We start from the raw sequence: 288,358 nt of genomic DNA on the forward strand, positions 1-288,358 counted from the left end.
TTTCCTGCTTTCATCTTTACTCAAAGCTGGAAGCCTTTTATGCCTCCCAGCATATGATTTGGTGCTGTATTACTTCTGGGTGTGGAAAATGATGCCTCCACAACATGGAAGCACCTACCAGATAAGGTATTTCCTTTTTTGGGGTAGAAAGTACAAATTTAAGTAATCTGACCTTTCTTTGGAGGAGATGTTCTCAAATGTCCAAGCTCAATAGATTTTTAAACACTTTACTGATATAACAGAATCTGAATCTTCATAAAGGTTTATCTCCCAACCACTGGGAGGGGTATATTTATCTAGACTCACAATGTACTTAGCATTTCTTTTTCATCTTGTCCAATTTGCATTATATCTTAGATATAGTGGACCAATATGGGGGGGCTCTGCCTGCAGGGCCCCCCTGGCCTCCATGGATGAGAATAAGTCTACCAAGACATGATCTGCTTGGGGAGGAAAGGTGGCCGATCTCTCAAAAGGGCCAGGAGCCTGTTCCTCAATGGGGTTTCATTGGGTGTAATTTGCAAAGGAATACAGGGCATATAAGTAAAGTTCATCAATCATTGTCACGCAGAAATGATCAAATAATAGATAACATTCAAAGAACTCTGAGGGCTTATTTTGAGTCAGGGTCAGAGGGCCATAAAACTTTGTGGAACAAACTCATTTCATGCTTGGACCCTTATCATTTAAATTGAGGGTATTAGCAAAGTAGGTTTCACAGGATTTTATGCATTCTTCCTTAGACCTGATGCCCCAGGGAACCCACCCTTTTCAGCACAGGGCTGCACCCACCTCCGGCATTGTTTCAGGCTTAAGTCAGGCAGGGGAAATAAGGCAGCCAAGAGATTAGGGGACTTCTTGCAGACAGAATGAAGACTCAGGCTATGTCAAAGCTGAGGGGCTAGGGTCCATCACCCCCTTTTTCTATAGCCCCCCCAAGTCCTTCCCTGAGGGCCTCTTCGTGACCATGTCTGTCTTAGGTCATCCCTCCCTTGAGGAATCTTACCCGTCATTGGCTAACTGGTCATCTGCCCAGGGGCCAAGCAGGGTGAAGTGAATGGGGGCAGAGGCAGCACCCCTGCCAGGAAGATAAGCTTTGTCTCCTTAGTGGCTTATGGTCCCAAGGTCTTTTTACTCAGCCTTAGCCATGGGGGATTACAGCTTCTGAAACCAGGCAGGGTGGTTCCCAACAGACCAATGAGATTTTCTGTGATTAAGTTAATCAAGATCTCTTAAAGCTATATTATCACAGGGAAGACAAGTTAACATACTCTTGGACAAGATTGCAAATGCACACTGTTATCCAATCCAAGTGAATGTGAGCTCTTTCTGACCTTCTTTTCTATTATGGTTAGAAATAATTTCTTTTGGTCATATACCATGTACTTGAGGTCATAGTAATATGTACTAGCAGAAATGCCATATTTGGCAGGCAGCTGCAGTTGGGTTACCACTGCTTAGTTGAGATTTTGGTAATCCATTGTCATCCTTCAGAATCCATCTGGTTTTGTAAGGTGAGTGACTGATGAAATAAATGGAGATATGATGGGAGGTCATCATTCTTATATCCCTTAGTTCTTTAATGGAAGCCATTAAATTTATACCAGTTTCCCTGGAATGTCATAGCTTATTAGAGAGTGCTCTGGGGTAAAAAATTCTATGGAAGGGAAGAAAAATAAGTAAGACTGGGCGGAAGAAAAGGTTGAGCTGAGATGCAGTATCAATGAATGCCACAGGTAACTTTGAGTGTGGATTGGCCTTGCAGAATCCTCTTGAGTTGAGGTGAGGAGACTGGCCTTTATACTCCTATGTTGACCAGTCATTGGATGCAGGATGTCCAGGGAAGGGGTATAACCTTGGGCAAGGCAGCTCACTTTAACCAAGGCGCTTCCAAAAGTGGGCTGATAGCTGAACTATCTGCTGGCAGCATTTCCAGCAACTGGGAGAATAAGTCCTTCACTCTTGAATGTGAGCCTGGGCAGCATATCACAGAATCATCTGCCAAAGGAAATATGGGAGCCCTTCTATAATATGGTGTGACCCTGAAAATTAGAATAATATATTTCATATATATTTTGAAAAAAGGTGGAGGCTTTAGGGGTTTATAGTATGTTTGAAGTGAAGAGTACCAAAAGAGGGTGGAGTGGGGGAGAAAAAGAACTGGCGCTGCCACACTCTAATTACTGAAGAGCACCACTAATCATGGGCATACTGTGCAGACACAGAACTCGGAAGAGAATGGTATTTGTAGACTGATAAATGAGTCTGGAATAAACTACTTTCCATAAATTGCCTAAATGTGGCTCAGGCTAGCATAAACTAGTTGTCCCAGGCTGGCTTTCATTTTACTGGAAAACAAGTGGCACTTCAAATTATGGAACTATTATAATTGCAGTTGGAATATATTCAAGTACATGCTCCAGAGCTGCAGGTATATTGTGGGTTGGAATCAATCCACAATCAGTAATTATCTTTTATTTAACTATCTGGACACAGTGATCTTGAACAAAATCTTTATATAATGAAAAATATGAAAGTAGTTTATGCTGTTGGACTTAATGTCATATATTATTTAAATCATGAAAAGGTGAATTTAATCAGGAAACTTAAAAGTGATAATTTACCTGAAATGTGTTCTCTGACTTGTCCATTTAAGCAGTATCTTTCTCATTATTTTCTGTCTCCTTACTCTTTTTGTCTTTGTACTCATCACTCTCTGATATCTAATACATATCTGATATATATATCTGACTATCTAATAATATACCCGATACTATTTCTGATATGTAACATGTAGTATTTATTTTTGGGAGGAATGATGTATCTCCCACCTCCATTTGGAATGTGAGTTTCATGGAAGCATGGAGTTTGTCTGCTTTGTTTATTGCAACGTCACTAACACCTGGAAAAGTACTTTATAAATGGTGGGTGCTCAATAAATATTGGCTAAAGGATAAATCAGTGAATGTGAGTCATACTCTGTTTGGCTAGTAGATTTCTCTGGTTTTGAAACACATATTGTTAAAGTTAAGGTCATAAATTTGGTTAAGAATGAATGGTTGCTTTAGATGAATTCGGGACTAAAATTGCTGTAACTTTTCCTCTAGGAGGCGTTCTGAAGTGGTGGTCAGAATAATTAACTATGGTTAATAAATACCTCATTAAACACTTTAATGTCAGCAACCAGAGACATTCATATTTCATCAGTGGATCCGATTTTTGGCTCTTGCTGTAGCATTGATGATGATGATGGTGGTAATGATGATAGTAACGATGATGATAGCAGGTAATATTCATTGAACACTATTTTGCTAGTCACAGTGCTAAGAATTTAGCATTCATTAACTTACGTGATGTTCACTACAACTCTGTGTGGAACAGGTTGGCCTTTTACTAATGAGAAAACTGAGGTGTAGAGAAGTAAGTAGCCAAAGCCATACACCTGGTGGGTGGGGGCACCAGCATTTGAACTGGGGTGAGACTTTCACCAAAGTCTGTGATCTCAACTCCTATGATAATTCTAAAGCGGCAGTGAATCAAGACAAGGGGAGAGAGGAGATATGATTTGAAGGAAAATAAATCCTACACTTCCCTTTCAAAATGGGTGGGGGAAGAGAGGGAATGTTTGAGGGTATTTTAGAAACACTATGTGAAAACAGGTAACCATTAGGAAGAAGGAAAAATGGCAATTTCCAAACAGTATTTGAAGGTTGTAGGGACAGAGGAGAAGGATATCCAGGCTTTGGGCGAGATAGGGGAGAATTATAGAGGAGGTTCTACTTTGGTTGAGATTAGGAGGGGACCAAAGGATATATCAGAAAAAAAGGGACAACAATGCTCACATTATCAGAAGTAAAGTCTGTAAATAATGTGTCTAATCGATGTAGTGAAAAGCAAGTGGTTAATCAAACTTCACTCCCTTAGTAGGATACTGTAGTGTAGTCTACTTATACTTTCTGCATATACGAAGTCTGTCCAGAAGGTATCCAGTCACGTAATATGAAAAATAGAGATATTTATTGAAGAAGATACAAGATACAAGAGACATCGTACATAGGACAATGACGCCTCAGTCCCCTTCAAAAAAGGCACCTTGGGACCTCACACAGTTCCCCCAATTGCCATCAGCTGCCCCGTCATATTTTCCTGAATCTCACTGATGGTCTGAAATCTCCTTGATGCAAAAACCTTGAGAAATGCATTGATTTGCCCTGAGCTGAGATCTGGGCAGGGCACAGCAGTATTCACTGCAACTGATATTCTTGTTTTCCCTTGTAAGGTCAAATACAGTATCAGAATACACAGATACACAGACTATCAGTCCTGAGAGGGACCTTAAATATCACGCATTTTACAATTTGGACCCTTAGCACATATGAAGAAATGTAACCACTCTAAATGTTCATCAAGGTCCCCCAAAATAGGTTAAGATACTTCCCTATGTTTCAGGATCTCATACTCTATTTTTCCTAACACTTTGATAATAAAGATTAAGGGGATGTCGCACTGCATATGTGTACTGAATTTGAGAAACCGCCTTTGAGAAGCTGTAGAAGAAGCAATGAATTATAAGTAGATGCTTATTCTGTTGTTTGCTTCTGCCAAGGTGAAGAAAGAGAATCAGTTTAATTGGTGAAAATAAAGCTATAATAAAGCTATTGCACAGAAACTAGGGTATACAGTGGGAACATCGCAGTCATTACTCAGGACAGTTGAAATTAAATACAGCCTAGAGGCAGGGAATTGAACCAACTGACCCAGCAAGATCCCATCAGCCCATTAGCTGTGGAGATAAATTGAGAAAGTATTATTGTTTTTAATTGGTTCCCATTTGACCTTATTAAAAGTTAAATGTGCTTTTACTCTAACTTTTTATCCTCTTGACATTTCTCTCCTTGTATTGTATAGGTTCTTTTGTCTCCCTTCATTATAATTTTCCTTTTATATTGCACTGTGTGTCCTTCTGGAAAAAAATGATGTGTTTCCTTGCCATTTATTGAAGGAAGCAACAGCAAAATATTCTTGAGTATCTAAATTACCCTTATTAGCCTTGTTACTGAAAGAATCATAGGAGACAGCTATGTCCCACTTCTATGAGGCCTGGCCATGTATTTTAACAATAATTGCTTGCAAGTGTGTTTGCCTTTATAATGTAATCTGTTTGAGAGCAAGTATATTTCTTTTCATTCTTGTTTTCTCCATAGCCTGACACAGAGTAAGCTCTCAATAAATGTTTGTTGAATGAGTTGATAATTGGTAATATATTATAGTTGTTTATTTATGTATCCATCTCTTCAGCTAGACTGAATTAAAAATGGGAATCAAATCTTATTCATCTTTATACCACTAGTTTCTGCGTATACTGTTCATGTAGTAGGCATTCAAACTATTGTAGTGATTAAAGGAATGAAAAAGGAATGATAGAGTGGGAGGGTCTGTGAATTGTCAATTAAGGGTTGTGGGAAAGCTCCCTCCAAAATTACCTTTCTTCCATGCCTGTCAGTGGTGTGGGCAATTCCCCTGTGAGTTTATTCACTGTCTGCTGCTAAGGGGCCTCTTGATAAGGTAAGTCCAGAGTTTGGTAAGAACTCCAGGTCATTTTTAGAAATGCAATTACTTCACAGGATGAGAGCATCAGTGACCTGAAGGGAAGGAAAATTAGTAAGGTGGGCAAAAGGCACCGGGAGAGGGAGCTTTGCTACTTTGTAATGTTGCCCGAGGTCAGCCTGGGGATGTGATGGAAAGAATTGAGACAGTCTAGCCTAGTGTGTAGATATTAAAACCAGAAGGGAAATCATATACAGCAGTATTTCTATGAGACTAATGAGGAGAGTAATTAAAACAAGGCAAACATACAAATGAGAAGCTTCATTTATTCTTCAAAGAAATATTTTTGTGTTCCTGCTGTGTCCTAGGAACTGTGATAGGCACTGTGGATATAATAGGAAACAGCAAACATTTTCACTATGCTAAAGAGTTTACCAGCTCAAAGGGGAGATTGATATTGAGTAAATACCACCAAAAAACTCAGTGAAAAACTGTATTTACAGTTGAAAAAGCAACATGAAGGGAAATACTTGGTATTGTGATACAGGACTATTATTATGATAGTAGGAATAACCTAATATGAAAGTTAAGGGACAACTTTCCTGAGGAAGGGTCTTATAAGATAATACTTGAAGGAAAAAAATAGGTTTTAGCAATGCAGAGATGGAAGGAATGGTAATCTTTCTTTTTTTTATCCTCACCTGAGGACATTTTTATCATTGCTTTTTAGAAAGAGAGGAAGGGAGAGAAAAACATTGATACGAGAATGAAGCATTGATTGGGTGCCACCTGTATGCACCCAGACTGGGCATTGGAGCCCATACTGGGGATCATATGTGTCCAGTCCTGGTGCCCACACCTGGACCGGGAATGGAACCTGCTACCTAGGTATGTGCCCTGAGTGGAACTGAACCCACAAGCTTTCAGTTATGAGTTGATGCTCCAACCAACTGAGCTACACTGGCCGGGGCCAGAATGGTATTCTTGAGAAAAGTGAAAGCATGTGAAAATACTTTCTAGGGAGAAAGAACTTGAGCACTTCTGGAACTAAAAGAAAATTGTGGTTGGAGCTTAGTGAGAAATGGGAAGAGAAGAGCAAATTAAAGTTGAAAAGTAAAGCAAAGGCTTGAGACAAATTACACCATGCCTGAACAACAAAGAGTTTGGATTTTATTTTAATAGGAAGACATCATATAATTTAATCAAATTCATAGGAGAGATATCACCAGCTTATATTTTTTAAAAAGATGACTGTTGAAGATGGCAAACTGGGACACCCCTTCACTCACCTGCAGAAACATCAAGTAAACAACAACATACCAACCAAAGCGGCTTTGTGGGAACTCTAGAAACCAGGTAGGGATCTGCTTCAACCTGATGCATTTCCAACCCAGGGAAAGCCACAGTCAAAGTGTAGGAATTGTTGGGGATGGTTGCTCCCTTTTGCCCAACTCATGGGAGGAAGCCAAACAGTTCCTGGTTTCTCATTCACGATGGAAAAAAGAAAAAGTATGATTTGTTTGCAACATTCTGACCTGTATGGGGGCTGCCCAAGGAACTGGTTTCTGTCTTGCCTGACTTGGAGCACTGGGAAATGATGGCATAGTTTGGCAATCAAGTGAGGGGTTGCTAAAAACACTGGTGGTCACCATGACATGAGGACTTCAGGGGGACTACAGCCCCATGGGTGCTAAGGGGCAAGAGATTACAGGCTGGGGAATATAATAGACTCCTAAGGCTTTGTAAAGAGTAGGGTGAAATTCTAAGGGAAATTCAGACATTTGAAAGCAGCCGTGAATATAGGGGATAAGACAGAAAGTGTACATATGACCTAGGGAAGATGTATGCCGAGAAAAGGCCAGAGAAAACTGAAGCCTTCACACCAGAATTTTTAGTGGTCTTTCCTGTACAGAGCCAGTGGTCAAAGACTGGGTGTGGAGGCTATTGCTTTACGTGCCCAATTTACAACAAAAAGTCATAAGCATACAAAGAAAGAGTGAGATGTGGCCCATTTAAAGGAACAAAATAAGTATTCAGGAACTGACTCTAAAGAAACACAGGCTCCAGACTTACTTGACAAAGATTTAGAAAACTGTCTTAATATGCTCAGTAAGGTAAAAAAAGAACACAGAGAACTGAAGGAGTCAGGAAAACAATATATAAACAAAGTGGGGAATATCAACAAACTGATAGAAATTACTTTAAAAAGAGCTAAATAGAAGTTCTTGAACTGAAAAATTCAATAACTAACCTGAAAAATTTACTAGAGGTTTTCAACAGGAGTTTGAACAGGCAGAAAAGGAGTCAATGAACTTGAAGGCATTTTGAAATTATCAAGTCTGAGGACCAAAAAGAGAAAAGAATGAAGAAAAGTAAACACAGCCTAAAGACTTGTGGAACAGCATTGAATGCATTAATATATGCATTATGGGAGTCCCAGAAGAAAAACAGAAAAAGAGGTAGAATGCCTATTTGAAGAAATAATTGTGGGCTAAAAAATTTCTACACTTGAGGAAAGAAGTGGACATACAGGAATCTCAATGAACTCCAAGTAGAATAAACGCAAAAGAGACCCACACTGAGACAAAATATCATCAAGCCATGGAAAGTAAAAAACAAAGAGATAATCTTAAAAGCGGCAGAAGAAAAGTAACCAATCACATGCAAGATGTCCTCAATAAGATTTCCAGCATATTTCTCAGCAGAAACCCTACAGGACAGAAGGCCGTGGATGATTTTATACACACACAGACACATGGGAAAAACCCTGTCAACTGACAATTCTATATCTGGCAAACTGTCAGGTATAGGGAGAAGTTAAGACATTCCAACAGAAACAAATGCTGAGTCACTTAATTATGACTAGACTTGTCCTACAAGAATGCTAAAGGGCACAAAGAATTCCTTCAAGTTGCAATAAAAGGACACAAGACAGTAAGTCTGAACCATACAAAAATATAAAGTCCTCCAGTAAAGGTAACTATGTGGACACATATAAAAACCTATATTACTGCAAGTTTGGTTCAAAGTCCACATTTATTGCTTTATGGAATTTAAAAGACAAAAACTTAAAAATAGTTGTTAATCTATATTAACACATACAATATATACAGGTCTCATTTGTGGCATCAATGACAAAGTGGGGAGGAATAAAGCAGTAAAGGAGTAGAGTTTTATATGCCATTGAAGTTAAGTTGTTTTCACTTTTAAAAAGATTGTTTTAACTTTAGAATATTATATGTAATGCCCATGGTAACCACAAAGTATATCTACAGAATACACACAAAGGGAATCAAAATGTGTCATTACAGATTATCAGCCAAACACAGAAGAAAGCGGTAAGGGAGGAAATGAGGGGCAAGGAAGCTATAAGGCACACAGAAAACAAATACCAAAATGGCAAAACTTAGTACTTCTTCATCAGTAATTGCTTTAAATGTAAACGGATTAAACTCCCCAATCAAAAGACACATTAGTAGATTGACCAAAAGACTTTAAAAAAAAGATACAACTACCTGTGTCTACAAGAGACTCACTTTAGATCTAAAGACACACATAGGTTGAAAGTGAAAGGACAGGAGAAGATACTCCAATCATATACTAAGAGAGAGCAGGGATAGCTACATTAACAGCAGACGAAATAGATTACAAGTCAAAAACTCTTACAAGAGACAATATTACATAATGATAAAATAGTTCATACATCAAAGAAATATAACAATTATAAACATACATACACCAAACATCAGAGCTTTTAAACAGAGGCAGCGAAAATGAACAGAATTGAGGGGAGAAATTGGTAGCTCTGCAATGACAGTTAGTAGTGGATGTCAATGCCCAACTTGCAGTCATGGATAGGCCGGCCAGACAATAAGGAAATCAGTAAGGAAATATGGCCACCAGTATATACCAATTGTATCTAACAGACATATACAGAACCCTCTGCCCGAAATAGCAATTTTTTTTTTTCAAGAGCACATGGAGCATTCTTCAGGATAGACCTTGTGTTAGGCCACAAAACAAATTTAATAGATTTAAAAAATCTATTTAGATTTTAAAAAATTAAAATCATTCAAAGTATCTTCTCTGATCACAAAGTAATGAAACTAGAAATAAACAGCAGAGGAAAAAGTGGAAAAATCCACAAAAATATGAACATTAAACAAAATACTCAAACAACCAATAGGTCAAAGGAGAAATTGCAAAATATCTTCAGACAACTGAAAATGAAAACACAACATACCAAAACTTAAGGGATGCAACAAAAGCATTTTTTTCCCCCCTCAGATTTGGGAAGGGAGGGAGAAAGAGAGAGAATGTCAATGTGTGAGAGAAACAGATGGGTTGTTTCTCACATGCCCAACTGGGGACCTGGCCTGTGACCGAGGCATGTGCCCTGACTGGGAACTGAACCAGCAGCCTTTTGGTTCTCAGGCTGGCACTCAATCCACTGAGCCACACCAGCCAGGGACAAAAGCAGTTTTAAGAAGGAAGTTTATGCTTACATTTAAAAAGGAGGATCAAATCAGTAACCTAAATTTACACCTTAAAAGAATAGAAAAAGAGCAAATTCAACAAGTTAGCATGTGGAAGAAAATAAATAAAGATTAAAGATAAAATAAATAGGAAAACACAGAAAAATCAATGGAACCAAAAATTGATTCTTCCAAAAGATCAATAAACTTGACAAATCTTTAGCTAGATTTACTAGGAATGAAAGATGATAGGCTTTAACTAAAATCAGAAATGAAAGTGGGGACTTATAACCAATTTTACAAAATTGAAAATAATACTATGAATAATTGTACATTGACAGATTGGATGAACTAGATGAAATAAATCAATTCCTAGAAACACACAATCTACCAAGACCAAATTGTGAAGGAATGGAAAACTTGAACAGATATATAACTCTGAGGTGATTGAATCAGTAATCAAAAACCCTTTAACATAGAAAAGTCCAGAACTATATGGCTTCTTTGGGGTATTAGCAAACATTTAAAGAAAAATGAACACCAAACCTCTCAAACTCTTCCAAAAAACTAAAAAAGAGGATGGAATGCTTCCAAACTCATTCTCTGAGGTCAGCATTACCCTGATACTAAAACCAGACAAAGACTCGCAACAAAAGAAAATTATACACCATATTTCTGATGAATATTGATGCCAAAGTTCTTCACAAACTAGAAGCAAACAATTGAACATCACATTAAAAGGATCATACACCATGACCTAATGAGATTTATTTCTGGAATGCAAGAATATGTGAAATGTATGTCTAACATACAAAAGTTGATAAATGTAATACACCACATTAAAACATCATGAAGGGAAAATCCCACAAGATCATGTCAATATATGCTGAAAAAATTGTATCACAATTTTCATTTATAAAAACACACAAAAAACTAGTAATAGAAGAAAACTACCTAACATAATAAAAGTCATATATGAGAAGCCTAAAGTTAACATCTATAAAATATGAAAGGTAAAACACTAAATAGTATTTTTTTACATTTTAAAAATTCATGTAAATGGCATTATACCCTCTATATGATTTGACAGTTTGCTTTTCTTGCCAACATATTTTTGAAAGGAGAGGTTTTGAGTCTCTGAAGTAAAAATGATGAGTTTTCCTATTGGCATTCATTTATAGAAAATATATAATAATATAAAATACAAATGTAATAATGGAAGCCCTGCCATGTAACTTGTATGAATGACATTTAATGATCAAAGGCATTTATAAACTTCATATCAAAATGGTCATTGGAGTCCTATGTGGAGAAGAACCTAAAAAACATTGGCAGAAAGGAGAACCTGCTTTTTTAAAATAATAAATAATTTTTCTCTTAATTTGGATGTTTTTCTGAATTATATCCAATGTCAATTTTCATTACATTATACTGGTTGCATAACCCATTTACCAATTTGTCTTTGCTGAAGAAATTATTGAAGTTGAATAAAACTGTAAGTTTTTTCTTTGTTGAGGAGCAATTTCTGAACTATTTATTGATAGAAAATACTCCCAAGGACCTTCATGATTAGGCCCTGGTGATCCCACACAGTTTGGTAGGTGCTGGGCTTTCATTAGAAATATATTTGTTCCACAATATCTTATGTATTATTTCATTTTGCCTCCTCTACATTTGTAGGAAATGGACATTATTTTCTCGTTTTTCAAATGTAACAATTAGAGCACAGAGACTTGCAAGTCACCCCGGGTCACGTAAACAAGCAGTGGAGTTGAGACTTAAAGCCAGGCCTTCCTTCCTCAGAGCCTGTGTTCTTTCTATTCTCTGCCAGTGCAGATCACTCTTTGAAAAAAGTAAAAGTCTGTCTTGGGAAAATAAATTTAGCTCATTTTGTTTTCCTATTTCTCCATCTGATTTTCATGGAATTTGTTAATAGGCTTCCACATATTTTTATTGGCGCTAGTTATGTGACTCTCTTCAAGGCTTAAAAAATAGAATGTTTTTTCAAACTAACATTGATAACTTCTATCTGAGATTATCACCATTGCCAGTATGTCAGATACATGAATGTTTATTTCATTTCTGTAGCTACTTCCTCTTCCCTTTCTCCTGGTTCTCCTGTGCCCAAGTTCAATGCAGCTCATGGCATTCATACCTACTCTCCCATGGCTACTTATGACATGGTTATTTGTACTGAATGAGAAAACAAGTGTAAAAAGGCTTTGCAAACTATGATGAGTTATACATGTCAAAGAGTTCTAGAAATATAGATTTGAGTCTGAAGGTTAAGGTCACTATCTTATGTGAGGCTTACCAGTGATGTCAATGAACAAGAAAAGGGATACATTTTCCCCAAGTTTCATTAATTCCTTGAAAACGTAGGGTCATTATTTTGTTCTCTATAAATAAAGGGGAAAGAATGAGAATGTATAAATGGTTTCATTTGCATATAGAATAGCAGAAATCCAAGGAACTGCTATAACCATGCATTTGTATTTTGACAGGCTGTTTTATTCTCCTGCAACTTAAAATTGGTGATTTTTATTATATGTAAATTCACTTCAATAACATTGATATTAGGAGGTTTTGAATTTAAAGTAAAACAAAGAATGCTTACCACTGTGCAACCCCTTAGGATGTGGGTATTCAGCATCAGTGGCTGCTAACATCTCCAAAGGAGAGACACCTAGACACCATGTGCCATCTGCTGAAAGAATGCACCCACTACCTAGAGCGATATCAAATGCTGGAACCTCCGTAGGACCAAGCACCTGGATCTCACATCCCATTTACAAGTAATCTAGCAGCTGTAAAATATGCTGACCTACTTTGTGAGGATCCAATCAGCCAAATCCAGACTGTGAGAATCTTTCTAGAGCAAACAGCCTTGTAAGGACAAAATAAGGACAAAGTGGAAGAGATGGGAGGGAAACCTGTAAACTAAGGCACATGTCATATTGGAACGAGATTGTAGTCCCTCATCTTTTGTGTTGCCCCGCCTTTTGCTACCCTGACACTGGCTGGAACACAGTTTCTGCTGCCATTATCTTACATTAGTGTGCTGCATGCGTTAGGAATGATTAAGCAGTATTTCTACATTATTATTAACCGAAGTCCATATTTTACTTAGATTTCCTTAGTTTTTACCTAATTTTTATTTTCCGTCCAGCATTCCACCTGGGAAACCACATTATATGTGGTTGGCATGTCTTCTTAGGTTCCTCCTGGCTACAGCAGTTTCTTAGACTTTTCTTGTTTTTGGTGCTTGATAGTTTTGAGGAGTGTTGACTGGTCAGATATATTGTAGAATGTCCCTCCACTGGGACTCATCTCATGTTTTTCTCGTGATTAGTCTGGGTTGTGGAATTTGGGAGGGTACACACTATCAACAGGACTTATCGCTATTGAGAGTGACCTTCATCCTCCAGCTGTGATGGTGTTGGTTCGGTTTCTCCACTGATAAATTATTCCCTTTCCTTTTATACAACACTTTGGGAAGAGTCACTATGGAACGCGAGTGCTAGAGGAGTGGGGGGAGTTATGCTCTCTCAGATTGAGGGTAGAATATATAAGTTAATGGGATTCTGCATGATAGGGTGCCTTCTTTCCCATTTATGCAGTCATTTATTTATATCAAGATAGACTTAGAGACCTACTTTGGACTGTAATTCAACACTACTTTAGTTATTTTGTTGCTCGGAGTGTTCTAGAGTGAGACATTAGAGCTTTTTCAGTTGGTTGTTGCGTCCCATGACATTCTCCATCCCTGTATATGGGTTTTTGTTTGCTTTAGCACTTCCTTACTTTCGGGAACTGCAAGGCTCATCTTGTATATTTCCTGTACCAGCCCTAGAACTGATCATTTTCCCAAGAAGCCCTGATTTCTTTTATTGGAGGATTCTATTAGAAACCAAGAGCTGGGCATTAGGTATGGTCAATGCTGCTGGGACATCTGTGCTCCTAGGCCTTCCCAGCTGACAGAGCAAGGAAATATGTATGTGTATGAGCTTTCTATATAGATGTATTGACAAATATTTCACAAGTTCATATTGATGCCTCCAATTCTAATCCATCACTACATGGATGATTCTAGCCTTTTACTCTTGTCTACCTGTAACTTCCTAATTTAACAGTAAGAAATGTGGCTCCTACTTGCCATCCATTTACTTAGCTGATCAGTTCTGGTGCACATGTAGAAAAATTCTTCAGCATTGCTAACCTGTGCCCTCATGGGAAATAATTTTATCAGCCAGAATACAGAATTTATGTACAGTCTTGTGGACCCTATTTATTTCTAAAATTACTTAGGTCAGCACCTCTTGCTTTCCTTTCAGGTTTGTAATACAGTTAGCTTCTCCTGTCATACTGTGTATTCCACACTGGTTTTCCTGACCTCCTAAATGCTGTTTAAAATTTGCAAGTAGTGGGAGCATTTGAGATCTTGCTCCTTGCCATATGTCGTCAGTTTGGCTGAAATAAATTGTTATAAAGTTTTTTAAAGATAAAATGTGCATATATTCAAGTTGACTCTTTGTGCTGTAAACTTCTGTGGGTTTCAACAAATGCATGATGTCATTTTTATGGCACCACACAGAAAGTGGCACTGGTCTGCTTTGGGCTCCACCTTTTAGCCTTCTCCCCCAAACCCCTACCAACAACCAATCCGTCTACTGTGTCTGTAGTTTTAATTTTTCCAGAATGTCATGTAAATGGGTTTATGCATACATAGGCTTTTCAGAGTGCTCTCTTGCATTTAGCAATACATATTTATTGTTTTCATCCATGTCTATGTGTGGCTTTCTAGCTCTTTTTAAAAAAAATTCCTGAATAGTATTCAATTATATGGGTATACCTTAACTTATTTACCCATTTACCTGTTGTAGGACATTTCAGTTGCTTTCCGTTTTTGGCAATTATGAATAAGGCTTCTGTATGCATTTGAATGCAGGTTTTATGGGGATATACATTTTCAAATTAGTTGAGTAAATACCTAGTATTACAAATGCTGGATGAAATGGTGAGATTAGGTTCATTTTTTGTAAGAATGTGTCAAAATGTCTTCCAAAGTGTCTGTACCATTTTGCATTCCCATCAGTGAAGAATAAGACTTCCTGTTATTCCACATCTTGTTAGCAATTGGTATTGTCAATTTTTTGGATTTTTAGTTACTTATAGGTGTGTTGTGGTATCTCATTGTTTTAATTTGCACTTCCTTGGTGACGTATGATGTTGAACATTGTTTCATACACTTATCTTTCATCTGTATAGCTTCTTTGGTTCATATCTTTCATCCATTTTTAAAAACAATTTAAAAAAACTGTGTTACTCTTAGGGGAAGCTTAAGAGAGGCAATATGGCTGTGGAATATGGCAGGAAGATGGCTTAGGCAATTGTTTCAAAGTTAGATTTGCATCGCAAGATATGCTTTCACTTAGATTTGGAGAGAAGGGAAAGGAGTAGCAAAAACCTCTGTAAAATACCTCTTGGTATCCCCACTGATTAGGACTTTAGTTATACTTAAAACCTGTTTTGGAATATTTGGCTTTTGTATTTAATATGTATAGTGATTGTACAGAATATATGTAAAGAATCAACACTTTAAAAAAATCCTATTTTTGTTCAGTTTGCATTCAAGTACTTTAAAAATGGACATTCTATCAGAGATAATTTTATGTCTATTTACCTCACTACCCATGGCTGTATGATTCTTTGCGCTGTGTTATTTCTTCTTTCCTAGTAATACAGAATGAAGCTGTGGGTCTTAAGTGGGTAGTTTTGAGAAGGAAAATCTAGATACTGCTCTTTGGGGATAAATTGATCATCACACCACAGTATTAAAGAAATCCAAACAACCTACATATACACCTGTTTTAAATCAACATCTTTCTCCAACTTGTGGATAGAAATTCAATGAGTATTCTCCGTGAGGCTGATGCAAAGAACAACTCTCCCATCTAAAGGATGTAATGGTCTTCGAGCCCTTGAGGAATCTAGATTAATGGAGGCTACTCAGAGAACTGCGGAACATAGGAAACCCAGCTAGTGAATGAATAACACTTGGATCCAAAAGCTCAAAAGCTATCTCATGAGGCAAATCTAGTAAAGACATATCCACAGATGTAGTAACATACTGATGATGTAAGTTTTTCCTGTTGTGTTTTTGGCTTCGCTGATACAGTGTGGGTTTGTATATAAGTACATCAATTATATCAGCTTAAAGTACAGATTTGTGGAGAAACCTGTGTTAATTGTCACTGTTCAATGGTTTCCTTATTCCCTCACGATCCTGCTACCTGTAATCATCAAAATACTAAGCTGGCTTCCACCTGTGCAAAGTAATTTCTGAAAGTAGTTATTTTCCTTTTCAGCATTTAAATCACATGCATGGACCTGAGACTTCGAATTAAAATTCTATCAAAACAATTGCTACGATTTTATAAGGTAAGCCTCAGTTCACATCCTCTTGGGAGGGCCAGGATTCCCTGTGTGGCCTCCATTTAAAGGAAGAGGAATCCGAGGTATAGAAAAGTGATCCTGACAAAGGATCACTTTAGAACAGTAAAAAGTGGGAGCCGAAGAAAGAGCCTCTCTAATTGGCCAACATCAGGACAGATGGAGAAATAAACATTCTGTCCCCTCTAGACTGTGGTGGTGGTTTCAGTTATCCTCAGTCGACGGAGGTCTGAAAATATGAAATGGAAAAACCTCAGAAATAAACAACTAATACATTGTAAGTTCCATGTCATTCTGACTAGTGTGATGAACTCTCCGGCAGTCGAGCCCTGGACGTGACTCATCCCTGTGTTCAGCATCTTGGCGCTAATCACTTAGTGGCCCCGGTGATGATCAGATCCACTGTTGAGGTATCACAGTGCTTGTGTTCAAGTCACCCTTCTCTTACTTTCTAACACCAAAGGCAAGGCATACTGTGCTTCCTTTAAGTGAAAAGGTGGGTAAAGCACAATAAAATATTTTGATGGAAAGAAACAGAACCACTCAAATAACTTTAATTACAACTTATTGTTAGAGTTCCACTTTATTATTAGTTATTGTTGTTAATCTCTTATTGTGCCAAATTTATGAACTTAACTTTATCATAGGTATCTATTTATAGGAAAAAGCATAGTATATATAAGTTTTGTTACTATCTCCGGTTTCAGGCATCTGCTGGGTATCTCGGAACATACCCTCTGTGGATAAGAGGTGGGGACTACTTTATATGTATGAGGAGAGACTGGCTGAAAAATGAAATACCAGTGTTTTGTGAAAGCAGTGATTGAGATGAGTTCTTTCAATCTTAAATGAGAATGAGAGATCAGTTCATTTGTTTCATTAGAAATAACAATTCTCAGTGAGGAAAGGGCTAATTTTTAAAAATAAGTAGTTCAATTTGTGATTCGCTCTCCAAGGTTAATGCTAAAACCAAATTATTTTTGAGAAGGCATGTGTTTGGAAGGACAGTTTATCTTCATAGTCACCTGTGCGTGAACTTACATGTGAAATCTAAGAAACAAACCATACGAACCAAACCAAACCAAACCCAGGCCATTAATAAATACAGAGAACAGATTGGAGGTTGCAGAGAGTTGGCGGGAGGGTGGGGGATAGAAGAAATGGGCTGGAGGAGGGGATCAAGAGGTACAAACTTCCAATTATAAAATGACTAAGACATGAGGAGATAATATACAACCTGGAGAATACAATCAATAATACTGTACTAGGGTGATCATTTCATAATGCATATGCATAATGCATAAAGATTGAGTCACTAATGTACTCACGAAACTAATTTAACAGCACATACCAATTTTATTTCAATTGCAAAGTAAAAACTTTTGAAGGATGTGTGAGCTGTTTGCATCACGAGAGCTCTTCTTTCTGCCTTGTTTTGGCTGCTCGAAACAAGGTTTTGTTGTCAGTCGCAGAACACTGATGGAAGCGGCAGAACTCGTGTGCTTTGTTGGTGTGCACAGATCGTGCCGGAGGGCCACGAGCAACGCGCAGCTGTTCTTTCTCTGCACCAGGAAAGCAAATGTTTCTGCTGTGTTACAAGTCGGTGTGCGCAGACCTCCCTAACGTGCTCCCTTCGGAGTGATTTCCCCAGAGTGGGATCCCAGCCAAGTGCAGCCCTTACATATCGAGTCGGGCGTAAATGCTGGCTGGAGGCTTTTTTCTGAAGTTGTAAAAGCTTCTGGGTACTTTACCGGCAGGCTCAAGTACGAAATTGTGCGGGTTTTCACATCAAAACAGTTGTCTTTAAATTTTCCATCCAAAACACCTCCCTTTTGATTCAAAATCAGGGGATAATTGGAAAAGCAGCTTCATAAGAGTCTGGTTTTTTAAAAGAAAATGAAGTTGTTTAAGGCATGCAAATTGTGTTTATTTTTTCTTCTCTTTCTTTCATAGTAGTAGTTTTGCATCTTTCATGCCCTGCTTGGCTATTTGTGTGTGTTATCTCCATAGTTTTGTTTCAGTTCTAAGATGCTCTTTTACTCCATCAAGAACAATTTTTCCCCTTGTTTACTGTACCAGAGATGACACGGGGAACCCTCACTATTTATGCACTTGGGTGAAACTACAGCAAAATAAAATGGATTTTTATGGATAAAATTTACATCATTGAAAACAGAACATTTTTTTCTCTAAGCTAAATAGTACCATCTTTTTTTGACTGCTGCTCTGTAATTCTTATGAAAAACAAAATCAAAATGAATCAAAAGAAAAACTAATTCTGTCTCTTTACAAAGTGGTAAATGCATATATCCTAAGAACTGTAAAAGACTTTTATTAGCAATTTTTAAAATCCTCGATGTAATTACATTAAGTAATTTGGTTCCAGAGGAGTTTGAATAATTAAAAAGCACCTGCTGGTTCTCCCCAGTAGAGTAAAAAAGCATTTTAATAATATGCAAACAGCAGAAACTGAGGAAGAAAAAACTTAAGTAGAAGGTCATATTAACTAACCAATTTATTAATTTTCAGATTTCAAGGTTATCTCACATTTTTACCAAATTTTGTTACCCATTGGTTACAAATAGATGTTATTGGTGAGAAATCAGCTATATTGTTGTTTTTTAATGTGACTTAATAATAATATAGGTACTTTCCCTCCCTCTCTTGGTCTGGCTGCCCTATCCATATGGGAACTGTGAACTCCAGTTGACTGGATTATCCTCTGAATTGGGATGAGGGCTAGCATGGATAAAGGGTATCCACAGACAAGCTCAGGACATTTTACCTTTCATCTCTCCAATCCCCCCACCCCCTCCAAATTGTTTCAGAGTCATTGAGATGGTGCGACATGTACTGAGTGCATTTTTTCCCATTTCCTATTTTAGCTGGTCACTGTAACAGAGGTCTAGGAAAGATGGAACGAATGGCCAGTGTGTAGGCATGAGGAAGGAGACACTGGATTTAGCTCCTCATCATTACATAAGCATGGCTGAATTTGACACTCTCTTTCCCTTGCAAACCATTTTTCCTTTCAGCCTCAACAAATTATAACCTACCTCCTGGGGAAACTGGCCCTGACCTTCTCCATGCCGAACAACTGCGGAGAGCTTGGCTGCGATAAAGGCTCTGGCTGCTGCAGGAGCCTGCTTGCACGGCACAAGCAGGGTTAACACCTGTTCTCAATGGTTGATACCCAGGCATGGGGACAGTTGTCCTGTCCATCATCCGGACCACTTTGGACCCGAAGATCATTCTCACCTTATTTGGTGAGAGAGCTGAGACTCCAGGAGGCTGTGCTTGTGGCTCATTGTGCCAGTTAAGAGGATGAAAACATGACAAAGCACCTGAAAATTTGGCACCTGGCCATGCAGTGACTCTAATGAGACAGGCCCTCATTTCTCTTTGGGGTCTGTAATGATGACAAGGCCATATTTCTTAGTTTTTATGCAGTTTGTTCTTTCAATGAAAAGCATTCTGCATGAGCTTAGGGGTGGCTGGATGGCTAAAAGAACTCTGTTAAAAAATTCCAATGTCATGGGGATGTAAAGGACAACACAGGGATAGAGTCAATAATAGTGTAATAACTGTGTGTGGTGTCAGGTGGGTACGGGAAATACCAGAGAGGACACTTGGTGAAGTGTATCATTATCTAACCATTCCTCTACGTACCTGAAACTAATACAAAATAATATTGAATGTGAACTGTGATTGAAAAATAAAAAGAGAGAGCATAAAATATTAGGAAGAATGACTAAGGCATCTTTTAAGAAATGAAAACAAAAATTCAGTGTACCTCCGACTATGTTTTCTAAAGTTTGGACTATCCCGAAAGTAGGTATTATTTGTTTCAGAAAATCAGGTAGCAGATTCAAAGCAAGATCCCCTCCGTTTATTTATTTGTAAATAATTTGTAATTTCATTTATTGTATTGTCTTTTCACAATAAAAGAACCATTCTAATTTCTCTGGCTTTAGGGAAAAAGAAAGACTTGGCCATCTAGCATGGAAACCTTCAGTATCTAAACTCTGGGAAGTGCTATAAGATAACGTTGAAGAACGCGTTCCCCCCTCCCCCACCCCCCCCCGACTTACAGGCTTGAAATTCTAGTTAATTCAAAGTTTACTACAAAACCGTTTCTCTGAGAGATCCTGTCAGTCCAGAATAGCAGGCCATCCCTAGATCTAAAGGACTCTCAGAGGAGGGCAATGGCCTTGACAAGACTTCAGGGACATTAGTGAAGATGTGCAGAGACAGTTCCTACATGGCTGTAACCGGAAGCATCGTAATTAGAGCATATTGATACTGTTTTTTATTTTGTGCAACACAGCTTAAAGTGCCATCCAAAACCCAGATGAGACAGTCAAGTGACGTTCCGCAGCCTGTGTATTACCTCTTTCTTGTGTATTCGCTCTCCCGCCGCGTGTCAGGTGAGGCTACGAAGACAACCTTTGCAGGTACATAGTTAAAAAGAAATTGATTTGTATTGTTCTAGTAAACTAATAGCACATATCCTGGTGGAAGGATTTAACAAAATTATCAGCTTCATTGAGATGCAATTTACTTAAAATGAAACTATGATTTGAAATGTACAATTTGATGAATTTTGACAAATGTTTATAGTTATGTAACCACGACCAAAATAATATAGAACATTTACCCTTAAGAGTACCTTTATATTCCCTTTAAATTAATAGTACATCACATCCTGGACCCTGGAAACCATTAATTGGTTTTCCATAATTATACTTTTGATTTTTCTAGAATTTTATGCCAGTCTTCAATGGTCAATTTTTTAAACTTCTTATAATGCTTTTAAGATTCACCCATTTGAATATATCAGTAGCTTATTCCTTTTCATTACAGAGTAGTGTTTTATTATATGGCTCTATCTCAATTTGAGTTATATTCATAGCTTGAACATTTGGGTTCTTTCCAGTTTGGGGACGTTATGAATAAAGCTGCAATGAAGATTCTTGTTTTAATCTTTATTTTTCTTTTAAGATTTTATTTATTTATTTTTAGAGAGGGGAAGAGAGGGAGAAAGAGGGAGAGAAACATCAATGTGTGGTTGCCTCTCGTGCGCCCCCTACTGGGGACCTGGCCTGCAACCCAGGCATGTGCCCTAGACTGGGAAGTGAACTGGTGACCCTTTGATTCACAGGTGGGCAGTCAGTCCATTGAGCCACAACAGCCAGGGCTTGTTTTAGTCTTTATATGGACATATACTCTCTCTTTTCTCTTGAGCATCTGGGATTGGAATGGCTAGAACACATAGTAGGTATATGCTAAACTTAAAGAAAAAGACGCTGCAATGTTTTCTAAATGGTTGTGTCATTTTCCTTTACCACCCATAGGATATGAAAGTTCCAAATCCTCCATACTTCGTCAACACTTGTTATAGTCAGTCTTTTTAATTTATCCATTCACATGTTTTTAATTTGCAATTTTCTCATGACTAATGATTCTGAGCATCTCTTTCTGTCCTTACTTGACATATATATATCTTCTTTGAAGAATTTTTCATTCAAATATTTTGACAATTTTTCATTGGGTTGTATTTTTGTCTTTTTGAATTTTGAGAGGTTTTTTTGAGAGTTTTTTAAATATATAAAAATATAAATCCTTTATCAGATCTCTGCTTTGCAAATATTTTCTCCTAGCTACTGGGTTGTCTTATCATTCAAAAACTCTGGTGTTTTTTCCAAAGAGCAGAGTTTTTGTTTTCATAAAATCTTTCTTATAAATTTGTTTTAACAGATTATGCTTTTTGTATTGTTACTAAGAAATCTCTACCTGATTCAAGGTCAAAGATTTTCTTAGAAGTTTACCCTTAAGAGTTATATAGTATTAGGTTTATATTAGGCCTGTGGTTATTTGTGATAATTTTGTATATGGCGTGAAGATGGATCAAAGTACATTTTTTTCATATGAACATCTGCTTTTTCTAAGCATTCTTTGATTAAAAAAAAAAAGACTGCCCTTTCCCCACCGACTGGCTTTTGCACCTTTATCAGTGTGTGTGGGGTTTATTTCTAGAATCTATATTGATCTAATGACTCAATTCTCTACCTTTACAGCAATACCACAGTGTCTTAATTCCTGTAGCCAGGATCAGCTGCATAATTGGTGGGGTGCAGTATAAAATGAGAATATGGGTCCCTTTGTTCAAAAATTGTTGAGAATTTCAAGGCAGTGACAGCAGACTATTACACCAAGCATAGGGCTCTTCTCAGAAGCTGTCCTTGAATGTAGCACTATAATATATTTCAAAATCAAAGTCAGGGAGGGGTAATATTTCAACTTTGTTTTTCTTTTACAAAATTGTTTTGGAGATTCTGGATTCTTTGTATTTTCATGTGAAGTTTTAAAAACAGCTTATAGATTAAAAAGAAACCTGATGGAATTTTTATTGGTGATGCTGGAAATGTATAGATCAATTTTGGGGAAGATAGGTACTGAGTCTTCACCACCAACAGTACTGAGTCTTCAGACCAACTTAAGGGCTATTCAGGTTATTTATTTTCTCAAGTGAGCTTTGTATTTGATGCCTCATATGGAATTTTTCCATTTCATCAACACTGTCAAATTTCTTGGCATACAGCTATTCCTGTTCTCTTATTCTCTTTTAGCTATGTGTAAAATCTCTAGTGATATGTCTCTCATTTCTGACGTTGGCAGTTTATATCTATCTCTTCTTCTTTTCTTGGTCAATCTACTTAGAGTTTATTGATTTTATCAGGGAATCATCTTTTGGTTTCATTGTTTTTTCTTTATTTTATTGTTTTTATGTTTTTTTCATTTTATTGATTTCTGCTATTATTTGTATGATTTCTTTTCCTTTATATACTTTTCATTTAAATTCTTCTTCCTTTTCTAGTTTCTTAAGGTGGAAACTGTGTTTGACTTGATCTGTTTCTTCTTTTCCAATATAAGTATTTAGTGCTATGCCCCCACCCCATTATTGCTGTGGCATCCCACAAATTTTTATATGCTGTGTTTGCATTTTTATTCAGTTGAAAATATTTTTTATTTATTTTTATTTTTCTTCTTTTGAATTTTATTTATTTTTATTTTTTATTTTTTTACTGTTGTTCAAATACAGTTTTCTGCCTTTTCTCCCCACCCCTCCTTACCACCCCAGTCCTCCCTACCTCCTTCCCCTGTGTCCACCCCCACCCCCCTTGTTATCATCCATGTGTCCTTTATAATTGTTCCTATAAATCCTTCACCCTTTCCCCTCATTATCCCCTCCCCTCTCACCTCTGGCCACTGTCAGCCCATTCTCAATTTTAATGTCTTTGGTTACATTTTGCTTGCCTGTTCATTTTGTTGATTAGCTTCCAATTAAAGGTGAGATCATATGGTATTTGTCTTTCACTTCCTGGCTTATTTCACTTAGCATAATGCTCTCCAGTTCCATCCATGCTGTTGCAAAGGGTAGGAGCTTCTTCTTTCTCTCTGCTATGTAGAATTCCATTGTGTAAATGTACCATAGTGTTTTGATCCATTCATTTACTGATGGGCACTTAGGTTGCTTCGAGCACTTGGCTATTGTAAATTGTGCTGCTATGAACATTGGGGTGCATAGGTTCTTTTGGGTTGTTTTTTCAGGGTTCTTAGGATATAATCCTAGCAGTGGAATTGCCCGGTCAAAATGCACTTCCATTTTTAGTTTTCTGAGGAAATTCCATACTGTTTTTCATAGTGGCTGCACCAGTCTGCAATCCCACCAACAGTGCACTAGGGGTCCCTTTTCTCCACAACCTCTCCAACACTTATTTGTTGCTTTGCTTATGATGGCCATTCTCAATGGTTGAAAGTAGTATCTCATTGTGGTCTTAATTTGCATCTTTCTGATGGCTAGCAATACTGAGCATGTTTTCGTATGTCTCTGGACCCTCTGTGTGTCCTCCTTGGAGAAGTGTCTGTTCAAGTCCTTTGCCCATTTTTTAATTGGGTTGCTTGTCTAGAGTGGAGTTGTGTGAGTTCTTTATATATTTTGGATATATCTCGTCTGAGGTATCATTGGCAAATATGTTTTTAGGTATGGTTCGTTCTCTTTTCATTTAAATACCTGGAAAAGAGGAAACAGAACTGTCGTTGTTTGCAGATGACATGGTAGTGTACAAAGAAAATTCTATAGACTCCACCAAAAAACTGCTTGACCTAATAAGTGAATTTGGCAAAACAGTGGGATACAAAGTCAATATTCAGAAATCGAAGGCATTTTTGTTTACCAATAATGAAAAATCAGAAACAGAAATCAGGAAAAAATCCCATTTGATATAGCAACAAGAAAAATAAGATACCTAGGAATAAACCTAACCAAGGAAGTAAAAGATCAGTACCCAGAACACTACACAACACTGAAGAAAGAAATTAAGGAAGACACAAACAAATGGAAACATATACCGTGTTCATGGATTGGAAGAATTAACATCATCAAAATGTCTATACTACCCAAAGCAATTTATAGATTCAATGCAATACTTATTAAAGTACCAATTGCATATTTCACAGATGTAGAACAAACACTTCAAAAATTTATATGGAACCATAAATGACCCTGAATAGCTGCAGCAATTTTGAGAAAGAAGAGCAAAGTAGGAGGGATCACAATATCTGATATCAAACTGTATTATAAGGCCACTGTAATCAAAACAGCCTGGTACTGGCATAAGAACAGACACATGGACCAATGGAACAGAACAGAGAGCCCAGAAATAAACCCAAGTCTCTAACAGTCAATTAATATTTGAGAAAGGGGGCAGCAGCATAAAATGGAGCAAAAATAGCCTCTTCAACAAATGCTGTTGGGAGAGCTAGACAGCTACAAGCAAAAAAATGAAGCTTGATCACCAACTTACACCATACACAAAAGTAAATGCAAGGTGGAGAAAAGACTTAAATATAAGTTGTGACACCATAAAAGTACTAGAGGAGAACATAGGCAGGAAAATCTCAGATATTTCATGGAGCAATATTTTCACTGATATGTCCCCTAGAGCAAAGGACATAAAGGAAAGAATAAACAAATGGGACCTCATCAAAATAAAAAGCTTCTGCATGGCTAAAGAAAACAGTTGAAAACATTTTTTAATTAAAGAAATTTTCTTTAACTCGTAGGTTATTTAGAAATGTGTTAGCCTCCAAATGTTTAAGGATATTGCAAACATCTTCCCATTATTTGTTTTTAATTTAATTCTGTTGTTGTCAGGGAACATTATTTGTAGAACTTGAATTCTTTTAAATGTATTGGGATTTGTTTTATCATGGATGGTGATTTATTTTGGTAAATACTCCATGTGCACTTGAGAAGAATGTTGTTGGGTAAGGTGTTTTTATCAATTTCAGTCAGGGCAAGTTGGTTGATGGTGTTGAAGTCTTTTATATCCTTCCTGATTTTCTAGCTATTTTTTTCTATCAATTTACGAAAGTATCCACCTAAAATTGTGGATTTTCCTATTTCTCCTTACAGTTCCACTCACATATATTTTGAAGTTGTTATCACATGCAAAAACATTTGGATTGTTATGTCTTCCTGAGATATGAAACTCTTTAACGTTCTGAAGTGCCCCTTGTCATCCCTGGTAATATTCTTTCCTCCACAATCTACTTTGTCTTGTATTCATATGGACACTACAGTATTCCTTTTTTGATTAGTAAATACTCTTTTCCATCCTTTTACTTTTACCCTGCTTGTGACTTTTAATTTAAAGCGGGTTTCTTATGGGTATACAGCTGTGTCATACATATTCTTTTAAACCCAGTTTGACAATGTCCGCTTTTTAATTTGGGTGTCAAGACCCTTCCTCGTAATGTGATTTGATGGGTTAGGGTTCAGTCTTTCCCTTGTCATTTATTTTCTGGTCCTTGTTGTTCTTTCTTCCTTTATCGCACATCTTCTCCCTTCTTTTGGATTATTTGAACATTTCTTATTAGTTCACTTTATAGTCTTTCTTAGATTATTAGCTACAACTTTTGTTTTAATATTTTAGTGGTTGCTTGAGGGTTTACTTTACACATCCTTAAGTTATCATAGTCTAAGTGATATATCACCTAATGTATAGTATAAGAACCTATAATAATATTATTCAATACTTCCATTTTTCATACTGTTGGTGTCATTTATTTACTATATGTGTTATAAACATCACAAAACATTGTACTTATTTTGCTTTAGTCAGTTATCTTTTTTTTGTTTGTTTTTGATATTTCTTTAATTAGAGTAGGGAGTTTGAATACACTTTCATATTTTTATTGGCCATTTGTACTTCTCTTATAAGTTGTTCATATTCTTTGTTTTTCTGTTTTTGTTATCTTTTAAAGAAATTTAAATAATAAGAAAAATATACGGTTTCCCATCTGTTCCCATTTCCAGTGTCCCTTCCTTTGTGCAGTAGGTCTGGATTTCCATCTGGCATTATTTCCCTTCTGCCTGGAAAACTTTCTTTGACATATCCCCCACTGTGGGCCTGCTGGTGATGAATTCTTTCTGCTTCGTAAGTATAAAAAGGTCCTTATTTTGTTATAATGTAAAAATTATGTCTTTCTGGGTGTAGATTTCTATGTTGGCAATTTGATTTTTGTTTCCAGTACTTTACCAGCCACTGCGCTGTCTACTCCCTTGCATTGCTTACTAAAGGGAGTCTACTGTCATCATTATTTTTGTTTTTCTTTGTATAATGTATTATTTTCTTCCTGCCATTTTAAGATTTTCTCCTTATCTGTGGTTTTGAGGATTTTGATTATGATGTGTCTTTCTGTAGTTTTCTTCTTGTTTCTTGTGCTTATAGTTGACTGAGCTTCTTGAATCTGAGAGATTATATTTTTCATTAACTTCAGAAAATGTTTAGCCATTATTTTTTGCATCCTGTACTCTCTCTTCACTGTTTTAGAGAATTCAGTTATGTTCATATTAGGTCACTTGAAGTTGTCCAGCTCACTACTACATTTTTAAATTATGTTTTTCTCTATGTCTTTCATTTTAGACAATTTCTACTGTGATGTACTTAAGTTCACAAATCTTTTCTTCTTCAGCGTCTGATTTTTTATGAATGTTATGTAGTGTTTATTTCATTTTAAACACTGTGTTTACTGTATTTTCATCTAAGCATTTGACTTGGTTTGTTTTTATGTCATCTGTTTCTTCACTTAACTTTTGGTATGCATGAAATATAGTTATAATACCTGTTTTAATGTATTTGTTAATACTGACATCTGGGCCATTTCTGGGTTGACTTTAAATGATTTTTCTTATCGTGCTTTATATTTTTCTGCTTCACATCATCTCTGGTAATCTTTGGTGTTAGACATTGTGATATTCTGTTGTTCGGTGCTGGATATTTTTATATTTCTATCAGTATTCTTGGGCTTTGTTGTGGGATGCTATTAAATTACTTAGAAATGGTCTGATTATTTTGTATCTTGCTTTTAAGATTTGCAATGCAGCACCAATGTGGCATTTATGTCTAGGGCTATTCACTTTTCATCAATGAGGCAAAACCCTTCTGTGAACTCTACCCAGTGCTCCATGAATTTTGAGGTTTTCAGTGCTGGCTGATGGTACCAAACACTATTTCCAGCACTGTGTACATGAGGGGCTCTTTCCTCTATTCCATTTGGACGGCCCTTTCTCTGGACTCAGGTAGTTTCATCTAATGCATGTACTTATTAGTGCTCAAGGGGGAACCTCTTTAGGCCTCAGGGTTCTGTCTCTGTTTAGCATTTTCTTCCCCAGTATTCTTTCCTGCAAACTCTAGCCACCTTAATATCCCTAGACTCTCAGCTCTGTCTCTACCCAAGTTGTCCAACAGGCTCTGCCTGGGTTCCTTGTCTCAGTTCTGTGGCCTGGAAATTTCCTCAAGGCAATACTTCCAGGACAGTCATATGGATTACATAGTTTGTTTCTTTTCTCTCGGGATTGTTGTCCTTCATCCACTGATGTCCAGTATTTTGAAAACCACTGTTAGGTATATTTTGTTTTGTTTTGTTTTGCTTTTATTATGTCAAATGGGAGGTTGGAGGGTAAATCTAGTCCCTTACACTTTTTAATTTTTTGACATCACTTCTCAGTCTCTGGCTTAATTATAGATATATATGTATGTTTTTCTCTTAGTAAAGACTAGGTACTCTATTTTCTTCACAGTTTTGGTAGACACAAGTGAATGAATAATTAAATGAATAGTGTGATCTAAAGGAGATGATGACGATGAACATGGAGATCTTGAAGCTTTTCATAATAAACTATCAAGTTCTCTTGACTTAGAACTGGTCCATATTAATTGTTAAAAGCTCTTTTCTACAGATCTTGGAGCTTTGTACTGATAATTGTCCTCTGTTCCTTGTAGTCTTTGAAGGGTCCCTTCTCCTTAGATTGCAGAAGAGAAAGTAGAACATTTCAAACGTTTTTGGAGGGTCAGGAAAATTTTGTTGGCATTATAAAATCAATGAAACTATTGAAGCTTTTCAGTTTTAGAAAATATTGAATATGTGTATTGGAGTACGAATTTTAATTTGTTCTGGGTAGTTTGGTAATAATTATGAAAATCATAATTTAAATTCTTTTAACAATTTGTATATGTTCCAGCTTTATTGAGACATAATTGGCATATAATATTGTGTTAGTTTAAGATATACAACATAATGATTTGATATATGCATATATGCAAATGATATCTCAATAAGTTTAGTTAATGTCCATTACCTCACACAGTTACTTTTTCTGTAGGTATACAGAAGGGTATGGTAATAACCTTTGAGATACACTCTCAGCAGCTTTCAAATATACAGTGCAATATCGTTAACTATACTCATCATGTTGTATGTTACGTTACATCATTTAAATCTAAGTTCTGCATATATATCTTTCTTTTTTATCAGTTCTAAAAGGGCTCCACCTCATGTTAATTATACAAATTCTCTTTGAGAATGACTGAAGCAATTACTTTAAAAAATTATCTAACTCTGCATTACTCTTAGTTTCCAGTATGAAAAGTCTCATTTGATTTATGGTTTAACAGTATTTATAACCACAATAGTTCAATTCTGATAAATTTTTACTTTATTTAAAAATATTGATACAAGGTAAATTTTAAACATTATAGAACTCTCCCTTTCATGTTATATATCTATCTAACTTTTGGAAAGTTTATGTGAAAGTATTTTACCCACTGTTTTGTACTTGTTTTTTTTATTAACCTATCTTGATGATGTTTCTGTACTAGCATTTATATTTATAACTTTTTAATTGCAAAATTTTTTCTTTGTGTGTATCATAATTTATATAATCAGTCTCCAATTTCAGTTTTAAGTAGAATTTTTTATTCAGCTAAAATATGAGTACCAGCTACACTTATTTTTATATTCAATATTAAACATCTGTAAACATTTTAGGGTTTGTATTTTATTTCTTTAATTTTCTAGAATTTTTGGACCACTTCAGTTGGCACTTTAGATCATAATTTTTGGCCAGGAGAAAGTATAAAGGCTTTTAAAAGTCCACAAAAGCAGCCTCAACAGCAGCTTCTCTTGGCAAAGCACAGCCCAGTACTAAGCCAACAGGTCTTTTCAGCTTTGCTGCATTGCCTTAGAGGCCATGAGTCGTCAGCATCCTTTCCGTAAACGTTTCAAAAGAATGCCTCCGTTCGTACTTGGCTGGTGGGATTTAGCAGTTTGGCATACATGCATACCATAGGCACATTCTAGTTTGGTGGCCATCCGTTACAAAAACTTTTGAATCCATAATTATCCATATCTGTAAATTTCAGGGTTTTTGAAATTGATATGCACCCTGTGAAATGAGGCATAAAATTTTCTAAAGCAAGGTTTAGGATTACTAAGAAATTTCTGAGACTATTTTGCAATGGGCTTTATAAAGGAACATTTAAAAATAGCCAAGTACTGGAAGCAACCTAAGTGCCCATCAGCAAATGAGTGTATCAAAAAACTATGGTACATTTACACAATGGAATTCTACGCAGCAGAGAGAAAGAAGGAGCTTATACCCTTTGCAACAGCATGGATGGAACTGGAGAGCATTATGCTAAGTGAAATAAGCCAGGCGGTGAGGGACAAATACCATATGATCTCACCTTTAACTAGAACATAATCAACAAAAGAAAAAAGCAAACAAAATATAACCAGAGACATTGAAGTTAAGAACAATCTAACAATAGCCAGAGGGGAGTGGGGAGGGGATAGTAGGGAGAGGGGTTTACAGGAACTACTATAAAGGACACAGGGACAAAATCAAGAGGGAGGGTAGAGGTGGGGGAGGGAGGTGGGTTTGGCTGGGGTGGGGTGGAGGGATGGGGAGAAAATGCAGACAACTGTAATTGAATAACAATAAAAATTAAAAAAAAGACAAAAAATCATAAAGAAGAAAGATAATCTTAAAAATAATGTAAATGTGCTAGGTGTTTAATTCTTTTTCTCCTAAAGCCTCTTTTTAAGATTTTATCAAATTCAATGTCACTGCAGCCATGGAAGAATAAGGAAGAGAAGGAATCAGAGGCGTCCGTGGGCTCCCCATTTTTCTTCCAAGAGAAAAGGAAAGACAGCTGATATTTATTGCTCAAATCCCTTAGGAAAGTCACTTATCATACATTGTCTCTTGAAATTCTCAGAACAATAGTGTGAAGGAGGTGTTTTAGACCTGGGATTCAGTGATTCAGGTAGGAGTCCGAACAGGTTCATGTAGCTAGCAAGTGACAAAGTCATATTTGAACCCCGATCTATCTTTTACCAAATTGTGTGCTTTTTTCCTCAAGAAGGAAGATTGTTTCTGCTATAGGACAGTTCTTGCATGTGTGTGAACTTGCGTGTCTGGAAAATTGTTCTGGAATTCTCAAACCTATTATACCCAATGAAAGAAAACAAATTCACATAACCTGCATTTGTCATTGAAGAGAAAAACAACAAATTTTAAGGAGAGTGTGAGTCCACTATTGTATTTGCAAAAATTGATGGGGGATGGAAGTCTGACTATGAATTTGATCTTTGACAACTTAGAGAAAAAGGCACATTTTAAAACTGTGTGCTCTCTCTTTGGTTGTCTCGGGAACTGGAAGAAAGAGAGCAGGGTCCTCACAGAATGGATGCAGAGTCTAAATGAGGATGGACTTGTGAGTGGAAGATTGCCTGTGGTCAGGACAGGAGGTGAATTTCTTGAAACAGTAACGTCTCACATAAAATTCAAAGTGGTTTCCTGTTCTATATTATAATGATTTATTTTTTATTATTAACTCTTCAGTTAATTTTTTTATGTAACAGCTTTGTGTTGCTTTTATTTGGGGTAATGAGGAAGGGGATGATGTCCAAGGTGGGGCAAAATAGTAAGAAAAGGGGGGAGCAGACACAGGAGGCCAGACAGTGAGCAGCAATGATGAAAGAAGCAGGGACAGGGAGGGGTTTACTTCTCTTCCAGATCGCCCTTCAGCTCTGCTCTGAAAGTCCTCAGTCATGTTAGGACACATCCTTACCATGCTAGGTGGTAGAGGAATTGGGGATTCTGTGAAGGAGGCTGGAAGACTCGGGGACACTTGATTTAAGTGACTTTCGTACTCATTTGGCTTTCTTGCTTCATTATTTGGGTAGTTATATTATGAGATGTTTCACAAACATAGTTCTGTAGTTAACCCTCCATAGCTCTAGGGGGTTAAATTACGCCATTGTCAAGCTGACAATTAGTGCCTTATAAGATATAGAAACTGTAGGATTGCTTTTTTTCTTCCTTCATTTTTCTTTCTTTTTCATATTCGGGAGGTTATACGCACAGATGGGGAGAATGTTTACATGTAGAAAGTGGCTTTCTTACAAAGTGTTTAAAATTTAAAATGAACGTGTTTGAGGTTTTCAAAACAATCTCCTTGATATAAGAAGACTGAGAAATCAAGGCCCCCAGAGAGTCAGGCATTGTGGCAGAAAGCGGACCTGTGCGCTGCAGCTGGGGCGGGAGGACCTGCGTGCTGGTCGGTTGTGGATCCTCGCCGTCTCCGCGGAATCCTGTGTGTGTTTTCCTGGTGAAGGTATTGGTGGGAAATCAGCGTAACAAGACTAAAGAAAATTTCCATTTTACTTTAAGCTAAATTTGAATAATATAACTTGATTTTTAAAAAAGCAAAAATGTTAATGCTTTAGCTATCTACTTCTTTGAGCCTCTCTAAGTCTCTGTATTTAAAATCTTAAATGGATTATTTTCTCTTATTTTGGGGGGAAGGGGTGAAAGGATTCTCTCCTCTTCCCAAGAGCAAAGTGGTCTTATTCATTTTTCCCCCTTAATAAATTCTCCTCTGGACTGCTATTTATGAATCTCAGTTTAAATGACCTTTTCTTAATGTCTGCAACTCAAGTGTGTAATACTTCATATAATTTTTCTGGCATATTTGAGTAAATTATTGCAGTGTTTCCCTGGCCTACCCATTCGTTGGAAACTAAATTGACAATACAAAACCATTTGAATATTTAGAGCATTTTTGTCTTCCTAATGTAAGTCAATATTAACGAATTCTTACACAACTCCATTAAGAGAGACGTCTGTGTCCGGTCTCAGAGCATAGACTTAGATGAGAGAGGTCTGGGTTTGAATGCAAGCTCCACCCCTTCTCTGCTGGGTGGAACTGGGCGGATTCCTTAATCTCTTGCGATATGGTTACCTCATCTGGAAAGTAGCAATTAAGTAGCATGTCCTTTTTCTAGTTGTTGTAAGGATTAGACGAGCTGATACATATAAAGCAATTAGAACAGTGCATGGAATACAGTTATTACTTAAGGTTAGCAAATGGTGTTTTAAAACCAAACTCATGCAAAATTTATCCCATGGTACTTAATATTTTTCACATTAAAAATGACAGTGAAAAGCAATGTCGTTTAATATTTAATAGCAAAATACCGCACTGAAATCATCTCTATTTAATGCAGTGGTATGTAGATTTAAATTATCCTTGATGTTACCTGCATTATCCCAATTGTTGTAGAAAATTGTTTAATTAAACATTTCTCCTCAGGCAGCGTAAAACATGAATACTACAGTACCGAAAGCACAAGTATACAGACATCGTTATCGTAGCGTGTATTTTCTTTATCATCTTAGTCATAGTAAGCATTTTCAAACAAAATAACACATTTCTAAGATGATTATATAAAATACCTTTATTCTTTTTGCCAGTCTTAAGATTTTTCTCTTCCATTGAATTCATTTTAAAATAAGGAAAACCACTAGGCCATTTTTGCATATTGTTGCTCTTGGCCAGTTTTTTTTATACCTGCTTCGTCCTGGAGAGTGTTTTCCCCATTTGGTGGTGGTGGTGGGTGGGGGGCTCAAATCTCTGAATTATAATCTGTGATTTTTTAGTAGTTTTTATTTTCAAAATCTTATGACAGTTTTCACCCCTCTTAACATCCTCTTTGATGTATCTGTGAGGTGAAAATGGGAATAAGATTTATTTTACAAACATGGAAGCTGACTTGAGAAACTTTAAATAAAATGCTAACGCCCTAAAATGAGTGTTGAGAAGAGGTGGAGAGCAGCTTCACTGATTTCTATAGGGTAGCTCTGTTCTGGGACGTGGAGGGCACGTTCTAGGATTATTCCATGGCAACAGTCTCCTCCACTTGAGTTTGGGCACAGCCAGTGACTTGTTTCTAACCAATATAATACGGCAAAGGTGATGAGGTAGATGTGATGACGGTCATGTGCTTACATTACGTACGATTGTCATGCCTGTCTCGGGGGTAGATTCTCTCTCTCTCATTAATTTTGAAGAAGCAAGCACATATGTTGTAAAAAGTCCACATGACAAGAGACACAGGCCCACAGTCTGGGAACCCAGAAGCTACTGAGTACCACTAATAGCCATTTGAGTGAAGAAGTGGGTCCTTCTCCACATAAACTTCAGGTAAGACTACCTGGCTGGCACCTTGATTGTAGCCTGTAGAATACTCAGATGAGCTGTTTCCAAACTTCTGACCCACAAAAACTGTGAGATAATAAATGCGGGTTTTAAGAATTGTACTAAGTTTGGGGTAACAGATAGGTAGGTGATGAATACAGATTTTGGTACCAGAAGTTGGGTGATATCATAACAAATACCTAAAATGTAGTAGTAATTTTGGAACTCGGTAGTGGGTAGAGGCTGGAAAAATACTGGGGAGCCTGGTATAAAAAGTCTAAATTGCTTGCAGTGGATTGGTCATAGAAATCTGGACTTTAAGGATGCTGCTGATAGGGGTCAAAAGTAAGTGGGAGGTGGGTTATTGGAAGTTGAAGAAGGAGGACTCTTTGTTATGTCATGGAAAATGGTCTCTTGCAAGTGTGTGGGGAAAATAAATGATAAGTATAAGATGCACTTATAGTTATCTAGCTGAGGAGATTTTCAAGAAAATTGCCAAATGTGCTGCCTGGTGTCTTCCTGCTTGGGAAAATGCAAGAGAGGGAGATTAAGTTGAGGGAGGGACCCTTACGAAGGAGCCAGGGCTTGATGATTTGGGAAACCCTCGCTTCCAGAGGCAAAGACACAGAATTTGAGGAATGGTTCCAAGTACTGTCCTAAATGCCGGGTCTAGAGGAACAGATGAGGGCGTGGCTACGTAACCTTTTGTTAAAACTTCGCATCAAAGGGCTAGAGTAGTATTCAGTGACACAAAGGGCCTTTTCAAGAGATTGACCTTGTGCCCCGTGAAACTTTGTGATCAAAGTTTTCCTGGGCCTCTAGGACACTTAAAGCATTGTCCCTTTGTCAATGGAGTGAAATTCAGGGAAATTCACAGAAGACCCATAAAGTATGTGAGAAAATGGTTTTAGCAAAAACAATGTTAGTTTGGACTAAAAGGGGCAGAGAAAGTAAAATGTGAAAGAGGCTGTGGGAACCCCCAAATTCGACAGGCAAGAGGCAGGCAGTTTAAAAAAGCTTGTGAGATTAACATGTATTAATTTTCACAAACAAACACAAGTAACCACACACACGGAGGGAAATGTGCCTCACAGGACACTAATCTTTCTTTCATGGCTGACTTTGATAACATCTAAGGAAGCCCCTTCAGCTTTTAGGAGAAAAAATATTAAATCCACATTTGTGTTATTTTGAAGGTTATCTTCCTTTTCTTCTTTATTTTTATTTATGTATTTTCAGAATGTTTGATCAAGCCCATTGCCAAATAGTATCAGCGGGCAAAGCCAAGAGCTCAGAGGGAATAAACAAGAGCCAAGAGGAATTATCCTAGTCTTTGAGATCTGGTCAAGGAGCTGTCAGCCTTTGCCAGGATGACTCCTTCATACCTTCTATTTCCCCCCTTTTTTAATAGGAAAGATTATATATATATGTTTTCCTTTTTAAAAAAATCCTCACCTGAGGATATATTTATTGATTTTTAGAGAGAGAGGAAGGGAGAGGGAGATAAACATCGATCTGAGAGAGAAATATTGATCGGTTGCTTCCCATATGCACCCCGACCAGGACTGGAACCCACAGCCCAGATATACACCCTGACTGTGTTGGAATCCTGCAGCCTTTTGGTGTATGGGACGATGCTCCAACCAATTGTATCACCTGGCTAGGGCCAGATGTTTTCTTATGTCTGTTCGACCATTTTATGTTGTGTGTGTGGAGGGGTTGGGGGGAGAACGGATAACTTGTCCCTCCAGTCTCATGGATTGACAGAACAACCTAACAAGCCACATCACCTGGACCTCATGATGAGATACTGCACCTTGCACAGATACTGTAATGGGATGGCTTCTGTGGGACCTTGGGATTGTGGAAAGAGCATGAATCGTTGTGGGCCAGAGGGCGGGTTATGGCAGACAGACTGTGTGGTGGCCCCATGATCCCTGCCTCCCTGTATCTGTGACTTTATGCAGTCACTTCCCCTTAGGTGTAGGTGGGTCTGTGACTTTGCTTCTAACCAATAGAATATGGCAAAGTGATGGAGGTACGTGAGTACGTGGACGTGCATATTATATAAGATTGTAATTCCACGAGGAGACTTTCTCTGCCTTGCTGCTTTTGCAGAAACAAGCTGCCATGCGGTAAGCTGCCCATGAAGAGGGTCACATGACAAGAAACTGAGAGCAGCTTCGGGACAACAGCCAATAAGAAACTGAGGTCCCCAGTCCAGAGTCTCTAATGAACTGAATGGTGCCCACAATCCCATGAGTTAGGAAGCAGGTCCGTCCCAGCTTGAACCTCAGACGACAGTGCAGTCCTGGCCAACAGCTTGCTTGCAGCCTTGCAGAGGACCCAGCTAAACTGTGCCCATGCTGCCAACCCCCAGGATATGAGATGATAAATGTGTGCTTTCTTAGGGAGCTAAGTTTGGGGTAATAATGGTGCACGGCAATAGATAAATAATGCATGGCATTTACTAAAATTTACATTCCATGATTGCAAATTATGTTGTTGGTATCCCCAGCACCTATAAATGTGTCTGAAATATAAAGGTAATTCAATAATTATTCATAGGGAGTAAAGAAGGAGGAAGGAAGGAAGAAAGAGAGGGAAAAATGTTTGGTTTGCACCCGTGTCAAACCTATTTGGTTATTTATAGTAAATTGAGAGACTTGCATGTAGGTGTTTGGACAGTTTGATAAGTACAGAGACATTAAGTTCAAAAGATCAAGAATGTCTTTCAACTCGAATGCTATGTATATGACTCTTTTTTTAACTTTAACGTTAATGTCTTTATTTGTGGAAATCTGGAACATAAAGACACTAAGTCAAGATTAAAAGTGAAATTTCCAGGATAAACATGAAAAAGTAATATGCCCTTTTAGCTTACTGTCCTCATAGAATGGAATAGATTAAAAGGGGAACATGGCATGAATTAATGAATGGCTGCTTGAAGGGCCCCAGGGAGGGTGTGAAAGGTTGTTGCTATATGCTCCTGAGGGCTTTAGTTTGCTTCCATGGAGGCCAGCCATATGGAGCCTTCTTCCGAGTCCCTTCGTCAGAGAGCTGCAGTAGCCAGGGGTGTCACACAGTGTGGCGCCTCTTCTGTTCTAAACTTCAGGTATGAAAGGCTGGGCTATTCACAGTCCAACAGCAAGCAGGTCGCAATTCTTTACAATACTCAAGCTTTAGAAAAAAAAAGCCACCTCGTTTTTTGATGTCCCTATGTTTTGTACATTTTTTCAATGGTAGGAAGCTTAAAAAACCTATGTACACATAATAGATTATGTGAGTGTCTAAACTAGGACACAGAATTTGGGGAACTTATGAGTCAACTTCAGGGTGAAAAAATGAGCTGGCAATAATGGGTAGCTAATGCTTTTTGAGTAATTATGATGTGTTCAGAACTGTCCTAATTGCTTTATATGTATTAATACACTTAATCCTTATAATAATTCAATGGGGTAGGTACAATCATGGTCATCTCCATTTGTTGTGTGCAGAACCTGGGGCACAGGGAGTTAGGTAAGTGGACTCATAGCCACACGACGAGGGAGTGGTAAAGTCGAGATCTAAACTCAGAGAATCTGGCTACGGAGCCTGTGATGGGAACCCAGAGGCCATATCGTCTTCTTTCATAGTTACACAGAATAACGTATTTATATAATGTAAGATATACCTAGATGATTATTGCCTTGCTATCTAAACTGTTTAATATAATCTCTGAAATTTTCCCAGTCTTATTGAGAATTTGTAATCATTTGAAAAAAATGTAATGAAGTTTAATAGTGTTAACTACTTTGACAAGAAACTATTTTATAACTCTTTTGAAAACAGAAATCACGGGTGGGGGGAGGGAAGGGGAAAAAAGGCATACAACTGTAATTGAATAACAATAAAAAATAAATTAAAAAAAAAGAAAACAGAAATCACTTTTCTGTTTAATATATCGTCTTAACCAAAAATGTTTTCTCTAGGCATGATTATTATTCTTACTTCCACTTATTCTGTCTCGGGGTTTGTTGTTGGTGAATGTGCCTGGATGAGGGTCAAAGGCAAGTTTTGAGATGTTCTTCCCCTTAGAAGTCCACACTGCCTTGAACGACTTTATCCTGGGTAATTCCAGGATGGGATCCAGTAATGATGCACTAGGTGTAAAACATAGTAAGGAAAATACCTTGTTATAGTTAATACACACTTTAAAACCTTGTTTTAGGTGAAATATCTTAATATTTATGCTTAGGCATTTTAATGGCAGAGTTAATTTTGATAGAAGCAGCATTTGCAGGATAAAAAAAGCATAATCAATGCTTTTCAGATAACCCAGATGAGATGGAAATCTAGCAACTGATATCATAAATGGGCAGAACTGTGGCTTAGCTGCATGGAAGGCAGAGCGCCTGGGAGGGGAGTATGCAGCAAACTTTGCTTTAATACATCCAAGTTAATACATAAAATAAGAGTGCTGAGGGGGAGGTTTATAAATGATGTCAGTAAACCAATTTTTTTGAATACCCTTAAGCTGGAGAAAAAGCAACTGTTTAGCTGCAAATAATTGATATGCTAATTTTAGATAACTATTTTCTAGGCATTAAACCAAATCTCATAAGAACCACTGTTGTAGTAGTTCTTTGATTAGTTTGAATTATCTCAGGTACTTGCAATTCTTTCAAAGACTGTATTTCCTTAAAAATAGCCTATAATTTAACATTTCCATTCTTTCTGGCTAGTCTTTCTTTGGCTACTGCAAGGGGTTGCTCTTACGTACTACTCTAATTTACAGGCTGCATAGTTTCTATTCCTACCTGTAATTCTGTGAAAATAAAGCAATTGCTCAATGGGCAGTAATATGATGCATAAATATGTCCCCACTGAAGCACTAATATAATTTACTGTACATTCAATAAAAGTAAAGCAGCCAATACGGAATATAATTCTTATTTACATTCTGAAATGATGGAAACAAAAAGCTTTGTTACCTGTTTTGTAAATGCAACCTCTGCACTGATTTAAGCTCTTTTAAACTCTCCAGACACCACGAACGATGCATTAAGTTTTTATTGCTGAATTAGAACTTTTTTGGTTAGGTGTAGAATAAAAATAAATCTTTTCAAAGGACTTCATATTTGTCCCTCTCCCCCACCTATGAAGCCCTATTACTAACATAATATTTGGAGGGGGGGCCTTTGGGAGGTAATTAGGTCATGAGGGTGGAGCCCTCACGGTGGGATTAGTGCCCTTTTTAGATGAGACACACATCTTTCTTTCTTGCTGCCAGGTGAGGATCCAATAAGATGCCAATCTGCAAACCAGAGAAAAGACACCCACTAGAACCCAACCATGCTGGCACCCCAGACTTGGACTTCCACCCCCCAGAACTGTGAGAAATAAATATTTGTTGAATAAGCCACCCAGTCTAAGGTGTGTGTTATAACATCCTGAGCAGCCTAAGATAATCCATAAAGTAGAAAATATAATAGTATAGTATCTCCTGAACTCCATGTAAGATTAGCCACTAATTTACATCAGTATGTAGTGAAGATATGTAAGCACAAGGCACACTGCAGAAGGTGTACATACATCAAGGTAGAGGAGGTAATAATGTTTCCCTTTTATTTTAATACAAGAAGGTTTTTTAAAAATGTTATTTATTTATTTTCAGAGAGAGAAGAAGAAAGGAGGGAGAAAGAGAGGGAGGGAAACACTGGTGTGTGGTTGGTTGCCTCTTACACGCCCCCATCTGGGGACCTGGCCTGCAACCCAGGCATGTGCCCCGACCAGAAATCGAACTGACAGCCTTTTGATTCACAGGCTGGTGCTCAATCCACTGAGGCACACAAGCCAGGGCATAATGTTGATGTTAAATTATCTAGAGCCAGTTAGGTTCTTTTGGTTTTACAATTTGGCCTGTGTTTTTTTTTGTTGTTGTTGTTGTTTTTGTCCTGAACTGCTTATTTCAAGTTTTACAACGTGTATTTCTTTTTCGAGAAAGTATAGACAACTGATATTGGGATAGAGCTTACATTGCAAGAAACCCACAATTGTAGTAAAAGACAGACATCAGAAATAATACTTAGCTCACTTTAAATTTTATTGGAATTATGTGTCAAGCTAAAATGTGAGAGAGCTGATGGGTTATGAATTAAATTTTATGCTCTACTCATCATTTCTTAGAAATCAAAATCAATTTAAGGCATCAGTTTTCAATAGTATTTTATGTGTAACTAAAACACAGAGGTATGTAATATTTGGTAGAATAAAGATACATGCCTTCCAGCCTCTTGAGACATCCGTCTTCAGGAAAGAGATAAAGAGGACCAGCTTATGAGGTATGTAACCTGGAGACAATGTCCAATTTCTTCTTACAAGTGTGAACAAATGTCTTAATAAAGACCAGCTATCATTTGTTGTATACAAAATACGTGGGGTTTTTTTTTGACACTTTTTCTGGGTCTAAACAGCTCCAGGTGATATTTAAGAGAAACCAGTGTACTGAATTCAATTGAGAAAGTAGAAGATTCTCTTTCTCCATGACTTGTGAGAGGCTTCATCATTTCAGTCCCCTGCAGACAGCCCAGTGATCTGTACTTTCCCTGAACTCATGGTATTTGACAGTCACTGGGCCATCAATTGTGCTCCGAGTTAAGACGTAGTCTGTGCGTGTTTGCACACATGTGGGAATATATAGAGACATGTGTATTGTTCTGGTTCCTTGGGAAACATACTCTAAGACTCTGAGACTTACAAGCAGGAAGTTTAATTGGGGAATGCTTTGGGGAATGATGGGAGAAAAACAGGAAAAAGCAAAGGAATACATTCAACTTCAATTGCTTCGTAAACGCAGGTGCGTCAGTCTCTGCTAGTCCTTCAGGGAGAAGCCTGACTTGGGCGAGGCAGCTGTCTTCGCCTGAGGGAGATTCCCGGGGAGGGACTGCCTTCTGAGCAGGGGATTGCTTGTCAGCACTTCAGACAGCTGAGGAAAGGAGAGCCTTCGTCCTGCTGCAGAGACTGGGGAGGTGCACCAGGAAGTAATGGATGCAAGGAGCCTCAGGAGTCAGTGTGTGGGTTTAAAACTGGTTTCTACTATGTACTGGCTGTGCCACCTTGGGCAAACTACTGAACTTCTCTGTCCCTATCAAAGGGGATAAGAATACTGCAGGTATCTCATTGGGTTATTGTGGAAACAAGGGTTAACAGGTGTAAAGTACAGAGCAGTTCTTAGAATATTGTGAGCACTCTATAACTGTCAGCTATTATTATTAGAGGTTGCGATAAAATAGTGAAACCATTTCTAAAACTAATTTACCCATATGAATATTTGTTTCTTTACAGGCCAACAGGGGCTAGTAATAAATAACCCCCCCCCAAATCTCTAGTTACTTAAAACACTAAGAATTTATTCCTTGGCCACTACATATATACATCATGGGTTGGCTGGTGTTTTCCTCACTCTAGGACCCAGCTGACAGCAGACACTAGTTGGTTCATTGCCATTGCTATGGCAGAAAACAAGAGATAGAATTGTATTCTATTCTATTCTATTCTATTCTATTCTATTCTATTCTATTCTATTCTACTTTTTAAAAAGAGATAGCATTTTAAATGCATGCTGACTCTTAAAACTTCCACCTGGAAATGATACATGTCATTTCCACTCACTTTTTTTGGGGCAAAATATATCACATGGGGACAAATATCTCTAAGGGATGGGAAGGGAAATTCAATCCCACTCTTTGCTGGAAGGAAAGCCAGAATGTCTTCATAACAGTGGTAATGGCTGTTATAATTTGTTTTTTAAAAATAACGATGGCTAACTTTTCTTGAGCACTTATTATGTGACTCTACAAACAGCAGTACTCTGAAATAGATCCTATTACTCTCCCACTATTGTATATTCAAAAAAACAAAACAAAGCTGAGGCTTAGAGAAAGCTGATCAACACCACACACCTAGCTAGTGGTAAGTCAGACTCAGGCCTATCTGGTTGTGGAGCTCACACTCATAACTACCATTCTAGATCCTCCCAAGAACTTCAGTGGTACCTGTGTGACTCGAAATATTTTCAAAATGTGCTCTATTTTTTTTTTAATTTTAAGAAATAGCTGTTGCAGTCTATTACTTAGAGGAGCCTAACTCCCAAAATGTTATGGGGTCTGAAATGTTTCTTTCTTGTTCCCATGGTGGTATTGGCTGGGGAAATAGATGAACTGAGTGGGCCTCTTCCATTGGGTAACTCGTTCAGACTAACGAAGAATCCACCTTCTTCAGCACAAGAACCTGAAGTGCCCAGGGATTGTCTTCCCTCCAGATAGCCTAAAGGATGCCTGTGGACCAGGCCTGGAAGTGATGCACGTACCTTCTGCTCACAGTCTATTGGCTGGAAACTCAGTCACGAGCTATACCTGTCAGCTACAAGGAAGGTTGGGAAATGCAGTTAGCCATGTGCCCAGTGATACACTGACCATGCTTCAGGCATGGGATTGGAGAGACCTTCAGAGGGAGTGAATAAATTTGAGGTTAGCAAGGCATATGTCAAAGCTACCTCTGTTTGGCCTGCATTCCTCTCTCTTTTCAGTACTCCAGAAGAGTGTCTTATTTGGGTTTATCCCACTCTCTAGCATTTACCTGCACTTCTTAACATGTTTTATAGTTCGACTTTGTGCTAATGGAAAGGTTAGAGTTAGACTTTTCTTTCCTTGAAGCTCGGTGGAACTTCACCTTGAAATAGTCATAGGAAGAATGTGTTCATCTTAAGCAAATGAAATCATCACCCACATTTTAACAGGTATTTAACTTGCTAAACAGAATTGTTTACCTTTTTAAAAAATTGCTCTGTTTTTGTAATCCCTTTTATCATAGCAATGCAGGATGATACAGAGGACTGCCTGGTAGAAGAAGTAAATGAACATGCAGTCTGGCCCGGAGGAAGGCATCTCGTGTTTCAGGGACCCACCAGGCAACCAGATGGCTCTGAGGTCTGGTAAGAGAGCCACATCTTCAGACTTATCCTCTAGATAGGCCCTTGCAGACCATAGTAAGTGTTTTCAAGGAGTCTCCCAAGGGATATAATGGGGGAGAGGGAGAGGGGGTTGCTGAACTATAAGGGAATTTTGAAAGCTGTTGAAATGAATTGAGGGGTTCAGCCCTTAGTAACTTCTAGATGCTTCCTCCTTTAGGCTGGGTAGGTGCTGCTGTATTGCCTAGTCCCATGGTTAATCATGAAGTTCATAGAGAGTCCCAAGATTGGGTCCTGGATAACCCATGATTTGAGGGTGGCCATCATTGCTGGGAGCATGAAAAATTTTTAAATGCTTCCACAACATAATATTATTTTGATTCTGTCACCCAGGGTAGGTCAGGGTCCATGTTCTTCCTATTCACCTTTGAATATTCTACTCAGTCCAGGGTTTCTGTATTTGTTACATGAAGCGTGTATTATTAATAGCTCAAAAGCTATCAAGGCAGATACCTGCATCGCTATTCTGTAGAAGGAAAAATGGGTTCAGTGATTATATATGACTTTCCTTAGGTCATGTACTTGGTAATAACACATTAAAGTTTGAAGCAAGTTCTTTTGATTCACTTTTCATTGTTCTTTCTACCCAACTATGCTGCTTATCACCTTCTTTCAAATGTATCCAGGAGTAGCAAATATACATTTCTTTGAGAATAAATTCTAGTTTTGGAAATAGCCTAAAGTAACCCAATATTAAATGTAGTGAATAAAGTTGGTGACTAGGTTAGATAATGCTATTTTGGATTTTGAAAAATTAGGTATATCTATAAACTAAAACATTTTTGAGACTTATAAACTGGCACATAATATCCCCTAAATATTTGTTAGTTGTATTTTAAAAAATGCAAAATTACTTTGAAATTCATATCTTGACTATGTAACCATGGAACTTTTGCCTGTATTAAGATCAGAACCAGATCTAAGGAAATAGAAATCAGAAGCAAGCTAAGAGCAGAAAGTGCAGATTCAAACAATGGCTGTGTTTCAAATTGAAGTTTTTTTCAATGATTTTTAATAAAGTCTAGTATGCCTAACTCAGATTGTGATTTGACCTTTGAGAGGGGCTATTTATAAATGTGGAGAGAGGATGAACAGTTTTTTTTGCAGTATGTGTTAGGTGATTTACTTAATTTAATACTCAAACCAGTCTCTGATGCAAATAATATTTCCATTTTAAAGGCAAGGGAAAGGCTCATGGTTTTTAGTTACTCATCAACTTATGCTCAGTAAAGAAATAATGGAGAATCTACACGAAGCTTTAGCTAAAAGAATGTTTATATTTGTTTCCAATATCACAAAACTGTAAACAACTTCCGTATCCATAAACAGAAGACTAATTAAATAAACTACAGTATAAATGGAATACTAGACAGCCCTCAAAAGGATTTACAGAAATACTTTTATTGACATGTAATTAGATGTAGTAGCACTACAATTTGTGAAAATGTAGCATTGTCCCATATCTATAAATAATATAAATACATATATATTTATATATACACACATGTACATATACATGTTTTTATGTATAATTAGTTCCTCTTGAGATTGGAATATAAAAGGGAACAGGAATTAGAATGACTTTAGATTTCATAAAGACAATACTGAAACACAAACAATGGAGCCGCATCTTCTACGTTCTAAGAGAAAACTATTTTCAACCTAGAATCTATACTTGGCCAAATTGCCGATGAAGTTTAAGGACAGTCTTAAAACATCTACTCTTATGCACCCTTTCTTGGGAGGCTACTGAAGGATGTACCCCATAACAACAAGGAAGGGAGTTACATATAGTCTTTTTTTTTTTTTGAGTTAGTATGTTTAGCTTTATTTTCCTTAAAGAGAGTGTTTTAATAGTATCTGATTTATTTTGTCTTTTCATTATCTTTTTTCTTTACAATTTAATTTCAATTTTATTTTGTATTGGTTTCAGGTATACAGCCTAGTGATTAGGCAATCACATACTTTGCATAGTGTTTCCCTTGATATTTCTAATACTCAACTAGCACCATACATAGTTATCCCAATATTATTGACTATATTTCCTGTACTTTACATCCCCATTACTATTGACATTTTGTTATTGTTGATATTTTGTAACTACCATTCTGTATTTCTTAATCCCTTTCCATTTGGCCCGTATAGTCTTTATGTAAGGTTCCTTGCTTATTAAACCTGCCACCCACCAATCTGGAGGGTCTGCCTCTTTCGTCTGTCTGTTTGCCCTCCATGTAAGGGCCAGTTTTGGATTTCACCCAGGGAAGTCCGGAAACCAACTCTAGGAACCTACACTGATACATTCCAGAAAAAGATGGTGCAAAAGCCTTTAACTCTTCCATGTCCCAACTTGAGCCAATTTCTTATGCCAGGCAAGAGCTTAGCTGTGGAAAAAGGACATACTTAATAAACAGGGACAACCAGTAGAAAACTATAGTGTGTTAAGGTTTGGTAACAGAGGCAGGAGAGGCTGCTCAGTGCCTGCTTAGTGGCTGACACTCTTTACCTTTGTAAAAGGAAAGCTTTGCGATGGAGAATTTAGCCTTGTAGGTGAGGTGCTGAGAACTCAGCATTTCCAAGGTGCTACGATTATGTATCCTATCACTTCCAGAAGTGGTTTTTAAATGGCAAGTCTAGACTACCAGTGAATTTTAGGGAGGCTTATGACAGGGTTTTGTGTTAAACTGTTGTGGCTCAAGGCCAAAGCGCAGGTTTGGGAGAGCAGGGGCCTGAGTTCTAAGCCTACTTCAGAAAACAATTAGCTTTATGACCCTGGAAAAGGCAATCAGCATTTCTAAGTCTTTTTAGCATCTCTAAAATTAAGAGCTTTGAACTAAATCTCTAGGATTCTTTCCTGGTCTAACATTTGATGTGTTTCTTTACGATTCAAAACATAACCTAATGGGGAAAGTTTATGATGTTCTAATATGGAACCCCAGGTTAGGGAGTAGATAATAAAATATTTATTTATATCATTCTTTCATGAGTAGATGTAGTAAAAAACTGATGCAAAACCTGCCAGTAAGGCAGGAGTTAATGATTTTTCTTGCTTTGATTTTTTTTTTATTACATGCCTTTGTTTTTCAGACTCCTACCCTTCAGAGCCCCCTTATCCTAGTAACAAACTCTCTACCATATGGAGACTTTTACTAAAACTGCATAAAGAAGTTGATAGAAAGTAGTGGTAGTTTCCATGCAGTTATGTTTATGTTTAGGAGTGCATATGTCATTCTGTCCACATGTGTGAAGTGTTCTAAAGCAGAACAGTCTGTAAAACCAAAAGATAACAAAACTGACAAAATTGGAAGTATTCTCTGCTCCTGGAAAGAGATGCACAAAATAAGGTGGGCTGCAATTCCACCTGAGTTTTAAACATCTATTAGTTTCTGTGTGTGTGATTGAAGGTGCCATCTGTATCCCAATCCTTCAAGGGAAGGGCGATGATGAGAGCTTCCACAGTGAAATAACAAAAATTGTCAAATTGTCAAAAATGAAGTGTCAGGATCCTATCTTTGAGTCTCACAATTCGTCAGTTGCTTTTTTCTTTTTTTTCCAATAAAGTTCTTTTTTAAAAGATTTAATGTATTTACTTTAGAGGGGGGAAGGGATGGAGAAAGAGAGGGAGAGAAACATCAATGTGCAGTTGCCTCTCACGTGTCCCTTGTTGGAGACCTGGCCTGCCACCCAGGTGTGTATCCCGACTGGGAATTGAACCAGTGACCTTTGGTTGGCAGGCTGGTGCTCAATCCACTGAGCCACACCAGCCAGGACTTTTTCTTCTTTCTGGGACTCATTTAGGGTATAGGTTACTGTAAGGTTTAGAAAAAAATCTATCACAAATATGACTATTTAACTTCATACAAGTTTTTCAGGAGTTTCTTTCAGGGTTGTATTCATCCCTAAGGAAAATCCCTTGGATATTTTAAAAATAGCCATCGGATCTTTTGGGAATAGTTGGAATAAAAGCAAAAATGCTGTTTGCTTTTACCACTGAGAAAACTTAAGCATTAAATCTCCTTTTTTCTTAAAATTTGGCATACATGTAAATAACAATAATAAGCTCCAAAAAGTGTTCCTAGATATATAAATAAAATTGTATGCATTACTCCTAAACATGAGTGTACAATAATTTTCAAGTCAATTTTTGAGAGGATTTATGTATAATGTATTTAGGGTCTTTAAGTAGCATATTTCTCTTGGATGGTTTACATGTCATCTGTTGGTAGTGTCTCACTACTAATAAGGCATAAGAGAGAAACTTGTGCTCAAGGAAAAGTGATAAAATAAAAAAATATTTGATCTCAACAACTGGCTTCAATAATCTGCAAAATGATGATAATAACGATTCCTTTTCTACCTCACAGTACTGTTATGTTATTAGTTAATAATAATGTTAGTAATAATGTGAATATTTATCATCTCTTACCCCCAAGGAGGATACCAAGGAAGTTGTGGTAACATTGATACCTGCGTTTCTAGCTCATTAGCTTACGTGGTATAACTACAGGGTCTTAGCTTGATATCCACCTTCCTCCACCACCTCTTCCAAAGTGTGCTGTGGTGGTGGCTGGGACTTCCCACCGAGGGGACTGCCCCACACATGTGGGAACCAAGTCTACTAGTCTTCTATTCTGTCTTCCTTCTTAACAGGCACTGCCGTGAGAACACAGCTTGCCACCTTCTCTGACAAGTGCAGTGACATTCCCACTGCTGTCTCGTCCCCCTTTCATTTCTGCAGGACACATCTGCAGGGGTCCTTCTTCCCAGAAGGGGAAAACACTCTTGTCCTTCACATTGATTTTTAAAACATTTTGCCTGCATTTTAAAGCAACACACATGGTATATGCCTTTAAGTTTTATCACGTTCTTCATCACATGGCCACTTCAGCTTTGACTTGTGGTTTTGTCCCTAGAAGGACAAGCCCTTGTTCTGAGCTAGCCCAGGAAGCACATCCCACACCATCCTGTCTTCCATCCACCTCCCTCTTCTATTTCTCCCTCAATTCTCTCCTTTCTCCTTTAGAAAACACACACACATGGGCACGCCCCACCCCCAACAACAACAACAGAAACATCAATAATCCCCCTTCCAAAAAATTATTAACTCATGTGAACAGATGGGGGAGATGATGGGAGAGACAGGCTTGCCAGCCCCATGCAGTACCAGCAATCATGGCTGACTCCGTCTAAACAAACAAGGATATAGCATCGGTGCACATCAGAGAATCACTGTTGGAATTTTATGACCAGGTCTTAAATAAGTATCTTACAGCCTGTTATTTAAGAGCACTTTAAAGTGGTCAGATATGTCAAATAATGGAATAAAGCATCCACAGAAAATAATGAGCTTCTGACAATAAAGACATTTAAATAGACATATGACCAACTTTAAGGTGATTTCCAAAATGTGCTATCTTCATTACTGGGTTGGAAGAGTCTTGAGGACAAAATATCATTTATCCACTTTGTATTTTACATAACAACAGAGTTTAAAAGATTTTCATCTATCCTAATCTATTCTAATCTTTGCAAGTGTCCTGCGAAATAAAGTGGAGACTCTGCTTCTTTAATAAATAAGAAAATAGACTCAGAAAATTCATACATGTTTCTAGGGCTCCAGGGCTGATAAACAGCAGAATTGGAATCTGACACCAGGTCAATTATGTCCTTAAACTTTACATATTGCTCAATGCAAATGCTCAGTGAATATTCATCTCTTGGTTGGCCGGTAAGGGCTGTTGCTTGGCGAGTTGAGAAAGTGAACCTAAATGAGGCTTATTGATCTTCCATACTTGCTGCAAAGTTCAAAGATGTCTTGAATCACACACAACAAGTAATCAAAAAGATTAAAAAATCAGAAAATCTTGGTTTCATTCTCCTTTTTCCTTCTCAGCTGGGCTGAAATATGTGAAATCTCCAGGATTTCTTGTCACCCCAGAGTGTGCATATTAGTGGCACTTAGGTTCTGAGTTCCTTCAGGGCAGGAGCCTTTCATCCCTGTATTCCCACCTTGTGCTGTGCACATAGTACAGCCCTTTATATTATGTAATTAAAGAAATGGATGGATGGATGTGTGGATGGGCGGGTGGGTGGGAGGATGGATAAATGGACGCATGGGTGGATGGAAGTGACCAGGGCCTCCAGTGTCTGTGACTCACAGGGCTTGGCCCAGTTTTTAAAGGCTCATCTTATGTCCAGTATTTAATGAAGCCTCCTTATCTTTCTAGCTACTCTTAAAGGGAGACATTTTGCTACATTGCCTCTGATGGGTGGCTTCTATGGGTCAATAATTCACCAGTTCTTTTGTTGCTGTTCTCTCCGGCCCAGCTTATTGTCAATTACTCTGTCTAAATTGTGCTGGGTCCTGCGTCTGCTCCAAGATAGGCTGCCAAGCCAGCCAGGCTTCTTTTAGCGAGACGGTAGATTCCAGACTCCAGGACCAAGGGCATAGCAGCTGCATGATTTACTGCTGGAGGTGTGCACTCTGCGTCCTGTTGATCAATGGTGATAAAGTAGGTATCAGTGCACCTGTGGATTTCCTGTTGTCCCTTCAGTGACCGCCGCTTAGAAGCATTTCATCAGGTACGAAGTCTGGGGGTGGGAAAGCCTGTTCAGGTTGCCGCTGCACTGAAGACTTCCTCTTCAGATTTTCTAAACTGGTAAGTATGGTAGTTCATTTCTACCTGCATAATTTTATCTGTTCTTTCCTTGAGTGAACAGATGAAATGTTCCCAGGTAACATGGCAACTGCTCTGATCTCTAGTCTTACTTTGGGTTCCAAGTGGCCACAGAGACAAGTTAAGTTCTCAGTGGAGCACTCGCCTTTACTGTCGGTAGGTGGTCACCTGCGTCTCCTTAACTAGTCAGACTAGTCAGAACAAGTCTGCTAAATAAGTCTCCTTCTATTTTCTTTTTTTCTTTTAAACAAAATTGGAATGGGGAAAATTCATGAGGAAGGGGACATGGCGTTTTTGGATAAAGTGCCCAATTACGTTTGTATGCTTACAGTGCTGTTACGTAGGTTGAAGTTTATAAATCTGAAGGTTTTGCCAGTGGTTCCTGAGGGGTGGTCTCTCTGCCAGCAGCAGCACCAGTGTCACCGGGAAACTTGTTAGAATTCAGATCCTTGAGTCCCACCCCGGACCTCTGCATCCGAAACTCTGGGGTGGGGCCGGAAACCTGAGCTTTTGGTGCATAAGTGTTCCCCGTGCACATCACAATTTAAGGACCCTGGTTTTACGGTGTTCACAGTAATGAGCCTTTTTATTGTTGTCTTTTTAGAACAATGATGTAGACAGATTGCCTCTCTTTTGAAGAGCATTTAATCTCACAACAATAATTTAAACCATCTCGCAGACATATGTTAATTGTATTAGAAATGCTATTCCTCCTTCATTTAAAAGGGCCAAAGAAGGTAACATCCAGCCACTGCAGATGGGCTCTCGAAAATGCGACTCCAAGAACTGAAATGAAGTGGATGTGCAAATAGTTCTTACTACTGAGCTGTTCTGACAAGGCTTACCTTCGCACAGAAAATATCTACAAGAATTACCCCTTACCATTCAGCTGAGAGAGGAGTAGGAAAAGATGCGGGAGTAAGGTAAGGGCATTAAAATAATACATTAAAAAATATAAGCATCAGCTTATGTTTAGTCATAAATAAAATGCTTTGTAAAGTACCGACAGGGGGTATGTATGCATTTAGTGATTCTTTAAGCCAGTGCTTTAACATTTTATTGTTGTTGTTATTGCCTGGAATTCCATCTCTCTGCCACAGTGCCGGGCAATATTGAGGTAACCTGTGGTGAGCGGGCTACACATCAGTCCGTGAGTCATCAGCTGAGATTCACTGGGCCCCAATATGTGCCCCAAATGGTTAAAGCAAGGCAATACTGAAAATACGGTCCCTGCTTTTTACAAGCTTACAATCTAGTTGGAGGGATTGGCGTAAAACGGAAACACGTGGGCTCAATACACCAGCACAGTGTAAAGTGAGGGGGCATGACACAGTCTGCAAAGGCAGGGGGTGTGCCCCGGGGGCGTGGTCACTCTGAGGGTCCAGTATTTAAGAAAGGAGGCTTCAGGGGGTAGGTGGACCTCACAGGGTGCTTACTCTCTGTGGCGGATTATTTTCAGAGATGGCCTCAAGTTTTCCCCTTCCTGTGTCTGCCCCTTGGCAATGCATGTTTTCGGCCTCTCACTTTAAGAGTCTACTCCTCCACTTCTGGAATTTGGCTGGCCTTGTAATGGTGGCAGCGATGAGGTGCCAGTTCTGAGCTTAGGCCTAAAGATGCCTTGCATGTTTCTGGCCACTCTCTTGGAGGATGTCCAGCTGCCATGAATAAGGCCAGGCTAAGCCTGCTAAAGGCAAAGAGACCACAATCTTTAAGAGATGAGCTGTCTCAGCTGAGGCCACCTGAGACTAGTCAGCCCCCAGCAAAGCCATCAGTGAGCCCAGCTGAGAATAGAAGAACCCTACTAGCTGAGCCCGGTGAAAACTGCCAACCCACAGAATCCTGAATGGATATTGTTTTAGGCCAACACATTTTGGAGTGGTTTGGCATACAGCAATAGATAACTGGTATAAAGTCTGAAAGGTAAAGAGAAAGGGAGAAAGTGCTCCAGGCTAGAGTCACAACTCCAAGAAGTCAAGAGTGGGAACTGTGTGAGGTGAGGTCAAAGAAAAGTGAAGACACCAGTAGGATTGCATGTTTGACCAATTTCTTTCAATAAATCACCAGGAGCAAGAGCGTTCAAGAAAACATAACTGGGGGCCAGACGTGCACTATTGCACGGCTCTGTGGTTATCTCCTTTTGAAAGCACTCCATCAGGGCATAAGAAATAGGAATCCCCACGCATTGAAACATGCAGTGAGCATCCAAATCCCACCCCTCCAAGCTGGACTTGACAGAGTGGGATGTTGTTTTCTAGCCACCTATATCGTGCCAAGAAAAAAATCTTTGTGGCTTATAATCTGCTCTTATTTTTTATGTAAAAAATATCTAAAGCTTATGCCATATACTTTCAAGAAACTGCTAGAGACAACTTGTAGAATCCCAGAATAAAGAATATTATGACCTTATCCATTTCCACCAGTCTCTAGGCGAGCAGCTCACATCCCTGTCATTGTTGTCTGTCCTCTGCTGCCACCTTGGCAAGATTTTGCTGTTGCCAAAGCCACCTCCAGCAACTGGTCACACCCAATTCTCTCCACTTCACTCCCCACCACCCACAACCACTGATGCCACATTGGGCTATTGGAGTGATGGAGAGCCCTGCTGGGGTGGAGGGTTTGGTGCACCTCGGTTTGGAGGAAGTAAGGCAGAGCCTCTATCAGGAAAGTAGTTTTGTAAGCCCTGGGGAGAATTTTTATCAAGAACTCCCTGATTTGGCTAGGCACACAGAGCTAGAGGTGGAAACATACAGAAGAAGCGAGGGAATTAAAGTTAGAGGTCACAACTGCCCAAAGCCTGTCCTGAATTTTTATGAAGCAAACTGCCCTGCAAAATGTCATGGACACGACTGCAAGAGGGAACTTTACTGAACTCACTGCTATTCCAGCTCAGGGATGGCCAGTTGCTCTAAGTAGGTTGGATATGGTTGGGGTAGCACAGCCTGGATCTGGGGAAACATGGTCTTATTTACTGCCTGCCATTGCCCACATCAATCATTAGCCATTGCTAGAGGTAATGGGCCTATTTGCTTAGTGCTCAACTCAGGAAATGTCCCAACAGGTGCAGCGAGTGGATGCTGAATACTGAAGAGCATGCCCATTGAAGTCTGCGTGCATCGATGGTGGTGCTCCCAAGGGCCCAAAAATACGTGGTCTGGAGAGAGGTGTGGAAACCTGTACTGCAACACCTGGAAGACTGATGGACGTTTTAGAGTGTGGGAAAACAAATCTGAAAACCCCCACCTACTTTGTCTGTGATGAAGCAGATAGCATGCTTGATATGGGCTTTGAACCCCAAATAAGGAAGACGGTGGTTGAGGTAAGACCTGAGAGGCCAACCCTGATGTGGAGTGCAACTGGGCTGAAAGAAGTGACACAGCTTGCTGAAGATTTCCCGAGAGACTGTGTGCACGTGAGCACTGGTGCCCTGGCACTGAGTGCGAACCACCATGTTCTTCAGACCGGATCTGTGTCACCACGCAGAAAAGGATGAAAAACTTAGTCGCCTGCTGAACAAGATCATGAGTGAGAAGGAAAGAAGATGTGATGAACTTACTAGAAAAATGAGAAATCAGTGGCCTGCCATGGGTATCCACGGTGACAAGAGTGAGTGGGAACGTGACTGGGTTCTGAACAAGTGCAGACACGGAGGAGCTCCGATTCCGATTGCTACAGATGTGGCCTCCAGAGGGCTAGTTTGTTTGTTTGTGTTTCATATAAAAGTGAAGTATTGGTGGCAAGGCCCCATCACAACAATTGCAGGACTTGAGAGGGACGGAGGACTAGTGACTGGCTGGCTGCTTCCAGTCAGTGAGAGAGGTGGAAGTCTGAAAGTGCGCCAGCGATCTTCAAAAGGCAGAAATCACACCTCTGCAGCGTAAACGGTGCTCTTTGGGGGAAAATGTGGATGTTATGCTTACAATTCGCTGCCGTGGTATTTCTCTGGTCCTGCGCTTTGCAGGACTACCATGGTGCAGCGTTGTTTCAGGCTATGTACTGTGGTCTCCGAGTCTTTGCATTTCCTGGAGTTTGCCAAAGTGCCAAAGAAATATTTCCAAACTTCAACATCCAATGAAGTTTTTGTTCAAGTCTGAAATAGAGAAGACACCTTTAAAAGGTACTAAGCCTTTTACAAGTCGGGGAGTTCTGGCACTTGAGCTCTACTGCAGGAGCAACTTCCCACACTCGGTGGGAAAAGAGAGCAATGCTTTCAAAGTTCCTCCCTCACCGACACGGTACTCATTATGTTGAGACCTGCCAGAGAGAGAGGTGCTCTCAAGCGAATCCTGGCTTCTTGGAAGCGATTGCCTAGATGAGACACAGTGTATGAGAACAACTCTGGGGGGACAGGTATGTTTCTCTTGCAGCTGCAGTTGTAAGGTTAAGATCTTGGCAAGACAAGCAGTGTGGGCAGAATTCTGAACTTCTGATGAGTGTGCAATGCAAAGGACCATGCACATTTTGTTTAAAGGTCCTCAGGACGAGCACATGGAGAGGCTGCTGTGAGCCTTTAAGTGGCCCTACTGCACAGCAGCATTCAGATGTCAGTTGACGACCTGCAAGAGGACTTGCTGATTTGGGAATGTGTTAGGGAACCACATCTTTGACAGGCTCTATCATTTGGTGGCTAATAAGACACAGAGGATGTCTTCTGTGTCTTCCTCACCCCCCAACCTCAATGGTATTCCTACAGGGGAAGGAGAACCATTTTAACTGTATTTTCTTTTGCAGCCTGTACCTTATTGGGAATACCAGTGTCTAAGTTTTTGTTTTTGGTCTGGCTGTTGCGGTGTGCAAAACCCCATACATTCCTATTTTGCCACATGATAACACCCTACGAATGTGGAAAGTGGGAAATTTTTCATCCATTATGACTACCGTAACTCCTCAGAGGATTATATTCATTGAATTGGAAAACAGGCACAGCATACACTTTCTCTACACCTAATAACACGAAGCAAGTGAGTGGCCTTATCTCTGTGCTTTATGAAGCTAATTAAGCAATTAATCCCAAGTTGCTTCAGTTGGTTGAAGACTGAGGTTCAGGTCATTCCAAGGGTAGAGAAGGCATGAAGGATGGCCATTGAAACAGATACTCTGTGGGAAAAAGAGGTGGATTTCATACCTTTAGAAACAGGGAAAATTATGATAGAAGCTACTCTAGTGTGCTTAAGAGAGATCCGGGGGCAATACCCCAGAGCGGTGTGAACAGTGCTACGCATTATGCCAATGGGAGCTTTGGAAGGAATTTTGCATCTGCTGGCATACAGACCTCCCAGAATGGGTATGCCAGCACTCAGCAGTACGGAAGTATGGAAGCAGTAGGCTCCAAACAGGCACAATGGTATGAAGCACCAGGCATATCCTGCAGCTGCCCTATGATTGGTTATCCAGTGCCGACAGGATATTCTCAGTAAGACTTCAGAAGCATATGTGAATGTCTGTTTTTCACAATTGCTCTTTATTCTGTGGGCTACCAGACAGGATAGTTATTTAAGAAACAGGGGAAGTTGAGAAATGACTGCAGTGCAGCAGTAATTATGGTGTACATTTTTGCTATTTAAGTTGGGTAATTCTCTACATTCCTGAAACAGTTTTTAGGTATATATATATTTTGTACTAGAAAATCCAGGCCATGTTTTCACAAAATTAAATGTATAGTGATTTGAAATACAATGAATGAAGGCAATGCATGGCCTTCCAAAAAAACATTTGAAGACTAAAAAAAGAAAGAACATTATGGAACACTCTAAAGTGCTTTTAAAATCTTAAATTCTCACAATGTGGATCTATTGGCCGTTGAATAACTTCAACCCAGTTTTATTCGGTCGTTGAATATATTTTTCACCATAAAAGAAGAGCCTAAGGGAAATATTTTCCTTTAAAAGCTAAAAATGTGTTCTTTTTCTGTTGAGTGGTACTTGCTTGAAAAGAACATCCCTGGGAGATGATGGAGTCTTGTTTTAAAAGTAGCTCCTTAGATTCTGCGGGACAGGTGGTGGAAGAGGGGACGGATGGAGCTGGGTGGAGTTAGTGTGGGGGGCTGGTATTCAGATGGAGCATCTGAATTTAACCTACAGCTCCTCATGTCTGGGATCTTTTGCTCCAGTAGCCATTTCATTTCATTTCTTTCTTAAATGACGAGTTGACAAAGTGCCATAAACTTCACACAACGGCCTTACTGAGCAACGGCGCTCCTGTTAGCAGCGCCACACGTCACAAAGTCACGGTGAGCCAGGAATTCAATCAAAGGGAAGGCAAGGGCAATCACGACTGAAGTGTCACAGGAGAATGGAGTGAAAGCGGTGTCATACCTGAAGTGCCCACTGTGCGTGCGTGCGCCTGAAGGAGAGCGAGCACGACAAGTTGTTTAATTGCTGCTAGTTCCTTGTGAACATGTTGCTCCCTTTGACTCTCAAATAACCAGTTCACCCAAAACTTTTCTGAAGCGACGACCCGCATCTCCCGTGTCCCCCCGTCCTCACCAGCCTGCCTCCCCCGCCCCCCGCCCCGCGTTTGGGCTAACAGGTCCCCGATTACTGAAGCGTCACCTCTCACTCCCCAGTAAATCTGCGCAGCCCACTCGGACTGCAGCCTGGTTGCCGCCTGGCCTCCCACTGCAGCAATCAGGGCAGCAGAGAGGGAGGCGACGCGCAGGGCAGGGACGACCGCGGGGGACCGACTCCGGCCGCGGCATGGGGACGGCGAGCGCGGGGCGAGTTCGCAGCACAGGTAAACAGGCTGGCGAGGCGCAGGGCGCTGCCGCCGCGGCCGCCCAGCGATTTCCAGGCACGCAACTCCGCCTCCAGGGCGCTCTCCCCGGCGCGCTCGCCCAGCCGCTCGCTCGCAGCCCCAGCAGCCGCCGCCGCAGCACTTCACACAAAGGACTGTTGCCCGCCGAGCAGCTCCGCCACCTCCACGTCCTCCTCCAGTGACAGCAGCCCCGACAGCAGGGTTCGGGCGCGGCGGCGGCGCCGGCAGGACCTGTCACTCCCAGCAACCCAGGAGGTGGCAGCGGCTTTTTTTTTTTTTTTCTTTTGCTTTAATTTTTTACCCTTATACCTCTTCGCCTTTCTGTGGTTCCACCCACCTCCTCCCTCCCTCCTCCTCCTCCTCCAGCTCCCATAAACAACTCTCCTACACCGCCCCCCCACCCCCCAATAAATAAATAAAAGGAGGAGGGTAAGGGCGGGAGAGCGGGAGGGGGGAGAGGAAAAGGGAGGCCAGGCAGCGCCGGAGAGCGAGGCAGAGTCCGAATCGACACAGTCCGGAGTCCGCACGCACCTCGCACCATGAGATGGCGACGCGCCCCGCACCGCTCCGGGGGTGCCAGCCCTCGGGCCCCGCGGCCCGGCCACGCCACCCGCTCTTCGCCGCCACTGCTGCCGCCGCCGCCGCTGCTGCTGCTGCTGCTGTGGATGGCGGCCTTGGCGCCGGGGGCGGCCGCCGGCAACGACGCGGTTCCCGCGGGGGCCTCGGTGTGCTACTCGTCCCCGCCCAGCGTGGGCTCGGTGCAGGAGCTGGCTCAGCGCGCCGCGGTGGTGATCGAGGGAAAGGTGCACCCGCCGCGGCGGCAGCAGGGGGCACTCGACAGGCAGGCGGCGGCGGCGGCGGGCGAGGCAGGGGCGTGGGAGGGCGAGCGTCAGCTGCCAGCCGCTGGCCGGGCAGCGCTGGGGCCGAGCGCCCAGGATCCGCTGCCCACTGCCAACGGGACCGTGCCCTCCTGGCCCACCGCCCCGGCGCCCAGCGTCGGCCACCCGAGGGAAGAGGCACCCTATCTGGTGAAGGTGCACCAGGTGTGGGCGGTGAAAGCCGGGGGCTTGAAGAAGGACTCGCTGCTCACCGTGCGCCTGGGCGCCTGGGACCACCCCGCTTTCCCCTCCTGCGGGAGGCTCAAGGAAGACAGCAGGTACATCTTCTTCATGGAGCCCGACGCCAACAGCAGCAGCCTTGCGCCGGCCGCCTTCCGAGCATCTTTCCCTCCTCTAGAGACTGGCCGGAACCTCAAGAAGGAGGTCAGCAGGGTGCTGTGCAAGCGGTGCGGTAAGTCCCGCGCCCCTGGGGCGTGCTTTGGCCGGGCCAAGGGGGGAGGTGGCGAGCGGAGCGCAGCGGGCGCACTCCTGGGGTTCGACGGCTGCGGAGCAGATGCGGTCTTGCAAGTTCAGTTTCGGGGGTGCGGAATTATCTAAGCGAACCTCAAGAGAAGGGAGTTTCGCCGATTGAATTCCACAGGCAGCAGCTTCTGCAGTTTCCTGTTTTCTAGGCTTTGCCGTTGATGAAAGCTCAAGTGTGGTATTTGATTGGGCCGCCTGAAACTTTTTAATCCCTTGGTTTCGTTCACCAAGCAGAGTGGAAAAGGCCCGTTGTTTTCTCGTGAGTGCAGTATTGAACTTGGCTTTGGTTAGAAACTGCTGATTATGGGCTGCCTTTGTGGTGCTTTTTCTTTGAAAGAAGGGTTGAGTCCAACAGGGTTTTAACACCTTGCTTTCGCTTGGAGTCCTGAGTGGCCAGGGGCTAGTGTCTGCGGAGAGCCGGGACCAGGAAAGGACAGCGCACTGAGATTTCTGTAAATGTGGCAGGTTTGGGTGAACTCCAAGTCCAATAGATAGGTTTAATGTGTACCTTTTGAATGGGTGAGGAGTATAAAGTTGGTGGGTTTGTGTGTGTGTGTGTGTGTGTGTGTGTGTGTGTGTGTGTGTGTGTGTGTGTGAGAGAGAGAGAGAGAAATCATTTCAAGCATTGTTGTTTTCACAATATTTCGGTTTGGAGTATATTTTGGCACTGGAGTGAATCAGAACAGATGAATGTAATTATGGAGCTTCACGTGTAGGCCCTGAAGAATTTGGGGAGATAAGTTTAGCAGTCGCTTTCCCAGACCTTTTCGATTTACCACTGATAAGTAATGTTTTCACGGCTCCTTAATACAACAATCCGGTGTGAGAGATTAGCTGACAATGTAATTACGTTTCTGAAGTAGCATTGCATTTATAAAATAATTTCTAGGTTCTAACTATCTGTATAATTTCCTGAATATCACATCATCACTAAAACATAGCAGAGTTTCTCCTCAAACCAAAAAGTAACATGATTACACGTCACAAATTCTAATAGGCGTAACAGCTTCCTCCTGGGACTTTATGTATCTCTCTACGAGATGGTTAGGTTAATTGCATGTTTTCTACAAAACTCAGCATCATGCTGTGGTCAGTCTGCCTGAGATGCAGAGTGTGTCAGTTCCTTTAAACTTGTCTCTGAGATGGCCCATATTTAAAATTTCTGGTTGGCATTTGTGGTGCTTATATCCTGCAGTTAATTAACGTCTAGTGATTTGGTTTTAATGACAGGAAAGAGCACTGTTCCTCCACCATTTCCTTATGTTAACACCGCACTTGGGGCACTGGAGACCTGTTAGGGTTGCACCACTCTGGACGGAAGCTGTTCCCAGGCAGTGGTGCTGAAGGAAGCCGAGTGGCGCTGGGATTCCCTAGGTCTGGCTGATAGATGTCACTGTAAAACGTGGGAAATGCTCTGCTGGGAGTCATCTTATTAGGAGACACAAAAGCTCCACACCATGGTACTGCAGTGTGTGTTATTCTGTTACAGAATCTGAAACAAAACCTTTTTAAAGCCATGCCATCGTCCCATTTGGACGTTTTATTGTCTGTAATTCAGGAAGGATTTTGCCTTTCCCCAGACCATATGAGCTGTGCATCGTTTACTGTACATGGTAGGAAGTTAATATAAGGGGGATTGTAGTTGGCAATGATGCATAGGGTTGGGGGTGTTACGAGATTAGCAACAGTGTTGGACTGTTTGCCTCTAACTGGGAATAAATGTCGGGCTTCAGGGTGAAGTTCTTATAAGTGAAATGGAAAAATCATGTTGTCTGCAGGAATACTATCCTGTTTTGGTACTTCTAAGGCAAAAAAGCTTCACCGAAGGTAGTTTTACCCTTTTGTTCTGATAATCAAAAGAAACACATAGTTGTAGGTTGTAGCATGCTAGGCAAAGCAGAGTTACTTTTTTTTTTTTTTAATGAACTGGAAATCTCCCTGCTTGTAATTGAGGAGATTAGGAAATCGTGGGGTTACTGCTCTAGGTTTATGTAATTATTGGATATGTTTGGTGATTTTAGTTATGTTATGTTTTTAGTTATGTGCTTTAAAGTAGGATATTGCTTGAGACCTTAACTCACAGGAGTAGCTAAGGACTAACTGAAATCCTGCTAAAAGTTTCTCTTGAATTTTTATGGACATAGTAGCTATTGTAACATTGTAGGATAAAAGTAAATAATGTAAGCCATTTTAAAGGCTGTAAATGCAGTAAATCCATACTTGCAATGTTAGGTGTAAAAGTGTGTGGGAACTTGTGAATTCACCCCGTTGTATGGTCACAGTTAGCAGTGTCATTTAGAACCTACCAGGCAAAGGAATACAAACAATTGGGAAAAATATACAGAGAGAATAGGGGCTGATTTGTCCTGGTTGAGCTGCTTCTGTGTACTTTTGGTCAGAAGATTTCAAGGACAGTGATGGAGCAGAGGGTTCTTATCTAACAACAGGAAGCTGCCCTGGGGGCGTGATGCTTGTGTTCTTGCCTGAGCCGGTGATGTGAGGCTGGAGAGGGAATGTGGCAAAGTCATTCTGCGATCTCATCCCCAGGGGAACAGTTTCCAGCTCTGTTGCATTCAGCTGCAGTGTTGTATTTTTTACAAGTTGCTCACTAGTGTAGAAACCACACATGCAACAGATTAGCCTTAGCATTGAGCTGATAGGACTCTTCCCTGAGTCTTTTTTCCCCTCATCTAAGCTAAACTCCTGAGTAGTGTCTGCAAAAAAGAAGCTCTTCTCTGAAAAGTGGACCTTTTGAAACAGAAACTGTTTAGAGTATTTTAGAAGACAACCCAGAATTTCATAGCTTGTTTACTTTATATTTGAAGTTTGTGTAAATTACACTTCCTTTACAGTTGTCTAAATTCTTGCTAGCCTTTGCTTTTTCTCTTATTCACTGAATGAGCTGAGAAATATGTCTAGATTTTATATTCATCATACTGCAACATATCTAGCCGTTCAATCAAATTCTTATTAAACAAATCATTTTGAAGTGCTCTTTTAGTTTTCAAAGCATTGCTGTTATAATAGGCAGAAGCTAATTTCCAACAAGGAGTAAAAATTTGGGTGAATAACATCTATAATCGGGCCACACAAGATTTGTATATCAGTTGTGTTCTTACAAGCCAATCTAAGTACTTGGTATATCATATAGTACTGAATGTATTGATAATGTAAACACGTTTATCAAATATTGATGACAGTTTGGCTTTTTCTTATATCCTCAATAACTATTTAATAAAGTATGCTGACCTTATGGTGTTATGAAAATGAGAAAAATGTTGGGATTTTCCAGCCAGCATTGAAGACAATTATTCATGATAAAAGCTATATTAAGGAAGTAGCAATAGAAACAGACACAGCTTGACTGGTTATTTTTCATAAACACACATGTAAATTTAATTTCCTAAGTGTTTGTGACTGCTCTCTTTAAACTGTATAAATCTTACTTTCAAAAAGCTATCCTATATTTAAGACACTTCTTTCTGTTGAGTAGAGAAACTCTATTTTTGAATATTTTTGTTAAAAAAATGAAACAAAGATATTTGGGAAAACAACCCCTTAATGTAAAAATATTTTAGGAGGGGAATTTAAATATCTGAATGAGAATATTTCACAAGCACTAGGGGATGGTTCTCATCCATTGTGGGGGATGTTTCACCATATGTCTTAATGTATCAGGTGAGGCCAGGAAGCTTAAATAACACTGAGGGTCAAAACAATGAGCCGTGTTCCTGCTGGCCTGTGTATTTATAGCAAATGAGAGCAAAAGACGTGATTGGGTGGGTTAATGCCCTTGTCAAATGTGATCTATTCATGGTTTAGGAAATCTTCTTTGCTTCAATGCCCATTTTTTTCCTGTTTTTTTCTTAATTATAAATGTAACATATTTTAAAACCTATTTTAAAATTTAAGTGACAGTATATGAACTGGACAGATGTCCAAAGATCCTCAAACTCTCATTCACCCCGTAGTACTTTGCAGTCCTTGGGGTTTTTGTTTGGTTGCTTTTGATATGTTCACATGGTACAAAAACCTTTATCCCTATAGATAGCTCTCATTGAATGGGTATTTTGATTAGCCTTGTAGAAATAAGTGATAATAATGAAAACAAAAAGTATATAAGAGCAGTAGTGGTAGGGATTCATTGACTGTTACATTGATCGGAAGTACATAATGAAAATAGGACATAATGGAAACAGAAGGTAAAAATTTAGGGCTCTTGCTGACTTATGCAATTTGTTACCAAAAGTAACAGTGTAACATGCCTCAGTCAAGATTTTCATGAGAAAGTAAAATGTAATTTTTAATGTTCTTATTTTTAAATAACAGAAATAGCTGTTGTAGAGTTTTCTATTCACATGCTAATGCTCTAAATATGTGCAACACATGTTACTTTGTGCTCTTATGTTATCACAAATAACTTAAAAATAAAGTAACATTCTGAATGATTGTATGCCCTAGATACTCCCCCCACCAATATCAGTTACTTAAAATACTTGAACAACTGATTAGCGATATGTATATCCTCTGATACTGTTAAATCTACAGTTGAGTTATTTGAGAATTTACAGAATATGGACTTAAGTGTTACTGAGTTAAGTGTTAGTCAAGAACTTTGTTTTGATACTGTTTAGTGCATGTGAGGCAGGTCTGCTTCTGAAGCTTACCTCCTGCTCTCCATCCCCAAACGACCCATACAGATTGAAGCACGTAAAGTAGAAGACATTTTGGTGAAGTTAATACAAAATAATTCCCCCCAATAGAGACTTGCCATCCAGGAATCCTAGGGAGAGGTATGTGCAAGTGGTAGTCTACGTTATTATTATTACTTTTTGTTCTTCAAGAGAACCGGGATACTTTTTTTATATGCCTTGCTTCACCCCATTAGTACTTAGTAAACTTTATGTCTTTTTTTCATAATAACTAAAAACAAAACAAACAAACAAAAACAAAGAGAAGAGATTTAGTTCACTCACAGCTCGGGTGGTAGGTGGGAGACAGTCCTAACAGCTCCCAGCCCAGGTTTGCCATTCACGTTTCCCCATGAGGCTACCACAGCAGAGGCTTAGGTAGGTGGGAGGGGATTCACGAGTGGGTCTCAGGCTGTGAGAGACCAAAATGTGTGATTGCTGTTCATCATCTCACTAACTAGTCCTTCTCTTGACATCTTGATCAGCTATATGGGTCCAAATATGTCAGAAAACGAGGTCTTAGACCACCAGCCTATGAAGGCGGATGGTCTCTCTGTTCCTGCCAGGCTTTCTGTCCACCCAGAAGGACAGTGATGGTAACCTCAGCTGCATCTCTGCCTCAGAGGCCTTGCCCTCCAAGGCCTGAGGTCCCAGCTTTAGGGATCTGCCCCAGTGTGCTGGGCTCTGTGAGCAAACAGCTCAGAGTGGTGCAGAATTCCAGAGCTGGTAGCCAGATTTCGGAGGCAATGCTGGGCCAAGAGAACCTGGAGGATGGAATCATTTCTTTCTTTCTGCTCTGCTTTGCCAGAATATGTGAGCTGAACTGAGCCCAGCACAAGGGGACATGCCTGATGAGGGCACTAGAGTCTTTGTTGTGGGTGTACCTGGAGCCCAAGCAAGGGCAGCAAGACCTAAGGGAGTTGCCACATTGTCTGCTTGGCCCATTTGGAAAGCCCCCAGCAGTAATACTGTCGTTCCAACTGTTGTCTCTAATTTGGGAATTCCTGTTAAGGCAAAGGAAGCTAAAATGTGGAGGGGCTAAGTAAAACCACGTGGTTATAACTACCACCCATTGAATTCTATCTTTTTTGCCTCTTTGTTATGCACACGTAACTTGATTGCTATGTGTAGATTACATATCTGTTCAATAATTAATTAAATGAATAAAGGACTAAAGCCCCCCGGCTCGTTAGATAGTGGCAATCACTGTTCTATGCTCCATTCTGAAAGAAAAAGAAAAAACTCTCTCCTGATTATCTCCATGTGATGTGGTGCGGTGGGTGTGCACAGGAAGTGACCTTTGTTGCCCTATTTTACCAGAACACCATTTCCTTCTCTCACCACCAAGAGCCTCACCTCTGAATCTACCTTTGGGCTTCAGAGAAAGGCTGTTTAGTTTCCTAAAATTTGTGTCTCCTCAATTATTTAAGGACATCACGTATGCTGGGAAAAAGAATTTTCTGAAATCATTCCAACTCATTTTGGGTGCTAGATCTCAGTACTCAGAGATTCTCTTTCCTTGACCTCCCCACAGGTATTAACTATCTCAGCCTGGTAAGTTCAGTTTTTTTAATTGAAGATAGAAGAGTTCGGCTTCTATCCCTAAGGAGTACTAGAAAAGATTTTGGATGAGTTACCTTTCACTCTTTTCCCGCTTGTTCTTCACATCTCGTCAGCCCGTGGTTAGCCTGCAGGTGGGATGGCACATGTCCATCTGGGCGCAGGTGAACAATGAGATCCTCCCCTCCACTTTCTCAGTAGGCCCTGGAGACACTGCAGGTGGGGATGTGTTATCAGTGGCAGCATTTTCTCTCCCTCAGGGAGTGTCCTGGCTGCACCTCTGTACAGAACACGGAAGCTGGCTGCCGAGGGGGAGTAGGACGGCTGTGTTGGCTTCGAACAGGGCTTGTCTCGAGATTTCACCCTTGGGAGGGGATTCTGGCCGCTAGGGCTCTTCTGTGACTGCCGGGACAGACAGATGGGTTCAGCCCAGAGTGAGCGTGCTCAGTGTCGTCCTGTCACCAGCACAGAAAGGTCACTGCTGTGGACTTGCCCAGGCGTGCCACTCCTCTGCCAGCCAGGGCACTTGTGACATGTCCTTTCCCTCGCTGTCTTCTTGCCCACCACTGAGAGTGCCCACATCTTGTTCTCCAAGGCACTAGCAACTTTTCTCTCGTTGTAGTGAGGATTTCATTAAGAACTCTAACATTTTGGAAGATAGTCTTATCTGGTGAGCAGTTTTTTCCCTCCAAACTTTGTAATGACATAAAGTTTACCAGTGTAGCCATTTTTAAATAGGCAGTTCAATGTCATGAAGTATAGTCGCATTGTTGGGCAACCATCATCATCATCATCGCTCTCCAGAACTCTTTCATCTTCTCAAACTGAAACTGTCTACCCATTAAAGAACTCATTCTCTCCTCCTCCCAGCCCCTGGTAACTACCATTCTACCTCAGTTATTCAAGGACCTCATATAAGTGGCAAAATACAGTCATTGCCTTTTTGTGACTGGCTTATTTCATTGAGCACAGGGTCTAAAATTCATTCATGTTTTAGCATGTGTCAGGGTTTCCTTTTCAAGGCCGACTAATATTCCGTCGTACGTACATACACAGTTTGTCCATTCATCAATGGACACTTGGGTTGCTTTCACCTTTTGGCTGTTTTGAATAATGCTGCTATGAGTGTGGTTGTACAAATATCTGTTCAAGACCTGCTTTCATTTATTTTGGGTTTATACCCAGAAGTGGAATTGCTGGATCAGATGGTAATTCTATGCTTAAGTTTTTGAGGAATGATCATCTTGTTTCTCACAGCACCTGAACCATTTTTCATTCCCATCAGCAACACATGAGGGTTCCAGTCTCTCCACATCCTCACTGATGTGTGTTAGTTTCTGTGTTTGATAATAATAACTATCCTAATGGGTGTGAAGTGGTAGCGAGCAGTTTTATGTTGTTTTCTACTCAAATTTAGTGCCTCTACTTATACTGTCATTAAGAAGGGCAGAGTTCTTGGAATAATACGGAGGTGTTTATCTATTCAGCTTTTAATTTACCCAGCATTTAGACTCCTGAATCTGAAGCCACCAAACGACAAAATTATAACAGATTAATGGCTTTATAAAAAAACCAATATAAGGTTTAAGGAGTAAATTTACATATACATAAGAGTATGTTTTTCTATTTACATTGCTATTGATGTGGTTCAGAGAGGTACCTTATCACACTTGGATTAGTATCCGAATCTTTTAGCTGATTTTACTTATTGATTTTTCATTTTTTTAAAAAAAATTTCCTTCCTGTATTCTGTCCACTACCCCAAATCACCTTCCATTTGAACACTGCCCTGGAGGATGAGTCATTCTAAAATACTAAATTTTATTACAATTCTTTCCTGGCTTAGAAACTTTCAATGGATGCATCATAGTTAACTCTAGATCCCAACATTCAGTGCCCACTTGAGTCCACATTAAATCTAATCTTTCTCAGTTTTACTGTAAGAATGCTTTCATCTGGTCCACAGCAGTTGCTCCATGAACAAGCCACGCACTTTCCTATCCTCCTGTTCGTGCACTCGCCATTTCCTCTTCCTGGATCTCCTTCCTCCTTCATTTCCATCCCTGGAAACTCTACATCTTTTCCAGGGCACGGCTCCCATCCCACTGCTTCCATGGCGGCCCTAGTGACGATCCTTGAACACAGAGCACCTTTGCTGTGTACTTTGTATACATGGTGCTATTACAAACTTTCCTTATGTCATTTTGTGTGTGTTTTCTTTCTTTAACTGAAGTATGTAAAAAGTATTCTGGATGTGGGTGTGTCTTGCCTCACCCAGTAGGGCATGGTGTCCTAGTGGTCAGACACTTGGAGTGTCCTCAGCTTATTCACGAATACAGAGTGCCCCATCTTCAGAGTCAGAACTCCTCTCCACTCCCAGTTCTGCAGTTTGGCACTTGTGTGGTTTGGGGTACATAGCCTTGTTTCTTTGGTGCAAAATGAGAAGGTAGAACTAAAGTGCTTTTCGCGGTCCATTCAAAGTGCGTCCGGTCCTCACCTCAGAAAGGCCCCGAGTTACAAACCACATCTGCTCCTGCTCCTGGAGCTTGTCTTTTCCTTTCCTCTCATGTTAGTGTTGTTCTAAGGAGAATAATCTCAGAACATCAATTGTGAAACTTTTAGATGATTTGAAAGAGGAGTAAGAGAGCTTAATGAGAGGGAGGAGAACATGTGTCCTTCTTCCCCCAAATCTTCTCACCGCCATCGCCCTTTTGCGTCATTTTGCTCTACTGTCTAAATGCTAATTTATTTGTATTCACGACACCGTCAAGAAGCAAATGCTGCTGTTTCTGCGGGCCTGTCGTGGAAATTGTAAAGTATGAGTAATCGACTAATCCACAACTGTAAGCTTAAAGGGCAAGACAGTTCAGTCATTTGTTCTAATAAAATGACGGAAGATTCAAAGAGTTTTACTGTGAATTTTCACTACTTTAAAAATGTCAGTCTGGCACTGTTTTGGTTCTAATCATCAGCACTGTTGTGGAAATAGCTGAGGCCAGCACAGAGAGCGGCGAGCGCTTGGCTTCCAGGTAATGGCCCCAGTTCTCTGATGGCTGGGAGAGAATTCCAGCCCGAATGCGGGCTCAGGGCAAGAGACCTTCTTTTTCAGCACATGATTCTCGTGGTTTGAGAAAGAAAAAAAGGGTATATTTTCATCCTTTTGTGGGTAGAGTGGGCAATGCAGAAACAAGTTCTTGACTGAGGAATACTTCGATCTGACTTTTTAAATTACTGCACGAAGAGGCCCTGGCTGTGCCACAGGGGCCCCGCAGGGCAGGGCAGGGCAGGGCAGGACTCAGCTGGTTTTATTTTGTCCTTCCGTTTGGCCTCCCTAAGCCCCTGGTGAGCTCATCTCATCCAAGAGATCCAATGCTGCTTGTAAGTTGTGGTTCCTAAATCCATATCTAGCCCAACCCAATTTTTTGGCTCCAGATCCGGATATCCAAATACTTACCAAACAATCCATCTAAGCGTCCTGTAAACACTTTCTATTAAACCTTTTAAACAGTGTCTCACCATCTCCCCTGCCAGTTCATCTGTAAAACTAGGAAATTACTGCCACTACTACTGTTAGTATCACTACTGTTGCTACCCGTGGTTTCCTTGATTGCCAGCTTCTGTGCCAGATAGAGTAGTAGGAGCTGCTACGTATTCAGTTAATCCCTCACCATATAATAGTGTCAATGTCTTGGTTTCTCCAAACCAGGAACCTCTCCTTCTGCCACAAATCAGTTTAGTGATCAGATCCCATTGATTCTACCTCCTAACATGTCCCAAATGCCTCCCTTCTGCCCCAGCCCCATTGTTTCTGCAGTACCTTTCCTTACTGTGATGGCGACTGCATCTTATCTTGGCTCTTGGGTTCTTTTCTAAAGTCCGTTCTGTGTACCGTTGCTCTGGTGGTGTTTCTGAAACAGAGAAGATCACACTATACTCTTGCACAAAGCTCCGCAGTTGCCCTTAGGAGAAAATCCGGACTCCTTGGAATGGCATAGAAGGTAATTCAACTTTTGTCCAAGTGTTCTTGTCCAGTCCCTTCTCCAACTTGGAACCCTGTGCCACACTGATGGCATTGCTGCACATCACCAAGTGGCTTCAGGGCTCTGTGCGTTTGCACATATCGTCGTTCCTTGTCCCAGCAGATTGGGTAAATAAAACAGGAGAGATAGATAATATATTATTCCATAGTCCTAAAAAATGTTGGGGTAGAAGAAAGTATAATGACTTAGATACATTCATCGTACATTGTCACATGAAAAAGAGTTTTATACAGTGTGTATGTGATCACTTTTATCTACCTAGCAATCATGTACTTATCGATCTGTCGATCTAAAGAGAAATGAAAGTCTAGAAAGCTATGTAACAAAATGTTAACAGTTGGGCATTGGAATTATTGATGCTTACAATTTTCTTCACTTTGTTTCTTTTTCCAATGAATGTGTATTACTTTTCAGCAAGGAAAAGCAATAAATGCTATTTTTAATAGAAATACTGATTTTTCAAAAGGGCTGAGTCTTACTTCAGGGACTTTGCCCCTTTAGAATACTGCCTTTCTCATAGTAGAAGTATTAGGGTAGACTGACTGCGGTAACAAGTGGTACCCCAAGTACACATAATGGCTCAACTGCAATCATTTATTTCTGCCCAGTGAATGGACAGGACACGAGATGTTCTAGTCTTTCCTTTCCTCTGAAAGAGACCTGTGCCAGCACCTGAGGCATAGCTGAACCTCACTTCAGACGAGATTGGTTGAAATAGGCAGGATTCCCATTGGTGATGGTCACTTTATTTTTAATGGCACAGCTATCCTCTGAAAAGTGGACACGTGTACCTTCTGCTGCCTCATTGCAGTGGGAGAGTCCAATAGCTGTGTGCAGAGCACATCGGAACAGCCATCTATGTTTATCGTGGTCAAATAGCACATCAACGACAGGTTCATTCTAATGTTCAAATGAGCATGTTATGGGTTAACTTTGCACTAAGTATTTAAAGTTTAATGTGCGCTATGTCTGGTGTCATTTGATATTGAAAATGCAGAGGGTCAGGCCACATTCACTGTTTACTTTTCTGGAGTGTTAGGATGCCTTTTAGAGCTCTGTGTTTAATAAATCATTTTGATATAGGGACTGTGGAGAGAGATTCTGAGGCTTTATCACTGCTGACTTAATTGTGTTTCATGATGTACATTTCTTCTTCGTAGGATACATTAAAGTGGTTGATAAAGCTGCCCGTAAAAGCAAAATTGTTAAGTTAAACCTGCCTGGTGTGTTAAATGTATTGATGAGTAATCTTTCCACTGTTTTAATCACTTTTATTAACTTTTCAGGAGTTTTATTTCTAGTAACTTGCTAAATAATGGTCATTAGATACTTAGTAATATTTCTTTTTAAAATGCTGTTGAAAAGTGTGTGAAAATGATTAAGGTGCCAACATCATCCACCTACTTCCTGTTAGTAAGACTTGTTGGTGATTTTACAATCAGCTGGGTGGGTGCTTGGACTTCCTTTGTGCAGTCCAAGAGGAAAGGGAACCAATTCATAACATGTGAGTGGAGACAATGAATTAATGGGCTTGAAGCTGTGTGAAATAGTCTTTTGGGCACCTATATTATATATGTTATTGTTACAATCTTTTTATTTTGTTAAATATTGAGGATCAAAAGGATACTTCAGAACTGGTGTAAAATATAAACAATGATACATTTGCTGTGCTCTTCTTCAGTTTCTCTTTGTATTGGGTCATTTGGCTTTGTAATGTCTTGAGTTCCAGGTGGCTGAAGAATAACTTAAGGCATTTCTTATCTGCAGGTCAATCAGGGGACATATCTATTAATTAAAATGAACTAGAAGTTTATTATTCATTTACCCCTTATTTTTTCAATCAGTTTGTGTAGCCCCCAAATCCTATTTCTTTCCTCTTAGATTTAGGCATTTTTGACATGTGAGAGAAATTGTAGGGTCCATTCTGAAGATGTGGTTTAAATAAATTATGAGAATCAGGAGAACGCTAGACACAGGTAGGTGCCCAATAGAAAAAGAAAATCAGTGAGTGTACTTTGTTAGATAATTTATTTGGTAAGTATTTATTAGGCAGTTTTTATTTGCTAGTCTTTGTACTGATTTCTGGGATCATAGTGAGGTGATGAAGAAATTAGTCACGGCCCTTTCTGAGCTAAGAGGATAGAAGGACAGGACGGTTACACAAAGCATTGTATGATACACACATATTTACAATTGCCCTAAGATGTATAAGGAAAAGTACAAGGTACTATGAGAACAGGTAACAGAAGAATCTATCTAAGTTTGAAAGGTACAGGGAAGTCTTGCTGAGAAACACAGTTCTGATGGGGGACTGGAGGACGGAGCAGAGAGGGACGTTGCCAGCCCTGAGACAGTGATGAGGGCCAGCAGAGAGGCGAGGCAGTGTGGAGGAGGCAAGAATGAGATCTGAGAGGTAAGGAAAAACAAACCTGCCATTGCGGAGGTTCTAGGAGGCGGGCCTTTGTCCTAAAAGCATGAGAGACACTGCAGGGTTTTGTCGGGTTGGCCAAAAAGTTCATTTGGTTTTTTTTCGTAAAATGAAAGACACATTTTTCATTTTCACCAATAACTTTATTGACTTGGTTATTTTGAGTATGTTGGTTATCTCCTACCACGTGGTATAACGTTTGACTGGTCTCAATTAATGTCTCAATTTGATCAATATCAACTTCAACTGGTCTGCCTGACTGTGGAGCATCGTCCAGCGAGTCCACATATTGCATGAATCTTTTTTGCGTTTCAGTTGCAGTTTTACCTTTCTTGAAATAACAAAGCATAATATGCTGAAAATGTTGCATAGTTTCTTCCATTTTCAACATTAAAATGGCTACACAAAAATTCACCAATTTTGATTTTTTTTTAAATGAACGCTGATATGGCAGCTGTCACAATCCAATCTAACAAAACTGTTTTGAATGAAGTTAAAGACAACTGCTACTAGAGCCATCGTATGGGCAAAAACCCAAATGAACTTTTTGATCAACCCAATAAATGTGGGAGTTATAAGATTTCCATTTTAAAAATGTCACAAGTCACTGCTGTGTAGAGAATGGACTAGAAGGGACCTAGAGTGCATGCAGGGAACTCAGGTAGGGCTCAGGCTGAGACCAGGATGTGGGAGCTTGCACTGGAGTGGCAGCAGAAGACGTGGAGAAGTATACGGATTCGAGACTGTTTTGGAGGCATCTGTCAGTCTTTGTTATGAAGGGGGAATGCTCATGTGGGGGTTGGGTGGGGAGGACGGCTCCTGGGTTTCTGCATGAGTAGTTGTGAGAGTGGTAGGGAGTGAGATGGAGAGTATTGCAGGAGAAGGAGGACTAGGTTCAGTGTGTTTTTAATTTGTCCAAATGGAAATGCCGCGTCAGCACTTGAGTGGGTAGAGCTCAGAAGAGAAGTCTGGGTTGGGCGTGTGAATGCGGGCGTTTTAGACAAGGACATGATATTTCTATCTCCATGGAGTAGATGCAGTTGCTTAGGGCAAGTGGGGGGGGTGAGGAAGAGTGGGTAGAGAATGAAGCATGAGGAACAGTGACTTTTAAAGATGAGGCAGAGGAAGAGCCAGAGGATTCAGGATGGCTCCAGTGGTCAGCTGTGTCTGAGTCCCTAGAGAATCTTTTCGAAAGACGGGGAAGGGAAAGCCCAAAGCAGCATTGCCCGCTACTACTGCCGAACCTTCCCATTTAAAAGTGCTCATTGTTGGTAGCACTATGGAGGCCTTATGCAGTGGTTCTGGCCAAGTGCTGCTGGTGGAGCCCAGATTGGGAGGGCTGAGGTTAAAGGCCAATCTGGATTGTTAAGACTGGGTTTAGTAATATTTGCATGTATTTGAACATAAATAGCAGGAAGCTCTTTTAAGAACCTCGAACCTTTTTGGAGGGGGGGCATGGAGGTAGAAGAATGACTGTACTTGAGTAGTTTGTATAAAGATATAATTTTTGTTTTAAAAAATCATTAACTTGATTAAGTTATGTATAGTGTTACCAAAGTGTTGCTGAAAGTCACCATTTTATTAGTGTTTTTCCCCTTGGCTAAAAATTGTTTCCTATGTCCCATGTAAGCCACTTTAATGACAAATTATTGTTCAAATTTTTCTTGACACACCAACTTGAGGACCAACTGCTGTTTCTATAGTTGGTACCCAGGTCTTAAGGGAATTTAATGCATCGCATCAATACTCGTGAAGTGACATCTATCAATCTAATTTAAACAAATATTTGAGTCAAAAGGTCCTTGGACTGTGTATTTGGTTGACACAGAGCCACCTTTCTTTGAAGCTATGACTGAGCATTTTAATGAGCCCCAGTCAAGAGGTGCAAAGTTATTATTCTGACAGTCACTGAATGCATTTTCCTGCCTGTCTATATAAAGACTTTTTATTGTCTAGTAAGCTGCTGAATTGATGCATTCATAGCTATTATTTGTATAAGCAGTTTGAACCACCATGGGAAGAATGGTTTTGAATGCCCTGTTTTCATTTGTTTACTTTCTGTGCAGTAATGGTGTTTTCATATAAGGATTTTTTTACCCAGAGTTTTCCTAATTTTAATACAGTATAAATATGCTAGGAGTCATATTTATGAAAATTGCATACTGTAAATCAAAGGAAATGGGGGAAAGGATAACAAGGAAATCTCTAAAAGATAGGGAGAAAAACTCTGAGCCCTCCAGCCTCTGCAGCAGGCTACTCGGTCCAGTTCACCTTGGAGAACCATGGATAGCTTTTCGGACCTGATGTTTTCTGATCTGGGACAGACCAGTGGTTTGCAAAAATGATTTGTAGGTTAGAATATGAAGATCCTTGGCCTAGTCTCCTGGAGGGAATAAGCAATTTGGTTCGGGGAATCTGCATTTTGGGCTGCCTCTCCAGGCGATTTTGGCATGCCCTCAGGTTTGGGAGTGCTTGGACTCTGCAGCCACTAAGATTTTCTCTACTAATAAAGTCAAGGATTCTCTGGAAAGCCAAGAGATAGGAAAAGAGAGAATTATAATTTACCGAGTTCCTATTATGTGCCGAACATTTTTGCATGTTTTACCTCCTTTATTCCTTCACTCCATCTTGTGCACTGTATCATTTTATTCCACTTTTCATCCGAGATTCAGAAAGGTTTGCAGAACTTTAAAGGTCACATAGTTGCTGAGTGGCAGAACCTTTATTTGCATTCAGATCATTTGATTTTCTCTGTTAGAACCATGATGAGGCAGGAACAGTGCTGCCTGATAGAATTCTAGTGGCTCCATCAACCCAGGTGATGTGGTCTTGCCCTCTCCAGCGGAGTGGGCACCCATTGGGAATGGTAAACTTGGCTGTTTCTCTTCAAAGATAAACATGTGGGTGATTGGACAGGGAGGACTGGGTGTCTTCTGAGAGTACTGAAGTCAGATCCCCTTGGACAAAACTATGTCTTCAGCAGTCTGCAATGAATAAGCCAAGTAGTTGTGTCCAGAGATGACATTGTGTCTCTAAAAGGTCATTGTCTGAGTGAGGAAACACCACATGTCAACATTAATGTTTCTCCACGAAGGGCATGAGGCATGGCTGGGTCCAGCAGGGGAAGACCTGGAGGCTGGAGTGGATTTAGCGCACTGCTTACGGGTCAGGCCTTGGCTCCTACACCTTCATGTGTCACTTGTGACCTTGGAAACATTGCTTGATGTTTCTAAACTTGATGTGAAATGAGAAGAGTGTGCCTCTCTTAGTGATGAGTGTGGGGTGAAGTAATAATAATGTGAGCACACCTAGGTCACAGTGTTAGTGCCTTACACATGCTAATTGGGAGAGCTCGGGGGTAGTCTCCATGGAGCTGACCAGAGGCAGGGAGGCTACGGTATAGCTGCGGACATGGAAGGAGGTAGCGTTAGAGGCAAAACTAAAGGGGAACATCACCTGTTTGAGCACGATGCTCTCCATTCCCATATGAATTCACATGTTTCTCATCTGTGGTACCAAAGGTCCGTGAACAGAGTGCTACTCCAAGTGTGATTTGTGATCAGCAGCATTGTACAGTAAGTCCTGGTCGGCAGGCTCTTGGAAACCGTGACCTGAAGGAAAATGATGTATAACACAACCAATTTTACCATAGATTAACAAGAGTTAACTCTTAACAAGAGTTAAGTTTCTACTGCATATTTCCAGTTACAAGAAACATCACCCAACTTCTAAGTAAAGACCCTAAACACTTCTGATATTAAACATTGAAGTAAATGTGAGCTATATACACACTAAAGAATGAGTAACAAAAACAGGTACAAGAATTATTTTCCTACCTGCTTATTCTAGTTCAGGGTCGTGGGTGCCTGAGCCTGTTCAGGTGGCTTAGGGTGTAAGTTGGGACTCCCTTCTATCACAGGGTATATACCTCTGTCACAGGGTATGTACCTCTGTCACAGGGTACGTACCTCTGTCACAGGGCACACTCACACACATGTACACTTACTCAGCCTGGGATAATGGAGAAACCCCAGTTTACCCAGAGCGAACAGCTTTGGGATGTGGGAGGAAAGTGGGTTCTCAGAGAAAACCCAAGCAGACATGAGGATAACGTGCAAACTCCACACAGACAGAAGCCCTGGCTGGGAATCAGTTTTGGTGTTTTTTTTTTTTTCCTAATCAACATTAGGAAAAATGTTAGGAGACAATGTTATTGGAAGACTTCGTTAGGACTGCAAATCCCTAAGTCCTCGCCAACCCCCTCCCCAACCCCCCCCCCCCCACCTTTTACTCTCCAGGGGTTTCTGATGCTTTGTGAAGTTTTAGCAGCTCTGCTTCAACAGGCAGTCTCCCTGGGGTGCGAGGTGTGAATCGTGTCTGGGGAAGGTGCTCCGTGAGGGAGGAGTGCTTTCCCAGACTCAGCCTGTGCTGGCTCTCCTGTAGGACTCTGTATAGGGTGCCGCCAGCAAGAGCAGGTGAGAGACAGAGAAAGAGAGAGAGATAGAGATGAAGAGAACTTTTTCTAGAAAAGTTAAATGATAACTTGGCCTTTCTGGACTCCAGGACTTAGCCCCAATACTGAGCAGTAATGAAAGACTAAGGAAGGATACTCCCCCTATGGACCTCACACGGAACCCCGAGACTAAGCAGTGACAGATTGGGGTAGATGCCCTTGGGGAGGGGATTGAAACAGTCCCATTCCCAGAATGACTGACGGAGCTTTCTAGCACATACTGAGTAAAAAATCTGCCAGACTCCACTTGCCTAACTGGAGTGTGGTGTGGTCCTCAAATGTTTTGGGTTCAGGGCTTTGGGGAGATTTCCCATCCTGCTGTGTGGTCCATGGAACCGTACTGAGAGCAGAAGTTTTGTATTCAGAGTGTCTTAAGGGAATTGCATAAGATGAAAACCAACCTATCTCCTCTCTACTAATTGAACTTAGTGCGCTTGCTCTGTGCTAAGCACTTCATATTTTTCTCTCTCACTAAATTCCACTGCTAACCCAGTGGTTGACATCATTATACCCATTTTATAGATGAAACTGTCTCAAAGCAGTTATGGCATAAATAAGTGGAGAAACCAGGTTTCAGAAGCAAAACAGGCTTGTTAGAAAGTTTCCTTATATACGAAATGTAGGCTCTACCTGACTCTTAGGAAAAAATATCAACGGGAACTTATGTGACAATTATTATGTAAATAATAAAAGCCATTGTGTTTACTCCTTGTTCTTCCTAACTCAGCAAGTGCTCAGCGATCACTTACTGCTCTTGATAGGCTACAATTATTTTTCTAGGAGATACGGAGAAGTCCGAGGACTTCATAATCCAGCCGAGGAGAAAGTACACATGCATGCTTAGCCAGAGTGGAGACATCACGTGTTCAAGTGTTCAGACACATGAATTTCTGTGAAGGAGAGGCTACATCTGCAGAGGGGGATACACACACACACACACACACACACACGTCTAGGGAGCATATCACTTTAACATGGCCCTTTTTTTGTTGTTGGTAGCGTTGTGTCTCATTTTGTTTGCAGAGTGTGTTGAAAACCATTTGTAGAAGTATGTTGCCTGTGTTTCTTGAGTTGGAAAAGTTGGAACAGGGAGAGTCTTGTCAATAGGAGACTTTTGCCCCTTCCCTGGGTCACTTCTGTTCTGACAAACACAGGCCACCTGCCACTGGAGAGGATAAAACTCTCACGAAAGAACATTGCCAAATGGGGCAAATGGACCAGAGGTTATTTCTTTGTGTGTTTTTACATTTTTGGATGAGAAAAATGTATGGCAACCCTTTTCCTGGGAAGAAATGTAATTTCTGTTTTAGTAGGAGAAAAATAGATTAACACCCTCACTTAAATTCTATTTTCAGAAAACATACCTTTGTTTTTATTTTGAGGTATGTTTTTTTTTCATATACGGTTGGCAGTCTGTAGTAATATAGTCATTTTCTATGATATTATTTGGCCCTCATTCATTCTTTTAAATTCATGTCTCTGGCCTCATTTATAATTGTTTTTATGCTTTTTGTTACTAGCATTTAATAGCGACCACCCATTAATATGATTGCAGTACCTAAGTATATTATAAATTTATCTGACATGTTATTACTTCTGGATTATAAGCTGGAAAATAATTGTAATTCTTGTTCTTATTGTAATGCTATTATTATGATGATTTAATACGTCCCCAAACAGTTTATGTAATTTGGTTCTTTTCTTCATTTGTATGTTTCTTTATTTGCTGGACAGGATATTTGCATAGTTATGTTTAAAAGGAATAGACTCTCAGAGCTGTTGATTTGAGAAATCCTTTTACAATGCTGTATTAACTTATTTAGCTCCCAGATGGTTCTCAGAGAATCAAAGGGATTTCCTGGCCACTCCCAGAGGTCTGACTGGACTTTCATCTGTCTTAACGAAGGTAATTAAGGTTCCTCAGCTTACCAGGGTCTGGTGTGGCCCTTAGTGAATTAGTCCCCGCCAGAATCTCAGACGAGGAGTATAAGCAATGCATTGATTTCTAAATTTTTAACTTTCTCTCTCAGTAGGTTGAGGCTAAGGTAGTTCCTGCAGCGGCAGGGCAGACCGAGGTCTACATAGCGTATAGTTGACAATATTTCGGGGAAATATGGGTCTTTTTATTATAAACTCTAATGATTATTTGGATTCCTGTGTCATTCATTTCAAACGCATCTGCAACACTTGGTGGATATGTAAGAATGAGGTAGATCTTTCTCCAACCATGCAACCCAACAACCAATGCGCATTCTTGTATCATTGATTTCCCATACACAAAGTTATCAATTAAACGATTTGTCTGACCTATTCCAAGCAGTGCCCTATGGATGTCCACAGTTTTAAATCCTCAACAAACACCATGTTAGAAGTCAACAAGAAGTCTTCAGCATAGCACTGCTTATGGTCTCCATATTCGTGGTCATTCATTCAGTAAACATGCTTGAGCACGTCTTGCGCACCAGACACTATGCTGCAGATACGATGCTGTATGAGGACCTTGCCCTTATGGTTCCTGTTCGTGTCGTACAATCTGCCAGCTCAGCCTGTCTCAGAAAGGGCATCTTTTCCTGAGGTAGTTTCTGAAATGAAAAGGCAAAAGGGGTCATCTTAGGATTTAACCTGAGGTCTAGGCTTTGTCTTTTCCTGACCACACAAAGGGCCTTAGGAAGAAGAGGGAGCAAGAGAATACCTTCCTAGAGCAAGAACTTTCCAACACAGGACACAGGCTGGCACTTGCACAAAAATGAATCCATAAAGTTAGGGTTGTGAAGTTGGTGGGCTGGGGGCAGGTGATTCCTGGGCTTAGGGGAGGTTTCCAAATTTTCACAAGATCAAGAGCTGTAAGGGGCATTTAAGTCCTGTCATCCATAGCTTTGAAATGTGAATTACTTGAATTAAAATATACAGGTTGATATTGTGCAGCTAACCAAGAATGAGCTGTCCTTCAACAAAAGCCCTCGTCTATGGGAATGAAAATGTGATGAAAAGGCTATAATGGGCTTAGCCCATGTGGTTTCTAACATTGCTTCAAAAAGAAGAAAACAAATGTTGAAGCCTTTGCATTTTCAATGTCTGTTCTACCTGCTACCCCTGCATTCCTGGATCCCACTTTTGTTCATTTCTAGCTGTCTTTTGGTTTACAAATGTCTGATTACTTCAGTGGGCCAGGTCCCAGTTATGCGATATCAGTGCAATGGTAAATAAGTCAGGTCTCTATCGTTTAGGGTCTCATCCAGCTACCAACTTCTCACAGGTTTAATTGCATAAGATACATAAGAGTGACAGTCCTCCTTAGTTAGACTCTATCATCATTACTGGGAGGAAATGGATTTTTGAATGTTAGAAACACTTAAAGTCAGAGAATGAATACCTATCAAGAATTGGTTGTTGGGATGTGGGAAGAGAAATAAGGGAATTCTTTTGGCTCCTCCTCCCACCATCCTCCTTTATAAGCTCCTCCCATGTTAGGAGGAGTTGGTCATATGATTGATTCAGGTTGTCATTCATTGGGCCCTGTGTCATTATGGGCCTTCTGTCCCTGCCTGTGGGCAAGTGTGGAAGAACTTGTGTTCACAGGGATGGCTCAGCACACCCCTTGCCTGCTATGCTTAGCAGGCCCTCCTGCCTTGCCTACTCGTGGTGTGGATGGGACACCAGGCAGTCATCAGGGGCCTTCGTCAGTGCTGCGTCAGGCTGGTTTGCTGGAGGGGCTATTGGTCCACTTCCCAGACCCAGGATAGCTTGGACTGGAGAAATGAAACTTCAGTCAGCCTTTGTGGCTAAGCTTTGTGCCCACATGCTATTTACCAAAGGAGGTCTGATTTGGAAGTAGTCAGGTACTTAAAACTTGTTCAACTATGTATAAAAATGGTACAGACTATTCTGTGTTTGTTGCACTCAGTAGGGAACTCCAGAGAGGAATAGAGGTAAGGGAAGGGTGGGACACAGAATCAATGCCAACCCTTGCCCCCACCTCCAAGCCACCAGCACAGTCTAAGAGGGTCAAGTGCTATAACCTTCACAGTTTGCTTGGTACCCATTATGCTGTTAGCTGTGTCTGTGTGCTCATTTTCCTTGTTCAGTTCTAGGTGGGAGATTGAAGGTCACAGTTCTTTGGGTCTCTGACGGCACCTCCATAAAGCATGACTATGCTTTTTCAACTATGAGATTTTTGTGTAACATCTTACTGATTTAGGAAGGCAGCTTTCATGAGGCAGAGGGCTGGGTTGTGCCTAATTATTGGGCAGGTATATAGGCTGTACCACACTTTTGAGTAGGTGAGGGACTCTCCAAAATACTGGTCTGCTTCCTCTGGTGGGTAGTTTTCTTCTCCCATTTCCAATTCTTTTCTAGTTCTGGAGTGGGAAATCAGAGGAAGAGGGTGCTGCAGGTTGAGATGATGGGGAGAAGATAGAAGAGAAAGCAAAGAGATAGATGTATTCGACTTTATTTCATTCACAACTCTTAAGTCTGATTAGGAGCATGTGGCCTTTCCCTGTGAAATAATTAGTAAGATTCTCTGGTTGATCAGCTGAGAAGAGAGAGGCTAGGAGCAATGCTTACTCTACTGCAACGTGGTGGACATGTTGGACTGTTTCGCACCTACCTTCTTCCTAACCACCCCCTTTCCTCATAGTTCCCTTTCTCACTTCCCGACAGAGAGAAGCAGACACCGGTAACTCCCCGCAGTCAAGACTTCACACCACTGAGAATTCCCCTTAAAGGAAGTTGCAGTCAATTAACTAATTATACATTTCTACTCCAAAATTTGTTGGGTATCTTTGAGGAAGAGATGATTTAAAGGAGTGGTGCAGGGATTAACTGGGTGTGGGTACAGGGAAGCAGTGGGTACCCATGCTGAGAGTGGGGAAAGGTAGAAAATGTGAGGGAGAGTAGGTATAGTTGAAAAAGAAATGTTGCTAAAAAGGTGGATGGGGAGTTATTCAGAGCCAGGTAGAGGGATTGTTCTAGCAGTTCATTAAAAATTTTTTTTGCTATAGTCTTCATTATCTGGTTCTGTAACTTTTTCTCTTTAACCTCTCAAGCACTAGTTAGTAATGTTATACTTTAATTCATGTTAACATGATAATGAAAAAAAGTCATTCTTACTAAATTCTTGGTGCCAAGTGGCGACACCGCAAGGGAGGATTGCAACTGTGTGGAGGGAGGCATGGAGGTTGGTCCTCAAAATCAGGCACGGCATCACGAACTTCTTCGGGAGAGGGAGAAAGAACAAGCCACAAGGCAGTGGCAAAACAAGAGTAGGAGTTGATCAAGGCCCCAGACTCTGCTTGGGATTGTGGTGGATAAAGAGAGCTCGAAAGCCTGGTTAATGACAGGTGGGCTCATTGTGAAGGTATCTGGGCCTTGGAAAAGAGCTACACTGCAAGATTATTTTTGGCAAAATGTCAAATGAACAAATTATGGATAAATGACATATACATTCAGAGGAGGTAGAACTCATTTCCACCTGGAAGGGTCAGAAGGAGATTTTTTTGAGGGGGGTTAGGTTGGCGGTGGACCTTAAATGGTGGGTGGTATCAAAGAAAAATCAGAGCTGGCCAGTAAAAAAAGATTGTATTCAGGACAATTGGAAGAGGGAAAGGAGACCTCGAAATAGAATCAGGATCAATTCTGAATATGGCAGAGGGGGATCTGTAGCCAAGGAGCAAGGTGAGCAGTGGATGGAAAATTACTAAAAGGAAGGATTCAGGGGCCAGGGGGTTTCTGGCTATGACCTAACAGGATTCTTGCTGAAGACAGGCAGGGTGATCATATATCACCTGGGGCAGGAGCTGGGGAGATGGTGGAGGGTAAGGAACCTGATCAGATGCCAGGGAAACCAGGGTGCTGGTTAAAGTGACTTAGCCAGGTTCTTACTAAAACTGGGTTTTACAGAGAACTGCACACGTGGGCCTAGGAGAAGGCTCAGGAGCCTGCCTAAAGTCTGGTCACGCAGAGAATCTTCATCAGTGGGGCAGAGGGAGGAATGGACTCGAGTGGTTGACGCTGGCTCAGGCACTGTACGTATCTGCAGTGGTATTGATCCTCCCAACAGTGTGGGAGAAAGCGCTGTTACCCCCACTTTACAGTAAGAAAGATGCAGGTTCAGAAAGCATAACTGTGTGACCCCACCTTTCCTACCTATTAATGGTAAAGGTCAGAGCTGCATTTTAAACCCAGGGCCCCTTCCTGCACCAGCTTGCCTGCAGCCATTCTGTACGAAGATGTGGTCTGGGGCGAGAAAGCGCACCTGGCTGCACTGGAATGGGCAGCAGATCATTTTGGTGGAGACGCAGTCATTTTGGAAGAGCTGGATGCCGAGTCTGGGGAGGTGGGCTGGGCCTGGCTGCAGTGGGCAGGAGCAGAGACTGTATGTATTACACAGGGACGGAGCCGCTGAGGAGTTCCAGGCACAGGGGATCGGCCAGACTGCCCTTCAGGTCTCTCTCAGACAGAAGAACTAGAAAGGAAAGGTTCTGTAGACACGGCCAAAGGTTTCTGTAACAGGCCGCCTTCCCAACTTGATTACCTTTAGTTTTGACCTGCATCTGAAAATCAGTTATTCATATTGTCAATCCTTATTAAATTTTTCAAGTTACCTGTCAATATAGAAAAGCTCAGACTTTAAAAATAAAAAACTTTTAATTCTCCTGGTGTTGTCTTGGTATACTGCCTTCACTGCGGCTGCAGTAATGAAGTGGCGTACTATGACCCAGGGCTTCATCTGTTTAATTCTGCTAATTTGCTCCGTTGTGAAATGAGTTTTCCCTGCCGCAGGAGCAGCAGCAGAGCACGACTGCTACTGAGAGGATTTGGCCCCGGTATACCTTGAGTGCCACCTGTGGGGGGGGCGGGGGACCCCCCAGGATCATTTTCTTATCTTCTTGCCATTTCGGAACACAGCCGCATTGTTTGCAATTGAAATACAGTTTTTAACTGTGCCTCCTACTGTGTTTTTATAGAAAGAGAGCCTCTTCTCCCAGAAAATAAAACACTGCTGATTGAACCAAGGGCCCTTTGGAAGCACTTTAATTACTGTATTAATTGCAAACTTCACGACAAACCAAGGCCCAGTAGTAGCGAGCTATTGGGCAGGTTCCTGGGCTGTTTTAATGAAAGTAAGAGGCCAGAGTTGAGAGAAGGAAGTTGGCTTGTGGAAGGCCCTACCTTCCTTCGGGCTGTGAGCTTTGCATTTTTAAAGAAGCCCTTCTTCTCTCCGTAATTTGCATTTCCTGGGAAGTCTCAGGACTCCCTGCTCCCAGTTCTCTGCATTTGCTACCTTGGTGAGGAAAGTGCAGAGGTGATCTCAGTGCTGTAGATTAGAATTTCTCTGGAAAATAGGCGGCTGGGAAACAAGAAATATACTCAGGGTAGTTAGTCCTTTTGTATGGGAATCTTTGAAATGATCACTTTTTATTTTGAAGGGAAAAAAAAGGCACGTAAACTCCTTCACTGGCAGGACACCCGCTGAAGTGTTTCCTTCACATTCAGTTTCTGGTGGTTGGCTTTGGGCAAGGTACCACAATGTGAGTGCGGGTTTGGGAACTGCTGGCTGATTGTATTAGCCAGTTTTTAAGACATATAGCTTGGTCTGTTTCCCAAGGAAGGTAACTGATTAAGTACTGAGGTGTCTCGATGGAATTGAGTTCCATGCGCCACTGATTCATTCAGAATGCTGTCTTCCTGCTAACACGCTTTGGGGAGGGAATGACCACATGTGTTCTTCCTGGCAGGGCTACGACTGGCAGCCAGACAGGCGTACCTGATTTACAGTATCTTAGCATGTGCTCTGTCCGACACTACTTCAGAACTTTGAACACGTGAACTCATTTGATCCTCACAACAACCCTGTGAGGTTTGGGATTATCATTAATCCTATTTGGCAAGTGAAGGAACTGAGCCTTAGTCCAAGGTGGAGAGAGCAGGCTGTTTGGCTCTGTGTCAGCTGTTTCTAACCTAGTACTCTAGAAGACATTTGTTTAATGTCACCTTGAGTATTCACTGACAGTTGATGATTGCTATCATAGTCTCCCCCAGAAGACTTTATCTGCTATCTGCCTGTTTATCAATGTGTCTGTCTATGAACCTAGCTACCTACTGAACGCATTTTATTGAACAGTGTTCTGGAAACAAGATTAGGCATGATGCTATGAGAAAAGGCCCCATCCCTACTTTGAGGAGCTCCTGATCTAGTATGGAGGACAGATAAGCAAATGGGGTGCTGGAGGGTGAAGCATCCCACCCAGGGGCGGGGTGCTCACTCATCACTTCATTGTTTTAGCAAAGCGCAGTGCTAGCATATGCCCAGCACTGCAGACAAGTAGGCGAGGCTCCCTGTCTTCCACAGTTACAGTCTAGTTACAGGTGATGGACAAGTAAACAGCACATTGCAGTTTGGTGTGATAAATGCCGTGGCTATGCCCAAGTGTCAGCGGGGGACCAGCATTTGTAAATGTATAAGGCACAGATCCAAGAGAGGTAACAGGCTGTTCAGGGAACTGAACACTGATTTAGAGTGACTGGAGAGTAGGCTGTAAATAGAGAGGAGGTAGCAGGTGAGGCAGGAGAGGTAGTCAGAGGGCTGGGGGTCAAGGGTATTGCTTACTACGTTAGGGACCTTAGATCTCTCCAGATGGTGAGGACGGTGCTTTGTGCCTGCCTCTGCGGTCTCAGGTTTCTTTAATTGCAAAGTAGAAAAGCAGAACTGCAGAGTAACTTAAAATTAAGCAGTGATAGGCTACTGCAAATTTCAGAAGATTGGAAATCACTGCTGTCATTTATAGCTTGTGGCTATTTCCTTACCAGACAGACTGAAGAAGAGGAGTCCCTGTCTTGTGTCTGGTGCTGTGTTGCTTTAATAATAAAGATGTTGTTAGAAAAGAAAGAGAAGGAGGGGGTTAAAAAATCAATGCATTTCCAATTAGTTTTTGATTTTTCTTTCAAGGTAACAGTCATATTTCAAGGTCATAATATGGAACAATGAGACTTCCACAGATAATTTATGGTAGATCTTTGAAATTTCACTATAAGCAAGTAATGAGAATATTACAGAGCAGCCAGATTTTATACTTTTCAGAATTAAAAGGAATGAAGTGGAATTGGATAATGGGTTATGGAACCTCTTATTCTTGGATCATTGGTTTAGATAGATCCCAGACTGGTAGTAACGACACATTATTTCAATGTTATGTTTGCTCAGTGGCTGAAATGAAGTGGGTTAATAGATGCAGTTTTGCTTTTTGGGGAGGAATGCCCCAGTCATAGAAATCCCTAAGTCTAAATGCCTTTCCTTTCATCTCCTGGCCATTTTCCCAGGACGAAGAGCCAATGAGAGAGGCACCTCTTTGTCTCAGACTGCCTTCTTACTGGTTCAGGATGGACGGTGTACCAAGAATACCACTTAGAGGCATGAGTCTAATTTTAGTTTATTGTGAAATTCAGTGGGTCAGAAAGTATTGCGTCCTCAACCAAAAATAGATAAGAAAATTTTAGATTGATTGGCTATTTGGACCTAAGGGCTGAAGAAGGGCATGGCTAAGGTGTGGGAAGCCTGGCTTTCTGGCATGTATACCTGAAGTCCTTTTATGTTTTGCCACAGTGCTTTACCTCCATAGTAGGTATGTACCGTAAGCTATCACGAAAACTATTTGTTCTTTGCAACTTTATATACACAGTCCCTGATACAATGTGCGACACATGGTAGGAGTTCCGTAATTATGAATGAATGAATGAATGAATGAAGTCATCATCATGTAACAGTTTGGCTGTACTGTGTATAACAAAGTTACTATTGGAACGATGAGTCTTGGTATAACATGTGCATTACAGAAAGGAAAATTTTAGGTATCGGACAGTTATAGACTCCGAGAAATTCAGGACTAAGACATTGCATGTAGTTCATTTTTATTTTTTCCTACTACTCTCCCCAAGTCAGCCTTCAGCCTTCTCTCGTAAAGCTCTCCTAGTCATTGAAAAAAAATTTTTCTTGTTATTTTTAGGTCAACAGAAATATACTAAGAACAATCCACCCAGCATTGAGTCCTTCCTACTCACTGAAATCTCCATTGCTCTAACTCCTTTCTCCAGCCTCTCTCCCTCTTTTTTTTTGGGGGGGGGGGTTAGAACTGACACGTTCTAACAAATCCCCATCCAGTTCTCCTGAGGTCCTAGGCTGAAGGCCTTTCCTTTCACCCTTTTCACACTGTCCAAACCAGATTTTATCTCCTCAGTCAGAATTCATTAGTTAATCTTGCATTGCCTGATTATAAAATAGTCATTTCATCTATTAGTATAGAGAGAGTAATACATAAAATAATATCACTATACGTAGTAATCTAAAATCAATAAAAACACTGCCTTGGGTGACGATGAAAAATAATGACATATTGCTAACATAATCAAGAAATTTTATGAAAAATTCTTAGAATGCAGTGATGACATCATGAAAGAAACAGGGAACAAAAAGCTGCTAACATTCCTGTGGAAGAGAAGCAAGACTTTCACGAGGCGGAGGCGTGAACAGCCCACCATTCATTTCACCAGAGGATAAAACCAGCGTCACTGGCAAAGAGATACAGACCAGAATCGAGCTTCCTGATTTGAGGAACAATTCTCAATAGCCGAAAATAGAGTTGTTCTCAAGACATATGTTAGGTCTCTCACAATCATGAGAAATAGAAAAAAGATAGCAGTAGAGAGATGAAAGCGAGGAAGAGAGAAAAAAGATTGAGACTGTCAAAATGTTGTGTACAAGAGTGTATTGAAGTCACTATTATACAAGGTCTTACTGTAATTACCTTTCCTATCTATTTGGATTTGCTCATCCTAAAATCTCTTCAGTTGTCAGTTTTGGAAATGCCTCCTATCCAGGCGGTTTTTCTTCCTTGTTAAATATGAGCACAGCATCATTGAACAAAATTGGGCAGGGTCACGCTGGGAGCGTGTCCTATCTCGGCAAGCCCAATATATCACTGATGTTGGCAGATTTTCTTTTTTCGGTTTCTACCATTAACAAAATATCAGACACTAGCCTAGTAGTAGACAAGCCATTAGATCAATATTCCCACATCTACAGAGTTCTAATATTGGCTTTCATTCTTTTTCCCATTTGAAAAAATGACAAAATCATTCCACAAAGATGGAGCACAGATAATTTCACTGAAGCTCTGAGTGTGATAAAGGCTGTGGACAGAAGATTTCTGTGAAGTAACAGTCTGGGGTGGTTTAAGCATTTGGATTTCCAGGCTTCTGTATCGGAGCCGTGCCTGCTCGCTCATGCGGTAGGTAGGACCCACGCACAGGAGAACCGAGGCTGGCTTAATATAAAAACACGACTTGTAGCACCAGAGATGGCTCTTCAGAGCGAATGATGACTTACTGCTAGTGATTGGTAAGAATGCTGACATTTTTTTAGGTCCATCCAACTATGTACTTTGTCAAGGAAGGTAGGTTTGGGGAAATAGTGCAGTAATTATACTGAACATACAAAAAAGTAAAAATAATTTAACTATTATGATGACTCATTTAGTTAGCACCTTCAGGTAATGAGGTGCTCTGGATTCATTTTCCTGAGAGCAGAAACGTATCTCCAAGTGATTGGGCATTTTATCTTCATTAATCTTTGAAGACAGTATTTCCAAGGTACATTATACATTCCCTCACATCTATAAATATGCTTGACAATTTGTAAGACGAGAGTTACAGTTTTTTTTTTAAAGAGTTTAAATAAATCTTTGAGGATAGTAGAATATAATGTTACCTCATTTTTCTACATGTTCTTATCTACAGTATATGAGGTTTGGATTAGATGATAATCAAGGTTCCTTCTATCTCTAATATTCTCTAATATCTATCTCTAATGTTCCCTTATGTGTTAGATTTTAATATGCATAAGAATCACCTTAGGGTGCTTATTACAAATGCAGACACTCGGGCACCATTCCTGGAGGTTCTGGAGTGAGGACGAGAATCTGTATCATAAATAAGCAGCACGGCCATTCCCATGACCTCCTTTTGAGAAACACTGTTTATCTCCCCACCTTGTGTAAGAGACCCACTATCCTGTCAGCCACAGGGTCCGGGAGGCATCAGCTGCCCTGCCCTCAGAGGCGTTCTGCGGTGAGGGGCTGATCAGACCCAGATGGCCGGGCTGTGATACTGGTCTCCACGTCCGATCCTTTCATCAGTACCGACTGTCACCGTGTGCATGTCAGCTGCGGAGGGAAGCCTTGTAATCAGGCTTATCAAATCAGGTGCCCTCTATTTAGACATATATTCAGTCATTAAGTTCAAATCTCAGGCCTGGGGAAGGGTGAGGGGAGAGTTTCCCATTGTTTCTTATAGCCTTAAGCATATACATTTAGGGATGGCCATCTTATTCCCTCTTGGGGGTTGTTTTCTTCCTTGGTCATGTACTGTGTCCTAAGAGCCAAGTTTCCTAGAAGTGAGACACCAGGATAAATGACACATTGCGGTATCAACATCTTAACATGTCATAGTGAGGTTTGTAGTCAGGCTTAGCCACGACATCTTTTTAAAATCTCTTTAATTTTTAAACAGTTCTAGTGAGGTGTAATTCACATGCCATAAAATTCACCCTGTTAAAGTGTATAATTCAATGGCTGTAGGAAAATCTGTGAATTTAGATAGAATTGTGTGCAACTATCACATCACCTAAGTTTGAAACATTTGCAACCTCCCCCCAAAGAAATCTTGTGCCAGTTTGCAGTCACCTCTGCTCCCACCTCCAGACCCATTCAACCAGTAATTTCTTTCTCACGTCTGTAGAGTGGCCTTTTGTGGACGTGTTGTATAAATGGGACCCTACAGTGTGTGGTCTTTTGAATCTGGCTTCTTTCACCGAATGCTTTTGAGGTTCAGCCATGCTGTAGCATGCATCATCGCCAAAGAATATTCTATTGTGTGGGTGTACTGCATTTTATTTATCCGTTCACTGGGTAATTGGACATTTGGATTGTTTCTACTTTTTGGCTTTTACGGCTAATGTGTACAAGTCATTTTAATTTCACCTGGGTAGTTCCTTAGCAGTGGAATTGCTGGGTCACGTGCTAAATCTGTGTTTCAACGTGGCAGTTTCAAATACTGTGGTTCTCCCAGTAATGTTGAGGATTCTAGTTTTTCCACATCCTCGCCAGCACTTGACATTATTGGATAAAGTCCCTTTCTGCATGTGTGATTTTCAAATATTTTCTCTTAGCCTGTGGCTTGTTTTTCACTTTTTAAGTGGTATCTCCTGAAATGTAATATTTTTCATTTTGATGAGGACTGATTTATCATTTATTTCTTGTATCAGTGTGCTTTTGGTGGGTCTAAGAAGTCTTTGCCTATCCCAATATCCATGACTTTGTGAAGCTTACCTAAAATCTTATAGGGCAGAATGACCAGTGATACCCACTCTATGGTACCTTGTTAACACAGATTAAAGATTAATATTCAAGTTTGTGACCTGAACCTATCTGTGGGGGAGCTTTGTCCAGCAGAGCTGCCCCCCTCTCTACTCCGGCCGTCATGGATGAGAATAAGTATCAAGACATGATCTGCTTGGGGAGGAGAGGTGGCCAATCTCCCAGAGGGGAAGGGCCAGGAGCCTGTTCCTCAGTGGGCTTTCATTGGGTTCAATTTGCACAGGAATACAGGTAAAGCTCATCAATCATTGTCAGGCAGTAATGATCAAACAATGGATAATGTACTAAGAACTTTGAGGGGTTATTCTGAGTCAGGTTCAGATAGCTAAGGGGCCATAAAACTTTGGGAAACAAACTCATTTGATGCTTGGACCCTTATCAGAAAATTGAGGGCATTCTCAGCAAAGCAGGTTTCACAGGATTTTATGCATTTTTTCTTAGGCCTGATTACCTTGGGGAACCACCTGTTCCTGCCCAGGGCTGCACCGCCCTCTGTCATTGTTTCAGGCTTTTAAGTCAGGTGGGGGAAGTAAGGCAGCCAAGAGATTAGGAGACTTCTTGCAGACAGAATGAGGGCTCAGGCTATGTCAAAGCTGAGGGGTGAGGGTCCATCACCCCCTTTTTCTACAGCCCCCCAAGTGTTTCCCTGAGGCCCTCTTCATGACAATGCTTGTCTTAGGTCATCCTTCCCTTGAGGAATCTTACCCATCATTGATTAACCAGTCATCTGCCCTGGGGCCAAGCAGGGTGAAGTAAAGGGGGCAGAGGTGGTGTCTCTGCCAGGAAGATAAGCTTTGTCTCCTTAGTGGCTTATGGTCCCAAGGTCTCTTTACTCAGCCTTAGCCATGGGGCTGTTACAGCTTCTGAAACCAGGCAGGGCAATTCCCAACACCTACTGTAATGAAAATGTGCCAACAGTTACCCCAAAGTGTTGAGGATGACCAGAGCCTAGCTGGTCTCATCCGCCATCCCCCACCATCCCGCTGCGGCTGTGTCCTTCCGAGCATTCTTTCCTCATCTTAGTCTCTGCCATAGCTGATGAAGGAGAATGTAGGTCTTTACCTTGTTGCATTGTGAGGAAGCGGAGTCCCATCCTTATTCTCGTTTCAGAGCCTGGTGTGCAGGGCCCATACATAAGGCTTCACAGCTGTAGGAACACAGCCCATATCTCTTACAGGTTTCAGAGGAAGATGCCAGGGCAGTAGCTCACATTCAGGCAAGTCTCCACTAACAGACAAAAGTGCTGCCTTAGAGTTTGTCATAAGAACATGCTGGTCTCAGCCTCTGTAGGCAGAGATCAGGCCTCACTTGATACTTGTCCTCAGTCCTGTTTCTATCCTTCTTTGTCTAAAATACTAAACTGTGTGTATTCTCTTTTAGTTCTAGACTTTTCCCATTGAGTTCATCCTTGGGGAAACATTACTAAGTCCTACACCAGGAATGCCTGATTTTCACTCGGAGTTTTGTTTCATAACCTTAAATAAAATGCACATCTAGAAACAGCTCATATGAAATGCATTATTCTCCAAAGTAGTAATAACTAACCTTACAAGTGAAAAAGTGTCTAATAGTTGACCAAATGCTTTCACAAATACCATCACATTTGATCCTTACATCACTGCAAAGAAATACTTTTTTTTTTGTAGGGGAAGAAAATGACTCATCAGAAGTCATTTATTTCCAAATACAGGACTTCAGAAACCAAATTTGATGCCATTTCTCTAGCCATGCTTCCTCTCCAAAGTAATAACACTGAATTTTTAAGAAAATTAGATATGCCATATTATATTAGACCTATGGCTTATTTATGAGCAATCATTTACATCTTGAATGCAATCTATAGAAAATGATATATTCATTTTTTAGGGCTTATTTCCTTCTCATGCCTCTATTTCTTTTTTTGACTTTTCCATTACCATTTATGCCCTCATACCATCTTTCACCTCCACCTCCCTTCCTCCTCTCCTCCTTCCCAGCCGCCCCCCGCCACCCCGACCCCTGCAATCACTACCCTGACTACAGTGTGAACAGTTTTATTTCCTGGAAAAGGAAATCTAGGCAATGGAGGGTAGGTGGGTAAAATGTGTGGCGCTGGCTAGAGTAGGGAGTTCCTGCACATGGAAACATCTTTTGCCCCTAAATTTACAGTATTCAAGGATGGTTTGAATAGTTTTAGGCTGTTTGGAGTCCCAAGAAGGCTTTATGCTCACCGAGGGAGGACAAGACCCACAAGTATTTCCATGTCATTTTAGCTTGGCTCCAGTTACTGGATGATTCATTCTTTTTTCCCCATTAATTCCATGCCATCTTTCCTCACCAGCCTTTACTTCTTTTCTAGAGGCCATTCTTACCATGATCTCTCTCATCCTCTGTTTCACCCCTTGTGGCTGGGACCATTTGGCATAGGAGGGCAGCATGAATTTGTTTGGAATACAAATTCGGGACCCACGCAGTCTACTTCATCAGAATCTCTGGGGACTGGGCCCGGGGAGTCTGTGTTTGATACACCCCCTGGGGTTTTAATGCATGCTCAAATTTGAGAACCCTTAGTGCAGTGGTTCAAAGTAAGAATTCTGGGGTCAGTTGCCAGGTTTCAAATTTTAATTCTGCCGTTTAGTAGCTATTACTACTGATCTTTAGGGAAGTCACTGCCCCTTCTAAGCTTAAATTGTCTAGTCTGTGAACTTGTGGAATAAAGCAGTAATTACTTCTGTAGGAGGTTGTGAAGACTGAACAAATGATGCATATAAAGCCCTTCCCGTGGTGTCTGGCACACGATAAGTGTCCCTGAAGGGGAGCTGTCACGGTTGATACTGGCTCTGAGTCTCGTCATTACCGGGACTGTGAGATAACCCTCCATCACTTGTCCCTGGCAGCTTGAAATTTCATTACTTATTTCTAAACCTGAATATTTGCTGTGTGTCCCATTTTCAATATTATGAAAATGAGAGTAGCTTTCAAACTTCAACCCCTAGATGAACTGTATTTGAAATTTTGTTTATGCCTTCTTTCGTTTTCTGCCACCAAGCCAGCTTCCTATCTGGGGCGGAATCTGCATATCTCTCCGATAATAATTTAAAGCCTTCGTTTCAGAATGTTGTCTAAGATATGTTGAAAGCCTAAATAAACATTATTTCCTCCCTCAACTTATTTATCATTCAAAAATTTCTGGTGTTTTATATCTGTATTTATAGATACCAAATTTACTTATAGATAGAGATAATCTATACAGATATAGATAGCAATGGATTCTATATCTATATTTGTGGCTTGTCTTCAATTAGATTATTCTTGTTTCAGTGTCAGAGTCTATTGTCTGTTAGAAGTGCCATCAACATTCCCTATATTTTCAACAAATTCATGTTGAATTCTAGTTTGTTGGAGCTTTTTCAGAGCCTTTGCAGGAGACAATTCTTGGGCTATCCATATGACTTGACTTAACTTTGCGTATAAATTTGTAGTTGTTTCCAAGGTCATCCAGGACTCTGGTTGGACACTATTCCACCCTGGTGATTCATTTTATTTTTATTTTTTCCGTTAGGACTTGTCTGACCCTTGTATTTATCTTTCTCTGATTTAGCAATTTGGACTGCTTACTTCAGAAGAAAATTGGTACCCAAATATCTTCTTGGATATTTGTACAAAAACATGCCTCAGGATTTTGATTTATCCTCTTCTGTATCTTTTATTCATTTATATGTTCATGTTTGTAAGTCCAGTAGATTCTTTGGCTGGCTTTCTGCCAAAAATTATTAGAAGAAAAGAAATACAACCACCATAAAATTCCTTTAAATTTTCTTTTTCTTTTATAATGCGTTCCTTAAACTCTTCAATGTATTTCAAGAATTCCGTCGTACCTTACCGTTCTTAGTGCAGCATTTCTCTAATAGCATGGTGTTTTCGCCAGAAATAAAGGGCTTCATGGTCAAGTGGTATGGGAAGGGCTGCATGCCTCTGCATACCTATTCCATGCTTCCCACACCCTACTCCCAGAAATAGCTTAGTGACTCTTTGATTCACAGTGGACTTTTAAAAGACTCTGGGATGTCCTGCATAAAAAAAAAATCCAGGTTTTTTATTTTTATTTTTTTATTACCATAAATAAACACCTATTAACATTCTCTCAACTAATGTGTTCCGTAGCACACCAATGACCTTTGAATTTATGAGTTTCCTTATTCTCTTTTGGCCAACCTTTATGTGTTTCGATGTACTTCTTTTTATTTTTTCTTCACTTTATTTATTTTTGCCTGGTTAAACTTGCTGGGTCTTTTTCCTTTTTCATTCTTAGCACTAGTTTTAAAGTTTTGTGCCCATATTTATCTTAAAAAAATTTTTATATATTTTAAAAAGATTTTATTTATTCATTTTTAGAGAGAGGGGAAGGGAGGGAGAAAGAGAAGGGAAGAAATGTCAATGTGCGGTTGCCTCTGTCACACCCCTCACTGGGGACCTGGCTCTCAACCCAGGCATGTGCCCTGACTGGGAATCGAACTAGTGACCCTTTGGTTGGTAGGCCAGTGCTCAATCCACTGAGCCATGCCAGCCAGGGCCCCATATTTATCTTGAACTTTAACACATTTGAAACTACTCCTTTTCTTTTTCTGTAATGTGGTCTTGAGTGATTGCCTGTTTTGATCATGTTCCTTTAGGGTGTTGGTTCTGGATTGGGTCAGATGATTTACAGGGAATATCTCTAACCAGTATAACAAGTTGTAGGTCTTGCACTTGTGAACAGCTTTCTTTTCCTTTTATATTTTTCTCATGTATTTTTTTGACAGGTTTGTGTGACCCAAGTTGAACTTTTCTAATAACATTTACTCTGAACAAAAGGATAATTTTTGTTCCTTACTTAACTGTCTATGTTTTATATTGAAATGGTTATTTAGTATTTTTAACAAGAATGTTACTTTTTTTTTTACTGATGGTTATAATTTTTTAAGCTGTTTTTGTTATACTTAATAGCTCACGTGAAATATTTAAGCTTCACTGCTTGTGACAGGCACTAAATAACTAAATTAGCATATTAACATTCATTTATATTTCCCTATTAACCTACCCAGATATGAACATTTTGTCTTTAGAATTTGTACCGGAACTTTCTATTGCCTTACAGTACTTAGTCATACTGTCTTTGTACTCAGTCTTTCCTCTCTGGTCGAAGGCCCTTGTCAAATGCCACTTCCTCAATGAGACCATTTCTTACCACTACATTTAAAGTTGCAGTCGCTGTTTCCCAGCACTACCTAGTTCTTTCGGTACTTCATTTTTGTCTTTTGTAGTGATCAAATGTAACACACTCTGTTTTTAATTTATTCATTATGTTTGCTCTCCCTTAATAAAAGCTAAATTCCCAAGGGGAAGAATTTCTATCTGATTTGTCACGGCTTTATCTCTACTGTTAGAAAAGTGTGACACATTATAGGTACTTAATAAATTTTTTTATTAAATGAATAAATAACATCTCAGTAGATGTAGAAAATGCATCCCATAAAATTTGATATTTATTCACGATATAAAATCAACAAACTGTGATTAGAAAGTACAAACACTGAGCAAACATAATATTTAATGGTGAGACATTGAAAGCATTCCATTTTAATTTTAAAAACAAGATACATACAGTCTTAGCAAGACAAGACAATACTTCTATTCAGTATTATGTAGGAAGTCCTAACTAAAATCATAAGATGTAAAAGAAGTAAGGATTCTAAGCATTGGAGAGGAAGAAGCAATGTAATCACTAGTCATTGAGGAGATTTTGTGTAGAAAAACCAAAACATCTATAGTTAAAGTATCAGGGTGAGTGAAAGAGGTTAGCCAACATGCCGCAAAAAAAATCAGTATGATACAAAATTGATTGCATTTTTGTACTCTACTACAACTATTTAGAAAAGGTGATGAAATACCATTTATACTAGTATCATCATAAATATAACATATCTAGGAATAACTCCAAGGAAAATCTGGCAACACCTACATAAAGGAAATTATAAAACAAAGACACTTAGGGGAATCTAAATAAATGGAAGAATAAATCATACTTATGAGAAAAAATCTCAATCTACAAGTGATATGTTTCTCACCAGATTGTTTAAAAAATTTTGTGAAACTAAAATAAAAATTCCTTTAGTTCCTTTCACCCATGGATCATGGAAGCTGGTTCTTAACTGCAAATGGGAGAGTCATGGGGAGTCTTGACTTACAAGATATTAAGACCCTCTGTTATAAAATTATAGCAATTAAAACAGTATGGGACTGAGAAGAAACAGAAAAAGAAACGATTGCAAGATAATAGAGAACGTAGGCACACGCATACATGTAGGGGAACTTTGGTTTATAAAGAGCTGGCTTTGAGATAGGTGGGAAAAGAAAGAATTGCCAAAAAATGGTACTGTAACAATTGGCTATATATGTAGGAAAAAATGGACATCACTTGATATCATGCATTAAAAAATCAATTCAGCTTGTATAAGGCAAAGCTAAAACTTGTTAGGAAAAAAACCAGAGAAAAATATTTTTATGATCCTAAGATAAGGAAGAATTTTTAAAACAAAAGATAATAAGCATCAGCCATAAAGGGAAAAATTAATTTTACTACATGAATACACTATCTATCAAAGGACTCAAGTGAAAAAAATACCACAACCTGGGAGCAGAAATATGTGTAAAATATATAGGGATTGGCAAAAGTAGGTTTGCAGTTATTTGTATGGAAAATAATACAATAATTAATAATAATACAAGAATAAACTGTTTTGTGTACTCACACTGTAAACCTTCTTTTGTCCGCCATGTATTACTAGAAAATGATCAGTGTCTAGAATAAGGAAATAACAGGCTGTGCTATAAAGACCAGCGACCCCAAACATGATGGGCAAGGGACTTGAATCAGCACCTCACAAAAGAGAAGACACAAATGGCCAAAAATCATATGAGAAGATTCACAATCTTATGAGTTGTCAAGGAGACCTAGACTGAAAGCACGGTGGCATACCCTTTCTCAGTGTGTTGGGAAAGCTAAAGTCAGCAATAATGAGCTGCAGAAATTGGGAACTTAAGCTGCTGAAGAGAAAGAACGTTGTTACTACTAATTTGGAAAACTTTGACTTCATCTTTTCAAGTTTAAGATACTGTTTGGTCTACCAATCTCACTCCTGGCTACATACCCTGGAGAAACTCATATACATATAACCAGGTGATCATAATATTCACAGGATAGTTGAAAAAATAGATTTTAATATTATTTTTTGCTCATTAGCTAATTAAAGCTTTATTGATGTATAACTGACAAAATGGTAAGAAATTTTAGGTGTACATTGTGTTGATTTAATATATGTAGACATTGTGAAAGGATCCCTCCCATCTAGCTGATATACATCCAGCCATGTAATATGAAAAATAGAGACATTTACTGAGGATAGTAGACACAAGGAATGTACATAGGACAATGGCGCCTCAATCCCCTTTAAAGTAGGCACCTTGGGAATCTCATACAGTTCTCCCAGCGTCTCTTCCACTGTTCAAAACACTCTGCAAAATCCTTTTTTGGAATTGCCATTGGCTGCCCCGTCATATTTTCCTGCATCTCATTGACGGTCTGAAATCTCTTCTCTTACAAAGGTGATTTTAGTTTTGGGAAAAGCCAGAAGTTGCAGGGCACCAAAACTAGGCTGTATAGGGGCTGAGTGACCTGGGAGATTTGATGTTTTGCCAAAAAACTCTGCATGAGACGTGATGCATGAGCAGGCACATTATCGTGATGAAGCTGCCAATCACCAGTTGCCCATGGCTGAGGCCATTTTCATTGTATTGCATCTCTTAACTGACAAAGAACGTTGAGGTAGTCCCTCTTATTAATGGCCTGGAGGGGTGTACTCATGATGGACACCACCTTCCAAATCAAACAACACAGTTAACATGGTCTTGATCTTGCTGTGACTTTGCTGGGCCTTCTTTGAGTGTGGAGAACCAGGAGACTTCCACTGGGACAACTGGGCCTTCATATGAGTACTGTAGACTCACGATTCATCTCCAGCTATGTCTTTCTTGAGGAAATCTGGTTCATTGGTGGCTGTTTGAATCACCATTAGCAACTGCAGCATGATGTTCCTGCTGCTCTGGTAGCAGAAGTTGTGGAATGAATTTTGCCAGGACATGTTTCATGCCAAGATCCTGTATCAAAATCTTGGACACAGAAGTTTTTGGAAACCTCACATCAACTTCTAGTTCTCACACTGGCAGTCACTAATCTTTGTTGACTGCAGCCCATACATTTTCAACATTGTTGGTGTTCTTCTTGCTGCAGGCCTTCCAGAATATGTATCACTCCAGAATGTGGATCACTTCCAACAGATTCTCAACCATCATTGAAGCGTTTGTGCCACACTTGTATTTGCCCTGTGCACGTTGCACCATCCACGAAGGCCTGACTCATCCAAATACTTTCTGTGGAGGAATGTTCAAGCCTAACACAAGATTTGATGCAGATTCATCATTCTGTTTGCTCTGTCATTTTGAATGCGATGGCCACACAGTGCACATGTTCACTCAACAGCATCTACTGCCCCCACTGACTAGTACAGTGAAGTCGTCATTGTTCATGCATGTGCATTCCAGTCCAGTCTCCTTGGCTGCCAGGTTACATTGATATCATGCAAACCGTTCTCATTATATTAACAATAGCCGAACTTTTTCTAGACTCATCTTGTATTTATATATACTTTTATTATTTTTGTAACAACATTTAAGTTCTCTTAGCAAATTTCGATTATACAATACTGTGTTATCAACTGTAGTCACCATGCTATATATTATAGTCTCAGACCTTATTCATCTTATAGTTGAAAGTTTGTAGACTTTATTTTTTAGAGAAATTTTAGGGTCATAGCAAAGTTGAGTTGGGAGTTACAAAGATTTCTCACATACCCACGGTCCCCGCATATGCATAACCACCCCCACTATCAACATCCGTCACCAGTGTAGTTTTCTGTTACAGATGAATCTACACTGACACATCATTGTCACCCAAAGTCTAAGTTTATGTTTGAGTTTACTTTTGGTGTACATTCTGTGAGTTTGTACTAACGTATAATGATACTATCCACCATCATAGTATCGTACAGAGTATGATTTTTAGGGCAGTGAAACATTCGTCTCTTTATTATGCTCCACTTACTCATCTCCTCCTCCCCTGGCAACCCCCGATCTGTTTTACAGTCTGCATGGTTTGCTTTTTCCAGAACGTCATATAGTTGGAATCATACAGTATGTAGCCTTTTCACATTGGCTTCTTTCACTTAACGTGCATTTAAGTTTCCCCCATGTATTTTCATGGCTTAATGTTTTATTCTTAGCACTGAATAATATTCCGTCGTCTAGCTGCACCACAATTTATTTATCGGTCCATCTACTGAAGGGCATCTTGGTTGCTTCCAAGTTTTGGCAATTATGAGGAAAGCTTCCGGCTTGTATGTGGATGTGATTTTTCCACTCCTTTGTATGAATACCAAGGGATATGATTGCTGGACCATAGGATAAGAATATATTTATTTTTGTAAGAAACTGTCTTCCAAACTGACTGTACCATTTTGCATTCTCGCCAGAGTTCCTGTCCCTTCACGTGCTTACCAGCATTTGGTGGCGTCGGTGTTTGGATTTTCATTTTTTCTAATAAGTAGAATCATTGTTTTCAGTTGCAGGAAAAAAAAAAACAGATAAAGGACATAACTCAGATGTTTATTAATAGCTAAATCATGCTAAAATAGCATGATTTAAAATTGAGAGTCATGTATATAATAATTTGGCATAAAACTATAAACATTGTGTCAAAGCCAATTTACTGGTTTTGATATTAACTGTAAACAGCTAAGATGTAACCATTGGGAGAAACTTGGTGAAGGGTAGATAGGACTTCTCTGTGATATTTTTTGCAACTCCCTGTATACCTATCATTTTTTCAAAATAAAAATTTAAAAAAATTCGAAAATTGTTTTCTTGTAGTGAAATCCCATCCAACTGCAAAAGCAATGAACTGTTTGTAAAAACCACCGGGCTACATCTGAAAAACATCAGACTGAGTGAAAAAGTAATTTGCGTAAAAAGATAAAATAAAAAGCTCAAAACACAACCTAAATGATATATTACTTTGAGAAACAACCATGATAAAACTACCAAGAAAAGCAAGTGAAAGATAAACAAAATTGAAGATAAGGTTTATCTCAGGGGTACGGGAGGGTATGTGAACAAGGAAAAGGACTCAGGGGTCCTCAGCAGGGGTTGTAATGTTCTTTTAAAATTTTATACATCACTATCTTAAAGCAACTCTTTTCAGAAGTCTTCAAAATGCATAAACCTGATTTTTAGCATTTGATAATAACTTTTGGGGGGGAGGTAAAGAATAAAATTAAGTGAAAGTTAAATAGAATTTAGCAAAATTAATAATTTTTGATAGAGCATATACTTATAGAGCAGCTAAGTGAAGGCTGAGTTCTAGTTTAGATTTTGGTCGGACTCCCACTGTTGGTAAGTTGGTTTTGGTCAGTGGTTCCTCCGTGGTCCCTGGACCAGCAGCATCAATACCACTTGGTTTACAAGGTAAATTCTCAGACCTCATTCCAGACCTGCCCTCTGGAAGAGGGGCCCCACAATCTGCGTTGTAACACAAGCCCTCCAGGTGAGTCTGATGTGCACGGATTTGGGGGAGCTGCTAGTAAGTTCAACTTTCTCATCCATAAAATTAGAAGATAAAACTGGATCAGTTGTTTTCCCAGTCTGATGTGTATGCTACTGATCGTGTGCAAGGTGTTCTTAGGTGATACACATATCAGCATTTGAAATTTTACTGTGCATTTATTTCAGTGTATGTTAGAATAATATAAGCAGCTTGCCAAACCTACAAGTTCACTGATATTATTGCTTCATGTACGGCTAAGTTAAAAAAAAAAAAAAGAAAAAGAAAAAGGAGAGGAATCAACTTAAACTTAATGTAAATACAAGTACTAAGTCAAAGTAGTAAGGTTATATGAGAATATCACAAAATTCATGCAATCAGTTCTCAAATACTGAAGTTTCAGTAACCTGAGTGGATGGATGTTTAAAATATTTTCTACTCTAAAATTATGAGACTCATATGCTTTTTTTGTTACAGATTTGCCTTCTTAGTTTTACTTTTTAAAATTCAAGCTAATATATTAAAATTTAGTCCACTCACCTTGTGCTGGTCCATTCATGTGCTTTTGTACTGAGGAATTCTTACCTGAGATTCAAAATTTAACCATGGCTAATGGAGAGTGTGGGCTTATTTACATTTAGATCACAAAAATTAAATCTGTCAAGGAGAAATCTGTTTCAAAACACCATTTAATTTTAGAAGCAATTTCTTCTTTTCACTTCTTGCAGTATTTTTAGTGGGATAGGCAGATGTTTTTTATATAAGGAAATGAAATGGGCCTTGGGGACAGTAACAAACGTTTTGATAATTAGGGGCTTATGCTTTGTAAAAGTCTACATAAGTCATAAGTAGCTACGACAGAACTGGCCTTTTTAAACCGCTTTGTTGAGATGTCATTCACAGGGCACGCAGTTCACCCGTTTACAGTGTGCTGTTCAGTGGTTTTGTATGTTCACAGTCACACATTCGTCACCTGGCACAATTTGGGAACATTTCGTCACCCCCAAAGAAAGCCCATACCCATTAGCAGTTACTCCCCATCCCCTCTACGCACCCATCCCTAGGCTACCACTTACCTACTTTTTGTCTCTACAGGTTTGCCTGTTTTGGGTATTTCATATAACTAGGATTATATCATGCGTGGCCTTTTATGGCTGGCTTTCTTGACTCAGTGTATTTTCAAGGTTCGCCCATGTTGTAGCATGCGCCAGTACTTCATTGTATTTTACTCTTGCTGCTGAATAATAGTAGGTTGTATTGACATGTCAGGTTTTGTATATCCATCCATCAGTTGATGGACACTTGGGTTTTTCCCTTTTTGGCCACTATGAGTAATGCTGCTATGTCCATTCATGTACACATTTGTGTGTGAATGTATGTTTTTATTTCTCTTGGATTTATACGTAGGAGTGGAATTACTGGGTCAGATAATAACTGTATTTTAACATTTTAAACCACTGGATCTAAAGAGCATGGTCTTTCCAAGTAAAATTATAATTTTATTTAAAACCAAATATATTTCTACTCTAATTTTTAATAAATAACCAATTTTGTTTGACATTGATTTTATACAAAATATCTCTCCAAAATGATATTTGGAAAAATCATTATTAAAATAAATGTTTTTGAAAATAACAGCTTAGACACTGCTATTCTACATCACAATTTATCATCATTTATCAAAATTGTCACATCGTTCTGTGACATGTTTCTTTCTCTGTATATTTTATTGCTGCCCGTGGCATTAAGCATTTAGGAAAAATGGCATGGTGTCCGCTCCATGTTTTTTGGGGGTTGACTTTTACAAAATAATTACATGCTGTTAAGAAACTAATGGTAGTTTTATTTTGAAAATTCTCATTTCAACAACAAAAAATCATGTTGCTAAAATAAAAACAACGTTTTGGTGCCTCTCTGTATCTGATGCATACATTTTGCTGTGCTCTCCTCATAATATTTTGAAGTTTGAAGAAGAGATACTTTTCTATGTAGTGAGAATTTATGTCCAGTAAATTGTTAGTATTTACTTGACTTTGTCTCACTTTGTCATGATGGTTTCTTAAAGGCTTTTGTGCCCAATTAGCTACCTGAAGATTCTTTTTTAGGAAAGGTTTTCAGGATGTTTCCTTCTTATCCACTTACGAAATTAGGTTTTAGTGTCTTGCCATTAGAAAGAAATATTTCTGGGAAAAGAAGGAAACAACTAACTACAGTGGGTAGATGGAGGAATAGAAAGAGAAGCAGCAGCATAGAGAAAAGATGCTCCTCAGGGAAGAGAAAGACAAGACGCCAGTTAGACTTGAATGGGTCAGATTTGTTTATTGACAAAGAAAGCTAACCTTGTCACTGCTGCCCTAAAGAAAAATAAGAATCGTAAGGCAGCATGAGGCCTTCAGTGTCCTTGTCAACAAGAGGACAATATAGAACGGTAGGATTCTACACACAGATCAACTGAAATCATTCTTGATTGTGTTTCTGGTAGGGATGACCAATCCCATGTGTGACATATTAGAGTAATGGATGTTCAAATCGAAGATGTGGAGCTTCCCAGTTTGGGTCATCTGGGAGGTAGACTCTGAAACGGGGTTTGGTGTGCAGGGTGTTTGTTAGCGAGTGTCCTTGGGAACAAGGGTGGCAGAGGAGTGAGGAGTGGGCAGTGGGCAAGGTCAGGGTGTCTCCTTGGCCAACCACATAGGGAGCTTTAGAGCTGACATGGTTTATTAGTGTGGTCCATGCTGTGCCAAAATGACCAAATACTTATACTCTACCTCCATCAGTCAATGGCTGAGGCTGTCTTCCATTCCCCAAGGGTGTGACCTTGAGTGAGGTAGTCTGGAGCTCAGGTAATTCCAATTCATAAGGAGGCTTGCAGGTGGGACAGGAGGTTCTTCCTTAAGATGGGTCCTCGTACTACGTGTATTTCTCCCATGTGCGCCACACCATGTCAGTCGCTATCCCCTTACTCTCTGCAAAAGCTTTTTTAGAATATACTTTCTGTGTTGATGAAAGTAGTACAACCAGTTACATCTTAAATGTGTATTTCATATGGGAATGGTTGAATTCAATTTTTATATCTTTATAGTTAGAGATTATGTGGCATTAAAAAAATGTAGTGCATCTATGTATCCTGCCAGGGAAATATGCTATAATATTGTGAGAAAATACCAGGTTGTGGAACTGCACAGGCATATGCACCATAATTCTATTTTTATTTAAAAAAACTATAAAATGCATACAACACACACACGTACATTCACCTTCTGAAGATTGGATTGGGGTGAGCAACAAGAGAGGAATAGTGGTTTCACTTTTCTCCGTATTTTTGAAATTGTTATGCATTTGGTATAGTTGTGTGCTCAGTAGATGTATTAGTTTCCTATTGCTGAGATAAGAAATCACTCCAAATTTGGCTTAACACAGTACCCACCTGTTTCTTACAGTGCTGGAGGTCACAAGTGTAAAATGGTCTCACTGGGCTGAAGTCAGGATGCCAGCCGGGTTGTGCTCTTTTCTAGAGCCTCTAGGGAAGAACCCATTTTCTTGCCTTTTTCCAGCTTCTAAAGGCTGCCTGCTTCCTTGGTTGTAGCCCCCTCCCTTCAACTTCAAAGCCAACTGGGTAGCATCTTCAGCTCTGACTCTTTCTTCTGCCTCCTTCTTGCTTATAAGGATCCTTGTGATTATATCAGACACACCCAGAGAATCCTGGATGATCTCCTTATTTTAAGGTCTGGTGATGAGGAACCCTAATTCCACTTGCCACCTTACTTCCCACATGCCCTGTAACCTAACCTATTCACGGGTTCCAGGATTAGATGTGGACATCTTTGGAGGCTCATTATTCGGTCCACCACAATAACCTAGTTAAACAATTGCCTCTTCACAACTGTACGCTAGCTGTTCCTACCTCTTATTCAGATAACATCAGGTAAGTAAGAACAGAGAAAATAGATGGGTAAATATGTAATTCAATACATAATTATTCTTTATATAGTATTTTAAATAAAACTCAGTAAGAAATCATACAGTCAAAGCCATCTTGGTTAGAAAAAATGTACCTCTTATATTTCTGCATGTTTTTTTCATGGTCTGTATGATAGGCCTTACTATTGAAATTTAATCATTGCTTTTCTTGTCTTTCTCCTACTTTTCTGGGAGATACTTGAAGGTGGGGGTCTGTGTTCTTAATTTCAATTTACCTGCCAATTTAATGAATATTTATTAAGCACCTTCTATGTACCAAGTATTTTTTGAAACTTTTGATATATCTGTAGACAAAAACCAACAAAAATTTCACCTCTCTATTGGGGGGGAAAGCATCTAGTTACAAGAGATGATAGGACAGGTCAAGAAGGATCGTGAGTGCTGGAATTGGGTATGGCTTGTGATTCTAAATAGGTTATCAGAGTAGGCCTTGTTAGGGGGATGATATCTGAGGAAAGACTCCGAGGACTTTAAGGATGTAGCTATGTGGGTAGCTGGGGAAATTGTGTTGGACACAGAGGGAATAGTCAGTGTAAAGAAAGCCCTAAGGCAGGAACCTCCCAGGACTGTTATGGAGGTTGCATGTGGATGCCTTTGGCTGTGTTGATGAATGCAGACCAAATGATGCCAAGCGGGAAAGCAGGGAGATCATCCCATTGAAGTCATCAAGGAGAGAGATTTTGTAGCTTGGACCAGGGTGGTAGTAGTGAATGTGATGTGAAGCCATCAGATTCTGGATATGCTGTCTTTCCAAACAGGGCCGATAGTTTTGTCAGTATCTTGAATGTAGGATGTTAGAGCGAGATATCAAGGATGATTTCAAGGTTTTCAGTCTGGCTAACTAGAAGGTTGACTTTACCATCCACTGAAATAGGGAAGACTGCGGGAGCAGCAGTCTCGGTGCAGAAGATCTGGAGTTAGTGATGGGCTTGTTAAAAGTTTGAGATTCTATGAGACATCCTGCCGCAGATGATGAGTAGGCAATTCCATACATGAATTTGGAGTTCAGGAAAGAGGTCTGCAATATATTTGTATATAGATATGGGAGTCATCCACATAAAGACCCCCCACACCCAGCGCACCGCTTGGCAGCAGTGAGTAACGTTTACTTAGTGGATAAATGCACAAAGAGGAGGGAAAGTGGCATAGGGCAATGGAGAATTTTATTTCATTAGGTAGAATAAATTAAAAGGTAAAAAATAGGATTGATTGTTACCTATGTCATCAGTGAAAGGGTGGGGAGTGAGTCCTAGAGAGCAGAGTAAAAATAGGTTTGGTCTTTTTATTCTGTAAATATATTATACATAAGGAAAATAAGAACAATTCATTCTAATAAATTAAAATGGTTTTTTTCCCAACACAATTACTTCCTTTTAATCTTCATGGTACTTAATGTGTTTCTAATTCTTTGAGAAAATATGAAAAAATGTCTTGTGTATTAGAGATGAATGCATTTCTTCATATTGGTGATTTCTATTGTTTGTGAATATAATTTACAGTAGCAAACTAAATAGTTGAAAGTCATCTTAGAAATTATCCCATATATGTACCTACTGATATATTCACACTAAACTATGAACCAGCTTCTAAAATCAACTCTGTAAAACTCATTGATGATTTTCACTCACATGATTTGGTTCCATATAGTTGAAACCTTATGCTAGAATTTTTAATATTCTTCATGGTGGTGATAGGTATTAGTGGTGATTTGGAAGTTGTATGGAGCATGTATCTTGCTAGTATATAGAAGACAGACATTTTCTTCAAGGATTTTATATTCTAGGTTAAAAAATTAAAACATTTATGAAAATGCACATAAGCAATTTAGTTGGGAAAATGTAACATGCTGTGTTGAACATCTGTTTGACTGCTGTCTTATTATCTGTTGAGAGGGAAATTTATTAGAGAATAGGCTGACAAAGTAGAAATATCTACAAACTTGAGTTTTACAGAATGGAAGTATACAAACTCAGATTCAAACTCAATCTTAGCTGTCTTGATATGGATGAAATTTCTATGAATGGAACAGCTACTGTAGTTCACATGTCTTTTTTATTTTTTTAAATTTTACTTTTAAATTACAGTTTACATTCAATATTACTTTGTATTAGTTTCAGGTGTACAGAATAGTGGTTAGATAATCATGTACTTTACAAAGCGGTTCCCCCAATAAATCCAGTACCCACTTGGCACCATACGTAGCTATTACAGTATTATTGACTATGTTCCCTATGCCGTACTTTACATCCCCGTGACTGTTTTGTCACTGCCCATCTGTACTTCTCCATCCCTTCGCCTTTTTCATTCAGTTCCCCAACCCTCTCCCCTCTGGCGATCATCATCCCATTCTCCGCATCTGTAAGTCTGTTCCTATTTTGTTTATTTGCATCTGTCTTTCTCTGACTGACTTGTTTCTCTTAGCATAATGCCCTCCAGGTCCATTCATGCTGTGGCAAAGGATAAGATTTCATTCTTTTTTACGTCTGGGTAATATTCGTATGTGTATATAATCTCCACTTTTTATATCCACTTGTCTATTGATGGGCACTTGGCTTGCTTCCATAGCTCGGCTATTGTAAATAATGCGCAGTGAACATAGGGGTGCATATAGGCTTTTGAATTAGTAATGCAACTGCCTTATGACCCAGCAACTCCACTTCTGGGTATATATCTGAAGAAACCCAAACACTAATTTGAAAGTAGTTCACATAACTTTGAACAGGAATGAAAGTTTGGTTACACTGGACCTGACCTGCGAAGTAGCAGATGGCTCAGTGTGGGATGGTATGGGAGCTTTCTCCAGACAAGACAGCCCTCGATGACGGAAGCAAGTCGTGAAACCTATGTCAAGAGTGGAAACACAGCCAGCAACCAGCGATTTCACAATGCTCCTCTGTAACTTTAAGCCTTTTCTTGAACCAGAAACCTCAGTGTTTTATGAGAAGTTTAGATTCCCTGAAGGTATTACCTGGTTTTGACAATTACCCAAGATCTACCATATATTTTACCTTAGGAAAGTTACGTGAACTGTGTTATTGCTTCTTTTTATTTTTGGTACAGGCTTTCTGAGAGGCCTTAGCTGAACCCTAGGACAAAGCTCTGGTGATTGTCATTGCTGATCCTTGCCACAGTCCCCTCTCTGTGTTTCTTTGCTCTATTCAGGGACTTTGTGTCATGCCTTCTCTCTTACTGGGTTGCGTGGTGTGTGTGAGGGTGTCCTTGCTTTATGATATGTAAATTCGGTAATCTTTGGGCCTCGGATGGAGATGGTGAATATGGAAATCTTCCTGAAAGTAGAATCTGTCCCAAGCTATTTTGAGAAAACACACATTAAAATTTACATTTTCAATCAAAGCATAGGGAAACCATTCACAACAAGAGTGCAGAAGTCGGTGCTGTTGTTTATTGTGTTATATCTGGTTATAGACCCTCATTTTACTGTGAAATGCAGTGAAAAAAGAAAGCCTAGCACCATAGCAACCCCCATGAAAGGAGGCATATGCTGTTTCTCAGACTCACAATATGTTTTTCTGATGCTGTGATTGCTCATAAACATGTTTATTGTAGGTGCTGTCTGAGGCAGGGGCTGCTTTCCTATGGAAAGTCTCTCTTGAACATAGTAGTTTTCGGTTCCCCTTGAGGAAAAATGAAGCTGTTGAGGGCTACCTTAGAGGATTTGGTACTTTGAGTTTTGAGGACATAGTCCATGGTCGACACATGTCTTTATGACTTCTGACTGTGTTACCATCTCAGCTTCAGAGCACACTGGGCATCACTGTCCATTTTGAGGTGGGAGGGTGGTGAGGTGTAGCGAAATGGATGCTCTGTGCACCACACTGGTGCCTTAATTGTAAACCCTCTTGCTGTCTCTCTCAAACAGCATCAGATGCGAAGTCTGACCTGGGGTCACGTTCTGAGTTTGTCATTACAAGCTTTGTGACTGGTCTTAACACTTCTCTGAATCTAGAGGATTGTTAAATTACTAAAAACAAATTTCTGAGGTCCTTTTGATGTAGCAGAAAGCAATATCTGCCGAGTGCCCAGACTCATTCCTTTGGTGGAGAAGGCCTGCAGTAAGTGGTAAGGGAGAGGCTGCCTTTGAACGAGAGTGCGATTAGATGGTAAGTTTGGGAATTTGGTTTATGAGGCAGGCCTACGAGGAGCCGAGCCTTCTGTAAACCTGAACTTGTGATCTAGCCAACTAGTTTGTTTGTACAGTGGTCTGTGTGGGTCATTCCCGATTGGGAGTGTGGGAAAGTAATGACTCGCTGTCAGTTGGGCCTAGTGACGTTTGCTGCATCTAACCAAGTATATTTTATTCAGGGTCCCAGACGAGGGGGCCGCAGTTATCTCCTGAAAGATACTAGGCATGATTATCTGGCTGCCCTTAAAACAAAATAGGCCAAATTTTGTCGGAGAAGCGGTTTAGGGAAATAATTGCCTCCATGTTTTAAACATCACTCTTGACTGCTAGCTTCTTATTTGGGGAAAAGTGTATGGAGATTTAGGTTGGGGAAATTGGGAGACTTCCTTAGGAATGACCTAATTTAGATAGTTTGTGAGTGCATGTGAGAATAAAGTTTCCCTATAAACAAGCCATTCTATCTTTTTCAATTCAAATCTTTTATTGTCCTTAAAGATAGAAGAATAGAAAGTCGATTTTATAGTTTGAGAAGCTTGTTGTTATTTAACTGATAATCAATAAATATAAGTGAGCGGCAATTATATAGGAAGAATGATATGACTAAGTATCAGAAAATATAAGAACCTTAATTGTATGGAATCATAAGTGACTGATCACCTGACGTTATAGATAGAATGTATCTCATTATTCAGTCCCCTAACTCTAAAATGGTAAAAAATATTAGTTATTTTAAGGATTAAGAAATAATTTATTCATTCAACAAGTAAATTTATTAGGTGCTGAGGCATATACAGGTTCACAGGATGCATCTGTATACTGGAAAGAAGAAACTGCCGACCTTGATGGGTTTTGTAGGCTGGGAGGGAAGAGGCTTTACCCAGGGATGACAAAGGTGACGAGAAATTCTGAAGCACTCGCTGCAGCGGTTGTCAGGCCTAACGCAGGCCTGGTGGGAGAGGACTGGAACCAATGTGTCCTGGATGCAGAAACACCCATTGTCTCACTGACTTCTAACACCCATTATATAAACTAGGTCTAACTTGCCCCCTTTTACAGCTGAGAAAAGTTGTGTTCTTGTAGGTCTGTATTCAAATAATGTATGTTAAATAATTCAATGCCTAAACTTAAACCTAGAGCAGTTACATAGTTTGCCCAAGGTCTTCCACAGGGTAGTGACAGAGCTGGGACTATCCCATTCCTGACCCCAGCCAGGGGTCCTTCCATTATACACACTGCCCCTCAGAGTGTGCTAGACACGTATAGCCGTCCCTCCATCTATACAGGCGGTTTGTCCCAGGGCCACCGCAGATGCCAAAATCTGAGGATGCTCAAGTAAGTACCTTATATAGGATGGTGTAGTGTCTGCATGTAACCTATGCATGTGTCCCTGTATACTTTAAATTATCTCTAGATTTCTCATAATATCTAATACAATGTCAAAGTTGTTATGCCACATTGCTTAGGGAATAATACCAAGAAAAAATAAGTCTGTATATGTTCGGTACAGACGTGACCATCATAGGCCTAACTATGCCAGCCACAACATAGCATTTTTTTCTGAGTATTTTCTACCTGTGGTTGATTGAGTCCGTGCATGTGGAACCGCAGAGGCAGAGGGCTGGCTGCGTGTGTGCACGGTAGATAGGAAAGGTGTACAGTTTTGTACGTTTCCATTTCCCTCTGTGAAATCATTTCACCCACTCCAAATGTTTCAATAATTTTGAAGTCAGGGCTCAGAGCATACTCAGTTTTAATTCCCATCACTAGCTATAGATATATTCAATTACCCAGATGGATTGACTTTGAACTGTGGATTTAGTGTATTAGACAACAGGATCCAATTCTGGAATGCTTCATCTGGCAAGCTATTGGCTGTAAAGTAAATTCAAGCCAGAATTCAAGGCCACTCACGCCAAATTTAAGGTGTCCTGAGATAGAAGGTGTATATGTCATCTTTTCATGTGTGGGGTGTGTGGGAGATTTTTCTTTGCAAATTGAGTTGTTGGAAACCAGTGTTTGCATAACCGCATTTGAAATCCTGCAGCTGGTAAACCTCCAGTAGTTTCCATTTCTGTCTCATAGAAAACATCTGTTATGGGTATTTGTAGTCTAGTTGTGTATGGGTTATGCATCTTAATTAGTAAAGCTATAATGATTTTCTTGGGGTTTTATAGGAACTCCAGGAATTAAAAATGAGCACTTCTGATCCTTTTTAGTGATTCCCATGATCAATTCCAAGTGAGTTTCTACCATATGCCGTGTACCCACCAACTCCCAATTGTCTTGAATTTTTTTTTTTTTGAACACTGTGGATAGGACGTTACTTGGAGTGAGCGGTCTCTTTTTTTCAGGTCAGGAAAGCGGAGGAGATAATGTCGGAGGGCTCTCCTTCTGTGCATCACCTGTTGGACACTCGCAGTGTTCGATGACGTCTTTAGTCCCAAAGAAAGGATATGGGACTCCCCAAGTCTTCTACAATTTTTAGAAGACAAGTGAGGCAGTAACAGAACCTGTGTCCCTCTTATAATTTATTTGGACTCTGAAAATTGCTGTAGTGTATCTAGCAGGGAAATATAAGACCTATGCCTATTTTCTTAAAAACAGCCTTAATTCTGTGCCTCTCCAATCTGCCAATGCTCTACCCAATAATTAGGATTTTAAGACTATTAAATGGTTGGCAGTCCTGGTGCAAAAAGGAGATGCCACCCAAGATAATACATGTGTTGGCACTACCTCTACAGTGCTTTGGGCTCCTGACTGGCTGCTAGAGTCCAGCAAGTCAACTAGTCTTCAGCACCATCTATTACAGCCTTTCTAAAGCAGATATGCCGTTTTGGGGAATGATTGACGTCACTAGGATGCAGATTTTAGGGGGTATCAGTATTATCTCAGTTTTACATCCTTGTATTAGCTTAGCCCCAATTCATAGATGCTTCCAGTCATGGTGATAACGATCAGTGACCAGCCATTGTTACCCAGATTGTTTGACAGCATGGTTCTCAGGGATCCAAATGTGCTTAGCAGTGCCTTCGTGAATGTTGCCGTCACTGTTGAAGAAAAGAAATGCTATTACAGGGATCTGATTCTCTCTCTAGATTCATAGAATGTTACGCTACTCCATAAAAAATTATATTGTCATTAAACAAAGAATTAAGTTTGAATAATATGTTTACAAAACTTCATGTAAATAAATTCACAGAGAACTAATCCTTTATCAGATTGACCTGGGATTTAGTAACATGCAAAAGATGAATGCTACCTCTTAGTATGTCTCAACAGCTGTAACTTTTAATACCTGAAAGTTTTGCTAATTTCCGCCAAAGTCTATTGATGAAGAAATGCATATTAGATCTTGCTGTTATTTTTTAACTTGTTTACAAGGCCTCTAGTACAGATCAGCTGACTCTGTGTTTATCTTTTTCTGCTGGGAGGTTTTCTTCCTGTAGAATGATCCATCTGTTTTGTGACTCTCTACAAAACGATGAGAAGTTTTATTTAACAAATACATGTATTTATTTGTCAAATAAGTTTTATTTGAAATTTATTTATCAAAATTTACTAGAGTATTCAACAGGTATCCCAAAGACAGATATTTGGCACCACCATTTAGATGATAATGTATTATGTCCTTTCCATCAAAACAGAGCTTAAATATAAATACATATAAGAGCCCTCGTGAAAATTTCAGGGTGATGCATATCACACTGTATGATCTCTAATAAAGAATTCACCTAAAGCAGCTGCTGCAATTTGTAACCTTTCCAGAAGCAATACGGTGAGTCTTCTCATTTATAACTTAAAAAAATTTTCCCATTTTATACAGAAAATTGGAAAGAGGCAGATGTTTTTTCCTAAGCTAGAATTTTGAAGGCCAACAATGAAAATAAACATGTCTCTGCCAAAACTTGAACTAAATTAAAAATTTAGCATATAAATGAAAGCTTACTTAAAACTAAATGTATCAAGGAACTACATTTGTTTTACATTACTGGTTTCAATTATTCTGGAAAGGCTTTCATTTTTATAGAACATTGAAGATTTTAAAAAGTTCCAAACAATTTATTGGACAATTGCACCATTTAAAATGAGTTATGACTGTGTTGTTTAAATATGTGAACTATCAGCACACCGTTGATGAGTTTATAGAGAGATGTTAAAACAACCGTTACCCTCCAGTCTGATACCCATGTTCCCCGGGGCCTACCGGGACCTGGTCTGTAGACTTAAATAAATCTAGGGACTGAGGATATATGTAGTGTTCTCTTCTTTCCTAATCATTTGTTCTTTTTGTTGGGAATCTGAATTTTGACACATCTTCTATTCCAAGACAAATGTTTATACTCTTAGGTTGTTGCTGTGGAAGAAAGAGAGACTATCTGTTCTCATCCTGGTTGTACAGTGTTGCCTAATTAATATTTCTTAAACAGCTCCCTCCATAATTCTTTCTTTTTTTACATTCAATAAATACTTTAGTTCTTCCCCCCACCTTTATGGAGGTATAATTGGCAAATAAAATTGTGTATATTGATAAAGTGTAGAATGTGATGATTCGGTAAACATATATGTCGTAAAATATTTACTGCAATCAAGTTAATTAACAAATCCATCACCTTTTTAATTTTTAGGGGTGAAAACACAAGATGTCTCAGCAAATTTCAAGTATGAGATACAGTATTATTAACTATAGTCACCATGCTGTACATTAGATCCTCAAAACTCATCTATGTTCATCTTGTAACTGAAAGTCTGTGCCTTTGACCACTGTTTCCCCATTTTCTCTGTGCCTCAGATCCTGACAACAACGTGCCACTGTTACTACGAGTTTGATGTTTTGTAAAGATTCCACATAAAAGCGGCATCATATAGTATTTGTCTTTGTCTTGCTTATTTTACTTAGCATCAGGCCCTTCAGTTTTATCTACGTTATTGCAAATGGAAGGATTCCCTTTCTTGTGGATGAACAATCTCCCATTGTGTGTATATCTGTACGTGTATCTATGTCTGGCTATCTTCTCTATCCATTCACTCATGGATGGACACTTTGGTTGTGCCCACATTTGGGATATCGTGAATAATGCTACAATGGACATGGGGACGTGGATATCTCTTTAAGATTCAGATTTCTTTTCCTTTGGATATACACCCGGAAGTGGAACTATTGGATCTTATGGTAGTTCTGTTTTTAATTTTTTTTTGGGAAACTTCATGCTGTTCCCATAGTGGCTGCACCAGTTTATATCCCCACCAATGGTGAACAATGGTTCCCTTTTCTCCACATCTTCACCAACATTTGTTATCTCTTATTATTTTTTTTATAATAATGTCCTATCAAGTGTGAGGCGGTATTTCTTTCATTGTGGTTTTGATTGCATTTCCCTGGTGAGTAGGGACACTGAGCACCTTTTCCTGTTCCTGGTGGCCACCTTGTATGTCTTCTTTGGAGGAATGTCTGTTCGGGTCCTCAGCCCATTTTTTAATTGGCTTGTTTGTTTTTTTGCTATTGAGTTGTATGAATTCTTTATATGTTTTGGATATTACCCTTTATCAGCTGTATGGTTTGCAAATATTTTCTCCCATTTTGTTAGTTGATTTTTCATTTTTTGATCATTTGCTTTGGTCTGCCAAAGCTTTTTAGTTGATTTAGTCGTACTTGTTATTTTGTGCTTTAGTGTCATATCCAAAAAAAATCAGTGCCAAGACTAATGTCAAGGAGATTTTCCCTTAAGTGTTCTTTAAGTCCTTAATCCATTTCAAGTTATTTTTTTGTATATGGTCCCGATTTCATTGTGTTTGCATGTGCATATCAGTTTCCCAACACCAGTTTTTGAATCGGCTATTCCCCCCCCATCGTATGTTCTTGGCACCCTTGCCAAAGATGAGCTGACTATGTGTGTGCATGTTCCACATAGTTCTTTACCTAAAACTTTCACTGACTCCTGTGTGTGCGCTAGGATTCAGTGGTCTTAGTTTATTGTTTTATTGTTTTTTTAAAATCCTCACCAAGGACATTTTTCATTGCTATTAGAGATGGAGAAAGAGAGGGAGGAAGGGTGAGAGAAGGAGGGGAAGGAGAGAGAGAGGAGCATTGATGTGAGAGAGAGACATCGATTTGTTGCTTCCCATCTGTGCTCCTACCACGGATTGAACCCACAATCTAGATAATTTAGGTCTGTGCCGGGAGCAGAGATCGAACCCACATTTTTGTTTATGGCACAGGTGGCAAACACAAGGCCCGTGGGTCAAATCCGGCCCTCCACCTTGTTTTATCCAGCCTGGCACCTTGTTTCTACTCTGCAGCAGCGCCGAGCTCCTTGCCCCTAGTTAAGGAGTAGTTACACTTATACAGTCCTAAAATTACATTCGGCCCTTTGAAGGCAACTGTGAGGCTGCTGTGGCCCCCAGTGAAAACGAGTTTGACACCCGTGGCTATGGTATGATGCTCCAACCAACTGAGCCCCAATGGCCAGGACTCACTTCAATGTTTTTACCTGACTTTAATTAATCTGCAACTCTTCTTAATTATCACTCCTCTGCTTCAACCAATCTAACGACTTTTCTTTTTTCTAACACATGTTAGGTTCATGCAGAGTAGCTTCTTGGGTTAAGTTGCTGTTTCTTTCTAAACAGGTCCAGACAGATTGTCAAATACAACTCTCTGTACACATGCAGGAAGGTGGACACGTCTGAAAACTATGTAGGAGTTCTATGTCGTATACATTTTAACTAACAAAACTTTTAAATTTAACCAGTTTATTGAATTTTTTCCTCAATTATACTACGTGCTTCTTAAAGAGAAAATGATAAACACAATTTATTTCCAGATAGTTTAGGGTGACATCATCCACATTAAAAATAAGTTGTACGACAGTAATTTATACTAGATGGGGAAGGTATTAAGGACTGTTTGTGTACGTGTTAAGTGGATCTGTGCTGTGTTGCCTTGTTTTGTGTTTTTTTGCATATTCTTATTTTAATGTTTTTTAAAAAACACTTTCTCTAGTGCTGTATCTATCCTTACTGCTGAATCTGTCTCTAAATAGATGCACTTTCCTTTCTAATATAATTTTTCAGTTTGTTGTTGGTTGGTAAAACTTCAAAAAACCTTTAACTTAAGATAAAATAGACTTTGAGTAGGCCTAAGGAACTAGCTTATGAATACAGTGCATGAGTTGGTAGTGCTATTTCATTTGTCCGCTTGGATAACTTTACTATTTGCTTACTTCTGAATTCATATTTATTATCTGAATAGTACAGAATATTATTAAGCAACCTCTAAATGAGAGGAACATTTCTGTTTTTGGATGGTAAGGGTGTGGTAAGCTGTGTGATAAATTGATAATTTCAAGTGAAGCCTACTCAAACGTGACTTATTGGCCTTGTGACAAAGGTCCCAACCAACTTGAAAGCTCATTAATATTCATGACTCTTTTTGATTGGTTAGAAAAATTAATATGGTTTCATCTGTTAAATAAGATTTTGGTTACTTTTTCCTGATCAACTGTTAAGTAGACACATATTTCTGATTTATTGTTTTAAGATAACACATTAGGTATTTTAAAATAAAAAATCCACACATATTTCACAGAACACACAGCTACATGAAGGGAGCAGTTTTCTTTCTTTTTAACGTAAATTTTTTTTATTCATTGATTTTAGAGAGAGAGAAGGTGGGGGCAGAGAGAGAGAGATTGGTGTGTGGTTGTACGACTTATTTACACACTCATTGGTTGCTTCTTGTACGTGCCTTGACAAGGGATCAAGCCTACAACCTTGGTCTATCCAGATGAGCTACCTGGCCAGGGCGAGGAGAGCAGTTTTCAAAAGAATATCTCAACTCTGAAAATGTCTCTCTTTAGCTCTTCCATCCTCCATCTTCTCCCCCCACCCTCAACCACCCCTACACTTCTTACCCGGTCTTGCCATGGTGGGACAAGAGATGGGATGAAAGTTGCAAAATAGTAATTTATGGAGAAAGCCTATGTTCCATGCTTTCTGAAAGTAAATTACAGAAAGTCATTAATTGTGACAGATGATTCCATTTTGATGAATAAAATAATTGGAAAGCTATCAAGCCCCACTGTTTCTCTGCTGAGAGAATTTTTCCTCTCTATTCTGCATTTGTTTTCTTGGCTTTCTTCTCAATTAGTCTTTACCAAAGAGTGACAATTAGGGAGATAGAATTTTGACCTGCCTTGTGAACAGTAAAAATACTTACCACCCATTTTTCCACTTGCCAATTCTATGTGTACTAATACTCTGTGCTTTCAGAAAGAAAACTCCACACGCTTGCGATTTCTACCTAATAAAGGGGGTAACCAAATACCCAAAGAAAAACAAAACAGCTTTATGAGCCCCAAGGAACAATGGCCAAAAGAAGTGCAATTGCTTGTGTCATGTCTGATGACTGGGTTCTTGTACATCTCAGAGGCTAAATTAGATTGATAATTTCTTACCTCCTCTCAAATTCCTTAGAACAAGAGCAGTAAATTAAAATTAAATTTTTACCTCTAAATCTGTGAGTTTTTTACATAGGTAATACTTTTACATGTTTTGAAAATGTGACAGAGGAAATGAATATATAGTAACAGATATCCTCCTTATGTTCCAATATCCTCAGTTGCCCTTACTTTCCCTCCCTCTCCCACAAAAGCAGGGAAAGACAAGTACTGTGTGATCTCACATATATGTGGAATCTTAAAAATACCCACAGTAAAAACTCAAACTCATAGTTACAGAGAAAAGGTTGTTATCCCCAACGGCAGGTGTTGGGGGGTAAGTAATAGGGATGCAATAATGTACAGCTTGGTGAGTGACTATAGCGAACAATACTGTATTGTATATTTGAAAGATGATAAGAGAGTATATATTAAAAGTTCTCATCACAAGAAAATAAGTGTTTTAGTTCTTATGTTTCTATGTCTTTCATAGATTTGTTTACCCTAAGGTAATTTTATTTTTTATCATCATTTCTGAGATTTTTTTCACGTACATTTTCTTGGCTTCTGACAGCCCATATTTAAGCTCTTTTTGTTGACTTCCCATTTTTTTTTTCTTCATGGTCTTTTTAAGGGCATTGGCTCCATTTATTTTATAAAATTAATGACAAATGTTGGGGTATGATTTTTAATCTGTTCTATAGCAGAAAAAATCTTGCATTCCTTATCTATTAATAAGTTTTACTGCTCTGTCTCCAGTGTTTTCCTCATAGTAACATTGTAACAGTGCCGTTTCCTCTCCTTCTGTAATAGTATTGAATGGAGAGGGTCTCCCTGCCTCAGCTGTGTTAGCAGAGGTATTGGGAGGTAGCAGGACCCAGGGAGCCTTGTAAACTTTACAGCCTAAAGGCTTTCTTGTTTAGTTGCTTCCACGGCAGCAGAGTGCTTGCCTCTAACACGGCTCCTTCTTGTGTGGCTCCTTTATTTGTTCAGTCGATTGACTTTTTGTGTGTCTGTGCCCCCCCCCCCCCCCCCCCCCCCCCGCCCACTTATCTGCTTCACTCTGTATCCAGCAGGGCTACTGCACCACCCCTACGCACTGCCACGGTCCCTCGCATTTTAACACAGGGTGCGGTATTGGGGCCGTGCTGTCTTCTGCTTTTCCTGTGAGTTCCTCTGCATGATGGCGTGTTTTTCCTGGTATTTTCCAGGAACGGTCACTGCTATTTATTTAACCTCACTCTTCCCTTTACTTTGTCTTCATGTCTTTCTTCTCACTTCTGCTCAGTCCTCTACTCTATTGACGAGACAGCTTTGCCTACAGAAAATGTAGGTTTAGCACTTCAGGGTACCACATCAGCAGAGACAATATTTTAGCTGGTATCACTGGTAAGCAACCATGGGCGGGCCACATTACTGTTCCTTTGTTTCTTTACAGTTGTTTCTTTGTAAGATTGTTATGCAATTGCAGTTGCTTTTGGGAGCTTACACAATTTTGCGAAGACTATATCTTTCCAAGTTTGCTGAAAACGGAGTTTAATTTTGTTTCTTTTTATCCTGTTCCTTTGATATAACATCCAGGAAGTGAAATATTGTCTCTTCTGATAACACATTTGTACTAAAAGATGAAAGTTGACATTTTATTTATTCACTTTGTTTCTTTTGGGTTTTTAAAGATTGATGGCCACGTGTGTAGTTCAAAATGAACTGTACAGAATTGTTATATATAAAATTAGCCAGGCTTCAGAACGGTGGGGCGAGTGAGCATATTCGTGTCTTTCCCTTCCCACCCCCAGCCCTCGAATGCTACTGAAAGTTACCTATTTCTCATTTCTCAGTAGGTTTTCCTCTTTTCACTGACGGACTGTTTTGTTGTATGTAGGCAGGTAAAGCTTGAACTTAGAGTTCTGTGTGAGAAAATAGTCCTTGGTCCATCATCGTTATGACTAAGCATTTCATGCACTGTGGGTAGAAAATAAAAAGCACTTTGCATATAGATATAATTTGTCTGTCTGCCTGTCTATCTCATCTAATCTTTGCCTAGCACTAGTCCCCCCAGTTAGGAAAATCTTGAGTTCTTCCTTGTATCTCTAACTTTCTAATGGAAACAATTCATTCACTGAATTTTGCAAAACCAACGTCTGCGGATGTGTGGAGTTCCTTGCCGATACAACGAAACAGTGAGGAAACTGCTGGTTCCGCCATGAAGAGTAATTGTTACCCTGGTAGCTGTGTGGATTTTTTCCCCTAAATACCTGTTGTTAAAGATCCTTACAAAAGTTAAAATTTTGGAATAAAAATGCATTTTTGAATGGTTTCATCTCTGCGTTTTCCTTTTCTCTGTGACATTTTGCTTATGACAAAACCAAAAATTATTCCTGCTGTGTTTATGGATGGATACATGTAAAGAATTAACTAGGAAAACTCATTCAATATAAAGCGTAAGATTAGAACCATGATCAAGTCTTGACTTAGCAATGTTTACTGTGTTAATTAAGGGCGGTAAAATAGAGAAACAAGGAGAGGATCCATGGACAAAAAGGTGCGCATACGCAGACCCAGGCTGGAGGCTGGCTACTGCCCAAACAAAGTGAATCGATCTGATGGGCATAAATTAACAATCCATGATTAGGTTAAGGAAAAGTCTAGCTATTTAATTCAGAGGTCACCTGGTCACTTGGACCACTCTCCTACTCTTTGTACAAGCATAGAGCAGCTTCCTAACCTAGGTGTGGGTAATGATAAGTGTATATAAATCTCTGAAACAATTTTACCATAATTGAATGAAGGAAATAATTAGAGCGTATAATAGCCTTCTATTTAAATGCATTCTTAACGGTGCAATTTTTTTTTGTTAAATTTTGTGTTATGAATTTAATTATTTCTGTCAAGATTTTAAAACATCATTATGTGACCACCTGGCACCATAATTACTTTTAGGGAAGGAACTGTGCTTTGAGGAGAAAAAGCTTGATAATAAGCCATTGGGATGCAATTGAGAACCTCTGGAAATACTAACCACTGAAAAAGATTTAAGTTGTTCAGTAGAAGGTGGGTTAACACGCGGGCCAGGGAGGGAAGAAAAAGTTTCTAGGAGGATGTGTAGGAAAGGCACCAATGGTCAGTTCTGCTGCTTCCCACCCCCCTGCTCTGACCTCACACGGTGGGAGCATCCTTTGAGTTCCTTGGGTGTGGTCGCTGCCATGAGAACAAGCCATGTAATCCAGTGCTTCTTGCAAAGAAGCCACTGCTTCATATTTTTTCCCTGAAATTGTTTAGAAAGTGTAAAACAATTGATTTTAATGATGCCTTTTTGTCATTTTACTTATCTATCTTTAGAGAGAGGGGGAGAGAAACATTGCTGTGAGAGAGAAATGCTGACCCATTGGTTGCCCCCTCACACTCCCCAGCTGGGACCCTGGCCTGCAACCCAGCCTTGACGGGGAATTGAACCTTTTGGTTTGCCGGCTGGCACTCAATCCACTGAGCTACACCAGGCAGGGCACTTTTTGTCATTTTAATGTCCCTCCACAAAGTGCTGCATACACAGCATAATAAAAATTTTGTGGCATTTTTGTTGTGATTGTTGATGATGATATTTCTATAGCAATCCTTGAGATACCTTGGAATACCCTAAATTGTTGAAAAACTATATTCGGGAATTACCTCTTTGGAAACAGATTGCTGTGGTTACTGTGAATAATGCTTCTTTGAGTCATGTGTGGTGTGTGTGTGTGTATACATTTAGACTTCTTTTTATATTTTAGTTTGGTTAGCATGCTAGTTTTTTCCTATCAGTCAGAGAAATAAAATAAAATTCTCCAGGGTCTTAAAAAACAAGATTGTTTACATTCTTTAATCGAATGGATATTTGCTGCCAAGAATCATCTTTTTTTGTGTGTGAGGAGTGAAATACTCATAAAATTAAACTGGCTATAGAAGATAACTGCTAGTTCTGCATTTCTTATCTGAACTTGTATTTGCATTTACTTTCTTTTAGCATTTAGTTTGGAAAGAACATGCATACATTATGAATGAGAATTCTCTATTCTGTCTTTTCCTTAGTACATGCTTCAATTAAGCATGTACTACCAGACGAGGTGGCTGTGCATGGTGTGTGGGATGTGGTTTCATTCATGTCATGCATGCTTCTTATACTAATCCTTTAATGCACCCGCCGTCACTGAGAGCAGTTAAAAGCCTAAGCTGCTTCCTGCCTTACAGCAGAACACAGTTGCTCCCCCAGATATTGAGCTCTCCCAAGTAAATCCAGAATGTTTGCAGTGGGATTTCTGCACCGTCCCCAACTCTCCTTTTTCTGTGATAGTCTTTGCGTACATTTGTTTGATTGTGTTTATCTTTCGGAATTCATAAATAATGCCAGTGACAAAACAAACTTAAGAAATACCCTGTTGGAACCCTTTGTGTAGAAGGCCATAAAATTCCAGGAACTGGCAGCTTGAACTTGAGTCTTGGCTTCTTATGTTTTTCCGTGAACAGCACCCACTCCAGCTTCTCCACAAACTACTGGACCCTGGATCAGCACCATGGAGCCCAGCCGGCCAGCAACGCAGCCAAAATCTGTGCAGGTGCTGGAGGCTCAGACTCCTGTGTCCCTCTCCACCAGCATACGGGGCAACAGGGGATCGGGGGGCCTGGCTGCAGGGATGGCTGGGAGTGTGCCAGGCATAGGGGGTACTCAAAGTGAGAAGGAGATTAGACAATGCCTGAATGATTGCATGGCCTCCTCCTACCTGGAGAGGGTGAGGAGCCTGGAGGCTAACCACTGGGGACAGGAGTGCAAAGTCCAGGAACACCTGGAGAAGAAGGGACCCCAGTCAGAGACTGGGGGCATTATTTCAGGAGCATCGAGGACCTGAGGGCTCAGATCTTTGCAAATTCTGTGGACAGTGCCCGCATTGTTCTGCAGATTGACAATGTCCATCTTGCTGCTGATGACTTCAGGTCAGGTATGAGATAGAGCTGGCCATGCGCCAGTCTGTGGAGAGTGACATCAGTGAGCTCTGAGAAGTCACTGATGTCACCAATATCATCCGGCTGCAGCTGGAGACAGAGATTGAGGCTCACAAGGAGGAACTTCTCTTCATGAAGAAGAACCATGAGGAGGAAGTAAATGGTCTATGAAACCAGACCTCCAACCCTGGGTTGACCGTGGATTTGGATGCCCCCAAATCTCAGGACCTTGGCAACAGCATGGCAGACGTCTGGGCCCAGGATGACAAGCTGGCTCAGAATAACAGAGAGGAGCTGGACAAGTACTGGTCCCAGCAGATTGAAGAGAGCACCTGGGTGGTCACCTTGCAGACCGCTGAGATAGGAGCTGCTGAGATGACATTCACAGAGCTGACACATATGGTCTTGTCCTTGGAGATCGACCTGGACCCATGAGACACCTGCAGGCCGGCTTGGAGAACAGCCTGAAGGAGGTGGAGACGCGCTGAGCCATGCAGATGGAACAGCTCAACGGGATCTGCTGCACCTGGAGTCAGAGCTGGTCCAGACCCTGGCAGAGGGGCAATGCCAGGCCCAGGAGTACCAGCCCCTGCTGAACACCAAGGTCAAACTGGAGGCTGAGATTGCCACCTACCGCCACCTACTGGAAGAAGGGGAGGACTTCAGTCTTGGTGCCACACTTGGCAAGAGCCACTCCACACACTCCATGCAAAAGACCTCCACCAAAGTTCTGAGGCTTTAAAGGCAGCAGAAGTGGGGCACCCCTTGGGGAACAGGAGGTCCATAAAAAGTTCAGAGATCAAAAAATTTAAGGACTGAAGCCTTTCTTATTGGGTGATGTACATTCAGAGTACTCTGGGATGATTAGGTCAAGAAAAAGAATCAATGAGAAATAGCATAAGAAACACCATCTCTAACGAGGAAAAATACCAGGTCTGTCCAGAAGGTATCCAGCCACGTAATATGAAAAATAGAAACATGTATTGAAGAGGATACAAGATACAACAAACATTGTACATAGGACAATGATACCTCAGTCCCCTTCAAAGTAGGCACCTTGGGACCTCACACAGTTCTTCCAATCACCATCAGCTACCCTGTCGTATTTTCCTGAATCTCATCAATGGTCTGAAATCTCTTTTTCAACAGTGATTTTAATTTTGGGAAAAGCCAGAAGTCTCAGGGCGCCAGATCTGGCTGATTTACCTGGGTGATTTGATGTTTCACCAAAAATTCTACAAGAAAAGTGACACATAAGTGGGCACATTGTTGTGTTGGAGCTGTCAATCACAGTTGACCATAGCTGTGTCCTTCTGAATCTTCCAAATGGTTTCCGTGGAGGAATGTTCAAGCTTCACACAAAATTTGATGCAGGTTCTTTGTTCTACTGGTTCAGTTATTTTGAATGTGACAGCCACACAGTACACACGCTCATTCAACTGACTCTACGGCCCCCATTGACTAGTATAGTGAAGTTGTCATTGTTCACATATGCTCATTCCAGTCCACTCTCTTTGGCTGCCAGGTTACTTCGATGTTGCACAAACCATTCTCATATTAACAATGGCTGGACTTTTTCTGGACAGACCCCGTATTTCTACAATGAGATATTTTATGTGTGTGAATGAGGAGGAGGAGAGTGTAGAAGGGGGTACAGAGAGAGAGATTGAGAATATTTGTTTTCATTGTAGGTTCCTATATCCAAGAGTAAGTTCACAAAACTTTAGAAAACTAGTTGTTAGGGGATAATTCTGTGTGCCTGTGTGTGTGTGCGGTGTAGGTCTATGAGTATTATTTGGATATTTCCATCATTGTTAGCTAATGACCTTGCTGAAGGCACAGTTGTCCTAAGAAATAAATATACATGTGAATAAGATCTGACCAAACCCTTTATCGCACTGATGGGTCACCTGGGTGTGATTTACTAACCTAACCCCGATTGTCTGGTAGGTGGCCACTGTTGTTCTTCCTCAACTGTGTTCCCTTCTAAAGCTGAAACATGGTCAGATGTATTTATCTGCTGTGACCTGTCCTTTGGATAGTTTTAGATATATATTCTTTTAATATCATCATTTGGTTAATGTGTTAGGTCCTTTCCTGTCTGTCAGAGAAATAAAAATGTCTCCAGTGTCTTAAAACAAGATTGATTACCTTCTTTAATCTTACAGTCATTTGCTGTGAAGAATCATTTTAAGTGAGGACAGAAATACTCAGAAAATTAAATGAGGTATAGAAAGTAATTGCTCCTTCTACATTTCATGTCTGAAATTGTGTTTCCATTTGTTTTCTTTTATCATGGAGTAGCTAGCTACACGAGCCCCAAAGAATGTGGAAATGAAATAAATCCTTAAGTTAGCGATGAGAGAAAATGGTGTGTTTTTGGTTAACCCTAGTATAACTCCTTAACGTGGATTTTGAAAGTATAAAAGTGCCACAGTTATTCTTGAGAGAGGTTTTGTTTATAGTGCTTTCATTATTTCCCTCCCCCCTTTTAAAGGTAAACTGAGGTTTCTTTTAAGTATAAGTGTTATAGAGGAGAGGGCACACCTTTTTCTGGGCCACAGACACTGGGAGATGAGCCCTAGTCCTGCATGACGTGTGTCAGATTAAAATGAAATGGACCTTTATCTGCAGACCCTCGTGTGCTGTGTGCGTGTGTGTGTTTCAGTCCCGGGTCTATGATTTTTAAGTTAGTCATGTTTTTGTTAGGTCCTGATTTTTAGCATGATTTCATAGAAGAGGATCCTAGAATAGACTCGGCTTTTCTTCAGTCCTGGGAGAGTAGACAGTGCACATGGAAAGGCCATCTGAAATGTTCTTGTTTCTGTGTGTGCGTGTGTGTGATGGAAAAAAGGGCTTTTTAAATAAATAAATAGGTAGATAGTCTGGCAGAAGAAATGCCTGCTTGGATGTGGTTGGTAGGATAATCACATGGGTGTAATAATTTATAGCTTTAATTTGAACATTTTATCTAAAATGTCATATGGTGTGCTTGAGTGTGATATTGTTATGTTACATGCTTATGATTTTGTAATAAAAGATTTTGTAAGAAAAGGCATTATTTGTGCTGGATCACACTATATATATGATCCACCATATATATATACATATATATGTATATATATGTGTATATATATATATATATACACACACACACACACATACACACACGTACAATATATACAATCTTTGTATATAAACATATACAAATAAACACACACATATATAAATGAAATAAAATACTAACATTTCTAGTTTCTCCTGGATTTTTCTTTAACACCTTTTTTCTATTTCTATTATAGTACCTATCAAATTACATTTTAAAGATATAGATATAACTGTCTTTCCATAGACGCTCCTACTAGCTTTAGAACATGCCTTGAGTATTTTTCTATTGCTAATGATACACATACTGAGCACATAGTATAGAGGTCTGAGTGGATACATGAATGATTCATTGATGACCTCTTTTAAACCATTTTGTTTTTTGGAAAAGGACAATGCTGTGAAAATGATCTCAGCCCTAATTCAAATCATGAAAGGAAGGTGGAGATCAAGGAAGGAGGAAAGATGCGGAGCTCATGGAAGGTAAATGCAGGGATGACAGCTGAGGATGCTTCTTTTTCTTATCATCCTTATTTAGTCTATGCATGTTCAACAATTTCCAAATTAACTTACTGCTTTTCCCTTTGCATAAAGGAATGCTTTGTGGCTAAGGAGAGGCAAAACCTGGGGCTAATCTTTGTGGGCCATTATGTTTATTTTGATGGATGGAGCTTTGGATGCAGAACTGATAGAAGAAAGCCAGGGGGTTTTCTCTGCTCCACCAAATCACATATGACTAGAAATTGCAACCAGACAGCAATCTGTGAAGCAAGCAATAGGAGCTTCGCCGTCTGTGCCTGCTGTGGATGTCTGGCACCCAACAGTACCAGATCTGGTGTAAGTGGGGCTTCTGTTTCAGAAACTTTGCCAATTTTTTTCTTGAAAAGTGGGTTCTGGCTTTGATTCTGCATATTTACATGGAAACAAAAGTGTCTCATAATTGCAGATATGTTTATTATACCGAAAGCATTAATCTAAGCTCTTATTCCCATAGGATACTGTAATGCTGAGTGTGAACATTTGCTGCTGCTTTTGACAAAGTAAAGCCATGTTAACATCTTTCGTTTTGATAGCTCTGAGGTCTAAATATAGGCATATTTTCTAAGCTCTCTGCCTTCCCCCTAATATATACATTTAAGTAGTCAAATCTTGGTAATTTCTATAAAATAATTTTTAATTGTTACTTTTGGTCTCTTTTTACCCTTTGAAATATTTCCTTGTGTGAGAATTCCACCACTTATCAAATCATCCTGTTCCTTTGACCTGCTCCCTCTGACAGATTACATGCCTTTCTTCCCAGGAGCTGTATTAAACCTTGCTTCACTCCTATTCATTTTGGTTTGGACATTGAAACTCAAGAATTGTATTCCCCCTTTGTCCCTCACTGTTTCCACAACTCAGGATGCTGTTTATTCTGCTTGGGCATATATGAAAATTTGTCTCAATTCCCTCTCTCCTTGTCTTTTCTGTGTTTATTGTCTAATAGTCTTGCTCTTTAGAACTTTTGAAAGTTAATTAAAAAATAAATCTTCCTGATAAGTGAAATTCTTTATATGTAATAAATACATGTCAAAAATAAAAATCTGATCAACAGTGTATATCTTATCTTCTCCCTTGTAGTGAATAGTAAGTACCACAGTCTATGAAGTTGTCCAAGTTACACATCTAGGAGTTGTTCTGGATTTGCACTCATCCTCTATTCATCTACAGCACCAAATCTTACTATATGTTTCTTATTGCATCACTATCCCTCTTACCAGGGTTTCTCTTCCATCAGCTCATAGTTTACTACCTGCTTTACTGCAGTGGACTCCTAAATTGTGCACCTTCTTCTAGTTTGTGCCCCTTCCACTCACCCCTATATCTTTTCCAACCTTTGTTTACATTTTTCTTAACATCGAAACTGATTAGTCATTCTCCTGCTTAAAATCCCAGAGCTTTCAGGCTGAAGTTCAAGCTCATTAGCATGGCTTACATGGCTCTTCATGACCTGGCATTTTTATCTCTGGCCACTTTCCCAAGATACTGCGTACTCAGACCATGGCTAAATAGTTTTAGCCTCTTATACTGTGTATACCCTGTGCTTTTCCATGTGAACTTACTTTACCTTGAAGTCTCTCTTTACCTCCTCCAACTTCACCTAATTAATTCCCTTCTGGCTCTGCAACACTGGGCATCACTGTCAGCTTCCTCATGTCTGATCTGAATTACTCTCATCTTTACTCCTGTAGACATGGCCACATCATTTTCTCAGCACTTATCATCCTCTATTAATATTAGTTCACTGTCCCTTGATAGTGGGCATTGAATCTCCCGGGTCTTGCATTTGTATTACTTGCAAATGCCTATTAGGAATAAATGGATAAATGAACCTAAGAAATATTTTAAGTGTTTTTAAGTGCTCTGTATATTTTCGTTCACTTTTAATCAAGCCTAGGTAACATTGAATTATATTTGTATTTAAATCCTTATGAGAACATCACATTTAAGCAATCGTAGCCTTAAATGTTGAATCTTAGAACATTACCAAGATGGTATTGTTGACCCTACATTCACAAAAATAATCAGACACCCAGAGTAAAAGATTTAACCCACAAACTGTATGATCTCATGGAAAGAGATTAGAAAAGAATCAGAGAGCACTTGCTCAAAATCCGATGCTTCTGCTATTTATCCCTATTTCTTCTTTTTATTATTGGTTAAGAAATGCCAACATTTTAAAGGTTAATGTGATGGTGTTAAGCCCTCTGTGGGGTATGATCGATCAGTTTAAATGTAAACTCCTTTGTGATTGTGATGAATGAAGTCATAGTGTTAAAAAAATTCAACAATAGTTACGATTTTTAAAGAAAACTATTGAAATGTAAAGATAATTACAATAATTGAGAAATCATACATTAATGACCTTTTGAGATTACAAAATAATCTTCAATTTTGAGATTATACATTTTGGTCTTGAGGCAGAGCTTGTTTTATTGAAATTACTTAAAAATATCTTGAATTGCCCTGGCCAGTGTGGCTCATTTAGCTGGTACAACATCTGGTCAACCGTAAGTTGCAGTTTTAATTCCCAGGCAGGGCTGATATTCAGGTTGTGGGTTTGGTCCCCAGTCAGGGCACATACAAGAAGTCAGCTGATCACTGTTTCTCACATTGATGTCTCTCTTTCCTGTCCCCACTCCGTCTCACCCTTCCTCTCTTTCAACAAGCAATGAAAAATGTTCTTGGGTGAGGATAAAAAAATATTTTGTGTAATAAAACAAGATACAATAGAAAGAGGGTATTTTATATTCTAAGTTGTCCACTGAGATTTCTTGCTGGGATCTTTCACTGTGAAAAGTGGTTGTAACCCTGGCTGGTGTGACTCAGTGGATTGAGCACTGACTTGTGAACCAAAGGGTCTCTGGTTCGATTCCCAGTCAGGGCACATGCCTGAGTTGCAGGCCAGATCCCCAGTTGGGGGCACGTAAGAGGCAACCACACATTGATATTTCTCTTTCTCTTTCTCCTTCCCTTCACCTCTGTCTAGATAAATCAATAAATAAAATCTTAAAAAAAAAGAAAAGTGGTTGTAATTTGAGTGCCTTTGTCATTATTTTCCATGTGGAAGGACCACAGCCCACCCTCTTGGCCTGTGCCAACCAAGGATGAGTATAGAGTAGGGGTGCCTGGCGAAGGCTTGGATCGCTTGTGCCTCACATGAGCAGGATGTGAAGAGGCCTGTCTTCCATGAGAAAGTCTGTCATGGGTTTTAACAGCTTTAAAAAAGAAGATGCACCTTCTTCACTATTTGTGTGCTTGCCCGTACTTCCTAGCCTCTTCTATAACTGCTTATTATGCATAACGGGATCTACAGAGACAGAGTGCGCTATTTTCACCATCTTTTGAGCAGTGCGCTATTTTCACCATCTTTTGAGCACTGTGTGCTGTGTTCTTTAGTGCGTTTTTGCAACTTAATTAATTACCTATGCCATAGGTCTTATCTCTAATTTAGAGATGAGTGAACTGAGACTTGGACTACACGAGCATTCGACAGGTGTTCAGAAGCAGAGAGGATTTTACACAAGAATGACCCATAGAGTTCGTGCAGTCCCTCTTGCTGTGCAGGTGAGGTAACCGACTTAGGGGGAGGTGCGAGGAATTTCCCAAAGTCACATAATTATTGGTCAAACAGGGGCTAGATCTTATTCTTCCGGGATTTTGGTTCAGTATTTGCTTGGCCATTTTTCTTAATAAAACTTTATCTACATTTAATAAGTGAATTGATAATTGTTATATATCTTCTCTCTGTATGTATTAGAGAAAAGGCATAAAGGTTAAAATGTATATCTGTAGCTACTCAAGTGTAAAATGTAGAGAGAAAACAGTGGAAGAGATTAAACTCTGTTTCTTCTGATTGAAGAGTATCTTTGGGCTAAGGCCAATGGCATGTTTAGCGAGGATGTACAAAATTGCTTTAGTAACTCAATTTCAGAAGGGTTTGACCTTGTCAGAAAGATCTGCGGTGTCTGCATGAGAAGTATGAAGGAGTCCAAGAGAAAGATGGCATGTTCAGGATTCTGCACTCCACTGGGGTGTCTGCGGAACCAAAGGGAGACATTTCTGTTTGTTCTTTGAGTGACAAGTTTGTTGGTTAATCTTTTCAGGCAGAATATGCTTTCCAAGAGTTTGATCCTTGGCCCTTCACCACACGAAATACTATTAAGTTCCAACTTTTAGGCAAATTACTTTTGATTATGTTATTGTGACATGAAAGGATGACAACATTTTTACAAACCAAATACTAATTAGCATTACTAAAGAGTTACGTCACTTATTTGTAGAGGAGCTTTTTGCCGATGTGAAGGAGAACTTTTTGATGACGTGAAGGAACATGAGTAACTCTCCTTCAGGCTGGCATTCTGACCTTGGAAAAGTCATTCCCCCACCCCCATTTTTTGTGTCAATAGAACAGACATAATACCTCCACTTCACTTGATGGAGTTTGGCACAGATCGAACAGCCTAGTAGACTGTGGTGCTCTGGATCAGGGGTTGGCAAACTTTTTTTGTAAAGGGTCAGAGAGTAAAATTTTATGCTTTGTGGGACAGGTCTCTGTTCCCACTACTCAACACTGCCGTTGTAGTGTGAAAGCAGCCCTAGACTGTACACAAACCAATCAAAGTGGCTGTATGCCAATAAAACTTTATTGTTAGACTCAGAAGTGGAATTTCATGTCATATTCACAGAAATGTTATTCTTTCATTTTTTTCCCAACCATTTAAAGACGTTAAGATCACTCTTAACCCACAGGGTGCATAAAAATACGTGGGTTCCGTCTGAGGTCTGTAGTTCCCCCCCTTCCCCCAGGGGATGGCCCAGCTATGCAACAGTCCCAGACCTGGGGGGAGTATGGTGTGGCGGTGGTGGAGGGCGATTGCGTTTGCTGAGCTGTCTAGATGATTGGCTGCTCTCTTTCCCACAATCCTGAGAACATGTGTTTGCCTGTGTCCCGGCTAATGTATGAGGAGACTCAGAGCAGGAGAAACAGTTTTCTCTGTGCTTTTCTTGGCTTGGAGTTGGACAGAACATCTAAGGAGTGAAAGTAGCACACTGCACCCGCACAATTCATGGAGTTGAATTGATACAAATAAGTGGTGTCAGCATTTCTCTTGAAAAACAGATTTCTTAATGTTTTGAGGTCTCAGCACTTTTCCAGGCACAGCAGATTGAATCTTGGCACACAGATTCCAAGCCTCATTTCTCTTCTTCTTTTTGCTAGTTACGTTTGAGCGCCAGCCTCTTCATGTGATAGGTAGAGACTGAAAATGGAAAGCTCATTGAAATCAAAGCAGCCAAAGAATAAAAACTTGCCCATTTTAATATTCTGCAACTGTTGGCTCAATAGGCTTATTTTTAAAGGATTTTTGCATATTTAAAATGTTTTCCGTTGGACTTGTGTTTTATATAGTTATTACAATCGAAATGAAGAGAGATATTCATCACAGGGATAGTTCTGTAAAATGTCGTATCACATAGGCGGAAAGTGTGGGCACCACAACTTTTACTTGAGAGGAACAGACTTCTAAGGTGAATCACAGAATTGCAGTATTGGTGATCATACCTGTTTTATTGCCTTTATTTGAAAGATGATAATGGCAAGGTCTGAAACAGGGATTGGAGATTACTACGTATTTAAAACTGATGCAGTTGGCACCCCCTTCATTGTGACATAGAGCATTGTCTGTATCTAGCCCAAATTCCTTTTCTAATGGTTCTTAGGAAGTTTTTTGCCTGAAAGGGGTTCAGGTTGGTACCAATTAGAGGGTGCAGCTTTATACCTATTAATAGATGTAGGCCTAAGTAAACATAGGAAATAAACTTTTAAGTTCGCAGTTTAGATGAGAGATACTAAAAGAAGCTATTAGCTGAGAAGTGTTAGGCTAGAAGATACAGATTTTTTTTTTTTTAAAGGTCAGGTAGCAACTAGTCAGGAGATCTAGAAGTTCACAGGAAGCAGAGGACTGACTGCTATGTTTATGGAAATAAAAACTTTTTAAAACCAAACTTTTGGCATATACTTTTTGAAACTAAAAGAAATTCACATGCTTTAAACGTTTTTGATTTTAGTGGATCTAGAATGAGGTCTAGACATCTGTTTTTATAAAGCTGCACTGGCGTCTCAGGTTAAGTTCCATGGAACGGGGTTTGAGGCAGATACAATGCAGGAGGTTTAGTGGGGAGTGCTCTAGGGAATCATGCCAGCTGCGGGGAGAAGCAGGCTTGGAGAGGAGGAAAAGCTGGGCCTCAAAGCACTCGCAATAGACATGCTTCCTGATCCTAAGGGGGACTTTGTATCCTTATATCCACCAATCACTGGATGCAGCCTGCCTCCAGGGAAGGGAGAGGGGGGGTGGTGTGTGTGCGCGCGCGCGCGCGCAGTGTGTACATGTGTGAAAACTTGAACGAGGCAGCTCTCACAGGCACAGGGTAGTTCCCAGAGAGGATCTAGCTACGATTGTCAATAGGCAACATTCCTGGTACCTGAAGTTTGAGCATTTCAGTCCCAAAGGTGTTTCTAGACAGCACACCACCACTTTCACTGCAACAGATGATTCTCGTGATTGAAAAGTGATTGGCTGAGGGGTTACTGGAAACAAGTGTTTGGACTGCAGGGTGGGCAAGGGAGCATTTATCTATTTCTTACATGTACTGAATGCCTGCTGTGTGTCAGGTACTTGAGATATAAACAGGAACAGAGACGTTCTCTACGTCCAAGGAGCTTTCCATCCGGCTGCAGGCAGACATGTAAAGAAACAATTAAGCCATAATTGCTAAAATATGGGGTATGTACAGGTATCAAGATTTTTACAAAGAATTCGTTCACAAAAATGTTCTATCCCTGCTGGATGTTTTGATTTGGTAGATTACAGCTTCCAAATCTAAGAGTCAATTGAATTTCCTTTTTCATCACAGATGTCTCCATGCCCTCTAATTTTTTCATCACACTGTGATGAGGCTACCAGAGTCTTTCAAAAACAAATAGTCTGCTCTTCTGCAATCAGATGATTTGCTGAAAATTAAACCGTCACTATGAAGTGCCAAACAGGATAAACTTTGGCATATACAGTGGACGGATCCTGATACCTTCTCCTAGTTCTTCCAAAGGAATGACTAGGTCACACCGTATATTTTCCTCTGTAAAGTGCATTGCAGTATAACCAGGATATTTATTACTCTTTTAGACCCTTCAGGAGCCTATAATTAATTAGTATTCCTACTGTCTGTGTAAAAATATTCATTTTTTTTATCACAACATTTTCTTTTCACTTTGTCACGATTATTATTAATTTTCAGGGAAATTTCCTGCAGAAGTATATGAACATGACAACAAGCGAAACAATCAAAAGGTACATCAATGTGAGAAGGTTGGAAGTTGCGTTATTAGTTAAGGGACTACTGCTGCGTGCTAAGTGCATAGCTCATACAAGTCAAATTTATGCCTCGAAAAAGTTAACAAATGATTGCAAGGCAGGGACTTTAGGGTTGCTTACCAAGTTATCGAAACGGTGGGGGGTAAATGTCAATGTGCTGTTCTGCACTAATTATTCGCAAAGTCTATTGACTGGTTTTTATGGTCCTTATGTCATGACACCCCAGAGTCACAGAACGATGGGCTGGTTAAGAGCCTGTTAGAATATTCCAAGGTCTCAGAAAATATACTGGGATTTTTTTGGTGAGCAAGAGAGAAATAGGAGAGATGATGATATTTTGCTTCACCTCTAAGACCCATAGACTCATTGACTTAGAGGAGGCTTTAGGATTTACTGGGTCTTGGGCTTTTAGTTTTGAGGCCACAAAGTTTTCATTTCAAAGAGAAACATCGGCGAAGTGGTAAAGGTTTAATATCGTGTGTACACTTCGTTATGCACTTGTGTCCATGTGACAAATGATGCTGCAGCAGTTTGCTCAGCAGTCTGTTTCAGGTAAAGGTCAGAAACAACAGGATTGACATAAGTAAATACTGGGGTAGAAGAAGTTGGGAATTTACAATTTTAAAACAAGCAAAGTTCTTTTTCCATTTTATGCCACTTTGCTAAAGGTCATATTAAAAATAAGTGTACTATGTTTTTTATCTTTAGGAAGTGACATGTATTACACACATCCACTTGTAGGTCTTGCTTTGGTAAGTACTTTCAAATGAGAGTGTAATTTGGAAATAGAAGAACCTGACGATATTGGAGAAAGTAGCATTATAAAAACTTACCATTGGAAAGTAATTGGTAATTTTATAGGATTCCTTGAGTCAAATCTTCTCTCTAAATACACGGCCGAACGTCATTAGGCTGTTGCTGATCTCTAGAGTAGACAGGTTTGGAGAAGTTGGTCTTCTCCAATACTCCTCCTTATCAATGAGGCAAAAGGTTCAGAAAATGTTTTTTTCCTAGAGAGTTTTCTTTTTCGTATTTATTGATGCACCATCTTTTTTCTGAAATATATTTAAGGCACTTTATCAGAACTCATAGCATTTAAGAAGAAAACGTTTTAATGCATAAGCATATATAAAAGAATTAAAAACAGTTATATAGATACAGAATTAGTACTACCCATGTATAATGTGCATCCTTATTTTTTCTCCAAAATTTGGGCAAAAAAGCATGCATTATACATGACAAAATATGGTATATTCTAAAGGTGTTTACTGAGACATTTTTCTTATGCCAACTTTCTGGAAAAATCCCACATGCCCAACAACTGAGCAGTGTTTAAATAATGATGATTTAGTAACTCAAGAAGGTATTGTAAAAAATATGTTTTTAAAGACTAATTACATAGAAAAATTCATGATGTAAATTAAAATAAGATAAAAAATTACATAATATATATGCATTTTGAAAAAATTTGTGATATTTATTTTTACACACACAAAATATACCCAGAGAGAGGCAAGTATCTCTACCATAAATACAAATTAATATTAATACAGGATATCTCTTTTTTAAAATACATTTTTAGCAATTTTGAACTTTTCAACAATAAGCATGTATCAATAATATAATTTGGAAATTATTGAAATAAAACATAACAGTCAATTTACATACAGCCAATAAACTTACAATATTTTCCAGTGAGAGAAAAGCAAAATATGTTTAAGGAAATTCTTACCTTAAATACAGTTTGAAACTTTTAAGGCTTTTAATCAAAATACAATTGCAATATTAAATACAATAAAGGTGTTAGCAACCAGCATAATAGTAGTGGCCTGTTTGAACTGGAGTTTGGTCACATTTTTAAGACTTGCACTTAATCTTACCTGGGGGTGATGACACCTCTATCATAGGGTTGCTCAAAAGCTCAATGTATAGTCACTCTTCTAGAACTTGAAGGTGCTTAGTGATTTTAGTTCCTCATCTTCTTTATCCTTTTTCTCTAAACACAGAGACCTGATCTAAAAAGTAATTTTTTTCCCCTCACACTTTGACGTTCTCCTATGTAAAACCAATGCCCTGTTCTAGCGATGGGAGCAGGGTGAGGCAGCCAGAGTAACCCACAGTGGAGCCCTTGCTCAGTCCTCTCCAGGATGAACTTCAGTGAGTTCCATCAGTACGGTGACTGGCTTTTCACAGCCGACCCTGCTGTGATTGACCAATAACCCTGTCATACCAGTTATTTCGTATAGCCTGTGCTTGGATTCCTCACTCACTGAGATTTAACTACATTTGCAGAGGCAAGTCAACAGGCATCTACACAGCTTCAACACGTACAATCTTGGGCCAGTTATCCCAACAGCTAACCTGGAGTTTGGAAACCTAAGCAAATGGAGAATAGATATATCAGTTGCCTGTGCTTTAATCTTCTTTAAACACTCTAGGAATCCTTATTAAATCCAGTGACTGCAGGCATAAAACAGTGTGTCATGGGGATGTAATGTACAACATAGGAAATATAGTCAATAATATCGTATTAACTTTGCACTGACAGGTGATTACTAGAGTTAGCATGGTGATCGCTTGGTAGGGTGCGTAAATGTCAGATCATTATGTTGTACACCTGAAATGAATATAATGTATATCAACTATAATTTAAAAATAAATTAATTAAAACCAAACAAAAACAGGACCCTGTCTCACCTAGAACAAGACTGAAGCATCCTAAGAATGTGTCCTTTGAAATCTGGCCCTGTTCTTTCCTAGAGACTGGTTTTGGATAGTAAATTGGTTGTGCCTGTGAAGATTGAACTTTCTTGACATTTGATTCCTGACCCTTGGGAAGATTTTGACGGAACTCTCGCCTGCTTCCTTCCTCCTCCCATCTCCAGAGGAGCCCTAGTTATTCTGTGGGGCAGTGTTGGGAACCACCCTGCCTGGTTTCAGAAGCTGTAACCCCCCATGGCTAAGGCTGTGTCAGAGACCTTGCGACCATAAGCCACTAAGGAGACAAAGCTTATCTCCCTGGCAGGGGTGCTGCCCCTGCCCACTTTACTTTACCCTGCTTGGCCCCAGGGCAGATGACTGGTTAATCAATGATAGGTAAGATTCCTCAAGGGAGGGATGACCTAAGACAGGCATTGTCATGAAGAGGCCCTCAGGGAAAGACTTGGGGGGCTATAGAAAAAGGGGGTGATGGACCCTCACCCCTCAGCTTTGACATAGCCTGAGTCCTCATTCTGTCTTCAAGAAGTCTCCTAATCTCTTGGCTGCCTTACTTCCCTGCCTGACCTAAACCTGAAACAATGACAGAGGGCGGTGCAGCCCTGTGCTGGAAAGGGTGGATTCCCTGGGGCAATCAGGCCTAAGAAAGAATACATAAAACCCTGTGAAACCTGCTTTGCTAAGAATGTCTTCAATTTTCTGATAAGGGTCCAAGCATGAAATGAGTTTGTTTCCCAAAGTTTTATAGCCCTATAGCTAACTGACCCTGACTCAGAATAAGCCCTCAGAGTTCTTTGTATGTTATCTATTGTTTGATCCTAACTGCCTGGTAATGATTGATGAGCTTTACCTGTATTCCTGTGCAAATTGAACCCAATAAAAGCCCATTGAGGAAAAGGCTCTTGGCCCTTCTCCTTTGAGAGATCAGCCACTTCTCCTCCCCAAGCAGATCATGTCTTGGTAGACTGATTCTCATCCATGGCAGCTGGGGGTGGGGGGTGGACCCTGTGGGCAGAGCCCCCCCCCATAGGGCAGGGTAGCAGCTAGTGAACGGGTGGGTGTGCAGCCTTGCCTGGTACATGGAGGCCCGATTACCACTTCCATGCCATACTTTCCGCCAGGCCCCGTTTGTCAGAGTGCACCCACCTGAGTGCTGTGTCAGCCTTCCCAGTGATGAGAACTTCCCAAAGAGAGAACCGGCTGCCTTTGGCAGGTGAGAGCTTTTTATTTAGACACATGTTCCTGCAGAGGCTACAGAAATCATTTGTTCGTGTTGGATGTTGGGCTGGTGGCTTTCAAGATCCTGTTACACAAGGAGAATCTAACATTTCCCCTTTGTCTAGCCTTTTCCTACCCCCGACGATGCCCCATGTTTGCCTTACCATCACTGTAAATAAAATGGGAAAGAAGATGAAAAGTTTGCTTGGGGTTTACCAGCCTTGTGCTGTGGAGTTCGCGAAGCCATTGAATGACCTGTGGGACCGAACTGAGCAGGCTTACTTGGAGTAAGCACTTTTGAAGAACTCGGGAAACAAGAAAATTCTGCTCTTCCCCTGAGGCTAGACTGTCTAAAAGAAGATGTTCAGTGACAACAGGAAAGAGAAAAGGAGCTTCAGCGTAGATGTGCTGATGTGCTGCTGGAGAAAGAGACTTTTAAAGTAGAAGTGCTGAGGCAGAGCTTATGCGCTGTCACAGGATGAATTAATTACTGCCAATATTACTGACAGTATTCTACCTTCTCTTGGTCATCTGAGATAAAATAATAACAGTGCCATTTACTGTGCTTCAGTTTTTTTTAAAATCACATGACCCACACCAAGAAAATAATTATATTCTAAGGGATTTGATTACCAGACTAGTTAAAGAATAGCTGTCATTTCTTTTTTTTTTTTTTAAATGGCAGCTTTACTTTTAAAAACTGCATTAAAACTGCATTACATATCTTATTCAATCTTGAAAACCTGCTGAGCTAATGATTACATATTCAAAATACCAGTTTTCTGTGAATGTTACTGCACATTTACTCACTATCATGATGATGATAGAGATCGATAAGTGTGGCCCTTCCCAGATGCTGCACCAGGGCTGATTTTGTGGCATAGAAAGAAATCCTGCCTTAGATACGCACACCCTCCTCTTCTTCTTGCCTTTCATTTTAAGACTCCCTGATCCTGTTTCCATTTCTCTGTATCCGTCTTCCTCTTTGCTGCTTCCGGCCAATCTTACTGTTGCTCTAAGGATCCGATGAGTGTTAACTAATCTGCGATGCAGGCAGAGGCCTGGCCAGCTCCTCCGCACGTGCAGCACTGGACACCAGGACACAGACTAAATGCTGCTTGAGTGAGTTAATAGCGGCCTTCCAGAGACAACGCACTGAACCAATCTGTCCCGACATTGTAGTGGGGATATTTTGTAGGTCAACTTCTAGGGAGTAAGGATGGCGTGGGACCACAGTGTTTACTTAAACTTTAAACTCGCAGTGTATAATGTGCTTGGTCCACCCCCAGCCTACAGTCATCCACTTCTTACTCCTACAACGATTTTTTTTTTCTAAGCCCATAGTGGTTTATGACAAATTGTATATTTGCAGGTTTGGAGTCTAAAGAGGAGTAGGTTTATGTAAGGGGCGTATTTAGTGCTGGTGAAAGTTATACTTACTGTGCTAATTGAAACTTAAATTAGAGCTTTACCTTTACAACAAAAAAAATCTGTTGACTTCCCTAGAAGTCAAAGGGCCAGGATTTAAAGCATACACATTCCTATTTTTGTATCTGGACAATATGATTACACATGAGACAGTTGACAAAATGTAATACTCTAATCTGTAAATGAGACCTCAGTGAAATCAGGATTTGTTCTTTGTGTCTTTTTGTTGTTGAGTGCTTTTGTTTGCTTAGTTCTTTGTGGTACACCCTGTAGTTCTAATTAAGAGATGGAAATCTGTCCGCTTGTGTGCGTGTGAATGTGTAGGTGATTTTCCTTTTAGCTTCTGTAACTTAGCATGATGAAGCAACTGGGCTCCCACCCACTACCGCTCAAGCCCCCAAAATGGCACCTCCAGTTTTCCAGTTGGTCAGGCTCAAAACCTTGGAGTGATGTTATTTTTCTGCTTCTTTCAAATCTCACATCCGATTCACAGGGAATTAGCTGGATATATCCAGAATTCAGCCACTTCTTCCCTGAATTGCTACCATCTACCAACTTTTGGATTATTTCAATAAGCTGGTATCTGGTCTTTTTGTACCAGTACATACTATACTCATTAGCCAGAGTAATCCTTCTAAACTATATTCAAATCATATAACTCTTCTACTCAAACCTTCCAATGATTTATGAGTTCAGTCAGTGTAAATCCCCAAGGTTCTCACCATGACCTATAATGCTCTTTATCATCTGGCTTCTTGTTACCCTCTGGCCTCATTTCCTACCACTCTTCCCAGCTGAGTCTGCTGCAGACATTGGGTCTTCTTGCTTTTTTATGAGGTACCCCAGGGCCTTTGCTCTAACTGCTTCCCATGCTAGGAATGAGTTTCCTTTGGGTATCTGCATAGCTTAACCTCTTACCTTCTGTATATGTCTGTTCGAATACTACCTCTCAGCGAGGACTTCCTTGACGACCCTTCTTCATGGACTAGAATCCACACTGCACACCTGGCAGTTCCTACTCCCTTAACCTGCTCTATTCTATGATCTCCATTGTAGTAATGTTTTGATCCCCAATACCTAAACCAGTGACTGCTGCTCAGTGGCTGCTTCACGATTATTTCTTGGATGAATTAATGCTTGCTTTTTTGTCATTGGGTAGTAGGCCAATCATTGAACATGCAGCCAAAAAAGTTTACTTTCGTTTAAATCTGTCACAGACTAGATATACTTCCTATGACAGGTGTTTAACTTCTCTGAGTCTTAGATTCCTCAAGTATTATGGAAACATGGGTTGAATTAGGTCATTTCAAAGGCTCCTCTTGCTCTAATAAAATGCCCTGTGAGGAAATAAACACTTATATCCCCATTTATAATTTGTTGACTATTTTTCCTACAAGGTCAATTCTCATCGATCTAGGTCTCATGCAGAAGAGCAGTGGTAGCTATTTGTCAGACGTATAAGCCCCTCCTCCCACAATATCCCTCTGTTATACTACCCCTCGCTCTAGTTTCTGCTCATTGCTCACCTCTCAGCTCACTGTGAAGACAATGTGAAACCGACGAGTTTGGACAGAGACATGGTTTTGGTGTTGTGTCTCCCCTGTGGCAGACACCACTGATTATAAAATTCTTTCCCTCTAAGCCAGGACTGGCCTCAAGAATCCTCTCAGTCTGCTCGGGAAGACCAATTACAGTTTATCTGCAGTGTAGTAATGTGGCTTTAATCTTAATTTTACAGTATTTGTGAGTTTAGAAATGGGATAGGGCAAAGGGGACATGATATACTTTCCCCAACTTTTTTCCTTGGTTCCCCCCATTCATCCTTTTGAATTCAGGGTAGAAGCCACTTCTAGGAGATTTCTCCTTAATTCGAGACTATGTTAGCTGCCTCTTCTTGTGTAATTTATTACATAGGACCCTGCTTTTCCCAATTATTGTATCTATGTTACATGGTGATTTCTTTGAACTTGTCTGCATTACCCACCACACCGTGCTCTCTAGAGGTTCCAACTATGTCTCTCTTGCTCACTCTTGTACAACTTGAACTGAGAACTGGGCCTGACACTTACTAGGGACATAATAAATATCTGCTTAATGAATAATTGAATGAATGAATAAATGACTCCCGGGACAGAATTTTTGGTACAGCTGGCCTACGTAACATGTTTCTCTTGGGTAAGATTATCATTCATATATGATAAAAATGTGTCTTTCTCTTGTTTACTCACTTAATAGGACACCTATTAGAGAATTTTGAGGTTAAATCACTTTTTTAGAATAACTTGAATAGCAGGAAGCTGTGTGAGTTAGATCAAGTTCATAAACTACCTCCTAATGCCTTGGGGAAATATTCTTTTAAAGTTTGTTCTGTGGAATCTCATACCCTGAGATTTGACCAAAGTGGGTTCCATGGTTTACTTGGTTTGGAAAACACTGCTTACTGGCCTTTCCCTTTGGAATTTTATCACAGACTTTGGCATTTTAATGACACCATGTTGTTCAGTACAGAATTCTGTTCAATTTTTTAAAGCCAGAATTTCTCAATTCTTTTTAACCTAAGAATATTATTCAACATTATATATAAACATTCTACTGAACTACTGTTCCATGGGACACAGTTTAGGAAACAGAGCTGTATGCAAAAAAGGGCCACCGAATAGTGTTAAATTGGAGTCACAGCCATGCGGCAGGGAGCAGGGAGGAGTTGAAAGGGGTAAAACCAGTAGAGAGGCTGTTGTAGAAATCTGGGTGGACGAGAATGAGGTCTATAACCAAAGACCTCATAGTGGCCATGAGGGATGAAAATACTTGTGCACAACATTGATCTTATTACTGAATAGTCTCTTATGAGAGTAACTGAGGTGGTTATAGAATCAGGGCTCTGCAATACTTTACTTTTTAATCTTCATTTTTAAGCCAGCATGGTTCCTTAAATAGCCGTGTCCATCCCTATTTAATGAAGTTATAATGCCCTGCTGTATGTATAACCATGGTAAAAGTCAAGGTAATTGCAGCCAACCATAATTCATTATTCTCAAAGCACATATTGATCTTTTAACTAGGGTTTTTTGAACTGTTTATAATATAGAAATGCCTATATTTGTATAGGGCTTTCCCTGGTAAGTGTGTCTTATGCGTGTGTATTCATTTTCTTAAGATGCTGTAACAAAGTACCGTAGACTGGGTGGCTAAAACGACAAAACTTTACTCCGTTACAGTTCAGGAGGCAGGAGGTCTGAAATCAAGGTGTCAGCAGGGCCGTGCTCCCTCTGCGTCTCTGAATAGAGTCCTTCCTTGCCTGTCCCTAGCTACTGGTGTGCCCTTCAATTCTTGGTGCCCTTGGCTTGCAGCTACATCACCTCACTTCTTGCCTCTGTTACCAGGTAGCATTCTCCCTGTGTGTGTCTGTCTCTGTGTCTAACTTTCCCTCTTGTTATAAGAACACTTGTTTCACTTAGCATAATGCTCTCCAGTTCCATCCATTGAAATTAAGAACATTGTAACAATAGCCACAGGGGAGTGGGGAGGGGATAGTGGGGAGAGGGGTCTATAGGAGCTACTATAAAGGACACAAGGACAAAATCAAGGTGGAGGGGAGAGGTGGGGGAGGGAGGTGGCACTGGCTGGGGTGGGGTGGAGGGAAGGGGAGAAAATGCAGACAATTGTAACTGAATGAAAATAAATAAATTAATAAAAAAAAAGAACACTTGTTGTATTGGATTAAGGGTCCACCATAGTTACATCTGCAGTAACTCTATTTCCCAATAAGGTCAGATTGCATTCTGAGGTACCAGGTGTTAGGACTTCAGCATATCCCTTTGGGGGCCACAGCTCAACCCCTGACAATGTGTGTGTGTAAAACATGACAACGTATAGACAAAGAAGTTTGTCTTCCCAATTTTACTAGTGGTTTTTCTGATGCCTGCTTCCATGAACTTACCTTTACCCTTTCTCTACGAAAACATAGACAATAAAGCCTCTTCTGATAAGACATTAGAATTTGTCATGGCTGGTCTTCATGCTATAAACCAATTACTTGGCTACCCAGATCTTTTCATTCATAACATATTGTCTCACATTGGAGTTTGGAATGCAAATCTAATTTGAAAAGGTGATTCTGATTAATGTATACTTCTTGCTCTAGCATTTGTTTATACCTTATGCTTTAGCTCCTCTCCCCTTTTTCTCAACTAAATGTATTTTCTCTCAGGTTATTTCACTAAATTCTTCTAAACAAATTGCATTACATTTTTTGATGGTGGGAGGCTAGGCAGGGTGGCTTTTTTGAAAGCCAAGCTATACGGACTCTTCCAGGTTCATAAATATTAATAATGTGTTACTGTGCCTCTATACGCTAACACATTATTGTGGAGATTGTACAAATAAGGCATTTTATAATTTCATGCAGATCTGAAATAGCAAGAAAATGGGGCAATGACATTTGGGGGAGTGTAATATCTAAATGTTAATATTGTACATTTCTTATTAAGAATAAGAATCTCTCATCTTCTGATGATAATATCACCCATTGCATGACACTGTTTCCTTTTTTAATTCGCACTTCATTTTTATCGCTATTTTGTTCTTCATAAGATAGTTATAAAAGAAAAGAAGCAAGCTGGTGTTTTGAATAAAAGAGTTGGGATTGTGTAGGGCAGAGTTGTTCCTCAGCTTGCCTCACCCTTTTGATGAAAATTTCATTTTAGAGTAAAAAGAATGGACACTTGCTTTCTAAGAGACTCCGCGTGACCAGGTTATCATTCTTAAGAAATGGATTGAACTGTCTTAGTAGCATCTCATAAAAAATTTAGTTAGCTATAAATGTTTAAGGCTGTTGCAGATGAAATCATTTGCCTTGTGGGAAAAAATGAGGCTGTTTCCTTTTAAGTGTTTTGTTTTCTTTCTACTCTTTGATATATTAGGCAATGTGCAAACCTTCTTACCTAACTGTGCCGACGAGGTGTTTAGGTGAACAGACCAAACCCAGAGGCTAAAGAAAGAAGTGAGGAAATGTTTTAGATGCCTGGTTTTTATGTAGGGGTATGTCTTACTGTTATTTTTGATTTTACATATTTTAGTTTACTTTGGAATACTAATTTTAATTTTACCTGTAGCAGACAGCATCTTGCTTTTACTTTCCAAAGGGATTCATTAAGGAAGACTTTTGTTGTCTTGTGTTACAATTAGAGAAATATCTTGATTGATACTCAGGCCAGAGCTAAAAGTAGAGTTCGGTGATGCTCTCTATAATTCTGTTTTTATTTGTTTTTTACTTTTTTTAAATTGTTGTTCAAGTACAGTTCTTACTGCTTTTAAATGGGAAAAAAAGGTAGGCAAGAAAGAAGAGCCAATGCTTAAGCAAACTACCAGGGACTTCTTTCATTACTAACAGCAAACTGCCGAGGTTGCCAATTTGTAAATAACTCTTCCTTCTCCTGGAGGGTAACTTGGAATTGTGTGTGTGCATATGGGTGTACATTTGTGTGTGTGAGGGAGAGAGGGGGGGTGGGCAGAGAAAGGACCTTAAAGTTATCAAGTGTCAGAGGGAGAATAGGAGATGAGGTCAGAGGACTGGAACCTGATGAGAAACCTATTGCCGAAGTCCAGCTGCCTGATACTGACTTGGATGATGGCGGTGGCAGTGGAGGGGATGAACAATGGTCTGATTCCAACTGGCTGAGGAATGTGAGGAAAAGAGAGGTGTGTTGTGGATAACTTGAAGGATTTTGGCTTGAGCAACTGGAAGAGTAGACTTTTACTGGGTAGGAAGCTTGGAGGAGGATCAAGTTTGGGAGAAATTTCTACAACTCTTTCCCTTGCCTATGTTTCTCTGTTTTTCCTAGTTTCTGTAGGACACACTAGGCATGCTCACACCTCACAATCTTTGCATTTTCTCTTCCTTACGCCTGGAAGGTTCTTGTCTCACATATCCACTTGGGTCCCTTTCTCAATTCCATCAGAGCTCTGTTCAGACGTCACTGGCTCAGAGAGGCCATCCAGCCATGCTTAACATCGCCTGCCTCCACTTTGCACTCCCACCGTCCACTTAAACACTCACTGTCGCCATTCCTTGCCTTTTAAAGATAGCTGCAGAATGTTTCTATATATGATTCATATGTTCTACATACTTAATATTGTCTAGCTTCTCTATTGTCATTTTTTTGTTTGTTTTATTTGTTGCTCAACATCTGAAAGGCTGCTTAGCACTGAATGAAAATATTTTTGTGAAGTCAGCAATGAGTTCACAAGCCAGGCTCAAAAGTGTAAGTCATAAATGAAAAGAGGGATTTGTTTGAATGTATAACATTTATTACCTATTGTTTTCCATGAAAAGATACAGTAAATCAACTGAGAAGACAAGCCACAGAAAAAGGAGGAGAAACATGAAGTATATTGAACCTAGAAGAATTACTACCCAGAATCCATAAGGAATTTCTAAATGTCAATAATAAAATAATAAATAGCATCGTAGCAAAAAACCAAAAAAAGATGACAGTAGCCATTATTCAGAAAATGTATCCTAGTGGCCAGCAAACATGAAAAGATGTTCCACATTAGTAATCAGGAAAATAAAAAATAAAACCTTACTGAGAAATCATTTCTCAATAGTAACCAATATCCAAAAATTATGACAATAATAAATTTTGGATAGGATAAGAAGCAACACAGCTTTGGGAGTACACAAACACTTCGGAAATAATTTGGCATTAGCTATAAAATTTGAAGACATACAGGTTTATAGATTAGCAATATCAATCACACACACACACACACACACACACACATGCACAGTAGAGAAACTTCTGCGCATGTACACCAGGAAACCTGATCAAGGATGTTCTTAGAATGATTGTAATGGCAAAAAGTGGAAAAAAAGGAACCTATACCTGTTCATCAATGGTAAGAGAGATAGATATATTGATAGAAATAGAGATGAATAGATAGGAGTTCTATACAGCTGTTAAAATAAGTAAAGTGCATACATATTCATCTATAAGGATGAATTTCAAAAATGAAATGCTTGGAAAAAACAGAAAAATTTACACCAATTATTTATATAAGGTCAAAATTCATTAATATGTGGCATTAGAATGCACTTCTATGTGGTAAAACTTTAGAGTATATCAGGAGAATAGTTAAAACAGATTCAGAATAATGGTCACCAGTGGAGGAGGGAGAGGGGATATGGCTGGGGAAGGTCATGCTGGATATCTTCAAATATACTTACATGTTCCGCTTTTTAGTCTGAGTGATGGTGAAAATGGATTTGATTTTCCATAAACATAATTGTTTTTTAGGTTGTATATACAGTTTAATATATTATTTTTTAAGCATGGTTTGTATTAAAAATGTCTTACAGATTTTACTTATTTATTTTTAGAGTAGAAGGGAGGGAGAAAGAGAGGAAGAGAAACATCAATGTGTGGTGGCCTCTCACATGCCCCCTACTGGGGACCTGGCCCACAACCCAGGCATATGCCCTGAGTGGGAATTGAACCAGCGACCCTTTGGTTTGCAGGCTGATGCTCCATCCACTGAACCATACCAGCCAGGGCTGTATTGCATTTAAAAAATAAATAAACAAAAAGAGGAAAGAGGAAATGGAACCAGCAAGAAGAGACAACTCTTTTGAGGAATTTGCTGTAAAAAATACCACCTTCTGTGGAAAATGGTGTCTGACCTGTTAACGTTGGGTTAGGTTCCCTTCCTCTTCCTATGACACTGTGGACCTTCCCCTAACATGCCTTGTGTTGGTTATGTTAACGCTAGCTATGGTAATAGACACTGCCCCTTCTCGCAGCTTAGTAGACTAGCACAATAGATGTGGGATGCTCAAGTAAGGACTGGTAAAGCAGGTATCCTGGGTCTTTGCATCTGGTGGTTTTATTATCCTCCGCAAGTGACTTACGGTCTCTGTGAGAGGAGAAAGAACAAGGAACATTGCTCATATGGGAGATATTCATGGTCAAGGCCTGCACTTTCACCTAAGTACGATTGGCCAGAACTGACCCGTAATGCATCTGGCAAGTGTTATCTAGCTGTGTGTACAAATTAAAAAGAGGCAGGTTTTAAGTAGCTGGCCAGTCAGCCTCTACTGCATTTTATTCATCTGGTTAAATCTGGTTAAATCATCTATTTACATTTTCCTCCTGCACATAGAACCCACTCACCAAGGGGGACACTCCAAAGTCCCATTGCTACATTGAGCTCGGAGATCAGTATCTCCAGGAACTATCCCGTCTTCCCAGTCACTATTGGATGTGACTTCTTGTAGTCTTGCAATCTCTGCTTTAAAAAGACAAGTTATCTCCCTTCCATGTCTTCTTTTACCCAATATATAGTGGGAAAAGAGGGACAGGGTGACTGAAATAAAAATGCCCATTTGGAAAAGAGAAGAGTACGAGACGTTGTATTCGCTAGTACATGACAAGAAAAACATCCTGCTGGAGGGAGGGGGTCTCTTTTTATCGTTGGTTCCGCCCTCTGTATCCCTAGTGCACAGAATCGTGCCCATTGTCTGACGGTAGTATGTCGAGAGTTAAATGTGTTAATGTATGCACTATGCCCTGTACATAGAGTTACATAATAGTTGTTGTTATTATTGTTATTATTATTATTATTATATCACAACAAACTTAAGTGCCAAGTTTCTTTGGATTTGGCTGGAATCATGTAGACCTAGTGTTTTAAGACTATTATTGTGATCATAAGCTTAAGACTCCTTTAAGCTTTGGTAGGTAATTTTTTCCTACCATTTGATTAAATGTGTGTGTGTGTGTGCATCTAGGAATATCATTACTTAATAAATACATTTTATCATATTTATTAAGGGTAAACAATTTATAGGGTAAATATGGGGGGCATTAAGAGATCTGTCGCATTAAGAGATCTGGGCATTAAGAACTTGTTAGGATATCTTGCTTTAAAGCTCTGCAGAGCACAAAAAGCTATAGTTTTTCGTCTTCCAAAAGTGATGAAATTTGTAGCAATAACACTGAGAATTATTCTTTAGGTGACTTCTAAACTTTCAGCTTTCATAGGGACATCACAGCTTTTGCAAAATTGGTGCTTCGCCTTGGAAAAGGCCTTGTTTTGGAGCTGAGGAATAATAGTAAAGGAGACTGCTACATACATAGCATTAAACTCTTATGTCTTCATTACGTGAACATGCAAATTAAGTAGAATAGACTGGTTACAGTTTAGAAATTGTTAAAAGACTTTGCCAAGACTCCTTTAAGCTTTGGTTATTTCATGTTAGTAATCCCAGGTCTGTGTTGATGAACCTGACTCTGGATGGAAAGTCCAGTTATTCACAGTACAGGATAATACACCTGTGCAGGTGCCACCAAAAGCTCTACAATGGCATTCTGAGCTCTGTGCTGAGCTCCATCCCACACATGAAGAATGTTCAGCCAGCTCTATGTTGCTTGTCTTGAATCTGTTCTAGAATGAAGAGATCTTCAATTTATAGCCCAGTGTCCATGGTTAGAGACAAGAATCAATTGAATGTCTTTTCTTTGTGAAACACTGTGCCAGTCCCTTCATAAGCATTTTGTGGAATTTATTTCTTCCTCTAAAACACAAATGGCAAACACAAGGTCCTAGGGCTGAATCCAGCCCTCCACCTTGTTTCATCCGGCCCAGCACCTTGTTTCTACCCCGCGGCAGCGCTGAGCTCCTTACCCCTAGTTGAGGAGTAGTTACACTTATGCAGTCCCAAAATTACATTCGGCCCTTTGAAGGCAACTGTGAGGCTGATGTGACCCATGGTGACAATGAGTTTGACACCCCTGCAAAATATCCTGGCTGCCTTTTCTTAATGTCCTGACTTCCCCTGGGTTCTCTGTCCTTCACCCAGCCAGGTAACAGAAAGGTTCACTTTTAGCTTGTTCCCGTTGGTACAATTTCCTGGGGCTTTATCGCTGGTTCGGTTGTCCCAAGAGGTGAGCTACCCCTGAAGTTAATGAAGTTTAAGCTTCAGGGCCTCTTACTTCCATGGAGCCCTTCCAAGCCCATGGATTTTGGATATTGTATAAGGGGGCCCCCACTTGGGTGGTACTAAGTTAACCAAAACTCCCATCTTGCTTTGCACGGCTATACTATTCCACACTGAACATCTGTAGCTGTCATTTCTGGTATTTTCCTCAGACCTTTTCCTTTTAAAACCAAAGACAAAACCCAAAAGTACTTACTCAATGAATAAAAACCTTTTATTCATTGAACGAGTAGTTTTCTAAGCCAAGTTGGCTTTCTGGCTCTGTGACATCATGGCTGAGTGACTATTCTTTGGAATTTTCTAAGTTCTAAAAACATGGAAACCTAACACAAGTTGTTATCTGAAATATAAATGTGGTGTTTTATAGTCAGAATTAAAGGGAAAGGAGGGACTATGGCATAACTAACTTGATTAATTCTTAATTAATTGAACAAATGGTATCGCAGAGTTACTATTTAGCGTACTTTTTGTTAGGGAGAAAATAATACAACTTAACCTGCAAGTAGTTTATAGTTAAGAGAAAGGAAGAGCTAAATACACATACTTGTATGTGATGACTAGAGATGTTTGCAAACTGCTGAGCATCTGGGTGTTGAGCATGGCTTGGAGGATGAATAGAAGAATAGACATGCTTTCCGCCCCAGACACAAGGAACATTCTGAGCCAAGACATTTGATTTGAGGAAGCCTGATGAGTTTAAAGTACTTTATGTACTTAACATGCTGAAGGGCAGGAAGTAAGAAGAGCGGTGGCAGGGTGTGAAACTCGGTGTTCAGATGTGGGTAATGTGATTTGCAAATATAATTACAAGGCTATAGAAACCATTTTATTGGACAAGTTTAAGTGATAGTAGGACTTAAAGGAGGCATCCCACTGTTTCCTGTGCTGAGCCTGAGCTGATCTGATAGAACAGACTGCTTTACCCAAAAAAATGTGAGACTGTTTAACGTGATGAAAGCATCATAGTCTTAAACATGAGGCAAATCCAAGCTGGAACCCTGGCTCTGTGGTTCCCTAGGTGAGACCCTTTGCAGAACTGACTCATTGCTTCTTTATGCATAATTTGGGATTCTGTGATGAGACCTATTTTGCATGCTTGCTATAAGTGTGGATTAACTCATGTTTACCTAGCATATGGTAGGTACTCAGCAAATGGTATTATTATTATGATTATTATTACTACTACTACTACTGATAAAATAGAAGAAGTCAAAAGAAGAGAGAAGGATATGAAACCATCATGGGAGCTGGAGGTTATTTGAAAGGTAAATTTCCATGAGTTGCAGTAGCATCAGGAGATTACAAGAGATGGCCAGCGTGGAGAAGGGCCACAGACGGACACTGCGCTGCCTTTCCAAGCAATACTCATTCTGGTTGCAATTCTTTATTCTGTGTACTTTGACAAATCAGTATAAACTTGGTTACATCCTGCAGGAGATGTTTTTCCTAAACTAAATCTTTTTAGTTGGCACAACAGCTAAATGTGTAGGAGGAAAAGAGAAGAAGAGAAAATGCAATTTTTTTCTTTTTTGGTTGAGGGAGAACAAAAACAGCCCCAGGAAAATGTTTAAAGGCATGTCCACCAACTAGAACAAATCAGTGCAAACTTTTGTGGCAAAATGTCGAAGTGGCTAAAGAAGCCCAGGCTGAGCACATCCCAGGGTTGGTTTTTCACTGGGAGTGTGGGAGCAACCCAGTTTTCTCAGTAAAATTTATTAAAAATGAGTGAATGGGATGGAATTGGCCAAGCGGGCAAAAGAGGTCAAAACCAGAGGGACTGTTAATGCATTCAGTTCTTACTTAGTGTCTGCCCCAGGCAACAACACACTGCTAGATGCTGAAAGTGAAGCAAAGTGGTTAGAGACCTTCCCCACCACTGGTTCATCAGAATACACACATTCGAAATGCATTCTCTTGTAGAGCAGGTGGGCTTGATGAGGTGCGTGTTGTCAAATGCCATGGGGTCGCAGACAAGAACTTTCTGAGCGTGGATCCCTGCTCTGCTCACCGACACCACCCTTGTCAGGCGAGTGAGGGATCACAGTCTCACACGGCCTGCCGGATTTGGAAATGGACACTTTTTCCTTCTCCTGCTCCTCCTCAACCAGTACTTCCCGAGGGTACCTGTTTTGTGTCAGGTGGACGCACATTCTCCTTTTCTCTTCTGTCCTTCCCATTAATACTTTTTTTTCTCTGACATTTAGACACTTCTGCCAGATAGAGCTGCCTAAGTAGTCAAAACAACGTATCTTCTTCTCGTGCCCACTTTTTTTGGGGGGCCATCTTGGTACTGTCCGTTACCTTAATTAGGGTTCCATTTTGCAAGCTGCGAACTGGATTAGCACAGACCTCACTGGAATATCTGGTTGTTTCGTTTAAGATGAACCTATGAATATACTGTTTCAAAACCACGTGTAATCTTGAAATACAGTTGTCTGGGTCTTTAGCATTGAAATATACCCCAGGTTTCTCAGCTGCAGGCAGGTGTACAGTTACTATGCTGACTACAGACACTTTCTTAGTGGAAAGGACGCCTGACTTCAGGGGTAATCGTGGCAAAGATTACCCAAGTCTTCTTTTGTCAAACTTACTGGCTTGACCTTAATTCCATGTATCAGCAATTCTTTGCAAATTCACCCTGTTATTTATTTATTTATTTATTTATTTATTTCAAAACCTTGCATATAGGCTATCCTTTTACCATATTTAACACTATGGTAAGAGATTAAATTGCGTTCCTACTATCTTTTTTTTATTCTGTTAACATTCTTTCCATGCTAAAAAGATTGCTCTCAGCTCTTGTTGTTTTTTGCTCAACTTTATAATAACAACACATATTTTTATAGTGCTTTTATGTGCCAGGTACTATTCTAAACCACTTTCTACTGTTGACTCTTTCAATCCTCACAGCTACGTGAGGAGTATTATTACTTGTTCCCGTTTCATTGGTGAGGAAATTGAGGGCCAGAGACATTAGGTGTCATGTTTAAGGTCACACATTAAGTGATAGACCCGAGTTTGACCCCATCCCCCTACTCCCCCTCTGGAATCTGTGCCTTTAGCTATTTCACATACTTTATCCTCGAGTTGGCTTCTAGCTCCTTGCTCTGACTTTGGAATGCGCAGAACCATACAAGCAAATACAAATTTTTGTTTTTTAACTTGTGATATTGTAACTGACCTTGAGCAGTAACATTTTTAGCCCGAGACCCAGATCCCGGAAACGGGAGATCATCTACAAAGAAAACAGAATAAAGGCCCTTTAATCTTATGCAGAACCAGCCAAGGCCAACTTGTGTAATAGGTGAAGTATATCTTTGGCATCTTTTCACCTTTCTTTCTCTTACTTTTTAGCACTCCTTTTGACTTTCATGCTATTTTTTTTTTGCTCCACTTTCAGTAACTCTAGCCTTTCTAATTCCTAAGAATGTTCCGAGCTCTTAGTGTAGCTCACCATGAGTACGTGTTTAGCGGAAAGCAATCTACTTTCCTTCTGAGTCTGTAATTCCTCTTCTCAGAAGCCATCCGAAAATCCTATTTTGAAATGCAAAAAGTTTTGCATAAGCATATTAATCACAGCTTTCATTTCAGTAATAAAAAGTTGGAAACTGCCTACCTGTCCACCATCGGATGAATGCTTAAGTAAATTATGGTAAAAGCATGCAGTGCGGCAGTTATCTGCATTTCATGCCTCCGCGTAAAACCTAAACACTACGTAGGCGAGCGTTCAGTGGGAGTACTCCATGGGACGTTAGGTTCTCCTCTTCACTTCCCGGGATGTAGGGTAGATGATTCCATTCTCTCTTCAGGAGAAACACCTTTCTTTCCCGAAAGATAATTTACAGTCACCAAATAGAAGGGGAACCTGGTCACACTGATTTCAAATAGAGTTCCCCAGGGGATGAAATTCCATCTCCTGGAACATCAGCTGATTACAGGAAGAGGAGATGGAGTGTAAAAGTAGGGTTGGGAAGCCATTTCCCTGATCTAATGCACAGTGTTCCCTGGAGCAACCTCTTGAATGAGTTGCTTCCACACAGGGCAGTGCCAGCAGAGAGTGTCTGTGCAAAGCAAGAAGCACCATGCTGTCAATGGAGTTGTTACTATTTTTTATATCACAGCGTACCACCCATGCACGCGGATGTTTCTGCACTACAGATATGCAGATGCAAAACTGAATGCCCGAGTCTTATCTTAAGCTGTCATATACACCCACACTCTTCTCTCCTTTATCAAGGATGGTGATATGTAAAGAAAAGGTGAAATATAAGGGGTACATGATTAGAAAATGAATTGTAAACCTCAAGTACATTTAAAAATAGAAATGATCAGTAAAGAGAACTAAGCTGCTAAGAAGGCTGATGCTGCCATCAACTCTAAGTAAACTGAGAACTCTGTGTTCTCTTATCAAGAATGAGCTGCTGTATAGGTCTGGCCTTATTACAACAAACCACAAGTGGCTGTCTAAATTATTATGCTAAAATCAATGCTACGCTGCTAAATGAACATTGCCTGATGCTGTGTTTTTCCTTGATCACGCAGTGACATTTGCAGATACGGGATTTGACCTGCTCCTAGTCTTGCGGTATTTCCTGTTCTCCCCTTCCCTTGTTCCCTTAGTGATTACATAACTTGACAGTATCTCTTGTAGTAATTCAAAAATATGAACCTCATGTCACAAGAATTTATGTGTTCTACTAGAAACTGGCATAATAATTCAGAAGTGGAATTCATGGCACAATCATGGCCTCCCAATTGCTAATCAAATTATTTTCCTGTAGAGGTGGAAAGAAAGGGCCAATCTCGTTATTTCAGTTCCCAAAGTATGGTTCACAGCAGCAGCTTCTAGGTCCTACACAGTCATGGCGGGCAGGGGGGTGCACGAGAGGAGAAAATAACGTTTGTTGGATGCTTATGATAGACAAGACACGTTCAAAACAACGTTATTGTAATCTTCTTTACACCCCTGAGCCAGTTGTTGTAAATGTTGCCCTTGAAAACACTGAAATTCATAAAATCTGGAGTAAAAAGCTATAAAGGGTAGGTAGGATGGTGGAGGAGTAAAGGAAGTTTTCACTAAAGAAATGACCAATGGGTTACTAATTAAAAGATGAATATGAGTTCCCTGAGTAAACTCATATTTACTTTTTTACTTTTTAAAAGGTACATATTTACTTTTGAGTAAAGAGGGGAGGGGACGACATTTGCAGAGACGCTGCAGTGGGTGGGTACTTAAAAATAGTAGAAGCTTGCTGCAAGGACAGTGTGTGGGACAGCAGACAAGGCCGCGATTGAGGAGGTGAGTAGGCGCTAGACCAGGCAGCGCTTTTCTACATTTGTTTTAGGAATTCAGCTTCATCCTAAAAGCGACGGGAAAGCCATTGAGAAGCTTTAATTGGGGGCTTCGATAGGCACAGATGTGCTTTTTCAGTACAATATTATAGTGGTGATAGGGAGTCCCTGTCGCTGTGGGCCCAGGAAAGACTACCAGTTCAGTAATTTGGGGGAAATGCAATGGTAGTTTAGGTGGCGTGGCTCTGAAAGAGATGGAGACGGGTAGACAGTTTAGGGATGATAGGGAATAGCAAAGCGGATCTGACTTTTAAAAATGGGATCATTTGTTTACCAGCACTGGATTAGGAATATAGGTTGCTTCTTTGGTTTGGGACCTGTTGTGTTTGCCACACCTGTGAAATGTATCAAATGAAATGTGCAAAGGCAGTGGGACATGTGAATCTGGACTCTAGAAGAGAACTCTAGGTTTACAAATTTGGGGATGGGCCTGGTGAGACCACCTAGGGTGAAGAACTGGACAGTTAATAGCTCCATTAAGAACAACCCTGCAGGGAAAAATAGAAGCCAGGTCGGAGGGAAAGGAGAAGATACTGTTTTTTAAAAGACAGTGAAATTGGTGTTTCAAAATATATAAAGGGGTAGGTAGTATCAAATGCTGTAAGAGCTCATCAAAGATGAGGAAGAGAATATTTTTTACCAGTTTTTAGGAACATTGAGGGTCCTAGAAAGAATCAATTCAGAGGCAAAGGCAAGATGGGAAGGGGTTGAAGAGTAAAGGTTGAATGAGAATATAGAGAAGTACAGACAATTTTTTAAAAAAAATTATGAATGGAAGGAGGGAGGGAAGTAGGTGGGGGGAGAGAGAGAGAAGGTAAAGTGGTCAGGGATGGAAGAAAGCCGAATAAAGGAAGGCAAGCATGTTCTGGGCAGAAAGAACAAAAACTGAAACGGCCTTGAGGCGGGAGAATGCTTGGGATGCTTGAAGAAGAGCAAGAAGAGCAGAATGCCTGAGCTGAATGAGCGAGATTATTAGATGTTACATTGCAATCTAAACCTGATGAGAATGCCGTGGGAGCTCCTTAGCAAAGATGCTACATCATCTGATTTTCACTGGGTTATCGCATGAGACTGCGTTTCAGGGAATAGGCGGTAAAGGAGGCAGGAATGGAAGGGCTGGGGGATGGGATTAATTAGAAGACTGTTGAGTTAACATTAAGATGATGTTTATTTAACATCTACTATTTGAACAGATAGCTATAGCTAGAGACGTTGATTCTTTGAATGTGGGTAAGAGAGAAGTGGTTGGACTTGAAATCCAATTTGTTGATGGATTGAATGTCAGTATGATAAGAAGAGAGGAGTCAAGGGTGATTTCCAGATTTTTAGCTTGAGCAATCAGGCGGCTTGAGAGCACTAGAGAAGGAGCAGATTTGAAGAGGGGGAGCAGCAAGAATTCAGTGCTGAAGCTGTTAAGGGAATGATCATTTTATTTATAGGATTCTTATGCGAATAAATGAAGTAATGAATGCTGAAGACTTTGCAAAGAACAGTAAACACTTGTCAAATGTTTATTGTTGTTACCATTATTATTATTACTATTATTGACAATATTGAAAAGCAGTATCCTGATTTGGTGGGCACGAAACTGTGCTTTATTATTGGCCTGCTGTTTGATCAACTTATTCAATCTCAGTCTCTTTCTGTCTGAAATTTTTCAAGGTGAGTATCAGATGAGGAATTGACTAGAAGATCTATAAAATTTCAATCAGTCGTAACAACCTGGGATTCTGTGAATTGACTGGTTAGTGATATTGCAATGCACTTTTTACTTCATTGATATTGATGTTTTCCTTTCAAAAACAAGCCACTTTCAAAGCAGATTTAGTATATTTTTTACAAGCATTGTGACTTATCTTATTTTAGGCTATTGTAAAGCATTAAAAATATTTAAAGAAAATTAGCAAAAATTATCTCTCATTGTAAAATCAGTCATTACTTTAAAAAAAAAAAAAGCCTTTCTAGAGGTGAGGAAACGCATCAGCACATCAATTATTCCCACCCCCAATGTGTACTCAGCTATTTTGAAATTAAATCTTTGGTCTCCTTTGTAAGATTTTAGAAAATTGGATACAAACTTAGAGGACTGACGAGAGGAGAGCCTAGGGAGTTTGAGATTTAATTACTTCTTTTAAAAAGTTAACTTCAGTCAATTACGGAGCCATGATTTGTCTTCTGTTATTAAATTAACTGAATCATGCAGTAACGGATCAGTGAGGTCTGCGCCACTCCCTGGGACAGCCACTGCAGTGTGGATTATGCGTGGTGCCAAACCCATGCAAGCAAGCACTCCCGTAGACGTAACAGATGGAAAAAATCTCCAGAACTGTTCCACCTCTACTTTTCCTCTTACATCAGGAATGGTTTGCTTTTTTTTTTAAAAAAAAATTCTCTGCTCTCCTGAGCTCCCTGTCTCAAGGTTTCACCCATAGGTTGGTGCAGCAATATCAGCACCTATTAGTGATTCTTAGGACATAAATTATTAGTATTGACTGCTTCTGGTGACCAAGTGTGAATGATATGGAGGGTTGGGAGAGTCCTTGATCCAAAGATCCAAAAACGGTTTGCACTGAAACACAGCCCTCTGCTGCTGCTGCCTGTCACCTAGCGCTGGAAGGCGCTGCGGATGCAGTCTTGTGGCGTCGCTGTGGGATGCTGTGGATGCACAGATAGGTCCTCACTCCTAACCCCTGGGGAGATCATCCCTACATTCTGATGTGTCCCTGCCAAGTGGCTGAGGCCACTCTACGCATAGGATCTCAGTGGCCTCTAACAAGTACTACAATTGTAGGGGCAAGTGCAGGTCTCTTTGCTATTCAGATGGAGAAACTATAGTTATAAAGTTGCCCTCTTAGTGCTAAGTTGCCTAATAATGGGTCTAGCTATCCTTATTGAATACCTGCTATTATGCAGACACGGGGCTGGGCTGATCTGGTTCCCCCTCACCCACCTACACAGGTATTTAGGTGGCAGGCAGGGCTGCCCACGAGAGCATCAGCTGCGTCAGCTCTCACCATGAACCCAGCGGGCACTGCCGGTTTTGTCGTTCTGCCTTCACGCTCTGCCTTATTTTCCTCACTACTGTGACTGTTTCTCCAGCTCCTGCCCTGGACAGGTCAGGACTGCTGAGAGCATTCTGCCAACTAATGGCTGGTTATTAGCTCACTTCCTCCAGAGTCTCAGCGGGAGAGACTGACCTGTGTGGCTTTATCTGAACCATAGTTTTCTTTCTTGCATTGAGCTGCAGCCCCGACTTTCCTAAAGATCTCTCTATAGCTGTGATCCCTACCTTGACACATCCCCACATATCACTTCCTGCTAAGCACCCTCCTACAACCCTTCAAGGAAGTATTTTATAGTTGAGAAACTTGATAGTGAGAGAGTAGCTTCCTTGCTCAAGGTCACATAGCTGGTGTTTGAAAAGTGTGAGTTCTGATCTAAATTTCATTTCCCGTTCTGGGCTCTGTCCATCCCATTGTACCTGACTTGTTCTGAATTCCAGCTGCTCTTGTATGAATGACTAGCAAGCGTTCGAATTTCACTCACATGTTTTACTCTCAGAGGAAGTGAATAATATGATCTTGAACTTCACTATTTTCAGTTAGTGCTTTACTTCACCTTGCCTCAGGTTTAATGAAATATTACTCTGCTTCCTAGGGGTTTATGTATAATTAGCCAATATACCTGACTGTCTATGTAAAGGTGGCCAGATACCGTATCTGGGGTGTGGCGCTCCATTGTACTGCAGCACTGGGAATTCACTTTCTCCAAGTGGTGCTTGCTGTTCTGAGAGAGAGGAGATTCTTACCCTGAGTCTTACCCACCACATGTCTATCAAGTCTTACCCATCAAGTCTAGTCCTACAATGATTGTGTAGGACTAGACTTAATTATCTCCTCATTTCCTGAAGCATTTGTTCCAAAAGAGTAATGCCATTTGATGCTGGCACAGCATGTTTCCATGGGGTCAAGGCTGGACATGGTGATGGTTAAGAAGGCTAAAGTAGCCCTGACCTGTGTGGCTCAGTTGGTTGGGCATTGTCCTGCAAAGTGAAAGGTTGGTGGTTCGACTCCCCTCAGGGCACATACCTGGGTTCCAGGTTTGATCCCTGCTCAGGGCGTGTATGAATGGCAACCACTCAATGTTTCTTCTTCACATGGTTGTTTCTCTCCCTCTTCTTCTCTGTCCCTTTCCTTTTCTCTAAAAATAAACAAACAAAATCTTAAAAAAGAGAGAGAGAAAGCTAGAAGGTAAAAGAAAGACCTGTGAGGGCAAAGCCAGCTCAAGGGGAAAGCTTAAACTATTTATAATCACCACTTTATTTGTGAATAGTCATTTGTTTGGTTAGCTAGGAATTGACGTGCATGCAAACCATTTTTATGTAGCCCAATCTGCAAGATCCTTGGTAACATAATATCTTCCTCTCCCCACCTCCCCCCAGGATTACTGGACTGAGATGAGGCAACTGAAGCCTCAAATCAAGTTTCACATTTTGTGTAAAGAGTGTCAGTCTTTTATAGGGTCTCTTCATTACAGACATACTAGATCATCCTCGAAAAATACAGGTATCTCTGAAGATTCAGACATAACCCCTTAGTAGTTATTACACAACTTTGTGAAATTGATTAAGAGATTCTCTTCAGGTAGAAAACGGGAGTATTAATGGTGAAGGAGAAGGAGAAGGCAGAGGAAGTGTCACGAGTGTATGTCCATGATAGAGTCTTTCCTATGAGTCAGCTGGACAACTGCTGGGCTAGCTGCCTGCCGAGCAGCCCGGCACCAAGGAATAGACAAGAGTCATACAAGGTAACTATGCTATTCACTCAGCTTGTATTGAATGCAGGTTCACTCAGTGTAGGACATCAACATACATTAATATCCTACTCACACTCTAACAGTCTAAGAGAAATATAACACACACACAGCAATCAGTGGGGGATAGTGAATCCGAGTCCCAGAGTCTCAGTCTGCAGAGGTGTCCGGGAGACGCCCAACAGGCAAGGGAGCTGTCAGCATCTTGCAGGGAAGGATCCCCAGAGCCAGGTGGGCAGCAGGGCAGAGCCTCCAGTGGCCAATGCCAAGGGAGATCAGTGTGGTGTGGAGCAGCGCTCTGGTGTGTGGAGCTCGGCTGTGTCAGCAGTGGTCTGGAGCCTGCCTCAGTTATACCTTAAAAGTGGTGGACTCCACCCTTCTTCTGGGTCTTTTTGATAAATGTCTTGACACCCCTGCTGGTAATTGTGGGATTCCCCAGGCGCTTATCTGTGGGTGGTCCCGCTCTGCAGACAGGGCTGTTCTGATCACCTGTGCAGGTATCATGGGCGTGTTCCCTTACCCAAATGTTTTCAAATGTTTACTAGATTTGTTTCCTAATGGGAGAAAACAGCAGGGCATCCTTTTTATTTCAGGTGATTCCTATAAGTTGGCCTTACTTTTAAGATGGAAAGAAAGAGCAGTTCTCAGGGGCCCTCAAAGCCTTCATGGCAGGCTTTGCGTCCCGGCTTCGTAAGAGACACCAGAAACCAACTGTTGATTGAAGTCAGTTGATTGCTTTTACTAGAACAAGCAGCAAATACTTTGCCTGTTGATTGATTTGTTAAAATTTGTGACAGAACAATTAGTTATCAAGTACCCATGCTAAGTAAACTAGAATCCTGTTCTTTCATTCCTTGGAAAGTTCAGCTTTCCTGTGCTTTATAAGTGGTGCCAATGTTGCGCCTATGCTGACTTATGCTCTTGGTTTCATGAGAAACTATTGTTTCATTTAACAGCAAATGTTGAACATTCCCCACTTTGGATATATTAAATTTTACATATTGAATATATAAAAATTATTTTAGACACTGATGTAAAATTATTTTATATATTGAATATATAATTTTATATATATTGCCACTTACCAGGATGAAGCTGTACAAACATGAAGTATATATATATACACACTTATAATTCAAAAAATCCTTAATCTTAATAAGTAAATGACATTAGTTTAAATACAAATCATTGTACTTAGATATTTTCTATATTTGTCTCACAGGGGCCAAATTTTTCAATTCTTAGCAATAGGACACAAAAACAACAACAAAGGTTTTTCACATATTTTAAGATATGGGAGGGCTGGGGCGTATCTTTCTGAAATACGTCTCCACCGGTTGGATCAACACAGTGTATCAGCTAGTTGAAGCAGTAGAGGAGGAGAAAGGAGGAGTTACTACTTTACCCCATTTGACATCTTCGCCTCAATAAACCAGTGGGGAAATTTGCACTTGAAATTATGCATCTTGCAAAATAATACACTTTAATAATCCCTTTAGGCAGCTAACTTTCTCCATGTAGTAGATAATAATTCTGCTTGCTTATGATCTTGAAAGAACCATATTTATAATCTTGCTTGGAGTGAAACAGACTTGACAGTTTACACACAGTTTAGAATAATTGTGTTTATCCAATTCTTTATATGAATAAAAGAAATATCCACCTTCTTTGAGGTGCTGTGGCGATCAGCTGAATTATTTTATTGGATAAGCTCTCTGGAAGGTACTTGGAAGGAGCACGGGAGCCCACTGCAGGCCGTGACTTGCTGACCCTTGTTCCAGTGACCAAGAAGAGTGAATAAACGATCCACTGGTGCGCAGCTCTCGGGAGCGGCTCTCTCTCCTGAGAAATCTGGTTCAACACACGTCAACCATAAATTCTCGTTATGCTTTCTCATAGGATTCCTTTAGGGTTAGTCTTATTCTTCGATATATAAGACTTTTGGGAAATCTAGGTATAATTTCTTCTTACACAGAGCCTTGATGTCTAGTCTGCTGCTAAATCATAGTGAAGTTGTGTTTTTCAGGAGAATCAGCTCCCTTTATGAGCACAGATAGTATCTCAGCCGACAGAAGGACACTGGCATGAGAAGACTCAACAGTTATTGAACATCCTGCAATGCACTTTGGTGCCCATAGACTCTCTGTTCCAGCCCCTCTGGACGTCGGCCACCTTCAGTAACTGCAAATGGAGGACTTTGGGTCAACGTCTAACCAGGGGACATTCCACAGTGGGACTGGAGGAGGGCAGGTGCAGTTGCTTGAGACTTTTAAACTTCATATTATGGAGTATTTCAAAATACCAAAACTGAAGGGAATAAGTATTCATCACTCTTTTAACAATTTTTGATACTTTGCCAATTTCATTTCATCTTCCTTCCCATTTAGAATATATTTTTGGTAAAATATTTTAAGGCAAATCCCAGATATCCTGTTATTTCACCTATGAGTATTTCAGTAATTTACACAAATTTTCAAATTGCTAGTCTTTTATTTCGAGGTTTCTTTTAGTGTCTTTACCCGCTGTGGAAGCTCATCTTTTGTTATAGATACTATGTCTCCCTATATCTTCTGTAACAGTAATTGCCTCTCTGGTCTCGACTGACCATTCATAAAACTGTAACAGTTTAGTTTTAACTGAATCTACTAATTTAATAAGAGAGAAAATTGAGGTTCAGAGGAGTAAAATGTCTTTGCCAAATAAAATAGAACTGGCAGAGCCAAGGGATTGAACCAAGAGTTCATGATCTCAATGTTTTCCTCTGGTACGATGCTGTCTCTGTACAGTATGAAAGGCTTTGCCCACAGCTGCAACGCCCCACTCTGTGGAAGGTTGTGTTAACATGTGCACCATTACCCCGAGCTGGCCCTTTACAGCTCTCCCACATGTCCGGGTTAGCAGAACAGTTTAGTAAGTTGATACCTTTGATCGGGTAAGCAGGGTAACAGTGTAAAGATGATAAAGAATGAAGTGTAGAGAATATGAATTTCATTAGAAAAAGGAGTATGAGGGGTCAGGGAGATTAGTATTGGGAACAAGAGAGAGGGACAAGTAACTAGTAATATTTAAGTGACTCTGGGTTCCAGAAAGACAAGAGTGTATCAAAGACACACGCTGACTTTTTTTTTTTAAGCCTCTCATTTTTTTCTCTGTGACCAGGATGTAATGATTTTTTGGAAGTTGCACAAGTGTTTTCCCGTGGAGTGGCTTTCCTTGCTGTTCTAATCACTGGTGGGTATGAGGGGAGACATAGGGGCAATTTTTCATCTTGTTAATTTGCCCTCTGGAACAGACCTGACCCAGGAGCGGGCTTTGGGGGCAGGAGGAGTGTTATGTGTGGATTAGCTGTCGAAGGCCATGACAGGGACAGCACACGCCTACACACTGGGTCACATTTTTCACATTGCGTTTTTGACACACACACTAGGTCTTCTGCAAGAGCAACTTTTTTTTTTTTTTCCACAATTCAAAATGAATAAACTGTGTTCATTCTGGCATGTACAGCCAGAGTGCCTAGTGGCTTTCTGTCATTCCTGATAACTAAATTATTTCTTCAAGGGTGTGCTGTTGTCACATGAAAATGGCACTGCTTTTCAACTTTGGCTACACATTAGAATTACTTGGGGGCTTCCCAAGATGTTGTCATTGAGGGCTGATACTTTTAAAATAACACCCCAGTCTAGGCAGTGATCAGCGGTGGCTATAACGATTGGGTGAACTATTGAAGGGTGACTCCATGTCATTGGGAACAGGCTGGAAACCCTGGACTAACTGGTTGACCTTAACAGCACCACTAGCAGACCAGCCAAACCTTCCGAGTCTCACTCGGCCACACTGGCAGTAAACAGCTCCATCCATGAAGCCTGCCTGCCAGAGAAGTGGCACCTGAAACAGACTGAGCTTCTGGTGGTTTTCAGGAAATACAGAAGGTGGAGGAGCACTTTAGAACCACTACAGAAAATAATCGGACATGTCAGAGTGGGGGTCACTGTACAGGAAATACATCCTGGTTTATCCAGCAATTCATAACACAGGGACAGAAAGGAAGAGACTACTGTAGTTTAATGAGAATTAAGTGATTTAACAACCAAAAGCAACAGGTAGCCCTTTTTTGGATAATTCAAACAAACTAAACTATAGAACAATTTGGGGAAGTTTGAATAGGGAATGGCTATTATATTATATTAAGGAGCTTTTTAAAATTGTGTTAACCTTTAAATTGTATTAAGACTGGTAGTTCCATTAAAAATTAGACTTTTATACAGAAGTATTTATGAATGAAAGGACATGATGTGGGATTTTTATTTAAAATCCACCAAAAAATAAAATCTGGGGTATTCATAAAACAAGAATGTCAAATTTGATAATGTTTGAAGCTGCACGATGAAGTCATATTCTGTATAGGTTGAAAAATTTCCAAAATGTAACCTTAAAAAAGAATAAAGTACAGCCCACCGGAATGAGAATTTCTGGGCAGAGGAGCCCAGGCATTTGTTTCTGGGTTTTTGTTTTGTTCTGTTGACTCTCCCCAGGTATTTCTGTCACACAGTCAAGGTTGGCGACGAATGGGATGGGTTTCCTGAGTGAAATTATTGATATCTAGGGCACAGAGATTTTTGTAATAAGACCATGAAGCTCAGCAGTGTTTCTGCTTTGTTTTCCAGGATTATAAATATCAGTACATTTTGTGAAACTGAACTGTGTGCTCTCAAGGAGACCTCGCTGATGTGAACCTTGAGGTTTAATACATGTTATACACATGTGTAAGTGAGAGTTGCAAATATTTATTTATACATCGGAGTTGCACCAGAGTTTATATACATAAAATCAGAAGTAGTTATATTTAATTTAGAGTAGTTATTCAATATGTTTATACGTATTAATATAATTAAATATGCATATATGTATATATAGATATGCTTATACAAATGTGCATACATACTGCTGTTATGATATAATGAATATAATGTAAAGTAGCAGTATATAATATATAAAACACAGTATCACATATAATATATAATACACAGTATTATATATAATATATATTTTCTATGTACAAAATAATGCATCATAAAACCTTCAGAAGGAAAGGAGAATGATTTTTGTGGACTTTTTTTTTTTGTTTTGCATGTGTGACAGTTTTAAGTTACTAGTGTTTAAAAACAGTACTTTCAAATAAAAACAAGTTGACTAAAAATCTGTCACAGAATTTTGAGACCCATTAAAACAAAACATAGTAAGAGGAAAAACAGTACAGAGTACTATATATAATATATAATAAACTTTATTATATGACAAACAATATATAATACACAGTATATTATAATCACAGCAGCCGTAAGTCCTGAATTTTTGCATGATCTCAATTTCAGATGTTGCATTCTATTACTATAGTACATGGTGCAGTTTTTGGTTCAGAAAAAACTCATCATTGTAGTTATTATTGATTGACAGCAGGTTTCTCTAAAGATTCATTGGTTTCTGTCCGTGTTTTCATACACACACATTTGTGCCCCTGTTGTGCTTTCCATCCTGCCCCTCTCACGAAAAGTCATCTCCACTATTTCTTCATAGTTGGGACTCTGTGCCTCAAAGGGGTGTAAGGGAGACAAATGCTAATGGAAAGAATACAATAAAAAATAAAAAAAATTAAAATACTAAAAAATAATTTTTAAAGCATGCAGTACTTGACCATTTACTTAATCAGAAGCACTGACCTCTTTTCCCTTAGGTGGTCAAATAAAACAGCCAACACAGCACTAGCCATCCAAATGAATCAAAATTACACCTATTTTTTGTCAGATTGGCAAAAAATATATTTTTTGGTTTGCTGCAGAATTTTAGTAATGAGTTATGTGTGCTGTGAAGTGAAAAAGGTTGAAAATTGCTGCTCTCCATAGAAAGGGCCTGAGCTGTGTTGACTTTCAAGTATGGGAAGAACAGGCCTGCCTGCCTGCCTTTGGGGACGAGGTTCACATGGGCTGTTTTTCTGGGTTTTTCTCAACAATTGTTGCATCCGCTAATATTCCTTTAGCAACTTTTAAAAAGAAAACATTGTCTTGGGTTTTCTGACCCTCTGGGAAACTAGGCATCAGGTTGGAAAGTAAGCTGGGCTGATCAAGCGAGTCCTGTCTGAAGGTAAGAAGAAGATTCCGCACTGGATCTGCCTCTAACTCCCTCCCTGACCCTGGAGGTGCTGTCTGCTTCCTCTTCAGCAAAATCAGGCAGATGTAAAGGCCTCTGTACCTGATTGGGTCATTGTGATGACAAAGGGAGGTCATGGGAAAAGTTCTAGACCCTCCATGGGGTCACATCATTGTCCATCGCAGACATACCTGCAAGCTACCTTAGGTTTGGAGCACAAAATTGTAAGTCCGATGGCACCGTTCAAGCGTGTATTTTTAACCTCCCCCAAATTTTATCTTCTCATATGAAAATTGGAAGTACCAGTATCACTTGGGTACTTCAGAGAGAGTTTGAGAGAGGGGACAGATTTATCACAGATATGTCCATCTCTGAGTGTTCTGGTGCAGGCTGAGCTGACTGCAGACAAGCCTGTTATAGTGCAGAATTGCGGGAAACCTACGATTCTTTGGAAGTTGAGAATTTCAGAACCTATTTGCAGCAAAATAAAATTGCTCTGAAACTGGCTGATGGATGGCTAAAAGGAAAGTCAGCTCCTTCATCTTTTAAAAAGGTTAAAGTGACATTGTCAGTGAGGCTCGGCGTTCCCGGGATTACATGCTTGATGCACTGTCACATCCATGATAACATCGTGCTGAAGTCGTGGCTGTGACAGACTGAAGGTGTCTCATTAGTCTTGGTTTCAACGTTCCTCAAACTGTGTTTACAGCGGATTCTCATAAAAAAATTCCTTTAGGACTACCCTGATTCTATACCAGGAAGAACACCTTCAAGTACAAACCTAGTCGAAGCTGTCACGATCTCTCACTCAGGCTGCTAAACTGGCTTCTAACCAGCCCCCTGCATTGCCTCTTGCTCCCTGGTAGTCAGGTCTCCGCACAGTAGTCAGTGACCTTCTAAAAAGATAACTCTTTCGAGAATACGATGCCAATGCAAAACCGACCGGTGGTTTTCTGTCACAATCAAATGCAATGCAAATGCCTTGCGGCGCCTGGCAGAACTAGGCATGATCAGCCCAATCAGTCTCTCCCAGCTCGTCTCTTACCACTGTGCCTTTGCTTGCTTCATGAGGATCACACGGGCTTTCTTGCCTTTTGTCGATATGCCTCAGGGCCTTTGCACTTTCTGTCCGTCACCTCTGCGGTACTCTCCCCAGATCTTTGCCTGATCCACTGGTTTATTTCATTTGTGTCTCCTCAAATGCCACCTCCCCAGAGGGGCCTCTGATGCCTCACGCTCGTCACTCTCTGTCCCTCCATCATGCTTCCCTTTTTACTTCACCTGAGGTCCTATTGTATTTCTTGGTTTTTCTTTCTAGAATATAAGCTCCCCAGATTAGGGACATTGCCTTTTTCTTGCTGTGTCCCCATGCCTGTATCCATATCTAGGAGTGATCAGGTTTTTGAAGAGTATTTGTTAAATGAATGAACACAGGGAAAGAGTTGTAGTGAGGGTCAAATATGCCTGGTGTCAAATCAAACCCGTATCAGTGGCCAGTCGTTGGAATATGAAGCGTTTCTCTGCATCTTGCTAGGCCTTCGTTTGCATGTTTTAAAATGTGTCCTGTGCTCCCTTCTTCATAGGTCGTAAGGAGAACTAAGTGAAGTAATAGGTGGGAAAGCCTGCCACAGAGTGGGCGGCCCACAAACATTCCCTTGGTCTGAATCTGTGCAGCTGTTCGTGGGCACTGCCTGTAAGTGGACTAGACTCAGGGTTTTGTTTGTTTTTTGGTGGTGGTGTTTTATCTTTCTGTGACAGGATGATGGGGAACTCACAGGGCTGGTGGAAGCCCTCCGAGGGTTGCAGGCCATGAGTCTGACAACCGCTGGGCTGTGTCCATGCAAAGTGGAAAATAGATAAATGGAAACACAGCTGTCCTTGTGCCTCCGGATTCCCAGTGAGGGATCTTGTCTGCAGTCGGAGAAGGCTCTCGTGGGTTTCTTGTGGGATGTGGTGGAGGGCACCGGGTATGTCCTATTTGCATTTAGATGCCCAGGCCTCTGTGCTGGAAAGGGTGGATAAAAAACACTGACTTCCCTGCTTAAGGAAGCATTAGACCGCGGGAAGGATTGGAGAGAGTGTGTCCCTCACACTTATGTTCCGTCAGGCTTGTTTTCAAAGTCCAGGTCCCACTCCCCCGCCCCCTTTGCGTCCCTTCATTTCTATTACGAGACCACTTCTAAAGACCCTGGAGTCCTGCCAGGTGAATGCAGTACTCAAGGTCTGTCTACTGGACGTCTGGTCTCAGACAGAGTAATCAGAGCTGGAGCAAGACAGACAACAGCTTACATATAATAGTGCTCATTAAGAAAATGTAAACACTTACATAATACTCAGGAGGTGCCAGGACTCTTTCAAGAACTTTTCATCTATCAATTCATTGTCTTCACAGCAGCCTGGTTAGGGAAATAGCTATTATTAGCCCCGCTTACATGTGAGGAAACCCTGAGGCCCAGAGAGTAAATGTCCAAGGTCACACAGCTGGGCAGGAGCAGAGCAGGGCTCCGAGCTCAGGCAGTCTGGACACCAGGCTCGTGTGCCATGTGGTGGGGGGGGGATTGAGGGGGCTACCACCCCTTTTGTCCCCAAACATCCTCCCTCTCCTGCTCTCTGTGATGGGCAAGACTCCAGGAGACAGAACCACGTCAGTCTCAGTCATGTGAAGCGGTGTAAATGCAGGATTGGTTAAAACTTGAACAGAACCACTGCCCTGGAAATCCCAACATCTAAAATGTGAGCACTTTTGTGATTTAGAAGTGCTTTGATTATTTCTGTTTTCAGAAATCTTCTCATTCTCCTTGTCCAGTGCCACGACAGGGCTGTGCCCTGCCCCTCCATCTGTCTGCATGCCGTTGTCCTTGCTGTCTGCTGGGGCACAGCCCCACTGGGGTCCAGGGCAAGCCCGCTGGCTCTGTGAAGTCGGCCAGCCTCTCCCTGGTCACCATTCACATACACTGTGCATTGAATGTTTTTTTGAGTTAATTTTTGCTCTCGCTCTCATCTGCATTTATCTTCTTTCCCTCAAGTGGATTGCCAGGCCACGTGGGACATGGAGTGGATCGTTTTTGCCTTTTATGATTCCTTCCTCTGTTTCTGTTGTAGACTTGACATCTAGTCAATGCTAAATAATTGCTACGAAGCTGAAGGATCAGCCCAAGGTCACAGACATTCATTGTTGCCTGGCTCATTACTTTTACAAAGTTAGGGACGATAAGAATAGCAGCAGCAAATGTTTGCAGGGAGTTTACTGTGTGGCATGGTTTGGGGCTTCACATATTTAATTTTCCCAAAAACCCTAAGCACTGCTTTGTTGAACTTTACTTTACGCATGGGCAGACTGTTTTGGGCAGACAGAAGGCCTCGTTCGCCACTCTAAAAACAGTGAGTGTACAGGAGCAGTTGCTTTGGAGAGCTGTGACTGAGGAACTGGGATTGCAGTTCCAAAAACTGCAGGTTGGCTTTCATAACTGAAGCGTTATTCTTACTAGATTTAGCAATATCCTATTCCACTTATTTTCTTTATGCACCCATGGGATGCAACCTCTGCTGGGATGGGAGCTGTTTCCTGTTACTACTCCGATGGGACATTTGAGCGGAGTGGAGAACTCCACTGTCGACTTCGCTGTTGACTGTTTGATGTTGGCAGATTCTTAAGGACCTCTGAGTCCAAGTTCGCTCATCTGTTGAGGGGTTCATTATGACAACCTCTTGTGGTTGTGGTGGAGGCTACGTGAGCTCCTGTGTATGTATAAAGGACTTGGTAGCAAGAATGCTTGGGTGCTCCCTCAGTCAACTTTGGCTGCTATTGAGTGAGTACTGGCTTTACCTTAAAATCCTCAATAAGCCATAGGTTCGAGATGAGTCAGAATCCTTGGGTTGGTGAAGCATTCTCCTGCTACAGATTGCCGGCTTTTTCCCGTGCCACGCAACATTGGAAATGCTTGTTCAAAGCCCAGAAAGGTTTTTTGAAAAACATTCTGGAAAGGCTGGCGTTTTATACAATGTTGTAAGACATTTATAGTTAGGAGCCAAAATTTCCACTGTAATCAGAAAAGCAGTTGCTTTTAAACTTCTGATCCAATTTAGTCATTATGGATGAGCTAAAATGTAGGCCATTTGAATTGGATTTGGAGGATAAAGAAAGAGTCTATCCTACTTCAGTGAAAAGCGACTAGGAGAAGAGGTAGTTTGACGCAGCTGAAACAGCAGCTGCCAAGGAGCCAGGGAGACCTAAGTTCCCGGCCTGCGTATGCCTGAAGCTGAAACAGCATTCAGGCGAATCGATAAGGATCTCAGTTTGCTAGTCTGTAAAATGAGAGGCTGAGTTTGTGAATGGATCTTTCAACATAGGTAAGATCCTACCATGTAGATAACTGAAAACGGAATATGTTACCTATAGTCTTCAGGAAAGAAAGCACTCTTGCTAGTGCAATACTCTGTTTTTGGAGTGGATTACCAATATGAACAATCAGAACCCGAGAAAATATATCAACGCCAGAGTGATTAAGACAAACTAGATATATCTGGGGAATCTGGTAATGTCCCAGGGTGATGGCTATGTCCTGGGAAGGCATAGCCGTGCTAGTTACAAGAGTTTTCTGATGATGAGCCATTATAAGCAGAGGATTTACTGGGGTCCATCTATGGGATTTTTAAATGGTCATGATATTATGGACGTCCTCTCATGCACTTTATGCACTGACAAATCTTGGAAAATAATTTATTGGTTGACAAAACTTTTTAGATCTGTTTTCAAATATAGAGACTAAATTTGAGTTAGCTAGCTTGTTTACTTTTTCTTGGCATTCTTTGTTTCTTCATATCTTTTCAGTTGTAGGTGTGAAGCCACGTTTTGTGCTGATTGTTTTTTTTTTTTAAGATTTTATTTATTTTTAGAGAGGGGAAGGGAGGGACAAAGAGAGGAGAGAAACATCAATGTGTGGTTGCCTCTTGCGTGCCCCCTACTGGGGCCCTGGCCGGCAACCCAGACATGTGCTCTGACTGGGAATTGAACCAGTGACCATTTGGTTTGCAGGCTAGCGCTCAATCCACAGAGCCACACATAGAAGGGTATAAAGTTTTACAAAGTCAGATTTTGAGCAGTAACCTTTTCTACTCTGCGTCACCAACCACCTGCAAAATTAAGATAGGTCAAGTGTGAACTGACGGATTGGCGCTTTCTTGGAATCGTTCGCATTCTAAAGTGCCTCTTGTGGTACAATAGACATGTCCCTGAGAGTCCTGAAAATTAAATTCTTAAAAATCGAATCCAATTTTTCCAGTGACTTGCATGAGAACTTCAGAGACGCTTTGTCTTCATTTGTGATTGGTTTTCAATTAGCAATGGTTCCTGCCATTTGAAGTCTAAATTTCAGAGTTCCCTCCCATCCCCATGTGGGTAGTGATATGTACACACATTAGAGCAAGTCAGAGGACCTTTATACTGCCCTGACATATTGTCTTGGTACATGGGTGGGGGTGGGGAAGCAGTGGGCCATCCTGGAGACGCAGGACCTCAGTGCTGGTGCCGCCTCGGCCATCCCAGAGTTGTGCATCTTTGAGCAAGGTCTTTTTACCTCCTCGGGCACCATTTTCTCATCTCTCAAAGATGACTCTGTGGATCCTGTCTGGCTCCAATATCCCACAGATAACTGAATGGGAAAGGAAACTTTCAGTTAAATAATAATCCCTTGATGTTTTGTTTTATAAATACATTTTCTTAAGGTAGATTACACCTCTCTATAAGTGAATAATGGACTCTATTCATTATTTGTGTTTCTATTTAGCTTTTTTCTTTCTTTTTTTTTTTTGACTTGTACATCCCATTTGGGCTGGATTAGATTGAGGATCCTGGGGAGGCTTATTCAGTATAGATAGATTTATCCACTCTTTATTCTGGATAAAGAAGAGGAAATATTTTAAGATAGAGCTGACATGGAACATTAATTTGATGGAAGCTTTTCTGTGTGGGGAGTGGTTGCAGCATCTTCATTGCCAGAATGGAGAGAGATTAGCATGGATTAGATTATCCCCTGTATAAAGGTTGTACAAATTGATAGCTATTATTTGTAGACTAGGCTGATCTTTACAGTTACTGGCATGACTTCTTAAGCAAATAGTCATGATTTCTTTCATGTGGTTTACATGTGGCCACGAGAGGAGCACTATCCCTTGTTACCAAAACCTTGTGTCTCCCAGCGGGGTCTTGGCAGAGACTCAGAAACACAAGATGCGTACGTACAATGTTAAGGAGATGGCACTGGTCATCTGGCACGCTGTCTGCGGAGACAGCGCACACTGCCAAAGGCAGAGGAGTTCCTGAAACAGATGTTCAGACAGGATGGCTAGAATACTGTCAAAATGTGGTCTAGAATAATTATGAACATCATCCTAAAAAGGTAGCCAAGATATGGTTCTGAATTATAGCCAGTCATGGGATTATTATTTAATTCCAGTTCAGTGTGTTTCTTGCCAAGTATGTGCCAGACCCTCTGAAATGAATCTGGCTTTTGCCAGAGGTACTTAGCAACTATATTTTAAGCCTAAATTCCAAAAAAAGAAGAAGAAATTGCTTTCTGATGGGAGTAAGTTGTATTTCAAGCAGCCTCTGAAGTCCTTCCTTTTTCCAGGAGAGACTTGTGCGGACTGAGTGGAAGATAGGGGGCAGCCTTCTCCACTGAACCCACTCAGTGGCTCTGGTCCCACCGCAGACTCCCTCCTGAGGTTTGTTACAGCTGTTGGTGCGTGTTGTCAGTGAGAAAATGGCAGACAGCATGCATCAGATCCTCAAAGGGATGACAACTCAAATGAGGGTAACCACCATTACTTATGCGTGATGGTGTTCAGCGAAAACTTTATGTATCCGTCCTCAAGACATCATAACTACACTGGTACGGCGGTGACAAAATCAGCACCTACGTTTGCAAATCCTTTGTGAGATTGTGTTTTTACCACAACCGTGTTTTACAAACAAACAGCTGACTTTTTGAGTTAACTTACCAGAGATGATATTTTCCTGGGGAAATATTAGGTGAAAACATTTGCAAAATGCTTGGAATCCAACAATCCCAAGACAAATATTTGTTTTCCCTTAGCCGCTGGAAACAGACCTCAGCTGGAAACACTGGCTAGAAATGAATATTTGGAAGCTCTGAGGCCCTCCATAAATGCCATGCAGTAGCTCACTTGGAGCTCTAATCTGAGGCCAAAATACCCTCAAAGGGGCACTGGGGTAGGCAAGTTGTTTTCAGGCACAAAGCAAACAACAGCCCATGAAGAGCAGCATAGCTTTTCAGTCAGGCAACTTACCCCCGGGTGTGTTTTTCTCAGCCAAGGAGTGTGGCAATTTAGTATCAAAAGTAATAATCCCCTGGAAGAACAAGAGGAGACTTGTGGAAGGACTGAAATGTTTAATATTAAATGGCTCTACTAAATCGTCATGGACTGTAGGGCTTAGGCAAATGTACTAAATTCTAGACTCCCTTGCATTGTTAGGGCATCATGGCCGTCGTAACTGCTAATACTACTACTCAGAATCGTCATGGATAACACTTATTGAGTGCTTGCTATGTGCTAGTTGAGGTGCTAAGTACCTTCCGTATGTTTTTTGCATGAGAAATACTAATGAAACCTATTTGAAGTAGGTGCTACCATTATTTTTGTTTTGCAGATAAAGAAACTGATGTGTAGATGGGTGACTTATGTTGTTCAAGGTAATAAAATTACTGAGTGGTAGAATCGGGATTCAAATCCAGACATTGTGATTCCAGAGCTCATGCTGTTCTCTCATAACCACAGCGCACTGACTACTGGGGACCTTGGGACATCTATTCAGGAGACTGCATTTTAAGGTTTCTTGGTTTAATGTACCCTGAGGGGTAAAGAAAGTAAAGACTTTTTATGAACTTACTATCATAAAATGAACTATTCTAAACTATTTTTCAGGGGAGACACTAAATACTCGTTGTTAGGGAAATAGTCATGGTGAAATTTTTGTTCTTATGAGCTGCTGGCTGCACCCTTCACATTCAGTGGAAGTGCAGATTCTGTCTCTCTGTGCATGGCGAACGTAGCTTGGTGTGCCAACACGGACCAGGGTGAGGGTAAATGCTATTGTTTCTGAAATGGACCATTTTCCCCTAATTCTCAACTTGTGCTTCTGAGGATTAGTAGAATGTCAACACTTTTATGTGTGTATTCGACAGGGCTTTTAGTTGCAAGTAACAGAATATGCACAGTCCTGTTAATCAGAAAAAAGTGTAATAACAGATATTAATAAAATTCCAGAATCTCTGGGAGGGCCCAGAGAGCTTGATTCTGGGGCTACGCTGTCCCACCCCCAGGACATCTCTCTGATCATATGGCTTCTCAGAACCTGTGATGTCAGAGATCAGCCTCCCGAAGCTGAGGAACCAGGTGCCTCCCTGCCTGCGTGGTGCACAGGGCGCAGGCTTACATGCCTCTGTGTAGTTTCTCCCTCGGCCACAAACCATGAGACCTGGCCAGGACACCTCCCCTCTCACTCAGAGCATCCTTTAGGACTAGATATGGAGTTCATGTTTCAGATTGGAAAAAATACCTCTTCACAGTTTCTTCCATTTCTGTATAATACGAGAAATCAGAAGGCTTCCTATATTCTGAAAACATTAATTTAAAGCCTACTGTATGCTAAGGAATATTCATGAGGTTTGGAAGTTTGGGTTGAGGAATAAGAAGGGAGACAAAATGAGTAAGGCTGCCTCCTTAAGTTTTTGAAAGGAATTGAGTTTTATTTGTGCTTGAAGACATATAAACAAGGAAAGGTGTATGCTGCACGGTGCATATGTTGGGGCGAGGCCCAGGCTTGATGAAGGGAGGTTTGGTATCATGGAGGCTTCTGTTTCAGTAGTAAAAGAAAAAGCCCCATAAATTATGATGTGAGTGTTTTTTCTGTCACACCAGAAGAGAAGTCCATTGCATTTTCTACGGTGGCTTTGATCGCCCTTCTTTCAATGCCAAGTAAATTGACCAGGCATAGATCGCCTGTTGTTCTGGTGGCGGACCTTCAAATACTGATCGTCTCTGTCCCGGTGATGTTCTCGTCCCTCTGCTTACAGACATTGGATTGGACTGACTTTAAATACACCACACATCTAATGTCAGCTGTCCACGTCCTTTGGTCAGTTGCTTACCTACTTCCCACATCATTTTGTTTTACCTGAGAGAATAGGTGTGGCACAGCTAGAGACACGCACAAAGAATCATCTATAGATTTATGATGAACAAGGAATAAAACCAGAGAGGTGCAATGTTTATTTTAAAAATTCTAATAATGGTAAAAGTTGTCATATACTTATTTTTCTAAGCAGAGAATAGTCAACTTAGTCAAGTTGACTCAATCAACTATTGAGTCAACTATGTCAACTTAGACTTTGGTGCGTGTTCGGCAGATACAGTAATAATATCTTTATCTTGACTAATATATGAATTTCTTGTGTTTTTACAGCAGAACTATTGGTTGAATTCATATTCTCTGGTAATAAAAGTAGCAACATCATCCACAATAGCCAGCATTTCTTGAGTCCTGAGCATGTGCCAGGCACTATTTCGTCGCTTCACATATATTAACTCATGCCATTCTCACAGTGGATCTGCTGTGTAGAAACATATTATGTGAACTCCTATTTTACATAAGAGGAAAGTGAGACATGGAGATTTTAAGGAACTTAGGCAAATTTACACGGCTTGTTAGTGACAGAGTCAGATTTTGAATCCAGGTAGTTAGACTGCAAAATTTGAGCTCTTAATTTTGATTCTAGCCCATCTTAATAAGGAAAGTTCCTAAGCAAGTCAAATTTTCTTAGTGCATATATTTAGATTATAAAGATTAGTAAAAGGAATAAAAGAAAGAAAGGGTAAGACAAACATTACCTTCCACTGGATAAGAGCTCTGTTAACATTTTAAGCGATATACACTTAGCACTACCCCACCCTCCACCACCTTTGCACCCAAGCACACAATTTGAATCACATGTAAATGATGTTCCTTTTAAGTTTTTAAGTTAATATATTTTGAAAAATTTCCATTGTATTATTTATGTTTTTAATGGATACACTAAGATATGGAAGTTTCATATTTTTATGTACCCCCTATTGTTGAGTATTTTAGATTATTTTCTACTTCTTGCTTTTGGAAAGCAGGGTTTTTAATAAAATTGTAAACACTACTAGGGAATAGCATCAAACATGTATAATTTATTAAAGATTAAAATACAAATACAACTCCAATGCCAAATGATTAATCTATGTTTTCACTTTGAGGCTCGTTTGTTTTACTTTAGTCATATCTACTCATATAATCCTTAAAACTTTAATTTAGATTCGGGAAGGTTGACAAGAGAGAGAATCTTTCAGTCTGAGGTTCCATTCGTTATTTTGAGTCAGATTCAATGAAGGACTCAGCTTTGAAAAATTCCTCAGTTGACTTAACTGATGTCGAAAAGACTCATCACTTAACACATTCTATCTAGTTATCTAGGAAAATACTGGGTATGTGATTTTGTTTTGTGCTAATTTGGATCTACAGTATTTTCACTAAGACACACCATTCTTTTTTTCTTTTGTTACTATCTTTATAGAGTCTATTTATAATATTTTTACTTATAGTTTACTTTCAATATTAGTTTGTATTAGTTTCAGGTATACAGCACAGTGGTTAGATAACCATATACTTTACAAAATGCTCCCCCCATACTTTCTGTACCCACCTGGCACCATATGTAGTTATTGCAATATTATTGACCATATTGAGAGATGCTATTCTTGAGCAGAATCTTCTCCCACGTTTTCATTATAGATGTGTTATCTTTGTGAAAACCTGATACCATGAAATTTTTATTTTCCAGTCTCTCAGTACTGTTCCCCCCATCCAGTGATTCTGAATATCTCCACAATGCTGAGTGTTGTTCTCGATGATGAATTACAGTAAGTAACATTTTCATGAAAGTCTTTATTGTAAGATTAAGTTGTGGGAAATATCGAGTACTAGTTTTAAGAACACACATTTTGGAATCACGTGGACCCACAATGCCAGCTTGGAGCTGCTGCTTTCAAGCTCTGTAATTTGGGACAAGTAACTTAACCTTTCTAACCTTCAGTTTCTTACCTATAAAATGAAGCTGTTATTGGATTACAAGAAATAAGTCATATATAGTGTCTGAATTCTAGCAAACTTTCTGTTAATGTTAGTTTGCATTATCATTATCAAATGCATTTCACTCTTCCAATAAATACGGAATATTGATTTTTATGTGCGGAATCTAAGCAACTCTCTCTGAATAGTTGCTAATTAATCAAAATACAGGATTTACTGATGGAGTTGATGACAGGAGACTTACTATGTGCAGAATTATGATAAATCATCTGGAGGTTTTATCCATGATAACAACAGCAAAATAATGAAATTCCTCTGGTTTCTTCATGTATTATAAATATTTATTTTATAACTAGCGTGCCCAGAATTTTTCAAGGACACTTTATATTATTTTATGTGTGATTATTAAAGCAATTATGGAACCTACTACTGGCAGTTACTTAACTTTATTAATTTTGATAATTACAAGCTCAAAGGGTGTCAAAAGCATAGCTCCATGTATCGTTTCAGAGATTCCCCAGAGGAAACACTTTCTCCAAGGCTAGCATCATGATTTGACTCCAGAATTATATTCCCTATGGATTGGAAATGAAATTTTATATCTCTGGATTGACATAGCAGCAAAGTATGGTTCCTCTGCCCTGGCCTGACCCCAGCATCCCTATGCTGATTTCTTCTGTAAAACCTTATTAACAGTTGGGCTGGTTCCTAGGAGGACATTTTTAGTAAAGACAAAACTGTCAACACCTTATTAGAGTGCAATAGAGCTTTTGGCCTGTGTGTGTGTGTGTGTGTGTGTGTGTGTGTGTACACACCTTGGATAGCTAGGCTACTTGTAGAAATCAGAGCCCAAACTATTGGGGAAAGCATGCATACCATTATAGATATTTTTGGTAATGGAGAAGTGAGAGATAATGTATAATCTGCCTGAAACCATTATTTCTTAGCACTTACCAACCCTGGGGAGAGAGTACAATTAAATGATATTTCAAAAATCATAATGAAAGAAGAAACCCGTTTGAAAAGCTATTATAATTTAACAAAAGTAAGATAAAACATGGACAGATGTGGGGAATTCTTTCCGAACAGGCACACTCAAAGGTAATTTCTTCTAAGCCCAAGACTTGCTAACGCGGCTCTGTGCAGTCAGACCCCTTGGCTCCCAGGAAGAGCCCTGGGCCAGACGTCCAGTGGTGTGCATTCTATTCGGATCCAGTCTCAGCTTTGTTGATGGTTTTTACTTTCAGCAAAACAAAAACAAAACAAAACCACATAACCTCTCAGGCTTCAGATTCTCACCTATGAAATGAAGAGTTTATGTTGGGTGGGCTTCATGGTGGCAGCGCCGTGGTGGCATAATTTGCACATGCGAATGTCCCCGCATAAGTGTTTTGCAGCTTATTCTCAGTCGAGGACTCAAGGCTGGGGGTAAAAGAGTCCATTAAGACTGTGGAAAGTTTCTGTGGAGGTGAGGCTCTGAGATAGATTTTTGAAACAGTTTTATGTCGAGTAATACCTCTTAGAGCTGATAATATTTTTACAACATTTATACACACGTGTGTCAGTTTGAATTGCTGACTTTAGATTAATTCGGAGTTCTCAGAAATGATTTCTACATTACCATCAAGAAGTGGCACGTTTGAAACCTATCCTGTGCCCTCTTGAGTTCAAAGAGTAATATTCTTTTATTCCATTACTTTAAAAAAACATTTAAATAAACCTCTTATCTTCTCAAACGCCCTGTCATTTTCCAGGAAGAATGGCTCGAAGCGTCCTGGAAGTAAAGCAATTTACCCGTCAGTACCATTGTAGGAACATGTCTTCTTTGGGGGTCTTCAAGTTTTCTAGTGCATGTTAGGGTGCCGCCCAAGCACCCCTTGTGGTGTTAGACCACCCCGAAGAGATACCTCGATTTGCAGGGTTTGTCGTGACCTTCAGGTAGTACATGCCTTTGAATCTGTTAGGGAATGTTTGAAGGTACAGTGCTAAGAAGGCCACACCAGTTATTTTTTAACTTTCAAAACCAACTCAATAGAAATATTTCCGATGCCATTTTTACAGGTGACAACATGGAGTGCAGAGAAGTTAACTTGGCCAAAGGTAAAGACAGGCATGCCTCATGTATACCGCATTTTATGGAATTCTGCTTTATAGCACTTGTGGATAGTACGTTTTTCAGAAACCGAAGGTGTGTGGTCACGGTGTGTGGTCACACCGTGGGGGGCAGGCCTATCAGCGCCACTCCCCCAACAGGCTCCGATGATGGTTAGCAGGGGGTTTTTGAAGCCATAAAGTACTTTATAAAGAAAAGATGTCCATTTTGTTGTCGGTACAGTTAAGAGTGATCGCATTTAAGTGTTCTGTGGACTATGAATGTACCCTGTCATCAGACATTGAGATGGTTCTGTCTTTCTGCTAATTTAAGAAGAATTACTTCTGGCAGCATGTTGTCAGTGAGACAAGATGTTAGATGGTGAGACTGTAGGTGTTGACGACCTAAATTTAATGTTACATTTGCCATGTTTTTCACTTAATGGATTTTTATTAATATGCTGGATAAATCCAGCATAAAGACATAATGGACATAATACTCATGCACACTTAATAGGCACAGTGTAGTAAACATAACTTTTATATGCACTGGGAAACCAACAATTCCAGGTGTGTAACTTTATTGTGATACTCGTGTTATTGGGGTAGTCTGGCGCCAAACCTGCCGCATCTCCAAGGTGTGCCTGGGTGTGCAGGGGCATGACGTCAGCTCTAGGACAAGTCATCTTTCTTATACTACATTGCGTTGCTATAACAATAAAAATATGGAGATTTCTAAAATTTTCACTGCGACTGTTCAGAAAGCACTGCGTTCCTATGTTTTCATATTTTTCCCCCGTGATCACCCTGGCCTGGAGTCAAGAGTGCTTGGTTCTCATCCTGACATTTCCAGCTCTCTGGGACTCAGGTTCTTCGACTCTTAAAAGGTTGGATTAGGAAATGTGAAAATCTTTAACGTCACGTCTTAGTTCATATGCTTTATGGAGTTGGAGGGCTTTTCCACATGCTTTATAAACTGTCTTGGAGTCACCTGGCCCTTTACATTGGAGGAAAAAGTAGTGAATAGATTTTTAAATTTGTGACATGAAATAAAAACTGCAGGGGGATGCCAGAGGTTCTGTGTTCTTTTTGTTAAAGCAGGTTATTCCTGTCACCACCGCATGTTTGGGATTTGTCACAGAGCAGGAGCTGCTGCATGCCAGCCTGGCAGTGGGTCCACCTGGGGAAGCACAGACCAGTGGCTGGTCCCTGCTGCCACCTTAAATATCATGCAGCCGCCCAGGAGAGCCGCCACACATTGTGCCCGTGCGTGCGTGTGTGTGTGGGGGGGTACTAGGGGGTGCCCGTGGCAGAACTTGTTATAGAATGACACACATGAATGTGATCTCAGAAGGCAAGTTGAACTCCTTCACTTTCTAGTTGGGGCTCAAGGAAGTAGGGAAAGTTGTCCAAGTCTGTAACTAGTGTGAAGGTTTAGGGTGGAGTGCAGGTCTCCTGACTGTTATCTAACTCCCCTTATTCATGCTAAATGTCATGGGATTTACCTCGTTTTGTTCCGTTGCTATGATGCGTCTGGATTATAATCCCATAAGAATATGGTCACTTAGTGAATTTATGTTCATCACATGTCATATACAACCTGAAATGCCTCTTCTTCTTTGTTTTTATCAAATCAACATAAAGCACTTCAAAAGTGGATTCAAGATCAGACAGTAAGGATCAACAGTGAAGTATTAAGATCATTTTACACTACAGTATCATCATTTTTAGGGAGATAAATAATTACTGCTCAAGAATTATTTAACACAGCAACCACATGCAAGTAAAAGACAGTAAACATACGGGTAGCTGTAAATGACTACCTTTTGGATTCTATGGGGTTTGTGTTAGGTGAGTCTTATTTAGTACAGTTATGATGCAGTAAAGGAAGTAGACTATCTACTAATAAGCACTGTAGTGATTATAAATTGGGAAAGTTGCTAATGCAAGTACAAAAGAGTGAGTAAAATGAATGAGCTCAATGAACAAAGAATCAAAAGGAAACTTAAGGAATCAGAAAGAAAGAATGTAGTACCTAAAAGTATATGAATACCTAAAAGTATTCAAGTATAGAGAAAGGATCACAAACAAGAAACATAAAGACTAGTGATGGAGGAAAGTTACTGGCTTATGAATAGATTTAGGTTTGAAGTTTGAAAATCACTCTCTAAACTCCATAAAAACTGATAATTGTGCTAATAATCTTGGTGTTGATAATTATAATCTGGGTATGCAGATTACCTACCTGATTTTATGCAAATCAGTTAACCCCTCTGAACATTGAATTCATCATCTGTGAAGGAATTGGATTAGAATATATTTCTTGGGCCCTGGCTGGTGTAGCTCAGTGGGTTGAGCGTGGATCTGCGAAAAAAAAAGGGTTGCCAGTTCGATTCCCAGTCTAGGGCACGTGCCTGGGTTGCAGGCCAGGTCCCTAGTAAGGGGCACATGAGATGAAACCACACATTGATGTTTCTCTCCCTCTCCTTCCCCTTGTCTTCCCCTCTCTCCAAAAATAAATAAATAAAATCTTTTAAAAAATAAAAAAAGAATATATTTCTTGGCTTAAATAAACACTGTTGGACAATGAATCTTATAATATCTGCAGCTCTGCCAGGAGGAAAAAATTATGATGTTTTATAATGTCAGTGAGTAGTTTTGTTTCTTAGAGTTAAATGATTGTCGCTTTTTCCAGTCATTTGCCGATACTCCCCATTGATTAAAATTACACAATAAATATCTAGGGCTAGGACACATGAAGGAACTGTAGGGACAATGTACCCTTGCTTACAAAATTTGTCAGTAAGGCTGAGGAGGCCTAGAGTAACAAAGTGACTTCCCGGACTGGTTGATGGTAGAACCCAAAGGCGGAGCAGATCCCATGATTCTCAGCCCAGAGCTCTTTTTTCCTGTAAGAAAGGTGATAAATACATTTTCTTTTTCATGCCAACTCACAGTAATTGGTAGGGTCTGGCTCCTGAGAAGTGTTGCGGGGAGGAGACTCACTACTACAGAAAAAACTGCCGTTAATGGATTCGTGCTGTCTGTTTTGTGAACAGCATAGGGGCATAGCATATACTATGTTGTAACCTCTTCTCAAGGATCTTCTTTCTAGGTGTTTCTTGAGGCCAAACTTTGTGTATTTCTTCTGCCTTCCATAAAACTGCCATCACTCGCAGTGTTACTTAACATTGTCAAAGGTATCTAAGAGAAGTAATGTGTCTCAGTGGACCAAACTTAGATTTGATTATTAGAAAACATGTAATTGCCAGTGTTTGAATCCCACTGGTTTTTTTATTTTTAGTTTTTTTAAAAAAATTATTTCTAATGTTGTTAAATGTGGCCTGTCAAAGTTGCCAGGGCAGGGCCACAGCTCCGAGTACAGGATGGCTCTGGTTTTGTCCTTCCTTATGAGGTCATGGAATACGGTAGGAGAGGAAAGGAAGATATCTCCTGTCTTTCATGGTTCTACCAGCTTAAATCCAATTTCTGGTAGCCTGTTTTATACTCTGATGTGGGCTCTCTGATGTGTGATGTGGAAAGAAGCCCCCTCCCACTGCTGACACACCTGGCTCCTTGGGCTGCTCACAGGAGAGACCAAAGAAGCGTGCCTGAAACCGCCAGCAGCTACGTTGGCTCTTGCCCCCCCCCCCACACCCATAGCTTTGTGGGGTTTTTGGAGTAAAAATGGTGGAGGCTTTGGAACTGATTGTATGATTTTTTTTTCATTCATTCAGGTCTTTGCTTTCATCCCCATTGTCTGGGAATTTTGTGGAAAAAAATAAGTACACTGCTCTTTTAAGGAACTAGAGTTTGAATTCTGAACCCTAGAGCACATTTATTAAATAAACAAAGTATTCTTTTTAGAACTGTTCAAATACTAGTCAGATCTGAGTTCAAATGGGATGTAACGCCTATGTCTGGATGTAAGTTCAGTTATTTTCTAGTCTGGATTCTTGTTTTACAAATGAAGCAGTTGAAGCCCGGTGCCTTCAGGGGTTGAGTGAATTGTTTAATGGTAGACGACAAAAGAAACAGAATAGCAAAAAAGATCCTGAGCTCGCTAATTTTTTGTCTAGTGCATTTAATCTCACACTACACTACCAGCACCAATTTCAGAATTTGATTTATTTTTAAACTGATTACGCAGGTTTTAAAAAACGGTTTGGTTCATAGCCTAGTAAAAATATAATACTAGTGTTTATTGTGGGGTTTAGCAAATCAGTATTATTCTAGATTTCTAGATTTTTTTTTTCTTTAAACCTCTAATGGACATCAAAGTCTGTCTGTGGTCTCTGGACTTATCTCTGTTTTATTCTCAGCCATAGAGGAATTTGGAACATGGCAAACGTTCGTGGTGAGGCTGTTATAACTCCCCGTTCAGTAGAAAACCTAGACTGGGAAGCCACCTTCACAATGACTCCTGGTTTCACAGAAAGCAGGTGTTTCTAGTGAGGAACAAGAAAATGTACCGCAATGAAATTTTAAATCATTTTTTATTGTTATTCTATTGCAGTTGTCTTGATTTTCCCCCTTTGCTCTCCCCTACCCATCCCACCCCTGTCTCCTGCAGTCACTTCCCACACTGTTGTCCGTGTCTGTGGGTCATTCATACATGTTCTTTGACTAGTTCTTTCCTCTTCTTTCCACAATTATCCCCCTCCCTCCTCCCCTCTGATCACTGTCAGTCTGTTCCATGTTTCCATGCCTGTGGTTCTATTTTGTTCATTAGTTAATTTTGTTCATTAGATTCCTCTTATAGGTGAGATCATATGGTATTTGTCTTTCACCAACTGGCTTACTTCACTTAGCATAGTATTCTCCAGTTCCATCCACGCTGTCACAAAAGGTAGCTGGTGCAGCCACTGTGGAAAACAATATGGAATCTCCTCAAAAAACTAAAATGGAACTGCCTTTTGACCCAGCAAATCCACTGCTGGGAATATACCATAAGACTTCCAAATTACCAACTCAAAAGAACTTATGCACCTCTACGTTCATAGCAGCGCTATTTACAACAGCCACATGCTGGAAACAGCCTAAGAGTCCATCAGTAGATGAGTGGATCAAACAACTGTAGTGCATTTACACAAAGGGATACTATGCAGCCGAAAGAAAGGAGGAACAGCCATGAGGTTTTAAACAGCTCATGTTTCACATTCTCATCGCCCTTCTAATTTACAGGCTTCTGTTCACAGATAGTTTGAATACACACACACACATATACACACACTATGTATAAACTATATACACGTGTATATAGTTTATAAATATTTTATATGTAGTTTCACTATTCAGTGAATAACATAACTAATCATATTTGTATTAGAAAAGCATGTGTTAACAAGCAATACCACTAACTAGTACTCACAGGGGAGTACTCTTGCTATTATAACAAGGCTCTTGGCAACAAAACACTCAAGTTCTGTTTCTTAAAAAGCGAGGATTAGGTGTTCTTGAGGTAGAAAAGAAAAACAAAACTGTTCTTTGCAGATGAAGGGGGCAATGAAATGGTTCACTAGCAGAGTCACTTTTATGGAGATTTGACTATGTTTAAACACAATTGTAGTGTTTAAACATGATCAGAGGCCTTGTAGGACGATTTTTTAAATGCTGGATTAGAAACACCAGATGGAATTGATTCTCGGTGAAATGGAAAATTTGCTGAATTGAAAAGGGGCCTCACTCACAAACACTTAATATTCTAAAATGAGTACCCCAAGTCATTAATAACTAGTTTAAAACACTGGATACTTTCATGTTGGATACATTTTCTATAAGAATAAAAACTGTTTGAAAGAAGGTAAAGGGATTAGTCAAGGAATGTATATGAAGGACACTGGGGATAATATGGAAGTAGGAGAAGGGCTGGGTGGAGGGGGGTGAAGGGGGAAATAATTGGAACAACTGTAACAGCATAAACAATAAAACATAAAAATTGACAGCATACCTGAATTTGTTAAGACTAAACATCTAGCATGAATTTCCCTTGGAAAACTTTAGCTATTATTGAGATTATTTAAGCTGGGACTCTATTGCAAGTAATCTCAGTGAACTCTCCCAAAGCATTGCATGGAAGCATTTACCCAGTAAATTACCTTAAAAACAAAAGAACAAAACAGTGTTATACCTATCATTCTTCCATTCCTTGTAATACAATCCATGGTCTAAGACGAATAAAGTTATATTCCGTGTGCACAATTTGTGGGTAATGCTGCTTTTTTCTTAGCCTCCTCACCATCTGTCAGGATGTAACTTTATTACTTTTCAGTACCACCTTTTAAGAACAACTTTTTTTCTTGTTTCTTCCTTCCCTCCCTCCCATCCTTTCTTTCTTTTTCCTCATCTGCTTTTTCTTTCTTTAATGGGAATCTCTTCTTTTGACCTTACATTTTCCCTAGGATGTCAATTGTTTTTGTATTTTTCTGGTTCTTCATAATACAGTCTTTGGAGGTTTAAACCCACAACATAAATAGAATCTTTGGTCATTTCTCAGCAAAAAGGCATGGTTTGCATTACTTTCTTCATAGAATTACTTATAGGGTAACCATTTCCAGATGCCCCAAATCTCTTTGTTATATTTACTATCAAAAACAACAGTTCCTTCTTTTTTCTCTATAGTAATGTGATTATGTCCTGGGATAGATCCTATTCATAGTACTGTGAGAGTAGGAGTTTTCTAAACCAAAGATGAGTGACATTAACTCAGTTTGATTCAATAAATTGTTATTGATCACTTACTCTGTCCAGGATGCTGCTGGCTGTTGTGAATGATACATGGTTACTCTGATCAAGGAATCTGCAATTTAGTATAAGAGAAACTATGCAAATAAACATACAACCCTAAGATGACGGCCATAGTATAGAAATAAACAAAGATTTAGGAACACAATAGGCAAGCAAAAGAAGTAGAATAGTAAAGATGAGGATATTTTGTCAATGTTTTACTTTAGTTGTGTATAGTTTTGAGACATATCAAATAATGCCTTTTTACTTCAGAGTTCCTGTTACTTTGATGTAATGTACATTATAGTCATAGCTAATGTGTAGATTGTTTCACTTAGGGAATGCTTATGGAAAGGTAACAACCTTCTGGTAGAGTCTTCCTCTTAAAGAGATTTATAGATTTGAATCTCTTAACACTAAATTAGAGTTTGATGTTTTATTCCAGTTTTCAAATAGCCACTTGATTATATCCCGCAGGCAAATTCCTTGCTGTAGATCAGGGGGAGCAAGCCCTCTTAGGATGAGCTGTCACATGGCAAGAGATAAGACTTCCTGGATCAGTTTTCTAAAGTGACAGATTTATTCCCTGAGCAAGACCGAATTTTAACAAACCAGCCAGGCTTCTATGTGTACATATTTTTTTTTTCATGTGTGTCAGGGTGGGGATGCATTTGAGGAGTCTTTTCTGTCTTTATTGGGAATGAATCTGGTATAAAAGTGACAGAACCCTTTAATAAAATCATTCTAGTTGGAAGACACTAGCAACTTAGATCTGGGACTTCAGAGAGCATGCCTAGTGGCACTGTCCATGGTACTGAACCACGTCTCCCTGTTTTGCCTGCTAAGCCTGGGAAACAATCCTGCAGACATTTTAAAATATTTCTGATATTTCCTCTTGCTCTAGTATTGGTTATATTTAGCATCACATTCTTGTTTCGTGTCCTTTATTCACTCAACAAATATTTAGGCATAACCTTCTCTGTGTTAGGCACTCTTCTAGTAAAGCACTCAAATTCATTATTACAAAATGCTAATTATCATTATTTTTGCTTTTTTTGTGAAATTTAGGTTAAAGGAACAAATGTCCTGATGAAAATAACTTAGGGATTCTGGGTGTTTTAGTGTTGTTGGTTTCTGGTCTAAAGGTTGGGTCTCAATGAGAAATGAAAACTTGGGGGGTGGACAGGGCAGGGGAGAGCAACAGGGAAAAATTGGGACAACTGTAATTAAACAACACTAAAAATAAATAAAATAAAATTGCAGGTTTTATTTAAACAAAGTGAGAGCAAAGAGGATTGAATAATAAGCTCCTTTCCCAGAGATATCTACTCTATCTTTGGTCATGGGACAAGTTTAGTTATTCCTGTGGTTTTTATTTTCCATTCCTCAGGGCAGTGATCAGCAACTCTTTAGTCAGTACAAGCTGTGAGAGTCTGTGGATCTCATCAAAGACCTAAAGAGACCTACTTATTTCCCAGACCAAAGTTTGTTTCAAAATCTATTTGTTGATTTCACAGCTATAAGATAATCTGTTGCTTTCTTGCATTGTCCCCAGACTAGATTTCATGATTGATTTCTTCCTTGCCTTTGACTTATTAAGATAGAAGTATGTTAAGCTATCAGAGGAACTTAACCATTACTCAGAGGCTGAGGGATTTTTTCATCACTTTTCATCAGCTGCTTAGGAATCAATAGCATTGGCTGTTTTTTTAAGTTGATACAGTTTTGCTTACTTAATTGTATGGACCATGTGTTATTTAAGAGTTATATATAAATGATTTGACTTAATATTCTAATTCTGTGGCGTAATGTTATTACTTGCATTTTACATGTGAGAAAGTGGATGTTTAGGGCCATTAAGTAACTTTCTAGTGACCATAAAATTAGGAGTCAGGATTGAAGATTCAGACCCAAGTCTCTCTAACATTAGAGCCACTGCTTTTAATTACTCTTGTTTTCTGCTTGCTTTAATATGCTTTCCTTCCCATATAAAGTGCCATATCAGAATACAGAAAGGGTTGTTAACTTGAGAAATAGGAGATGTTTTGAAGTTTTTAGGGAAATACAAAAAATATAGAATAAAAAGCTGAATGTGATTTTATTTGGCAGTTTTACAATGATGACATAAAATAAAGGAAGCAGTTTCTGAATGTACCTAACTCACTCTCTTGAAATACATTTGGTTTGGCATGTGCTCTATTTTATAACACTTAGTCCTGGTGGGATTTATTTGTGTGTGCTTTAAGTACTAAGATTTCAATAATTTTTAACAAATACTGGGACTATTCAGAGAAAAATCCAAGTCAAATAAGTTTTTATTCAATAACTTTTATTTATATCTAAACTTTTGAGAGGAATTTGTTACGAAAATGTGGTTACAATACTAACTGAAGAGAGCCAAGCTAAAAGACAAAATTCTATGGCCTGAAACTGTTGATTAGTTTTAGGTGACACTTGCCAAAGGTCTGAGAAAACATTTTTTTCAACTTGCTTCAGAATTAGAACAGACTATGTTGACATTCTATGCAAAGACCTATCCATTATTTCTTTTCAGAAATTCAAAGTAAATTCTCCTTGATAAAAAAATGCTTGTTATAGATTCTGTGAGGATATGTGCAAACTAAAAAACAAAAAAATCTCTACAATATTTATAATCTCAACCAGCTGGAATGTTTCATTCAGTCCTTCATGCATGTGCACACAAACTAATTAACATATGATTTTATGTGTAATTTTGTGTTCCAGCTCTTGACATAATGATAACATTGTTTTATTTTACATTTATATAATTTCCAGTGAGATATCATCTACTTTATTAGCTATTTGTATCTATTTTTAGTTGTTTCTGTGTGTATAAGTGTATGTGCATATATGAGGGGGGACCCCCCCAAACCTGGAACTATTTATTAAAAAATTGTGTGTTTATTCTTACTTGTTTAAACTTCAGTCACCTTCAAAGTATTCTCCTTTTGATGCAATACAGCTATTGAGACTTTTTTTCTACTGCTCAAAACAGTTTTTGAACTCATTGATTTTGATGCCTTTTGGTGCTTCTGCTGTTTTTTTTCCCACCTCTTCCACATTGGCAAAATGTTTCTCTTTGAGGACTTTTTCATCCGGGGAAACAAAAAGAAAAAGTCACTTGGGGTGAGAGTGTGTGAATAGGGAGGGTGGGGCACAGGGATCATGCTGTTTTTGGTCAGAAACTGCTGAACACTCAGTGTGGTGTGGGCAGGTGCGCTCGTAAATCACCCATCATGAAATGGGCAAACACGTTGAAAGAGTCTTCAGAAAAATTCACTGAAGCTAAACACAGCTTCTCACAACAATGCCAGCTGGTACACTGATACACATAGACTCCTAGAATTCTCACCTAGTGGGAGAAGCCTGTACTACAAGGGGCCCACCCTCCAGAAAATAATTCTATGTTTTTTGGGTCCCCTCACATATAATATTTTGTTTTAGAAAAAAATGCATTATATTTCTTTCAATACCATCACAAATTACCCACATTCTTGGGGAGCTTCTTTGGACATGTTAAAATTTGATTTATTAGAACTAACTAAAGGAGAGGTTTAAAAGGAGAGGTTTGGTCCACTAAAGGTGGGCCAAAGTGTAGCCAGTTTGATTCCCAGTCAGGGCACATGTCTGGGTTGTGGGCCAGGTCCCTGGTGGGGGGTGTGCAAGAGGCAACCACACATTGATGTTTCTCTCCCTCTCTCTCTCCCTCCCTTCCCCTCTCTCTAAATATAAATAAAATCCTAAAAATAAAGTTAAATTAAATAAAACAATAAAACAAAAGCATGCCTTTTAGTGACCAAACTTCTCTACAACATTTATCTCATTTGAGGGATTTTCTCTTAGGATGATCCTCTCTGAATAAGAAAAAATATCCTAATGACAGTTACCTTCTTGGAATGCATATGTATTCTGGTAAATAAAAGTGCTTTATTTGTGTTAAGAAGTATGTATTTCTGCCAGCCAGGAGTGGAGCAAGTGGCATTGTTCCCTCTCACACCCCTCCCCCACATAGAGTGCCGCAATGCAGTGACACGGGTAGCCCCACCCTGGCAGATACCTAAGGCTCCACCCCTTACTATGTAATAGGTGTGCTGAGACAAAAAAATATGGCCCAAATGAAAGAACAGATCAAAGCTCCAGAAAAAATGCAATTAAGCAGTGAAGAGATAGCCAACCTATCAGATGTAACGTTCAAAACACTGGTAATCAGGATGCTCACAGAAATAAATGGTTGATTATGGGTACAAAATAGAGGAAAAAGTGAAGGCTATGGAAAGTGAAATAAAGGAAAATGTACAGGGAGTCAAAAGTGATAGGAAGGAAACCGGGACTCAAATCAATGATTTGCAGCAGAAGGAAGAAATAAACATTCAACCAGAACAGAATGAAGAAACAAGAATTCAAAAAAAAAAAAAAAATGAGGAGAGGCTTAGAAACCTCCAGGACAACTTCAAACATTACAATATCTGAATCATAGGGGTGCCAGAAGGAGAAGAGTAAGAGCAAGAAATGGAAAACTTACTTGAAAAAATAATGAAGGAGAACTTCCCTAATCTTCCCTAAGGAAATTGACTTCCGGGAAGTCCAAGAAGCTCAGAGAATCCCAAAGAAGTTGGGCCCAAGGAAGCACACACCAAGGCATATCATTATATTACCCACCATTAAAGATAAGGAGAGGATCTTAAAAACAAGCAAGAGAAGAGGAGACAGTGACCTACAAAGGAGTTCCCATAAGACTATCAGCTGATTTCTCAAAAGAAACCTTGCAGGCAAGAAGGGGCTGGAAAGAAATATTCCACATCATGAAAGGCAAGGTCCTACATCCAAGATTACTCTATTCAGCAAAGATATTGAGGATGGGAGGACAGATCAAGTGCTTCCCAGATAAGGTCAAGTTAAAGGAGTTCATCATCACCAAGGCCTTATTCTATGAAATGTTAAAGGGACTTATCTAAGAAAAAGAAGATGATCAAAAATATGAACAGTAAAATGACAACAAACTCACAACTATCAACAACCAAATGTAAAAAATAAAAAAGGAACTAAGCAAACAACTATAACAGGAATAGATTCACAGAAATAGAGATCACATGGAGGGTTATCAGTGGGGAGGCAGAGGGGAGAGAATGGGGAAAAAGGTACAGGGAATAAGAAGTGTAAATGGTAGGCACAAAATAGGGGAAATGGAGAAGCCAAAGAACTTATATGTACGACCCATGGACATGAACTAAGGTGGGTGAATCCTGGTGGGAAGTGGGGTACAGGGCTGAGGGGAATAAAGGTGAGAAAAAATGGGAAAACTGTAATAGTATAATCAATAAAATATATTTTAAAAAGATGTATGTATTTCTAAGAGTATTGATAAATTTAAGTGATTCACAAAGTACAATAGGCTTTTTAGTCAACCTGATTTTCAGTGACTTTTTTTTTTTTTTGACTATACAACTTCCAGGAAATTTGGGAAAATGAGAAAAATTTCAAAGAAAAATATAAAATATAAATGAACTGCCACTACCTAGATTAAATCAGGGTTAACATTTTGACCTAAACTCATTTAGTTTCTTTTCTATGTAAATTTTTGTTCAATTAAAAAAAATTTTTGTTCAATTTGTTAACAAAATTGGAGTCATATGGTGCATATTGATTTGTAACCAGCTATTTTGTCCAACACCTGGCAAAATTATTTTAGAAAAACCTTAGCACGCTTTATAGATAAAACATACCTCGTTTCAATTTTTTTTAATTCTGAAGTTGCTGTTACTAATGAGGTTGATATTTTCCTTGCTTCTTGACCATTTGCCTTTGTTTTATTCTATTGTAAATGGTCTGATCCTAGCTTTTAGTACACAGAAATGATTGAGTCATTTCTGGGTTTTTTCCTTTACCAATATCAGGCATTTTTCTCATTCATTATTGTAACATGCAATTTCTAACTTTTAAATGCAGTGTGTGTTTGGACAAACCATAGAGGAATATTACATGATTTCATGGCTAGAACACAAACAGTAGTTAAGACACCAGAGTCATGTGTTCAGCTCTGGCTTTGAGCAAAATTGAATCTACCTTACAAAGTCTCTACACCTATCTTTGGTATCCTTATACAGAGACAGAATCTTTATTACCAACCTAACGTGGAATTGTAAGAATTGATGACATATTTTGTAAAATTTTGAGTTCAGTGAAAGTTGTCAACTGTTACAGCAGTTCCTTGCGTGCTTAATAATGCTGCCACTATTGCACTGAACAGCTCATCCCCTTCCACACAGAGGCTCCATGTCCACAGAGATCTGATTAGTTGGGGGGAGTCTATTCTATTTTCTATTATCACTGGAGATTCTATTTTCACTGGACAGACGTGCTCTGTGGGCAGTCCTGACATTATGGGCCTATCCCATGAGCCATTCTCTGTAAAACGAACTTCCAGTAAAAATCCCGTATCAAAATGGATCACTTGTATTAATCAATTTTCATTACTTTTACTACCTTGTTGAAAGTAAATGCCAAGAAGAATTTATTCTTCAAATTCATAGCACATTAGAGTCTTTCTCCACTAATACTTTCCAAATGTGTATATGCTCTTACTCTTCGTCATATATTATACCCAGTCGCCTTTTTGGAAAAGATTCTTTTAGCTAATCATGTCTTCACAGATAATAATACAAGCAATTTACCTCCATTTTACTATTTTCTTCTGACTTCATTCTGCAATTCTCTACCGATAGAAATAACATTTATTTCTCCACAAAGATTGAATGTTGCTCAGAGTGGAAGAAATATGCTATTAAAAATACCTTCTACTCCATGTTCTAATCCCTTGTACATATGGGCATGTTCTGGGATTTACATTTGTTCACAGAGCTAAGAAATTGAAAGCCATGGATTGAAATGCTTTTTTAAATAGTAGAGTCCCCTCCTCCCTGCAAAAGACACAGGGACAAGTTGGTTTTCACAAGGAGTTATTTATATGCTGGTATTTCTGATGCTTCTTAGTTCTCTCCTCTGAAAAACCTCATTCTTAGTATGTCTATAAGCACTATAATTATAAAATCACAATCTCCTGCTTGTATCTTCAGTGCTTGATTTTCATCGACTAGCAGCCTGAGAGAAGTCAGCAACCTGTAAGCCCAGGAACAGGAAGAGCATATGTCTCTAGGAAAATAACATCGGAGTGATTAATAAAACTGGCTCTTTCTGGGATTACTCCAAATGCAGGGTGCAACATGGATCTGTCATGCTGGAGCGAATGTTGGACTTTGTAGAATGGCAAAGATGTTCTGTTTTTCATATTCAGATTTTAAATTAAAGGAAATAAACTATCAGTGGCCTTTTTGATATGTGGGGTCAACTGCGGGAAGTCACCCGTGACTGTGTGTGTTGCTTTTTGTGGGAACCGTGGCACAGAAGAGTCCCCTTGGCTTAGCGTTTGGGTATTGCTCACATAGCACCTGATGCTAATTTGAGAGGGTTCACAAGTGTCATGAATCATGATTCAGAATGATACATGGTATGCTGACCTTTTCTCTCTTTGTTGAATTCAGTCTGATCTGCTAGTGAGAGAAATATTCTGAAAATAAACCAAGGACCAGAATAGGTGAACCTAGTTTTCTCCAGAGGTCAAGGTATTTTTAAAAAATAGAAAAAAATACAATAAAAAAAGGAAAAACTTCTTTGTTCAGTGTGCTTGCAGTTATAACCTTTCCACAAACTCGTGAGATGCCAAGACTGGGGAAGACTTTAGAATTCATTAGTTAACATTCTAATTTGATGGCTGTGAAAACTGAGGACTAGAGAGTAGAATGATTACCCAAAGCCGCACAGATAGCAAGCTGGCCATAAAACTCAGGTCTTCTCTTTACCCTCCTACTCAGTTTTGCTGGAAATTTATCATAATTTGGGTAAACTTAGACATCACAGTAGATAACTTTTGGATTTGCCAAATCCATTAGCACATCCTTTTTACTTCACTTCGAACACGAATCCTCTGTCTGTTTACATCTCTCCGTCCACACTGCTCCCCACCAAGATCTTAGACTGAACACTGAGATAGTGTCAGGACTGACCTCTCTGCTTCCATAACCTCCCACTACTCATTCCAGAGAGGCAAAATAATCTTCTTCAAAATGTTAATTGGATCATGGTTCTCCTATACTTACAACCCTAGGATGGCTTTCATTGCACTTAGAATTAATCCCAAATTTCTTTCCAAGGCCTAAAGGGTGGCTCTGCATGACCTGTCTGTCTCTTGCCTTTCTCTGGAACCTCATCTCCTACCTCTCACCCTTGTGCACTATGATGCAGCCTCTCTGGCCATAGTATTTCCCCCCCAAACTGAAGGCACAGTTTCATCTCAGGACCTTGGTGTTTGCTGATCTCTCTGTCTGAAAGTCCCAGGTGTGCACATCTTTCAACCTATAAAGAGCCATATAGCCCTTCTGCTGAGAGGTTCCCAGTCTTGTCCTCTCTCCCAGTTCTTCCATTATGCTTTTTGTCCCCATGGCACTAACCCCTATTTAATTATATCTTTATCTATTGTCCCTGACTAGATTGCAGACTCCATGAGGGGCAGAGGTCTTGGTGTCTGGTTTACAGTGGTATTACAGCAGCCTGGAGGAGATCTGGAAATAGTGATGAACCAGTGTTTGTTTGTTGAATGAATACACAAACGTAAAGCCCAGTTTACTGATATTGGACTATGTGTGGAGTTTTGAGAGTTTTGGGCAAACATAAAATATGCTTCCAAATTTCTCCACCTGCCCAGTGTAACCTTTGCTCACCTGGTCATCTGAGACAACTTGTAATTGGCATCTTTTGTAGTCATTACTCTCATTTGTGCCTGTTAATGCAAAAAAGGAGTGGGCATGTCTGCTGTCTTTCATAAAAACTCTTCTCAGATTGGGTCAAATGCCCCTCTCATGCCCACTGTTCTGGCCAGAACCCCTCCTACTGTGGAAAATAGGGAGCCACAGAAAGAGAGAACCCATGATATATATTAGAACCTATTATATGTTTCTATAGAAAAAAGATTTTGTTTTTAGGAATTGGCTCATTTGATGCTGGGGCTGGCAAGTCAGAGATCTGTAGGGCAAGCCTGCGGGCTGTGAGCTCAGGTAGGAGTGGGTGCTGTTGTCTTGAGGCAATTCTGCCCCCCCTCCCACCCCACGAAACCTTAGAGTTTGCTCCTGACCAGCTGATTAGATGAAGCCCACCCACACTCTCAAGGGTAATCTCCTTTACTTAAGGTCAATTCAACGTAGATGTTAACTGTATCTGTGGAATACCTTCCCAGAAACACCTCCATTTCTGTATGATTAACAACTGGGTGGAATGTGCAGGATTGGAAGTGGGAAATGTTCCTCCTGAGACCCATTGTTATCACTGAGCCTGCTATTGCCGGGTCACGCTGGACAGGAAAGTTTTGCTTTGTTTTGTGGCAGAATTCAAACTGACAGAGTTGAATGTCATACTTATGACACTTAGTTTTTTGTGTAAAATCTTTTTATTCTCACCAAAAGACTTTTGAAAGAAATATTGATTTACTTGCATTTTTATGTATTGGTGGTATTTTAGGTATAGAGTACATTGGATTTATCTCTCCATAGTAAAAATAAAGTCTGATCAAGGAATATAAAATCAAATGAAATATTTTCTTATGCGTGCTTTAAATTAACTGCAGTATCTTGGAATATTGTAATATTTAGTCTTTTAGGAATAGAAAAATTTACAAAGACTGTTTTTATGATGGTGATTTTAATTGTTTTTTTAACATTACATTTCGCTTCTCATGAGATTTACATAGCTAATTATTGCAGATAAAATAGCATAATTTGTTATGTTTTGTTCAAGCTAAAACTATTATGTCTTTTTTGTAAGCAGAAAACTTCCTTATTATTATTTTTTTTTGAGAAGTGAGTGCCATTTATACTCCCATTGCACTGCACACAATTTTGGCTCCACTAGTATTTCTGTATAATATTGTGAAAGAATCTGGCTGAAAACGTTGAAGTGAAATCCACAATCACTTTCCATGCTAATGCCTGACACTCATTCCCAACATTGCCTTCTGAGGCCACAAAGAACCAGAGTTAATTTTAAAACATACTTAAGAATGAATGATAGTGTTAGAAAGTTTAGCTGGAGCAAATCATGCACAATCATTATTAACTTGAAATAATTTGTATTCAGTAAATTGCCAAATCTTAGATTTAATAGTCCAAATGGAGAGGTTCACGGTAATGATTTAGAGGTAGGCCATACGTGCGATCGACTAGAGTATTGTGAATTGTCAAGTGCTTGAATTTACTTGTTGCTTAATTATAAATATAATTTCTACATCAAATAGCAATGACTTACATGAATGTTGAATAATTACATGATAAATGAAAACTGCTACTAAGCTGAATAAATTATTGTCATATAGCATCCATTTATAAGCTAGGTTTCTTACCTCTAGCATCATTTAAAAATTAATTATGCTGCAAATATATTGGTGTTCCATAATTTGTTCACATTCCCATCAATATGAGGTTCATTCCAGAGTAATATAAAATAGAAAAAATATTGTAGAACAATTACTTCTGCCTCAGAGAATATGGATTACCCATCTTCTGGTGAGATGCCATAATCTAGTGTTTAGATAGCTGCATTTCTTGCATTGATTTAAAACATTACCCCACCTAAATCCTCTCATCTTTGCTAATTCCTGGGGAAAAGAAACACCTTTAATTTTAATCAAATGCACACTTACCATCAATACTATTGTGAACCATAACTAACCCATTGTTTTGATTGTCAGAGACATATTAATAGAAGACTATATTTGAACTTAGTACAGTAAATTAAGTGGTAAATGGAGGCGATAACCATGGGGTCTTGTTTTCTGATGAGTCCAGCCCATTAATATGCAAGTAAAGGTGTTTGTAATCAGTTTAACAGCTTTCTGCACTTAATATACACTGAGTTGTGCTTTTTTTGTAAACAATTTAGTAACTTTTAGAGACCTCAGTACAAGTGTTGGCAATGGCTGTACAAAACTTTCTATACATAATATATGGGACACAACCTTGGGTCATATATTCAAGGAAATGTATCACAATTAAAGGGGAAATACTTTGTCAAACTCACTTGTTTTCACCACCTAATTGCCTTAAATGCCAACCTCATCCTGAGTGGGCACTTTACCTTGGCTTGCCTGGGAGAACAGGAGATGACTATTAGCTGGCTCTTAATTTCCTGCCAGCATGGGAGAAATATTTGCATTAATCTGTACCCTTCTCTTGGTTGCACTCTCAGCTTTGCTGTGCTGCTGCTGGGGCGTGTTGAGGTTTACTGTTCAGTGTGACAGCCCCATGAATAATAGGAGATGGTTATTTCTGGGGTGGTGATGGTTTTTGTTTAAATTACCTTTTGTAGTCATTTCTTTTTATTCATCCCTAGATGGCAAGTCTAATGAGGGCAGAGCCTATGGCTAAATCCTTGTCCATTATTGTTTTTTATTCTCAAGTTATCACAGTGCTTGATTCAGAATAAGTGCTCCATAAATATTGAGGAAGGAAGGAAGGAGAGAAGAGGGAGAAAGAAAAAGAAAAATTCCTAAATATTTATAGTCTTAAGCCAAAAATAAAATAGCTGTGGTTTTGAATGGTAAAGAATAAGCTCTCCTTTTCAGAGAGTTTGTGAATCAGTTAGCTCATTTTTCTAAGTAAGGGGAAGAAGGAAGTCATGGTACATGAGATCAGGTATGGATGTCTGAGATCATTTAAATGCTCCTTTTATAAACAATACAGCAGAAGCCAAGATTGGCTTTCGTATGACTGGCCTGCATCAGGGGTGGTATCTAGACCCCTGTTTCCGGACCCTCATGCTTGCATTCAAGTGTTCTTTCTTTTATATTATTACAACAGTAATGCACATTTATTGCACAGTATTTTAAGAATATAGATAAGAAAAAACAAGAGACAGAGAAAGCAAAACACTAGTAGTCTCACTACCTAGAAGGAAATATAATTCGTATTAACATTCTGGTTTATATTCTAACCATTTAAAAATTGGTATTATAGTGTTTGTTGTTGATGCCACAACAGCCTTTAAAGTGGTAATACAGAGGAAAAGTCAAGCATTAAAGAAGCATGTAGGGAAAAAGGAGAGGGTTCTGTTTTGTCCTTCCTCACTTATATTCCTATTTGTTTACAGTTTGGGTTAATATTATCGATGGAAAAATGTCCAAACCCGCAAAGAATTTTTATAAAAGTGTATCGAAGTTTGAGCCAAACTGATGACATGCCAGGAAGCAGGATCTCACCTGCTTTGGGGAATGACAGTTTGCAGTTTCTTTTATGCATTTTGAATGAAGGAGGGAAGAAGGTAAGGAAGATTACACGCAGGTGGGAGAACGCAAGGTGGGATTGGGCTACAGGATAGGTAACCAGATTATGTGTTCTCTTGAGGGTGGAGAAGCTCCAGTGGGGTCGGAAAATGACGATTACTCCGGCATTTCAGAGGTGGGTCTCCCTAGATGCACAAGAAAATGGACAGGGCTTGCTCAAGGCAAATAAACCTCCTAATGAAGAAGTTATACTCGTAGGCCTGGGACATAACGACCCGCTATGACCTGCCCGGTTAGGGATTTAGGACCTGATCACCCTGTGGGTTACTTTCAGTTAGGTGTATTGCAGTGCCCCTCCTCACCCACAAACCTTTCTACCCCTTTTTCTATTGCATCGTGCATGCATATGTGTTTATGGTTCAGATGATGGAGCAGAAAGAGGAGCAGAATTACAAAGAGAGGAGGCAGTGTATTTAATGGCAAAGGAGACAAAGGTGTTCTCCACAGAGGGCTACACAAAACAGGGACAGCAGAACATATTCCTAAGTTCAGGTGCCATGTTCAGCCTCACCAGAGTCCTCAGAGGGGTGCACATCTACCAATCCCAATGTGCTCGTATGATCAACGCAACGAGAAGCCTCACCTTGATGAGACACAGGCACTAGATGGCTTCTGTTCATAGCCCCTTTGGACGGTTTCGTGAGTATGAGCTTTAAGCCACCTACTTACCAGGTGACGAGCTTGGAGTGCTTACATGGTTGATTGTTACCTGTTGGGAGCATTTACAAACCATCGCTAGCACATTCCTAACTTCTTACAGGGAGGCTGGGTGAAGTGAAGACCAATCAGATCTCCGCTTAAGTTTCCAATAGGGTTCTCAAATTTAATATATTGAAGACCCAACTCTTGATTTTCTCCCAAACCTGGAATGGGCTAAATCCTCCTAATCTTAGTGAATACAAATCGTTTTCAGTCACCTACTTACTTAGGTCTGAAAAATTGTATTCATTGTTGACTTCCCTGTTTCTCTCACACCCCACATAGTTTCTCACTGAATCTTTTTGTCTTTATCTTTACACTGCACATACAAATTCACCATATCCCATCACCTCCCCTCCTACCCCTCTAGACTAAGCCATCATTTTTCTTTGGATTATTACAATACTATCCTGAACTTCCTATTTCCACTCTTACCTCACTGATCTTTTCAACACCAAGCGGCCCGAGTGAAATGGAGTAATGGCGGCAAACACTGATACAGAATTGCTGTGTGTCAGGTGCTGATGAAGACCCTCACTATATTGATTTACTTAACTTCAGCATTCATTTATTAATTTTATTATTCACTTATTTAATGATTAATTACTTAAACTTTATTTACTTAGCAACTTATATACTTACGTTATTTATTAATTAACTTATATGGGTCTCAGAATAATTTCTGTGATACTTTTGAGCCTGAGTCATTTTGATAGAAACCATGTTTGTAGGTATCACATCTTATTAAAGAACATTATTTTCTTATTATTTTTGGCTTTTCTTTTTGTTCTTTAGATTTTTAGAAGCATGTTTATTTTAGTGGTATTTCCAAATAACCAACTTTTAATTTTATTGTCTAATTTTTTAAATTTGTAAATATCTACTTTTATCTGTATTATTATTATTATTGGTTCCTCAAGATGACTACTTAGTTGACTTATTTTCAGTTTTCTTAATTTATTATGCATGTATTTAAAGCTACTTATTTTCTTCCAAATACTTCTTTGGACAAATATCACAGATTTTGATGAAAAACATCACTTTCATTTCTAGTCTGTAATTTAAACTTTTTTTTCTCTTTAAAGAAAACATTATTTAGGAAACAAAATTTATTTCCAATGCCCTGATTTACTTTTTCTGTCATTTTGTGATTGACAAAGTTCTAGTTCATTGTTGTCAGATGATATCTTTACTCTGAAATACATACGTGTCTATTTACATATGTAGTTTTCTGATGATAATAATGGCCCACTTGCTTTGTGCAAGTTCACGTTTGGAAAATATTTTCTCAGCTTTTAATTCCACAGCTTAGTTTCCATTGTTTGTAATGCAAACATATGTAGCTTCCTTCCTACTCAATCTCAGAATTTAAAAAAGACTAACTTTTAAGATGTAACAAATTTAATAGATTATTTAGCCCATTCACATTTGTTGTATTTCACGATGTTTATATTTAATTATTTCCTGTTAGTTAATTTTTTATCTTTACTACTTCTCCCCCATATCTTCCACACTACTATTTTTTTTACTGGTTAAGATTCTTTGTGTTGTTTCTGTTTCATCTTTTTTTCTCTAATGAACTTTAAAATTTGCTTCTTGTTATTTTTTAGTGATTATCCTTACAATGTAAAGGTTTGAGAAATAAATGTAAACACATTTTATGTCTATGTCTAGACTTAATTAAAAGTTAATCAATACTAATACCTTCCCTTGAACAAGGCTTTATCCTTAATATACTTTCCTTTTATCTCATCTATTTTTAAGTAATCTGGTATGAGGTCCATATTTTCATTATTTTATTTTTAAATTTAACAACAGCTTTATTTTAGGCACGAATGTAAATTGTTTTATTTGCTTCCTGCTGTTTCATGTTAATCATGTCTTTCTCTTTCTTGGGTTGTTTTTTCTTTGTTTTATTGATTCAGTATTTTTCAGTACATGCCAATAGGTATAAAGTATAAGCATTTTTCTATGTCAGCCTCCTGTATAGTCTATTGAGCCCTATACTGAATTTTGGCCAATAGAATGAGAGAAAAGTCATATATATCACTTCCAGGCCTTGCTCCTAAAATACTCCCCAGGGAGGAGGTGGAGAAGAGCCCGTACACCTTCTCCATGTTCTCGGCACTTGGTTTCTGGCAGGATGTAATGAATCCAGAGGAAGACGATGAGTCACAGATGTTGGCCGAGCTGCTAGAAGTAGGGTACTGGATCCCTGAATGACTGTGGACAAAATCTCCCCTTCCACGTCACCCCCCACCAACCTCCAACAGACCGTGATGCATGTGAAAATAAATTTTACTGAGGCTTTCATAGTTTTATGTGATTCAACAATTAGCCTATCCCGATTAATAGGCTTGCTTGTTTCACTTGCTGTTGTTATTCCTCGTGCATTTGTTGATAGTCAGCTTCCTATTTACATTTGTCATTGAGGGTCTAAATTGCAATTTGTTTTTTATTCTTTGAAGATTACTATTTATGCACCTACCTCTTGTGGTGGAAGGGGCCTACTGGGTTTTGGGGTCCACTAAATGCTCTACTTTTCTGACCCCCCTGCTCTTTTCTTAGAATTTTCTGGAGTCAGCACTCTTTACTCACCACCTCTGCCATTAACTTCAGTCTCATGAATTCAACTGCCTGCTCAGGACCTTCAACTTCAGTGTCTGACAGGCCTCTCAACTGTGACTGACCCCAAGCTGAACTCCCACCTCAGGGCAGGTCTGCTTCTTTCCCAGTGCCCCACCTCAGGAGATGATGAAGCTATTCACCACTCACCCTGTTGCTCATGCCAACCTCAGATTCATCCTTGTCTCCTCCCTTTTTGCTACATTCTACACCCAATGCAGGAGCAAGTCATACCCCTATCACCTTGACCTTCAGACCAATGCCTCGTCTGGCCACCTGTCACCACACACCAGTTCCATCCCAATCCCGGTCACCATGATCTTTCACCTATTCTAGTACAGTAGCCTCCAGTATGGTCTCTTCCTTCCATTCTTTCCTCCCTTCTTTTATCTACTCAGCAGCCTCAGAATCATGTCATTCCCTGCAACAAAACAAAACAAAACAAAAAACACCAAAAGTAAAAACTTTCTAATGGCTTTCCAATAAACTGACAATAAAATTTAAAGTCCTTATCAGTAGGCCCAGTAGAATGGCCCTACGTTGTCAAGCGCTTGCTTACTCCTCTGATGTCATTTTCTGTCATTTCTTTGGTTTGGTTTTTTTTGTTGTTCAGTTACTATTGTCCCCATTGCTCACCCTTACCCTGTCCCGCTGACTCCCACAGTCAACCCCCTCCCCATTGTCCATGCCCACGAGTCCTCTGTGTTCCTTGCCCCTTCCTCTAGTTTCCACTGTTATCCTCCCCCCTCCCCTCTGGTCACTGTCAGTTTGTTCTTTATTTCCAAGTCTCTGGTTCTGTTTTGCTCATTTGTTTGTTTTGTTGATTAGGTTCCACTTACAGGTGAGATCATATTGTATTTATTTTTCACTGCCTGTCTCATTTCTATCATCTCTAGCACCTTGCACAGGCCTTCTTGCTGTTTTTGGAAGTAATTTTCCATCTCAGTGGCTTGCCCTTTGTTTCTTCACTCTCAGACTCTTTCCCTAGATATCGCTTTACCTGGTCTCACACCAGATGTACCTCCCCAGAAAAGAATGACTTCTTATCTACTTACCATTCACAGTCATTCATTATTTCCTTTCCCTTTCTTCTTCTTCTCCTTCTTCTCCTTCTTTTCCTCCTCCTCCCCCCCTTCTCCCCTTCCTCCTCCTCCTTCCCCTCCTCCTTTCTTCTTCCTCCTCCCTTCTACCTTCTTCCCCTCCTATTCATCCTCCTTCTTCTCCTTCTCCTTATTCTTCTTCATAGGGCAGAGCATTGCCTGGTGTGATCAATATAGTTTTATTTCCTTTTTTTTGTTCTTTCTCACCAGAATGGAAACATGCCCAGGGTAGGAGACTTCTTCACAAGGGTGTCCCCCAAGGCTGATGAATCATTTTGTTACTTAATGGCTTCAGAGGGAATATTGGTTGCATGAGGCAGTATTTAAAAGGGCGGCATGAAGGTTTTGCCTTCCTGTGAATGCTGGCATCAGCTCATTCTTTTCTTTATTTTTTCCTCTCTCGGTGAAGATTCTGAATATCTCAAGTTCTGTGATGCTTCTCTCTATAGTCTGGCTAGGAGCCTTCCTAAGGCAGATGGCTCTCTTGATTTAGAAAGTGGGTTTCAGGACTTCATCCTAATGATAAACACTGTGGCTGCTAGTCGCAGAATAAACAAAGGCATTGGAGAAGACAGCAAACTAGCCAGCTGTTCACACTGTGATCCTTTCATAATGAGCCTGCTTACTGCTCCTTGACTCTGTGTGTGGGCTGCGACTGAGTGAGGGCGTCCCTTATAGAGCTTAGCTGGAGTTCCTTTAGAGAGAACTGACCTTACTTACAGTAGATTTCTCCTATGTAAGTTTAGGTTTTCATATTTTCTCTACTTTTATTTCTCCATTAGTTAATCCCATTTACTTCAAGGATTCCCGCCCCCCACCAATCTTTTATTTATTGATAGATAAATTTCCCCAAATGATGACATGAACTTACTATAAAATATGGTTTTTCCCAGTTTCACGGAGATTTGCGATAGGAGGGGTGATAGATGTGTATGCTTAGTCCACACTGAAATTCTCTCTCTTTTGGTTCTACTGAATGCTCTTTGTTTGATTTTCTGTCTTAATGGTTTACTAAATGTAGCTGGACATCCATCTCTTAATCACTAGTTTTATTTGCTAGTATTCTGTTCCCTTGTAGTTTAGATAGCATACAAAAACTGTGGACTATGCTCCTGATTAGAACATTATGAAAATCATGGGAATGGGTTTGAGGGTAGGAAAGTTTATCAAGAAGAGACTTTTTCAATTTGACAAAAGAAATGTATGAATGTTCTCAGTGTTGAGAAGGCATACACATTGTTTAGACTGCAAAATAGTCCCACTGATTTCCTTTTTTCTTTCTTTCTTTTTGGCCGTATTAACGTATGTGTTGAATTAAGTACCTTAAACTGTGAGATATTTGCAAGATTGCATCTCTCTCTACCACTACAGTTATTTCGTTAAACGCTGGTCATTTCTGCTGCTTGGTAATCTAAAATTGCTTCATGATTTCCTTGATAAAAATAGAACATGCGGGGGTTCAGAGTATCACATACACCTCGTATACAACAGCTGTGAAATTTCAGGTTCCACAATGGATTATAGGATATTTTTGAACCTTGATAGAATGTAGGATTAGTAGCTTAAATATGGAGTACTAAATACTACAAATGTTTAAAAAGCTCGATCTTGGAATTAATTAGAAAAGCAAAAATGAATACACTTGAAGAGTTGGTATATATGAAGGTCACCTGGAGGACTTTTTAACACAAGTCACTGGGCCCCACCCCTAGAGTCTCTGATTTATGAAGTCTGGCTGGGGCCTGAGAATGTGTCCTTTTGACAGGTTCCCAGGGATGCTGCTGGACCAGGGATAACACTTGGAGGACTTCTGATGAGAGTAGCCTCCCATGGGGACTTCTAGAGACAGCTTACTGATCACTTCTTGTTCTGAAGCCGGATCACCTACGTTGTAGAATTTCATTTCATTTCATTTCATTTCATTTCATTTCATTTCATTTCATTTCATTTTCCCCTCCTTTCACCCCTCCCTCTTCCCCTCCTTCTCTCTCTCGTCTCTCTTTCTGGTGTCTTGCCTCTGAAGCTCTGCACTATATTTAAAAATGTTTTCTTCAATTACATTTAACAGTCTTCTGCATTAGCTTCCGAGGCACAACAAAGTGGCCAGGATATCATCACACATGCACAGAGTGGTTTTCCTGCTGCCCCAAGTATCCACCGGCCCCTGTGCTGCCATCTACATCACTGTGGCTGTTCCATGACTACAGTTTGCACTGCTTAATTCCTTCACCTTTTTCACTCAGCCCCTTGACCTTTCTCCCCTCTGACAACTGTCATTCTGTTCTCTGTATCTTTGGGTCTGTTTTTATTTTTTTTAATGTTGCTCATTAGAGTCCACATATAAGTGAGATCACATGGTATTTGTGTTTCTCTAACTTATTGCACTTAGCATAATACCCTCCAGGCCCATTCAGGCTATTGCAAAAAGTAATGTGCATTCTTGTTTACAGCCAAGTAGTATTCCATTGTGTAAATGTACCACAGCTTTTTTATCCACTCATCTGCTGATGGGCACGTGGGTTGCTTCCAAATCTTGGCTATTGTCAACAAACAAGAGCTGGGAAGGATGTGCAGAAAAGGGAACCCCCATGCACTGTTGGTGGAAATGCAGATTGGTGCAGCCAGGGTGTAAAACAATATGAAATTCCTCAAAAAAAAAAATTAAAAATGGAACTACCTTTTGACCCAGCTATTTCACTTCTGGGAATATATCTGAAGAAACCTGAAACACTAATTTGAAAAAATATGTGCACCCCATTGTTTGTTGCAGAGTTATTTATAATAGCCAAGATTTGGAAGCATCCCAATTGCCCATTAGTAGATGAGTGGATAAAAAAGCTGTGGTACAATACTTGGCCATAATAAAAGAAAGAAATCTTACCTTTTATAATAACATGGATAGACCTGGAGAGTATTATGCTAAGTGAATAAGCCAGTCAGAGAAAGACAAGTATTATATGATTCCACTTATATGTGGAATCTAATGAACAAAATAAACAAAATAAAAAGACTCATAGATACAGAGAACAGACTGACAGCTGTTAGAGGGGAGAGAGGTTGAGGGGCTGTGTGAAAAAGTAAAGGGATTAAGCAAAAAGAAAAAATATTGACACAACAGCATGTTGATTACCAGAGGAAAAGGGGTATGGGAGGAGGTAGAGGAGGGTAAAGGGGTAATAAATGGTGATGGAAGGAGACTTGACTTGGGGTGGTGAACACACAACACAATATACAGATGATTTGTTATAGAATTGTACACCTGAAACCTATGTAATTTCATTAACCAATCTTACCCAAATAAATTGAATAAAAATAAAAACAATAAAATGTTATTTTTTGAAAAAAAAATAAAAATACCAGTTATAAAATTGAACTGTCCCGTGTTAAAAAAATTCTACGAGAGCTACTAGTTAGAAGGTTATGTCTGCTGGCATGCTGTACCTCCAAGTAACCCTTGCATAAATTTTCTACCAAAGCTGACAGAGCTTCCCCCAGGCCTAAATAACTTGGCAAATGTTGTAAAAAAGTAGACAACAATGGAACTGTGTTTGCTTTGGGGGCACCTAAGAATGTTCTCTCCAACATTGCCACACTTCCCCCCATGGAATATGACTTTTGTCCCTCTGTCATTTTCTGCAGTCTTCCAAAGACTTACAGTGGAGGACTGGACCTTGGCCTAGACATCAGATGGAGAGTCAATCAGTGGGTGATGAACCGGAAGCATTCCACCGAGGTGACCAACTACAGAGGACTAGAGGTGCTCTGCTACATGATCTTGGTCATCTTCTAGCTTGTGAAATTATTGAATGAGGAGCATGGATAGGGTCATGAAACCACCTGTCATATATCATTTATTACAAATCATGTGGAGAGCAGGACAAATAAAATGGTATGGGTCCAATCAAGATAGCATAAAGTATATAAAACAAAGTGGAGTCACTCGCGTCAACCAAGATGGCTGTTAGTCAGCCATGACACTTTGGTTCAAGAAGGAAACTACCTAAGTCAGAGCAGACACATTTGGCAAGGAGATACACCTCAGATATCTGCACATGTGGTCAGAATACCCACGTCTGCAGAGTGGGACCACCCATGGATAGGCCCCTGGGCAAATTCCCCACTTGGCATCAGGGCGCCAAGACATTTATCAAAAGACCCAGAAGGGTGGAGTCCCCACTTTCAAGGTATAACTGAGGCAGGTTCCAGACCACTGCTGATACAGCTGAGCTCCACACACCAGAGCGCTGCTGCACACCATGCTGATCTCCATTGGCATCGGCTGCAGGAGGCTCTGCCCTGCTGGACTGAGCACTTCGTCTGCCCTGCTGCCCACCTGGCTCCGGGGATCCTTCCCTGAAAGATGCTGACAACTCCCTTGCCTGCTGTGCTGTCTCCCTGACACCTCTGCAGACCGAGACTCTGGGACTCAGATTCACTATCCCCCACTGATTGCTGTGTGTGTGTTATATTTCTCTTAGACTGTTAGAGTGTGAGTAGGATATTAATGTATGTTGATGTCCTACACTGAGTGAACCTGCATTCAATACAAGCTGAGTGAATAGCATAGTTACTGTGTGTGACTCTTGTCTATTCCTTGGTGCCGGGCTGCTTGGCAGGCAGCTAGCCCAGCAGTTGCCCAGCTGACTCATAGGAAAGACTCTAACATGGACATACACTTGTGACACATAAAAAGTCAGAGATGAGAGGGAATTTGCAAGGGGTAACATGCAATTAGATATATTAGAAAATCTTTATATTTACATTTTTCTTTAATTAAAAATTATTCAATGTGTAAACTATTAGAGCCAGGAATATCCCCTTTTCCAGTTGTTTCTTTATTCTGTGTTAAAATTTTCTCAGCATTGTAGCATGTGATGAAAAAATGGAACCTTTATCCTATTACGAACAAAAACATTATGCCTCCTGCAAAACAGAAGTTGTTCCTTTTGATTTGCATTGTATGTAAATATGTTTCAAATTTGTGTAAGCTCACTTACTTTAAAGTCAGCTTCATCATTTGAAATTTCTTTGGAATGTATTGTAGTGAACACAAATTAGAAATCTTATTTTTGTATATCCACTCCTCAGAGAATCACCCTTGTATGTAAATAATATTTAATATCTTTAATCAGTTTCAGGAGTCCTACTTCTTCTACACATTAGGTTGAAATACTTTTAAGAAAATGTTATCAGCCATATTTTATATTTTCTTTTTTATGTAGTTATTGAGGTGACATTGGTTAATACAATTATATAGGTTTCAGACATACAGTCTAAAACACGTTATCTGTATATTGTGTGTGCAGCCCCCAAGTCGTCTTCCTCCATCACCATTTACCCCCTTTATTCACTTCTACCTCCTACTACCATGGTGATCTTATAATCTGGTAATCGCAGTACTGATCTCATGGAGAAACCACTGATGTTACTGCTTTTGTGCTTGCAAATAAGTAATTCCTGTGGATGCTATTAGAAAGATAGTTTATCAAATCTATTTCAAAACAGAAAAAAGGAAGCTTCAGTTCAACTCGTAGAAATTTTTGAAGTCTTCCCATGACCGTGAGGAGGAAGAGTCAAGGTTGCCTCTGTGATTCACTTCTTGGTACATATTTATAGCCAGGTGCTGGGTCAAGTTAAATTGGAATGCTTTTTGATGTGATTTAATCTTGATTCATCTGGATTCATATTAAAATGGTTTTCATATTTTTATATTTTAAGCCTTCTTCCATCAAATAGATTTAATGGTGTTACGTGAGGAAAATAATACACTAACATTTTATCTGCTATTGTATAGTCTGTATGTTATTTAAAATTTTTGAAGAATTTTTAATGATTAAAATGCAAAATAAAAAACATCAGATATTTTTAAAAACATGTAACATTTTTTAAAAAGGCAACTGAATTTCTAGACTCAGTATACTGTAGGAATTCAATGGTATATCTTGGCCTCCTCCTCCAATTTTGGATATGTGGTTTTTTAAAAATTTTAAGTAGTATATAGTTTAAGATAATTTCCAGTTTGCATTTATTAGTGACCACACCCTCTTAATGAACATAGTTTCTTTCCCCGAGCTTTAGCAAACTGTTCATATATTCAAATTCCTACATGGTTGTTAGATCCTGACTTTGGTAGAATTCAAAGAAATAGCATTCCTGACAGTGAGTTATAACTATTCAATGGTCAATTTCCCTCTATTTGATTTCAAGTCGTAATAATTGTTCTTTAAAAATAAAACAAAAAGATAATAAATTAGGTGATCAGGGCAAATTTGATTCCTATAAAAATGGAACAACTCAGCCTAGCCTCACATGAGCTTGACATGTCCTAATTAGCCTCTTTACTGTTGACATAAGGAAGGGTTTATATTACAAGATTGTTATATAATAATTAAATATATAGATAAAAATTCAAGATCATGTTGAATTTTCACAGCTCCAGCTATATTTTCACTTCACATTTCTATGTCTATACCCCCTCTTAACCATTCTTCTTCACAGTGTGTCCAATAAACTGCTTTCAAGAGGATGGGTCAGGAAGGCAGGGATGCCTTGACAAGTCACAAGTTATACTTCCTTTGTGTGACGGTGGTGTAAATTTTATAAATGTGGTCATTTGCCTCTAGGAAATATGAGATTCTGGAGCAGAGAAGTGATCGTCTAGTTCTCACAGAACGTGTTTGTCCTCGTTCCCCAAGACCCAGTCCCCACGGGGTGATGCAGTGAGGGCCGGATATCCATTAGGGGTGTTGGATGAGAGGAGCCCTGAGATTATGAAACTTGAAGCTCATGCAGGGCAACTGGCATATCTTCCCATTCTTCTCTATCGAAGAGAAAGACCTTTATTCTGGAATGTAAGCAAATACCTCTGGGGGAGAGTGGAAGCATGAAACTCAGTATTATTTCATGTGCAAGTGGCTCCAGAGGAGAAACATCCTGAAATCTTTCCAGAGCCATTCACTGTCTCTGACTTCAAAGGCATATTTACTAGTCAGTCATCCTTTCAACCAAGATGGCCAATACTCTGTGCTAAGAAACCCAAGGTCACCCAGAAATGGGAAAATATTCATGGAGAGTTATCTCTGAACAAATGGTACCCAGTACGGTATTATGTAGTGTTCTAGAAATAGTTGGTAGTGTTGGAACTTTCGTGACCTTGAATTATGAGCATTGGAGCTTAACTAGTTAGCTATGAAAAATTCATGCATCTTGTGAGGATGAAATTCTGCAGGTTAATGATTAGACACAAGACATGTGTATCCCAAGTCATTTGGGGATTTAATGCTTTGTGTAATCTATCTTACAAAATAGACTCTAATTTATATTGTGTGGGTGTACAAGTAGTCATTAAGGTCTTGTAAAAGCAAAATCAAGCTCAATGTGAGATAAGAATAGGATGTGATTGTATAACAAGTAGTTAAGTATCCCATTCCAGTGTGATTGGTTTCGTACCCTCGTAGTTTGCTTGTGGTTCTCAAGTCACTAATGTTTTAGTTATCAGGTGAAAGGTGCAGGGTGTAATCACAGGCTACAGCTTCCAATCTCTGCTTCCAATCTGTGGAATAGGAGACAGATCGTCATCACGTATGTTAAGTGTCATGGAGCTAGAAGCATTCATGGCTATTAGCAATCCCCAAATAATTGTACTTTGGCTGAGTTTAAGACTGTTTTTTTGTTGTCATCTTATTTCTAAGGAGAGCCAAAAAGCATTTGTAGGCACATACCAATTTTTTGGAGCACATTTGGACCCTTATTTCCTTTTGACAATTCTCTGTGCCCAGAATGGCTTTACTTCTCTCATACACGTCTTCTGCCTCCCTGCTTATAGGAAAATGCAATATGTGTGAGGTTTTTCAGGGGGAGTCACTGTATCTGATGTATTTGAAAAAAAAAAACCAGAGCGACAATTTAAATACTCTTATGTCATTTTATGCATTAGAGAGAAAGCAGGAAGCCTGAGTTTTCTCTTAGAGTTTTTGCAGTGCCAAAGGGGTGTTTGCAAAGAGGCTGCAGGAGCGGGCATCTGGAAATATGCCCAAAGGTAGCAGCCTGGCTTATGTGCGCCATCTCGTTGTTCAGTCTGAGCTGCCTTTTTATATTTATTTCAAATTAAAGAGAATCTTTCCACTTTTATTTTATAAATGTGGAATGTACACTTGTCTTTGACCAAAGTGAAACTCTGTTTCCACTGACCAGTAGAGGTGAATTTCATTAGATTTAATGAGACCTGGTACATAATGTATTCTTTGAAGCCTCTGATTGGACACATTAAATAAAACTTGAATTAGACCATGATCATCTGAAATATTTCCAAGTAACTTTCCTTTGTAATACAATATTGTCTCGAACAATTACCCGAACCCTAATCACTATGGATACAATATCGATCATCAGAACTCCCTTTCAGAACTGAGAATGTAGAAGATGCAGGGTTATTATTGCACTCACATTTGCTTCTCTTTATATGGATGCTCAAATACATTTTTTCTGTAATCAACAAGTTCTCATTTTGGTGAGTTTTGTGAGAGATGGTTGCGCTGACACACAGATGTAATTCGAAGGCTACCTGGGGAACGCAACCCCACTTTCCCCCCCACTTACCTCTTCTGGTGGGAACACCACTACGGTCACTCATCTGCACGCAGAGTTGGATTGGAAGGACCCTGGGAAGAAAGGGAAGTTGCATGAATCCATCCACTCAAATTTGCTAATGAGATGAATTTATTGATGTATGAAAGGAAGTCTGGATACAGAAGGACACATGAAAGTTGGGAACATAAAGTGCTTTTAAGGGAGAAAAAAGACAGTGGGACTCAACCTACAGCTCTAAGGCCCAAGACCCTCAGGGTGGATGAATGTGGCTTTGTGTAAATATGGCCTAGACATAGGCACAAATTCTTAGAGGATGAAATGTATGGATAAGTTATAGGGAAAGTACTAGAATACAGAGTGATCAATCTGCTGTTTACACTATTTTTAGCTTTGCAGGCTACCACATAATTAATTACGCAGGTCAGATAGAGACTACTAGATTTTTGGCTAACAGTAACTTTGGGATCACTCGATGAAAGAGCTCCCTGGCTTCTTTGTGATATGACTCTGATTCTATTTTTGAGACAAGTTGTTTCTAGGCAGAGATCTTTGGAGAGGATGTTAACACAACTCTGTTTCAAGAAACGATTATAGAACCCTTATTTTATAACAGCTAAACGTTATTCAGCTTTAATAAAGCCAGGTATTATGGCTGAGCTTTTTACAAGCATTGCTTCACCAACCCTTTGTGAGAAGACTAGTGGAATAGGTCTCCCCGTCCTACAGATGAGGGACCTGAGATCAGTTAAGAAACTTGCCCAAGGTCATGTAGGTAGGTGGACATCAGGACTTGAACTCATCTATTTGAACGCAGAGTGCCTATTCTCCTTAATTGTGTGTAAGTCGTGGTAGGCTAGGTAATGCTGTGGTAGCAGATGTCCCCCATATCTCAGTGGCTTATGCAAATAAAGCTTTCTTTGATTCTTTTGTGGGTCATGTGCAGTTTTTCAACTTCACTCTGAGACCCAGTCTGACGCAGAAGCCACTGTCTTAAACACGGCTGGCCTGTGTCCGAGGAAGAAGCAACCATAGCGCGTCTCCTGAAGCTACCATCCAGAAGTGACACGTGTTGCTTCTGCTCCATTCCCTTGATCTAAACAAGCCCAGTGGAAAAACCTGACATCTATGGGTCGAGGAAATAGAGTTCTTCCCCAAGTGGGAGCAGTGAATATTTGTAAACAGCAACAGCACGACAGCCTTTATGCCTCCCAGTCGTCTTCAGATTGCTGAGAGGCAAAGTGTTTTTAGTTCATTTTATGTGATAGGTTGACATTTGAAGCAAAAGGCAAGCCCTGGTTTCACAGAGATGAAATAATAATTTAACATGGAAGCCAAAAACCAACTCAGAGTTCTTGAATTCTTGTTTCTATAGTTTCATTCTGGAAACCTAGATTTCAGTTCCATATGCAGACCTGTTAGAGGAAGGTGTCTTGTTTTGCAAATAGAAACTGTCTCAGGAGACAGATAACAAAGGCATAAGAAATTTATGAAGTTTATTTTTAGCAACAATCTCAGGCAAGGTTTTACTGTCAATATTTTCATTGGTATCCAAGAAGCCAACAGAGGGGGTGGTGTTTTATGAATTGATGTGGCTACAAATATTCGTCCTGACATTTCTAAGTGAACAATTGTGGAAAAGATACGGAAACAAATAAATGTAGAGTCCCCGACAACCGGGAGGGATGGAGCCTTTTCTAACAGTTACAAGTAAGGGTATTTTGGTGATAGTTTTGTTTATATTCGCTGGGATGCTTGTTCTGATTTTGTTCTAGCCCCTGTACCAAGTGACTGATTGCTTCCTCCAAAACAGTGTCAGCAGGACGAGCATGTATTGGCAGAGTCTCTTTTAAATCAGTAACCTCATACTGATCCTTGACCTAATTAGCAGTCTGCTATAGGCTTCTTGCAGTTTGGTGCACATGCCACCTCCAAATCAAGACAATTTTGGTTATAGAAAATTTAAGGGGTGCCCCACTAATTCATGATAGATTCAATTTTCTTACGGTAAAATTGTATTATCTATAGCTGGCTGGAAGCCCGAATACTGTATTATTTTGTGGAACTTTTTTTAGAATAGTTGGGTTTTTTATAAAAAAAATGAATTTCACCCCTGTTAGTCTTGCGGCGTATTTAACATCTGGTCAGGTCAGTTCAGTAAGTGGAAATGTGTTGATGTTGGAAAAGTTCAGAGCAGGTTTTGGCACATGCCTTTGGACTCAAGGAACCATCTTTGCCCACATGAAGTAAAATATAACTAAACAAATAAAATTGTCATAATGCTTTGAAAAGGAGAGCTTACTGACCAATTAATTATACTTTCTTACAGATGCAAAGAAAAATAACTTCTGGTTATTGCAGTCTGGGCTAGGAGTTTTCAGTGCTATTGTCTTAGATTTCACGGTCTTGAAAATCTTCACGGGGCGGCTGTCATTGCCCTTACTTTCAAATGGGGAACGCAGGCCCCCACATTGAATAAGTAAGGACACAAGGTGGAAGAGCAGGGCTTCTAACATGTTCCCCAAGTGACTGACACAGCGCCCACCTAACTCCAAAAGTGTTCGTCCGTACAAGACGCCGTGTTCTCTGCGTGGAACTGTAAGCAATTAGCAGTTTCCGTTCCATCTCTGTGCCTAGAAAGGGGGCAGACACTTCTTTGAATTGCTGAAGGGACTTGCAAGGCAAAATAAATATACAGAAAATAACTCATCTAGACGGCTTTTCCAGAGTAGAGGTGGAGTGGCTCTTTTTATACACTGATGCAGTCTTGTTGAGGGTCCCCCTCCCTCCAGGTCGGCCAGGATCAATGAGTCCTAGCAGTTTAAAGTAGAAGAAGTAACTTTATATATCTTGTGTCCTGATTCCCTTTGGATGTTTATTTAAGTGATGATTAAAGTAAATGTACCTGTTCCTGCAGATGTATGTAAAGCTAATTGCTGTATTAACAAAATAATTAATGAAGGGAAGTTATCTTCAATAAGGGGAGAGGAAAGCATACCACTAGCTAAACAGTCACCTTAGGCCATCGCCAGGCTCGCAGGAAATTTCAGTGCCCACTCACGTACACGCCCTGTGTGACCCTTAGGGAGGCTGCTTTTTAAAAGAACCCCTTCTACCTCACACAAATATTTTTTACTAAGGGTCACAGAAGAAAAATACACACTAATTACATGAAAGGAGAAAATGACATTTATTTATACTGTGTATTTTATGTTATTTTTATTAAATAAAGCCCTGTAGATAAAAATCACTTGATTTAAAAATTAATAACCAGGGGTACAAACTAGGGGTGCATACAACAAATGATTCCCTGCCCCCGACCCCCACATCGAGTTTCCCACTAATCAGGGGAGTGCAGCCTGTGGCCCAGGATGGCTGTGAATGCAGCTCAACACAACATCGGAAATTTACTTAAAACATTATGAGATTTTTTTGTGATTACGTGTCGCAATGTATTTTTTTGTGTGGCCCAAGACAACTCTTCTTCCGGTGTGGTGCAGAGATGCCAAAAGGTTGGACACCCATCTGTTTGAAGGGGGGTGGACATAAATTCAGAGAATAAGGGAGGGAGAGCAGCTGGGCAGAGGAATTAAAAACACATCTAACTAACACTGTTAACATATCTATCCTCACAACAACCCGAGTTCAGGGCTGTCGATCCCCCTATCTTCTGAAGACACTGAGGCACACAGTATTAGGTAACTTGTCCAAGGTATTGACAGTAAAGAAAAACACTGTCACGAAAAAAAGGGGACAAGGCTGGAAAAGACAAGACATCTGCATTCAGACACACACAGAGGCTGGGGCTGGTGGGGGAGAGAGAAAAACACCCTGGAGGGAAAGTCAATTTGTATCACCCATTGTTGGAATGGAGTTACTCGGCAGCTATCCTCCATGCACTGCGAGACCCTCTCTGTGACATAGACGCATGGAGTGCTGGTTTGTCCTCACTATTCCAAACTCCGTGTTTTCCCCAGAAACAGAATTCTCCCTTTAAGTTGTGCATGTGGCCGGCTTGTCGATTCTTACAGCTAGGTGAAACCATGACAGTCAGTTCAATGAGCTCACGGTAGGATTTTTCTGTGGGGATTTGGGGAAGCCTCCCTGAGGGAGCTGGAGGGGAGCCTTTCCACCCTTCTACCTCTGACCCCCATCTGGTTACTGCTTTCATCTGGGTGGAGTTTCAGCCACTGTTTGGGGCCACGAGGCAATGTGAAGACAGAAGCCTGTGCCTGTTGGATGGAGGAAGAGGCGTGGGTCCCTGATGATCAGCAGACCCCATTTCAGCCCTGGACCACCCCTCCCTGGACTTACTTCATATGAGGGAGAAAAGCCCTTACATCATGCTTAAGTTAGGGATTTTTGTTTCTTAGTTATGTGATGCTAACCCTAACCTTAACTTATATACCTCTTAATAAAATAACTTTAGAAATCCACTGGTGGGAAAATGGTTCACCTGCTGTAGCAGACAGTGACCTCAAAGCAGTAGAAGCTGAGCTAAGGGCCCATGGAAGCCGTCGGCCTATGAGTTTGCAGGCTCTTTGCAAGAATCATGTTTTAGTACTTCTGGTTCAGAGCATCATGTTAGAAAGTGGGAACTTACAGAAGTTACATTTTTAATGGAACTAACTGCTTTTGTACTTTAAATATCCTGCTAATAAACAAATGATTGCTGTTGTACTATAAATATCAGCGGTGCCCTGCAGTTACAGTGTTTTCAGTATTACAGATATTGTACGTGACAATAAGGAGAGGCGTGTGGGGTAATTTTCCCCTGATATCTGGGCAGTCTTAGCTCTGTGACCGCTATGCAAGCTAGTTGTCATGGGAGAGTAATGGGCATTTGAGTAAGACTTTCCATATGGTTTCCCACAGTCCCCGGGAGAAAACACGCCTTTATGTTTCTTGTTTTTGTGAGGTGATCTTTCTCTTTACAAAATAATGTGGAGTTTGGTATGAATTTTCATGTGTGAATAAAAAGACCTTTGCATGATCTGTTGGACAAGATAAACATGGGTAAAATGCTCTACACGAAAGGCCGAGTTTCTGGAGCATGATTTTTAGGTGATAGTTAAGAAATTGTATTTGAAGACTTGCTATCATAAACATCATTTTTCTTTGGTAACACTTGGGTAGACTTCCTAGGCAGGATTCACTTAACAAAAAGATACATTATTTCTGCTTCAATTTTTCCCTTTTACATTTCTCCTTCCCGTTTCATTTTATTTGATTGTTTGTTTTGATAGGGTGGCTTTTGTTGCTTCATTAAACACAATTGTGTATCCATTCCCCAAGAGACTGAGTGTGGTCAGTTGTATAGAAATGTTTCTGAATAAGCTGGGCTACATTTTAGCATACTAAGGCCCCAGACTTACATCCATAGGATCTGGCCAGAAAATTAGTCTTAGTTTAGGGTTTAAAAAATTAGGTGATGTCCCAAAGGGCTTTGTCTGAGGACAGCAGGAACCTGAATTTTAAGAACTGAAGAATGTACAATAGGGTAAGTGTAGAATGATTTGAGCCCGTGAAGGCTGCTTCTGCCAAAGGCATTATCAGAGTTGGTGTAAGGCCAGGAAGTCCAGTGTTTCTGTGAGTTCTCACATATTCTGGAAGACTCCTACAGGTATTTTTGACATGATTCCCTTTTAAAAACCCATTGCATATGATATGGATTTGTGACATTATACACCAGTTTGTTCTATGGAACTTTCATGACAAAATCTACTCTGGTCAATAATTTGCTCAGCATGATAATGATGGGCTTTTATTTTTGCAAAACAGCCCTGCTTTTTTGCTACTTTGTTACCTGCTTCAATATAATTCCTGCTCTTTGATGACAGTTGATGGAGCTGGCGCCTGGGAATGTAACTATAGTTGATTTAGTTACATTAAAGGGTCAAAATTATAGCTGCACAGAGCTAAGGTCAGGACAGAACCGAAGAGCTCTGGGCACAAATCTTCTTTTCATGCTTGGCTGGGTCCAATAATCCCCGGAGGTTCAGGTCTCTGATTGGGTTTCCAGATGGTTTCCTCTGGTGTAAACACCCCTCGTGCTCCAGCCAACGGCATCAGCTGCCCTGGCAGAAAGCAAAACAGCAGGTCAGATAGCACTGGGAATTGCATAGTGGGTGGCACCTGTCCCCAGAGTGTGAGTTCCCCCACCTCTCACCTTATTCCCTCTTGCTGTTTACAACTTTATTCCTTTGCCTCTATACTTGGAGGTCAGCTCTCTAGTTTCTCCACCAACATCCCTCCCCTTCTGCATAGATTCTTAGAAATAGTACCTGGATTTTCTGGTCGGCAGAATGTGTTTGTTTAGTTATTCACTTGTTCAACAAGTATCTGTTGGCCATCAGTTACTTTGTCAACAGGAATTGAATGTCTGAGGAGCAGATACTGGAGCTGTTACAATGCTGAGCAAAAAGAGACAGGGCCTCTAGGAACATTTTTTTCTTTCCTGCCAATGAAGGCTAGTTTGTGCTTTCCCGATAAACCCTCCTGCCTTCCAGGACCCCATGAGAAGCTCACCTCCCTCTTTGAAGGGTTCTCTGATTAGCCCCCCTCAGTTCATTCTCTCAACACATAAATTTATAGCCCCTTGTAACTTTGTTCATCTGCGTATTTTTGTCATATAGGTGTTTTGGATTTTTTATGGTCTTTTGTTGTGTTTTGTCTTAATTGGAAACTCCTTGAGAGAGATTGCAGTGTTTCTGGCTGATTTATTTATTTATGTAAATGTATTGAGGTGACACTGGGTGATAACGTACAGTTTCAAGCACACAGTTCTGTCATACATCGACTCTCCATTGCATTGCGTGTTTACCGCCAATAGTCGAGTTTCCTTTGGTGGCCCCGTGAGCATATTTGCTCCCCCCACCCACCCCATTCCCTTCTTCATGCTGCCTCACCTTTTCCCCTCTGAGCTCTGCCCTACTGTTTGCTGTGTCTCTGAGTTTGTTTTGTTTGTTCATTTGTTGCTTTCTGTTTTATTTCCCACACATGAATGAATGAAATATGGTTCTTGTCCATTTCCTTTTATTTTGCTTAGCATGATACTGTCAAGATCCATCCATGTGGTCGCAAATGGTCGTATTTGATCCTTTCTTATGGCTGAGCAGTACTCCATTGTATACGTGCACATCTTCGTTATTCAATCATCCATGGAAGAACACTTAGGCTGTGTGTGTCTTGGCCACCGTGCAGGATGCTACAATGAACCTAAGGGTACATCTATCTTTACAAATACTTTTAAAAAATTTCGGGGCAGGTACCCAGAAAAGAGAGGTCATATGGTAGCTCCATTCTTAATTTTCTTGTTGAACCTCTCTACTACTTTTCATAGTGGCTGTACCAGTTTACATTCCTACCTGCAGTGACTGAGGGCTCCTTTTTGTCTACATCCTCTCCAGCAGTTATTTCTTGTCTTATTAATCACAGCCATTCTAACTGTTGTGAGGTGGTATGTCATTGTGGTTTCGATTTGGATTTCTCTACAGATAGTGAAGTTGAGCATCTTTTCTTATATCTGTTGGCCATTTGTCTGTCTTCTTGGGAGAAGTGTCCGTTCAGGTCCTCTGACCATTTTTAAATTGGATTGTCTTTTTTTGTTGTTGAGTCGTATGAGTTCTTTATATATTTTGAATATTAGCCATTCTTTGGAGCTATTGTTTGCAAATATCTTCTTCCATTCAGTTTGTGGACACCTTTATTTTTGCTTCTCACCTTCACTTACACATTTCTAGACACTTACTTTGTGTTCAATAAACTTGATGAATTTATTCATTCAACAGAAGTTTTTTGCACCTATTCTACTCCAGGCTACAAATGAATAGCATTGTCATAGCAACAGGGCATTAATTAGCAATTAACAATAGCAGACTAACCAACCACATCTGTGACATATTGTACTGTGGGTAAAGCTTATAATTTTTATTAAAATCTCATTTATTGCCTGATGCCTCATGGCTACAACTTATTTTCTAAACTTTAATATTTTTGCAGTCATTTATTAAAAAGGTAGGACAGTGTTCTGTGAGGCTGTCTGAGGAACACTTGATAAGATGGGAAAGTACTGTGCTCCTAGAATCCTGAGTGGGTTTGCTCAGTGAACCACTGCTGGGTGCGGTGGGACATGGCCTTGCAGTCAGCGGCATGGCCCCGCACAGTTGCGTGCCTGTACGTACGAGCCCACTTCCATGTAGAATCGGCTCTTTTTGTTTTGGCCAGACTGGCAGGTGACAAAGCCAGAGATGGTTGGCCACAAGAGGCAGTGGCAGCAGCATGAGTTGGGGCACTTGAGTCACTTGTCACCAGCATACTCTGGTCTGGATGGGTATCTTCTATTCTACAAAGTGGACAAAATCCTATTGTATACTTCCACTCCTCCCTAGATACCAGGGAGATGTATTTGGGCATAGTTCCCTCCAAATCCGATCAATGTAAACTTCTTTTTAAAAATTATTTTATCGTTGTTCAAGTACAGTTGTCTGCACTTACCCCCCTCCAATCCCCCCGACCCCAGCCATCCCCACCGCCCTCCCCTGATTCCATCCCCCTTGGTTTTGACCATGTGTCCTTTATAGTTGTTCCTGAAAATGCTTCCAATTGTAAACTTATTTTCCTGATAGTTTAAACTTTCATGGGATTTTCTACTTCACAGAAAAGTAGTATAACAGCCAACCTTTGCCAGTGACAAGCCTTCTTTAATTGAGAATATGATCATATCAGTCTTTTCAAGGATATGAACAATTGTAATACATAAATAAATGTCAAAGAATAGTTACTAAGACAGAGGGAAAATGATTACTTGAGATACAGGATGGAGAAGAGGTGGATGCTTAAGTGATGATTTGGGTATTGTTACCTAGAGAAAGGGGACTGCATGCAAGGCAGTCAACCACTATCAACCCTGCTGTACGAGGATTCACTTTAAAAATAGTGTATAGTTTGCACGTTATTCTCAAAAGTTTGATATTTCAGGGGAAATTATAGAGCACATGGCTTGGTGCTATATTCAGAATGTCATAGAGCTTCTAACAGTTTTCAAGACAGATGTAGAACAATTTTAAGATTTCTGAGAAGTAATTGATTTATCATTGTAATAGTCATAACACGTGAAACTTCGCGAGCTAATGTCAAGAAGAAACATCTGGAACTAGTGACAGGGTTAATTTTGGGCATTCTCTCTGTGGAAAGGACCAATTCTTCTGAGATGGATGTTGGCAGTTTGGAATCTTTTCCAGGTGGGGAAGGAAGGCTCAGAATAGAAGCTGAGATTGCCTCTACTCCCATAAGGAAGCTCCAGCTTTACCACAGCTCTCTGTGGCTGTGTCATTTCGAAATCTGTATACAAACTCTGCCTCAGTAACGGATCCCCTCAGAGGCCACCTGTACGCTAACCAGTGTTGCCTCGGCGGTAGCTCTGTCCTGAGTGCTTTCGGGTAATACAGTGTGCGAAGGACGGCGATCACAGTTATATTTGTAATCTGTTGCGGTCTTGCGCGACGTCTCTTCTCTGCTCTTCTTGTCAACATAACGCTGCACACTTGCCTAGGATGTACCTTTAAAGACAGTCCAGGTTGGAACATTCTTCTCTTACCATCCATGTCTCCCAGTCAGGAAAGCACTTTTGGGTTGAGGTGCATCTTCAGATGTGACTTAATGAATATCCAATTGAAATTGAGGCCTAAGTCTTATTTTTAGTGAAATTTTGCTCTGAATTTAAAAGTAAGTTGAGGTGGGAGATAAACCAGCCATGAAATGCTCTAGATTTTATTCATGGAGACAGAGAAAGGCCCCCGTCTATTGGTTTTGGTAGGTACTCCCTCATCCCTCTCATGCATACAATTTGGTACCTTACATTTCTTTCAATAATGTTACCCTAGTTCTTCCGAGAGCAAAAATTAGAGTAGATGTGTTAGAGATTCCTCTGAGTGGGCTCCTCTTACTACAATGAAATCTGGGCCTTGCTGCACATGTGAACAATCCAGTTGTAGTTTCCTAATTGTAATACGTAACTCTTCTTTATTAAAATTGTAAGCAGTCCACATTATATGATAATTTCTTATGCACTTTATCTGGGAACCAGTTTACCTTTTGCAGCTGTTTCCATGAGGCTGCATTGCAAACAAGCATTCTTTAAAACCTCGAACCTGGGAGCCTTATCTGTTTAGGAAGAAGCTTCGCGAAGCTGTGGCATACCAGCATCCTCCAGAGAAGGTCAAAAACTGCCCGAAAACCCCAGTGTAATTCAGCTCCCCCACCACCTCTTACCTTTAGAAGCAGATAACCTAGTCAGGGAGAAGTGGGGGAACTCTTGGAAGGAACGTTGCTATGAAAGGCCCATTGGTGGGGAAGGTGGGAGATTAGGCAATGGGAAGAGGAGGAAGTGTTTTTTTTTGTTCAGTTAAATGAAAATCTTAGATATTTGTTTACACAGAGGCTTTTCTGACCTTTGTATTCAACAGCTATGTGTACTTGTCTCAGAAAAGCATATGGCATCCTGCCCATTTCATCAACATCCCTCTGGAAGCAAGTGATGCCTAACATTCAGGAATGCTCTGGTGACACCCCCACCGTGGGCGTGGAGAGTTGTTGCCCGGAGTGATTATGGTTTCCAACAGTAACATCTTTGGCAAAGTAGTTTTCAGCATTGATGCAGATAGGTCCACAGAACTCTGAATCTCTTGGGGGCGTTATGTGACCCACCACGATGCCTGGTACCTGGAGCACCAGTGATTGATGAATAGATTTTTATTAAAATGAAAACCGCAGGGGAAGAACTACCGAGGAACTATTGGTCCGGGCATGCCCTCTGGGGTTTGCGTTCTTCAGGGTCTGTCCTTTATACCGCAAAATCCCTTGTGCCGTTTTTTTATTTTCTTGGTCACCTGTTTCCTGAACTGTGCGTGCCCCATGATCTGAGGCTGTATGAAGTTTTCTAAAATCCTCTTTCTTAGTCCATAGCAGGCACAAGTGGGTTAACTCTATGAGGGAACTAACTCAAATTGTAGTGAAGTGCCTCTATGCTTCAAAGCAAAGAGTTGCCCAACAGTGGAGAATTCAGACATTTTGGCGAGTCAGTGGGGGAGATATTTTCACCCAGCGTGACTCTATTTGGCTCAGGTGAAAGTAAGCCCTCCTGGGCTGGTTTGCAGGTGGGTTCTTGGGGAAACCTGGACATATTTCAAAAACTGTTCCTAATAAGGGCAGTGATGTGAGATGACATGAGCAGGCATGATTTAAACCTGTCCTAGCATTCATTTTACTCACGAGCTGCTGGCAAATGCTTGTTGTCTGCCCTCTCCTGCTGGAGGTTGCCAGTTAGCTAAACATCAGCCAACCATATGACACCGAGTCTATACCATTAGTCTGATTGGGTAGAGACATTCGTTTTTATAAGGACTTGGAAAAAGAAAATCACTCTCACACACACATGCACACACAGAAGTTTTATTTTCTAATGAAACAGCATGAAAAACCAAGCAATTGATCTGTGGAAGAGACTTCATTTATTATACACATAGTGTATATTCCAGCAACCAAAACTGCTTAATATCCCTAGAAGGTCCTATTGTTTGGTAGTTTGATGACTTTTGTCTTGTCCCTCCCCATTGCCATTGCTGTATTTTTTGTACTGGATCTAAACTGTATACCCAAGTTTATGTCACTATACATTTAGCCTTTTGGCGCCCTCAAATGAACAACATTTGAAGAAAACACAAAGTATGTTTTTAATCCTGTGAATGTTCTAAAGTTAATGCACATGAATAGCACGTATTATTACTAGTTATGCTGATATCGCGAGGATCACACAACCATTTATACAGAACATATATTATGGCGTTTTTGTAGTACCATTTAGTGAGTGCTTACTGTGTGCCAGTTTACCAAATCCTTTACAACCAGGGGTGTCCAACCTTTTGGCGTCTCTAGGCCACACTGGAAGAAGAAGAGCTGTCTTGGGCCACACATAAAATATATAAACACTATGAAAACTGATGAGCAAAAAAAAAGGTTTTAAGTAAATTTATGATTTTGTGTTGGGCGTCATTGATAGCTGTCTTGGGCCATGGGTTGGAGGACCCTGCTACCTATATTTCTCTTTTCCTTTCCACAGATGTGTGAGGTAGGAACTATTGACATATTTTATAAAATATAACTCCCATTACATAACTTGTTAAGTCACACAGCTAATGAACAGTAGAGTCAGAATTTTAATGTGGGACTGCCTAATCCTGGAATTCACCACTAACTGTTATTGCTTAAGTGACTCAGCATGTGCCCTCTAGCATCTCGTTTAAAAAAGAGCAGCCTTCTGATGATCGGTTAGCCTGTTAGCTGGTTTGAGAATGTCATGTGAGAATGTTCTAGACCAAAAATCATGTTAGGCACATTGTCTCTGGTAAGCTACAATGAAATAGGAAATGGCTACAGTGTAGAAGATGTTTGATATCTCAGTGACGATGATGATGGATAATAATGTGATTTCACAGCTTGTTTTTTCAGACCCAGGTGAGTGGATAAGTGGATTCAGATTCATCAAAATCACCAGGCCGAGCTTATGATCCTCCCTTCACAAACCCCTTAGGCTGTATATTGTCCTCTAATAGCGTATTTTCCTCATTGTAGTTGTCCTTGAAGTTCATTTCAGCCACACTTACCGGTATAGATATGAACGAGGAAGAGGGCAGATGCCCTTTCCTTCTCAGTCAGTCCTCCTGTATCGAATAACACTATACTTTAAACTAGCATCTTAATTTAGAGAGTCTGGAACAGCACTGTGTAATGGAAATGTTTTTGATGATGAAAATTTTTATTTCCATCATATTTCTATGTCTGCACTGTCCAGTGTAGAAGCCACTAGCCACGTGTGGTTACTGAGTACTTGAAACGTGGCCAGTACAACTGAGGAGAGCAGGCTTCTTTAGTTTTAATTTTAACTAATTTAAATTTAAACAGCCACACGGCTAGGGACAACCTTATTAGACAGCAGAGGGCTAGAATATCGGCACTGAATGGAACCTTAGAGTTGATCAGGTGCAATATACTCACAGTATTTTAGAGGAAACTAAAGCCTGGAACCTTCATCTCTCGACTCTGACCATCGTTTCTTCCACTAGGACTTTATACATTTGTTGATGTTTGCTTGAAATTTCATATTTTGGTTTAAGATTATTTTGGTAGGACCTTGCTTATGTTTACCAAAAGCATTGTAACAGAAAATAGATTTTGAGTAAAATGTGACTTATTTTGTTATATTTATTTTAAATCTTATAATTACAACATAGGTCATATATTAACATGCTTACACATATACTAGGGTCACAGGGTTTAAAATAAAGTTTCCTCCTCTCCCTGTTTATTACCCACCGATTCCCCTCTCCAAGGGAAATGCTTATAGTTTCTTTGTGTGTATTTGTAGACATTCAGCTATTTTACGTGTATACAAGTACGTGTTGTTTGCTCCTCTTTAAACAGCAGGGTATCATGTGCACACTGTCTGCACATTCTTTTTTCTTCCTTCACGAAAAAGTTTATCTTTGGAGGTCTTTCCCTGTGAGAACCCAAAGCACTTGCTCTTAAGCATTTCCATTGTACAAATCAATCTTTGTTTAATAAATGCCCTATTGATGGACGATTACTCTCTTTCCAATGTTGTCTCTTAAAAGCAATGCTGCAGTGAATAATCTTGCATGTTTATAATTTCCATGTGTGCAGACATATCTGTAGACTAATTCCTAGAGATGAGAGCGCTAGGCCAAGGGGTATGTGTGTAGTGTTAATTTTGATAAGTGCACATTGCTGTCCATAGTGCCTGCATGTAACTTGATGTGCTCAGCAACGGTGACGTGGACTGCCCTCCTCAATCCAATGTGCAACATTAAGCTGGTCGATCTTCACCATTATGATAAGTGAAAAAATCTCAATGCAGTTTTAATTTAGTTTTCATTATGAATGTGTTACCACCTTTTATGGATATAAGAGCCATATGTGATTTATTTTTTATGGAATGTTTGTATACTTTGTCCTTTGTCATCAGTACTTTTTGTTATTGATTTGTAGGAGCTTTTTTATATTAGGTGAAAATATATATATATCACAAACAATGCAAATGTTTTCTTCAGTTTGTTGTTTGTATTTTTCACTTTGTTTTTAGTGTTGTTTACCATAGAGAATTTATACATTCTTATGCGAACAATTTTGTCAATATTTTCTTTTATAGCTTCTGGTTTTTAGTGTTAAATAGAAAGAAATTCCTTAATTTGAGAGTACACAATAATTATTTTATGAGGAATTTATCCTAAAGATGTAAAGTATGACTTAGTTTTTGTCTTCTAAATGACAACCGAGTTGTCACAATATCACTTATTAAGTAATCCATTTTCCTTCACTTGTTTGAGATTCTGCCTTTATCACATACCAAATCTTAATTCATATTTGAATGTGTATCTTACTTTATAGTCTGTTCCATGAAATATGTTTATTCTTGCCAGTACCTCTTGTTTTAATTGTTTTATATTTAAGATATATTTTACTGTACTGTAGGACTATTCCCCCTTCATTACGTTTCTCTTTCAGACTGTTTCTCACCATTCTTACTTGTTTCTTTTTCCTTATGAAATTTAAACTGAGCTCGTCTATTGCCTGAAAATATTCTGTTGACATTTTTATTGGGATAATGTGAAGATTGATGTAGAGGTATCTGAGTGGTGTCAGGTGTTCTATCCGGGCACATGGTGTGCCTTTCCATTTGCATAAGTGTTCCTTCAGGTCCTCTGCCAATGTTGTAAGGTTTCCCTCTAATAGATCTGATGTATTCATTGTTTAGTTTATTCCCACATCATGCTTGTTGTGTGTTTGAAATGGAGTCTTTGCTTGTATGTATGAAAGCTAGTGACTTGTGTATGTTAACTTTGGACCTTACTGAATTCTCTTAGTTTTGTAATATTGTAGCAATTGATTTTCTTGTTTTCCAAGCACCAAAGTATAAATCTATAAATGGTGTTAATTTTAAATCCTCTTACTTTTCAACTTTTATGCCTTTACTTTTCTCTGGCCTAATTTTATTCAGTATTTCCTCCAGAACTAGGTAAACTGGTTAAAAAAAAAAAGAACTGACAATTTTATTTGTTCCTTATTTCAGTTTGAAGAAGTCCAGGCTTTGCCTTGAAACATAAGGCTGGCTTTTAGATTGAAATAGAATTCATATTCTATTAAGTGTTTTTATCAAGGGGAAGGGCCTAGTTAAAGAACACATATGAATGACCCACGGACATCAACAACAGGGTGAGGATTGACCGTGGGAGCAGGGGGTGGGCGGGGCAGGGGAGAGCAACACGGGAAAATCGGGACAACTGTATTAGAACAACAGTGAAAAAATAAATTAAAAAATAAAAATAAAAAAGCACTTACAAAGGAAAAAAGGAACTAATTTGAGTTATATCAAATTCTGTGTCAACATCTATGGTAATAATTTTATGATCTCCATAAGGGTTATTCATATCATAAGTTAAATTGTTTTAAATCTGTAATTTCAAAAGCCTTATTGTTTTTCAATTTTATTCATTCTCTGCCCATCCTACTTCACTGTTCTTTCCCAATTCTTGTGTTATATAAGCATCCCAGTGGTCCCTGCTGTGAAGTCAGTGGGAATTACTTCTTTTCCCTGAGCCAAAGGAAATGTTCACATCAAAAGAGCAAAGTGTCAAATGATAATAGCTGGAAATTCAGCCACAAAGGAATGTTTTTTTTTTCCTCCATTGCTATTTGTGTATATGTTTGTGCTTCTTTTTTCAAAGGAACACACCATTATTCTTCATATTATGTAGTTTTGTTATTGTGGAATCCTCTAGTGATGGGGAAGAAGAAGAATGTCTAGCCATATAAAATTGCTGAACCTGCTGGGACACAAGTCAGGAGTCTCCTATTCTGTGCCCAACTCGGAAAGCCTTTTTCCTTCATACTTACTTACTTTTAGGCAAGATGTTTTATGTTACAAAGTAGCCCACTCCCTCTTTTCGAATATTTATGTCCAAATTACATTTGGAATTCGTCAGTCACAAAATGAAAACAGAAAATGTATTTGAGGAAAGACAAAAATACCGGTTTCTAAAACAAGGAAATTCTTAGTAAAACACTTTCAGCTTTCTTCTTAGCTTTGCTGTATGGCTGGTCGGCTAGTCATTTCCACTTGCGCCCTGGCCTCTTGGGTAAAGCCAGGGGTGGCTGAGCATTTTCTCCTGGGACTCCTGAAGGGGTGGGATTGTGGCCCTCAGGAGGTGGGGCCAGGAAGGTAAGGACCCAGATACTGGTCTGCAGAATGGGGGAACATTCCCAAGGCCAGTGTGGAGAATGGTCTAAAATAAGAGAACTGTTTTGGACAGGGGCCCTCCTAAACCAAGTGTCCTGAGTGTCCCTGCAGGCAATGCAAATGAGCACGCAGAAGAGGACAAATGGCTGTACAAATGGAGTAATAAACAATTTAAGAAAATATATGTGGCCTAAATTTCGTATCAAGGTGATGGGCAAAATGGCTTACTCCAATTTGTGATGGTCCCGTTGCAAATGCGATGTCAAGACAGCCAGTAAATTGTAGTCACAGGTTACAGCAAATACATCAATGGAGATGGCCCAGGTGCAGGCTATTTAAATAAGATAAATCATCTGTGAAGAAGGAAAAGGTCAAATGTGCTATTCTCTCTTTCTTTGTCTGAATAAAATGGAAACACTGAAATTCCTTCCTAGAAAAGAAACATCAGCACATTAAATAATACGGTCTCCTTCCTACCCAGCCAAGTCTGACTGCATTCCACCTGAGCCCTGCCTTGGTCTCTCATTTTCATCCGAGTATAATTTGGTGACTTTGTACCAAATAGGAAATCTTACTCTGACCTCACACCATTTAGTCAGGCTTGAAGTTGCTCCATTACCTTCTGCCCCAGTGGCATAGAGGATTGGTTTTTCCAGCTTTCAGATGGAAACGCAAGAGTATTCTGTCTCTCCCTCTCCCTCTCTCCCCCCAGCCCTCCCCTCACCCCCCCTTTCTCTCAGAAACATTTTCACTGATTTACTTTTCTTACTATTTGGGATAGTTACATATTTATTGTCACTGAGTATCCTACCTATGGGGTACCTAATAAGTGTGTATCACTCTGCTAGGTGCTGCATAGCATACAAGCAGAGTGAAGGGAGACGGCCACTGTGCAGAGCCATTGCTGAGAGGCATGCTTTCAGTTTCCACAGAGCTGTGTTTCTCAGTTCGATGCATCCTTTATTGTCAGTTAGTTTGCTTTTGCATTTATTCATTCATTCATTCATTCATATTGTTATGTAAATTCAACATATATTTTGGAATGTCTACTAGGTACCAGGCATTGTGCTAGGTTATGGGGATTCAAAGACAAATTGGAAGCTCTTCTCTCAAGGACTTGTCCTGGTTATTAGATTTACAGTGAAGTTTTAGAGATAGTACAATGTACCCGCCTAGGATATAGTTGGATCTCAAAAGAGGGAATGCTCAGTTCTTGTGCTAAAGAAGGGATGATTAAACAGTTTTGAAAGTGAATGATAGCTTGTCTGCCAGGAAGGTAGGGGTGGGAGGCATTCTGGGCAGACACAGTAGACACTTTGAGGACTGTGGTACTTTGAGGGAGCTTCTGTAGTTCAGGGTGGATGGGTTTTTCAAGAGCCCGGGCTGGAGAGGGAGTGAGTAGTTGATCATGGATGGCCTTGCATGCTGTTCTAAAGAATTTGGACTTTAACCTGCAGACACTGAGGAGCCATGAAAACACTTTGTATCACAGCAAGACTTATCTGGCAAAAATATGGAAAATGTATTACGAGGTGGAGGCAAGGAGCTCAGTAAGTTGGCTATTTTAAGAGTATAATCTGAAGATGTAAGGTGAAAACAAACACCAAAAAGAGAATAGACCCCAAAAGAGTGCCAGTCTATTATATTCGATGACATGGTTTTGGTAACACTTAAGGAAAAATGGACCTTCAACAATAATCAATTAAGAGGATGCTAGCCATCCATACCTTTAACTTCATGTATAAGAGGAATATTTTATTTCACCAGGAATATCAACTCTGATTTTAAAAAATTCATATGAATACCAAATTGCAAATAACTCAAAGGATCATGACCTTTGCTCTCATTGCATTTGGGAAATTTAGAGAGTAATCCACACACCCAGAGAGTAGCAGGGCTCCAAAGGATTCCAGGGATCACCTTCAGTGATTTTCAAGAAAAGTTTCCTCCCCATGACCTCCAGGAGAGGCTCCCCTGATAGCTCCAGTGTGGACAAGAGGCAGAGGAGGACCACTGGCTCTGCCCTCCTCCCATTCCCCACCTTCCCACACCAGCCCTGAATTATAGTTGCACAGTTTGAGACCTAATTTTGTCAGATCTCATTTCATAGTGGGGACACCAAGGTTCATGTTGTAGGTGTGATTGATTTACCAAAGGACACACAGTTAACTGGTAGGAAAAGGATTCCTAGGTCCCCAGGCTATTGGGTAAAAGCTCTTATCAGTTTTGGTTAACTTGATTTTTTCTATCTGGCTTCTCAATAAAGATGATCGTCTCACTGGATCACTTGGGCATGACCAGCTATTTATACATTTACTTATACCTGTCATATTTGATTTATGTAAATTTTCTGTAGACAAGCTTGTTTCAGGTCATGTGCTCATTACTCACTGTTGCTAAGTGCTCGTTTTCTCTGTACCTCTGGATCCAGATTCACGTTCAACAAACTGACTCGATGGGTTTAAATCAGTTGCACCCAATGCAGCCATTTCTTTCATTTCTAAAGTCCTCTGTTTTGGTTGTAAGAGGTTTAATTTAGTGGAAATTGAACTCCATATACCCCAAGACTATGGGTTGATTATCTCTTCCAGGTCCCATTGACCACCAAGTCCCATCGACCAACTCCCCCTTCTCCACCCCTCCCCTTCCTGTACTTCATCCTGTACAGTGCTCTAAGTGGTGATGTTTAGTTCGTTGTCTTCCTCAACTAGACTGAGTGCTTCTTGAGGCCAGGAAACATGGCTTTTTATCCACAGCATCTTGCTTAATACTGGATCCATACTAGAAACTTAAAGGAAATTTGCTTAATGAATGACTAGATACATAGATAATGGTAAGACTTTGATCTTGTGGGTAGGACACAGGGGTATATTTTCTTGTGGGTATATTTTCTTTTTTGTTGGGTTCCTCATTCTGCATTGTCAGGGAGAGCTTTACCGTCTGCTGGTGTGCCAGCTGCCACGTGAGATGACAGTCCCACCAGACCGCAGCTTTCATAGGATGTTCCAGATGATGAGAAATAGCTTCAACATAGAAAAATTCTTTGTGTCTTAAACTAATTTACTGTAAATCAGGAATATTAATGTAGAGATGTAGCAAACTAGAAGTTGTTGATTTTCTAAATAAGCATTCAGAAGTAGAGTTTGAACATAGCAGGATACCTCTGTTCTTGATGCCATTAAAATAAACTCTTTTTCTAATGAATCTCAGCAAACCTTGCAGCCAGTATCTGTCCCATTAGTTTTCATGTATGGGAACAATGTTGCCTGATTACTCATCAGCAACAGAGCGGGCTGTTTTATAGCTCTTCTGGAGTGGCTGGGAGGGACAGAGTTCTGTTCTCACTGTTGCCAGGGCTCTTTCCAGAAATCACCTTTGCAGCCGGTGGGTTGCTCTTCTGGCTCCAGGCGAACACAGAAATATGTCGTGTCATGAAATGTTATATGGCTTAACGTAACTCCAATTTTCAGATAATCTGATGAGAAATTACTGTTTCTAACTCTAGTGGTGTCCTACTTCTTTCAAAGAGGGTAATTGGCCCAACTCTGTTCCTTGCAAAGGTGCACCTACGGCTGCTGCTTTCTGCTAATGTGGCCGCCTACCCCTCTGTTTGGTTTGACCCCGTCGCCTTGGGTGGAGGGTGTGAACAAGAATTTTATTAATGTGACTCTGACCCAAATTGCTAATAAGCTGATTGTGTGCAGGACAGTAATTAGGGACACTTAACCCTTTTGTGACTGACCTCCAGTCACTCTGCCTCTTCCCCTTCTTTTAAAGAGACTGTTATGATGTACAGAGTTTCAATTTTCATCACAAATGGAAACACTGTTGGCACTTGGTGTGCATCTGAACAACGTATCAGGGGACAGGTTTTGTTTTTGGTTTTGTGTTTAGTTTTAAGCTTCTCAGAGGTCATTGTCCATTTGGTGGATGTACTCTCTTACTGACTAATCCAACACTAGGGCTCCATATTCAATAGCATTTACAGAAATAACTGTCAGTAACAGCTAATATTTAGACTTAGCTAACAGGTACTGTTCAAACAGTTTTATATACATATTAACTGATTTAATGCTGTCAACAATCATGAGGTTAATGCTCTTATTACAGATAAGCCCACGTAGGCACAGAGAGATGAAGGATATATATTTGCTATGTATATGCATTCCTGTGTATAAAGCGCAGCCAGGTTTTGGACCAAACTTTCAGGAAAAAAATCTTCCATTTTAATGTTTTAATTCAATTATTTATTTATTTATTTATTAATACTTAGAAACAAAACTGATTATCATATTCCAGGGTATTATTTTGCATACAGATACGTTATTGCTTTCTAGAGTTACACTATTAATGCGTAAGCATAGATAAAACAATGAAAAACATTTATATAGATATGGAATTCATACTACCCCTATATAATGTGTATCTGGATTTTTCTCTCAAAAACTTGGGCAAAAACATGCGCATTATTCATGGCCAAATCCTAACCCAGCGTGTCTGGCTGCAGATGTCAGGCTCTGCTCCTCTGTAATGCACTGCCCAGGGTGGAACGAGGGGTGGATGCTGAGCTGGCGCCCATGGTACTGCTTTCACACCTGCCCATCTCAGCAGCCAGAGCATCATGCCAAAGGGCTCAGTCAGCAGTCTCGTCAGTGTAGAATCTCCTGTGACCACCCGTCATGCATGCTGATGGACAGCTCTTGAGGTGTCTGATGCCTCTTACTGGCTGGTTGGGGAGATATCAGATTCTTCCCTCCATCTGGTCCCTTTGTTATATACCCTTTAGGTATGTAAAGAGTACATATTAGGTATATAAGCTCCTGAAACTCAAACGTGAAGATGATGTTAAGATTTTCCTGCCCCATAAAAGATATCCCAAGAGGAGGAGATGGTTGTATTTAGCCTGGAAAGAACCTGCACAGGGGGCTGACTTCATGCACTAGATTTCCCAGGGCGATCTTACTTTACTTCCGCCATCAGTATTTTCCTGCTACTCCTTTAAACTTCAGTTTACTCCTCTATACTTGGAGACAATAAAACCCAACTCCAAAAGATTATAGTAAGTATCGAATGATGTAATAGATTTGTAAACGTATCTCTGTAGGCTTGATGAGCACATTTTTCCTTTTCCTTTCCCAAAGGAGTTTTTGGAAAAAAATTGAGAGTGAATGTTGGGGATCCTAGAAAAGGTTAAAAAGAGCAATGCTTCCATGGATTCTCCTCTTAAACCTCTTTCTCTATAGAAGTCTTTTCTTCAGGGGCCACTTTTATTTTATACTTGTATAAACTTTTTAAACTCTTGGTATGCTAGATACCATTCTATCAGTAGTCTCCATGCTGTTAGGGAAAAATCCTCCCATTAAAAGGTTCTTTTTATCTTTTTTTCCCCATTAACTTATTTCCCTTGAGTATCATTAAAATGGTTCTCTTTACATATTAGGTTTCTCTCTAAGCGAGGGGTGTTTTAGTAATAATCATTGCCTCAGTCGGGTTCACCCTAACTGTCCTAGTCTTCAGTGGCTCTTAATCCTGAAATGCAGGATTAGGTTTTGAAAGCAGTTACAACCTAATTTTGAAGGAAAGAGAAAGTGCTGTACTTGAAAATTCTAAATCAACAGAAATTAATAAAAGTCATGGGTTTAGGAAGTTGAGATATATATATATATTTTTTTTTTTTTTTTGCCAAGAGAGTCACTTTGCTCCCAATAAGAGCATTAGATTCTCTTTAATTGCAATCTGACCCAGCATTTTGGAGGGTCCTTCAGGGGGAGTTGCCATATGTTACATTTGAATTACTGAAATATATTTGAAATCCACATTTCCTTACTGAACCTGATATTGATGAGGCAGAAAAGATAAAGAGTATACTTTTTTATTTTCTTATTTTACTGTCAAACTTCTCTTCTCATAAAGGATCTTATATGCAACCATATCCAGTTAACTTATTATGTGTTTACAAGACCTCGCACCATGTTGTCTGCAGAGGAGAGTTCAAAATAAGGCAAATCAGCCTTGGATCTCTTGCCAGTGAGGTGTGCGTAGGCTATGTGTCAAAAAAGCTCTGTTATACTTGCTGATGTCCACAGCCTGGAGTCCCAAAATGAACATCATAGCCAGGCTTTAAATGTGAGGTTTGAGTCCCAGGCAGGGGTACCAGGGTGAGCAACCCCTTTAGCCAAGTGTTTTTGAAGAACTGCCCACAAGGCCTTCTGAGATGTTCATGCCTCTCTACCTAGTTATAGACAGGACATTCTAAAGCAGGTCGACTCTACAATTCCCTTATAACTCGGTTTCGGTATACAGGAATACACATCGAGCAGCAGAAGTTAGTGAAGCTGCTGTTCAGTTCCCTGGGTATCATACATCCTGAAGCTTAATTGACAAAATGATGAATTTCCTTTAAACCTGCATTCAGACTCGGCCACAGCAGACAGTTCATTATTAGCACTATTCTTAGTATCTATATTTTGGTTCATTACCAGCACTCTCCTTAGCATTTGTGTCTCGCTGGCAGAAGTTTATATTAAGCACCTTATAATTTGAACATTTAACAAATACTAATAGCTAATGTGTACAAAACATTGATAGGTGTTTCTTTAGCCTCCAAAGAGGACTCAGATTGCAGTTTGGGACCTATAGGATAATAGAAGAATCTTGTTTTCAAAATAAATATAATGTAAGGTAGAGTGGAATGTGTCCCGAGGGGGATGCAGATGATGCTGTAGCAATTCTGAGGAAAGTAACTCTCGTCTTCCCGTTCTTCAGTCTTTTTTTCATCTCCCTGAAAATAAGTAAATCAAGGAGTACAAAAACTCCACACCAATGGTATTTTACTCAATGGAAAAAATGAATATGAAACAATAACATTAGAATAGATGAGATTGGAGAAGTTGCCTCCATTTCTTCACTCAGTGAAAAGTTATTGCCTGTCTATTCAGTGCCAGGCTCTGTGGGTGGATATGTGGCAGCCATTTCCAGAAGTTCATTAACTGTAAGAAAGGAGAACTTTCTTCTGTATTAACTGTATTTCACAAATATTTGCTGAATGAATGAACTCCTTACACTTTATTTCTCTACATGAATCCTGGATAAATTGTTCTACCCAGAGGACAACACTCATGGAATCTGAGGTTTAGAAAGGGCCCAAGTCATCACATTAATGGATCTTTTATTTGCTGTTTTTGGACATACGTATATGACTTTTACTTATCCTTATTAAATTTCATCTTGTCAGTTTCACACCACCTTTCTAGATTTTCAAGATGACTTTTAACTTGTCCCAAAGCAACATATTAAACATTCTTTCCAATGTGGGACAGACTACATTTTCTAGAGAGTCAAAAACAGAGTTTTTCTCCCAAGTTGGCTATCGCCTACTAATCAACACGCTTTCATTGACTCAACAGATACTTACTGAGTGAATAACCATATTGCTTTCATTTTCCAAGTTTTAGGCTGAGCCATGCAACGTGCCGGACCCCAGTCACACAGTGATGAGTACAATGCCCGTGACCATCGTGGAGTTCATAGTCTCCAAATACAGTGGGTGTGTAGTTGTTCCGGCAGCTAAAGAAAACTAACTCTTCCGCTGTTCAGCAATGCAAGGCGTGTCTTCTTCAAATCGATCAGATCTTCTCCTGCCTGTCTTTTCTCATGTTTCTCCCTGGAATAAACTCTCTTTTATTATCTCTGGCTATCAAGATTTTATACGTTGAAAGGAGATCATGTAAATGTTACCAGTGCCGAAAAGTCCTCTGTCCATGAAACCCCTTTAACATGTGATACCGTGTAATTTGTGCTCATCCCTCACAGATTTCTACTGTCATTGTTTGTGAACCCGTCTCATTTCCCTCTAAATTCATACTTTCCATTCAAACACAGCTGAGGCATTTAACATCTTTGTATTAACCTACAACACGGAGCATCATGCCCCATTTAGAGAGAGTAACTATAATAAGGCTTTTCTGTTCTAGAATGATGAAGATATTCGGGAAGAGTAAATACCTGCATTCCTTGGGAAGCGGTCAGCATCAGCAGGTCTGAGAGTGACGCCAGGTTTCCCCAGTAGCTTGCCTGTAGACCCAGAAAACTTCCAGGAGCCGTTATGAAGCCTTAACTCATGAACAATTTAAAGCTTTGGAAATGCAATGGAATACACAGAAATGCTCTATTCCAAATGTGAATGGGGGATCCACTCAATAATTCATGAAATTGTCAGATCTGAAGAATAAAATACAAGCTATTTCTCATCAATTTATGTACTCTGATTTCTAGCATTCTGGAAAATAACATTTCAGAATCCTGAATATTGATTAGGCTTTTGAAGGGCTCAAAGATGTAGAACTAGATGACTACTCCTAAAACCTCAACAGGTTTTCTGGATTTCATGAGAATGCCTAATAACGCTTTTCCCTCCTGAAGGGGAAGACAAAGTGGTTGGCTAACGTTTTCGCTCCCTAGAGATCCATGGAATGATAACGGATTACCCCCATTGTGCGTTCTGGCTCCTTACAGTGTGAGTCGCGTAATGTTGCTCACAGGGCAAATGCGCTTTCTTCAGCAGATCCAGGGGCATAGTCTTTTAGGGTGACTGATACAGAAACCTTTTCTTTTGAAACAGGCTCTACAGAGAAGGAGGAGAGGGAGCCAGTGATTATCTGAGCGCCCACTTCATGCCAGGCACGATGCTGTGTTCTTTAGGTGCATCATCTCACTCAGCCAACAGGCCTCGTGTTACCTGTAACCAACACACATTTGAGACAAGTTAAACCATTTATCTAAGAGTACATAACTAGTAAGTAGCAGGACTGGGACTCAAATATAGGGTGTCAGTCCTTAAACAGTCCCTCACCTCTGTGTACCCAAGTGTTTACCAGCAAATTATACTTATGTAAATGTGTTTGTAAAAATGTCAAGCTATCATGAGGAGAGAGTATCAACACTGCTGTTTTTGGGTGAGAAGAGCTAACTCATTTCAAAAAACCTATGTTCATTTTACCTGAAGTGTCCCCCATAAAGCCCTGTTGCTCTTGGTTCCCACGATGGAGCAACAACTATTCACTAGACAAATATCAAATACTGTTTCATCTTTCTTTCCCGCATCTTACTAGACGGCAGACTTCCTGTCCTTCCTAAGATTTCACCCCCCAGGAGAGAGAATGCTGCATTGTTCCTGAAAGTGCCTCGCGCTGACCCAGCCTTGACGTTCCCTCCACAGGGTGACGATGGGATGTTTGTCACACGCTCCCTCACACTTGCCTGTGCTTTCCTTGCTCTATTGCTGAAGCAGAGGAATGGGAATTTCTTGTTTAATAACAGCTTGCTGTGTTTCCCTGCGAATAATAGTAGCTGTGTCCTCTGTCTCCGAGTCAGTAATGTCCTTCTCGATGGCATATTTGCGTTTTGAATTTCTTATCTCTGAGAAACCTGGCAGAGTGAAATTTTGGTTGAATATGTTTTCTAAAAACCAGAGCCAGACCCTACCAAAAGCGGCAAAAAATAAATTTGATGCAGGATTATTGCGATGGGGAAAACAGACCTCAGTATAAAACTGGGCTGGATTCCGTACACAGCATGGGCAAGTGGGGATTTATGGTCAGGGAGTAGGGAGAGAGTCAGGGGGTGGGAAATTGTTAAGCAGTGACATCAGGGGTGAGGGAAGATTCTGGTTAGACAAACTTAACAGGATTTTTGCCCAAGGCAGGCGAAGGTGATCAGAAATGAAGGGTGGCGGGTGAGTGAAGGATTTGACCAGATATGGAGGATGCAGAGTTCTCTTTAGACTGATTTAGCAAGATTCCTGCTGCCACTACATGGTGTGGGCTGGACAAGAATGGGCACCAAGGTCAAGGTTGAGAGGGCTAGAGGAGCCTGACTAAAGTTTGGCCAGGGAGGGAGTCTTATCACTAATCACTAATTGCTTGTTTTCTGGCCCCTCTTGCCTCCTTTCTTAGCCAGGACTCCACAAGAGTTGGTTTCGGTTTCCTCCTCGGTCATTGCTGCGCTGCTATCCTGGTCGAAGTTCCTAATGACTTCCCTCTCCTTCCTGGTCATCAATCTTCCTCCTAGCTGTGTTACTAAAGATTTTTAAAGAGAGTCTATGCTTTTTGTCACCCCTTCCCTTGTTCTTTACTCTCTTTTTCACCACGTATGGCTTGATATCTGCCCATTTTACTCAAATGAAATTGCTTTTTCAGGGACCAGCATATAACCCCTAGTCATGAAATCCGACTGTGACTTCTTATTTTCTATAGCACTTGCTGTTGTGGACACCCCTTCCTTCAGGCTTCTCCTCCCCTGCCTCCAGGGTACTTTACCAGCTTGGTAGGGTAATTCTCAGCGCTACATGATGTATGAGTGGAAATGGAATATTTCAAAAATGAAATGATTGCCACGTGCAGCGGGAGGTAGGCCGGAATGTGCAGGTTCAAGTTCTCAGAATGAGTAAACTCAGTGCTTTAATCACATATCATGTTGACGAAGGAGAAGAAATGACGTGCGAAAGCCTTCAATCCATACTGCTAATTAGAAGAACGTTTTGTCTTATTTTTAACCTGTTAAATGATTTTAGTAAGTGTGTGATGGCGTCTTCATAGCAGCCTTAGTAGCAGAAAGAAATATTTAAGTGTCTGTCTTTGGGAAAATGGTTTCCTATTGTCTGTGGTTATTATGAGTAAAAATCATATGTCATTTCTTAAAAAGGATTATTATGTGAGTATTCTATGATGCTTGCTTGGTGAAAGACAATGTACTCTGAACTATTTGAAATGTATTTAATTTTTTTTTCAATTCTTCCTTTCTATTCTTTGGCAATAATCAGAAGTCTCAACTTTAGAAGTATATTGAAAGACATATGTTTTATTATTAGCATTGTTTTATTTGACAAGCAAATTGTAAAAATGCAAAAGTAAGGCTGATATTATCTGTAATAAATGTATCGGACGAATTCTGTGATGGCTGTACCAAGCACCACAAGTCTATGAAACTATGAGACCGGAAGGAACAAACCACATTAACATTCATTTCATTTCATGATTGCTGTAGCTCCTAGGTCCATCATTATCTTGTTCTTCCTTCTCAGCAGAGTCCGAGGTACACCCACTTTTTGTGAAGGCTGTTATTTCCATCATAGAGCAAGCCACATCAAATGATTACCTCGCATGTCACATTGAAACTCATTTACCAAGCGTTGGCCTCTTGGAAGGGGCATATAATTAATGTCAGAACAATTAAAGATGTTTGGCAACTGAAGAGCTATCATGGTGTCTTCAATTATAAATTATTTTCTATAATTTGCTTTATTACAAATGGCTTACACATAACTACCAAAGAACACAACAGCCACGATCGCACAAGGGGAGAAATATCTGTGAGCTACAGAGAGGTCTGGGCAGGATGATGCTAACCCATTGTGCCTGGTACCACTGAATCAAAATGGTCCCCTCTCATTGTCCGAACTTCTTGGGTTCTTGTTTTGTCTTTCAGCAAATGAAAATGCTACTTATCTTTAATCTGACCTTTCATTACATCACCTTAGCTCTTCCAAGTCAGATGGAACCTGGCGATTCTAACTTTAGCTCCATGGCCCTTTTTTCCCCTTGTCCATTTCCCCTGTGATGGGTGGTTATGGGTCTAAATTTAGACAGTAGGCCTGCTTAGTTTTTTTTTTCTTCCCCTAGATCAATAGTTATAAACAGGAACAACACCCCCTCTAGCAAAAACTGTGCCCAGGAAAGCAAAGTATCCAGTTGCCTTTCAGGGTTATTTGTAAGATGCAGATAGCCCTGTCCTGGCAGGGAAATAAATAGAACAGAGTGGATCCCAATTTGCTCACAATGGAAAGAACATTGGATGAGAGGGAGCTTTGATATAGAGGGTTGTGAAGATGAGAGAGCAGAGTCAAAGTCATTCTCCAGTTGGCTTTGTGATACAGGCTCAAACGAGGTACTATTATGACTGATCAATTGTAAGTTCTGTAAATGGTACTGTAACAATGTCAGGGTTAAGGTTAAAGTCAAAGATGTGTACTGCGATGCTTCTAACTGCGGTGACACTCATAATGCTGAATTCATCGTAAGAACAAATGAGAGTAGCAGAGCACTTCTGTGTAGCAAAATAGTCCTCTGGAGCAGAATTAGATCATGAAAAGGTTGTGTTGTAGGCATTTAGTCATGAAAATATAAATCATCGCTGTGAATGATTGCTGTGAAGCAGCTTTCAAACCTATTAGATGTGTCATTTAACAAGGCAACATGTGCCTGTTATTTTTTATCATGGAAAGCAATCGCCATGTGTTCGATAGTTATTGAATTGTGGCTGGCAGGTGTACTGTACAATAATAATGATGACAATAATAATATCTTCAGCTTCAACTCTCCTGAAAGAAGGGCAAAGAGGAAGAACACAATGATAATTTGGTGTGTTTGGATTACATAAAAAGACAGTCCAGGTAATTTAGAGCAGAGATTATTTTTAATAGCCAAAGTTACACTTTTTCTTCCTCCTTTATTCAGATAATTGTCTCAGCATCCCATTTTTCCCTACCTACATTAACCGAATGACATTTCCAGTCACTTTAATGGTTACATTCCTGTGTATTTGTGATGGGTCCTCAAAAAGATTCAAAAATACTTTCACATATTGTATTACTTGAGCTTCATAACAACTGTTGGTTGGAGAGACCCGTTGTTTTCTGGTTAAAAAGCTGAGATTTAGAGAGATAAAGTGACTGTTTCTACTCTGCAAAAAGAAAGAAATGTGTTCAAATTTTGCCTGATAAAGTTGGGAACCCTAGTGATCTTAAAGTAACCACTCTAATAAGGTGTTACCTATGCATCATTGTCCATATTATTCTATTGGGGACATATTGTCTTTGAATGTCAAGGGAAGGAGGAGAAAGACACACGTTGATGTAACAAAGGCTGTGCTACTGAAATAACATAAAATCATGTACCGGTTAGTGTCTAGAACATTCTTCTCCTTTTTAGCCCATACCTCAGGTTGGTTACCATGCCCACTTAGAGGGAAGACTAATGCTATCCTATGCAGACCAAGTGGCTTTTGCTGTGGCACAGGTGGGTCTGCATGATCAATATCATGTCCTCATCATGCTGACAAGAAGGTGCTCATATTTTTATAGTAGAAGCAGCGTTCACAAGTGATCACCAACTTCTTTAATTTTAAAGATGTTTACCCCTAGGTAGAACCTAACCCAATTGTATATAGTTAAAAAAAAAGAAAAAGAAGAAGCAAAAGTCCAGACTACAAAAGAACAGGATTTCCCTCTGATTTTCTCAGGGAAATTTTGTTTTCCACATAGCGGCCATGGCAACTTTGCAACTACTATGAAGCAAGCAGCTAAAGGAGAGTCTTCCGTGAATCTGCAGGTGTGATGGCTGACGGGAGACATGGGCAGGGCCTAGCTTTCAGGGAAACCTGAAATGTGAAATTTGAGACCCAAAGGCCTCTTTCTTCCCTCTTCCCTCAATGGACAAAATCTTACTCCAAATCATGTTTGCAGAAAGTCCTAGACCCACAATGACCTTTTGTGAGTATAGAACAGGTTCTGGTACTTCTTCCTCTTCTGCTATTAAACTGGTCGTCATTTCATGTGATAGATTTCACCTTCCAGACGTCTGGAAGGAAAATCTGACAATTCATCCTGCCGTCTGAGGGTGTGAGCCAGGATGACAGCCGTTTGTCACTGGGCTTGGCATTTCCGAAGCTGAGCAGAGTCCACATGATTGGCATGCATAATGTCATACTGGAATTGTGTTTCAGTTCTTGCTTGATCTGGGATGTAAACAACCTTAATATTGTATTTGGAAGGATAGAAGACCTTGGAGATGTTTTTAAAGTATGGACTTAAAAAGGCAACTATATGTTCTGATTGAAAACAGGTAGAAGATATTTCTTTATTCTCATGAGATCCATCTGAGACATTAACCATAAGCTGTCACTTGTGTCTGTAGAGAAAAAAGTTGTGAGTGAGGGGTAAGGAAATGTTTACATTTAGTTGTATATACACATATTCTTAAGCCAGATAAAATTTCCCATGATTTCTTTCAATAGGTGACACTTAGGTATGGTAATCATCGCTGCAAAGAAAGGGAACTTAGGAAAATGTTCAATCTGATAGTGGTGGGTGACATCCTGTATAGCCTGGTACCAGATTGTGACAGAATATCTAACATTCACCCTTTATTTTCTGATATTTGTACTTACTCTTGTAACTATTTGCTCTGAGACAGGAACTCATTGGTTTTGAACTTGACTTGGTCAACTGAAGCCTCTACTATAACGTGTGCTTTAGGTCTGCCATGATGTTTTAGTGCCTTTACCATTTATTTTGGTTTTGGAAATTAATTTGTCCTTTAAAAAAACATTAGCATTTAAAGTAATTTTACTTGCTTTTTGTCTGTGCAGTTAACTGAATTTGCTCCCTAAGAGAGCAATTTCAAATATGCGACCGTTATAAGTATGTGAAAACTTCTGGGTGTCAGCTAGAAACGGCAACTCCAGTAACAAATGTGAGATGTGGCCTTGAGATGGGCTGAAAGAGAAGAATCCACTGAAGGTCACCTTGTCACCCAGATTTGCAGGCACAGTTGGGGAATAGGGCCACACGCATCCTCCTGAGCCATATTGGCTATAGAGTTATCTGTCACATCTGCACACTTGCTCCTGGGCTTCTTCCTCTGCCACCTGCCTGCTTATCTCCTCCCAGGTAGTTGTTTCCAGCTCCAGCCATGGGGGTGAGGGTAGAAGTAAGGGGTGCAGGGTTTAAAAGTGGGGCTCCAGCATTCATTGGTCCCTTCCATCTCCTCGTTGGTTCTTATTCTGTCAATATGCTGATGAGCCCATTTATGCCGCTCATAGTCCCTGGTCCATAAAACAATAGCAGTTACACTGAAGCATGCATTCAAATTAATAATATGAAGCAGATATATGAGAGTCCTGATTTCTTGGAAACTGAAAGTGCTGGACATTCTCATAGCTATAGCATCAATTACTTGAAAAATATTGACAAGTATTGGTCCCTGCCTTCAATTTTCATCCATAGAATGGGGCCAGAGGTCTTCTGAGTTTCTCTGGAAGTTTCAGGAAGTTTTATTGGATGAAGGGGAAGAATCATCAGAATAATCTAAAACATTGTGTGTAAATGGCACTTGCCATGATACGTGTCTCATCAAATGCCATGGCTCCTCCCAGCCCTGACCTTTGAGCATCCCTGCATCTGTATTCTAGTATTAACAATAGACATGTCGCGGCTTTCAATGCTTCAGGTGCATCAGGCTGGTAAGAAAGTATCAGGAGTGTCCAACCTTTTGGTGTCTCTGGGCCACACTGGAAGAAGAAGAGTTGTCTGGGGCCATACATTAAATATATTGTGACGCGTAACACAAAGAAGTCTCATAATGTTTTAAGTAAATTTACAGTTTTGTGTTGGGGCACTTTCATAGCCATTCTGGGCTGCATGTGGCCTGTGAGCACTGGGTTGGACACCCTTGTCCAAACTTTAGGTCCAAGAGAAACAATAAAAACGCCTGTGAGTTTATCATCTGGGATGAACCACTTGCATCCAGCTCTGTGCAGCTGCCGTCACTGCTTGGAAATAACAAGTTCTTTACCTGCTTGCCTGGGTACCGACCCTCAGAAAGTCCTCCTTCTCCCTTCCCTTTCTTAGCTGATTAACCCAACATTCGGGTCTGGGGTCTCGCCTTCTGGAAAGCCTTGTAGACATTTCTCTCCTTCCTCTCTGCTGTTAGTTCTCTTGCAGGAAAGGTTAGATAGGGTACTGGGTCCCTTAATAGCTTTCAGGGTGGGCCCATGTCAGAGTCACCGGCAATCTCTATTCTAATAAACTTGTCTCCATTTGTAATTGGATTGTAAATATCCTGAGGGCAATATTTTCATCTTTTATCTTTGCATTTCTACTTTGCAACATATGTTGAGTGAATGTATTCTGAATGTAAGCATGGGTTATACTGGGTTATGTGGACATAGGCATAAATAATTATTTAATTTGCAGTGACTATGAAAGATACTATCTTCTCTAAACCTTCAATCTACAGTTGAGGAAGCTGAAGACCAGAGGGTATGCTCATTCATGTTCGTTCATTGGTCATCTGTTATTCCTGTATTCATTCATGTAACACGTTGCGCTGAATGTCCGTATGTGCCAGTACTGTGCTGGCCACTGGGTATAAAGTGCTGAGCAATACAGCAAGACCCGGTGCAACAGAGAAACAGTAATCCAGCCATCCCATGAGACATACTGCGCCCACCACTGTGCTAAATAGCAATGAAAGAGCCAGTTGACATGGGGATTTGACCGAACTGGAGGAGTGAGAAAGTCCTTCCATGAAGAAGTGACGTTTGCCCTGAATCTGAAGAAGCAGCAGAAGCACTCAGGCACAGTGCAGGGTGGGTGGTGGGAGGTATAGGTGAAGACTTGAGGCAGGAGGGCACATGATACATCCATGAAACTGAATGGAGGCAAGTGCAGGCTCAGAAGAATGAGACAATCAAGGGAGAGGGCACAAAGTGAGAATGAGAGGTGGTCAGGGGCCTGGGTGGATGGGTCCTACAGACATTTAAAAGACAAATTGTTGAGACTACTGAGATGTTTGGACCCATGGGGAGGTGGCTTGGCCACATGGCATCTTGATGACATGCTGCAGTGTGGAGAAGAGATGAGCGAGGATGCAGTGAATGATGGTTGGGCCAACTGGGAAGAAGGCGCTCAACTGCCCATAGGAGAGAAGCCCAAAGGTCGTTCTGCCTTGTCTGGCTTCCTCACTAATGCTGTGTTCACCTCCGTGTTAGCTCGCAGGGCCTTGATCTCCCGGCACTTGTCGTGAGTTCTGCTTTAGGTTTTCCTGTTTCCTAGATCAGTGGACAGAGTCTAATGAAACCTCGTTTCCTGTGGCCAAAGAGTTTTCGGTTTTGAGATCCCTGTCACTTTTGGCACCAATGCTGACCTTGAGGAGTCTGTGACACAGTGCATGGTGGATTTGGACACCATGTGATCAGGTAGCCTTGGTATAAGAAGTATAAGGAGACTCAGGAGTGAGTGGATTTGAATGAGCAGTTGAGGCCACTGCTTAATCTGAGAGTCCATGATGTTGACGCCAGAGGAACCGGCCCCTGAGAGGGCAGGTGTGACACCTCCTCTCTGGACAGATCTGAAGTGGAACTGGTGCCGAGTAGCTGCACTCACTGGCCCCTCCGGAAGCCCAGCCCTGACCGGGAAGGTCCACCGGTCAGAACAAGTGCACCTCGGCAGGGCAGAGAATTTACCACCTTCGAGGAACCAGGAAAAGTATTTGTTTAAAGTTTCAGCGGAAGAGTAATATTAATAGCAAGGTACATATCTTGGGGGAAGAAGTTCACTTTTTTTCAGAGTTTTATTAACTTTATTTTTCCATTCTTTTTTCCCCTGTATTTTTAATGTTGACACTAATACAGATGTCCCCAATTCCCCACCCTGCTTTGCCTGACTCCACCCATCTCCCGCCCCTCCCCTTCCCTCTGGCCATCACCACACTGTTGTCTATATGAATTACGCACGTAATTCTTCGGCTAATCCTTTCACCCTCTTTCATCCAGTCCCCCCCTCCCCTCCCTCCTCTGACAGCTGTCACTCAGCTTACTTTTGAAGAGTATTTACATATTGGGATTCCATTTTAATGTTACCTGGTGATGGGGCTGTGCTCCTCCAGAGAGGCTTGTCACAAGGGACAGATTTAGCCTCAGGTTTCCTCTGTAGCTCTTGTCCCAGCCTTTCTCCTTCTCAAAGACTCCTGCCTTTTGACTGCTTTTCTCTAAAATCAACTCCTTCCTCCAGGGTTCTTTTGGGACCACCCAGCCACTGCCTTAGGTCATTCTACCTCAGGACCTGGGCTTGCAAGGTTTCCGCAGAAATTGCTGTTCTGCTCCCTTCTTCAGACCTCTGCCAGCAGATCGGAGGAGAGAGAAGCAAGGTGTTGTCCATATGTGGGGATTGTACAGACTCAGTCAATGGTATCTGAATTACAAAATGAAGAAGTTATTTATTAAAGGTTAGGCAGCAAGAGCATGCCAGGGCTAGAACTAGAAGGCAGGTCTTTATTGATGTTTTTGCTATTAAATACTATTTGAGGAGGAAGGAAAGGGTTACAATTTTTTGGCTTTCACTTGGGCAAAGAAAGAAATGAGACTAAGGATGGTTAGGAGCCAAAATGCTATTTATCATATTTTTTCATATTACATTGGAAGTTGAACATTCTCATATAATACACTATAAATGCAAGTTTGTTAGAGAATTTATTTTGTATATTTTATGAACATAGTGTGTGATGTTAATACAATTCTTAGTTCTTTTCTCTGCAACAGCTAAAAATCTGGTGGTGCTATTACCTCCAGAGAGGAGTGAACTTCATAAAATAGAGCACTCTATGCATGCATAGGGAAGTAGCTTTTAAAATATTAGTGTATTCCATTTTTCAGTTGAAAGTGATTTATAAGGTATAGGATAAGTGAATTTTTATGTTTCATCTCTAGTTTTTAAATTGTCTAGGTAAGGCATTTTAGGTGGGTAATGTTCCTAAACTTAGAAAAGCAATCATTCAATCATCATACAGTAATTTTAAGTTTTCAGTAGCAATTTTAGGATGTCAGGTTTTAGGTGTCTGGTTTTAACTGGTTTGTCTGAGTGGCCATTTAAATTCCATCCCAGGGTTAGGTGAATGGACCTAGGTTTTTTCCACTCCTTTTTTTTTTCTTCGTTGGAAACCAATACTGAGAACAGCATTATTTAATAAGAAAGATGTTTCCTGCTTTGTTTCCTTTTATCCAACTCAGAACTGCCTGTGGGAAAAGATTGCTTCCTTTCTGAATGTGAGAAGCCACAAAATGGAAAGTGTACACACGAACATTTGTGCCTCTGTCCTATTAACCTTGGGAAGAGGTGACAAGAATATGTGAATAATATTATTTAAATATTCTTTTTCTCCTTTTCCTCCTCCTTCTCCTCCTCCTCCTTCTTCCTAGTGTGATCATCATAAAGTTGGGTTAAGGATTTTACCTAATAAGCGACTTCCTTAATTTGTACATTTCAAAACTGTTTTAATTATTTTCCCTCCAAAACACAGTTTGTCCTGTAGAAATCCTTTGTTAGATTTGCATTACTCCAGTTTCAATTTTGGTGATTTCTCTGTTATGAGTGGCTTAATCCGTGATATACTTATACCACATAAAGCCAGATGATACAAGATGGGGGCTATTATATAATTTCTTTGTACTTCTTTGCAAAATGAAAACTGTAATGGACATAATTCATATCCCTGAATTAGGATTGTTTAGATTTCATCAAATAGTGTACTGTAGAAAAATATCCATTATAAATTAGAAGGTAAAATTGGCATATTTTGCTGATTTCAGTTCATTTAGGGGAACGATTATTATTTTTAACTTTTGGCTTAAGAAGTGTATTTGACTACTCAAGGACTGAAAATACCAAATTTTCAGTTCTCATCCAGGAATTTAAGGAAGTTAGGGAATTAGGGAGCCTGCGTGTATTTGATAGCCGTCTATTGAAATACATAGCTCACTGAAGGTATGTTATAAAAGATAATTTGACCAACTGTATTGGGCGAGCGGCTCTTGAACTCTCTGAATACAGGTGGTTTAAGGTGCGGCCTGGAATGACTGCTTGCTTGTGGCCTCCTTCTTTCAGGGTTAAGACGGCAGCGTGCTAGGGACGGTGGTTCTGCTGTGTCAGCTGAACAGTTGTGGATGGGCCTGAGCAGTTGTAACCCATCTCAGAAACACACGCACACTCACACTCACACACACACAGTTTTTAACTTGGCCTTGGAGACTGAAGGTAGAAGAACTGCCAGGAAGTCCCAGGACACCTGGTTTTTTTGTGGTTTTATATCAAAGGTCAATAAAGAGGCATGAAGTCATCTGCTTGGGGACATGTCCCTAGGGAAGTGAGTAATAAAAATGGCAGTGCAGCCACCCCAAATATCTATTTTTACCAAAACTGCTCAATCTTTCATCCGACCAGATAAGGCAAGCAGGCCCCCCTCTCATCAGACATTAATTCACAGGCCATTGTCCTCATTCCAGCGGATCTATGCCTGACCAAGGCCTGTATTAGTCAGTGAATTGGTTGCCTTATTGCCACACACAACATATAGTCAGGCCAGTCGTCATGCAGTCTGTGTAAACCCTTTGTGACCCTGTTATTACGCATTTATCTTTTATTTTTACCGTCCTGAAGCCACATCTCTTTCACCACCCTCACCTTCCACCATACGAGCTAACCTTCAATCATCGATCGTGCACTGTTCATTACGTCATTGAATCCTTGCACCAATTTTATAACAGAGGTATTTTTACACATATTATACACATAAGGGAATCAAGGCTTAGAGGGATTATGCTAGCTGCTCAAGGTCACACAGGTAATAACTAGTAAAGGCAGAACCGACTCAGGTCTGGACAATTCCATAGTCTGCAGTTAGCTGGGATAACGTGTAATGCTGCTAAAATGATCATCTCTAAAATAATGATCTGTTCATAGGTATTTGTGAGTCTCTGTAGAGGGTATAGACACTTCTGTCAAGTGAGAAAACTTGACTTTTTAATGTTACATGGAGATTGTGGTGAAGCGGTTATCAACTCTGGTTAAATTAGATTAAAGTAATGAGAGCTAATGTGCATCTTGGATGATAATGCCGTGATGGAGGTTAGTGTTCCGTTAGCGTTGGGTCAGTCTTCGATGTTAGAGGTTATCCTAAAGGCACACACTGAATACGAAGTCTGCATTTGACACCGTAGTCTCTTTCCGTCAGACAGAGATGTCCTCCTCTGCCTAACAGCAAGCCAGGCTGTGGCTGAGTAGCCCCTGGAGGCTGTGGGTCCTGAGTAGACTCATTTCACAGACCTCAGCCTGGAGCCTCGCCCCTGGTGCCCATTCAAGCTGTCATCTCCACAGCGTGGCCACCTGGCCACCCATTTCTAGGTGTGGAGCTTTCTCTGACGTGGCCTCTCAGTCCCCCACTAGCATGCCACTCTGTAGGGTGGCGGGTACATTGACCCATCATTCTGTCTAACCTCTTCTTTCAATTAGGACTTGGCTCTTTAAGCAAGTCTTGGTTGAGGAAAGGTTTTGTTATCTACTCCATACTCCCTTTGGGAAGAAACGTCTGGGTCACATGAACCTCTTCCTCCATTTATTGTCTTTTGGGATTTTTTTTTTTTTTTGCTCTATGTTGAATTTGCACTTTAGGTGCATCAGGAATTATCTACTTGAAACACCTATGATTTTGACCAAGTTTGAAAACATCAATCTAAAAGTTAAAGCATTTATTAAGGGACAGGATTCTCAAATTGTCACAATAGGGTACCAAACCCAACAAGGAGGCCTTGAGGTGTAAATGCCTCTAGGAATGCATTAAGCATGTGCCTCTGCTGGAAAGCGGTGTGATTAAAAGAGCAGGAGAGACCTATTGCATTCATATTACCTTACGGAATCTCCAAATTAGAATGAATGTCTAGGTATCTCTATTAGCCGTAATACAATCAAGGAAAATTAGCCAGGGAATTTCAGTATTTAGCTGCTACAAATGTGAGAGAAAAGAGTGGGTTGGCAAAGAAACTTAAGACCCCAGGCCATCTGTTGTATTGAGCAGAGGAGGGGGAGAGATTTTTCTTTAAATTGTTGAAAAATAAAGCAAGGGATTATATTGTTGTTGCTGGTCTTCCCTGAGTTTCCAGGAACAAAAGAGGATGTTTAAGAAGGAACACTGAAGTCTGTTGACAGAGGCAAGATGATGGATTTCAGAAAAATATTTGGAAATCAACTGGTGAAGAATTTTACTATTTCCATGTCAACATTTTACCCCTGGTTTTCCCCCTCAGTTTTCCATGTGGTTTTATGCGAAAAGATCTGAATGTAAAATGAGAAGAGATGACAATAAAATCATCTGGTGTTATTTGGATAGAAAAAAAAAAAAAAAGAGGACCAAGGGTTGGGAAGATCACCGTGAAGTGAAAAACAGGGAATTTAGTCAGATGCTAAATTGAGTCTAATTATATTCAGGGACAGGTTAAAGTAATCAGAAGGTAAGGAACCCAATTATGAAATAGTCTTGATAGCAGAGATGGCTCAATAAAATATAAAAATAGAAAGATGAAAAAAGAATGCTTCTATATAAATTCTGGATGAGTTTAAAAATGAATGTTTAAGATAAAAACTTGGAAGGAAAGTTACCGAAATAGACTTGATGAGGTATGTTGGTGTTAGGGGAAAATGAAAGCCTCATTTTGTGTAATGAGTGAAGACATACCAGCTCTTTCTCTGATTTTAACCGATTTTTAAGTGCTTCTGGTTTATAGGATTTTCATTATTGAAGAGTTTATGAAAAAGTGAAAATAAAATAGAACCAATCATATATCTTCAGTTGGATCGTTCCTTTTCTCTCCTTGTTTCTTAAAAGCCATTATTCAGAGTCATTTGAAAGTAAAGCTTGACAGTTTGTTTTTGTTAATACTTTGCTTGTTGAAAACCTTCGCTGCGGTTTATCCGGCCTTTTTCTCAGAATTTTAGGTGCACCTCTTGTGCAGAGGGCTGCTCACACCTGTTTCTGTAGACACATTGGACTCATGCTGAAATCCCGCATCTCCTGTGTGATGCCCAATACTGACAGGAAATTAAAATTAAAGTCAGTTCTTTGTGATGGGATGATGGTTTGGGAATCAAGTGTCAAAAAAGGAGTGCTGGTTACTAACCGACTTTAGTTTTCTTCCTAGTGTTCCTAGCTCCATGCCCTCCTTTTCCTTTCGTTAAGAAAGTCCACTGTGCGCATCCTCTGTGGAGTTCTGGGGCCTGGCAGGTGACAGAGAAGGGCGTGGCCACCCCAGCTCTGCTGCTTTGTTGTTCCAGGGCTGTGAGAGACCCCCTAGAAGAAGTCATGGAATATAGTGGCCTGCACAGTCCATGTTTCTCAGGAAAACACTTCCCCGGCAAGAGGAGCTATTCGTGTTCCAGGAGACTTTGCTCAGTGCTCCCTGGTGTCAGGGCTTCTCATTTCCTTTGAGCATCTCACTCCACCGTGTGACGCCCTCCCGAGAGGGCAAGGAGGTGCGGAGAAGTCAGCCTCAGACAGTCAGCATTTTGTTCCTTCTAGTTCTGAAATTTCACTAGGAAATTGTGGTTCTTATGTAAAAACCAAAAATGAACAACAACAAAACCAAACAGCTCAGGATAAAAACAACTACCAAACAGAAACTCTTCTCATCTCTTAATGATCTTTCCCCTTTCACTCACATCCAATTTTTCCTTTAAAAATACCTTTAAAAAACTCTGAAATAAATTTGATACATATTCCTCTCGGCACAGGACACATAATGATTAATATCTTTTCCTCTGTGAAAAATAGGTCTCTTTTACTGTGGACAACTTTGCCAGGAAGAGCCTATTAAAAGGGAGAGAAATGTGAATACAAGAGGATAAGGCAACTTTATTTTCCCGAATCCTGTTTGATGCAGCATTACTGAGAGCAGCATGGCCCAGTCCAAGTCAATCACTTACTAGTAGGGCCACTGGGACTCAGAGGCTCCAGCAGATGTCCTTGCTCCGCCTTGACGTCAGGTCCAGGTTGAAGCCTGTTAGACGTCCCCATCTCATTGTAGGTGCTCACTCAGCAGCCCCGACTGCTGACACTTGAAGTCCTTGGATACAGTGGGAATGGGGAATGAACTTTTTAATTACTTGTGTCTTGTTTTCTATCACCAGGAACTAAATTAATGAGAAATTCATTCACAAGGTTTGTTATGCATTATCTTATTTAAGAGACGACTCTTTTTCCCACAACCCATTCGCTTTTGTGTTCCAGCCTTTTCCCCCCTCGATACTGAAATACCCTCTTTCTTGTTCACACGACATGAGAACACTCAGCAGACTTAGCACCCTGCAGAAGTCTGACAATCACTTCCTGCGGCAGACCTGTTTCAAGACTAGTTCCAGAATATGTAAGAGTCTCTCGCGATTCAGTCATTTTCCTGGTGGTGCCTGTTAGTTTTCAGTGTTGCCCAGACAAAGAGTTACAAAGAATGAAATATAAGAAAACAAATTATTTTATGTTCCATTTGGTGAGGAGCAGCAAGACAAAAAGTAAAAAGCCGTAAGTGCTTCCTTAATAAGCCACATTATCTGCACTTGAAAAATCAGCCAGTGAGAGAGAGAGAGAGGCTGGCTGACAGGAGTCGGGAAGACTTCATGGATAAGCTCAACTTATTCACTCCTTAGTATAAGGAGAAAATATTGAAACGGGTATAATGTTCATACTGGTAATAACTAATTAATAGCAAAGTATTTTGAATGCGACTGTGCTAAGTAAGCAGTAGATAAACAGTGCTGTGTTATCACGGGGTTATGATAGTAAAGCAAAGCGAACACTTCCCATTGGTGCATTTGCAACCGTGTGGGAGTGTCTAAGGGAGGTCCTTCATTATTTTGTAAAGCAAAACCAGGCCTTTGAGTTCCCCTGCTCTCCTCTCATCAGGTAAAGGCATGCTTGGTGTTTATAAAAGCAGTATACATGATTTTGAATTTCCAGAGCTGATCAAGCAATAAGAGATCTTCTAATTAATTAATTAATTAATTATACTGTTCAGAACCAGAAACTTCAGGCTTAGTATCCTGGGTATAGTAAGGCCTAGCAAAGACTATAGCTGTAGTTCACCTCAATTATATGTGCACTGTAAATATTTAGATTAGAGGCAGGAAGGAGATTTTGGGAGCTGCAAGGGTAGAATCATCTTGTTTAATTGAATTATGCCTGTGTATTTGGCACAATTTTCACTTTATGAAAGAAACACAAGACTTCTCAGGTTTTGCAGTTCTATAAATCCAGTTGAGCAAATAGGTCCTTGGGGTCTAGTTCAGGGATTTAACTAGCGTGATATTTGTTTAACAAAGACACACGATAAATAAGAGACCTCATAGTCAATTGTCATGTTCTGTCTTTATGCTAATGCTGAAATTTAAAGTGATGGATGAACTACATTTTATCTGCATGCTTTGACTTTTGAGAAATCAGGAGACTAGACATACAGTGTTTCATAGCAAAAATGTCTTTTTATTGATTTTTCTAAAGTGTATCCCAGGTTTCGGCAAACAAGTGACTCATTGGGAAGCAAAGAGGGAAATCCTCTGTGATGAATCAGATGTCACCCTCAGACACAGGGCTCCTTACACTTTTTCTTGCCTTTGAAATCATTGTTGCCCTTCTAAATCAATACTGAGCAAACAGCAACCCAAAAGTCGACACACACAAAAGCGACGGTGTCTCAGAATTCTAGTTGTTTTCACAGTTGCCAGCACCTAGAAGTTGGCCAGTGTCCCCGCCAAGTGATGCCCTTGAGGGGTGAAGTGGAACTGGCAGCTCGCCTTTATGTTTTCTGCCGAGCCTCGTGCATGGGGAGCAGTCCAGCATCCCCGCCCTCTCTCACTGAGGGACTGTCCAAGAGCAGTGTCCCTGCCAAGAGGAAGGTCTGGGTCTCTTTGCCTCAGCTGTGCCCACATTTTTTAACATACTCTTGAGTGTTCCAGAAAGACAACTCAGGCAAATCAATAATATTTTATGTTATTTTATTCAGAGATGCTGAATATTCAACAATTTAGAAAATGACATGCCCAAAGGCAAACACTGCTTGCGATATTTGGGTTAAGAGTATGAAACAGGCAAGGAAAGCAAAAGAAAAAATAAGCAAATGGGACTACATCAAATTGAAAAGCTTTTGCACAACAAGGAAGCCATTGACGAAATGAAAAGACAAACACTGAATGGGAGAACATGTTTGCTGATATATCTGATAAGGAGACATCCAAACTTTAAAAACAATTTATAAAGCACCAACAAAACAAACACTCCAATTAAAAATGAGCAAAGGACCTGAACAGACACTTCTCCAAAGAGGACATACAGAGGGCCAATAGACAAATGAAAGGATGCTCAACGTCACTGTCACTAATCATCACAGAAATGCAAATTAAAACCACAGTGAGCAATCACCTGTCAGAATGGCCGTCATCAATAAATCAACAAACAACAAGTGCTGGTGAGGATGTGGAGAAAGGGGAACTCTTGTGCACTGTTGGTGGGAATACAGACTGGTCCAGTCACTGCGGGAAGCAGTATGGAGGTACCTCAAAAAATTAAAAGTGGATCTGCCTTTTGTCCCAGTGATCCCAGTTCTGGGAATTTATTCCAAGAAACCTGAAACACTAATTTGAAAGAATATACGCACGCCTATGTTCATGGCAACATTATTTACAATTGCCAAGATTTGGAAGCAGCCCAAGTGTCCGTCAGTAGATGAGTGGATAAAACAACTATGGTACACTTACACAATGGAATACTACTTGTCTGTAAAAAATGAATACAATTTTGCTTTTGCGACAGCATGGATGGACCTGGAGAACATTATGCTAAGTGAAATAAGGCAGTCAGAGAAAGACAAATACCATATGATTTCACTCGTATGTGGAATCTAATGAACAAACTGAACTAACAAGCAAAATAGAGACAGACTCAGATAGAGAGCAGGGTGACAGCTCTGAGCAGGGGGTTGGGAGGTGGAAGGATCAAGCAAAAGGAAGAAGGACTCATGGACATGGACAACAGTGTGGTGATTGCAGGGGGAAGGGGGATGGGTGGAGGTGGAAGACGATATGGGTGGATAAATGGTAATGGAAAAAATACAATAAAAAAGAAGACAAACCAGATTATCAATCTGCATGCAAGATGCAGCTGTTGCATTTCCATGATCCTAAATCATGGGTACACTCATCCAGGTACTTTATGTTCTCTGTCTCTCTCTCTCGGATGAGAACGTTTAAGTTCTACTCTACGCAAATTTCTACTGCACAAGGCAGTGTTATCACCATTACATCCTCAGACCTTATTCATCTTATAATTGAGAGTTTGTGCTCTTTACTAACCCAGCCCCATTTTCCCCACCACCCAGTGCTTGACAACCACTGTTTACTCTCTGTTCCTATGAGTTCAACTTTTTTAGATTCCCCATAGAAGTGATACCGTCCAGAATTTTTCTTTCTCTCTCTGGCTTATTTCACTTACCACAATGCTCTCCAGGTTCATTCATGTTGTTGCGAATGAAAGGACTTTCTTCCTTTAAAAGGCTGAATAATATTCTATTGTGGTATATTGTATTGCATATACATTTTCTTTACCTATTTACCTGCTGACACTTAGGAAGTTTCCATATCTTGGATATTCTGTATAATGGTGCTATGAACATGGGAGTACAGCTATCTCTTTAAGAGAATGATTTTGTTTATATGCAAATATGTATGCTTTGCATGTGTACTCAGAAGTGGGACTGCTGGGTCATATGGTAGGTCTATTTTTAATTTCTTGAGAAACCTCCGTATTGTTTTCTATAGTGGTTGTACCAGTTTACATTCTCAACAACAGTGTACAAGGTTTCCCTTTTCTCCACTTCCTTGCCAGCATCTGTTACCCTCTCTTTCTGATACTAGACATGCTGGCAGTTATGACGTGGTGTTTCATTGTGTTTGCATTTCCCTGATGACGAGGGGCCTTGAGCACCTTTTCATGTACTTTTTGGGGGCTTGTATGTCTTCTTCGGAACTATGTGTATTTACGTCTTTGATCCATTTTAAAATTGGGTTATTCATTTTATTTTGTTTGTTTGATTTTTGTTTTTTATTTTTATTTTTGCTACTGAGTTGTATGATGTTTTTGTATATTTTGGGTATTAATCCCTTACCTGGTATGTAGTAGGCGATAGTTTATCCCATTCCATAGGTTACTTTTTCACTGATGGTTTCCTTGGCTGTGCACATACTTGTTAGTTTGATGTAGTCCCATTATTTGCTTTTGCTTTTTCTGCCTGTGTTTTGGGTGTCAAATCCCAAAAGTCATTTGCCAAGACTAATATCAAGGAGCTTTTCCTCTATGTTTTCTTCTTAGAGTTTTAGGGTTCTCAGGTGTTATGCTCAAGTCTTCATTCTGAGTTGACTTCTGTGTGTGGTATAAGATACGGGTCCAGTTGTTCTGTGACCTAACAGCTGATCTATCCTGCAGAATGTTTCATTACTGCCTGAGAAGAGTGTGGAGTCTGCTGTGGTTGGATGGAATGTTCTGTGAATGTCTGTAAGGTCCATCTTGTCTCTAGTGTAGTTTATGTCCAGTGTTCCTTATTGATTTTCTGTCTGGATGACCTACCTATTCATTGTTGAACATGCAAAATTGAAGTTCTCTGATATGATCATATTACTGTATATTTCTCCCTTCAGATTTGTCAATATTTGCTTTAAATATATAGGTGCTCCAATGTTGGGAGCATAAATACTTAGAGTTTTTATATCCTCTTGATTACCTTTGTTATGTCTCCTAATATAGGTTTTTATGTGTTTATATATGAAATATATATAATTTATTTTGAGTTAATATTCATTAACATCTTTTATATATTATATGTAAAGAATTATATTGACTTTTAAATTATTTATGTGGGTAGGTGATAGCACTATATATTTTAATTCATAGACTATCTAAACTATTTTAACTTATGTTATGAAAGTCATGTTAAAAATCTCTAGGAGGTGGGACTGGCTGGGGTGGGGTGGAGGGAAGGGGAGAAAATGCAGACAATTGTAACTGAATACAAATAAATAAATAATTTTTTAAAAAAAGACAGGAAAAAAATGAAAAGAAAAGAACTTATAGGTATGGCCCATGGACATGAACTATAGGAGGGGAATGTGGGAGGGAGAGGGTGGGCAGGATGGAGTGAGTGAAGGGGGGGAAATGGGACAACTGTAATAGCATAATCAATAAATATATTTAAAAAAATCTCTACTAGTAAAATGGGAGATTGGGTCTGATAAGGCTACACTTCTGAAAATAAGATCTCACAATTATTCTGAGTTTCCTGTTTATTATTTTACTATGGCTAGCACATATTAATAACACAAAAGACCTGAATAACTCAAAGGATTGTTTCCACTTGACTGCATAAATAACATACTTTTTGAAAATATGTGAACATATATACAAATATGTGAACATATGGGAACATATGCATTTATGTATTTTGAACTGATTTAGCTTGTCAAGTCACAACATTTATGTTGTTGTGGGAATGGGGATGAAGAGTAGTGTTCCACAACCATTTGTCAGCATGGAAATTCATTTATTCATTTTTCAACATTCATTTGTTCATTCAACAGATTTCTATTCCAGGTTCTGAGTATTTGAAAAATAGTTCTCTATTAGGTGTGTAATGAATGAAAAATCCAGATATTAAATTTATGTTGGAGAAGTTGAGTTGTTTTACAAGTTATCTTTTTATTGAAGAACAAGCATAGTAGCCCAATTTAATAATTTAATTCATTTAGAATTGAGGCAATAACTTACATTTCTTTCTTTTCAGTAGATATTAGGGGAAATGAGTTAATCTGAAATGAAATGTTCTTGAATCCTGCTCTTAAATTGGTTGAAGGGCATCAGAAATGGTTATTAACATCTCTGTTGTATCAAAATTCCTATTTTCAGTGATAAATTCTCTGATATAAAAGAATTATAGTCATCACAGAGAAGGTCTTCTTTATTTTTATTTACATGCTTAAAAATTGTTTTTGATAGGATGGAATTTGAATGGAATTCTGGAAGTTTTGTGATTCTGTAATTTCTTCTCTTGGAACTTAGAATATTCTCCTACAGGAATATCTAATATGTGTGAGGTTTGTCCTGAAAAGTCCAGCCACTGTTAACATAACAAGAACAGTTTGCGTGACATCATTGTAACCTGGCAGCCAAGGAGAGTGGACTGGAATGTGCATGTGTGAACAATGATGACTTCACTGTACTAGTCAGTGGGGGCGGTAGATGCCGTTGAGTGAGTATATGTACCCTGTGGCCATCGCATTCAAAATGACTGAGCAAATAAAGCAATGAACCTGCATTAAATTTTGCATTAAGCTTGAGCATTCCTCCGCAGAAATTATTCCCATGATTCAGAAGGCCACAGCTTTGGGCAACTGGTGATTGGCAGCTTCATCACAACCCTGTGCTTGCTCATGCATCACGTCTTGTGTAGAGTTTTTTGGTGAAACATCAAATCACCCAGGTGACTCAGCCCCCATACAGCCCAGATTTGACACCCTGTGACTCCTGGCTTTTTCCCAACTAAAATAATCTTTGAAAGGGAAGAGATTTCAGACCATCAATGAGATTCAGGAAAATACGATAGGGCAACTGATAGCGAGTTGGGAGACTGTGTGAGGTCCCAAGGTGCCTACTTTGAAGAGGACCGAGGCGTCATTGTCCTGTGTACAATGTTTCCTGTATCTTGTAGCTTCTTCAATAAATGTCTCTCTTTCTCATACTACATGGCTGGATATCTTCTGGTCAGACCTTGTATACCTTTGTTTCCCTTATTAGTTTATAGCCCCCTTGAGAGCAGGAGATCTGTTTCCACATGTTGCAGTTGATCAGTAGATGTTTGATAGTTATTATTTAGATATTGAAAATAAATAGGCTCCCATTCATTTTCTGTTGGCACATGAATAATTTTGACATTTAAAAGGTAATGACATATTATCTTAGTTTTTGTTTGTATATTAGAAATGCTTTACTGAAAATTTCTAGGGCATCATATTTGACATGAATATGTATTTATTTTGAGGCTCTGTGTAAAATAAGCTTCAGTATTTTGATGTACTTAGGGCCCCTGAGAGAGTAATACTTAATGAAAACCAGAACTCAGAGCAATCACGGGAAACCTCTTTAGGAATATATCTGGTGATTATAGTTCTTGAAGTGTTCTAATCAAAGAGTCAATAACTAACCCTAAAATGATAGCGAAAAGCAGGCCCCAGAGGGTGAGATTCATGTGATAATTCACCCTGCTTTCTGAGGAGCACCCCCCCTTCAAGGTTCAGCTCAAGCATCAATTCACATGAAAAGTTTCTCCCACCTCTAGGTCAATGTGACCACTCCCTTCCTTCTGAAACCCTTTCTGCCTTAATTGTAGGTTATCAGCTAGTTACATGTCAAGTGTATATGAAACCTAAGCTCATTTGAAACACACACCATATGAAGGTACCCACACTTTTTTTCATAATTTCCATGTATGCATTGATATTTAAATCACTTTACTTTCTCAGGAAACATGTAGATCAAACATTAAATTTACTCTGTATTGTATGCATCTGGATTAATGTAATAGACATTTTTTTTTCTTACATCGTTCTAGGAAAGTTAATGATGATGCTAAGACACCCAAGAAGAGACAGAACTGAAAGTCTAGCAGGAAAGGCTAAAAGAGTAAATACAGCACAGGGGAAGAAAAGGGGTTTCATGAATTAATTTTAGAGTGCTTCTGGCTTTGTGAAGATGCATGTCAGTTTTATAACCAAAGCTTGGAGGATAGAAGAATCTTTCAGTGATCCAATCTCATGTAAATAAGGAACAAATAAAGAGAAATTATGTATTTCTCTTTAGAATGTGTAGTCAGCTACTGAATTTAATGCTGCCAGTAGATGCAGACTCATGCTGCACAGTATGATTTTGATAAGGTCTGAGTAATCATCACATCAGAATTGGATATCTCATGCTATAAAATTATGCGTTTTAAGTAAGTGACTTTCAGGTAATTGGCTCTTAAAATATTTTTGGATGTCTCAGAGGGGAGAGTCGTGGGAGCAGCAGTGCAGCAAATGAATACCGACTGCAGAACATGAGAGTTAGGAGATAAGGTCCTGTTATTTGTAAACTGTATCGAATGTAGAGAAGGTAGTTGCATGGAAAGCCTTTACAACCCTCGTTGAAAGAAAAGATGCCCACCACCCAATTCAAGTTCAATTGGGGTTGACTTTGTTTTAAACAGAATTGACTAATAAATTCCTGCAAAGAATCACTTGCCTATACAAATAAAATGATCATAATTCATTATGAGAGAGAAGAAATACATATATTTAAATATGTAAAGCTAGAGGTCTTGAGAAGCAGCAAGAGACAGTTTTACCTATCAACATCGATAATCATGTCATTTGGCAGATAAACCTGGCACATTTAGTAGGTCCTGGGTATCTGCTAGGTCCTGGGAAAATTAAGAGTCATTCTATGTAGTTGTTTTTCACAATATAAATGCATTAGGATAAATATAGGAAGCATATTTTCAATATGCCACTGTGATACTCAGTGTTCTTGAATATTTGAAGGTGAGAAAATAGGGTTAATGGACTAACATTTGGAAGAAAGTCATACCCACGAAATAAGTTGGTTGAGTTTTAAGATGCAACATATAACAGTAGGAGGCCTACACACATACAGGAATTTTACCAGGTATTGGAACATACAAAGAACATAAAAAGGGTTGTTTTGGTTAGTAAATATGATTCTTGCTTGGGACATGAGTAAGAATTAGGGACTAAATGCGTGTTAAAGGGGGCATGATAGTAGAAGTGTATTCCTCAGTAAGGCAGGATGTTAACAATTTATCTATTTATCAACTCTCCATGTCCAGTGTTAATTGAACAGTTATGTTAACTGTAATTTAGCACCACTTGGTGACTACCAAAAATGATAATGTGGAAGTATGATTTAAAGTTCTGTTTTCTGGTAGAAGAAATAGACGTATTGAAGGAAGCAAAAAATCACTCAGAATTCCATCAACAGAGATAATCAACATTAATGTTCTAGTGTATTTCCTCAAAGATTTATTGCTTTGCCTAAATATATATATAGTTATCAGTCTCTTTACTGTATACAAGATGGTATATATAATTATTTTATATCTTTGTGTGATGACATAAATATATGCTCAGTTTTTGAGAAAAAGGAGGAAATGATAAAAGTATAAAAAAGAGTGGATTTGATTTCTAGAAAACAGCAAAAATAATTTGGAGCTACTTTTGATGACAGGGTAGGAAATGAAGCTTGGTAAAAGAGTTGGAAAATTAATTCCAGCCATAAAGGAATTAGACTCCTTTCTTTTTTTTTGTATTGTATTTTTTACCGTTACCATTTAGTTCCCTTATACCCCCTCCTCCCCACAATCACCACACTGTTGTCCAGCGGTCTTTTTTTCCTTTTTGCTCAATTCCTGAACCCCCTAGTCACCCACCCCTTAACTGTCCTCCTGCTCTCTATGTATGAGTCTGTTTTGCTTTTTAGTTCAGTTTGTTCATTAGATTCCACATATGAATGAAATCATATGGTATTTGTCTTTCTCTGACTTGCTTATTTCACTTAGCATAATGTTCTCCAGGTCCATCCATACTATTGCATAGGGTAACATTTTCTTCTTTTTTATGGCCAAGTAGAATTCCACTGTGTAAATGTCCCATAGTTATTTTATCCACTAATCTACTGGTGGACACTTGGGCTGCTTTATATCTTGGTTATTATTAATAATGCTGCAATTAGTAAAGTGGTGCTTATGTTCTTTTGAATTAGTGTTTTGGGTTTCTTTGGATATATTCCCACAAGTGGAATCACTGGGTCAAAAGATAGATCCACTTCCAATTTTTTGAGGTATTGCCACACTGCTTTCCACACTAGCTGCTCCAGTCTGCATTCCCACCACAGTGAATTTTATGAGAACAACATTATCCTAATTCCAAAAGCCAGATAAAGATACTACAAAAAAGAAAATTATAGGCCAATAAACCTAATGAACATAGATGCTAAACCCCTCAACAAAATATTAGGAAACCAAATACAGCAATGCATCAAAAAGATCACGACCAAGTGGGATTTATCCTGGGAATGCCAGGTTGGTACAACATTCATAAATCAATAAATGTGACTCACCACATAAACAGAATGAAGAATAAAAACCACATGATCATATCAATATATGCAGGAAAAGCATATGATAAAATCCAGTATCCATTTATGATGAAGAACTCTCAGCAAAGTGGGAATAGAGGGAACATACCTAAACATAATAAAGGCCACATATGACAAACCCACTGCCAGCATCATACCACAAGGGCAAAACCTACAAGCATTCCCCTTAAGATTGGGAGCTAGACAGGGATATCTGCTTCTACCTCTCTTATTTAATGTAGCACTGGAAGTCCTAGTCACAGCAATCAGACAAGAAGAAATAAAAGGCATCCAAACTGGAAAGGAAGAAGTAAAACTGTCTTTATTTGCAGAAGATATGATACTATACATAGAGAACCCCAAAGATTCTACCAGGAAACTACTAGAACTGATAAATGAATTCAGCAAAGTAGCAGGATACAAAATTAATAACCAGAAATCAGTTGCATTTTTATATGCCAATAATGAACTAACAGAAAGGGAAATTAAGAAAGCAATCCTATTCACGATTGCCTCAAAAAGAATAGAATACCTAGGAGTAAACCTAACCAAGGAAATAAATGACTCCTTTGAATATGTATATTCCACAGCTGACTTGGAATTGTTTTTTTAAAAGAGGCCTGAATTTTGTGTGGCAACCACATTATTAAAATATAGTCGGATTTTTTTTCAATTTTTAAATTATTTTATTGTTCAGTTAGTTGGATTTTTTTTAAATAGGTATAGCAATGATTTGAATGTATACTCTGGGCCACAGGTTTCTAATCTTTGGAGAAACAACACAACGAGAAAACTATCTCCAAGCTTTTGGCTGTTCCTATCTGGAGGAGGAGTTTTAACAATAAGCTGTAAACTCAGGCTGAAGTTGGCTGTTTTTGCATCACAGGTTCCATGGAGGAATTATCTTGGCTCAGTGAATGACAAACCCAGCTCCTGGCTTTAGCATTTTCTCCAGTGCCTTTCTGGATGATGGTTTCCTCCTCTTCCTGTTGTATTAATTACTCAGGAGACATAGCCATAGGTTTTCTTGGGGTTAGATCAGCTTAGAAAAGAAAACTCAATCAGTGAACAGAATTTTCTGGTATTTGCTCTGTAATATTGGGACTTCTGTTTTTTAGTTTTGTACTGTTTTCTGTTATAGAAAAGGCTGAAAGTCAGCACACAGAGGCATGAGATAGCAGTTTTCCTGTGATGTAGCCCAACAATTTGTGAGATAAGATTAGTAATGACAACTATACATAAGGGAAAAGAATGCCTGATCTAGTACATCAAAATCATTTTAATTTTTAGGTATCATTATTTAGGTTTCATTCTCCAGCTCTCTGACACAAATTTCAGGGTGGCATGGACATTCTTATAATGAAGATGGATGAGTTCTTAGATTAAAGCTACTCTACTCTTGAGTTTGCCCCCAACTACACTCAGAGAGAGATTCACTCCATAGGTGCTAGTAAGGAGGAGACAGAGATGTTTGAGAGGAAACAAAGAGGGGGGCATAGAACTTGGAGCTGTCCCAAGATGGAACTTTAGAATGATTCAAGTCTTAGAAAATATGATCTCTGAGAAATTAGGGCTTTTTGCCTGAGGAAAGATGGCTGTGAGGGTGTTTAATGATGAGAGTCAAATGCATGAGAGATTATTATATAGAGGATGCTGACCAGCTGTTCTGCAACCCCATCGGGGATAGAGCAGATTTAAATTACAATGTGTGGGGTTTAGATTAGATAAAGGAAGTAAGTATGTTCTGATAGTAAGAGTTGTTAAATGTTTCCCATGAAGGTTATAAAGTTCTGCTGAAATTATTTTAGTTATTTGTGTTTAGATATTAAATACTAATGAACACACACACACATATATTTTATCCTCACTTGAGGATATGTTTATTGATTTTAGAGAGAGGGGGAGGGAGAGCAGGAGAGAGAGAGGGAGGAAGAAACAAACACAAAGCGGGGGTGGGGGGTGGTGGAGAGAGAGAACCTGAGAGAGAGAGAGAAACATCGATTGGTTGTTTCCTGTATGCACGGCCTAGGTATGTACCTTGATTGGGAATCGAACTCACAACCTTTTGGTGTGCAGGATGATGCTGCAACTGACCCACCTGGCCAGGGCTCTATATTACATATTTAATGCTAATATATTATATATGACATTTATATGGTGTGTTTGTGCCTTTCCATTATTTGGAGAATCACAGTCAATGCCTTTCAGATACCATTCTATGTGGTTTTAACTATGTGGATACTATTCCAAACTATTGGATGATGTTATCAATGTTTCACCCTTATGCCAATACTGAAGGCTACCAGTTTTGCAAAAGAAAAGAGAAACCTTCTTGCTTTACTTTCTGAATTAGGACAGCAGTGAAGTTTTTGTTGTTGCTGCTGCTGACTGGAGAAGGGGCCAGGGCCTCCATGTGTCTGGCAGAGCAGTGATACGTTGCCCGGCACCGACAATGGTCAGCCCGGAGTTTGGAGGCTCCCGGCATCTTGAATTGCCTTCTCTTGAATAGGCCAGTGTATGTATTTTTTCTTGAGTTTTTCTCCTTAAGCAGCAAAACAGACCATCTACCTTTCAAATATTTACAGCTTGCAATTGGATAAATCTCCCAAATCTGGTTTGTTTTCCCAATGAAGAACAAAACAACCAGTAGCAATGATCTCTAATAAGATGCCTTTGATATGAAGTTATTAGATGTTCTAGGCCCTTTTTGTGGCAGACTTTACATATCCCCATCATTAATAAATCTGCTATCAGCACTATGTCTCTTTCCCTCTGTCGATAAGTATCTTTAGGCTAACATATTCATATGTGCTTCTGATGAAAAACATTAAAATATGAATAGTGTATATGAAGAAACCCTGAAGCTCTGTATTTACACAAAAGAGACTTATAAATATTGGTTTATCAGACTGAAATAGTTCTACTATTCCATTTTATGTCACAGGGAAAGCCTAGTCATGCACTAAATCATTGTCATTACAAGATGCTCTAATCAAATATTAATGTTCAAAATATAAAGTCTCATTCTAAATATCTGTCTTCGTTCTGTAATAGAAAACGGAACTGAAAAGAATCTGCAGGTGATTCAATCATCTCATTTTAAACATGAAGCCTGGGCCTCGAACAGTGATGTCATTTTCCAAAGGTTACAGATCCAGTGGTTTTTCTTATCATTCTAAATTGATTAGAAACTTCTATTCCCATGTGCATATGACTGCTATTTTTTTCTAACATTATTTTGAAGGTGTATCTTTTTGTAAGCAAACCTTGTAAACAGACATCTTAATTTGAAGAGCTTTCAAGTTCAAGTTTGTGGACTGAACTAAACACGCGTCTAACTCATCCTTCTCAAATCCCATTTGAAATTTCAGTAAAGACAGATAAACCATGAGGAGCCTACTCCTGAGAGCAGGAAGAAGAGGCCTCTGATGAAGCCGGAAGAGCCTTCGGAGCAGAGCTCGGTTGGTCGCATAGTTTGTCAGGTTAGCGGGTGCAGCGAACAGCATAGGCAAAAAGCAGAAGAGTGGAAACCGAGGTTATTGGTCACAAGTCTGAAGAGTAGTTCGGGTTTAAGATCGCCAGTCCTGGGTGTGTAACTAGTTGCAGCATTCAGCTGCACTAGTAAAGCAGTAGAACTCTTCAAAGGAATTCAGGCAATCTGAAAGTGAGGGCTAAAGGCTTCCCAGGGTGCGAGCTGCTGACCGAGAGCAGCACTGCACCCTAATTCTGGTGGATGGAGAGGCTGTAGTTGGTGTGTATGTTTCAGGTGCAAAGCAAAGTATAGTACAGAGAAATGTCTCAGGGATGTGGATCAATTCATGCCAACAATCTATATTAATCAGTATGATCATTTACAAAAAGGTCTCGACAATAGAAAGCAGCAGTTTAAAACAGAAAAGAAAAAGAAGGAAAAAAAGTCACCCTAGGAAAGGGTTTCTTAACCTCTGCACTATTGTCATTTTGGGTTGGCTATTTTTTTGTTTCGGTGAGTGTCCTGTGCATTGTAGGATGTTTAGCGGCATCCTTGGACTCTATCAGTAGATTCTAGTAGCAAGCAACGCCCTCCTCCCTACCCATTGTGAATGACAAAGTGTCAATATCTGGACAAAGATACTGCCAAAGATACTGGAGGACAACACTACCTTAGAGGAAATAAAGATGATTTAGAGAAAAGATATTTTAAAGCTATCTATTAGTATCCTCAGATGGATAGAGCCATTACAATTTCTAGGATTAAGGGTCCTTTGCTCTACTGACTGAGCTAGCCGGGCCGCCTGAGCCATTACAATTTCTAAAGTAAGAATTTTCCAGTATGAACAATGGAGAAATCAAGGTACAGATAATAATTTATGGAATTTTAATATATAATCACCAACATTTAAAAAAGGATTATTAAAAAATTTCAAGGGAATCTCCTTGAAAAAGAGTTATAAAATATGAGAAAATTAAAGAGATAGAATCAATATATTAAACCCAATGTCTGTCCAATAAGTTTTAAAACCAGAGGGAGGGTAAAAACAAAAAATGAGATAAAATAATTATGACATTTCCTAGAAAAAAGGCATGTCTTCAGAATGAAAGGGCCAGACTAAAGCTGAGAACAATGGATTTTAAGACTTACGCCAGACACATGGTAATATAATTTTAGAACACCAAGACTAAAGAGAAGATTCAAAAGGTTTTGAAAAGAAAAATATAAATAAATGTTCTATCACAGAAATGAATATCATACCGAAGTTTTCAATCAATATCTTAAAGTGCCAGGAGAGAGTGTGACCACTTACTCAAAATTTGGACAGAAAACAAACCTAATGCTACATTTATATACCCAGGAACATCTCAGTCAAGTATGAGACCAAAATAAAGATATTATTATGGTATGGAGAGATTCAGAAAGTTTATATCCCATGCTCTCTTTCTGAAAAGAAAAATCACTTCACTTTGTTTTACCCCAAGAGAAACCTCAAAATGATGGGCAGTAATTAAACTAGACATGCAAGGAAAGTTATTTTCGGAATGACAGGGAGTAGCGTGCAAGAGACCAGTGCTGGCACTTTGGGACAGTTCATCAGTGGTATCACGAGGAAACTGAATGACACCAGCATCTTGGCAGGAGCTGACGGGACCTGGGAGGAAGTGGGGCTAAAGAAAAGTGTAGTTTCCTTGGCTTACGTGGTGAGAAGTAAAGATGTCCAACAGATTTAGTAGACTGTGAAGTAGAGATGTGAGTATATCCCAAAGTTTATAGATAAATGGTAGAGCATCTAAAAAGGTAAAGCTAACAAAACATAGAAGAGGGAGAAAAAAAGAAGCTACTAGTGAGAAAGCCAATGAATGCAAACTGTAATTGAAAAATAGAATTAAAAAAAGAGAAAGCCAAATACCTCTTCTTCACTAACAAAGAATGAATTAAATTCTTCTTAAAATAAAAATAAATAGTGTTAAAAGCATTGGCCAGTGTGGCTCAGTTGATTGGAACTTCGTCCTCTAACCAAAAGGTTGTGGATTTGATTCCTGGTCAGGACACACACCCAGGTTGAGGATTCTGTCCTCCACCCCTGGTTGGGTAGTATACAGTTAGGCGACCAATAGATGTTTCTCTCTCTCCCTTACTCTCTCTCTAAAAGCAATAAAAAAATATCCTCAGGTGAGGATTAAAAAAAAAAACATACAATGTCGATCTATGAGGGTTACTGGCAGAATCAGAAAACCAGAAGTGGTCTGAAGTGGCTGTATTGTGACTTACTTTTAGAGATGGCAGATGAGGGAGACCTTATTTTGCTTTTTATATTGTTTTAATTTGTTTCATGTGTGAAAAAGAGGGTAGAGTAGGAACAAAGCATGGAAAACTAGAGGCCAAGGGCGCACGGAGTAACACTTGCTCTTCTTGTGTGAGCTAACTCCCGTTGGTTTGGCTCCAACTCCTGGAGACCCAGAGGGTGAGTGATGTCCCGCAATGTCCCGTCCTCAGCATCCCTGCCCAGGTCCTATACTCTCATGCCTATGGCTTCTTTTGTGAGGTCACTCTCATATTTGGTCTTTTTCTTTTCTACTCTTCCTGCTGTATTCTATTTTTCCCAGCATGATTGTCTTTTCCAAAGAATCCTGTCGTCTCGTGATGTGCCCAAAGTAGGACATCTTCAATTTTGTCATTTTTACTTACAGGGGTGTTTCAGGCTTTGCTCTAGGACCCACCTAGTCATTTTTCTGGTGGTTTGTGGTATCTGCAGGGCTCTCCTTCAACACCATATTTCAGATAAATCACTTTTTTCCTATCAGCCTTCCTTACTGTCCAATTTTCACTATCCAATTGCATACTAATTAGAAATACAAGGCTGTGGATGATCTTAGCCTTGGTCTCTAGTGACAACACATCCTTGTTCTTGGTGATCTTTCCTAATTCTTCCACCGATGTCCTTCTGAGTTTCAGTCTTCTCTTGATTCTTTTGGCTGCAGTCTCCATTTTAATTAGAGCCAAGATAAGCAAAATCTTTAATAAGTTCGGTGAATTTCAATGTCTTCATTGTCTATGTTAAAGTTGTGTGTTTTTTTATCCTCACCCAAAGACATTTTTTATTGCTTTTCAGAGAAACAGGAATGTGGCGGTGGGGGCGGGGGGAGAGTGACAGCGAGAGTGAGAGACAGACATCGATGTTAGAGTTGTTGCCTTCTCGCACACACCCCAAATTGAGGAATGAACCTGCACCCTGGGTATGTGCCCTGACTAGGAATCGAACTCGTGACCTTTGGGATCATGGGCTGACACTCCAAGCAGCTGAGCCACAGAGGCCAGGGCATGTGTTTTTTCTAGCCATGATTTTTATCTTCTTGATTTCAGATGCAGTCCTGCTTTGGCACCGTCACCAAATTGCGTATGAAATCTGAGCACCGATGTGCTGTTTGCTTTTCTGGTTCTTAGAAAACAATTTGCCTCAGATGTCGTTTCTTCGTGACACAAACTCTTTAGCAATAGCTTAAGATTTTACTTAAAGTTTTGTTTATATGCAGAATTCCCCAAATATTTTATTGAATAAAATATAGCACTAATTTGGAGTTTTGATTTTATTATTGCAATGCCTTTAAACTGTTTCCCTTTTTTTTTTAAAAAAAGGTGAGTAGATAGACGTGAACTCACATGCTATTAAAACATGAAAGGATACATCAGATCTTATCCATGCTGCACTTCCTGCTTTTGTCATGAATCTGAAAACCGGAAAACACGTTCTGTTTGTACTCGTGTTTCTGGTGTTCTGCAAATTACCACCTGCAGACGTGACAGGAGGAATAAGGGAATACTACAAACAACTCCACACAGAAAAATGTGGCAACTTGGATGAAATTAACTAACTCCTTCAAAAGTGCAAAATACCACAACTCATTCACTCTGAAATAGATCAGGTGAAACCTATAATTATTAAGTAAATTGAATGCAGAACTGGAATCTTCCAAAAAAGAAATTTCTAATCCTAAATGGTTTCGATGGAGAATTCTACCAAACATTTAAGGAAGAATTAGAACAAAATCTACCCATTTTTTCCCCAGAAAATAAAGTAGAGGACACTTCCCAACTGATTTTTTGAAACTAGCATTATCTGATATCAAAAGTTGATAAAGGCAGTACAAAAAAAAAAAAAAAGGAAACTACAAACCAATATGTCTCATGTATATATATCCAAAGGGCCTGAACAAAATATTAGCAAACAGAATTAAGTAATATATAAAAAGATTATATGGCCAAAAGAAAGTTTATTTCAGGGGTACAAGTCTGGTTCAATATTTGAAATTAGTTAATGTAATCTCCTCATTAACAGGCTATAGGAAAATATCATTTGATACAGCATTTTATAAAATTCAGCATCCATTAAAGATAGAAACTCTTAGAATAATAGAAAAAGTGAGAAATTCCTGAACTTGCTAAAGAGAATCTACAAAAAAAAAAAGCACAACTGACATTTTACTTAATAACAGAAAACTAAAATCTTCCCCCTAAGATTGGAAGTAAGACATAGATGTAAACTCTCAAGACCCTTATTTAACATCATATTGGAAGATCCAGACACTAGAGCATGATAAGAATAGGAAATACAAGTCAGGGAGGGGGGCAGGTTTGGCTGGGGTGCGGGGGAGTGGTGGGGGAAAAATGCGAACAACAGTAATTGAACAAAAATAAAATAATTAAACAACAACAACAACAACAACAAAGTCATAAAGATTAGAAAGGAAGAAATAAAATTGTCCCTGTTTGCAGATGACAAAATTGTGTGGAAAATTCCAAGGAATCAACAATTAAAAAACAAACAAAAAACCCAAGCCCCAAACTCCTGGAACTAACGTGTGAATTCAGCAGAGTCAGAGGATATAAGATAAACATTAAAAATCAGTTGTATTTCTATGTACTAAGAACAGACATATGGACATCAAAATTAAAAAATAATTATAGCACTCAAAGTTGCTCTAAGAAGCGAAGTAACATAGGTATAAAAGTAACAAAACATGTACAGTACCTATATACTGAAAACTGCAAAACAATGATGAGGAAATCAAACTAGATCTAAATAAATGGAGATTTTCATTATGTTTATGTATTGTAAGAGCCAACATTATCATGGTAAAGATAGTATTTTTCCCAAATTGGTGTACAAGTTTAGTATAATTCCTATCAAAATCCCAGAAAAGTTTTTGTAGACAAGATTATTATAAAACTTATATAGAGAGGTAAAGGAATCATAACAGCTAAACAATTTTGAAAATAACCATAGAGTGGGAAGAATCAATTTACCTGAAACCATTTCTTCCTATATAGCTATAAGTAATTAAGATGATATGGTATTGGTGGAGGGATAAGTGGAATAAAATAAAGAATTCAGAAACAGACCCATATACTCTTCCCCAAAACAGCTAAAGGTGACCTTTGAAAATGATTTGCTCTTCACTTGACCCGGAGAACCCCAGAAAACCATGGAAATGAGGAGGTTCAAATCTTCATGTTCCCTTTAAGAACACTCATGAAACTGTCCAGGCCATCAAGGGTGTGCATGCCTGAAAAGCCATCAAGTACGTGAAGAATGTCACTTTACAGAAGCAATGTGTGGCATTTCCTCGTTGATGGAGCTGGTAGGTATGCCCAGGCCAAACAGTGGGGCTTGATGCAGGGTCGGTGGCCCAAAAAGAGTGCTGAGTTGTTACTGGGCATGTTTAGAAATGCAGAGAGCAATGCTGAACGGAAGGGTTTAGATGTAGATTCTTGTCATTGAGCGCATCCAGGCGAACAAAGCTCCCCAGGTGCAGTGCGGCACTTACAGAGCTCATGAATGGATGGACTCATATATGAGGTCTCCCTGCCACATGGAGATGACCCTTTCTGAAAAAGAGCGGGCTGTCCCTAAACCAGAAAAGAAGGTTGCACAGAAGACAAAACTATCCCAGAAGAAACTGTAGGGGGAAAAAGAAAACAACTTATGACCCAGGAATAAATTCAGCATAAAATAAATGCTAACAAAAGTTAAAAAAGAAAATGGAATGATCCATATAAATACATTCAAGAGGCTTACATTTCACACAAAAGTAAACTCAAAATATACCATGGACTTAAATATGAAACTGTAAAACCCTTAATAAAAAATGCAGGAGAAAACCTTCAGCTCTAGAGCTAAAAAATGTCCTTAGACTTGACACTGTTTGCATAATATGTAAATAGAAAAACTGATATTTGGGCTTCCAAAAAGTAAAATTTCTTTGTCCTGCAAAAGAACCCTTTGAAAGGGCAAGTTATGGGTTGGGAGAAAATCCTTTAAAAATACATAGTTGTCCAAGGACTAGTATCTCAAAACTCAGAAAAAAAATGTTTATAAAATGGGCAAAAGACACGAAGAAATAGTTCAACAAAGAGGATTTACAGATGACAAAAAAGCACATGAAAATGTGCTCAGAATCAATACTTAATACAGAAATGTAAATGAAAACAACAATGAGATAACACGACATCCTAATCAGAATGGCTAAAATGCTGGCAAAGATGTGGAGGAACTGGATTGCTCATACATTGCTAGTGGGAATGTAAAATGGTACAGCCACTCTGGAAAAGTTTGGTGATTTCATGAAAACAAAACAGAAAACAAGCAAACCAAAAAAACCCTGAACAAGCAAGTACCATATGACCCAGTAATTGCATTCCTAGACATTTATCCCAGAGAAATGAAAACTTGTGTTCACATAAAACCTGTACATAAACGTTAATAGCAATTTCATTTGTAATAGCCCGAAACTAGAAACAGCCCAGATGTCCTCCAAGGGGCGAATGGTTAAACGCATTGTGATACATCTATGCTATGGAAGACTACTCAGCAATAAAAAGGACCTGATCCATGGAAGAGCCTAGATGAATCTCCAGAGCATTATTCAGAATGAGAAAGGCCAATCCCAAAGATTACATAATACGTGTTTCTACTTTCATAACATTTTTAAAACAATGAAATTAAATAAGTGGAGAAGAGACTAGTGGTTGCCAGGGGTTAAATAAGGGGTGGCGGGGGAACAAAGTGATCGTGGCTATAAAAGTACAATAGGAGGGATGCTTGTGATCATGGAATTGTTTGTCTTGACTATGTCAATGTCAATGTCCTGGATGTGATATTGCACTCCAGTTTTGTAAGATGTTAACTTGGGTAACTGGGTAAAGGGTATGTAGGATCTGTATCATTTCTTACATCTGCCTGTGAAGCTACAATTACCTCAAACTGAAAAGTTTAATTTAAAAAATAGATTCTGCTTGACTTGATCCGTTGGTACAGCTGCACTTAACTAAATGACAATTTCCGAACAATCTATATGATCAGTCAGCCAACCACTGAAAACTCTCAACAATGCAGCTTGCCTTCCCTTTCAGTTCTGCTTGGCTTTTTAGTGGTCTTTTAGGAAAAAAGGTAATACTAAAGTAGATCTAGATCTCTTTGAACAATTTAGGGTAACTTCAAAATGTCTGCAGGTAATTTGATATCTGCATACAAAAAATAAGTGGCATTCTTGCATCTGAGTAATTTACTGGGAAAGAAGTAAAGCAGTGGCCTGATCAATTATTTGTGGATTTAGGATTAAGAACAGAACAAAACTAACAGGAAAGAAAAATCCTACTGCTTGTATGAAAGGCTTAGAATGTTCTTTCTGTTTCTTCTCTCGGGGTGGGATAATCCTTATTTATCGTTGTCTTGTTCTTCTTTATTTTTCATTGGCCATTTAATTACTGACTCTCTAGCAAGGTGGATGTGGTAAACCTGACCTGTAGTTTGTAAAGAATTTATTTGATATATTGCCTGTAAAAATTATACAGCCTTTTTGGAGAACATTTTTAGAAATAAGTACTTTACATTCCTAACAGCATTTATTCTCTTTATTTAAATCAGAAATGCATATAAAAATATAAATACTGGCAGGTTATCTCAGTATCATTTTATTGGTCCCAAGTTGTAACTAATCTTCTACCCAATAGTAAGGCTGCTTCTGTGTAGATCATTGTAATTCCATAATGTTCAGTACCATTTGGTCATTCAAAAATGGGTTTCCGCAACCTAAGTGTTCCTCAACAGATGAGTACATTTAAAAAGTCATGTTTATAAATGTATATACGAGGGAGGACCCCCAAAAAACAGATTTATCTTCTGGGGAGCAGGTCTCTTGTACTACAGGCTTCCCCCACTAGGCAAGTGTTCTAGGAACCCACCTGTATCAATGTACCAGCTGGTGTTGTTGTGAGAGGCTGCATTCTGCTTCAGTGAATTTTTTTAATATTCTCTTCAACACATTTGCCCATTTCATGATGGGCGATTTACGAGCACATCTTCCCACACCTAACTGAGTGAGTGTTCAGCACTTTTTTAACAAAAGACAGCATGATCCCTGGACCCCACCCTCCCTATTCATCCATATGGTTTTGCCCATATGGAAAAGGTAAAACAAAAAATGTAGAAGCACTAAAAGGCTTCAAAATTGACAAGTTCAAAAAAATTTTGAGCAGTGGAAAAAATGTCTTGATAGGCATATTGCATCAAGTGGAGATTACTTTGAAGTTAACTGAAGTTTAAACATATAAGAATACATACACAATTTTTCTTTTTTAGATTTAATCTTTTTATTTATTTTTAAAAAATTTAAAAATTTTTTATTGTTATTCAATTACAGTTGTATGCCTTTTCTTTATTGTATTTTTTTCTATTACCATTTAGTCCCCAATTTTTGATAAATAAGTTCGGGATTTTTTGGAATACATATATATGCACACATATATACACACACACACACACACATATATGTAATGGAATTGCATGTCATTTATAATATGATTTTATATGCACAATACATGATATTATATACAACATACACATTTTATACATCATATATACATATACAGTAGAATATTATTTGACCTTAGAAAGAAGGACATTTTGTCTTTTGTGACAACATGGATGAACCTAGAGGGCATTATGTGAAGTGGAATTAGCCAGATAAAGACAAATATTCCATAGTTTACTTATGTGTGGAATCTATAAAAGGTCAAACTCATAGAAACAGATACTAAAAAAGTGGTTGCCAGGGTCTGGGGGTAGGGAAACAGTAAGAGGTTGGTAAAAATGTACAAACCTCCATTATAAGATGAATAATGTCTGAGGATCTAATGTATAACTATAGTTGATAACATTGTATTGCATAATTGACATTTGTTAAGAAAGTAGAACATGAGTGTCCTTACCAAATAAATATGTAAATAAATTTTAAAAAAAGGTTTTCCAAAAAAAATTTAGTGTTTAGGGAAAACACAAAAATTATGCTAAATATTTCAGATAAAATTAATATAGATAACTTTGACAGAATTTGACAGATTGTGAATAAATAGATAAAGAAATAGAAAGATAATATGGTAATATAATTTCAATCTAATTTATTATATATGAAAAAAAGTCTTGAAGGCAATATAATAAAATATTAAAGTTCGTTGTGATTTTGCATCAACTCTTTAGAAAATTCTTGAATGCAAACAATGGGTTATGCACAAAGAAATTAATCACAACAATCTTAATGATAAAAATCAAATGTTTATCAATAGGGAAATGTCTAAATTGTATCATTACATACTTGTGGTAGAATTCTGGCCAGGCATTATAATCATGTCTTTGGAGGCTTTTTGTTTTAATAATATGGAAAAGTACTTATGATATAATGCTAACTGATTAAACAATATGAATATATTTTTAAAAGCCACGGGGAAATATGGTTAAGTGTTAGTTGCCATTGCCACTGAGCAGTAGAATTGTGTCATTTTCTCATTACATTTCAGAATATTACAAGTTTTCAACTACTATATATGAGCCTGCAACCTTTGTAATCACAAAAAAAGTCTTTAAAATCTCTACAGATATATATATATATATATATAAATATATATATATATAAATATATATATATATAAATATATATATATGTATATAAATATATATATATATAAATATATATATATATAAATATATATATATATATATAAATATATATATATATAAATAGGTATATGTATAGGGGTGTGTGTGTGTGTGTGTGTGTGTGTGTGTGTATCACCAGAAGCACTTGTATTGTATTTAGCTAATGTAATTAATAGATCCACAACATTTTTTAAACAGTATCTGCAATATGTTGGCACAGCCTGGGTTTCCCATCGTTAACTGCTACAAGTAAAATAACAGTAAGGTGCATTTATACAAAGGAAGAAAGGAGAGATTAAGGTCCCCTGTTAGTTCTAGAGATTCTGATATGTTTTGTGCACTGTATCTGTATTTTCATTTACATTTATATTTCCAAGGGTTTTACAGCTAAATCTAGGTCCCCAAAGAAGTTAGAATTTTCTGTGTTACCCACTACTTGGCAGGAAGCAGAATGTCTGCAATTACCTCTACTTTTAACTGACTTTGAATCCTGTCTTTTTGGCTTGTGCACCTGGCTTTGAGACAGGAGAAGGCAAAAAAAAAACAAACCCCAAAACAACAAAAAGATCCAGCAAAAAACCTCTATCTGCTAGGTTTTCAAATGTCATTTCCCCTTTGGCTGTGTTAAGTAACGTTGTGTCTTTGCATTTGAAATTGGAAACTCTTCTAATCCTGGAGTCTGAGGGTAATTCTTTGGAAGGCTTTCTCTTATCTGCATCTAGGATCAGCATTTGGTCAGACGTTCATTTACATCCAGATGCAAAACTTGAAAGCCTTTACCTTTAGGGCAGTTGCTCAAATTTTGTTTCCTGTTCTGCTTGTCCTATCATTAATTGTCAATTCTTAATTGTAGCCACACATTCATTTGGGCCTGCCGGATCTGGGCTTTCTCTGACCCTTGGATATGCCTGCCTTCTGATCCTGTTTGTTAGGCTCTGATTTTGGATGTGTAGCCCTGCCCAGTCAATAAAGTGGCATAGAAAAAGACTAATTATTTCTGATGGGATCCCCGGCCTCAGAAGTTAGAATACCCCTTTTATACTATATTTTTTTGCACTTCACAGAAAGAATTAAGAGTTAAGTGAGAGTATCTTGAAATACATATATTTTATAGTTCACAGTGACTTTGACATGTCTGTTCCATTTAATTCTCACAACTCTTCTAGGAGCAGCTTTGCCCATTTTCCACATGAGAAAACTAAATTTTAGTAAAGTTGAGTGGAGCTAGGCATCACCAGCTCCAGTCTCTTCACGTTCAGCACTCGCCTGCTAGACCAGACCTGTCTTTGAGTGACACTAGTGTATGAATTAGCTGTGGTAAAATCCCTTCTGAGAACATTGTTTATACTTTGATCATATCTCATTTAAAATTACTTTCATTTTATTCATATTTTATTATATATGTATGTGTGTGTGTGTGTGTGCGCCACACACTTTCTCTGCAGAAATTCCAAGGAAAAAATTAGGGTCTCTTTAACACTCCTCACCCCCATTGCTTGTAAGATGAAGTACAAGCTCTTTCAGTAGTTTGGCCCCTAGCTACTGAAGCATTCTCATCCCCTGTCACTCACCACCGTTGAACACTGTACTCCTGCTGTGTGGAATTGTCCCTTGTTGTCTGAACATGCTTCTTGTCTGAAATGCCATCCCACTCCATCCTCATTTACTTGGTGAACTTCTACTGGAGCAGAGTTTGTTAAACCATAGATTGTGGTACTCCACCTCCAGGGTTTCTGATTCAGTAGGTCTGGGGCCCCCGAAGTTGCATCTCTAACCAGTGACTAGGCTGCCGGCCTGGCACTCCACATTCAAAAGCATTGTCCCCGCTTACTCTTGAAGACCTAGCTAAATACATCTGCAAGTTCTTTTCTGACTACAGATGTACTTAATGGCTCCTCCTCTACGGTTTCATGCTTTGATTGGTTATATTACATTTTGGTAACTATTTGTGAGTGTCTTCCTTACTTAATTCTCTTCCTTACTTTAAAAAGGCACAAGATTTTTTTCTACTCATGTCTGTTCTCATGATCTCATGTGATGTTTGGCACCTGTGGGAACTTACTAAGAATTTGAATGAATATATAATGTGCTGGGAAGCACTTGTTCATTAAAATTGGTTGTACAGGATAATATTTTGCTTTACTGGTTTTCTTTTTCATTGTGTCCTGGTTTCTGAATCAAAATTTCCTGGTCTTAGGACAACTGGAAGGGGAAAAGTATTGTTTGTTAAGTACTATGTGCTTTAGGTGCTTTATATACATGCCATTCTTTGAGTGACTCCCATGGCATAACTATATATTATTTGCATTTTAAAGATAAAAACTTAAGCTCAAAGGGTTTAAGTAATTTTATAGATATCATATAACTTGAAAGTGGTACAAAGTAAGATTTGAATTCAGCATTTTCTTACTCCAAAACCTATTCTACTCTGCTGCCTCCCCAAATAATTCTTGTTTCTCTCATGGCATGTTGAAGTAATTAGGATGGTAGTATATCTCCAGATAAAATAAAAGACGACCTCCACGTTAGCATTATTAGTGATGGTTCCTGCTTCCCTCTTTGCCTTTGTTCTTTGCATCCAGGTTCAATTCCTAAATTACTTTCAGTGTCACAACAATTCTAACAGGGGTGTGCAACCCACAGCGTATGGGCTGCATGCTGCCCAGGGTGGTTGTGAATGCGGCCCAACACAAAATTGTGAATGTACTTAAAACATCATGAGATTTTTTTTGTTTTCATTAGTGTTCATGTATTTAATGTGTGGCCCAAGACAGCTCTTCTTCTTCCAGTGTGGCCCAGAGATGCCAAAAAGTTGGACACCCCTGCTAGGAGATCTTTGAAGAGGTAGCTCCAAATGCCTTCACTTCCCTGGCTCTGCCAAAACTTAATTCGATTGATGGCATGGTAAATCAAATGCAGATTATTTTTTCCCTTAATCAAATAGAAGAATTAAGCAAAGAGACATTTAAAAGATATTAGAACCGAACATTCACTTGTAATTTCTAGTGATTTTTGTTTTGTGCAGCTGAGGAAAAAAATGAAATTCATTTTCACAAGTAACCAAGATTACAGTTAATTGTTTTGAATCTTTTGGTCTATGTACATACTTTATACATCATGATATCATTTTAATTCTCCTTTTGCAAGCATTTATTTTCTTCCCTCCCAAGAAAAGTGAATTCTCTTGGGAAAATTTGGAATTATACTTACTAAAAGTTATAAACACAGGTATATTTTGGAAGGTCAAGTATCCATTCTTTTTTCCACTTGTTATTAATATCATCCTCTCCTCAGGAAAGACAACAGATGATCGTTTTTAAGTAAGAAACAAATTTGAACTTGTAGTAACCAATTCATTTTGTTACTCATTCACCAAATATACATTTCATAGTTTATACCATTCAGTGACGTGAAGCTGAAAACTATGATCTTATATCACAGGGTTGGCACAAAATTTTAGTTTACTATCCTGTATATATCCATTTATTTAAACTATTTGATGAAAAAATATAATTTGTCATTTAAAAGGCAAAAGATATGTTTTGTTCTCTTTGATATTGTATCGTTGGGTACTTTTCTACGGTACCAAAGAATGGACTTGAATTAATGGAGGAAGGTGGGCATGAGACCTCTTTTTCATCTGTGCTGATGTAATTTGTTTTTATACGTTGAGCAAGCCTGGCGTTTTGCATTGGTGAATTCTGTTAGGCTGTTGGACAGCCATGACTGCAGTTTGGGGGAAAAATACTGAAGAGTGGCACTCTGGGACTCTTCTTCACGTTGTTTATTAGTCCACTGGCTGAATTGGAATACCAGAGATTGATTATTTATTAGGTTTCCTCAACACTTTCTTTGTGGAAACCTCTGGGTACACTTAGCTGTACTCATTTGTAAAATTTTCCAAGATTAAATTTGAGTTGCATTAGAAAAATGTAAATGAAATCCATCGTAATGAGCCCATTTTATTTAAGTACTCCACACAGCTTCAGCTTCCTACTCCGAAAACAAACACAGTTATTATAAAATTATTACCCAAGATCCAATGGTGAATTGATCCACCAAGAATTTTTTTAAAAAGCATCAAGAGGGTAATGAGGTACGTTGGAGATGATATTCTGTTTTGCTGACTGATCTTGTTTATTTTTTTCAAGTCTTGGTCATATATGTCCACTGGAATTTTGAGGTCAAGCATATGGTACATACTTCATAAATGTATGTACTTTATACACATTCTGTGTATCATTGTTTTGCTTTGTTTCAGATGCAGGAAACAGAGTAGACACAATAAAAGGGCAATTAAGAATTGCCGGAGGGGGCTGGGGGCTGGTAGAAGTGGATAAAGGGGATAAATGGTGATGGAAGGAGACTTGCCTTGGTGGGTGAACACACAATGTAATACACAGATAACGTATTATAGAGTTGTACACCCTATATAATTTCATTAATCAACATCACCTCAAGAAATTTAATAAAAAATAAATAAGAATGCAAGAAAAAAAGAATGCTATCTGCTGAAAAGGGAGAATAAAAATAGAAAGGACACATCAGTTTACTAGTGCTGGCTTTACACATCATCCCTTCTGTGAGTAAGCCGATTAACACTACCACCAATACTCTCATTTGCAGGTAAAGACAGAGTACTGGCTGCATTAAATAACAACGAGATAAATATCTATGTCTATAGCAGCTGAAAACAATCCAAAGTAGTTTTACAAAACAATCAAATAAGCAAACAAAACCAAAACCATGGAATATAATGGAATTAACCATAAGGTCACCCATGAGAGCCCAAGAATTAAAATCACTTTACGATCAGCTAAGGGTCCACTATACATTTTCACTACAATCCCCTCCTACGACTTCAAGTCCGGCATTACATTAACACACTAGAGAAGATGTTCTACAAATAAGCATAAAAATCACACGATCTACAGAAACTAAGTCATCCTTTCAGTTGTCTTGAGCTCTGGGACAGAGTTTTTATCAGCTATGATCAAATAAGTTGGACAGGTCACATAACAAGTTAGAAGCTGCCAATTATTTTAATAGAGGAAACAGATGTCATCCTCTGCTGTACACTACATCCTGACCGTGTCCCGCTCTGACTACTTTAGAGCGTATATGAATGCCCACGCCACCCCCTTGCCCCCTTCTCCAGCAAGCCAACCTGCCTGGCTGCGTATTTTTAATCACTTTCTACAGCAATCAAGAATTTGCCATCGGAGAAAGTGTTTCACTCCTTCTTATCTTGCGATGCCTGTGCTTGCTAAACAGATCTGAGATAAGGGCAACGGGCAGCAAGTGCCCTTGCTGAAAACAGAGGTCAAAAACCTGGCTGTGGAAGCCCTGGAGTAAATGGTTCGGAAAAGCACAGTCATATTCAAATCTTGAATGCAGTTTTCCCTCTTTTCTCAGAAATTTCAAGGTTTTTAGAAAGAGTGTCTAATTGAAAACCTATTTCAATTCTCTATAAAAGCTAGGAATTAATGAGTAAGTGGTGACTCTTTTTTTATGTGTTAATAATGAGAAAACATTTGAACTGAAAAAAAAAAAGGAAAGACCTTTGCGTTTTGGGGATGGTTTGTAAAAGGACTACGAATGGAAGAAGGATTCACTGTAGGGTGATAGTTGCAAAAGCAAATAATGTTACATTTGTGTGACCTGGAAGAGGGGCTTTAGACAGGTTCTAACTGATTCCAAATGAAGACATTTGTGTATGTGTGTGACTACATGTCTTCAATATTACAAACCGAACTGTCTTGGTGAGTGTGACCTGGAGTATGGAAAAGGAAAGTGATGAAGAGTGACAGGCAGCATGACAAAGCATTTGGTCTCAGTGCCTGCGTGTGACGGAGAAGGGGGAGATTGTGTTGGTTCACCAGACTCTGCCCTTTTCTAAATGGGAGAGCATCACATCAAAAGCCACATGTCCATTTGAACAGATGCTTCTAAGAGTTGTATTAAATAACTTCTGGGCTGCTTTATATTATGAACGGTCCACATAACTTCCCAAAATGAGTGAGTGCAAGAAAAATGAACTAGCAGGTGAGGTCCGTCTGGTAAAGAATCCACGACCCTGAGGTGATTGTAGCTTTTCAAAAGATTCAGTGACTGCATCAAATTAAATGTTCTATGTGGCCGAACAAAGTTCCATGAACGTACTGTCTACTTGCTTCTCAATATAAATTCCTGGTTATTGTCATAATTCATTTATCAGAATTTTTCAGAATTATTTTCCTGCTGAAATGAATTTTTAATGGATGTATTTACCAGTGACAATTTCGTAAAGACATTGCTAGTGGTTCTATTCTTCTGTGTCCTACTCCATGAATTGAGCTCCTTCCTTCCAACTATGTGTAAAGACTTTTTGAATGACATGGTTGAGGTAACCCTGTAGTTACCAACAAGTGTGTATTGTATTCAGAACTGTGCTGGGTAAAGAGTGTGATTGGAAAAAACGGGAGGAGGGGCTTGACTATCTCCCCCACCAGGATCCTGAGGATTTAGTTAAGGAGCAAAATTAAACCAGAACATAGACAAATAGGTAGGAGCTAAATGAATTCTGTGACGTTGAAGTAAAAGGGAATAAAATATGTAGAGAAGGGCTGAGCTCCTCAGGCTAGTCAAGGATGCCTTCAGTAGGGTGTGGGCTTAAAAATAGGTAGGATTTAGGAATAAGGGGGAGGGGTGTTTCCAGGAATGAGAATGGTCCAGCCATTCTCATAGTCCAGATGAGGTTAGTTATTACCTAAGACCCTTTTTGATTCTTGGGTTTTCTTGTACCCATGAATCTTGATTGCAAAATAATCAGTAATTGTTCTCATATGTGCTACTGGGCAACCCCTTTATATATAAAAATATTGGGTGAAAATTTTGTTTGTTTTAGTCTCAAAAGTTAACTATCTACCAGATCATCATTGCTAGAGAAAATGCAAAAGATGAGACATTTCCATTAATTGGATGAGTTCTAAAAGATGAGGAAAAATGTACTAAATTAAAACATACTGATTTTATAGTTTAGTCTACGAAGGCTATAATTATTTGACTAGAGTCTAGAAAGACACATTTCTGTGCAGATTTTAACAGACATATTTTTATAATAAAAAGTATAGTTATACCTGATTTAGGTTATGGTAGATTTTATTTTCCAGTGATGGCCACACCAATAAATATCATCCCTTATGGCCTTCTGCCAACAGGATGTTGACACTCCTCCTTAGAGGGCTGGGGTCTTCGTTCCCCCCCTTTGAATATCGGCCAGCCTTAGTGACTCAGTCCGTGCAACAGAATGCAACAGAAGTCGAGGTCATAAAAGGCAGTAGAACTCTCACTCACCTGGTTCTCCCTCTCAGGGCACTTGACCTTGGAACCCAGCCACCATGCTGTGAGAAACTGCACACTAGCCCATGCAGGGAAATCACAGGGAGAGGCCCACACAGAGCGGAACTGGGGACCCAGCTGACATTCAGCATCGGTTACCAAATGTGTCAGTGAAAGAGGCTTCAGGTGATTTAGTTCAGAGCCTTCAGTTTGAGTTTTCCGTCTGAGGCCCCAGGCATCATGGGGAAGAGACTAGCCATCCTCACTGTGCTGTCTGAATTCCTGACCCCCAGACCCCACTAGCATCATACCACCAAGTTATTCATCTGTCACACAGCCACTGTAACTGGGAAATATGTCAGTCAAGTGTGTATAACCAAGTTTATGCTGGCTCCAACTCGGTACTTAAGAATTTCTCTTTAATAAACAAATAATCTTGCTTTCAAAAATATCTGTCTGTACTTCTGAAAACTCATTTTCCAAGTCATGAACCATTTATTTTGCCAAATTTTAGAAAATAGTTTTAGAAACTCAGCTGTATTCCCAGCATATGGTGCAAATGCCTGATTTGGTTATGTGTTCCATTAAAAAACAAAACAAAACAGGAATGAATCAATCGGTCAGTCTGTGTCTGCTGATAGAAACCTTTGCTCGCCATGACTAGCTCCAAAGGTTTTACCATTATTGGCAGAAAATGCAAGTACTACATTTTTTGGTGATTTTATTCTTTGCTTTTTATTTTTCAATTGCAGTTTATTTTCAATATTATTTTGTATTGGTTTCAGGTGTACAGCATAGAGGCTAGACAGTCATATACTTCACAAAGTGTTCGCCTGCTATTTCCAGTACCTACCTGGCACCATACGTACTGCTTTGGAGAACACACAGCACAGTGGAAAACAAAGGAATGAACTGGGTTGGAACCAAGAGCTACAAGGGGACTGTATAGGGGAATTAGACTTGACGGAGAGATTCGGGTAAGGCATCATAGAAAAAGTGAACTTGAAGGAGGAATTAGGAGTTTATGAAAGAAAGTGAGGGACAGGGAGGTTATTTGTATAAAATGCCAGTCAGTGCTTTCACACAATATTCTTGCACAAGAAAGCCTGTGCTCGTTCATAGACACTGTGAGAAAGGCCATCTTAGTGCCCTGTGATTCTGGAACCGTGGCCATGGCTGGTTCAAGCACGGTGAGCAACTGATTCCAAGCAATTGATCTATTGGCTGCTTTGTGCCATTAATCAGAATCTCTCTTGTAAGATTTCAGACGAAGAGATACAGAGACTGAGAGAGGGGAGATATTGCTGAAGCTGTTAAGATCATGTAGACATGGGTGGGCAGCCACTGTGGACATCACACAAGCCAAAGAAACCAGTCTACTGAGGAGGATAACAGGACAGTGGTATAAACAGAACACAGGGCCCCGGGTAGGAACAGCCCGGTTCCTCCTTCCCTGCCTGTCACTCTTGCTTTTTAATTCTGTGAAATTTTCTCCGAATCCTTCCAGTAAGCTCCGTTTTACAAAGAACTAGTTTGAATGGCTTCTCAGTCTTGAAACCAAAGAATTTCTAAGGCCACAATAAAGGGAAAGTGTGTAGAATGTATCAGAGACCTGAAAGAGTCTGGCACATCTAGGGAACTGCAAAGTTCATTCACCTTCAGGAAAGCATTCGTTCCTACCATGTGCTATTCACTCTGATAGATACTAGAATTCCCTTAATGAATGGCAAACCTTTCACCTCAAAGAGACTGTACTGGATAACAGTGCAGTCAGTGGGGGAAATGACAGAGCGGCATAATTCAGTTTTACGTCCTGGGCTAAGGAGTTTAGCCTTCATTCTGTAGTCTGTGTGTTTTCAGGGGGGCATATTATTCCCAAGGTGCTGAAAAGGGACTCTTATTGGAGGCAGGGTTCAAAACTCTTAGATATTAGAATGGTTTATCCACAATATTTAATATCAACCTTTCCTGAAAAAGTCTTAGTTCTTAATACTTAATTTTCATTTTTGGGTAGGGAGGGATAATGCACAAAAAGTTGTGAAAAAGTGCCTCTTTCTCTGTCCTTGTCTCTGTATTTAGTAAGAGACTTGTTTTTCCTTTTTGTTTTTTTTTTAAATCCTCACCGGGGATATGCTTATTGATTTTAATCAGAGAGAGGGAGGGAGGGAAGGATTGAGAGAAAGAGCGAGAGAGATAGAGAGAGAGAGAGAGAGAGAGAGAGAGACATCGATCAGCTGCCCCCCTCATATGCACCCCAACCAGGGGTTGAACCCGCAGCCTAGGTATGTGCCCTGACAGGGTATCGAACCTGCAACCTTTTGCTGTAGGGGATGATGCTCAACTAACTGAATGACCCATCCAGGGCAAGAGACTTTGTTTTCTTAATAATATACCCAGTTGAAGAGAAGTGACTAGATTTCCTCTTCATAGAGTTGTGTTAAACAGCCATAGGAACACATGCTTTCCTATATCCGGAAGACTTGTTTTAGTAGAGTTTATATTGGGAACTGTGACTACAGTTTTGGCAGAAATTATAGCCTGTCCTAGTAACTGCTCTCATGTAAAAGCTGATCCCTGCAGAAGGGAAAGGCCTTCTGCGTGCGGCAGAATGGGTTTTCATCAGTCCTTAGTACATGGTCTGGCCTGCTTAGGGGTAATTACACAGCTTTATGTTAGTTGGACACCTCATCTGTGAAATGTTTATATAGTTGCCTCTTTTTTCCTTTTTTACCTTTTTAAGAATATTCTCCCTAAACCCAAAATATTATGATGAAAGCATTCATTTATATTTCTCTAGATTTATTCTTTTGTCCAGAAAAACCAAGATTAATCTAAATTATTAGTGAAATAATTTGAAATAACTGAGTATTGCCTAAAAATTATTATATTCCAAAATATGTATACATATATATATCCTAAAAATATATATTTCAAAAAGGGACATGAGGCATTGAGATTAATTTCAATTTGATATTTTCATTTTTCTGATAGCAACATAAAAATATGCATTGTTTTCAGGATCAAATATCTTACATTTCTAGAAACACAACTTTCCCTTCTGAGAAGGTCAGCCTATGATATGTTTTGTCTCTTTGTTAGTTAAGGCACATTTACGCATCTTCTTTTAAGTTTGAAGGCAATTGTATTTGCCAAGGGCATATGTCAATCATTGCTCATTAGAAGGCATATACTTTATTAATAGGCAGGACAATTCTGCCCTTAAGTTACGTTCCTGATTTTGAGATAAACCATTCACTGTTTTATTTTTTTTTCTTTTGCCAACAAAATGACAGTGTCATTAGTCTGCACCATAAAGCCGGTTGGGACAAACTGGGGTGTTTGTCGGGCTGGGACCTCCCTGGTTCTGTGTAAATGAGCGCTCCTTTTGATTCTTTACAGGTTATTGGCAAGCGTTATATTAAGTTGAAATGCTTGATATTAAAGTACTAACATTTCTATACAGAAATGCTGCCCAGCACAAACTCAAAATGTCTTTCCACTGATCCACTAATCAAACTATCTTTGCCCTGCAACAAGTGGTTAAAAAATGGAGGGTTATTAGCAGTATGTGTGTTGAAAAATTAACAGAGAAAGTGGAATTTATCCATTGGTCTACGTATTGTAAACGGTTTAAATGATGAATAGCATGGACAAAGACTTAATTGTCACACTATATCTTGGAAGCAAAGACTCCTTGGCAATTTTTTCACTTAAACTTTTACCCATGGTACCTGACTTCTTTGAGGAATTGGAAAAAATTGTATTCTTGCAGATTAAAAATGTTAACATCCTCCCCCACCCCCATTTTATGTTTAGGTTTCTTCACAGAAAGGTATCATGGGATTTATTGGGAGGCACTCTATGCAGGAGCCAACCAAAGGTTAAATTCCAGTGGTAATATTGTACTGGTGGGTACTCTGGGGGTGGATGGGACACAAGGCGATGAGCCACCTCAGGTTTCACACGAGTATTCACTGCAGAGTTTTCTCTTCTGGGACATCAATTTGTGTCCGACCGAGAGAGTACTCATGGGGAGGTTTTTCTGTGGAGGTTGTGAAGGTCCAGATGAAAAATCTATTCTGCTCTGGTGGGTCTAGGCTCCCTGAGGAGAAGAAGCCAGGGAAGGCAAGTCCTCTTGCATATTGATTTTCCCTTTTGAGTAAGTCCACACCTGACCTTGGCAGCTTGACCACTCCTCATTCAGTGTTGCCCAGTGACCTTGTGTTTATTGGCACCCTTGACACACACTCAGCCAATTCCATATGCCATGAATTAGCAGGTGGTTTAGGGATTTGGCGTCTGACTTAAAATATCACCTCCACGGTCCACTACTAACTGTGTGACTTGGGATAACTTACTCGATTTTTCCCAGCCTTGCTTTTCTCATCATTCTCATTCCTATAGTCTATGTGAGAATTAAATTGTCCCATGTAGGTGATGTGCTGAGCACAGGCCCAGTATGTATTGGGTTGGCCAAAGAGTCTATTTAGTTTTTTCTATAAAATAAAAGACACGTTTTTCATTTTCACCAGTAACTTTATGGATTTGGATATTTTCAGTATGTTGGTTGTCATGTAATATAATGTTGATTATTCTCAATTAATGTCTATCTGATCGCTGTCAACTTCAGATGGTCTACCCGACCATGGAGCATTGTCCAGCGAGAAATCTCCAGTATGAAACGTCACAAACCACTTTTGACACAGTCAGTCACAGCACCTTCTCCATATACTGCACAAATCTATTTTTTTTGGCGTTTCCATTGCTTTTTTACCTTTCCTGAAATAATAATGCAGAATTTGCCAGATATGTTGCATATTTTCTTCCATCTTCAATATTAAAATGGCTACACAAAAGTTCACTAATTTTGATAAGTTTTTAAAAAATGCACGGTGGTATTGCAGCTGTCACAATAAAATCTAACAAAACAGTTTCAAATGAAGTTAAAGACAAACTAAGTGCCAGTAGACCCATCTTATGGAAAAACCAAGTGACATTTTTGGCTAACCCAATATTTGGCTCTTCTTTCCTTATACCAAATAACCCCCAAACTTATCAGCTTTAGAGGGCAAACATTTCACACAGTTTGTGAGGGTCAGGAATCCAACCACAGCTTTGTTGGGTAGTTTCACTTCCCCGTGCCGTCGTAGTTAAGCTGTTGGCCAGGGCTCCTACTGTCTCTGAAGGGTTGACTGACACAGGATGATCCACTTTTAAGCTCACTTTGTGGCTGTCGGCAAGAGGCTTCAGTTCCTCCACACCTGGGAGTCTCAGTAGGGCCGCTCATGACACAGAGCAGGTGATGTGAGTGATGTGAGAGAGAGAGAGAGGCCTGGCTGTACAGTCTACCTCAGAAGCGGCAAACCATCACCGTCACTGCAACAGCCCTGCCGCAGTGGACGGTGGGACCAGAGGACCTGGGAGGTGGCAGATGGAGATTTGGGGGGGGCATCCGGGAGGCTGCTGTCATAGCTACCTCTCCTGCTAGAGTTCCTGTTTTTGCAGCATTGCCTCACCTGTGGTTGACCAGAATCCTTGCCTAGATTTGAAATACCCCAGTATATATATTTTTTATGAGTACTTCCTCTCTCTTTACACCTCAATTTTCATACCGAGCTGTTCTTTTAAGAAAGGATTCTCTTCCCTTTCAATGTGAGGAAAAACTCCCCAGTGTATAAAAACAAAATAATCGTTCACCATCTCTTTCTAATGTGTGGCATGCGGCGAGATTTAACTTCTTTGTTCTGTTAGAATAGTCTATTCTCTGTGAAGAGCCGTTTAAAAAAAATCACTCTTTTAGCCTCTGCCACAGATATAAAAACTTATCTCTCTGAAGTTCGTCAAGTGAAATGGACACAAATATGCCACAAAGGCTAGGAAAACAAAAATAACACAGCTACAATCTCAGCCTGTGGAAAGGAGATAAGTTGGAATAAAACTATAGTAAAAATGTCCAGAAAACATATGCTGCTTTTTAGGAGGGAAATGAGAAAAGTCAGAGGATAAAATGCAGAACAAAAAGCTTAGGGATCACAATAAGGAAACAGAACACCTCAGAGCACTTTTATGCAAAATACTTAAGTGTTACGGGGCCAACCTCAAAAAAAGTCAGGTATACACAGATCTGTAGGGCACCATGGAGAGGAAGCTTCCAAAATGGGCTCTCATGAGTCTCATAAATGGAAACTTTCTCCAGCTGACAAGACGACAAGAGAATATGAATATGTACTCCTGGTTGGAGTTGCTTCCCCCAACCCCGCCCCCAGCCATTTCCTAAAGGAAGGGACTGGGAATTGATAATGCTAAATTGACAAGTCCAAATAAGCCTTTAGGTGAAACAGACAGTAACGTTGGAGGCTGTTTAAAAATCCGAAGCCAAATAACGTAGCTTCCAAGAGTTATACTAAACAAGAGTTATACAAAACCAGTTTTGAATCTTGGCTCTGGTCCCACTAACTGACATTTTAGGAGGCTTGCTTGGCCTCTCAGAGCCTCATTTCCTCCTACGTAAAACACAAAACCCCCCGACACATGGTGGGTACTTTGTGAATTGTAGCTATTGTTAATAGTGAACGTTTTTTAAAAAAGATCTCGGTACCTGCATGTTCAGGATTTAAAAGTTCTAAGTGAAATAGAGGCCTCTGTGATAAACTTATATCTTGTTACTGTGAAATGAAAAATAATTAAACTCAACCCTCCTTTCAGTTTAATGATACATCAAGGCTCAATAAATTTGTTTCGGATTGATTAACTTCTGATTGCACAGGATATCCTATTTGTGGCTATACTTACGAACATCTGAGGAAAGTATGTATCCAAACTGCTAACTGCTCATCACTTCTTCCTCCTTATTTACTAGCACAGTGCTTTGCACATAGGAAATGCTCAAAAACATTAATTTACATGGAAGGGTATGCAGAGAGTTACTACAATCTAATTCTGCAATTCATGTTCCATTTTTTCCCCCTATTGTCCCATACCCTCTTTTAGCCATTAATATACACGGTGGGACAGATGTAGATTTGCAGTTGTGAATATGTAAAACACTACAATAATAAATAAATAGCAATATAATAATGAACTCTGTGTTTCACATACTCAAAACTGTAAACCCACTTTTGCCCCATCTTGTACATATTTGGAGCCTGGATCTTCCAAAAAAGGCTACAAAGACCTAATTAAGCCATTAATGCATTACTTAATTTTCCAAACTTGGTAATTGCCTAGACTCGGTGATCTGTCAGGGCTCATTAGCACTTCTCCCTGAAGGGGGAGAGTGAAAAAGGCTGAAATGCAAATCTGTGAATTTATAAGCCCATGCAAACTCTTAGGCCCAAGAGAAATTGTAAGTCAGCATGAAATTGGATCAAAACCAAATTTGTTGGTTTTTCCTTATCTGCATGATCTGTTTCCAAGCATATTTGATAAACAAGGCTTGACACCACATCACTCTGGAAAAATGGAGGGGGGGTGGATACTGGTGACAGTGGTTTGTGAAATGAGGGGTTTCAGGTGTGTGTGGCCTTGTCACTGTGTGCTGACTCCAACAATAGACCCTTAACATTAAAATAAAATGCCAGAGTCAATTTTCCAGAAACGATGAGAAATGAGGCGACATATTGAATTTTCAGTCACTGAACCATTCAGTGATTATGGATTGAGAAACCAGGATGTGCTGGTATCTTTTCAAACCCTGTGGATTATATAAAAATGAAGAAAATGTTGGTCCTCATCTCTGAGAGTTTTCCAGCACAGCAGAAACGATAAAACGAACGGCGGGATGATGGCATGTATTGGATGTCCTGGGCCTGGCTGGGTCAGAAGTTGCCCTTTGTGGCACCCAATGACAGCAGACATTGAGATCACTTGCTTGCAATATCCAAATCAGGGATATGCCTATACCCGATTCTATTTTTGAATAGCAAGTAATCATAGGACCTTATAAAATGGTTCTGGCTTTACCTAATAAAAATATGTCCAATTTTCATTAGTGTTTGAAAAAATAAAACAATAACATTGCATTACCATTGTAGGACATTTTATAATCTTCAAGGGCATTTCACTCCACGGCTTTTCACCAGAACTTCCTAACCACCCTGTGTGTGAGTCCAGGAAGGCATTTTATAGCTGGAGACAGAGAAGCTGAGGGCTTTTTAGTGACTGCCAGGGGACAAGTAGCGCAGGTCTTGACCAGGCCCTCTGACGTGACATCCAGGCTCTTCCACACGAATGTGTTAGAATTGCCCAAGGAAACAGTCTGTGTATAAGAAAGCCTTAAATAAGTCGACTCCAGCACTTTCTG

At 39.6% G+C, this 288,358-nt stretch overlaps 1 protein-coding gene and 2 pseudogenes across 1 annotated transcript; all 3 read left to right on the plus strand.

The window, feature by feature from the left end:
* Positions 1–52,639: 52,639 nt before the first annotated feature.
* On the plus strand, positions 52,640–53,928 carry LOC128779881 (probable ATP-dependent RNA helicase DDX5; annotated as a pseudogene).
* Positions 53,929–54,499: 571 nt separating this feature from the next.
* Positions 54,500–55,464, plus strand: LOC139440509 (probable ATP-dependent RNA helicase DDX5 pseudogene; annotated as a pseudogene).
* A 1,875-nt stretch (positions 55,465–57,339) lies between these two features.
* Positions 57,340–204,563, plus strand: LOC128779882 (pro-neuregulin-2, membrane-bound isoform). The gene is made up of 2 exons (XM_053916739.1): positions 57,340–58,090; positions 204,131–204,563. Exons 1-2 carry the CDS (start codon positions 57,340–57,342, stop codon positions 204,169–204,171), a joined length of 792 nt encoding a protein of 263 aa, XP_053772714.1. The 3' UTR covers positions 204,172–204,563.
* Positions 204,564–288,358: the final 83,795 nt, after the last annotated feature.

Source organism: Desmodus rotundus, chromosome 13, assembly GCF_022682495.2.
Source record: "Desmodus rotundus isolate HL8 chromosome 13, HLdesRot8A.1, whole genome shotgun sequence".
NCBI lineage: Eukaryota > Metazoa > Chordata > Mammalia > Chiroptera > Phyllostomidae > Desmodus > Desmodus rotundus.

Excerpts from the sequence above, each read along its gene's own strand:
- LOC128779882 (XM_053916739.1), top strand. The coding sequence starts at position 57,340 with ATGAGATGGCGACGCGCCCCGCACCGCTCCGGGGGTGCCAGCCCTCGG. Across the intron at positions 58,091-204,130 it reads GGTGCTGTGCAAGCGGTGCG|TCTTCCAAAGACTTACAGTG; the intron begins GTAAGTCCCGCG and ends CATTTTCTGCAG.